Source organism: Sordaria macrospora, chromosome 4 (genome assembly GCF_033870435.1).
Source record: "Sordaria macrospora chromosome 4, complete sequence".
Taxonomy (NCBI): domain Eukaryota; kingdom Fungi; phylum Ascomycota; class Sordariomycetes; order Sordariales; family Sordariaceae; genus Sordaria; species Sordaria macrospora.
This window is the reverse complement of record NC_089374.1, coordinates 935,270-1,198,736: the sequence shown is the minus strand read 5'-3', so window position 1 is coordinate 1,198,736 and position 263,467 is coordinate 935,270. Positions and strand designations below refer to the sequence as shown.

Here is a 263,467-nt window from a genome sequence, read left to right as displayed (position 1 = left end):
TGTCGTTGCCTACGAGCACATTCCTTCTCACCGCAAGCAGGATCTGTTCATCACTCTTATCGAGAACCTTGGACCCGAGGACTTCCTCTTCGCTGTCCTTGCCATGTTCGTGGACAAGTATGGTGCTACTGACAACATGATTGCGTTCACTACCCAAATCATCGGCTCCTTCTCGGTGGAGATTCAGCTACAGACCCTCATCAAGCATTTGGATATCATCAGCGACATCTTCAAGCCCAAACCTGTCCTCTCCGTTGCTTTGCTCGCCAAGGTCGATTCCAACTCTGCGCAGGATGTTGTGAAGCTTGCTCAAAAGCAGCTTACCCTCCTCCCGAAGTTGCTTGCCAACCGTCGTCTGAAACACGAGATTTCCGCATTGGCTGAGAAGGACGATATGGAGTCAGTCAAGATCCGCGAGCTCTATGCCCAGTTCCTCGAGGGCATCCTCACGCTTTCTGGCACCGTCAAGCCCAAGAGCGACAAACTTTACGACCTCTGCGGCGACGCGCTCTCTAACCACCTCAACCTGCTGTCGATTGCTGAATTCATTAAAAGTGTTGAGGCTCTTCTTGATCGTCCTAACGTTGTCTTGCGCCAGAAGGTCCTCCGCGCTTTGGAACTTCGTGTGGACAATGAGAGCACCAACAACCTCAAGTCGAGGGAGGCTTTGCTTGCTTTCTTGCCCCAGCTGACGGCTGTCATTCGCGAGTCGGACGACATGAGCTACAAGCACACGGCCGTCAACTGCGTTGACAAGATCGCCGAGAAGTATGGCAAGAAGGATCTCGATGCCGTCGCTGCTGCCGCCGCTACCATCGCTGGCGACAGCTGCCTTGGCCAGCCGTCTCGGGAGCTCCGCATTATGGCTCTTCTCTGCCTTGCTTCTCTCGTGGATGTTCTCCAGGACGCTATTGTCCCTGTTCTGCCCATTGCCATCCCCAAGGCTCTTGGCTGCCTCGAGCAGAGCATCAAGGCCGAGAAGCCCGATGGTGCGCTGCATAACGCTGCCTATGCCTTCAAGGCTGCTCTTGCCCAGCACATCCCTTACATGATCTCGGGTGCCTACCTCGACAGACTTCTTGCCTGCTCCAACGCTTCTGCTGCCGCTGGTCTGGACGAGGAGTGCCGCGCCAACCGCGCCGACTGCCTCCAGTTTGTTGCCAAGCTTATCGAGGGCAAGGTCCTCTTCACTGCCCTGGAAAAGAACTGGGCCAACGCTGCCGCCTCTGGATACTCTGTAAGTCTTCCTCTTGTCACTATCTCTGCTACGTCTTCTAACCATCACCAGGCTCTCGAGGAGTACCTCCATGTCCTCGGCACCGCTTTGGACAAGCACCCCAAGTCCTCCATCGCCAAGAACACCACCCTCTTCACCGGCATCTTCCTCAACGCCTTCGATCTCCGCCGCAGCGGCGTCCTCTCTTCCACTCAGGAGCTGGAGAAGATCGAGCTCCTCATCAACGAGACTTCTCTCAAGATGATCTACAAGCTCAACGATGCCGCCTTCCGCCCCATGTTCTCCCATCTTATGGATTGGTCCACCACGGGTCTGCCCAAGTCCGACCTGGCCGGCAAGGCCCAGCGCCAGGTCAGCACCTACGGCTTCCTGCAGCACTTCTTCGAGAACCTCAAGTCCATCGTGACCTCGTACGCCGCGTACATCATCGACTCGGCCGTCAAGGTCCTCTCCGCCCCCTTTACCAGCGACGACGTTTTCAAGACCCTCCGCTCGCGCGTCCTCCGCACCCTCACCAAGTGCTTCGAGCACGACCAGGACGGCTTCTGGCAGGCGCCTGCCCACTTCAGCGCCGTCGCCCCTGTTCTCGTCGAGCAGTTCGGCCACGCCGCCAACGCCAACAACTGCACCGAGGATCTGGTGCTCGCCGTTGTCGAGCTGGCTGCCGCTGCCGACAGTAAGGAGCACCACAAGGAGATCAACTCGGCGCTGCTCAAGCATCTCCGCTCCGAGCAAGCGGCCGTCCGCTTGGCGGTCATCAAGTGCCAGCAGGCGCTCACGACCAGACTGGGCGAGGAGTGGCTCCAGAGCTTGCCGGAGATGTTGCCGTTCATTAGCGAGTTGCAGGATGACGATGATGAGGTTGTGGAGAGGGAGAACAGGAGGTGGATCGTGGGGATTGAGGAGACCCTTGGTGAGAGCTTGGATAATATGTTGCAGTAAGGGGTTGCTGGAGATTGTTGGACGAGTACGTAATGTGATTAATGGTCACGGGACGACGTTTATGTGTGGGACATGATGGATGTTCTTGGTCATGTAGGAGGATATCCTTTGTGTGGATGGATGTATAGCATCTCGCATTTGTAACTGGCGTTAGGTACAAAAAGTCATAGATGGGTTTTTGTTGTTGTGCATAGATATGCAATGATCATTGAAAGTCTTGTTGGTTGTGGTTATTTGTGTCTTGAGAATTCGTCTCTTGCTCTCTCGCTCGTGGAGCATGCACGTAGGATACTCTCCTACAAAGCCAAATTGTGTCGCAAAGAGGAAGAAAGATTCGCTCTGTTTAGCCTTGTATCCTTCGGGTATCTTCTCCCCTCTCTTCTCTCTACTACTTGGCACTTTTCCCCTCCCCAATCCCTTCCTCCCTTCCTCCCTTCCTACCCTCTTCCACAAGCAAGCAGCCCGTCAAGCCTAACGAACATACTTGCTCATAAACCGCCTATGGAAATCGCTCCTCAACAAGTCATTCACAAACTCCTTCTTCTTATTCCGATCATCCACGCCCCTCGCCTGGTTCTTGAACACCACATCGTCGTCCCACCGCCTCTTGACCGTAAAGTCTGGCTTGTTCAGCAAGGGATTGCCGAGCGCTATGTCCTTCTCGCGCTGCTCTTCTTCGAGCTTCTGGCGCTCCGCTTCCTCCCGCTCGCGCTTCTCTTGACGCTCGCGGCGCACGCGCTCGAGTTCGCGCTGGAGTTCGGCTTCCTCGTCGTCGCTGTCGCTGTCGGAGTCTGAATCGGAATCATCATCGTCGTCGTCATTGTCGTCGTCGTCGTCGGCCTCCGCTTTGTTTTTCTTCGAGGCAGCACCTGCTTCTGAACCCGCCGCGTCTGAATCATTGTCGTCGTCGTCCGATGAATCGTCCGCATCAATCTCCCTCGTCAATTCTAATATCCTTCGTCGTTTCGCTTCCTCCTCTCTATCCCCCTCCTTGTTGTCGCCGTCACCACCACCACCACCCGTTAAAGCCAGCGGGCGCTTGGTACCCGCCGTGGCATTCTCGTCGTCACCGGAGGTAAGAGCAAATCCGCCCCTCAGCTTGGCCTTGTGCGCCTCCTCGGCGGCCAGGAGCTCGGCGCGCAGGTCTTGCGTGTCACGGTCTTCGGATGCCCCAGCGACGCCGCCTTGGCCGGGCTTGCGGAACTTGAGCTGCGTGTAGGCGGGGAGAAGACGTTGATGGTAGGCGGGACCGCGGAGAGCTTCTTTGCCTTTGGCCTATTGGGGGGATTGTTAGATTGTTAGTTTAGTCGGCGGACTGGATGAGAAAGACGGGAGAAGAGGATGGAGGCGGGATGCGTACCGGGTCAAAGGTAGGTCTGTGGGCTGTGGTCATTTTGACGGCTTGGGTTTGATTCGGTTATTTAGTTGTTCTGTTGGAGGGCGATGGCGATGCAATGGGTGGGAGATGAAGCGCGCGCGATGGAGGGCGACAGGTCGTGGTGTTGATGTTGGAAAACGCTGCAGAGAGGTTGTTGATATGGAGGTTTCGATGCGAAAGGCGAAGCAACAATTGAATGGGGAAACTGGCAGGGTGCTCAGTGGTACAAATGACGCCCTGGGGTCAGGTCCAGTCTCGCAGGCGCGCTTCTTGACCGCCCGCCCAGGCCCAGACCGCATGCCGCAGCGGCAGAACCCGCCAAATTTTGGCGGACTTTAGTGGCAGAATTGGGAACCATAGCGACTGCAGCCGCAATCGCAGCACCCAAGCAGGAACAACCAGTGATCTTGAATCTTGTGATCTGCAACATCTCCATTTCTTTGCAAAAAGTAAACAACAAAACTCAGATCTCAAAATGCCCAGAGAAGCAGAACCATCAGCCAATGAGAAGGCCTTCCTCCTGAAGGCGCTTCAAGATGAACAGATACGTCTCGATGGCCGCGAATTCGACCAATACCGCCCGCTAGAGCTCACCTTTGGAGACGAATATGGCGTCGCGAATGTATCACTTGGCAAGACAAAGTACGTTTGGATCACAACACCACACACACATGGTCACCTAGAGACACGTAAATAATAACCAATATCTTCCAAATCCAGGATCCTCGCCAAAGCCTCCGCCGAAGTAACAGTCCCCTTTGCCGACCGGCCCCTCGACGGCATCTTCACCATCGCCACCGAACTCTCCCCCATGGCTGCGCCTCACTTCGAAGTGAACCGGCCCACCGAAACCGAAGTCCTCTTGTCTCGCCTGCTCGAAAAGACGGTCCGCCGCTCCGGCGCGCTCGACACCGAGTCGCTCTGTCTGGTGGCCGGCCAAAAGTGCTGGTCCGTCCGCGTTGACGTGCACGTCCTGTCTCACGACGGCAACCTGACGGACGCGGCCTGCTTCGCCGTCGTCGCCGCCCTGCGCCACTTCCGCAAGCCCGACACCAGCATGGAGAACGGCGTGTTGACAGTTTACACGCCCGCAGAGCGGGAGCCGGTTCCTCTGGGGTGGCTACACTCGCCCTTTTGCGTGACGTGGAGCTTCTTTGGCGACGAGGGCGAGACGGCGCTGTTGGATGCGGACTGGATGGAGGAGCAGGTTAGGGTCGCCAGCCTTACGATTAGTCTGAACAGGCACGGCGAGATCTGCCAGATCGCCAAGCTGGGAGGTGTTCCCGTGGAGGCGGTTGCGCTGCTGCAGTGTACCAGCGTGGCGTTGACGAAGGTGAAGGACTTCTCGACGTTCTTGGATGGCAAGTTGGCGGAGGACGCGAAGAGGAGGGACAAGGGTGGGTTTATGGCTGAGTTGAGGGCGGAGAATGATCGTGTTGTTGGGTGACGCGGCCGGGGGAAGTAGAGGAAGAAAGTGAGATACCCAGGTACGGCCATAGAGCCGAGCAGAACAAAAAATATGGTTGGTTAGGGCGGAAACTCCAGAGGCGTGGGAGTTCTAGAACTCGCCTTCAATGCTTTGTCGATCAAGAGAACCGCAAGCGTTTTCCAAGAGGCAAGCCGCTCCATAAAATGGGTTCTATTAATGGGCGAGAGCCCTCGAGGGTCTTAGCCTCCCTCATATTTGAAGGGAATGATCCCGACGACGGCATCCGAAAACGCTATCTAACATTATACAGGGCGTCTTGCCCTCCTCAGCCTTTTCCCGATCTTCGGCTGCCAATAAAGCTACCGGATAGATGAGAACACACAGGCGCCAGGTCACCGCACGGTCTCAGCCTCTATCTCTTCTAGACGCAATGAGCGTAAAGGTTTAGCCAAGATCGCGCCTGACCTCTAAAGATGCTTCTATGCCATTTGCCTCCATGATCATCTCCCGTCCAACGTCGCTGTGATTCGATCCGGTGGTAACGTGATCTCGCGCTCCAGTAAGGGGGGTGATTTTTGAACCGGGCGGTGGGCTTGCGCAGCGCTCTTGATCTACCCCCCTAATTTCTTCTGGAGGCGGTGGTGATCTTCAATGCCAGGCCAGTTGCAAGCTCTGCCGGCCTGAAAGGGAGGAAGCGGCTCCCGAGTAGGATCCCCCACTCATACGCCGGCAACATTCGTCAATACATGTCGCAAGCTTGGCGTCATAATATAAATCCTCTTCGCCAACAACAACCACTCACCGCATAACCGGCGGCCTCGACTCCTTGTTCCATTTCACCCTCGATCTGACCCATTCCACTGCCTCCCTCACGCCCGTCCCCGTTAGCGCCGAGACGGGCAACACCCTCGAGTCCCTGATACTCGCACTCTTTTCGCCCTCAAACACTTTCTTGACCAACCCTTCCTTGATCCGCACGACCTCCACGCAGTCTTCTCGGTCCTGCTTGTTCGCCAATATCAACAGCGGCACGCCCTCCGTCTCCGAGTGCTGCAACACGTCCTCAAGCACCGCCCGACACTCGTCCAACCTTCCATTGTTCTGATCGCGCTCGATTTGACCGTCGCCGATGTCGGTGCTGTCGATGATGAAGATGATGGCGTGGCAGGACGAGTAGTACGAGTGCCACAGGGCACGAAGAGAGAGCTGGCCGCCGACGTCCCATAGCTTCAGGTACATGTCGGGCAAGGTGATGGTGGAAACATTTTGGCCGACCGTTGGGACTGTTTTCAACTTGGGCTCGGGCTGGTCGGGGTGGAAGAGCGCTTTCACTTGTTCGTGGAAGGTGGTCTTTCCTGCGTTGTCGAGGCCTAGGAGGATGACGGAGTATTCTGCATGGTGCGGGAAGAAGGTTGGGTGTTAGTATTAGTCTTCGTTGCGACTATGGGACTATGAAATGGAAAAGGGGTTAGGTGCTAACCTTCTTTACTGGTCGCTAATCGGTAGAGACCCTTTGCTAGGTGGTACATGTTGAGGACTGTCTTGAGGAGGTGGCTAGCGGGGGTTTGAAAGAGTGATAAATCGCAAAGTTGTACGAGCTATTGTAGAGACTCTCGACTTTATTGTATGTACACGGAAGACTTCCATTTCTGTAGGTCGCAACGGGATCGGAGGACGGGAGGACCGTGTCTTCCCCAGACTCCCATTGTCAAACGTGCCGGGGGGTCGATCACACAGTGGTCGAGGCTCCACATGTCTAACGGCATGACAGGGGTTTGCCGTCCCAAGTTCAGCGGCTTCAGTGGGTTTGTGGTGTGAAACGTGGACTGCTAGGGACGGATCAGCCCGATAAGATAAGAGCCCGCGGGGAGCTCTCTGTGTCGTCATAGGCCAGTTTCACAGCATCACCTAAGGCCGCTCCTTCCAGCTTTCTCTCTGGCCAGCGCAACCCATCCATCAGTTTTCTGCTTCCCTCTTTCCTATTTTCTTCTTCATAGGTGGCACAGTAACTTCTCTAGCAATCTGCGAACACATTTACAGCCATCATCATGGCTCCTGTCGCTCTAGAATCAGAGCCAAGGTACGTTGCGACTAGTATGCGCCATCAGGCAGCTCTCACTTATGCACGCCCAAGTGACATCGAGGCATAGAACTTGGTGAAGACTTGGAAGAGAGGCAGATTTGACTATAAGTGATCAAGATGCGACAATCAGCTAACTTGGACATTTCTACAGGTATTTACCCTTGGTTCTGGCGGGATCGCATATCGCAGCCTCTCTCTATCTTACTTACATCATCGGCCTGGCCCTCTACCGATCGTATGCCCAACTGGGCCCAGCCCAAGACACGCGTGGCCGGATATCGCAACGACAAAAGCTGGTGACGGCTTTCGGCAGTCTTTCACTTCTCAGTCTAGGCTCAGCCATCAACTCGGGCTTGGATTATCTGACCCTCTCATACAAAGTATGGGCATCCGAACGTGGCATCCCTCTTTTGCAAACACTATCTGGCGGCTTCAGCCTCGAGAACTTCACACTCGACCATGTCCGCGCCTGGCTGAATGACACACCGCTCTACCTCGATGCTCTGGAAATTGTTGCAGAAAAGGCTAGGAGGCTGTGGTGGGGACAACAGCTTGATCTTGCTACAGTCTCCTGGACCATGTTGCTGGCAGCCGAAGGACGCCGGAGAAAGATCCCGTTCCTCTGGGCGTACGCACTGCTCGCGCATTTGGTCAACCTCTCCTTTGCGCAGAACCTGTTCTACGTCGCTATGCTTCTGACGCCTGCACCCATTGATAATACCCACAAGTCGAGGTAGGTTCCGCTGTCACCCCTCGTTAGCAGTGCTATAGTCTGTGTCACTAACAGCCGTGTAGTCTCTCGAAGCTCCTCGCTCGCGCGTTCCCACCGAAGCCAACCAACTGGTCCCCGAGGCCCGCCTTCTTCCACGTCCTCCTCGTTCTCAACTACCTAGTTATGCTCTGGGTGCCTCGGACCGCAGGAGGCGCCAACTTCCCCTCAGCCGTTGCGATTTCCAAGGCCTTGTCCCTCTCACCCCTGATTCTGCCAGCCATCATTCCGAAGTCATGGGGAAAGATCCATACCGAGCCACACGACAGCTACCGTTCCCTCACCAAGCTCTTCAACCTCATGTCCGTTGCCAGTCTGCTTTTGCACGGCAAGACCTCCATCGCCGGTCTTTGGTACAACCTCCCTGGCTCATACAAGCACCGGCACAGCGTCCGAATCCCCTTCGACATCGAAAAGCGATCCGCCTGGGAGCGCAGCACGACCGCCATGGAAAAGATTTTGGGTTCGATGACAGATCACCCAGCTGTCGCAGCCGCCGGCAAGGACGTTCTCCTGTGCGCTTTCAGTCTCGGTATCTGGGCCGCGGTCCGCGCCTTGGACGTGGACCACATGCTCAGGTCTGTAGCACCCTTTTACGGGAAGAAGTCCGAAAAGAAGGCGCTTCCTCCTTCCTACCCAAACGTCGCGGAGATGGGCATCACAGAACCCTCCGAGACGATTCCTGAAAACGAACTATCGCGCCCAAGTTCGTCCTCAGGCTTGACCATGAAGCTTAGGGACCGTGGCAAGCATGTTAGTTCGAAGCTCGCCGAGGCTCTTACTGCCAATGGTAGTGCAGAAACCAGCCCGAATCAGGCACCGAGAAGACGCCCAGGAAGGCCACGCAAGATCAAGCAGGAACCGACGCCGGAGCCGGAGCTGGGAACCATTGACGAGGTGGCTGGTGCACCCGATGCAGTTGGTGGTTCTACTTATGAGCCTACACCGGCGGTTAAGGCGCAAGTTGTCGAAAGGGATGTGTTGCCGGATGATGAGTTTGATTGGGAGTCGGCGGCTCTTGCGTGGGGGTTGACGGCGCTGGGAGGTCTGGGAGCTGGGTCTTCAGCTGTTTATGGGGCCGAGTGCGTTTCTCGTTGATGAGAACTTGAGGACAGGGCATGGTTGGAGTGGCTGTGAATCGCGTACTTCGGAAGAACATCAACCTCTGCCTTTATACCCCAGGTCACCCCTGAGACACAACTCAGGGTTAGAGGTGACATCTATGCAGACGTGTTTCTCAGGGTTATACGTGGCAATACTGACGGATGCAGCGCAGGCCACCGCCACACCAGCTGCGCCCAGCCACAAATACCCGTTGGACAGTTTTGCACTGTGCAATTGGTCTCTGCTACAGTGAGTCGCATCCAGTAAACTTTCTGCCACAGGGTCAACCTTTCTTTCCTACGGGGACTCAACGATGCCAAGGCTACCTGTGGCTGAAGGTCAGGCTAACACTGTGATTAACAATTCCCATCCACTCGTGAACGGCCCACTTTCAAGGGCACGGCTGTAGACAACAGTGGATAACCTTGTTGGCCCATCCTTGACGTGGATCTCCACTTAATTTTCTCGACCTCCAAACCCTGCAAGTCGACTTCTCTCTATCAAAGTGAATCTTCAATCTGAAGTCTTCATCACTTCACCCGCGACTGCGACTGCGACCTCGAACTTGCTGCTTGGTTTTCACTGCTGCAAACTCGATCGCATACTATCAATCACTCGACATTGCACTTTCTGTCGCTGTGACTTCGGCCAGTCGCGCGCCTCGGTTGACTGTCCGGTTGCACTTTTTATTGCAAACTTTGGACTCGGTCACCGGCTGAAACCCATTCTTGTATGTGTAAGAGTTACCATCTCAATCATGGGCTCTGTCTCTGTGGACTCTGAGCAGGACGACCTCTTCTCCAACCTGGAGGACGAGTTCCTTGCCGCCGAGGACAACGAGAGGGAGAACGAGAACGACAACACTGTCGACAATGACCTCGATTCGCTCTTTGGGGACGCTGCTGATGATGATTTGCATTCGCTCTTTTCCGAATCAGAAGACGAAGACGACCAACAAAAACAACACCCAGCACCACCACCATCACAGCTGCAGCATCATGTCTCAAATCACACACAAGAGCCGGCGCCGGTCGAGTTGACGCTGCCCCAACCATCAGCATCAACAACCACCGGCACTCAACCGAGCCAACAACCCCAAGATCACCACCACCACAACCAGCAGCAGCAGCAGCAGCAGCCTCTACCGTCACAAGACCTACCAACGTTAAGTCTTGCCGACCTTACCCATGACGAGCTTGAACTCCTTGAGGCCTTAACCCCGCCTTTCACGGACGGCCATGATGAGTTGGTCGGTCAGCAGGAAGGACAATGTATGCCCAGTGCCCCTGATCCGCCTGCAAGTCCCTTTTCGCTTCAGGATGGACACACTTCAGGTGGCCCAGCGGTTAGTACTCAGACTCCTTCAGATTCGCCCCCCGAGCCCGCCCTATCAATGGAGTCGTTGGATTGGTTGGAGGGGATCACGTTTGACGAGGCAGACATAGAGGCTGCTATTGCACAGATGGAACGGCCAGAGAACTTACTGGATGGGATGATTGACCAAGTCTCAGACCCCTGGCAGGGCGAAGGCTCTCAGCAGCAGCCTCAACAACAGTCCATCTCGCAAAATCCCTTCGAGATCCCTGCACAGGCCAGTGTTCCAAACTCGAGTCCTCCCCAGGATAACAGCCTCTCGCAAACACAGGAGCCCTCTGTCGGCCATCCCGTGGGTGATGCCTTACCGCAGGCCAATGACCCAAACCTCCTCACCCCTCCAGCCAGTTCCCCGGAAAACACACCACCAGCTCCTGCGGACAATCAGTATATACGAGTGAGCGACATCCCCGGTTTTCGGTACAGTCACTGCTACACCAACCGAGGAACAACTATCACGCGGCGTGTCGATCTCCACCCGAACCAACTCCCGATTCTTCTGGACTACATAACCCTTGGTAAGTCTTCATCTCGATCATCCATCCACACTTTGGTTGGTCTCGTACTAATTCTCTCACAGATAGGAACTCGAGATTGTCGGTACTGTATCGACGCCTTGAACTCAATGATTGGCAGGGCAAAGACCTCAACAAGGACATGAAGGACTTTGTACTGAATACCCCTTTTCAACACCTTGTACACCACAAAACTCAGGGTGATGTGAGGGGTATGAAGAATATGCTGGGAGGTGCCGCATATTATATGCTTACGACCGGTTGGGGAGAGAAGTGGTTCGGTTCGACAGAGTGCTATGTCTCGCCTGGAAATAAGCGCCAAACGATATGGCCACATGACTCGACCATGTAAGTTGTCAAAGATTCCAAAATCATGACGTGTAAGGACACTGCTGACTTAAGTTCATAGCATTATGGTCCATTTTATGGGGCTCCTCTACCGCATCGTCTATCAGCAACAAGTCTTCTTCCGAAAAAAGGAGAAGGACGCAACCAAAAACAGCCCGAACGCTCTGCTATCGCCTGAACCCTCTGAGGCATCTGCATCTTCACCTGCGCCAGTTACCGAACTGGAAGCGTTTTCGCCGGGAGCGAGCACTGCCTCTCCTATGCCAGAAACGGGCTCCGACGGACCAGAGACATGTTCCAACGGTTCAGCCACGACCGCAACGGCGACCTCTACCAGGGCATCTAGCATCAGCTCGCAAAATGTGATGCAAAGTATCGAGATTGGGACGCCGGTTGCTCTAGAGATATCCAGCAACACGACCACGGCAGCAGCGATCGAGACTCCTCTCAGTACTGTTGACCAGAACGCTCGACCAACGGAAACGGAGATCACGGCCGAATCTAAACTTGCCGTAACTCCTGTATCCGCCCCCGTCTTAGAGCCACGCGCGGCTTCTGCCGGCGTCGTTTCACCAGTTTTAGCAAGCAACACCATCCCAACTCCTGTCGCTAGCATTACCGTGGCTCCTGTCGAGACGAGGATGCCATTTATCACGACCAACACCACTCAAACCGGCACTTCAGTTCCCTTAGCTGCCGCTCCTACCACCACCGCAGCGCCTATTCAGACGACTGTTCCAACTGCCATAACCACCACCCAAATCGAGACTCCTGTTTTCACACCAGCATCCGTCAATACAAACGTACCGAGTACCACGACGGGTACCGGTCCAACCGCGACTCCTATACCCGCTTCTGTGCCTGTCAACACCAGTATGGAAATTTTCACAACCAGTGCTTTTGCACCAACGGTCACCCCAACCGCTACCTCAACCGCCACCCAAACGGACGCAGACATCATCACCGGCACCCGAAAGCGCCCTCACGACGAGTTCGCCAAGGACTGCGAGCAAGAAGTAGCCCGACAATCAACAGCAGGCCCAGCCCCAGTCCCAGCTCTGGCCCCAATCCCACCCTCAATCCCATTAGTCGCGGTTCCGATCCCGGCCCCTGGAGCAGCCTTTGTTCTCGACGTCCCCGATGACGCCGACCTTACCTACCACGTGCACATGAAGAACCGTTCCACCAACGAGGACGTCAGTCCGCCCGTGACGTACCATCATCCCCACGCGCCTATTGTGCGCAGTGGGTTTTACTCGTACATCATGAACACCATCGGGACCATTTGCGGCAGAACTAGCGTTTCTCCGTACATCCATGTCCTGTCGGCCGGCTGTCCAAGGAACGTGAGGAGCGATGCTGATTGGGATTCGGTGGTTATGGATGTGTATAACCAGAAGCTGGCGGGGAAGGAGGGGCCTGTGCTGGTTATGTGTTATGTTTGAGCACAATAAGATGGAGATAAGGATGGGCTGGATGGAATAGGCATGTGAACAGGTTGGGTGTCAGCTGAGAACGGCCGAGAAGATTCCAATGATCAGAGTTGAAGCAAGTGTTGTAGAAGGCAACGACAACGAGCAGACTGGCATTCTCCGGGTCTACTGTAATCCGAGAAGACCACGGTCTGGTCCGGGCAGGAAGGGTATCAGAGTGTCATCTCACAAAAAGGGAGAGGGTCTCGCAAGTTCGGCGTTAGGGAGAAGTGTGTTTATCAGGGGAGGTCTGATCCCACCTCTAGAGGGCTGTGGTTTTACAGAATGTTTTCTTTGTTTTTTGTTGTTCGACGCCGTTTCCTACTTCTATTGAGGGACCCGAACAGGCGTTTAAAGGTTATAGGGCTACTACAAGGGTTCGGTTGTATTTCTTACTATACCCTTAGGTTAGATCAGTGTTTCTTGGAGGAACAAATTCACGTCTGGGTTGAGAGCGTTTTCGTTTCCAGAATATTGGTTGTGTTCGCAGCGAAATCGGCAAATAGGAGACAGAGAAAGGACCAGGAGACTCACGTCGCAGTTGATGAGTATGATACGTTATCTACCTAGTTCGAGCTAGGTATTCAGTTAACCTATCCTCCCTCGCCTACCCAAATGCGGTATCTGACTTGGCCATTAGTGTCTTAGCCCAATCGCCTATCAACAGATTCTCATCGGAAAACTATAAGGTCAGGAATGTGCTCTAAGGCCGGTCATGTCAAGTGGCAAACCAGAGAGATTCGATGATAGTTGTGGTCGACTCGATGATTGAGACACTACTGTACGACTGCTCTGGATGAACGCAGAACCGTTCCATGCCCATCACATCCTGCTTCATTCATTCAGTTTTACAGGAGCAAAGATTTTTCTTCTTGCCAACCAGAAGGATTACCTGCATACAAACGGCTCCCCGCAGGTGGCTGGTTGATTCCTCTCTATATATGGAAGCCGAGTGAGGTGAGTATACCCCGTGCTATCTGTCGGCTATTGTCAGTGGCGTCTGCGTGTCATACACTCAACTACTTCGTTTGCGGCCGCTGAACCTTAAAAGTGATATTCTATAGAGACAGGATAACACATCATCATATAGGTCCGTATGTAGCCATCGCTTCGGTTTGATGCCTGCCGTGCAATTTCTTTGAAACGCTGACGGACGCGGTGGAAGAGTAAGCAACTGAATCTATGAATAGGTCGTTTGAATTTTGCCGTCCCGGTCTCTCTTCCTGAACTCTCTCAGTCAGCGAGTTGCTTCGTGGAGGTCAGCCAGTGAGCAATAAGTAGTTCACTCACTCCCGTAAACCATCATCATCTTGGAAGACAAAATATTGGCTGCTTGCCAAACAAGAGGTAGCGGACGGCTATTCACCAAGAAACATCGTTTTGTGACGCAAATTGCAAATGATTTGGATGTCTGGAAACAAGTTGTAATAACACGAAGAGATACGACGACAAAGTCCTCTTACAGTTGAGCATCGTCCATCTTACGTTCCATCATATCTCATCTATATTCATCTGCTTCCTCACCACATTTATCTGTTAGTTGTGTCGCTCCTTCCCAACCGTTATGCCACTACAGTATTCCTTATATACCACCTAGCTCCTTCAACGCTCCCCCAAAGTCCCAACAAGCAGCCAGGGTGGTTCGGAAGCACAATCGCAACATGTTAAATTTTGTCGTTGGCACTCTGTTTTTTCTTCTCAGTTACAATCTTTCGTTATTTGCATCTTCAGCAACAGTTCGAGCCATCGCCACTGTTCACCAACCCCCAAACGCCCCGTGGAACTAACTCCTCCGGGTACTCAACCCGTTCCTCCCGGCGAAGTCGTGCGTCATCCAATTACACATCCCTTTCGTATCAGTTCCCCCCATGCAGTGATATTTTTTTTATATTTTTTTTACTTTTCGGTGCCATATCTCCCACCTCTATTCCCGATCTACTGTAGTGTACACTGTGACGAAAGCATGTATCTCTTTCATGTGATCATTTGCTATCGCTATCCTCACGACCTCACACACACAACCCCCTTACCACCATCCAACTCAACATCAACCACCTACCTTTGTAAGCAAGCAAGCAATCCTTACCAGGACGGAGGGGACACTCACCGAAAGCGAGAACGGTAACGACGGACGACTCCTTCTGGGAAAGAATAGATAACGGGAGTTAAGGCGAAGGTGACCTGACTGAGTCTCTTCACCGCTTACACCTCCAAGCCCCTTCATTCATTCATTCATTCCGCATCAGCGCCTTTCGTTCGTTCCTTTGTCCCTTTATTCCTTCAAAGACATATCAAATCCTTGATTGTATTCAGCCAGCCAGCCAGCCAGCACTGAACAACAAATCGGTGTACCTAGAAAGGTAGACAACGGAGAAATCCCTGATTCCTCCATTTTCTTCACATTCAACGAGTGGAGTGACTGTAGGTAGTAAGCATGAGAAAAGAAAAATCGACTTTTATCACAAAACGAAACACAACATGATACGCATGCATGCAAAATGCAAAAAAAAAATGCAAAATGCCCGAACCACGGTCAACGGCCAGCGGAGCGGATGGACGGACGGACGGAGTGTATGGAGTTGCAGCAGGCGGAACAAAACGGAGCGTTACGGGAGGAAAGGAGTCCAGGGAACAGATACGACACATCACCATCCCGGTTGGCTGGTTGGGCCGTTCTCGGCAGCAGCAGCAGTAGCAACAGAAGCAGCTAGACGGGGAGAGATGGATGGGGCATGAGACCATTTACATAACCCAGCCATACATAACCCATACATTACATAGCCCTAACGTCTTTGTATCTGCCAGACCTAACCTATCTAGCAGATATCGTCTCCGTCAGTCAGTCCTCGGCCATTGATTTCATTTTTTAATTTATATATATATATATTTTTGATGGGCACTTGAGACTTGCAAGCAAATGTGACGATGATCAGGCTCACTCCGAAGCTGTTGTTGTTACCTTGCTCATCACAGCTTAGAAGGGGGGGGCCTGTGAGCCTGGGTAATACCATAGATTTCCCGGCGGCGGGACTACTTCTCCAAGACAGGTAGGTACATAATCATCAGCTGACGATATCTCCTTAAAGAAAAAAGACGAGAAGAGCCATATGTAATGTGCCGCAGGTGAACATGTCTCTCGGTTTACCTACACTACTCTTCCATGTCGCCTCATCGGCGTATCCTGTCCGAATTCAGTGATTCAGTGCCTCAGGGTTCCCGTCTCCTCCCACAAAGGTCCTTCCTTCCTTTCCCTTGTTGCTCTCTCTGACAGTCTCGAGATCCCTGTTCCTCAAGAAGGAGTGTGAAGGACACCTGACCCAGCACACATACATATGTCACCCACCGGATCTCCGACACCGTACGTCTACTAGGTAGGCGCAGCAAACGAGCCGTTCCGCACGGCGGAGGTTCGGGGTTTTTGTTGACCCTTGACTTTTGAGAGGCAGAAGAGGGCTTGAGACGCTCGGATTCCCATCAGTTAGTTGTCCAATGATGGCCGGCCCGTTGAAGACAAGTGTCCCACTAGACACTAGTAGATGACCACTAGGAATTTATCTCTCTTTCTTCCTCCTGCGCCTACTGCACTTCTCCCACATGCCCTCCGTAGTTTGGTTCACAAGTGTTTCAGGATAGGGGGAGGCTGGTGTGGTAGTTGCTAACCCAGGACCTTTTTTTTTGTCTTTCAAAAACTTTTAGGTGCTTACCATAGGTACTACCTATTATGCCATAGTACGCAGTCTCGAACCTCCCACGGTGGACACACTAAAAAGTAAAGCGACGAACAAAAAAGTGAGACACTTGAAACATCCGAGAGAGCGAGGCAGATCTGAGAGATCTATGCAAAGCTCTGGATATCGCCGTCCCTCGGCTTTTACTAATTTAGTGCCGTTTCTGTGTAGTGTAAACTACACCACCAGACTAACCTAGAACCAGGCATGTACATAGTTGATCAGCTAGAAATTTGTACACATACATACCATGATGTGCTCGGTCGGTCTCCTCTCCTGAACCTTGGACTGAGACATGCAGACGGATAGAACCAGATACACTGTGTATGCAAATCATGCAGATATCATTTGCCTATAGGAACAACAACTTTCTACTGCTCCAGTTTGAACTCGGTGTGGTCCAATCCGGTAGTGCCGACATCGACCCTGAACAGGCCACCGCCGTACTTCCTGCTAGGAGTCCCCTCCTCGCTCTCCTCGTCCGCGGCGCTGGTGATGAACAGCTCAGTACCCACAAACTCGACGCAGGTGATGTTGTTGGTCGGCAGGATGACTCGGCCGAGGATCTTCCCGACCGGGGAGATCTTGATGACGGCGGCTCCGTCATACAGGGCGTGCCAGATGTTGCCATCCTTATCGACCCTGAACCCGTCCAGGTGACCCTTCTCCTCGTGCTTGTAATGGACGCGCTTGTTGGAGAGGCTACCGTCCTCGGGGTTGTAGTCCCACGCAAAGATGGTGTTCTCAGGCGTGTGGGTGAAGTACATGGTCTTGCCATCCGGGGACCAGCCAAGGCTGTTGGGGATGATCAGACCCGACTCGACCTCCTCCTTGGACTTTCCAAAGTCAAATCGGTAGAGGGATCCTGGATACAAACAAATGCCATGTCAGAATCCACATTACTTTGGGAAAAAGAGAAAAAAAAAATCATGTCATGACGGCCCAATTCTCGTGTCCTGCTGTTGCTGTCACTGTTGCTCTGCTGTTGTGTTGTGCATAGGAGGTCCAAGAGACCCGCACCCTCCACAGTGGGCTCCATTGACAGCACAAGCGCGTCACATCGAGCGTCCGGGATGTTCCACATAACACCCCCTGACAGAGACAGGGTCGATTGCCGAATTGGGCCTCCGGGCTGCCACGTGGGGAGGAGATACTGGCTGACCGGAGCAGAAGAGGGACTTTTGACTATTTTTTTTTTTTTTTTTTTTTCTCTCACTCACCTTCGGTTTGCGGCTCACCAACATGAAAGTCATTCATGGTGCCGAGCCAGAAACGACCATGCGGATCAACGGCACCGTCGTTGGACCTCATTCTGTCGGGGTCGCCGCCAATGCGGGTCAAGTAGTCATAGTGACCCGTCTTTCGGTCGAGGAGGGCAATGCCATACTTGAGGGCCGCTAGAATCTTTTCCTGCGGATCCTGACCCTGAATGTTGGCCGTGACACCAATCGGGGAATCTAGCTGGAGGGTCTTGAGCGAATCTGGCCCTTCAGTGACCGAGACGGTGTGGAGTCGCTTCTGCTTGATGTCGAGAAAGCGCAGCGTCTGGGTGCCCTTTTCGAAGTAGGGACCCTCTCCGAGCTGGCAGTGCAGATCCAGATACGGCTCGGTGACGTGCCACTGCTGCACTTGGTTCTGGTCGGCCATGGTCTCGTCGTTTGACCAAGTGTCGAGAGAGGTCTTGGCGGTGGTTGGGAACCTGAGACGGTAGTGCGATGGGTGGTGCAGGCAACTCCTAGGATGGAAAGGATGGTGATGCCTGTTGGGTGAACAGAAGAGGCAAGTCCAGAGGAGGCGGAAGTTCCGTATCGAGACCCAGTCGAGACCCAGTTGAGCGGATGCGGTGACGAAGCAGGCGGGACTAGTGAAGCAAGTGCTTGACTAGAGTCTGCTTGCTGGAGCTGTCGAGGTGACTGGCGTTGACGATGACTGGTTGCCGGGCACGAGCAAGTTGCAGCCGGAGGGCTATGGCACGGCAGCTACACCGTACCAAGTGGGCGTTGGCTTGGGCGTCTGTCACTCACTCACTGGTCAGCGCGCGTGTCTACCGGAAGTATCGCCGGATGGTTTCTGAGGGCCGGGGATGTGTCGATGGCTCGGGATGTCAGCATGGTCAGGATGGCCGATGGCCGACATGGCTCGATGGAGGTCGTCGGCCGCAAAGAAGCGGTGTGTGTGGGTTTTGTACAATACAACTCAACCTACATGCGTACTTGCGTTACAGAGTCTGCGGATGCAGGCTGATCAAACTCTTTGTTCATGCACGTCGTCGTGCTTGCAGACAGGCGAGGCGATGTTCTCTGTTCTCTATCCAGTTCCAGCTCCAGCCGGACATGGAGGAGTTTCCATCTTTTTGTCTTTTATACACCCGACCGTAGCAGAGGCCAAGGTGTCGCCAAATAAGTGTTGACGTTATCGGCGTCCATCGAGTGGGTCGCCGCAGTGCGGAGCAACAATGCCCGTGTCATAGACTGCCATCCGAGGGAGCCCCTCCGCACCGGATCCCTTATCAGGCTTCCCGGCTTCCGGAAAGCGGGCCTGGCATCCGTATACACGCGAGCGAGCCGGCCGCCAAATTGTGTGCGCTGCTGTACTGTATGCTGCGGCTCTCGAGGGCCGCGTGTGTCTCGGACCAAAGGCAGGAAGGTTGCAACGAAACCACGCGCGCACTGCACTGCGCTGTCACGTCGGTTGGGTCGGCTGTTATGATGCCGCCGTGGGTTGCACTGCTGTGAAGGAGTGCTGGATGGAGTGCTGGGAGTGCAGCGTGATCGATGTGAGGTGAAAAGTTAAAAGATTCGGTTGGTTGGCCTGGTTGGTCCTGCCCGCTGGTCGTGGAAAGGTACCCGTAGCCTAGTCCGTGCGCCGTTGCTTACTTGTACGACGCTAGGTACATAGTGCAGTGATCCAATGTGAGGTACCTTGATGGCACCAGACATTCCTGCCACTTGCAAAGGAGGTGTCTTGGCTTGCGGCACAGCTACCCGCCCGAAAGACAGCGACTTCCAAAATGTTTGCTGGCAGCTTGGATATCATGTGTAGCGATTGCAGCGCTTGAAGTCCATCGATCCAATCAATCCACCCTTTGAGACCGGGAAGCTGGAGTTTTCCCCTACAGATAGTAAGTAAAGACACCTCAGTTGAAAGTAAGGAACAAAAGATATGGCTTACCAGTTGGCGGTCATCTGGAATTACTGAAGCTTGCGATACGACATGTCCAGAAACATACCTCTAGGGGCTTCCCAAAAGAGCCAGCGTTGCATGTCAGCTCCGCCGCCGTTGAGCAATCGGATGTCGGCCATGAAACATCATGATGGTGAATGACCCTGGTGCCTCAATTGCAACCGCCAATCCCCGACATTCAGGACGTGAAAGCCTCATCCAAATCGAGGAAGCCGACCATGCTCAACGTTGGCACTCTGTGGGAAAGAATTCAATGGGCTTCCAAACTTGGAGGCAACTGATGTTTTTGCTGCAAGAGAACTATCGTCGAATCGGAGGTGTTGTTCAATTCCAGTCGTCCTTTCTGCTGTTTCAGCGTTACGGCTAATACAGACACCGGTCAAGTTGTGACAATGTTACGGTAAAATATGTAATGCAATATCTGGGCCAAAAGTCTCGAGTCAGTATACGCACATGTCTTGATGTCGCTCCCGCGCCCTGCACATTCTCTGAGGACTGCTAAAAGTCTCTGAGCTGGTCCCGGTGAATAACTTACAGCAAATAGCTAGAAATAGGGCAGCGTCCGGCTACCATTCCTGACCCTAGAAGATGGAAGGAGGCATTTCTGATCATCCATGGTGGTGTTGAGTTGAATCACTCATCTTTCTAGTTAGGCTGTTAGGCCTGCCCTGTTGTCTGTACGTAAGAGGCATCTAAGCAAGGGTACTCTTTTCGCCCGTGCATTTGATACAGTTGATGTTGGAACTCCCGTCATTGCTAGACGCAGGAAGGACAGGCCCATCGACCGTTTGGGAGCCTAGGGCCCCAAGACAGGAACACATGATCGACCGCTGCTGCATGCACTATATGCCCTGGTCAGCTTCTAGGGCTCTTTATAGGCCAGGCGAGCAAGGCAGATGCGGGTAAGGCCCCATGGTCCCAGTCTTCTTGAGGCCTTCCCTTGTCCTTGGTCCCCTAGCGCAAAGCCATCTAGTTGGAACAGCCGTATACGTAGAGGTAACTTTTGCGCTCGCTCGTATGGGCGAAAGGAGAAGATGAGTTGCAACTGAGGTGTTGGCATCCAACAAGCAAACATGGTCTCACACGGGTGTTCTGTATGGGATTGGGGTGGTATCGAGGACAAACCATCCGTGGTCAGTACTTGACGTACTCGCTTGCTTTCGGAACTGTTCTCGTCGACTTTCGGCGCTTGACCGTAGCTTCAACTTTGAGGGGGGCAAATATGAAGCGTCATAGGTAGGAGAACATGGAAATTCTTTTAACTTGCTCCCTTCCAAGGCCCCACGGAGCCTCTGCCGGCTAGGTGCATCCGGGTGGAAATTGTAGCGTCAATAGCGGTAGATCGAGCTGGAAAGGCGGTCAAAAATCCATTGTCGAATCGGAAAACGCGCCAGCCCTAGGCTCCTGTGCTTCTGGGGAAGATATGGGGTACAGAGCAGCAACGGTAGACCCATCGTTATCCGTCGTTTCCATCCATTGTTGATGTCATGAATCGTAAATTGAAAAGCTGTTAAGAACGTAAGTAAGTTTTATGTTTCGAGACAGTCGCAAGTGACGGCACTTACACTTTCGGCCATTGGGCAAAGATTTAAAAAAAAAAAAAATTTATTTAAAAAATATTTAAAAAAAAAAAAAAAAAAAAAAAAAAAAGCGTGAACGTTGGGTTGGATGGTTGTTTTTCTGAACTTGATATCAAGTGGTTGGATTCATGTCGTCACTGTATGATTCTGCATGTGGTACCCTGTCAGACTGTCAGGGCCCGTGCACTAATCAAAGCCCCGACACACGCAGGCGGTTAGAACGCGGGGATCTGTATGCCATAGCTGCAGCGCGTTCCCGCTTCAACTTCAGCTCTTCCCTTGACAACCAACCTCGAGGGGAACGATGGCGACAATCAAAGTCTTTGGGAGTGGCCTTGTATCGAACAACCGCTGCCAGTTGCCCCCTCTGGAACCCTCAAGATTGGCCATGCCACGTTGTTTGAGATCAATGTCCTTCAACGTCCCGTATCTCAGAGAATTGACACGCTAGGTACCGAATGCAATTTCGGGTTCCCACGACGTCAGAGCCACCGGCGTCACAATTGTGATGGGCTGGGCCTGCTGCCTACACACAGCATGGAGTGATCTCAATGCGGAACCCGGGAGAACGGATCCAAAATTGACAATCTCGTCTTCTGACCAGTAATCACAGGAATATGCGATGTTGGACCAAATATCAATACGCCGACCTGGATGGGATTCTGGAGGAATCACCTCATCCGGTCACACTGAGCAAATGCGCGACCCAGCTCTCAGCAACCATCCGACCTTGGAACGGGCAGAGGCATCAAGATGGACGAACCAGTCTGTGCGCTTCGAATGACCGAGCACCGAGCAGACTGGGCACCATCAGATGCTGTCCTTCACCTCCCCCGTCCCTGGCGCCAACGACACGATACAAAAGGGAATGTTTACCCACCCAGGCTGAGCCAGGGGACCACACCACACCACCCGAGGCATCGCGTGAACCAGGTCGCATGTTGGGCCGCAGAGGTTAGGAAACCAGCAGAAGCCTCACTTTGAATGCGCAAGGAGCAAGGCCAACGCCAATTTGAGCACGAGATGTGTTCAATTTGCTACCAATACGCCATTGATCCTGACCGAGGGTTGCAGTCGACGTATTCCCCAATCAACCACGGGCCATGGCCGATCAAGATACAGATGCCGTTATGTACCTGCTTCTTGATATGGATTTGGCGGTACAATCTCGGGTCGACAATGCCCCAAACAGTCAGCCATGGTACGGTAGCAGCCCAACCAGAGGGAGTATGAAATCTGCAAGACAACCCAATATCTGGATCACCTGCTGCTGTTGCATGTGGGAGGCGTGTCAAGGCAAGTTCAGGCGTTAATCGGTGCGAGCTCAGTGGTGAGTTGTTTGTTCCAAAGTTGCTCGACTGAAGTTATGGCTGAGCCCTGGATGCACCCGATTAGGAAAACATCATATGCTTTTGCGAAAGAGAGGAAAGAAGTGGTGTTGCCGAAGTATTCTATGGAAAGTTCCAAACGCCCAGCCAAGGTCCATGTAACGAAGAGTGGAAACAGAACTGAAAACAGTCGCGCCAGATACTAGGTACCTTGTCATCCAGAGAAACGGACGCACTGTGCAATTTGCAGCAGAAATGAATATACAGTCCAGCACAGCGAGGGGGATTTCTTACAAAAATACAACCGTAAGTTACATCAGCCCTTCGCACTTGCAATCCGACAACAACCACTCCCATCGCTACCTCTACATTCTTGGAGATTGATATCGGCTTTGGCAGGTGCGACAGGAGGAAAGGCTTCTTCTACATTTCGGCCTCATATACCGGCGAGCATTCGTGGAAATAGGGCAAGTGGAAGGGAGGCCAGGGCAAAGCGGCCCCGGGCAGCCCTTACTCTCCGCAATTTTGGACTTTGTGGGCTTGCACACTTTCCACAATTTGCACCTATCCATTAGTTTCCACTTATCACCATCCATCTCGAGATCTCCCATTGGATTCGACACACACAATCAAGGCCAGCTTGGCGATGGCGTCTTCAAAATTCAAAACGGAGGTCAAGCATCACTTTTATTTGGCCTGCTTGGCTGGGAGATCCGATACTGGATAGCCGGTGATCTTACAATGGATCGCACATTTGGCTTCAGCTTTCCCACTCGCCGACTTCCTCCCCCTTCCCTCCCTCACAGTGCAGCATCACTGTACTGAGGTGTCAGACAGGCCCGAGCGAGATGCCAAGAACGGCCGCTCTGTAAGAACCATCACGGAAAATGGAGTGTTGCAACAATTGAGCAAAACTGACCACTCAAGGCACTCCACAGAACCCGATCTGGTAGCCACATCACCATGACAGCCTCTGAAGCAACACTGCTACCATTCGCTGCTACGCTGCCTCCTCCCCGGTCCCATACGTACATACATACATACCGGACAGGCAGAGTGGCACGCCTACCCGACCCTACAACTCCAAAACCTCAGGCGGTGCGCCCACGATCTCATGCCTTATTTGACCACTCTGGCGAACGACATTCCCGCGTTTATTTTGGGTTCGGTGGCTTGCCGGGATCAACTTAATCAACGCACGAGCCCGTAATTTATTCGGGATGGCATCAGCCGCTGCAACTGAGCATGACTGGCATCAGGATACGCAGCACGCACCCGTCTGTCGCCATGCGACATCACCTCACATCAGTCTCCTGGGAGGAAATGCCTCCCCAGGCTCTGTCGTCTTTTTATCACCTCCCGTCAGCCGGCTTGCTCAACCCCATTAGCTCCGCCCTGTCGTGTAATCCCTTCACCATCTCTGCTTGGTGCGGATTCCCTACAAAACAAGCTCCCGGCCGACCCCAGATTGGCCCATGCAGCCGCCGCCGCGACTTTGCAAAGTCTACCGGAGCCACTCAACGACAACATTCTGCGCGCAAAACCTGACTACGCCGTACAACGTGTAGCCAGTGGGTCATGCGAACCTCTTTTTCTCCATGGCCTTTTCACTTCGCCCGCCCGACTTTGAGAAACCATGGCCACAATCGGCAGGTCTTTTGATAAGCTTTGGATCTCGGGAACATCCCGTGGCGAGCCAGAGTCAGGATGAAAGATCCAAGAGGCCAAGGAGGCCAAGCGAGACTGTAAGCACCAGTCCTCTGTCTGGAATAGGATCGTCATATCGCATCGTCCGCCTCATTCACGCACATGAAGCAGGGTGTACGGAGCGAGCACCTGCTTTCCCCCGGGAAGCTGGCTGGGTTCTCACCAGTGGTAAATCTCTTTGTGGATCGCTATGGTTTATTACGCGCATCATCGCTACCGCTCTCTCCACCCGTGATAACCTTCGGGATGGCGACATACCTACACAGTATGCGCCCTGAACTGGTTTTCTTGACTGCGTGCAGCGAGATTGCTGGATTGTCCTCACGGAAAATATTCGGTTCGCGCGAGGTACCGCAGCTCTAAGGACCCTCGGGCTGTGGTATTTTTGATACGCCCCAATACCAATGCGATGTTACCAGTTCTCTGCTCGTCTCACATATAACGTCTACCACACCTAAGATGAGTGATACCGAGAGTCTCAGCCTTCGGTCATCTTGAAAACGGCACGGTGCGCGTTTATAACCAATCCGGAAATTTCTTCAAAAGCCATGCCAATGCTCGCCTCAACTGCTCTGCGGAAAGTCTGAATCGACCTACACTATTGTCAGCGACGAAGGTGAGTTGCCATTTTAGACTACATAGCCGCCTAGGCACAGTCAACATCACGGGCTTTCAGGACTTGCATTTGCCGCTTGATGCGAGCGATCCACCACCAACCCAGTTGCTTGGGCCGTATGCTCGGGTCATGCCAAGATGATCTATTGTCGTGCTGTGTGGATGTCTATGGCCTTTTGGGCCTCATGGACCTCACCACATGTACGTTATTATCGTGGTGGAATCGCGAAACAGTGACCGGTTAGCCCTCATTGATCCATCCACCTCCAGGCCAACATACCCATGTTACCCACAGGGTGGACTCTCACAGAAACGGCCAGCGAAAAAGGAAATCCGAGCAAGATAATTTGAGCGAAAAAGGCAGCACACCAACCGACAGTGTTAGGTAACATTGAGCCTGTCTGTTTCCCCAGGAGGATCGTTGCCAACAGCCCTGTCAAGAACTTTGGTACCTACCAAGCGACCATCACTTCAACATGACATGGTTCCTCTAACCCCTGCTTTTCGTCCGTTGCCGCACCCCGGCAGCTACTTACCACTCACTGCCTGCTGACTACCGTGTACCTATTTCGCCATTATCCCCGTCTTGACTTTTCCACCCCAGTACACTACGTACCGGTACCAGCACGACCACCCAGCAGAGAAAAAGCAACTTGAATAGAACGGGTTAAGCAGCAGGAGCATGGGTGAACAATAACAGGCCCCGGAATATGCTGGTTACTGTGGCCGGCGGAACTGAGATACCCTTGGAGCTCACACGTCAACTCAAGGGTTGTGGCTTGTGTCGTGGGACGAGTTATCCTCCCCTATCCAGTATCCACGGCCTCTGCTTTCCAGGTAAAGCAACAGTGGTCCAATCAGATTATATAGTCTGGATCCTGCCGGCGGGGACCTTGAAGCGCGATTTTGCCTCAACTCGATACCGATTCCTGCTCACCACCGTCACAGCAACCTGACTTTTTGTGAAGCCAACGAGAATTCCACCACAGACAGACGGACTATCCCGAGAAGCTAACGAGACATAAGGTCCTGAAAGGAGGCTTCATCTTGACCTACGCCAACCCAAGCGGCGAACCTCTAGCGCTACGTGGTCTCCAGGACCATTCAGTTGGCAGAGTCTCCTCCTGACGGCTATGAGTGGCCCAGAAACCTGGATCTCATCCCACCTTGTCACCGCAACTACTCTTGCATCGATTACCCACTGGGACTTCTTGTCTACGCCTGTCATTTTTTCTCTACTCCGCTAGAGGCCATTGGGCTATCCGCCAGACGAGCCTCCTGTCGAAGTAGTCCCCGCTAGCCTCCACCCGCTGCTAGGCTCTTTGGCTCTTGTCTTTACGCCAGCTTTGTCTCTAAAGCTTGACAACTTGGCTGACACGTTGGTTGTACGGGCCTCGACCACGTACCCGACATCTTGCAGCTCATCCTGTGTGTGCGTTTGCCGCTACTGCAGTCCGGAACCGACACCGTCCTCGCTATTCGAACGTGGAGCTGCCAATACTTCCGACTCGGGTGCGCAGCATAAAGACTCACCCACCCGTCGCACCAGCCGCTAGCAACACTCTCTTCTTCAACAAGGTGATTTAATAAACCATTCTATACAGTGCCACCGTTAAATCCGTCACGCTGGCTATCTCAATTCTTTCCCGTCCCCAAGAGCCTCCCCGGAGGTGGCTCGGCGCGGACTCTTCAGACAACACCTCTTCCATTGCCTACAGCTTTGGGTCTCCGAGCACCACTTTTGGACACAACGGCTTACCAAGTGTCAGCTCCGGGTTTACACTCGCTTCGCAGGGTTTCAACGGCGACAACGGTCGCCAGTATCATGGTGCTGAAGACCACAGAAGCGAAGGGGAACAGGCAATGTCACAGAGGGGTCCTGCACCTCATCCTCCCGCGCTCTCATCGTCGCGTGACGTTCACTCCCCGTCGCCGCCCTACCGAGCCTTTGGTCAAGATGGATCGAGCCATCAACTTCATCGTAACCCAAGCAACACCTCAATGACCAATATCGACGGAAACCACGCTCAAACAGGATCGAAAACTTCCGGTGTGCACAACATTCTGAACCCGTCCGAACCTCAAGAGCGTCTTCCTACACCTGCCCCATCTCTCCCAATGCCCTCTGTCCAGAGGGGCAGCCCACAGGCAACCATGAGAATGGGCCAGTATCCAGTTGATGGGTCCCCATCTCGCTTTTATGGTTATCAGACGCAAAGCATGCCTGGTTCCCGAACTACCACTCCGGTTCCCGCCACATCCTCCATGGTACCTCCTCCGACTTCCGAAAACGAATCTCCTATTACCAACCACCCCTTCGCAATGGCAATGTCGAGGAGGCTGTTAACCCCAAGGTCCCCAAGACCATCAAGCTTGAGTCGTGGAACAACAAGGCCCATGGAAGGCCAACAGCTCCCAAGCATGCCATCCCATATTCAAAGAACCCCAACGCCGTCTCACAACACCTCACCACTCAGTGGTCCACCGACTTTCTCAGGTCCTCGCCCCTTTGCTGGCTCGATTCACGGACAGGGAGCTTCTCTACCTCCCCCGCCTTCGCAGCCGAATACTGGGATGGTTCCTCCGTTATCACAGCCGCTTCTGGGTCAAAGACTTCCCCCGCCTGTAACAGCAGGGCCGCTACAATCTGGTCCTCTTACTCGGGAGCCCACGGTAAGACCTGTCTCTCACCCATCCTTCCCCAGTCCTCCAACCACGACTACTGGACCCGTATCAGGCGGGTTGACCGCCGCTTATCTGCTTCAGGACCGAAGCAGGCTTGCAGTCGATGGACGGCAACATATGATTACCATCACACCATCTGTTGGTGAAGAAATCTTGGTCCCAGTAGATATCCACCAGGGCTCGAGACAGGCGGATGCGAAGCGACAGCGAAACGCGGGAGCGTCGGCGCGGTTTAGGCAGCGGAAGAGGGAGATTGAGCGAAACAGGGAGAGGGACTTACAGAGACTGGAAGTTGAGAGCCGAGAGTGGAACAAGAAGATGCAGGATTTGACTACTGAGCGCGACTACTTCCGCAGCGAAGCAGAACGTCTGAGGAAGATTGTGGCTGGCATCCCTGAATTCAGCAAGCTGGCAGACCCAGCGCAACCGACTCCTGTATCATCACCCCCGAGCGTACCCTCGTTCTCGGTCGAGAACAGCCCCCGTACGGGTCCGCTACCCCCACCGCAGCCGCAATCTCAACCTTCGCAGTCACACCAGCTTTCAAACCCTTATACCCATTCACGCACCCGGTCGCATCCCGACAACACCCATTCGTCTCCATACGACGAGTCCTTGACACTCGAGAGGCCTAGAAGGCGGAGGAGGACCGACACTGAGCCGTCGCCCACTACTGGAGCTTACCCACATAACACGGGCGCTCCCATGGCCATGCCCCAATCAGCCTTCGGAATGGCTCACTCACCTCATCTTCCTCCTCCAAGATTACCCCCTCTTCGGGGACTTGATCAGCCTCAATCGACCACAACCCCACCTCCGGCGTCCAACGGACCGCATTCCGTCCCCTTGACTTCGCAGAGTCCATCAGGCAGTGGCTATCAGCCTTATCCTCCTACTCCCGCTCCTAGGCCAGAGATAGGGTGGGCTATCAACCAAAGAGGCCCCCTCGAAGGTGCTCATAGACATCCGATGCAAGGGTCTCATGGTCATCCTGAGAGTCTACGAAGGCCAGTTGAGCAATGGAGGCATGAGACGCATTCCAACCGACCTGCCGCTTAACGAGTGATCTCGCTCGGGCCCAATCACACAAAATCACGCTCTTTATACATGCATCTTTCTTTTGTTTCTTCCCCCGATCTAGACTTATTTGAAAGCAAGCCTGGGCAACCGGCAATGACTGTTTTCATCGAGAAGAGCGAGTTTTTTTCCCCTAGACTTTGTGTCTTGTTACGTTCGTTTTGTATCAAAATTTCATTTGTTATGAATATTCACTTCGCTCAATGTTTCATATTCACTGTTACTACTTTTACTGTTTCCTCCTGAGCCGAGCTTGTGTTCGAGCGTCCTACGGCTGGTCCTTACCGCTACCTACCCTTCGCTTACGCACCTAATCCTTCTACTACCACGGCTTATCAACCTCCTAATCGGCTTTCCGATATCTCAACTCCGCTGCCTCATTAGTCTGTTAATACCCCTGTCTATAACGGGGTCGAGGGGGTGTGATCACGGGGAAATGTCCCGTGTTTTCTCATTTTGGTGTGCAGCCAGGGTCATCATCATTGGGTTGGTGTTTTACGAGGATTTGGCTTTTCATCATATCTGGGTGCGGCGCTTTGCATTTTTGGCCGTTCGTTATATTGCATCTGGACTTGTTTTATTTACGGGGGACCATCGGGATCATAATTTCTGCTTCGTATAATATGGGATTGGCAAATCATGGGTACATCCCGTCGGCGGGATGTCAGGGGCTCGAAACTGTCTGGGAGACAGACGACCCCTTTAATTGGCTAAGGCGGAGTTTGTTATCAAAAGCTACGCCGAGGATGAAGTGTGCGGTTTAGGAATAGTCATAAATGGAGCTTAATAGTTGGGCAGAAGAACAGACTACTGTATGTATGTCTTTGACTTACCGCGCTTTTTGAGATATGAAATTGTGAGACCTGCGGAACTTGAATGCAAGGTTCGTCTGAAGTTCGAAGAGTGATCAGATCTCACACTCGCCGTCACATTCAGCCCCGTCACACCAATGCTTCTGACCTCGGGGTGAGCTTGGAAATTCAAATGAGGATTTTTTATTTTTTTCAACTTTTCGAGCGGATATTTCGGGTCACGGAAACTCGAACGAAACATTACACATAACGTGAGAGATACAAATTCTTGATAAAACTGAGGTCGCAATCACTCATTTTAGCAACCTGGTCCTGTGCAAGTGCTCCATCTAATCACACTCCACCCCCACCCCCATAGAGAGCGTGCCATACTGCCATTCTTTCATCAACATGTGGTACCCCTGAAGTACACAGTTTCCAATTATCAATATCTCAAGAACATGGACACTACACTACCTCTCGTGAAGTGACATCATTACCTACAGGTACTTTAAGATTTGAAGACGAAACCCCCCCCCCCCCCCCCCCCCCCCCTCCCAGTTTGTGAAAAGCGGAGTCTTCAGAAGGGAAATGGACGGGGTCTAAATGACTACCGAGATGAATTACCACGTTTTTTGCCAGGCTGTGGAATTTCCGAGAGTGTGTGACTTGGTCTCCCCCTCCCCGTTCATGATGATTACATTTATCAAAATGCCATTCTATACTGTGCTGTATGGGTTCTCGCACAAAGTAACTCGAGCCTTTTGTGTAGACCTGGACTGTTACCATAGTGAGCAGGCAGTGGCAGTGGCAGTGGGGTGGAGTAGGTCGATGATGATGATGATTCGGGTCCGAAACGTTCGATCAGCGCGAAGATGTGAGATTCGTGTTTCTCGTGTGTTTTGCGTTTCGTTCGTTCTGGAAACCTGTGGTATGTACGGTAGCATTGAGGGAGCGAGAGGTGATCACTTTTTGCACTTTTGCACTTTCAATGTTTTCTCTTTTTTTCTTTTTTCTTTTCGGGGGGGGGGGGGGGGGGGGGGGGGGGGGGGGGGGGGGTTTCTTTTTTTTAAAAAAAAAAAAATCAAAGAAAATCTCGTCTCTTCTAAACCTTCGATGCGACGGTGGATTTAACTGAGGACGACTGAATTTGGCCGAGTTGGTAACATTGATATGGGCTCGATTAGGACTCTGTTGGACTGCGTTGGGCAATGAAGTGGGACTGAAAGAAGAAGTTGGGAAATGAAGTGAGACAGTGCGAATACCGTAAAAAAAGTGAAGAGAAAAAGAAAGAAAAGAGTAGAGAGAAGAAGAAGAGAGAAGAAGAAGAGAGAGAAGAAGAGAGAAGAAGAAGAGAGAGAAGAAGACACACTTCGGAACTGAAACTGCAGTGATGGCGTTGATGGCTTGGAAGAACCATGGAAATGAGACAAGAATGGGAATGGGAGAAGCACCCGACATTTTGTTCGCGAGTCAGTTTTTAGTCATTCATCAAAGAAAGGAGGAAAAATCAATACTGTAGATCTTTCGAGATCGAACGAAGGTATGCATGCGCTTCGAAGATCACTTCACTGGCTGGTGTTCTGATGAATGGAAATGTTACCTATAGTTTCTTGGGTTGTTTTCTGGTCACTACTTACTTTTCATACATTCTTTTGAACGACTTCTCGAAACGTCTTCAGAGTCTTTCCTGCAAAATCAGATTCTAGATTTTTTGGTCTAGGCTACATGTTCAACCAAAGGCTGTATGATTCGTAATTACCACCCAAAAAAAAAAAAAAAAAGAGAAGAAGGCTCCCACACTGTTGCTAAGTAAAGCAACAAAATAACAACGCTCACTGAGGCAGTGAAGATGACCGTCCATCCAACAGTGTCGTGGTGTGTGGCGCAAGGTTTTGACTGACTGATTTCCATGCTTTTTGTATGTGAGATCCTCGTCTTCACTGTTGGTGATGGAAGCTGAGGATATGCGCATACGGGTACTGTGCATGTACAAAGGCAAAGCTGCAATGAAGTGAAGCAAGCTAGCATAGCAAGCGGAAAGGGACGGAATGACTGGCGGTGGTGATGATCAAGCTGACTGCAGTACCTAGTCCAGCGGGCTCCAGCCGCGAGGCCTTGACGTGACTACTTAATCCTTACGTGCATGATGATCTACCGCTAAGTAATTAGGCAGCCAGGGGAAGGGAGAAAGAAGGCTAACAGCTCGCACGGGTTGAATAACCAACGATATTACATACCTAGGAAGAAGAAAGGTTGGGCAGTGAGGCGGACTCCCGGGAGGTGGAGTGGTGGGAATAAAGACGAGTGTTGTCGCAGAGCGTTCCCAGCGTTATACCTGTGACAAGTGGTACCTAGTTGTTAACCAGAAATCTGTGCAACGGCCTTTTTCATCTGTACTTTCTGGTAGTGATGTTTCTACCACCACTATCAGTATCCTGAGTGGTAATAATCCGAGGCTTTTCCGAGGAGTAACCGGAAGATCACGGGCTTCCACTCTCTCGCCCATCCCCTCGGATTCCAAAGGTTTGCGAATACGTACCCTTTCTAGCCTTCATCTCCACACCACCACCATCAATCACCATCACCATCATCACGGGAATTCTTGCATCCATGGCATGGGCATGGCGGGCGCTCCGCGCGCCGCCCCAAGCGCTTGTCCCGCAACACGCAATGAGGTGTGGTTGGGATAAGCGCTTGCGAGACTTACATGCATTTGTCCCCTATGGCACTTCATGCACACTGCAGCTCATTCGTCTCGGGAACTTTCCGCGACCGACCAAGGTATCGGATGTACCCAAGTCACAACCAAACATCTAGTAGCTGTGCCACCTTGGAAAAGGACCCTCGTCCTGGTCCCGGTCCCGGTCTCCGTCATCTTCCTGAATTGGAGACGCGGAAGCTAAGGAAGCGCGCCCTCACATTGTCCTTGCACACCACGAAAGCCTCACTTCAAACACTTTGCCTCAGGGACGCATTGAAACGAGCTGCATGTGTTTCTGGAAGGGGTTACCTACGGAGGTGAAGCCAACATGAGAAGATGAGGATGAGCATGAAGATCCGGGATTTTGCCGGCGGTACTTTTGTTTTGTTTTTCCTAATGAGACCCCTATCCTGGGTAGCCGCCTGAATAGTGACAGTAGATATATCAAACCTGCAGTTGCAGTGTGCATTTCGTAGGTGACAAGTTGACGTCTTGTTGTTACCTATCATTCAACATTTAATTAGTGCAAGGCTCAGCGATGTAACGGTCCCGATATGCAAAAGGCATGAACAGTGCGTGCGTGCACTCAGCGATGTGCGTCGGTCTTTTCTCACTAAAAGAATGCAACCAATTGCTTTTCTTTTACTTTTCTTTTGCGAACTTGGCAAAAACTCACTTGTCAGTTGTCGTTGCTACTTGATGCTTCTCTGCTACTGATAAGTACCACTCATACGATATGTCTCACTTCGGGAGAAAAGTGCGATCGAGAACAGTCTCACAGTCGGCCGACGACAAGCACCCTGGATGGTGAAGATGGACCCGACATCCGAGACCGAGATGGAGATTGGAGATGATGCTAGGGAGCTCGGAGGAGGAAACGACGATACGATTGGGCATCAATGGCCTTCAAAGCCCAATCAATGTCTTGACGGATTGTTCTCGGCCTCGAAGAATTTCCCTTCGGAGTGGGATGGATGTCTCGGACTGTCGACGCTGACCGCGGTTGTAGAGGTACCTCGACATCAACACAGTTTCAGGACGGTGTACTCTCTTTAGCGTGAAATGGAAAGAGATCCTCGTCAGTACAGTATTGGCGTGGTCGAATTGTTACTGTCGGGCATCTGATGCGACTCCAGTGGGAATTGCGAAGGAATGCGAAATTGGCTAAAGAACTTCGCCAGCGGAAGCAGCCGAGTTGTTGCGGAGAAAGAATCTCATGACATGAACCCAGCGAGCGAGGGGGGAGGTCAGGGTGGTTAGGTACCTACCTATTGCTGTTCCATGGCCATGGAAGCGGCGATGATGGTGGTGTGGGTTTTTGGGGGACGACTTGGGAAAGCACATGGGATGGAGGGTGGGGGCTGTCGCGCTAAAGGTTGGCAGGTTGGACCCTAACCCCCAATGACTTCCCACGTGCGAGCAGAAACGCTAAAAAACAGTGTTGAAAGTTACGGTACCGTCGTATTGTAACGTGATACGCGCTGCGCCGAAAACGCAAAGTTACAGGCTTTGGGCGTTGTGCACTGTTTTCGACACTGTTGCCGTTAGTCCCTAGTAAGTAGCAGCTCGCTTCTGTATTTACATGCTGTCCTGGATTGCATCACAGGCAGTGGCACCGACCAACAAAAACAACCAAGCATCTGATCACAGGCATTCACCAGCGTCGACCTCACCACCTCACCATCCTCACCAGGCTCACCGCACACCACAGTCAACCAACTTACGGAACAAGTCACGGATCTACGGCACCGGGGGCATCGAAATCCAGTAACCCGAGCTTGACGCGAACCTCTTCACACACTATCTCGTCGTCGCAAGTGCGCGCTTGAGGTCTTGAGCAAGGACCCCCGTCTAGGAACTCTGGGTCGTTACAGACCACAGGGCACAGGCAGACGAAATCCCCATCCTTCAAGGGGGTTCTGGAATCCACTGGAAATCTCTCCCTTGTGCCAACAACAACGAACGATAGAAAAGCAAAAAAAAAACAAAAAAAACAGACCAATGTCCTTTGACGGATTCAACTCACCGCCACGATCCCCCAAACGGCGAAGAATCTTGGCTTCATACAACCCTGTTCCTTTTGCTGCGCCTGTTGCACCCGCAACAAAAAGCGATGCTTCTGAGGCCTTAGGCGGTAGCAATGCAAGGGCTGTTGGTGGGGGTGGGGATGGTGGTAGTAGGAGCAAGCACCGCCACCGCTCACGGGAACCGGAGCTGGACAGGGGCCGGTCACGGTCAACTTCACTAGTGGCTGAAGCCTCAAAGGGCAGCAGCAGGACGGATAGGGGTGTCAGTCATGACCGCGGTATTTCCAGGACTGGGGTTGGGGAGGATGTCGTTGGTGGGGATCAGGATGGGGAAGGTGAGCGTGAACGTGAACGCAAAAGGGATAGGGATAGGGATAGGTATGATGATGGGGACCAGGACCAGGATCGGGATTCCGAAGGAAGGAGGAAGAGGGAGAAGAAGCCCAAGGTGACCAAGTTCCGGTTCAAAGACAAGGATAGGGAGTCACGGAGGAGGAGGAGACGATCACGGTCACGGTCGCAGTCACTGACGGGATCACGGTCACGCTCGCCTAGACCAGACCGACACCGTAGTCGCCGGCATCGCTCCGAGGAGGATAACGGTGACGATCGGGAAAGAGAGCGGAGGAGATCAAGAGATAGGAGCAAAAACCGCAACCAGAAACGGGACCGGGACCGGGATACAGAGCCTAAAGACGGCGAACCCCGTCGCAAACACCGACATCGTCACCACCACCGGCGGCACCGTCGCCATCGCTCACCCACACCCACTCCCGCTCCACAACAACAACAACAGCCCGATCCCGAAGAGGAAGACCCCTTCGCCGAACCCCCACTGGACCCCGAAGCCGCCTTCCGCGAGTCCCTCTTCGACGCCATGGCCGACGACGAAGGCGCCGCCTACTGGGAAGGCGTCTACGGGCAACCGATCCACGTGTACTCATCCGCGCGGGAGCGGGTCAACCCTGAGGGCGAGCTCGAGCGGATGACGGACGAGGAGTACGCCGCGTATGTCCGACAGCGGATGTGGGAGAAGACGCACCAGGGCTTGCTGGAGGAGCGAGAGCGGAGACAGAAGCGGAAGGAGGAAGAACGGAGGAGAGAAGAGGAGGAGCGGAGGATCGCCAAGGAGATGGAGCGGAGCTTGAAGAGGGGCGAGGAGAGGAGGAAGAGGAGGGTGTGGAAGGATAGGTGGGAGGAGTATCTCAAGGCGTGGCAGGAATTGGCTGTTGCTGCTGCTGCTACAGAAGGTGGGAAGAAATTCGACGCGAACAAGATTCCTTGGCCTGTGAATAGGGAGGTGGCTGTGGGTGGGAAGATTGAGGAGATGGATCCGGAGACGGTCAGGGCGTTCTTTGTGCATGGGATAGGGCTGGAGGAGTTGGGGGAGAAGGAGTTTGCGGCAAGGCTGAAGGACGAGAGAGTACGCTGGCATCCGGATAAGATGCAGCAGCGATTGGGAGGAGATGCCGATGCTATGATCATGAGGGATGTGACGGCGATCTTCCAGATTGTCGACAAGCTGTGGAATGATACACGGAAGAGCTCATGATGATTCACTTATGATAGGACACAGTTACAAGGCATGGCGTTAGGAGTTTTTTTTGGGTCTAGTACTGCGATAGCTTCATTGCTTGTTGTCATTTCGAATGCAGGACCATTCCGCCTAAGCTGTCTGAAAGGGCAAAGTGTTGCTATACGTATCCATGGGTATCAATCTGTTGACCCTCTTCATGATGTGACATCCATGCAAAATCATAATCGAATAACCGAAACACACACAACGCTCGCCTCACTTCCACCCATACTTCCCCGCAGCGTCCTTCCGGTTATTTCTTGCCTGAGCCCAACTATCCTCCAACGCAGACACATTGCTCTGCGCCATATTGACCATCTGTCTGAGACTGTGCTTGCCCGGCGCAATGGCTCGGACTGGATTGTACACCTGCTCGCCCGAGGCTCTCAGCGCGTTGTTGTGCTCGTACTCCTGCTCCATGTTGAAGTTTACAACCTTGGCGCCTTCTGGAATCTCAAAGGCATCCTTATTCTTGCCTCCACGTTGCCGCCCAAAGAGCTCTCTGCGCGCTGTTTTGTTCAGAGAGAGATCGTCGGCTATGGAGCTGAGGGACTGCTGGTGGGAAGCATTGCTAGGTGCCGAGCTATAGCTAGGGGCGGTGTAAGAATCGTAGTCGCCTGTCACGTCGTTGTCATGGTGTTCGTAGCTGGCGGAAGGATCTGGGGCGGTAAATAGGGGCTCGTAGGCGCCAGTGACTGCTGTTGCTGCTGCTGTTGTAGAGGTGGTTTCCTCCTCCTCCATGGAGAAGAGCGAGACTTGTTTCCTTTTCGGAGCTGCCGGTTGTGCTGGTGTTGTAGGGTCTTGTGCCGATGGGCCTGGTGTCGTTGTTGACGCCTTGTCCCCAACACTCTGGACAGCTGGTGCTTTGGGTGCCACAGTCTTCTTTTTCTGGGGCTTCCTTGCCACAGAAAGTGGCTTAAACATGAGCGGCTTTCCAACCAGCTTCACGTCCTCCTCTGCCTTCTGTCCTTCTGGTAGTGATGGCCCTTTCTTTGGTGCGGGTAGGTTGAGTCCGGAGGAAAAACCGGACCCTGACGTCGATTCTGAAGCTCCATATCCATCGTCCCCATCATCGTTGCTGGTCCTGGAGAAAGCAGGTTCTGCGCCAGTCTTGAAATTCACAACTGGCTTAGGCCTGTTGCTGGTGTTGTCCGTCGACGCTGATATAGAGGCAGTGCTTGCTGCGGGTGCCGTTTTCTTGGGTGCTGGTAGAAAAGAACCGAAACTGCTAAAGCGACTGGCTCCTGGTCCAGCTGTCTTTGCCCGTTTTGCTGGCGGTTCGTCTTCGGCCGGGTTTGGCTCGGGGCCTGTGCCTGCGCTGCCTAGGTTGACGATGATTTTGCCAGAACCAGAGCCGGAGCGATCGATGAGCTTTTGGAACGGTTTCTTGGTGGTGGTCGAGGAAGCCGCGGCGGGTGCGGGTGTGGGCGCTACCGGCTGCTGAACGGGTTCGGAGTCCGAGTCCGAGTCGGAACCATAGTCTACCAGGCCCATATTGATCGATTTCGGTGTGGTTTCGGTTGTTGGTAATCGGGTGGTTGATGGTGTAAAGAGACAGAAATGCGACGCGACGTCAACTTTCACGGCGTTCAGACGTTCACAGGGCCGTGTCTTGGCAGCAACGTCCAGGGGTCGTCATTGATGCAGCGCAATTGGAGAAAGAGTCTCCAGCTGGGCCTGGCCCGTTTCCCCAGCATTTGATACCCCACCTCGCCCACCAGCAATGAGCCCGACAGCTGATAAGATAAGGGGAGCTTTGTGCCCGCGTGTGAAACGGCCGGCGGGCGCTGATCTCCCCCCGACGGGAATGCAGTGGCTCCAGGGACTCCCTAGAAACATCGACCTCGCTAGAACACCCTGCGACACATCACCATTCGACAACCGAACACCGCATACAACTTTGTCACACGACACAAGGCTAGACAGGGCAGACGGAAAGCGATCAGGACGACAGTTGTACGAATCCCCTACCTCGAAACAAGCGCGGCGACAACGAACTCCCCTGTGTCCCGTCATCATCCCTTACACAACAACCTCGTCCTCTACACTACTTACGAGCTGGACTCGCCCGCCGCTACCTTATCGCGAAGCCGAAGCCGAACCCCGTCGCCAATCCGTCTTCACACACCCACTTCGTGTATAACAACTGAACATCAAGGGCTTGAAAGATACTATCTCGCCATCACAATCGCATCTGGATGGTGGTCGGATTCCGGTTGCGACCCCATTCCGGCGCCTCTTGATATAGCCTGCTTGCCGGTGACTGCGATTGGACCTTCGATTACCCCCATCTCTTCTTATTATATGTCCCGACATCAGCCATGTCCGTGATCCAGGTGGAAGAGTATGTGTGCTGCTGGGTTCTCCCATGACCGGTGTGGAAAGGCTTCGCCCGTGTTGGTCCAATCGTGCTGATCCGCTTTCTGCAGTCTGGTTTCCTACCAGCTCCGTACCGGCTATCTGAATGAGGTTGCCGACGGCGTAGGAGAACGGCTATTCACATTGAATGAAGGCTTCCTCAACTCGGCGCCCTTCAAGTCCACCGGCTGGCGTCCGAATCCCGCCCTCATCAAGCGAACCCACTCTCCTCCTATACCTACCGCCATCGCTTCCGAATACTTTCAGGCTCCACGAGTAGCTGCGCTACCGCTTGAAGATGAAGGGGAGGAAGAGAACTTATTTCCGGGCGGGGGCATTCCGCTGGGTCCTAGTGTAGCCGCAAAGCGCCGCAGGAGGAGGGAGCAAATGGAGGAGGAAGACGACAGCAGCGACCTCAGCGACGAGAGCGACGATGAACAAGACCACCGAGCTGCTCAGCAGATCAAGTTTGCAAAGATGCCCTTGCGCAATCGATCTGGCTCTTCACCTATCCAGTCGTCCAGCCTGCGCCAGACAATAACCATGTCACCACCAAAACCAGCAGTCAGAAGAGGCTCTCAGTCCGCATTGGAGACGGTTAAGGAGAGAGCAAGGAGCGATACTGTAACAAGTAGCGAGGTCTCATCAGACCACGAGTTTGACGCATCTGGCTTCCACCGGGCGAGAGAGGCTGCTCAAGCTGCGGCCGCCCGAGCAGCTAAGCTATCGGCCAAGCTGAACACAGATCCTTCCATGGGCATCAAGCGAGAAGCAAGCGATCTACTCGAGGACGAAGAGGACGACGATGACTCGGACGCTTCGGACATATCCGAAGCCTTTGTCGAAAGTATCGACTCAGCATCCATCCTGGACGCCATCAAGAACCCCATGAATGCATCGCCTCAGCATCAAGTGGTCGGCACACCTCCACGAGAGTATACGAGGAGGTCAACCATGATACGCAAGTCGGCCATGCCACCTCCGTCATCTCTACTGATTGGGAAGCTTCCACCTCCACGACCCTTGAGCACGATCCGACCGATCAGTGTGATTCAACCCAAGAGTTTGCTCTCCGCGGCACTGAAGGCCAAGAAGACAAAACCGGCACTTCCGTTCGATCGTTTCGCCTCTCTGTCAGGACAGGGTGACCCGAACCCGATTATGCTTAGGATCTACGCCCCCTTCTCCAAGAGTCCTTCGAAGCCTTTCGAGGTGCTTATTCGCCGGACCGTCCATGAGGGTGAAGGCATGGTGGACAGGCCCGTAACTGTTGCCGATCTCATCGGTCTGAGTTTATGGCGCTACAATGAAGAGAAGCTTGAGCCATCACTCCCAAGCGACAGGCTCAACGTCAACTGGTGGACGCTCCGCATGGTGGAAGAAGACGGCGAAGTGGATGATGACTTCCCGCCCCTAGAGCGGAAGAAGCAGCTCACCTCCTTTACTACGGCTAACAACAAAGCCGGACGGTCACGCTCCAACTCCAAAGTCTACGACATCTTCGCCCTCTCCAAGGCATCCGAAGATGAATTCGAGGAAAACCAAAGACTCACCCCACAATTCGAGCAAGAACAAGCCGGCGCCGCCATCGAGGAGGAAGAGGACAAGGATCTAACACCGCGCGGCACTCCCCGACCAGACAACCCCCACCTCCTGCCCGCCGCTGAACCCCGAGGCAACCCGCTCCTCAACACCACCTACCGGCCCGGCGTGACCATGTACGCCGACATGCCGCAACCGGTCCAGCCGACGCAGAGCACCTCGCGGGGCGAGAAGCGTCTCCTGCGCATCCACATCCACTCCTCCGACGTACCAGCTGGACAAATGATCACTCTCGACGTGACCACGGAGACCTGGCTGGCCGACGTGCTCGACACGGCGTGCCGCAAGCGGCAGCTTGACAAGGCCAACCACGTGCTCAAGCTGCCACAATCGGGAACCCTTGTCCCCCTCGACCGCACCGTCGCCTCGCTCAACAACGTAACCGAGTTGGACCTGCACAGGCGCCGCTTCGCCACCGACGGTCCCCTAACCATGACCGGCTCCCCCAGCTCTTCGTCCCCCCGCCCGCCCCTTTTCGCAGATAACTCGTCCACGTGGACGACCAAAACCAAAAAGGGCCGCGGGATCATGGGCGTGCACCCGCTGGCCAAGGAGATCCTCAAGCAGGACGAGCTGGGCATCGGCGCGACGGCGGTCAAGAAGTACACGGTCTGGAGAAAACAGCCGATGCGGCTGCTTTCGGAAAAGATCTTTGTCATCGACGGCGAGTACATCCACATCATGCCTTCGGCGGGCGGCAAGAACCCCGGAGAGATTGTGGATGGGAAGGCGACGACGGTGCATTTCAGCAATGTAGTTGGGTGCAAGGTTTCGAGAAAGCATCCTAATAACTTTAAGGTATGTTTGTTATTGTTTTCTTTTTACTCTTTATGTTTTGCTTGCTGTTACTTTTTCGCTGTTGTGTCTGGTTGATGAGAAAAGTTTCGTGGGTAGTATATCGCTAACGTTTTTTTGTGTCAACAGCTCGTGGTGTACAAAGCTACGGAAAGCAAGCGGTATGACTTCCAGACTAGCAGTGCGGAGTATGCGGCGGAGATCGTCAACGAGCTCAAGAAGGGGATTTCGCCTTACCGGGAGGTGTAGCCGGTCTCACTCACTCCCACAAGCCTTGCTGAGAGGAGGCCTCTTGCTCTTGGGATTTTGCGGCTCAACTGTGCTGTGGTACCGTTATGGAGCGGGTTAGCTTGCCGGCCCGAGGGTCTGGGAGTGTAACTTCATTACGTATGTACTGGTCAGGCTAAAGGTTATTGCTTGCTTGGCTCTTCTATCGGAACACCTTTGACTAAGCCTTTCCGGTCTGCTGAGATCTACACTACCGGTTGTACATATGGAATGCTTTCTTTCTGCATGCAAAGCCACGAGTGGGAGCGAGCAGCCACGAGTTTTGGTTTAGATTTTTTTTATCTCCATCAATCAGAGCGAAGGCAAAAAGCATCAGACAGCTGATGATCGTCAACACCTCGCATTTTCGTGCTTTCTGGTGCAGTGGTGTTATCCAATTGCCATTCCGTGATCGACCGTTTATCTTTTCCTTCGAGCACCCACACGCTGAGGAGCCTGATGAACACATGGATTGAAAGACTCTCAACCAGACAGAATGAACAGCGACTGAGCCACTGTGACTGACGAACCACATGTGCCACTTGCGCTTTGCCAAAAATAACGGTGACGCGGGTTTCAGTCTTTCTTTGACTTTTGTTTGGACAAGAGGAATGGATCGGGGGGCTCGGCAGAGCACAGCCTCATAATCAGCCACATGTGTGCACCTTCTTCGGCCTGTGGCACAGGGTTCAATGTGTAAATCACCCGAGTGCTCTCCATTCTTTTCACGAGGTGCAACGTGATACACTTACAACTTTTGGTGACACTTCGTGCAAACCTGGTTAACCGACAGGCTTTAGATAAGCTTGTTGTGTACGCCCAACCACTTGGAAATATGTGATGCTTTATTTGAGAGTGGCGCCTGTAAGGGGATGGATCCTTGAAACTTTGCTTGTGAGACCGTTACGGGAGGGGAAAAAAGAGCCATTCCAAGTGGAACAAAGAACCCCGAAATTCGGTATGAGAAACCATGGGAGTGTCTGGAGACTTCAGAGGGTCCGGAGGATCTTGGGGTGTCTCCAGGTTCTGCTTTTAGAGAAAGCATTCGGGAATTTGACAGACTGCTCACCGTATCACCGAGTTCAAACTGTTTGTATTGGGGGTTCAAGCTGAGACCATGCCATATGGTGCTGTTGATCCGACTGTGAGACTGATGAGTGTCTGTCGAGCGGCCATGCTTCGTGGCTTGCATGTGACTGGCAGCTGTCGACTGGCAGCTGGCCGGTCTGAGGCAACGAACGAAAGAGGGAAAAAAGCAAACAGCGAAAGAAATGTCAGAATGGAGCAAAACGATGACTTCGGATTCAATGCCGAAGCTCGCTCGGATTGACTGAAGCACTCGCTTTGCCTCGTCCTTCTTCGGCTGAGTCGTCTCTTTTCTTGGACTGCATCAGCCAAGCAAACAGCGGGGGCACAATGATGAATGATGTCATCGAATGGATAGAATCCGCGAGAATTGCCCACCGATGCTGGTCCACTAGCGACACTAGCCGGGTTTGCGCCTAGCGCACGTCGCGGGCGCGGAAGCCGTTTTTGATGAACTCCTCCGAGACGGACTGGGACCACGGGCCGGGAATGGTCTGGATGGGAATACCGTAAAAAGGAAGAAAGACGTTGAAGATCAAAAGTTGGAAGACTCCCTGATTTCTGAGTCGTTGACGTCCACCCTCACAAAGGAACAACAGAAGCGAGCCCTGACCACCCATCTGTAGTCTCTTTCTTGCGACCGTTCTTCCTGGGCAAGTGTCATGAATGATGTGCGAGCCGATGTGAAATCTCGTTGAGGTCCGAGTGATGAAGGACGAAACCCGTTCCCAGGGCCGTTCATCGTTCAAAGTTCACCCGACACATCAGATGGGCCTGGGCACTGACTGGGCCCAGGGACCGGCAAAGTCCAAGGGTCTACCAGTGGATTCATGTTCACCTGCAAGGGGTTGAAACACAATCCTCCCGACTTGCAATTGCTTTTTTGGTGGTTCCGTGCATTTCTGTTCTGAAAACTCCATCTCAGCGTTGAAAGGATGAGCGGCGGAGTCCTCGAGTTTGATAAAAGATCCTATGGGAGTTTTGAAGAACAGGAGCCGTCCGCCGAATGATGGGAGAGGCTGGTGTGAGAGTTCGACGCCGCAAAAAAAAAAAGGTCGGCGGCCATGTTGTGCAACCCAACGTTTACGTGACCGAAACTACTGTCCCCAGGCAAGCAATAAAGGGGAACAGATTGAACACGAGCGGACAAATATTGAGATTCGCCAATGGTGAACAGCGCGAAAGAATGAAGACATGAACCCAAAAGAGTCGACAAGAGTGCCTTCACTGCAGCCACACCCCAGACCGTCATGCCGTGGAACCCGTGTGCCGCATTTCCCGGTCTTTGAGTGGATGGCTGGAGCCGCGTTTCCCCATACTTGATCGGGATGGAGGGCAGGCGCGGCTCAACAGGGGTATGCGGTCAGTGTGGATGACCGTGGGTGGTAACGATGGAGTATGGTTGGCTGGTTCGTTGCACCACTCCACAATTCTCGGTGTTTCTGGCGCAATCATGACGACGTCCAGGAAGGTTCAATGCCTAGCAAGGCCAAGCTCCGAGCGGTGGTTCAGGGAATGCCATCGAGATGGCTGACCTTGCGGCCCAGGTCTGGCCCATTCCTTGCAGTGCCATCAATGACTTCTTGTCTGTTTTGGGGTCCAGCATTGACTGCAATCTGCAGGGCAGTGTAGGGAGTAGGGACCCGTCAAACGTGGTTCCTCGTCAAAAGAGTCAAAGCAGCAGATGGTCTTGGGATGAATTGGGCGGTTGAGAATCATTTGATGCGGGATCCCCATCAAGTCACAGCCAGCCCCGGTAACGTCGACCCAGCAACGACGACGACGGGCGAGGACGAGAGGTCACAAACCGGCGGCCATAATTGGACCGCCACGCACCATGCAGGTTTGGATTTCGCCTTGTACAACACAGCTGATTCGCTCGTCATCCTTTCGAAGCGGGCCGTGGCAGGACACATCCTGGAGAGAAAGGGAAGGTGCGAAGGAGAGGATGGATTCAGTCAATCCAGGGCTGGGAAGGCATCGACGATGGTGATGGATAAAGAAGGACTGCGGCCACTATCTGAATAACACAATATCAAGGCGATCCAATGTTAGACAAACTCGTACCTCGTCCCCATGAGATCGTCAAGAAGGAATACCTCAAGTGTAGGTAATCCGGATCCCCAGCCACACCAGGTCTTGTCACCGTGTTTCGCCTCGTGGTTGCGTGCAAGTGCACACAGTACGTACCTGCAGTGACGATAACGGGTGTGGATTCCCTCTCACTTGTTGCTTGGAACAAAAAAAAAAAGAGAGAGCTGAGTGACGGGAGGTGGTGGTGGTGACGGGCCGGCTCCCAGGATTCAGGTCCTGTTGTCAGGTCAGGTTTGTTTGCCTTGCCCTGCCCCTGCCTGCTTCCACACCTGCCCACTGCCCTGCTGAGAGCCTGCCTTGCACTCACCCTTGCCCCTCATCCTTGTCTTGGCCTGCTCCTTTCCGATATAAGTATTTGTCCCTTCTTCTCTTTCTGCTTCTCTCTTACGTTCCACAATCCAACGACTCAAAGATACCCATTTCACCTTTTTTCGCATCGAAATACCCAAGAGCAACGCTCGCTTAATACCATACAACAACAACAACAACAACAACAACAACAATAATCACCAACAAAACCAACCAACCATCAAAATGAAGTTCTCCGCTGTCCTCGCTGTCTTCGCCCCTGTGGCTCTTGTACGTTCCTCTCGATCCAGATGGATGGATGCCATTCACAGCTGCTAACCACCTCAAAAACAGGCCCAGACCTCTCTCGGCCAGTCGGCTTCCTCGGCTCTTGGCTCCGCCTCTAGCAGCGTCTCCTCTGTTCTCGCTTCCCAGAGCTCTAACGCTGCCTCCGTCAGCTCCTCCGTCAGCTCCCAGGTCAACAGCATCTCCACCAGCGCCGACTCTGCTGTCGCTTCCGTCACTAGCAAGGCTGGCGACTCCCTCTCTTCTCTCGAGTCTCAGCTCTCCACCGCCACTGGCTCCGACCGTGATTCCATCACCTCTGCCATTGCCTCCATCACCAGCGGTGCCAACTCTGCCATCAGCTCCATCACCAGCAAGGCCGGTTCTGCTGCTAGCTCTGCTACCAGCAACCCTGCCGCTCCCATGAAGACCGGTGCCGTTGCCATGGGTGCCCTCTTCGGTGGTGCTGCCGTCATTGCCAACCTCTAAATTTTCTTCTAAATCAGGAGAGAGTGAGGGGATGACTTAGAGTCAGCCACTGAACTCGGGAGATCTACGAATGATGGATGATCCTCTTCTCGACATTCACGAGTTCTGAGGTTGCTTGTACAACAAGAACACACCACATATTTGACAAGCGCCCTCCGCAAGGGATTCTGCTACACATGCTTTTTGTTTCAAAAGATTCCCTACCCAGAAAGGGTGTTTCGACGCTTTGCTATGGTTTGACGCTGAAATGAAGATAATGGGATTATGGATGGGATTTTCCATTTGTTGGCTTGGAGAAAGTAAAGGAGTTAATATGACCGGGCTTAATACAATGTTCCTACCAACATCGCTGTTCTCCATAACGTATTGTGACTCTTACTGTTCCTCATGAGCTAACATCCAGACCAGCAAGCTAGAAACACGGGTGATGGTGAGTGATCATGAGACCATGATCCAATTGCCCAATCCGCTCGTATCCAGAAGTCTGATGAAGAGCTGGCAGGGTCGCTTACCAATGGAACCATCAGCGTCATAGACACTTGGCAGAACTAAACCCAAACAGGGCTCTTGCTGCATGACAGTACCAAGATATTCATGCAAGAGAGCAGATCCACTGGAACACTAACAGACCTAAAGTATCTTGCTTGCTATCTGTGGCGAAGATGTACTTCACGCAGCTACTGCGTCTGTGCATGCGCTTACCAAGTTTCTTACCTCCGCCCAGCAGGACCAAGCAATCATCGCCGATGTAGGATGCCATTTGCAGCTTTCGCAATTGCACACTGACTGCATCTGTCACGTTCAGGCGCGGCGTTGGCACTGAGCCACGCCGAAAACGCCGACGATGACCTTCTCTCTCTGTCTCATTGCTTGTGACATTCGTATGATTCTCCGTGAGCCTTGTCCTCCTCGTGCTTTGCAATCTGCTCGTGGATTTTCGTGCAGCGCATCAGGATGGCCGGTGGCAGTTGTTGTTTCTAGCACTTTGGTGGTTAGATAAACACGAACGTTTTGGCGTACCGGCATGCCAAAGCCCAGACCACCAGATCTGCCAATGTGCGGTCCTTGCATTGCTGCCAATGGGAGGGACAAGATGCCCTTACAACTTTGCCTAACCTAACTGTTCCTCAAAAGGGAGAAAAAAAACCCTTGCCATTCTCGAGGTCGTTAGGATCGGTTCTATCTTTTTTTTATCCTCTTTTCATCAACAGTTTGCGGCGAAACAAGCGAGTGTCCTCAGACTCCTTTCAAGAACGGACGTCTAGAAACGCGAGCTCGGCCCATTTTCCATGCACACATACATATATGCACAGTCCTTGAACGTCCTGCAGGTTCCGAAAGGTACCGACGGGCATATGGGCTTTCTCGGGCGTCAGATGCTTGCGCAGTGTGCGCCTACCTACGTTCCTGGATGCCGAAATGTTGGCTGTGTAGCAGGTACATACATGTACCTACAGTGCTGCAACGGATTGAGAAGGACTCGGCTTGTCGCTTGAGGGTTGATATCACAGCGGACATGTGAGTGGAATTGATGTGGGTGAGTGAGCGGGTGGGTACTTGAGCAGAATTAGGAGAAGTGGGAATTCTTTGTGAGGATCTTCCTGGAAGACGGTAAAAAAAACATCACAAGCCAGTCCGAGACTGTACAGAATAGTTGAATAAAATAAAAGTTTTTGTATTGCCAAACCCTCACCTGCCTTCCTCTGCGTCTGGACTCTAGAGTAAGAAAGAAAAAGAAGAAATTTCAAACAAGAACAATGGACCTCCAAAAGATGATATTGGAAGGCAACTGTGAGTCAAGCCAGGACTTGTAATCTCCGACGGACTGCGAGGTAATACCCCGAGTCATGATGCAACTTGAGGAATCACAAGAACCACTTTTAGCATGAATTGTCACATGAGATGATGAGGATGCAGATGCCGGCATCGTTTTCTCACATGCCGGCCGTTCTGTCTGTTGGCATCGTCAACATGTGAGAACCGCGTGGTTGACCGAGACAAGCCGCTGTTGATGTTAAGAGAGCGTCTATCATCACCGCGGGAACTTCCTGCTTTTTGTCGTATAATAATGGGGAGAAAAAAGACGGAGAAGAAATGAAAAAGAATGAAAAGGGGGAACAATGATAAAGGTTGGTGGGCAATGGGTCGGTGTAAAGGGAAGGAGCGTAGGCTGACTTGTCAACTGGTAAATGGTCTTTCGTCGGTTCGATCTAGAAATGGTGGTTGTGGCTACAAGCCCGGGTGATCTTGAGGCGTTCAGATATAGAACCACTTATAATCTCTTCCATAATCGTGCCAACTTTCCTTCACCGACCATTTGCAACTCACGATTTAGATGATGACAGCAATCCAATATTTAGAAACAAAAAATTGTCAAGTATCCAAAACATGGTATCAAAGAACGATAGTAAGAATGCCAAAAAAAGTGTAAATAGTCATCATACCATCCCCAGTGAAAAGGCATTTCCCCCTTTCATACCGCCACGCCACACACAACCAAAACCACTGCAAAGCAAATCATCAAAACTTCAAAACTTCAAAACTCCAAACTGAACTCACAAAGCCTCAACCCCCGCCCGTCTCGCCAGCCCACCCACACCACCCGCTCCGCCCACGCCCATCAAAAACCCCCACTCCCCCCTGGTAATCGGGCTAATATCATCATACCCATTTGGCGTCAGGGGGCCCAATCTGTTACCAAACCGATTGTACCTGCCCCCACCGGGTGAGACCTCCAATCTTTCATTGTCAGAGTCTTCGGACTCGTTTTCGACGTCCGAGTTTTGCGAGCCGAGATTGTTGGAGCTGGAGCTGGAGCTGGAGCTGGAGTTCCCATTGTGCAGGATCCCATCCAAGGTGTTGCCTGATGAGTGCGGCGGCTGCAGCCAGATGTTGATTCTTGTTGCTGTCAGGGCGGTGCGCGGGGAGTCGAGCGGGCGGGCGGTGTGTTGTTCTTCCTCTTCTGATGATGATGATGAGGACGATGATAATGGAGAATCTGAGGAGGGAGATTGGGTGGTGGTGGTGGTGGTGGTGGTGGTGGTGGGATTAGAGTTGGAGTTGATGATGACTGTTGATGGGGAATCAAAGTCTGAAGAGGGGGACTGAGCACCTTGGACGGTGGAAGGAGATGAAGTTTGGGATTGTGGCGATTTGGAGGCAAGAGGGGAACATGAGTTATAGATGAACCCGCCGCGCTTAGGCTTGTTGGAGGGAATCACGAGCTCGAGTTCCATCTTGGCGAGTGTGCGTTGGACGCGGATGGGGGTGGTCAGTTCGAGGTCGGACTGGCGTGCTGGGCTGCGGGGAGCGAGGTGGTGTCGGGGTGATCTCTTCCTGTTGGAGGATTTTGGTGGTTTGGGGTCGAATGTGGTTTGGAGCTTGAGACCCGCGAGCACATTTGATCTGGGTGATCGGCCGGGAGGTGCTGGGGATAGGCGGGGGGTTGTGCGGTGGAGTTCTTGCATTTCGTGGATAACGACGCGCTCGACTTCGCGGGTCGGGGTTCTGTCGTCGTTGTCACCATCGATGTTGATGTCGACGGTTGGGATGGGAGCAACCAATCGCGATGGTTGAACCTGGCGATATTGTTGAGCTCTGTTAACGTTGACCATCCGCACCTCCCTTCCCACACCAATTTGCCCCACGCCAATCTGGACATTGCGGTACCAAGCCTCGATGTCGTCCATCTCCAGCTTGCTCTCCAGATCAATTTCGTCCATCATGTCGGCCATCTCGTCGAGATCAATGTCCTCCTCCGCCACGACAACCGCCTTCTCGTCACCACCGTAGTAGTAAGGACCAACCCACCCATTCGACACCGGCGCCACCGGCAACGGCTTCTCCTTCATTACACGAACTGGTTCGGGCATCTCAAAATCACCCATCAACTCAAAAATGCCCTGCTCTACGCCCTCGACCTTATCAACCGTATCATCCACCCACCCCTTCTCCCTTACATCCCGCCCACCCCTATGATCCCTTCTGCCATACGCTCTCCCATACATCCTCCCGACCTCCTCCAAGCTCCGATTGCTAACGGGATCCATAAACCTTGCATACGCGCTAACAAGGCAACTCTTCTTGAGCTTCTGGCATCCGTTCCCCAGCACAAGTCTCCTTAACTCATCCACGGCATCTTCCAGCCTGCGGTGCGCAATCGATCTTGACACCGACGGCTTATGGTTCACCGTCCGGGTGTAGCACTGCAGCGCCGAGCGGAAGGTGTACAAGTGGTCAAGCGAGAGGAGACGAAGGCCGGCTGCCCCCGAGGAAGAGGAGGAAGGGCCGAAAAGGACTTCGTTTTGGGCCAGAGAGCGGTGCAAAAGCTCGGGGGGGAGGCCGAGTGTCGAGGCGGGGATGGGTGGTGGGAGGGAGGAAGGGGAGATGTTGAATTTCTTGGCAGCTTTTTCGAGAGTCGAAGAGAGGAGTTTGTCCTCTTTTTCCTTGAGCGGGATGGCGTGGATGAGGCGGATACCGAAATCTGATGATGTCGGTGATGAGGGTATCTGAAGCAGGGCAGGGCCGAAGCCGCGGGTGGCGTGGAGGCCGGCGCTGGGAAGACATGTAGTGTTAATGTTGTCGGCGGCCATGGAGGAGGTGGAATATGGCGTTGCTGGTGTTAAAGGCGCCGACGGTGCTTGGGAAGCACCCGGGCTGAGTGGCCATCGTCCTGCTCCTCCTACTCGGCCGCGGTGGTTGGTGAAGACGGAGTCGACTGTTGATGCTGTCGAAGCAGAAGTGAGGGAGGCTTCGGAGAATGTGGGTGACGTGGCTCCATAGCGGTAGTCGGTGTTGATGTTGATTACCCTCTCCTTGATCGGACCCGTGTCACCACGAACAAATTGCTTGAATGCGTGAGCAAAAGTAGGCTTGGCTGGGGTGCTGGCAACCGAGCTTGAGGTCGAGGAGGAAGGAGTGCTACCGCACGAGAAAGACTGAGCGGATGGAGAGCCGAGTGGAGAGGTCGGAAGCTGGTAATCCTTGCGGATAACCAAGAGAGTGAACTTTGCTCCTTTCCTCTGGAGCCTCTTGGAGGCATACTCGAGAGCCGAGGTGAGATTGCCAGGGAGGTGATCACCACCTTCGGCGAGAGAAGAACCAGCGCCCAGAGGAGGGGAGATGCGGGTCTTGAGCGGGAGCGAAGAAGACATGTTTGATTTATTGTTTTTCGGTTTCAAAATGGTATAATGAGACTTGGCGGAGAATGGCTGAATGAGGACAGACGGTTGCTAACGAGTGGTGTCAAGGTCCGGCCTGTCGGTGGGGTAGTATTGTGTCGTTGTCGTCCTTTGAGATCTGTAACAAGGAGATCTGGTCGGTGATGTCAAGCTCGAAGAAAAATAAAAAGATAAACACAAGAGCAAGGGTGGGCGTAACAAGGAAATAGTGAGTGATGATTGGCTCAACCAGATGTTCCCTCACGTTCAAAAGAAGAGGTTGTTTCCCTATTACTAACCCCGTTGCTTCATGATAATGGAATGGAACTGAAGGGGAAAAAAAGAGAACTGGAGACTTGATGAAACAAAAGAGAGGATACCCATCAAGTTTTAACCTCTGAACAAATTCCCAGTCTAGCCCAAGATGAAACCAGCCCAAAGGACCCAATGGACTGGGTTAAGGGGGTAAAATTCTGAAACGAGCAAAGAAAAGAAAGTGGGATAAAAAAAGAGCTTGGGGACTGGCTGCTTGAGTGGGCGGCTACGCAGAGCGGTGTCTTCTGCGGTTGTGGTGATGAGATGTGAGCCAGAAGCAGAAGAATCTCTGAAACTTATGCAGGCAGGGGGAGAGGTGAATAATAATTACCCTCCTTCGGGCGTCAACGAGCAATCTCTTGTTTCACCTTTCTCACATCCTGAAGAAAGTGACCAAAGTCAATAATTTGCCCAGGACATGTCCAAAAGCGTTCCCTGGGAAAGCCTGGCACGCCTGGGTCTTGTTCGTGGGTGGCCCATCCTTCCACTGCTAGGGTGACATTTCCACTCGCAGAAGCGCAACCGAGCAGAAAAGACGACCGGCCAGTGGGCTTTGCGGGCGTCGTGGGTGTTGATGGCGTGTGGTTGTGGTCCCCGAGCGGGAACCTATGGCGTGTAAGTGACGAATGCGCCCAAGTGCATCACTCGGCTTGTAAACATTCAGCACCGTAAGCGTGAGCTATACTTGTGAGGCTCCTGTTCTCGCCGTTGCTGTGCTCCTTTTGGCCTTCTATTTTCTCTCGCTGTCTTTGCCATTGCATCCAGACCTCATACGATTGATGTTTGATGAGCTTCTATCTTCATCACATGTCCAAATATCTTACTCCGCTGGGGATGTGTGGATTTCGATCAAAAACCGACCTGACTTGACTCAATGTGATGAAGTGAAAAATGGAAGAATAAGAACACTTCCCTCAACAATCCCCAATCCCAATCCTAATCCCAATCCCACCGTACCTGCAAACTCTCATCACTGTGACAACTGCAACCTCAGCTCCCCCTGTCCGTCCACTCAACCGCGCAACCGCCAAAGATCCCACAAAATCCCACCATGTCATGGGTGCTCGGTTGGTTCGACCACTAGCATTCAATAGTCTGGTCAGGGGGGTCGGCGGCTAAACCCTTGGCGATGGCACTACTATGTTTTTTCGCTTACACTACTTTCCCCTCCTCCACAACCACAACCACCTCTACCCATCCCATCTTCCACACCTTCCAGCCCCGAGTCCATTGGGCAAAATAACTGGTGGTCAAGCTTTCACTCCATGCGTGCTTGGGTGACGATCGTGGCACCAGTAGTGTAGTGTAGCTTGAAGTTATTGAGAAGCATGGATTGATGGATGTTCTCGACGCTTTTTACAGTTTACACTACCCCGCCAGTGTTCGCGTCAATTGGAAGGAGTGATCGTCGAGAGATCATCATCCAACGACCGAGTCGAGTCGCCGAGGTATCGTGCGTGCGTGCGTGCGCTTGGGAGCTTCGATTGCAAAGACGAAGAAGTCGGAAGGTCTTAAAGGTAGGGCTGACACCTACAAGGGTTCGTGAGTGTTTTGTCAGCAAGTTATTGGCTGGAATATTATCGTCCATGGCGGGTGCTTTTGAACGACATCGTCGGGAGCCTCGTGGTCAAAACAAACCTTCAACATACAAAAGCATCCATAGGTAACACAAACCACGCACTCGAACAGAGCACAACAGTGTCAAAAGACAACACACAAAGTACAAACCCTTACCCAACCCAGCTCGGTTAGACGAAGGACAGAGTCTTGCACAACACAGCATCTCAGGCTGGACCAAGACATGCATATTGCAGCCATGTACATACGGTATAATATCGCCAGACGAGGCAGACTTGCAGACATGCATGTCCACAACATGAGAATTTCCCCCTCAGCAGCCACCAGCTTGGCCGCATGCAGTTAACCATATCCAGATCCATCCACTTGCCCGCTTGCCCGCCTGTCTGCCCGGCCAGCCGGCCTCCGTCTCATCGACCAGGCCTGCCGCTGCCACAATGCATTCACAGCCGCGATTCATCACGGGATTTCATGTCGTGGAACTCGGAAAGAGTAGCAAAATGACTTGACTATGAAAGTCTAAGTGTATGTGTAGAGCTATAATGACCTCTGAAGAGTCTGAAATACTCTAAAAAGGCTGAAATCACAACTTGCCCCTAACCGTTTATGCCCAAGACGCCAACGCTTTCCATACCAAACCATATTCCCATCCATTGAGTGCCCGTGCCATTCCATTCCATGCTGAGATGAAGAAAATTAAGGGAGATGTAAAACATGCTGATTCTCCCACCCTTTTCGCTTCTTGTCCTTTCCATTGTTTGTCTATACCTTCGACACGCTGAACGCCCATGTCCTTGTCCTCTTGAAAATTCCATAGCTCTTTTCTGCATGAAAGCTCCTTGTTAATCTATCCCTTCATGTCTGGCAAGCCAAACACTTCAACGATGCCGCTGTTGTCGGCCACGACGCCTACGGCGCTACTGCAGGTCGCCTTCGTTAACCTCCTCCGTTGACATCTTGACATCTCCCAGTTCATCAAACTGTTCAGAGTTAACTGACGAATTCTCCCACTCTGTATTGATCAAGATAATAATGTTAGGCGAGAGTGTCGCTCGATGCGATGCTGGAGGAGTCGTCAAGCAACATACCGGACCCATCTTCTTCCACCTCGTCTACCTTCAGCGCGTGCAATCGTTGGCCGATAACTGTGCCATTGTGTCAGTCATATGCCGCTATCCGTCTTTGGGGAAAATGCAACTTACCATGAACAAGCCTTCTGAACCCCTTGGCCTCGTTATCCTCTTCAGGACCACCCGGAGGAGGCAAGTACTTGATGCACTGATCAATTACCCGTTCCAGGCTCTGAACAAGTCGCGCTGACACTTCGATGCCCGTCTCCACGAAATTGTCCCTTAGGTATTGCAGGCACCGGATTCCTAATCGCTTCGCGCTCGTCTTCATGCACTCCGCTTTCCTTTTATCCTGCTCGGTATCGCCAAATGAGGGTGATGGTCCGTACTGGAAAAGCTTCTCGTTCAGGAAGCGCTCAGTCTCCAAACTTGTTCTCGCATCATAGTGGCCCAATAAGCCGGGAGCCCAATCGGGAAGGATGCTGATCATTTGAAGAGTAACGGTCTCATCATCCTGGCTCTCTCGATGGGAATCGAACAGAGCCCGGTGGAACTCCAAAAACGCTCCGCCATCTGCACTCTCCACGACGCGGCATTGGTCGCAAACATGCTCTATGAGCTTGTCTACCAGTAACCTGGTAGGCGCATGACGGCAAAAGATCAGTGACGCATGTAGGAAAGGATAGATGAGCTGGCTTGAGTTCTGGCTGCTGATATTGGCGACAAGAGCGTTGAAAATGCCCTCTTCGAGCCATCGGTTTTGCTTCACCAGGTTGATGATTATCCGGTGGGTGCCCTCAACGTTCTGGTAGATGCTGATGAGCTTTTCGGCAAAGATGTTGGCTTGAGTCTTATCCCACATCATTTCCAGAAGGTTGGCTTCCATTTGGGTATACAGGAAAGGTTGTTCGAGCCATGGATCATTCTGAAGGCGCTGGTCAGGCCGGCCCACAGTAACCCTGATCTGGTTATCGTCTTCGACTTGCATAGAGGCGAGCAGAACATCCAGCAAACCAATGAGTGATCCGAAGTTGGGCAACCGGTTTTTGGCTCGGCGCGAGAGCTGTATGGCAAGCTTTTGGTACTGTTGACCAATGCGCAAATTTGCATCAGCCATGATGAGCTTCAGAAGAATCTCGAGGAATGGCCTCTTCAAGTAATGCGCCATCTCGTGGCGTCCCAGCTTGACGAACGCCCCCATCAAACCAAATACTTCAGGCCACGACCTCGTGGTCGAGCAGATGTTCGCAAAAAGGGTCTCAAAAAGAAGCATGACATATTCCACGGCTGAATCCTGGAAATCAACGTCATTCGCATCGAGAGACGGCAAACCGTACCGCGATGGTAACTGTTCCTTGATGACCTTGAGCGCCTCAATCAAAATTCCGAGCGTCTTCTGGCGAACGTCGGCATCAGGATTTCTCTGCAGAAGCATCCGTAATGGCTCATACGGCCCAGAAGAGCACCGAAAGATCTCTAGGCTCGAGTGAGGACAATCCCCAGAGAGTTGCACGATCTCCTCTGCCAGCAACCGGAAGTCTTGCAGATCTTTCAGTTTCGAAGCGACCTGGTCCAGATGGCCGAGCCCCATCGTAATGGCTTCGCACTCAATCGCATGATCTGGAGTGCATTGATGACCGTTAGATTGCCTCATCAGCTCCAGGGCGCGACACACATGCCGTGTGTGGTATGGGTCGAACAAGCAGTGTTTTCTCAGCAATGTCATGTTGTCCTCCCCAATCCAGGGTTTTAGGTAGGGCAACATGTCGACCCGGAGCGGGCTGGCTTGCCCAAGTTCGACAAGCTTTTGTTGCTTCCTTGCAAGAGATGACGACCGTTCATAAAACAGCATGTAGGCACTATAAGACTTTTCAAAGTGCATGCCGTTGTGGTCGGAGCTTGATCTGTAATCGATGCCGCCGAAGCAGGCGTTTTCCAGCTGACTAGGATCAAAGTTTGTCACCGAGTCATCATTGTACTCAACCCACACCGGCTGTTCGCTTCTCGACGGCCGTTCACGAATGTAGGAATAGTAGTGGCCTGACTCTGCCGTCCCAGAGTGCACTAGGACCCCGACAAGCTCAAAGACATCCTCTTGCTGGTCCTCGTCTGGATTCTTCAAGTGCTCCATGGTATAGGGGTGCATATCAATCTTGTCGGGAAAAGAGAAAAAGTCGTTGATCTTGCTCCTCTGAAGCGTACGCAGATTGAAATCGAAACGTTTCAGATGGAAGATGAGATTGTCGGGGATATCCTTCAGGCAAGCCCTCTTGACAGCATCAACGTGACAGTTGCATTCCGAACACTTGTACTTGTTCTCGCCTTCCATAATCTCTCCATCCACATATGCTTGCAAGCTCTCTTGCAAAGTGGTCTTCCCTTTGATGTCACACTGTATGGCAGAGAAAGGTTCCAGCCGTTCGGAGACATGGCTGCATTCCTTGGAGGCGACCTGTTGGACTAGCTGTCCTCCGTAGAATGAGCGGAACCGGCGTCTCTCCGCAGTGTTGGGAAACTGCCCTTCCCATCGATCGAAAAGAAGGTTGTAGAACTCGTCGACATCCATCTGGTTAGTGACGTCGATCACCGTATCCTCGTACGTTCTGATGCTCCCAATGCAGTCATCCGGGTTGGCAAAGCGACGTATGCTGTTTTGCATGAACGCAAAGAGTCTCTGCATCTCAAGGAGTAGCTTCTGAGACCCCGCAACCACGTTCCGTACTGGGCTTTGCAAAATGTACTCACGGAAGTCCGTGTTCATGTAGAGCTGAGTCAACAAAGAGTTGAAGTAGCACGTGTTGGATAGGTTTTTCAGTCCCACATAGCCGGCTGAAGATCTGAGAACTTTCTCCCGCTCATACGGCAGAGGAACTTCGTACAAGTAGGGGTGGTATTCTGGGTCGGGGCGTGGTGGGGTCAAGGCCTTCAAGTCCCCGATGAGCCATGAAACCTGTGTTGGGTCTTCGGCGACGAGGACCAGAACGATGCCCCAAAGTTTATCCCTCGTGGTATCGGTAATTATGGGCCTCGAATTCTCCGCCTCTTTTGTGCCCAAAGGCGGATAGAGATGCTGCCAGTAGATTTTGCGAGCGACGCCGGCCAGTGTGTCTCCAAGATCCTGATGCCCGCTGACCATCGCCCAGATCAGATCGATCAGGCCGCTAACGGCAACATCCACCTTAGAGGGTTGTGTAGGGTCCTCAAAGGTCTGATACTCAAGGAGCAATCCGATACACTCCTGGGAAAGTTTCTGAACGTCAACTAGATGTGAGTCGCAACTTTCCAGAGTCTTCAACATGCTCTGGCAAAGTTCGAAAAACTCTGTGGGGTTACCGGGGCCACTCATGGCCGACCGCACAAAGCCCGAGATGATAGGCCATAGGTATGCGCGGAAGGGGTTGTCACCAGCAGACAACGTCTCTGAGCCCTGAGCAACCCTTCCTGGATCGGTGGGGACACCAAGATCAAACTTCCCTAGCAACATCTCCTTTGTACTCTGCCTAACGCTTGCGCGTTGGTCATGTAGTAACAGATCCGCGAGCAATGTGGGGACGTCATGATGTTCGAAGCACGCTTTCATGAGTTCTGGACTCATCGAGCAGGCTTCCAAGATGCTGTGGAGGCAGACCTGTATGCGACGAACAGTGTGTTCGACTGCGCTGTTGTGACAGGAGACTAGAATGCTGACCAACCGATCCAGCAATGTTGCGTCGATGAGGTCGATAGCCGAGTTTGGTAGGAGCGGATCTGCAAGTGTTAGTGTACGTGTCACAATGTGTATCAAAGCGTTGAGACGCTTACCTTGGAGTATGAGAACCAAGCATTCTACCAAGTTGAAGATCCAGTCAAGCTGCATTTGATGACTAGGCCAGTTTCGGGTCAAACTCTGGTCCGATATCGCATCAACCACAATGCGCAAGCCTCTAAGCAGAGATTTGCTGTGTGGGTTGATTGTATCTTCGTTCCCGTTGACACCCTCAGCGTGGTGATTGACAACGCCTTCTTTTGGAGGCTCGATATATTCTCGTAGGGCATAGACGGAATACTTGGCCTTGAAAGGCTGATCCGTCGGGAAGATATCCCGGTGGGTTGTTGAAGGCTTATCAATGAGCTTCAGGATGTTTTCATCGGCCGGAAGTTGGCTTAGGAGATCATATATCTGCATCGTGTTAGTAAAAGAGCCGTCGGAGCAATTGACACGGGGATAGCTTGCCTCTTCCGAAATCTTCTCCATTGTCAAGCACTCATACAACTCCTCAAAATGACGCAGAATGACAACCTCAACAGGTGAAGCTCCGGAAGGTATGTTCTCGCTAGGTAATGCAGCATTGTCGTCTGCTTCGCGTTTGACGAGGATCAAGCCGTCATGAATACGCAGTTCCTCCAGCGACTTGCACATCAACTCCTCTCGAGGTAGGAGTATATTTCCTCGGTAATACATCCGGTAGTTACCAAACCCCGTGACCTCACGCAAGCTTCCAAACAATGACCGGGCCGTGTTGAGCTTGCCGATACTGAGCGGAAGTACGTCGGTTTGGGATTCGCCATCAAACGACTGGTATTTGAGTTCAGCTGGGTCTCCCTCGACCTGCTTCGGTGGATACAGGCTAAGAGCGCGAAGATCAGGTGCGGAAAACTTGGGATTATTCTTATACTCCCGATGAAAAGCTGTGAGAACGGCAAGCGGGCGGACGCAAAGGCGTTCCTGGTCGCATACCTGCTGCTCTAGGGTCATCGTGTCATTCATCTTACACTTCCCGTTGGAGACATCGATGCAAAGACGTCTCAATTCCTTAGCCGCCGAGATCAGCTGGTCAAGGCAACGTTCGGCCAAGGCCAAGTGTAGTTGGCGAGCGATGGGGAGGGGAACCGGGCCGTGAGACTTGTTTCCCATATATACCTCCCCTACAAGGAGGTCAATGGCTGGCTTTTCAATACTACCCTCCGGTACCGATAGGATAATGCGCCAAAGTTGCTCTATCCCAAAATGGCCGATGCTCTCTGTATCTTCGACGAGGATACGCGGAGCATGGATGATCGGCAAGATGCCGGTGCGGATGAAGTCAATTGTGCCCAAGGTAAAGAACTCCGGAGCAAGCGATGGGAGAAAGTCGGTGAAGGAAGTGGACGCAACTTTTGCTTTGGAATTCTCCTGCAGCAATTTCCATCCCGCGGTCCGGTCTTCTTCGCATGCCGCCTCTGGACCAACAAGCAGGTTCCAAAGTTTCATGCTGATATCGGAGGGAATCTCGGGAGACCCATCGCCGAGAACCCAGGACAGAAGCTCTCTTCGAGGTGTATTAGCATAGCCGCTAATAACCGGAGGAAACCCGGCAGCCCGCGCGGTAGGAATCGAGCCTTCAAACTCCTCAACGAGAATTCTGACCAGGTCATGCTGCCTAGCCAGCAACTTGAGTTCCCTGCCCGCGGACGAGCGCGTCATCCTGGACAAAATCCATAGGCTTCCCAGTGCATATTGGGTTCTCAAAGAAATATCTCCCAAGCACTGCGTGTAGGTTTGCATGCGAATCTCCTCAGTTGGACCCTCCCTCAACAGCTCCGAGAACTTCTGTATTGCGTAGTGGTGGATTTCAGGGTAAGCAATCTGAGACTGTGACCCAAAGACGGAAGAATCCCGTACGAGGCGAACACATAATGAATAGGGGGTCGAAATGTTGCCTATTCTCTCCAGCTTGTCAGTCAGCTGCTGAATGACCTGAGTGCAGAAGTCCCTCACGGTTGAGGTGACCGAGTCCAGAGGCATCGCTTCCACCCTTGTACAGAAGTATAAGAGATCGCTTGGATTGAAAAGCTGTACGATCTTGCTGATCATGTTTATGAGCGCACTGGATATCCGCGGATCCTGGGTTGACTGGATAGTCTGGAACATGAGGTCGGTGTGTTCGGTGGAATATGTCCGGGTCACAGCCAGGAAGCCAATGATGTTGCTGGACTCTAGCGTAATCTCTGGATGGCATTTGGGTCCCAAGATGTAGGATACCAGGCCAGATTCCATGAGATAGTGGGCAATGTGCTGCAGGAAGGCAGGACTGGTGTCGTCTGAGTGGTTATTGTATCTCTTGTAGAAGCCAATCAAATCGGAGCACATTCCCACCGCGGATCGTATCCGAAGCTGCATTTGGCCGGACATGATGAGAGTGCAAAACATTCGAAACTTCCACAGATACGCAACAGCTTCAGGGATAAAGCGGGCGCTGAATGGTCTCGAGCCTTGTCCTTGATGTTGTATCACGGGCATGGAAGTGGTGCCATCTGCCGCGAGACAATGATGGTAGATACCTGTCAGTGAGAGGAGGTGGCGCAGTGTGGGTTCCCAAAGAAGATGCTTTTGGTCATCGCCGTTGATGATGGCCTCCAGCTTGGGCGAAAGAGCTTTGTAGACGACATATCCCGAGGAAATAACGCTCTTGGCAGGATCTTGGTTCAGGTAGGTTGGGTTTTCTGACCTGAGGGGAATGACTTTTCGTGTGATAGCCCAGAAGAGAAAGCTCACACATGCCAGGTCGTTGATGAGTCTGGGGTTCTTGGGCAACAACTCGGACACGAGTTGTGTAAAACGTCCAACGTGGAAGGGTGTGAGGGCAGGGCTGCCGCCATAATTGAGGAACGCGTCCACGATATGTGAGGCTTCCAAGACGTAACTCCACCCTTCGTCGTCCGGCTGTTGATAGAACCCATCGTGGTTGATGAGTGCAGAAAGAACGTGCATGTAACCGAGTGAAACAAGTTGCACCTGCCTCCGTTCTTCCACAGTTGCGCATTCCTCAAGGCGGTGAACATCGAGTTCGACGAAGAACGCAGTGAGCTTCGCAAACTGCTGATAAAGGCCATACGGCTCGCGTTTGATAGTCTTGACGCTCGGGTATAAGTGCCGCCGGTCGCACCATGCTGAAGCTAATGTAGGAAGCGAATGCCACAGGGGAGTGAATCGCGTGTACCAGCCAGTGACTGCAGAAATAGGGACATTTCTCATGTGATTCAGAAAGTCTCCAATCCACAGAGCAACGTTTCGGCCAACCTGCTCATCTGCGTGATTATTAACATCCATGAACTAGTTTACGAGAGCGGATCATTCAAGAATAATTACCTAGAAGGGGGGCCAGTTTTTCAATCGTATCCCGATAGGTCTCGTGCTCTTCGTGGAAAGGGAAGTCGGGCATATTATCCGTGACTGGCTCTTCCACGACAAGGGTCTCCTCCAAAGTGAAGACGTTGTCAGTCTCATTCCCCATCGCAACCTCAATCACAGGGCTACTGGCATCTGAGACCGGAGAGGGAAGAGCATCCTGAATGGCATCATCCCGGGTCATGTCAACCTCGGGCGCCTCCACGCTTGTTTGTACGTTATCGACTGACGACAATGGTTCTCCGGAATTCGGTAGAGAGGCTGAGGTGGGCGACGAAGGTATCGTATCGAGAGCGCGAGAAGGTGTCCGCACGTTTATGGTGACTCGATTTGACCGCGAGCAGGAAGGCTCAGGGTGTGTAGCCTTTGGCTCTGGGGTGGCAGGACGGGGAGCATTTGGAACGGTAGGCCGCTCTGTGCCACTGCTGCTATCCATCGTGTCGGGATCTGTCTTGGTTTCAGGTACCGGGTTGGTAGACGAGATGCCGGGAGAATCGTACGAGAGCCCTGTAGAGGAGGGCGAATCGATGGATCGGCTTCGAGATGGGTCGCTGCGAGAAGTACGCCTGCGCTTGGGTGAGGGCAGATCGGTATCCATGTAAGGATTCGAACCCTTTGTCGAGCTATGCTCAGATGAGATAGCACGTTCTAGGGACTCATCGGCTGCCGGATCTTGGTCTTGAGCCATCTGTATTACGCAGAGGAGAGCTGCGGGTGATGGTGGCCGGCTCGGATTTTTGGGCTCCGGTCGAGGAAGCTCGGCGGTGGCTTCTAAGTACCCTAGTCTTTAGCATGTATGGATGAAAGAGTCTCGTTGCTTGGAAATGTGAATGCAACGGGCCAGAGAAGCACGTATAGCTACCGAAGCGAGCAACACGAGGCTGAGGAATGTGGCAGCTTCAGAGAAAACGGCCTGGGGATAGGGCACGCCGGCTGAGAGGCCAATGAAGATGGATGGCGAATGGAGGTGCGAATCGATAAGTATCAGAGTGTTGTGGGGTAAGGCGTAAGGCTGTCTGTCAATGATGTTCAAAACACCAAGGTGCTTCCACTCCAAGCAACCCTCGAGGCGGGGGCTTGTAATGAGATGGGTTGAAGTGGCTATGCAAAGCGAAGTATGTTACTACTTGTGTGTTGCCAGCCCACGGACGGGGTGGTGGGCAGCAAAGTGTAGAGAGAGAGATGGGGACGGCCAGATTGTTGGACGCGACGGGACTCTTTGTTCAAGTCCGGGTTGTACGTGGTGCTTTCTGTGATGGTGCTTGTTGTGGTGCAAGGAAAGCAGAGGGGAAATGCCTGGATTGGAAGCACGCTCCCGTGCTCTGGTTCGCTACTCGCGGTTCGTTCCGTCAATACGACTAAACAAATGGCGGGTCAGTGTCATTCGAGACGGGTGGATAGATGAATCGATGTCAGATCCAACTTGTGAGGTCCGGTCGAGGGAGGTGATAGTTGTGGTAAGTGGGGGGGAATGGAAGGCAGGTGGAAGCCAAAGCTCGAGTGGGAGAAAAAGGTACTGGCGGGGGAGGGCAAGGGGTGTGGGTAAACAGGATCGGGAGGGGTTCAATGATGGAATGACGGGAGCTACCTTGCAGGTGGGGGAGGCGGCTCCGGGGCTGCTACCTACTGTACAGTGGAGGAGTGAATGACAGGTACAGCCCGAGCCGGTGGGACGGCTTGTTCCACCCAGAACCTGAAGTGCCCAACTTTGTACTTTGGGCTAGTGTAGAGTGTACGGATGGCAGGGGAAGGCAGGCAGGAGTGGCAGGGTAGGCAGGACTAAGATAGCCCAGTTGATGGTCAGACAAGGAGTGGTCAGGTTCATGTGAATGTGCACTAGCAAACACCTAATCACCAGTCTCGTCAAAGCGACCTCAAAGGCGACCTACAGGCTAGCTGCTGTGCTTTTGCACTTATTGCCCGTCCCCGATAGCCATATCAGGGGTTGCTTACACCTCTGATGTATGTTGTCGGCCTTGGCAGTGTATTGTCCGCAGCCTCGTGGTATCGAAACGACTGCAAGTGTGATGATGGGGGAATGACTGTTGTTGGCCAGCCCAGCCTCAACGCTTAGGGGGAAGTGGGAGGAGGGATCCAAAGCAATGATCGAACGAAGGAGGATACGTACCTACCGGAAGGCAGTGATGTGATGATGCCCACAAGGAGTCCTGTGGTCGAGTTGACAAGTTGACACTTGCCCTCATCGAGGTTGGTGGTGCCGACTTTGAAGCGTGTCGTACACACCTGGGACAGACAGGCGCGAGGTGGATCAACAGGTGAATGGAAGAGTGACGTCAGCCAGAACAGCCACGATAGGGAAGTAAGAATCGGTCGCGTCTAAGCTCGTCTGATAGGTAGCGTAAGGTAGGTAATAGTAGTAGAAGAAATGAGGTGTCAAGGTAGTAGCGAGGTACGAAACACGGGGCAAGGATCAAGAGCTGTTCCAAATGCCAAGCGCAGCGCGGACGTTTGTGGACGGGGGAAAGATCGTTAGGTACCAAATTCCAGATTTCCGACGAGGGAAGAAGCGAGCTGTCAGAGTGGGAAGAGGAATGGATGGGAATTTCCACTTAAAAAGAGTGTGCCAAATGGACGGCTACCTACTGACCTAATGCCAGGTGGTTCTTGCGGGGATGCGTTAACACAGGTGCCGGGGTACAGTGTACACCCGCCGTAACTACGCCCAGGCGGGGTATTTTACGAGGAATGGCGGGGTATTACGCGGTATTTACAGGGCATCTTGTGAGTGACACCGGACTCTCAGATATTCCATGTTCTTGGGCCTGTCTCTACATCGGCCCTACGAGATGAATGGATACCAACCGTAAAAGACCGTAACATGCTGGGTGACGTTGAGATATGTACCTAGGTAGGTAACAACCCAGGAAGTGGAAATACCTAACCCTCACTTGCTGACCGTTGCCAGATTGCTTTGCTTCAAGTGGAAATGGTCATCAGTTCTTCCGGGCGGGTCAATGTGAAACCGCAGCAATCTGTGCCGCCAGGCAGGTCTCGATGGAAATTGATCCATAGGCCTTGACTTCGAACGCGATTTCAAATTTGCTACCTACCTAGCTCAGGCTCGCTACATACTTCTTGCTTCTCGAGGAATTTGTCCAACATCGAGCAGAGTCGTCACGAGTGGCGACATGATTGGGGGGGAAATCTGGCAATAGCTCTACTGTGTAGTCTAATCAGCTTGTACCCAAGCTCCCAAGATCTTGGAGTTACAACATTCGGCTTTCTGGTTGATGGAGGCATCCCTAATTTGGAACCGAGTGACGTGCAGCAGGATGCCGCCTAAGGTAATAGGTATGTGCCCTGTTCCTGGTCCATGAACCGCCGGGACATGCTCCAACGGTGCCCGAGAAAAGCTGGTGGTGGAGACGGATCGATGGATCGTGGATCTGATATCGCGGACCACATGTAGTGCCTGTATGTACAGATTCCACGCCCCTGTCTCAGCTAGAGTGTCTTGAGTAAACTTCCGCACCGAAGCCGAGCGGCTCTGTCAAACTTGCACCCGTGCTGTCGGTTTTAGACAGGCGGGCACCGCACATTTAATCCAAATATTGGTGGCGTGGTGCAGAAGGTGTACACCTACCTGACCACCCGATCCAGGTGTGTCCACTTTGGATGATCACGGTGCGGAACTTTAAAAAGCTGATGGGCCCTGCGGGGCGACGGGACAGGGCCGACTAAAACTTTCCACCCAGCCCCACGGGTACATGCAAATACCGGTACCGGTCTGGCGGCGGTAATCTCACGCGGGCGCAAATTACGCGCGCTTACCATTACGTTTCTTCCTCACGATTCGGTATATACGAAAAATACGCAAAAGATTTCACTGACCACTATCGCAGCATCGCTGAGTGTCGCACCGACGAATCTCAAGTAAACATATTCGTAGCACCCACTACTAGGCACGATATCTACTTTGCCAACACGCATTAGTGATTCAAACCGACTCCTTTTCGAAAGCTCCCAAATTTACATCTCCCTTGCCTCCTTATTAAATCCCAAGTTTGCAATCGACGCAGCCAGGTAGTTTGCCATCCCTGAGAAGCGACAATGGACCGAAAAAAGATTGTCCACCGTTTGGACACTCCCTTTTCCGCTGTTGAATGGTAGGTTACTCTCCCATTCGCAGATTCTCTGTAATTCCCAGGTGACAATCGTTTGCTCACACATTTCCCCAGGCCCCAAATCAGCCAGGAGAACCAAGATGCTATCCTTGAACTCCTTTGTCAGTAAGTCAACCAAACCATCGGCTAAATGCTCCTCTGTCGTCCCAAAGTACTCTGCAGCTGTAATCCTTGTCTATGTCTAACATTGAACTATAGCCTACTGTCTCCTCTAGGCCAATACCGAAGAACCTTCGTAACCCCATCCAAGGGGAAGCGGAAGCGGAAGCTGGCTGAACAACAAGGAGATGCCAAAACTCCCCAAGTGCCTCCTGCTCCAGAACTAGCCGCCTATGTTGATGTCGGCTTGTCAACCATTTCTCGAAATCTGCAAGATCTTCCAGCTGTCGCTGTCAGTGAGAAAACAGATGAAGCCAAAGGTGACGAGCACGATGACAAAGTGTCTAGTGGTGGCAAGAAGGCTCCTTACAGCATCGTTTTTGTGGCCCGCTCAGGCCAGTCCTCAGCGTTCAACTGCCATTTCCCTCAAATGGTCGCCGTGGCCTCCAAGTTTCAGCCAAAGGAAGAAAAGATGAGACTGGTTGGACTTTCCAAGTCCTGCGAGGAAAGGCTAGCAACGGCTTTGGGTATTCCGAGAGTTTCCAGCATTGCTGTGAGAGCGGACGCGCCGCAGGCAAAGGGCCTTGTGGACTTTGTAAGGGAACATGTGACTCCCATTGAGGTAGCATGGCTTCAGGAGGCCGGTTCGGGAAAGTTCCGAGAGACGAATATCGAGGCGGTGCCGACCAAGATCGGAAGCAAGAAGACGAAGAGCTCTTAGTGGCGGGAGGCAGCACAAACAGAATCTTGTGGAAATACGACCGGCATGGTTTCTGGGAGACACTTTCCTGAGAAACTTGCTGGTTAGACTCGCTCTTGCGATACTCTGCCTGGGCTTTCCGGTACAAACGCTTATACCGCTCAAACAGCTCGGGATGGGATGGCCAGGCAGCTTCGATACGCTTGACTCACCAGAGATGGATTTATTTGCTCATTTAAGGCTCGGATGGGTTGAGGGTCGGGTGACTTACCTGATGGAAGAGGCGCGTCATGCTTCCTAGAGCCGACAGACACTCTACCCATGAAAGACCATATATGCCCACCCGACCGTTAAATCCAAGGCTTGCCTTTACTTTCTACCTGGTACCTTTGAAACCTTTGGCATAAGTATATGTATCTACGGCCTATACGATATGTGCTTGACCGATCTTTCTCCACACATCTCTTCCGCCAATGACGAGTGTGGGACTTGAGGAAATGGAAGGAATGCCTCTGGTAATGGAAAGCGCAATCTCTCACTCACACGCGCCTTCCCGCCTCAAATGCCCCAAATCAAAGCGCGTATCCTAACACGGCACACCAAGACCTGAGGTCCCGCTGAAAATGCACACTCCCTTCTGGCCTGATATTCTTCCGGGTGCTTTGACTTTCTTCCACTCGTCAACATCCATCTTCCTCTACCTTCGAGACTGCCCTTTGAAGGTCGTCGCCGCCAGCAAAAAGCTAAACTTACTCTTCTTTATTGCGCGTAGCGTGCCACAATACTGCGGACAATCTTCCCCTCTTCCCGCTCACCTTGACAACATTCATGCTCGATCATTCATTCAACCACAACCGTCTTCCTGTGCCCTTCCTCACCACGCACCACCTCGATAGCCAGTGGCAACCATGATTCTAGACCCGGAGCTCGCAAAGCAACTGGAGGAGGCCCGCGCTTTCCAAGCAGAAGCTACGAGAGGTGGCAGTCGTCAGAGAGGGCGCCCCTCAGCCCGTGGCAGAGGCGGAGCTGGTCGAGGCCGTGGAGGTCTTCCAAGCACACCTCCTCGCTCCCCTTCTGTGCGTGGCGGTCGAGGTGGAGGCGGTCACAGAGGCTCTCTCCTCCAGCACGCTACCTCTCGCGCTGCTGCCCAGCCCGTGCACGTCACACAGGAGCAGAGCGGACTTCCTTTCACGCCTTCGCTTACGCCTCAGAACAGCAACCCTCGTCCATTTGCCATTCCTATTGTGGCACCCCCTTCCGCCAACAGCGGGCTCACTCCATCTGTGTCCCCATACGGTATCGAGACCTCCATGTTTGCTCCGCAAGGTATGTTTGCCAATCAGCTCTTCTACCTATGATGTGTGTTTCTAACCATCCATCATAGCTGCCCCCGAAGACACTGCCCCAACGTCTGGACCAAAGACGTCTCATGCTCCAGCAACGAGGGCCTCCTCGTCTCTTGAGCAATCTCGTCACACGGTTGGAGCCATGCCACCCCAGTGGCAACCAACTTTGCACAGGGGAAGAGGAGGACGCGGAAGAGGAGGAGGTCACAGGATGAGCAGACTTGCGACTCAAGAAGAGGATGATGAAGTGTGGGCCTTCTTCAATGACGATCAACCTGTCTCCGTTGGGGATGTCAGGTATTATCAGGAAGAATACGTGGAAAAGAAGACAAGTGAGCTACGAAAGCCGAGCTCATCCAACTCCCAAAACAACGCCCCAAAGCAGGACACAACGGTTCCGACTGCGGCCACCAGTCGCCCTCAGAGCGAGCCCAGCACTGCGGACAAAAAGACCAAGAAAGAGATCGAAGCGAAGAAAGAGCCTGCTAAAGTAGTGATGGCATCTTCTACCGCCTCCACGGCCATAGCGCTTGCTTCTTTGGCCCCTACTTTTGCAAAGGCCCTCTCCCACCCTGCGAGCGGCAAATCTGGCCCCAAAAACGGGGTCCATCTTCCTCATGGCAATGCCAATACTACAGCCGACCACAAGGCCACCCTGGAGAAAGAGGCCAAAATCCAAACCGAGCCGACGGCCGAAAAGGCGAAGGCCAAAGACGAGGCAAAGATGACCCCTCACGACAAGGCTTCTTCCTCCGTCGGTGTTCACGGCTGCAAGATCGACGTCAACAGGAAGACACAGGCAGCGCAGAAGGAAGATGTCAAGCCCAAGGAGGAACCAAAGTTCAAGATCAAGGGTGGTGATGAAGTCGACGTCAAGGTCTCGGACGAATCTGCACCTTCTAACTCCAAGACCACTGATGCTCAGACGCTCAAGCATGCTGCGCCCCTTTGTGAACGTGCTCCCCCTCTAAACGCACCCACAGGTCCAAAGAACGCCGGAAAGCCCGGTGTCAACTATCGCGGCGGCGGAAGGGGTGAGAGGGAGCAGCAGCTCCTTCGCGAACGCGAGGAGACAGAGAAGCAGCAGCGACTTCTTCATGAACATCAGGAGACAGAGAAGCAGCGACAACTCCTTCGCGAACGTGAGGAGAGAGAGCAGCAGCAGCAGCAGCTCCTTCGCGAGATTGAGGAGGAAGAGGCGGCTCTCGCAGAAAAGGCAAAGCAGATTGCCATCAAGAGGGCAAAGTTGATGAAGGATAAGGATGCAAAGCAATCCGCTCTCTCTGCTCTCACTGAGAACGCCCCCGTCACGGTCAACGAGGGCAATCTCCACAATCAGATCTCAGCTTCGCAGAATGCTGGAGGTGAGTAAACCCATTTCTCTTCAGGGAGTGATGCCTTTTCATAGTAACGCTGACAACCGTGAACAGATACCTTTCCTACCACTGCATCCAACTCCATGGATGACTTGATAGACCTCGATTTCATGCCAGCCACCATGAAATACGTTCCCCATTCTCCTCATATTTCTCTCTTGGCTTTCAGCAATGGCCATTCCTCCTTTGGTAATGGCCTCCAGGAGGCCGAGGAAGAAGAGGAGCTTTAGGATTTGCTTAGATCCTATATCCTCAGGTGAGATGCGGTGTGCTTGTTTTGAGTAATGTGCATATTTGCGACATGGAGCCCGCTCTCCTCAACAACATATCCGTTTCTGTTTACGACATCAACTTCGAGAACTGTAACCATTTCCAGGCCAGCTACCATGCCACCGAGAAGAACCACATCACACAAATGAGGCTTTACCGACATATACAAACTCTTCGACACTTTATTTCTTCGTCAAGTTGCATCATATTGTTCGGTACCTGGCGGCACACCAAGATCCATGAAGCTTTCCTGCCGGTTCACTGATCGCTTTCACGAGCGATGGGAGGGAAAACAGCATGTGAACAACAAGTAGGCGAAGCTCCCACCTCTGGGCTCACGTGCAGTCACCTATAGCTGTAGGAAAGCTTAAGAGGATTGGAGGAATATGTGCGCGAGGTGTACCCGCTAAAGGAGCAAGTCAACGGCCTCAAATTAACGAGGAGGGCGAGGGAGGCAGTGGCAATAGTATCGATAATAATCATCATAATCGCAGACAGAAGGCGGAGCATTACCACCAGAACGGACATCAAGACGGAACACATTGTTTGATGTGGCCATATATTTCCGCTCTACCGTTTGCTGCAAGCGCAGTCATAGGTACCACGGTTTGTTCGTCTGAGAGATAGGGCCATATCATATGGCCACCAGCGGAGGAAGGAATCATTGAACACAGACGCTGAGCGAACAAGAAAAAAAAGCGAGGTGATGTCAAGAAACCATTCAGAACCTTTTGGGTGGCGAGGTTTTGGTAGAGGGAGAAGGATTTATGCCATCGCTCTTGCCTGTGCGGTTACGTAGAAGTTGCCAGTCCCGGCTATGCTACCGTTTGTTGGTAGCAGGTCTTGGGGGATCTTTAACGCTACTATGGTTTAGGGATTTAAATTCGTGTTTGATAACTGTAGCGAGGTTAGTTAAACCCCCCAAAAAATAAAAGCGGCAAAAAAATATGAATGCATGATCCCCTATCATTGATGGATGGGAGCCCGCGCTTAACATGCAAAATTCTCAAAGCAAGCGGGATGCTGATACCGGTTGCCTTCTGGATGTCACAACCGGTAATGTTCGAAAAGATGAACGAGAATTTTTCCCTTCCAATAAGTTCTATACACTAAGCTGTGGTTATTTGGGGAAGCAGATAACTGCCAAACATATCCCCAGATCAAAGAATCCCACATCTAGCAAGTCTCTTTCAAGATAATCAGTCCTCATCAACAACCTCCCAACCCCCGATGTTCACCACCCCATCACTCAATATCTCCACATGCACTCCTCCTCCTTCTACTTCCTCACTTATTCGCCCTTGATTCTGACCACCACCACCACCACCACCAATCTGCTCAACAACCAACCACAACCCCCCATAACTCCGAATAACATTCGGATCCAGATCCACCTCCCTCGTCCTTAGTCCAAGACTAGCATCCGCGAATTCCCCCTTTGTGGTATACCCTCCTTCGGTCCCGACCACTTCATGTCCATGTCCATGACCCCCTCCGATCCCGCCAATCCCTCCAAGTCTGTCAGTAAGACTAAGCGAACTCAAACTAGCCGCCAGCTCACCACCGCCCCCCGAAGCCGTGCTAGCCAACACCCTCTTCCTCCCCTCCACCGTGCCCAACTCCAGCGCTACCCTCACCATCGCCGTCGTCGTCGTCGTGGACTGTGTCTTCTTGGTCGAGCGTGCCAAGACGCTGGCACGAGTTAACCTGCTGACGTCAACGCGGGCGCGCACCTTTGTCTCGCCCTTTTCGTGGAACTTGAAGGTGGCGGGCGATGGAGCGGGCGTGCGGAGTCGGCCTGCTGCGTCGGATAATATGGGAGAGAGCGAGAAGGGGCAGGAGGCGCTGACGCGGAGCGAGTACCGGCCTGTTTGGCCTGGTTCGTAGGTGGAGAGGACTATGGTGTAGGTGCCTGGGTCTATTAGGGAGGTGTGGTTGCCGTGGTTGCCGTGGTTGTTGGACTTCGTGGAGGAGGTAGAGGTCGTGGTGGTGTTGTTCGGGTTGGAAGAAGGTAAAGTGGAAGCAAAAGTGCAACCGCGTTGGTACTCGGCGCTTGAGCAGATGAGGTCGCGGCCGACGACGGCCGTGACGCGTTGGCCGCCGTTGGAGTAGAGGACGGCGATGTGAACTGGCAAATTATCGGCCCGCTCGGTGCTGAGGACCAGAGATAGGGGAGAAGGGCGGGTAAGCGTGAGTGCGTATTGCGGGTTTGTGACGTAGGACGGGTAGACTGTCGAGCCGCCGGCTGTGCGGCGGGTCCAGGCGCCTGTGATCGTTTCGTTGTAGGGAAGCGGGTCGGAGGCGGGAGAGATTGTAAGGGGGGAGTTGGAAAAGAAGGATAAGCTGAAGGAGTAGGAAGGCAATGGAAGATCGGATTGGGCGATGACGATGGTTTGGGCGACGCCTGGGGTGGGAGAGTAGCGGAGGAGCGTGTTGGGGCTGTCGACGTAGGGACCTTGGTGCAGGGCGTGATGGGAGCCTTCGGAAAGTGGGATGCGGGTTCCCGGGGGTTGTGAGGCGAAGAGGGAGAGGGACATGTAGCCGAGGGATTTCAGGGGCTGGTTTATGCTGTGGAAGTCGTGTTCTTGCTTGCGTTCGCGGAGGATGTCAAGTTCCGAGTCTTGCCAGTGGCGGTTGAGGAGGACCCAGACTGGTCTGCCGGTGGGGGAGAGGACGCTGTATTGGGGGTTTTGTGTGAAAACGAGCTCTTCGGCTTTGGGAGGGATGGTCCAGGTGAAATGGTGGTCTTGCCGGAAGCGGAAGAGGGAGGGACTCCAGTTGACGTAGAGCGAGTCGAAGTGTTGGAGGACGTCCTCAAAGGTCATCCAGAAAGTGTTGGACATGCTCTCTTCTGGGGATTCGCTTCTGTCGGTGCTCAAGGTGGCTGTTGATCCTACGCCTGTCCAGACCAGGCTGTCGCGCCATGGGTTCTTCACGAGAAAGAGTCGGTTGTTACCGTCGTTTCGCAGGTCAAGTACGGCGTAGTCGTGCTCCCTGACTAGACCGAGGGTTTGCTCTTCCTCACGAGAGAGTTTTCCTGTGCCGAGTGTCACTAGCGCATTGCCCTGATCGTACGCTGTCTTGATGCGGTTCCATGTCTCGTTCAGTTCGATGTCGTCGCTGTCGATCTTGTTAGCCATTCTCTTCTGGAGACAAGTGTTGCAAGGAGTGACCCTCACTTTTGAAGGAATATTTGTTCAGGTATCCAACCGGTAAGAGCATGCAAGTCTGTTCCGGAGTTGCTGCCGGGAAAATCATAACCGCCTCGAATCTTCAGGTAGGCTTTCTCGATTAATGCCGGCCAAATCAGATGTGGATTGCGCCGGTCCACCACGTAAAGCGTGCGCTCAGAGGAAGAGGTCGGAAGACGGTCGTCTATGAGTACCTTGCGCCAACAGCCATTGAAGTACATGCGGAAGATGTACTTGCCGTTTTGTGAGACGGTTGGCCGTTTGGCGTCCTCGTCATAAGGGTACATGAGAGAGGGAAGTAACTGATATGTGTTAGTGGGACTATACTTTTGGTGGTACGAAGGCCATCTTATGTCTTACCGAGCCTGTTCTTGGGCCGAATTGCCGGATAGCAGCACACAAGCTTGCTACGACCGAACAGTCGGTTGCCAAATCCTGACCGAGATCAATGCTTTCCGTGGCAGTCATCAGGTCATCTGATCCCCGTTCTGGTACGTCCACAAATATCTCATGCGGCCTCTTCCAACCGGCAAATATCTCTTGCTGTTCAGGGGAGAGAGTAAAGGGCGAATGGTCCCTATGGAACAGTTAAACAATGACACTTTACATCTCATAACTTGGGATCACATACGTATAGGATCCATCAGCTGCCTTTGACGCGGCAAACTCATCTGGATCGGGTATCTTCTCCCATGGTGGAAAGATGTTGCCATGCAACTTGGACGACTTCAGAATAAGGGTTTTCTCGGCAATGGTCAAGGTCCGTGTCGATTCGGGCACGGGTGGGCGGGCAGAAGTAGCGGCAGATTTGGCATTGGCTTTGAGTCGTTCGCCGAGGGCTATAAGGTCGCTACATTTTCGCTGAAGGCGGTTGCGATCTTTAGGGTTGGCGGCTTTTTCAGCTGCGCGCATGTAGATCTCAGCTGCCGCAATGGCATGCTTGAGAGCTTCTTGGCCATGAGACTCGGCGAGACGACGCTCGTGTTCCTGGCAAAAAAAAAAAAAAAAAGTTAGATGTATAGCTCTATACAGACATGGTATATGGGGGTGTCAGGCATATTACCGAAGCTCTAGCCTCCATCGTGACACTTGGGCAATGACGATGGTGTAGCAGATATATGCATACTTTCCTCTCCTAGGACCGTATTGTTTGGGTAGATGTTTGTGATATATGGGTGTTTAAGTATAGATAAAGGCGAGGTTAAGGACGAATGCCGACTGGGCTTCAAAACAAAGTACTTGTGGAAGGATGGATGACACGGATATGGATAGACTAGTTAGACTAGTTCTTCTCCTCTTGTCAAGATGACGGCAGCCTCTAGCGTCGAACCAAGGACAGAATAGAAGAGAAGACGAATAAAGAGGCTTGGTTGCCCGATATCGTACTATAATTCGCGAGAAGAAACGGGACCCCAGAGGGCGACCTCGCGTATCGAGCTTTCACTTGCTGGAACCGGGGACGCCACCTTGATGTGGTTCTTGGCTGCAGCAAGTGTCCATCCGTCTTCCGCTTCGACTCCAGCACACCGGATGTTTAACTTTTGGCCGTGGGAGCCGGAGGTGTAAGCGGCCCGTTCTTCTGTTTACTCGCCAAAAGGAGCCACCAACGGATCGTCCAGCGTCCAGTCCTTTGCGGAACTCGAGCCAGGGCGGTGCAGTTGTTCCGCGATAGTGCCAACTGTGGCAGTGAGTGTCAGTGGGGATTCGGCGAATTCCCTTCTCAAGTCGGAGTGAATGCCGTTGTGCTGCAGGACGGCGTGGCAGGTGAGACAGGGGAAGCCCTACCGGCCTATCTGGGAAACGAGAACCCTTCCTTTTCTATCAGTGGAACCTTGGCACGTCCAGGTTGGCGATGCTACTGGTGACTTGTGAGTTGGAGTTGGAGATGGGGTCGGAATGACGGAGTTGGGGGTTGGGGGGATGGTGAGCTGACTGGTGAGGGGAGTTGTGGGATTGGGCCCTTAATGAGAAAAACAGATATGGTGGACGAGTCAGTTTGAAACCACCAGGGCCGTTTTGAACAACTTGGAACTTGTGTGAAGGGGAATGGAAAAAGTCAAATATCTCCAGTTACTACAACGGAACCTTTGCAACACCAAAAGCGGTCAATATCAGATCTTGTGATGGTTGTGTCAATTCCCCTTTTCCCCGTGTTTCTTTGTTTCTTACCTAACAATTTCTGTAGCGCGGCCCAAGGCTGAGGTACTTAAGTCTACAGTGCCGTATCGTCGCTGTCAAGGGTATGTTCGGCAACTGACTGGTCCTGGGCCAGTATAAAATTTTAGATACTTTTACCCCCAGTTGACTGTAGTAGAGTGGAGGCATCGCTTTGGCCGTACTACTTCCCTACTCCACATTTCAGACTTGTACGAATCCAGTATAGTATGAGTTGCCAGCTTTATCACCTTTATAACAATCTTAATTATATAAATCCTAGTTTTTAGCTACTTGTAATACTAGTGGTGTTATTATCAATGTTAATTATTATTATCTTTTTATATTATTAACCTCTATTGCTATATTTATCAACCTAATTAGTATTTTTATTAAAGAGGTTATTAATTTCTTATTAATGATAGCTAGTACGCTAAGTAATATACTAATTAATAACTTCCTTGGACTATAGAAAGTAATATTACTAAACGACTTCTTCTAAAATAATAAAACTATTGTTATTAACCTTACCCTCTTTGAAAATTAAATCGTTCATAATTAACTTGTTAATAATTAAGCTATTAATAATTAAATTATTAATGGTTAAAGTGAATTTTTTATTATTAAAGTTATTAATAGTAGTATTTTTAGTATAATATATTTTATTTTAAATGATATACTATTGTTGTCTCAACTTCTTACAATTTTAAATATTGAAAGACAATAGTAGTAACTAAAATCCTCTAATTGAAATAAAAAAGTTCGTAGCTTTACTTCTTAACTGTTAACGTGTAGCTAGTACTATGCCTTGTAACTGTCTTGTATTACCTTGTAGTATAAAAGGCTGATTGAACTATTTCTTTTACAAAATCAGTCAACTCAGCTCACAGAACGTGCTAGAATACAGAAGTTTTGTCATTGTATTCTGGAATTCTCTAACTTGTTCAGCATTTCTTCTAGACTAATTTGTCATCATAGAATGCACCAGAAGCTCATAAATTCAGTTCATTTCTTTCATAGTATAGTACTTTTAAAAGCACTTCTATTAACTTATAGAAGCTTCTACACTCTGGAAGCTTCTAGATACTTAACGTTCGTGTATATAAAGACCTCTTCTCTCCTTTAGTTAGTCACTTCTTAAGCAAGCAAGCAAGCAAGCACAATCTAAGCAATGCAATACAGTCTACTTTTATAGTGCAGAGTTTACTGTACTCTTCTGTCTTGAGAGTAGAGTTCTCTCTAAGACCTCTTTTACAACATCCTTCTATTGTCTTTGCAACTACTATCACAAGTTGGCATTAGCTATATAGTGTGTATTTCAAGTTCTGCCTTGCAAGCAGAACATTGTCCTATCTTTTGTAGGTTTGGCTGTTTGGGCATATACATTCTAGCCTGTCATAACTACGTTGCTTTCTTCAGTACTGCTGTCGTACTTCCTACCGCTTTCGCTCCGCTCTATAATGATATGGATCCTATAACCCTCACACATTGTGAGATTAGATAAGGAAAGCGGTAGAGACTGGCAGAATCTAAGCTCATTCCATATAAGAATGCACTTTAGAGCTCAGCTCTTAATATCTTCCTCTTTTCTTCTTTAGCTCTAGTTATTTATTCATTTGTACCCAACTATGCGATACGGAACTACGTGAGCTGGTGCATTGCAGCACGCTCCGCTATAAGTGCATAGTTCACTGTAGCATCTTTATACTGGTACTATTATTATAAGCCAGTTAGGATATTGCAACAAACAACAAGTATTAAAGTAATCCTTTTATAACTAAATATTATATATAATACTATCATGACTATAGTAGTAAAAGAAATTTGGGGACGACAATAACAAGCAATATATCAAAATACTTTTCAATTAATTACTGTATAAATTAGTTTGTAAGCGTTCAGGTTACTGCTATTATACTTTATGTCATGGGGCTAGTGTCCGCGGCTGAAATGCCTAGCAATCTTGCCAGGCGAGTGCTCTACCCTCGCGGCAGGCAACATTGGCCTGTGCGCGCGCACGTCTTCCTTTTTTAGGACAGCCGGCCAGACTGCCCAGAGGGTGTCCTTTTCTCTCCTTCTCTCTTCGTAGAACCTTATCGATTCTTTTGGCCAGCATCAGTGTCAACTATGCTGTATCCCTTACACTTTAATAAGTAAAAGAAAATATTAAAGTTAATGTCTTTTTCTTAGTTAGTATTTTTCAAACTATTTAGTATTGACTTTTTATTTATATTATTTACTTTCTACTAATTCAACTTTTACTAGTATAATTACTAAGAAATAATGAAAACTTACTATACTAAAACTATTTTAAAAAGCATCATCTATGCTAAAAAAATAAATTATAAAGTGTATTACTAATATCGGTAGAGACGACAGTGATTGAAGCTATTTAAAGCTTAACTTACTACCCATTTCGGCCTAGAGGGCGAAATAATCTAGCTTAGCATGATTATTTTCAGCTCTCTACCGTTCCTGGCCTACGACCAGTCGGTTGCCGAACATACTCCAAACGCTGTCAACAGCGCCAACGGTACCCCGCATCGGCCGATAAGGTACTGACACCAAAGAACGGGACAGCGGGATACCGATGCAAGAGCCCCGCCAGATGACGGGATGATGGGATCTGCTGTTCCTGCGCCCTGGAGCCTCGCATGCCATGAGGCCATGGTGGGGCATCGCGGCCTTTAGCGCCTTTAGCGGGCTCGGCATGCGCTGGGGCCAACGAGGTTCTCTTCAGCCTGATTGCCGGGTGGTCCCGGTTGGCGGCACCGGCCACTGTCAGGCATTTGGGACACTCATGGAGGAGGGCTTCGGGTTTCCCGACCGCCGAGGTGATGGGACCACCGCCAAGGGAAGATGGAGATGCAGTTACTGTCCCGAAGGATTTGCAGTCTGCACACACAAGTATCATCATGGCTTGGATGCCGAATCGGTGAGAACGGTGAACAACTGTCACTTACCTTGGCTACTCAGCCACCCGGGGACGCCGTTGTCTGTCAAACGCAATAGGTTGACGATCGCCAGGGAGGCTACTGTAGTGTCGTAGCACTATCTAGTACGCAGTTCAAGCACAGCCTTATGCCAATGCTTTGGGGTTCTTGGAATATCAGAATCAAGCCTCTGGATGCAGAGTGATCGTCACTCGGATGTCTTGGAGCAGACCATCAACCCCGAACCATCCAATACGCGTCTTTCCCTACATGTCAGCACCTTCGGACTCGCCGAGCCCGATCCTCGGATGAAATGCCGGAGAGCGGGAAAGGCCGCTTCAAAATTGTGCCATGGCATCTGGAAGATGGTCTGGTAGACTTATATCCGGTCTTCATCTCCCACTCTCCAAGCCGTAGTCTTATCATCCAACTTCAACCTGGACTGGTTCGGGAAAGAAGAACTTGACGGCCTTTGGGGAAAAGTCCTTTGGGCTATTGTTGACTCAACACCTCAAACAGGCTTTGAGAGCATAATGCCTACCATAATGCCCGGTTTGAGTTATTGTTCCCAAACTCCTCTTCAACTCCTATGTTGTTTCAGCGCGCCGGCGTAACAAGTCCGCTTGTGGGGATCCCCTCAGATGGTTCCGGGGTGTCCCAGATTTCCTTGTCGTCAGGCGTCAAGCGACAATGTTCTGCTCTTCAAAAGACTATTGACAATCTGATGGTAGAACCGACCAGTTTCCGTGGCCATCCGCAGTGTCTGGCGACAACGATCCCTCCTTCAGCTGTTCGTCGAGGGTAGAAAATCCCGAAGGCTGGTTGTTGCTGGCTGACTAAATCATCGAGATACGAGCGAGGTCCACAGATGGAGACGGTCGCCATGATGCCTCGGCGCTACATCATCGTATCAAGCTCAGTTGTGATGACTGCTCGGGTTGGCAAGCCCGAGGAAAAGAAAAACGGGGTTGGTTGTCGCTGGCGTCGCGTATAAATATCCCTTAACCTCCTACATCGTGGGATTCGTTGTCGAATCAAATAGAAGTGGTGTCTTTCTTAGGTCAGGTTGCCGTCCTTATCAGATCTGAAAAAGAGAGACCGGAGAAAATGACTCGAAAAGCTGGGGAACCGGGGAATCTTTATCAACGCAATCGTGGGGGCGGAAACGCAACCCCAAAGTCGCAAAACCCAATCTGATTGGGGCGTTGAGGTCCTCTGTGGCCCTGCAAGATGCCGCCTGCAAAGGGACAAAACAACAGACTGGACACTGCCGTGTCGCAGTGATGGACTGCTCCAAATTAATTGGAGAACTGCCGAGGTTATCGGTGGTTATCCGGTTATCGTCCATCACGGGTTGCCTTGGCTTCTTTTTTCTGGGGAGGGGGAAAAGACCTTTGGAAAGTCCCTGGTGGTTGCTTACTTCCCATCCACTTTCCCAGGACTGGACTGGAATCCCTTGCGAGGTTCCTTGCCCCGTCGAGACCGCCAGAAAAGAGTCCCACCGCCGGCCTCGGGACATGTCATTTGGACCGTTTGAAATAATCGTTGTAAAACCACCCGGCCGCACCTCCCCTTCTAGCGCCCGTCCGTCCGTACTTGTCGTCACCGATTTCCTTCCCCGTGTCCAAGTCTGTGTTGGTGCCATTGGAGCGCATATCCTTTCCCGTCTTGCCTTTCACTTTTGATAATTGTAAAACCCCCATTTTCTGTTTTCCTCCGCCTTTTTGCGCTGTCGCACACATATCTACGCAAGTTACACACTGGTCCTGCCGCCCTACACACCATTCACGTTAATCGGAGATCTTGACCCTGCGATTGCGCCAACCAACCGAGGACCGACCTTTTCCGCCTGAAACACTCTCACTCGAGCGCATACCTTGAAATTCCTAGACGCTAGGTATCAAAGTAATAGTCAACAATGGCAGGACAGTCGAAGCCCGTCCAATTGGGCCCCTGGGGAAAGGCCACGGCTGGCGCTGCTGGTGCTTGTTTCGCCAACGTGCTTGTATACCCGCTTGATCTGTGTGTACACCCATCATTCTTTGCGCTCTTTCGACCAGCAGACACTGACTTTGTGAGAACTACAGCATCAAGACAAAACTCCAAGTCCAAGTCAAGAAGACCGTCGACGTCGAAAAGCAAGAGGCTGCGGCCGGCAATGAACCTCACTACAAGGGAACATGGGACGCCATCACCAAGATCAAGGATGCCGAGGGTATGGCCGGTCTTTACGCCGGCATGAGCGGTGCGCTACTGGGTGTCACCTCGAGCAACTTCGCCTACTTCTACTGGTATTCGATTGTCCGCACGCTTTATCTCAAGTACCAACAATCGGATGCCCACCCCTCGACCGCCGCTGAGCTGTCCCTTGGCGCCGTTGCCGGTGCGCTCGGCCAGCTTTTCACCATCCCGATCGCGGTCGTCACCACCCGCCAGCAAACGCAGAACAAGGAGGACAGGAAGGGCATGATCGAGACCGCCCGGGAGGTTGTCGAGGGCGAGGATGGCATCACCGGACTTTGGAGAGGCATGAAGGCCAGCTTGGTGCTGGTTGTCAACCCGGCCATCACATACGGCGCGTACGAGAGGCTGAAGGATATTATTTTCCCTGGAAAGAGCAACCTCAAGCCCTGGGAGGCTTTCCGTAAGTTTGATTTGTCGAGGGTTCTGTGAGATGCTTCGCTAACAAGTCCCCTTTAGTTCTCGGCGCGTTGTCCAAGTCGATTGCTACCATTGTCACCCAGCCCCTCATTGTCGCCAAGGTCGGTCTGCAATCCAAGCCTCCTGCGGCTCGTAACGGCAAGCCTTTCAAGAGCTTCGTTGAGGTTATGGAGTTCATTGTCAAGAACGAGGGCGCTTTGAGCTTGTTCAAGGGTATCGGGCCCCAGCTTCTCAAGGGCTTCCTTGTACAAGGCATCTTGATGATGACCAAGGAGCGGTACGTTGCGCAAACTCTTCACGATATTGGTCTGAACGAAATACTGATATGTTGCATTATAGTGTCGAGCTCATGTTCATCCTCTTCATGCGCTTCCTTTCGAAGCTCCGGTCGCAACGGCTCGGCAAGGCCGCTGCTTTGGCTGCCGCGGCAAAGGTTGCGTCCCCCGTCATTGCCAAGTAGACGCTGACTTCCGTTTTGTGAATAACAAAAGCCCGTTTTATGACTTTAACGTTCTGCTTGTACTGTATTTCTGCTGCATTTGATGGCGGTCATGTTTGGGGGATCATACTCACATTTCGGTGATCTGCTGGTACTTGGGTTCATCTTTCAGCCGGATCTGGTTTATATAGAGTGGATAGATGTCCCTTGGATAAAAGACCTTTATGAGTTCAGTTTTGTTTATTGTCGACGGTGCTGGTGATTTCGTTGTCCAGCGGCGCAGAGCTGAAGCTGAGAGCCGAGTTGTTGCGCCAAGAGAATCATTGGACGGGCGGCTCCACCAAACACAACTGGAAGTTGCAGTGACAAACCAACCCAGCCGATGTGGCGCACCCATGCTGCAGCCACGCACCAGCCACTCCCACCAAATTAGGGCAGTGGAAATTTCTCCCACATTTGGCGCAGGAAATAAACTCGCTTGTCTGACCTTGCAACCCCAGCAGCCTACCGAACATCGTCTGTTTGTTTGACGCCGGAAATCAGTCGCAATGGCCAGTATGTTGCCCTATTGCTGCCAGAATATCGTCATGTCGAAATAATGGAATACTGATCGTTTTCAACAGAGTCCAAGAACTCGTCTCAGCACAACCAGTCGCGGAAGGCTCACCGCAACGGGTACGACCGCCCCAGCATCACCACTTGAAGATCCGAGGAGATGGAGATGATGGATACCCCGAAATGAGCCCAGAGTGCTGACGAATTTATCTTCGCGACAACAGTATCAAGAAGCCCAAGACTTGCAGATACCCTTCCCTCAAGGGCACTGACCCCAAGTTCCGCCGCAACCATCGTCATGCTCTCCACGGTACCGCCAAGGCTCTGGTACGCCTCGATCCCCCCGATTTGCGACAATCAACCACAAGAGAGCTTGTTTCGCTAACACATTCTACAGAAGGAGTTCAAGGAGGGCAAGCGCGAGACTGCTTAGATTTCCTCTACCCAACATCTGTTGCGGGGCGTCAATGAAATACCATTCTGAATGACGAAATATTCATTCGGGACAGACAAACGAGATGACCATACTACGGTGTACATGGTGAAACTGTGATGTTCAAGGGTTTGGGATTTACTTTCTAGGTATTCAGTCACAGCAGGATTGCTCTTTTCCCCCTCTCCCTCGAAAGGGAGCGTACACGACAATACAGTTCCGACTCGACTTTGGTGAACGACCGATGCGCGCGCGATACCCGACTCCTTCCAGCCAGCACCACCCGATACTACACGATGTCCCGAGCAACCAAGGACCGACCGCATACCTTGCCCTGGTCTTCTTGACAGAATCCCCCCTCTCCTGGATCCCATTCCCGAGGTACCTTTGGACCCTGGACCTTTCCCCTTCTTTGCTTTGGACCATTACCCCGGGGGAACCGAACGGCATTAGTGTGTACAACATTGGGCTCATATACCTACGCCTCTTTGTTGAAGGATTTTATCGTGCCAAGAAGAACACTGCCATACTATTACCAAACACTTTGGTTCTCTTTTACTCTAGGGACCTTCGTGCATGAAAGTATGGCGACATCCCCTCGTTTTTGCGATCCCTTTCTGCAGCCCTTTGGTCTTTCCGGTTTCTCTGCCTCCAGGGAATCCCGGATCCAGTGGTTTGCCCTTTGCCTGACGATGTTATTCTCGTGCCTTTTCCGGATCCGGTTCGGTAAATGCTTTGCGCGCCTGTCTCAACCAGGCAGTGTCTTATTCTAGAAAGAAAATACAACGCGGTTTCAATACTTTTTAACTGTGCCCCAGCTTGCTGACCGGATCGGAGTGATCATGCCATTGTCCGCGCAGATGGGAACATGGAATTGGTGACAGATGGTTGAAAACGATCTGTTTCCCCGTTAGGTACAGTCCAAATGTCAATAAACCACAAACTCGCACGTCGTATAGCCTACTGGCCTTTCCCAGCACAGAATCAAAGACAGAATGTTGGGGATCTGACGTTATGGCAGACGATTAGGTCTGATATCGTCACGTCTAAGCAGGCATCACTCTGGTCTGGAACAATCCACCACCTCGCGCGAACACCATTCGGCTTTTTGTTCACGACATCGACAAACTACCTTGTTGAGCCGCTTGGCTCTGTCTCAGCAGGCGCTTGGGAAATCACATCAATTCATTCCATTTTTGGGGCTCCTTTTAGGCTTTCTGGAACTTTACAGGGACTGTCACGATGGCGGTCCATGATGTGATGAGGGTTGGGGTAGGCTTCACGGACACTGTCCTGATAAGCACCCTTCCACTTTTGCCAACTGGCTGAGAAGTATGCAAATAAAATGATCAAAGCCCTTTCAGCTACTCAATTGTCTTTTTATTTCTTTCTTGAAGAATGGACAGTCAACGTGGTAAGCCTCCAGAAAGACTTGTGGTGAAGCTGAAGATGGCGCTAACAACCCTAACCCATTATCATCAGGTTACACCGAAGTAAACAAAGAAAAGGGGCGAGCCCCACACACATTTGCATTTCTCTGCTTTGGATCCAGTTTCTGTACCTCAATCCGTCCTCTTCTTCAAGCCATGCTGCAATCTGAAATTGACCATTTTTGCTGCCATCGAGGACCAAGCCTTTTTCCGTCTCCGTTACCAACCGCACTTCCGATTCAAAATGCTCGCTTCAAGGGCGGCGCGCGTGCACGACCTTGAATCACCCAACATCCAACAGCCATACGCCTATCCGTTGCCACTGCCATGTACCGCCTTCAGTCTTTGTTCTCAGCCTAACATGGGCGTGAGTTGTTCATCTGGGTATTCGTCGCCATCCTTCTCTCCATCCTTCCGACGATTCCAGATCTTCGGCGGCCCACTCAGCGTATAAACCCTCGATGCCAACCAATACCAGTCAATAAGGTGACCATCCTCTTTTAGACCTTCAATCGTTCCATAATGACGGTATTATCGGGGGCGTCCCTTCAAATGCCCATGAACCCGCCCAGGCTAGTCAGCGCTGCTTCATCTTGAGCCTGCTCCTCGCTACGGGCGATATCATGGTGCGCCTCTTCCTCGAAATCCTCCCGATAAGTGAAAGTGCAGAGTCCAGCGTTTGGTAATCCCTCGGGTGCCTTGCGACCAGATGCACGCGGCTGCGAAAGTTCACGCACCATTAGAGACTCATTGTCGCCACACCGTCCTGGATCGCCTCCATTTCCCTCCTCTCCTTTGCCATTATTTTCTGAGAATCCCCCTGAAGAGACTCCGCAGTCTCAAGTCCAGTCCAATAATCATGCTTGTCAGTACTATCAGAATTACCCTGATGATCGAGGTCCATACGATTGCCACTCTCAACATTGGCAAGCTCCCGATCTCGATTAACGTCCATACCCATCTCCATCTTCTCATCCGAATCGGAGTCTGAAACCTCGGAGGTCAACAAAGCTTCCAACGCCATCAACGCTCTCTTCGCCCGCTTCAACAGCCCCCTCACCTTCTTTGCTGCCTGCTGGCTCGGCAAAAACGGAAGAGTAAGCACGGGCGCTATGGCTGTCAAAGGCTTGTAGACCAAGGCGTGGGCATCGTCCCTGATGACCTGAAGGGCTTTGCGCTGTTGGATTTGGGCTTCAATACCTCGAACGGGGGAGATGAGAGACATTGGGGATGGAGGAGGTGCGAGAATGCCTCTGTTGCTCTCTGAGACGAGCTTGTTATCAACGACGTCGAACCTGGGACTGGAAAGCTCTGGGTCGCAAAGCGACTGCACAAAGACATAGTATCTCTCTGTGAGCCGGTTGAGTGAAGCGTTGTAGGGCCTAGTGGGGATTCTCTTGGCTTTGGGCTTGGGCTTGCGGCGGAGGTAGTCGGCGTTGAAGATCGAGGACGTGTGGTACAATGTCTTGGATTTGTGGGCTTGAGGAGCTGGAAGAGCGAATCGAACGCTCTTTGGTTTGAGTGGCGTCCACGAGGCTGTACTGGGAGAGGTGGAGGTGAGGGGATGTTGTTGCTGTTTGTCGGGAGTCGCGGGTGGTGTTGGCGGGAGATGAGTGAGGTCGAGGGGAGGTGGTCGCGGGCAAGACATGATTTTGATGGGCTATACTAGGTCAAGGTATCTTTGGAGGTTGTCAGATTTGTGTCAGCGATTGTCTCGCAGTGGTTTGCCTACCTACCTGTTGTTGCTGCGTCGAAAGGTGAGTAGGTGAACAATAGTTCAGCTCACTATCAAATATCCAGGACACTCGATCACGATATTGTGGGTTCTTATCCAGGCGTTTCTCTGATTGCTTATCAAGATCCCACCGGGTGATGAGTTGATTCTCAAAGCTCAACTTCCTTTTGTGGGAAAGCGTTGACATCCAGTGTTGCTTGTTGACGTTTTGGACGCGGCTGTATTTGAAGGTTAGTTTATGCGAATGAATCAGCAATACCTCGAGTGCATTTTGTGCTTGGCTTTAACGATTTAAAAGGCATCTTCTGCGTTTTGGTGAGTGGACCATCAATCCTGAGTCAAGACGTTGGATCAAACGCTGACAATTTTTGAGACGACAAGTTCGAGATGCAGACCTTACCCTCCTGGATTTGGACGACTGAGCTACCTCGGATGACTAGACAAACCATGTTGTTCGTCTCAAGATGTAGGATCTGGTTGAAGTGAATGGAACACACTACGGCCAGAAGGGAGGGAAGTAGGCCAGTATGGGTGGAGGGGAAGCAGCTCAGCGTGACAATTTTGCGACCACTTTGCGACCACCGATATTCCAACCAAAACCCGAGATTCGAAACTCGTTCAAGTTTGCAAAATAAAGGAAGAAAGCCAATGGATATTGTTGCGATATTTTCAATCAGCGTTAAGCGCGACAAAAATTGCAAAAAGCTAAGTCGCCCTGTTAAGCTTGCGGAACGAACCTCAATCCTCCAGTCAGCGATCTACGAAAATGTACCTCGGATACCGCGCACCCGACGATTTTTCATCAACGGGACCGCTGCACCATATAGACACAGTCCTTGGGCTCTCGTTGTGATGGAAGAATCGGATAAGGGACCTTATAAGGTGCCCTACAGGTCTACAGGTGGTAAATGTCCCACATCGGTTGAGGTACAGGCGACCTTTGGTTTGAGTAAGTGTTGTTTTTATTTTCAGTATCTCTCGCTGGTCAGTCTTCTCTAATGTTCCGAATCCCATCTCTATTCTAGATCTCGCTTCTACCTCGTCAGTAAATTCCAAGTCGCATCGCACCCTAGCTATAGCCTGCAATCCCTCCGATCCAAAAACATCTACCAACCCTTATTTTCATCTGCAGACGCCATCTACTACTGCCTCCGACCCCACGCGGGATTCCAGCTCCAACCCGCACCCGGATCGCAAGGGTGCGCCAAAGAAAGACACGCCCTCGGGTCAACTCCTCCAGATTCCTCGCTCCAAATGCTTTCCTCGGGCTCCTTCATGTCAGCATCCTCCTCCATTCTCTCCTTGTCGACTTCTTCCCCGTTAGCATGGTCGACCTTGGCGGTCTCCGTTTCGTCCGCGTCATCCAGTTTCATCCCATCATCCTCCGGCTCCCTCTTCACAGGCCTATCCTCCACCCTAGCCTCTGCTCTCAGAATCTCCTCCCAGTCAACTGGCTCGTCAAGCATTTCCTCCTCCATTTCTTTCAACATGTCCGCGATTTGCTCGTCGGTGAATTCGGGCCACTCGATGCCCTCGAACTGGGCACCCACGTTCAGGTTCAAGTCTATGTCCAGGCCAGAACCCATGGCCACATCCCGAGCAGGGACCTCCCTCTGCTTGCTTGCCTGCTCGCTTCCGCTCTCCCTCTCCCCCTCACGACCCCTTCCCCTCCTCTTACCCTCACTTCCAGTGGGCAAGCTCACATGCACCTTCTCCAAAGGTTGCAACGGCTGCCTCAACCTCCCACTCCAAACCCGATGATTAATCTCCACCTGCAACTCGTGCAAATCCCTGAAACAGCAATCCACCTGCATCTTCAGAATCTTCAGCCTCTCCGCGTCAAACAAATCTTCGAACCGCTCGAAGACGCAACCGCGCATGACTTCGAGCTCGTGAGCGTGCAACTCCAGTTGGATCTTGATGTCTTGGATCCTTTCCGCGTCTTCAGTGGCGGCGGTAGCGGCGGCAACCGCGTCTTCGTAGACGTTGACGGGGCCTGCGGAGCGTAAATGCGGGAAGGAGGGAACGGTTGGAATGATCGGGACGGGAACGTCGTTCACTCGCTCTTGTAGATCTCGGCAGATCTTGGAGATGGAGACGAGGTCGCGGGGGAGGTTGTGCCGGAGGCGGCGGCGACGGAGGTGGGAGAGGGTGAGGACGCTGGGATGTAGTTGGGGACGTTGGATAGGAACGGGAAAGAAGTCCGGGGCGGGTTCCGAAGGGGGTTCTTCGCGCTTGATATGGACACGCTTAACACGGACACGGGGCTCCGGGCTGAGAAGTCGCGGGGTGTTGGCGAGGGAGGTGAGGGGGAAGAGTGTAGGTGATGTGGGCTCGTTCATCTTGTTGTATGTGGTTGTTTTGGTGGTAAGTCCTAACACCTGTGGGTTTTGTCTTTTTCGTCGAACTCCCTGAGCTTGTCTTGGTGATGCCCGACAATCTACTCGCTTTTCGCTGTGTTCTAGTAGGAATCTTTTCAGTCGATGACGACGATGAAGTACCAGGAGCTGGAGTAAGTGAGCTCGAGGGCAGTAGTATATATCCCTATAGGGGATCTGAGATATCATTTTGACGCTCATCACGAGTACTCTCGGTAACCTATCGTGACGAGAGGCCATGGTGGTGAAGCTCTGGAGGCCGGTCGCAGTGAATTGAACAACAGTACGGTAACTGTACATAATGGCATTGTACAAGGGAACAGTGATGCACGGTGGTGCAGGTTTCTTATATACATATGAGACAACGGACAAAGGGAAGCGTTTGTCCAGAACAGCCGAGCTGTTGATGTGCTTATCATTCTTTACAAAGGATGAGAGCTCATGCAATTGGACATATCAACTCCCCGACGCTTGCTGGATTCCCCATGACGAGAAGACGTCGAACCGGATGAATGGGTGGCAACTCCGTGGCATGCGTCGGTAGCTACCGTAGCTGGTATGAAGACACTTCTTTCCCATCTTGGCCGTTTGCTTTTCCACGAAAGGATATTGATAACTCGGATGAAGCTCATCAGATGAATGGCATTGCCAGTCCTTCAACTATCTGAGACAGCGGGGAGCCGTTCATTGGAGGTCCACGGGGTTCTGTGAACAACGCATCACGGGTGACAGCCCCATTGTTTAGTGCTGTTCGGATCAAAGGGCGGCATACTGCGGGAACTGACGAGAGCTTCATACAATCAATGAATGGCCTCGTTGTCAACGAAACGTACCTAAAAATGTCAAGAAATTGTGCCGTTCCTGTACGACGGGGATCCAATGTATAAATCTCACGATGTCTAACTTTCTCTTCGTTGAGTTGTCTGATAGCGAACATCCCCCTTTTCTTTTGTGGTAGCGGTCTTTCTCTCTTTCTCAATTTTCTCATTTGTTTGTCGTTTTCCAGATTATGACTCTGGCAGTTAACCCACTATCACTTGGCAATCACCTACTCCTAATCAACCGCAGGTCGGTCGGAAAACAAAACACACAAAAAATATGAAGCACAATACTCCCCTTCAAACACCGGTCGCTGTGCACCACAAATCTAGCACTCTCTCAAGTCCCCAAGACAGCACCACCACCACCTCCTCCTCCTCCTCTTCCTCTAATCCCAACCCCGACCCAGTAATACCCGAACAAGACCTCGCCCCCATCAAAGCCCGCGTAAAGGAGTACATCCACCGACACACCCGCCAAACTCATCATGTCTACCACTTCTCCTTCTCCTGCTGCTCTTCTTCTTCTTCTTCTCAGTTAGACGAAGGTCCTGAAAAAGGCGAGCTCCACCAAACAGTACAAATGCTCAGAAACGCTCAAAAAATCAACTCCGACCTTTGGTACGTACACCGTTCACTGACCGACGAAAAGGGGGTTACCAAAAGCCAGCTACATACCCAGCTTTTGCCTAAGCTCGAGCAGTGTCTGAAGGAGCTGGATGATGCGTTATGGACTTTTGATGGGTTGAAGAGACAGATTGAGGTGACTAGAAGGAGTAGTGTGAGGTGTAGTGAAAGGGAAAGCGGAAGGGAAGAAGTAGACCGGGAGGTAAGCAAGAGCAATGCGAAGCAGCAGATGCAGCGACAAGCATGGAATAAGGCTAAATCTTCGGCTTCGCAGTTGATTAGGGGTATTTTTGCCGTTTAGCTTTCACTTTGCGGAGGCCGGTCGCGGAGGTGAGATTGGAAGGAAAGTAGGGGGAGGGTACAACCTGACTGGAGTTGAGTGATTCATTTTGAATAATTTTTGACCGAGTCTTTCCATCTTGAACCGAAAAGCAGCAGCGGTTGTTGGTGTATGTGTGCTAAATTCGTCGTGCCAGGAACTCTTGACCCCGGGAAGTGATGCGTGACATGTGCTGATGGCTCTTTCCGCAAAGACTCGGGGGATTGAATCAAAGTAGCGAAGGGGTCGTGTTTTTACACCGAACACGTTACGACCAGTAAATTACACGCCCAGCCCTGATCTTTGTGACTTTCAATCTAACATCTAACCCTTTACTACATGAAACAATCCTCGATGGACTCTATCTAACGTATTCATCATTTTATGTAAACCCTATCGCAGTTTCGCAACGTCCTTTTTCTCGCCAAGGCGAGCCGCACTGGACTGTCCATGTTCGGTCTATTTTCACGAGCACTTCGGAGATGTTGTCAACTCCTGTCTGTTCCCTGACTCCCTCCACTGCATAGCATCTTAGGTCCAAGGAAAATTCGGCGTGATCTGTACATTTCCAGGCTGAGTCACTGCACCTGCAGCATTGCAGACTGTTCGAATGGTCTTCTAAGCCCCAAACCTTAAGGCACTAACCCATCCACCATGTGGATTCTGTCAATCAGGCATTGGAGAAGAAAAAGGAAAAAAAAACGAGGAAAAGAAAAGGAAAAGAAGAGGGCTGTGCCCGGAGTCTTTGAAGTACCGCTACGCTCCTTCCCTACCCATTTCATACCCTACGCCGTAAAAGGGTTACTTCCCCTCCAGTCATTTGAGATGCCACAGGAAAACAAAGACACAGGCTGCTCCTTCTGCAATCCATCAGCGAATGACAGAGTTCAAGGCACTGATACGGCGGGAATGAAAGTGAGAAACCAAACTCGTGTTGAACTGGACACTCCTGTTCAGCCTGTTGAATTCGTTCTACCACCACAGTCGGACATGTGTTCGCCAATATCATCATCCAACAGCCAAGACCATACCTCGGCCGCCCCAGCGTCAACCTACCCCGAGGTACCGCGGCCACAACAGATAGTGAGAGACTCTGTGATATTCCGAAACTGCGAGCGAGGGAGGGAATCCAGTTGACACCAGTCACTTATGTCTAGACCACAGGTGGGGAGATCATCCTCCCTGACCACGGCCCGCGGAAGAAACCGACAACAAGCAAGATACTCCTCCCACCACCAACATCGGCTCATGCAGCACTCTCATCACGTATTCTAGCTCAAACAGTGCCAGTATACAGGGGCACTGAACACCACCCATGGAAGGCGCCCGCGATGAGGACGGCAAAGGCACAAGGGAGGAGGAGTCCAGTTAACAATGCGATCGATACGAAATGGGTGCCGAGCGGCCGTCGGCAAAGGACCAAATCCGAGTTTATCGAAAACATAGCTCGAAACGGTACATTTGCCGAAGAGCTCAAAGACATGAATGAACGCCTCGAAGAGCTGAGGAGATTTACCCTTACAATGTCACCCGTCGTCCCCCTGTTCAAGGCCTTGGAAGCCAGGACAGACAAGTTCAGGGAAAGTCTCAGGGAAAGTCTCAGGGAAAGTGTCACGGAAAGTGTCAAGGAAAGTGTCAAGGAAAGTGTCAAGGAAAGTGTCAAGGAAGTTCCCAAGGAAAGTATCAAGGAACTTGTCAAGGATGGAGAGCTCTCCGAGGATGAAGAAGAGCTCTCTGAGGAGAACATGAGCCTCGTGACCAAGTGGGCGCTGGAAAAAGAACTGGCAGCGTGGAGGCACGCGCATGACAAGTTACTGGAGCGTATACACGCTGCAATCAAACACGTCGTGAAGAAGTTCTTTGTTCGTCGCGGACCGGTCCTGGGCGAGAGGGCAGGATATGAACGGAAGAAGCACATATCCGTGCAGGAGAGCGCCTGGGTGTTGAATGATTTGAAGGCTACGTTTCCGGAGGCTGTGGAGGAGTTTGGGAAGCAAGCACGAGCTGGGCCAGCGGATGGAGGCGGGTGTGCAGCTCCGCCGAATTCGAGGGCTGACATGTTGTCGTTGTTGGACTTTGTTGGTGGTGGTCGTTCTTCCCAATCATCATCATCACCACCACGACCACCACCACTACCAAAATGGCCCCCTCCAACAAAGACACTGATTTCTTATACGATGCCATCAAGTTCTACGCCGTCGACTCCTTCAGAGCCAAGCAGAAGTACAGAGAAGAAGAGGAACCAAGCGGAGAGTGAGGAGCCGCAAGAGTTGGCTGTGCGCGTCAAGAGGACGAAAGTTGATGAGATGCAATCACAACCCGTAGCGCGCGAGGGTGATGAGGAGCGGAAAGCTGTTGGTGTGGTGCCCACGGAGCCAAAAGTTCGTGAAGGTTATTGGCACTGAACTTGTTGAAGGGGAGGAAGTCTTGAGATGTCTTTGGACTTGCCTTTGGATTTGCTTCTGGACTTGTTTCTGGACTCGTCTCGGGGCTTATATTCGGGGGTGTCCTTGCTTCTTTATCTTGAAGGCGGCCCTTCTGGGGAGAACACTTGTCTTCCTGTATCGGATCCATTTACGAGTGCGATTTTGGGAGTTGTTAGAAACTTCGGTGGTCGGTTTTGTTGTTGTTTCGTTTCCCCGGAGTGTCTCTTGGATTAGCAGATGGTGGGCAGAGTTGCAATGTTTTAGAGCGATACTACCTTGACAAATAAAAGCACTGACTTGTTTCTCGTCAATACGACACTTCTGGTTTGTGAGTGAAAAGAGAGTGATGATGATTATATCAGGGGAATGTCGCATTCGATGATGGGTAGCATTGAACCCTAACCCTTTTGAGATACCACGAAAGTTTGCCTGTTTAAGCGAAAAGGGGTTCCACACTTGGCCTGGAAAAGGGAGGGAATGTAAGTGTCTAACAAAATTGCCTGTAACTCACGGCCATTCAAGATAGGGAAAATGGGTAGAGAGCGTAGAGGTGCCACGCTGTGAGCCCATCAATCATTCTCCAGTAAAATCCTGGATAGCCACTGGCGTTTGACGATAGGCGGTTTCCGTTTTCTAAACAAGCTGTTGCTGCAGGTGAAGGGCATGCCCCCTTTGAATCTCGGGTGAATTGTTAGAGGTTTCCATTTTCAGTCGGCAGTCTCAAGCCAGTGTCACGATGCTGAATGTTCTAGCCCCACCTCGTCCCGCTTTCCGCCCCTTCCGTTGGAGGTCTTGGCCCTCTGTGCTGGGTTGCAGTGAGAACATCGAAACACTGCCCTGGAAGGCGAGCGCCTGGGCGGTCCCCATTGGACGAGGGGGATGTTAGCGCTAGCGCCCATAATGTAAGACGGTGGCACCAATGGCAAAGCCAATCACTAACAGTAGCAGCTCCTCCCCAGGCAAATGACATCCGGGAGGCACCTCACTGTAGTGTCCATGCGACTGTGCGTCGAGGTCTTCGGTGACCTGGACTTCCACTCCGATTCCACTTCCTCCTTCCTCACCTGAACCACCTCACTTTCAACGGACAACAACTTGGATGTTCCGAGTCCCGTTCTCCTCTTCCTTATCCCTCCTCTCCGTTACCTATCTTACCAACCACCCAACTGACGACAACCTACCTGCTCAGTCACGGCCACAGCGTTAGGTTCTAGGTACCGACTGGAGACTCTTGCGATTGACGACTGACACGCCGGCGCGTGAGAGAGACCATCTTTATAACCATCATCACCATCACTACGGGACTGCTGCTGGCACAGGCGGAAAGGTCGACAAAGGACAGAGGGCAGGACCTGTGGATTCCCGTTCAGGTATATCATTTGGGGATTCCTTCAACTTGTTGTCTTGAATATCAATACGTCCATCGTTTTAATGGGTGAGTTTCGGCCTTTTCTCTCTCTTGCTGCTATTTCTGTTTTCATGTTTCCTATTTTCAAGCACTTTGTTCCCGGTCCCCGGCCCTGACCCCGACCCCGACCCCGACCCCGACCCCAAACCCATACACTCTGCCTCGATCCGGCGCCGTTCCGTGTCTTGTGTGTCTTGGGCAAACTCCCGAGTCCTTTGACGAGTAACGGAACGAACAATGGCCAGCATCTTCCCTAGCATGGCTGGACTTTGGCAGTGGCCGGCTTCTGGCATGAAGTACCCTGTGATATCAGTCACTCAGTCTCCACCTCCACCAACGAACGGGGCCGCGGACTGGAGTCGGGTATGAGAATCACAGAATGGGGCCACAATGTCGCAAAAAGTCTACGAGAAACGGAGTGTTACGCTGAGCGGATCCGGGCCAGTTTAGCCGCTTTTGGTGATTCTGCAACAGAGTCTCCAGCATGCTGCTTGTCCGCGCCGACGTCTGTGTCTCGGTCTGGCGTCTCCGTCTCGTTCGGCACAATGAATGGTGCAGTGGCCGCGTCACTGTACACTGGGGATGGAGAATCACTAGAAGCTTCATCACACACTTCTTCCACTTCTGCTCCTCTATTTCCCAGGCCTCCCCCATTCAGCTGCCCCGGTCTGCCCGCCCCAACCAACAATTCGTTTTCCTTGAACAACTCCAACTCCTCCCGTTCTTCCTTCCTTCCTTCTTTCTTTCTTTCTTTCTTTCTTTCTTTCTCCTCCCCCGCTGCCCTCGCTCCCCTCCCCACTCAACAGCTCCAACCCTTCAATGGCCACAAGGCCCTAACCACCCGTCTCCTACTTTATTCTTCCCTTTCCAACATTTGATCATCTTTGTTTGGCCTGTTTCGGCCTTTGCGCGCGCAACTCAACATATTCCCCCCCGCATTGCGCAGCACCCCTCGGTTGTCGGTTGTTGGCCTGACCCTCGCTGACTCGATCGCTCACTTCCAATGTTTGACACAGAAAACCGAAATCGCTAAACGTCATCCTTCTTTGCGCAAATCTTCGACACTCCTTTGAGGCCAGCCAGTTACTGCAGGAGCTTTCGCAAGTCTCGCGCCCATTCTACACACGCCCTATTTTCACACACCCACACACTTCGATCGCGTCGACTTCGAAAGTCTCGCTTGACTCTGCCTAATCCCAAGCAATAATTCTCCAATCACTTCACATACGCAACTGGAGGAGGACATCAGGGTACGTGCCAAATACCTACTTCACCCCGGCCAGCAGGGACCATATTAGGTGGCCTATACACACATGTCATTGACGGGACCAACAACCTTTTCCTCGGTTTGTTGGTAGAAAGCTCATCGGATGACCGACTGCCATTACAGAAGCTAACTTTCACAATAGCCGTCTGCCCTGTTTCAGCTTTTGCCTCGAGACCCTAGCGCTTCGGTTACATTCTCCAGGCACCTTTCTCGACTAGCTTTTCCCCAACTCGCGACCTCGTCCCGTCCCGACCCTCGGTCACGATCATGCTCAACATGTCCAACATTATGAGCAACCGCAACAGCACCCCCGAGGCTAGCAATGTCTCTTCGCTGAGGCCCCCCTCTTCTCGCGCCATTGGCTCCAACCACGGCCTTCGCGCCTCTGCCGATGTGGCCGCGCTTACCGGCGCTCAGGCCGCCGCAAGCCGCATTCGCCCGTCGTCCGACTTTTACGGCCAGCCGCAGTCCGGCCAGGTGCAGGGCGGTGCCGAGCTGGACCCCCAAGACAAGCTGGCGCAGCAGTGGATTGCCGACATTGACCAATATGAGACCACTCTCGAGGAGATGGCTGCCGCTACGCTTGATCAGGACTTCAAGGATGAACTCAGCGCTATTGAACAGTGGTTCCGCGTCCTGAGCGAAGCTGAGCGCACAGCTGCCCTTTATGCTCTGCTTCAGCAGACTACCCAGGTCCAGATCCGTTTCTTCATCCAGGTCCTCCAGCAGATGGGCAAGAACCACCCCATGTCGGGAGTTCTGTCCCCTGCTAACTTTGACAAGGGTTTGTGCAACTGCCCCATTGCTTAATTGTTGAACATCGTGCTGACAGCATCCCTTGAATACCTATAGATCCCATGTCGAGCCGCTTGAGCGATGCTATGGGCAAGCTGGAAGTCGGATCGGCCCGTAACTCGCTTGCCCGCCCCAGTGGCGGCGCCAACAAGAGACACTCGGGGCTGGATCAGAGCACGATCAACACCATGTTCCCGGATGCTGTTGCGGCCATTGCTACGGAGAAGGCCAAATTCACTCAGCAAACAGGCAACCCTCCGCCTTCGAACCGTAACAGCCTGGTTGACAACCGCAACTCCCTCGCTGCCCCCACGGTTTCCGGCCCCAAGGATGACACCAATGGACAAAACCCGGCCTCCCCGTGGGGTCCCAGCGACGCTTCTCGGCCCAAGTCATCCACCGGCCAGACTCCGATGGGCCAGTTTGTGCAACCCCCGCCGTCGGCCGGTGGTTTGCGTTCCCCTCGTCCTCCGCAGCTGAGCAGTAACTCCAACATTCAGAGCACGACCCTTACTGCGGCTGAGCCGCAGCTGACTGAGCTCCCGCTGCTATCCCCTTACACCTCTAGTGGTAACTGGGCCTCGATGGTCAACACACCCATGGTTCCAACTTTCGGCCAAACGCAAGGAAACAATGCCGACATGGTAGCCAACGCGACAGCCATGAAGCTGGCCGCACTCTCGACGGTAAACAACCGCTTTGCTTTGGACGACGCGCGCCGCTATCGCCGTGCTCGTTCCAACGATGGAGCACCTGGCCAGAATCACGGTCAGATGCCCCTCTCGCCGGGGCCTCAGGGAATTCCGAGCACCAATGTGGTCATGATCAACGAGCACGGGCAAGTCTTGAGCCACGACCATGTTTTGGCGCTTCAGCAGCAACAACAACATGGTCTGCAACAGGGTCTTGGCGGCTTTGGTGGCCATCGTTCACGCCCCACCTCACCCGGTATTGCGGTGCCCAACTACGGCCCCGCATTGCAGTTTACCTCGCCGCAGAACAATGGCTTCCTTAGCGCGTATGACAGTGGTGCACCCGGCTTGATCAACAATGGACTGGTTCCAATGATGGGTCAATTTAACCTGGGCGGCCACCACGCAGAGGGCTATCTTTCGGACCATTCCGAGATCAACCGTGGCCGCTCTCCGCGTGGTCGCAGAGGCAGCTCGAAGCCGCCTGAGGATCCTACCGACCCTACTCTCCTGCAGGATATCCCTAGCTGGCTGCGGAGCCTGCGTCTGCACAAGTACACAGACAACTTGAAGGACATGAAGTGGACGGATTTGATCGAGCTAGACGACAAGCAGCTGGAGGAGCGTGGTGTCAATGCTTTGGGCGCTAGACGCAAGATGCTCAAGGTCTTTGAACAAGTCAAGGGTGAGTCTTGCAATCCCCTATGGACCTAAGTGGATCGAAGGCTAACAACCTAATGCAGAGGCTAAAAACGAAGGCAAGATCTAGCTTGGCAGCTGTTGCGACAGAGAACCAGGATAGGCGCCCACGAACCTGAGTTAGGCGCCCATTGGACTCGCCAACAACAAGGCATTTTGATCAAGGCCTGTCGACAATGACATAGGGCAGAAGTGTTGGAGTTTGCCGCGATCTTGATCGGAGATATAGGATGATGTAGCCGGTATGGGCTACTACACTGACAACCCGTTTCTTTCTTTCTTTCTTTCTTTCTTCCGTTCGTTCTGATTTAATGTCCACAATGCAATAGTTTTGCTACATATATATGTGGGGACAAGAGGCACATCTTTTTGGAGTAGAGTTGAGTTGGTGGGCAGCAATGATTCCCACCCATTTCACATGTCTAGGCAACCGTGAAAACACATTGGAGGAGACAGAGGAACAAGCAGGATGAAAATAAATACAACTAGCGTTTGTATAACAAAGATTAGCGATGAAGTTGATGCGACATGGTGTTTGCGGTAGTGGGAAGCCCAGATTCCAAGCCCGAAGTAGGTGGAGAGAAAGAGTTGGACTTGACTGGAGAAGCGATAGATGTTCGTACTTGTTCATGGCATAGTGAAGCTAGCGGAGATAATCCAGTTGTTATAACACTCGTGCATGCTTCGTCTGAAGTGAAAAAATAACTCTTGGATCCCAAGATGACTTCCGTGTCTTCATAGCTGTGATGGTGACCGGGATGAAATGGAGCGAGACAGTGAATGGTGGAGGTCCCAGAAGGACCATATTTAAAATGGATCCTCCGACTGCCCCGGTTCTGATTGGCCAATATGTCAATTCTCGACTTATCAATCCATCTTCGACAAGTCCGTTGCCTTCACATGTACATCAACCTCATCATCCTCACCAATCTCCAATACCAATCCCGGCCAGGTACGTTGTCTTGTCGCAAGAATCTTTCCTGGACCAGGACGACAGCCATTGACGTTATCCGTAGAATTTCAAAGGGACCTTCCGGGAAAAGCTTGCACACCCGCGTTCTGCAGCACAGGCCTTGTCGACCTCTTAAAAAAACGGAACTTCAAAAACCCGCCAAAATTTTATAACCTTCACTCAACCAACTCGCCCGTTCGTAAAACATCGATACTTCTGTCAACGGTATCCGCGATCAATGGTCTAGTCACCGATGGAACTCATCAAGTCGGTCAATCTCGGGAACTGAGGAGTCGACCTGGTGTAACAGCCTGGTAATTGGCGAGCTTGACGTTCTGGGTGAACCAGAAGTGAGGTGTGAGGCGATTCGCACTTTCGAGCCTACGGACCGAGACAGTCACTCGCCACGAGAAGACACAGCCGAACGGTGCATTGCTCACTCGCCGGACGAGCGCCCATCCTTTCACATTTTTTTTACAGGGAAATCAGCTACTAGAACATCTCAGGAAACCTCCAACAGATCACGTCAGGCAAGGTGCCTATAGCTCAAGATGGACGACAGGATGGATATTGACGAGCACTCGCTAGCTCACGATGATGGCGAAAGACAAACCGGCGTCTATAGCGCCGCCTACTTCTACAACCAGTACGATGACGACATACCACTCGACCCTGAGCTGATGGCCGGAGATGATGGTCGAATGGACGGCTTCGACGATTACGATCTTGACGACCAAGAGATGCAGGACGGCGTTGTCGAGCCCGAAGAGGAATTCTTAGATTCCGACACCGAAGAGATCCGAGCGGAAATCCACAAGTTCGAAACCGTCCGCGACGCATGGCTCGCAGAACACCGAGCCGACCTTCCCTCAGTTGCTTATTCAACCCTCCCTGGCGTCTCGAAGTCGCTGTCCAAACAGATCAACAACAGCCTGAACGATGGCGCCACCACAACAACAACCACCGGCACCGCTCCCTCAGCACCGGTAGCTAAAACCTCCCGACCCCGTCGAAAACTCGGCCCCCGCAAGCCGCCGCCCCCTCCTCCGGAAATCCAGTTCCGCATCGGAATAGCCCGCAAAGCCTTCGACCGCCGCGAGTACCAAGAAGCGATCAATATGGCCAAAGAAATCATCCGGCAGCGCCCCGCCACGCCTCAGGCCTGGAACCTCCTCTCCCTCATCCACGAAGAGCTCGGCAACCGCGAAGCGGCAACCATGTGCCTGATCTCCGGCGCCTGGCTGATCCCCAAGGACGCGCGCCACTGGATGAACGTGGCGCTCTACTGTCTGTACGGCGTCGACATGATGGATGACGCCGACCCGGCTCGCAAGCTGGCGCTGGAGAGAGCGGTTATGTGCTACTCGCAGGCGTTGCAAGCGGACAAGCAGAACGTGGAAGCGAGAACGGGCAAGGCAGATGCGCTGATGCAGTTGGGTCAGAGCCATCTGGCACTGGCGCAGTATTTGCGAGCGCTGAAGGTGCAGCCGTTGAATATTCGGACGGTGAGAAACTTGGCCGAGGCGGCGCTGGATGGCAGGGATCCGAGGAAGAATGCTGAGGCGGCCAAGGCGGCGTATAGGCATATCATTGAGTATCTGTGGAGCCAGGGCGACGAGGTGTATGAGGCCATGGAGGGCGGATTCGAGTGGAGTGATTTGAGAATCTATCTCGAGTTCTTTACCATCTTGGAGCAGTGGGAGCAGGGCGTGGCGGAGCTGAGGAGGGTGGCGAGGTGGAAGCTGGGCCGCAGGGCCGAGGAGTTTTGGGACCGCTGGCCAGGCGAGGATAGGGAGTGGGATGAGGGTGAGGAGAGGAGGGAGTTGTGCGAGGATTATGAGCCTGGAATGTTCTCGCCCATCCAGTACGGACGGGCGCTGCCGGTGGATTTGAGAGCGAGGCTGTACGTGTTCAGGATGAAGATGGGGGATCTTTACGAAGCGGAGAGGCATCTGACCTCGTTGGACCCGACGGCGGAGACGGCGGTTGACGACTTTTACGACTTCCCCGATTGTTTGAAGGATATTGGTAATGCCCTGCTCGATAACGAATTTCCGGCGAAAGCGTTGGAGTACTTTGAATTGTACGAAAAGATCGCCGATCAGGCTGGCGATATCAGCATGGATGCCGATATTCTCGTCAGTTTCGGTCGATGCCACATGGCTTTGGGCAATAAATCGGCTGCCGAGGAGCGTTTCATCGCCGCCATCGAAGATGACGATGATAACATTGAGGCACGCGTGTGCCTCGCCAACATGTACGAGCACGTGGCGGATCCGGAAGGTCGCGAAGAAGCTTTCCTTTTGGTCAGAGATGCTATGAACCTCGAGGCCAACCAGTACGCCCTTGACCAGGAAGGGAATCTGGTCCCCAAGAGAAAGCGTCGCAGACAAACCGGTCCCCGCAAGCCGCGCAAGCCGAGAGATCCCAACAAGCCCAGAGACCCCAACAACCCGAAAAAGTATGTCCCGCGCCGTCTCATCAACGCGGAGAAGCGCAAACAGGTGGATCTTGAACGCACGAAGGTGGCGACCAAGAACTACGAAGTTGTGCAGGAGCTGCAAGATCGCGCGTTCCACAGCGACGACCCTGAAGCCATTCAGAACTGGACACGCGCGGCCCGGGACCTCATCGAAGATTTCCGTTCTTACAAGGAATTCTACCCCTGGGACAAGTACGTCAAGTATCTGGGCCTTGGTGGTACCGGTGGTGGTGGTGCTGCCGTACCGTCTAGAAATCTGAAGCTGGCCGCCATGGCCGAACGTCTCCGCCAGGGACTCAACCCTGAGAACGGCGACGGCACTGAGAACATGCCGGCCGCGTCCAAGGCCCGCGTCCTTACCAAGTTCCCGTATTCTGCTCATCGCGGCATCCCCTTCTCCGCCTGGCTCGACATCTTCCTTTCCCTCGCCTTCGCCCTGGTTAGACAAAACCAACACCGCGAGGCCTACGTCGTCTGCCACGCCGCCCGCGACTCGATCGTCTGGACCGACACGGAGTCAACATACCTCATTCACGTCGCCTGGGCCTCGTGCGCCGTATACGCCGGCGACGAAGAAACTTGTGTGGCCATCGCCCGCTACTTCATGCGCGACTACCTGCCCGGCACCGATTCGTATCGCATGTTCGCCGCCATGTGCCGCACCTGCCAGACGCCCGTGAGCTGGTACACCTCGGGCCCTGCGCAAAAGTTCATTCTAAGGCAGATCAAGACGATGGATGCGCTCGTTATGCGGCAGAACGGCGACGAATTCCCGCCGCCGCCGGCATCACAACAATCACCCTCCAAGTCGCAACAGCAACAACAACGATCGCCCATAAAACCCCAGTCCCGCGACCTTCTCCCACCTTCCGCTTCCCAGCAATCCAACAACGACAACGACACCACCACCACCGTTAATAGCAAACCTCAATACCCACCCCCGGGAGATATAACCCTCGACGTCGCCCTCCTGACAATCTACGGCCACATCCTCTTCACCACCACTTCCTACTCCTACGCTCTATCCTACTTTGCTCGCGCGGCCTCCCTGGACCCGGATAACCCGCTAATCAACCTCTCCATCGGCCTCGCCTACGTGCACTACGCGCTGAAGCGACAAGCCACCAACCGCCAGTACCTCTTGACGCAAGGCTTCGCCTTTTTGTTCAGATACTACCGCAATCGCACCGAGGAAGATCCGACGGCCACGGTGGGCCAGAAGATGGAGGCCCATTTCAATATGGGCAGGGCGTATAGTTTGATTGGCCTGGGCAATTTGGCGGGAGGGTTTTATAGGAGGGTGTTGGAGGAGGCGGAGAGGGTTAAACTTGCGAAACAAGGGGAAGAAGGAAGGGGAGATGGGGGAGACGGGGAGGGATATGGAGAGGGATATGGAAGGGACAAGAGGAGTAAGTGGGAGGAGACGCTGGTGGTGGAGGCGGCGTATAATGTACGGTGCATGTGTTACTTGTTGGGGGATGTGAAGGGGGCGAAGGCGGTGGCGGAGCGGTGGTTGGTTTTGGAGTGACGGGAGTGAGGAAGAGGGGATGCTGGATGGGTGGAAAAGGGTAGTATTCCTTTGTCTAGGTAACTAGCATAGGACATATGGCATGGTATGGTACGAGGTATGGTCTGGTTAGCATGGTAAAAGGTAAAACGGTAGCATAGGTGTTGGTAGGCAAAAACAGGGCGTCAAAAGGCTTGAAAAGAGAGAGATAGAGAGAGAGAGAGAGGTATGGTTCAAAGCATCAAGTCATTATCTGCATACATACATACAAACCAATGACATAATACATTGTTTTACTGCCAAATCTATCTCCCTGACAATGCTCTTTTTGTTGTTGTTGAACAGTATCTCCTTGAATTGTCGACAATTGGACGGGAGTATTAATGTCACTATTCCCCTAAGCGTCACTGTCCGGACGGGTGCTTACCTCTTCTGCTTCATTTCTGCTTCATTTCTGCTTTTTGTGATGGGTCTTTTACACACACATGGCTATGTGATCCTCAGCCCAGCAAACTCTTGAGAAAGCCTACTAGGTAGGGATGCAGCTATGTGCTAAAAGAGTATGCAGTGTTTAAGACTAAGGGAGGGAGGGATTGGGTCGATGGAACGATACCTACGATAGGTGTTCCGATACGATTTCCAAGCTTTCTTTCTTTTCTTTCTTTTCTTTCTTTTCTTTCTATTTTTTCTTTTTTTCTTCTTTTTTTTCTGGTTTTTCTTTTTTTTCCAGGCAACATGTAAACAAACCCTTAAGAACACCAAACCACATTCCTTCCCTTCTTTTTGGGCTCCTGTTCTCAAATTCAAGACCAGTCTATGCCTACCATACTACAACTCTACACACATGCGATCATAGGATAGGCACTTTGAGCACACACAAAAAAAAAAATTGTTTGGAAAAACCGGCGGGGCAGCAGGAGGGAGGCTTGGGAGGGAGGTCAGTTAGTCTGTGGCTCCGCTCACTTGACTTGATGCAAGGCGACGCAAGGCGATGCAAGGCAACGCAAGGTGATGTCATGCTATGTAAGGTTAGGTTAGGTTAGTTAATAAAGGGGATGCATGCATGACTGAAGTAGTTGCCTGGGGGCGTCTGCGTGCTGCGTCTGCGTTGACTTGCGCAGCATGTTGCATCGCCTGTTGCTTCCTTGCATTTTGCATTTTGCATCATTGATGCTAGCTAGCAGGCTAGCTCCAGAATGTTTGATGTGGTATGTCGGCGGCTGTGTTAAGGGTAGCCGTAGTTCCGGCTGCATCAGCGCAGCGATGTTCGCATATGTAGTGTGTAAGGTACGTAGGGACGAGGTCTGGTGAGTGATGCTCAAGGATCGGTCGGCGAGCCGGCTTATGTCGTTTGTAAGAAGCCAGACCAGACCTTTTTATCATAAGGTTTCAGGAGATAACACCAAGCAAAGCAAAGCACGAGCAAAGCTGGATGTGTGATGTGTGATGTGTGATGTGTAAAGTGTGGTATGATTCACCAAAACTATCTATGTATTCCACCCATCGCCAATTTTGTATGTGTCTCACTGGGTAGTCTCCTTTTCCCCTCTATAACCACCCACTACGCGTCCGTCTATATGTTCATTTGTTCCGCTGGCTATCGATCCTTCCAATCGTGCTGCGGCCCAAAGTTTGGTATCATGTACAAGAAAAAAAGAGATATTAAAATCCAAAATAAAATGCTGCTCGTAAAACGCGTTTCGCCATGCATGCATGCATGCATGTGATGATCAATCATACCATCCAAATCCATCCATCCAAAACCAAAACCCACGTGGTATATCCAAAATATGCAAATAATATGCAAGAAAAGCGAGTGTAAGAAGACAAGAGAAGAAGTGAAGTTGTGGTTGAAAAAGGTAGATGAGATGAGATGAGATGAGATGGGATGGGATGGGATGATTAAGAGGAAGTGAGACCGAAATGACCAAAGAAATCAGGCACTCTTCACTCAAACCCTCCTCTCACCCTTCTCCTCCTCCATCTCCGTCGTGGTTCCGAATCCGTTCACCGTCCTCTCATCGTCGCTCATGATGGAGATTGCAGGGATGTTGGCATGGGCCTCCTTCGTCTCCATCATCTCCTCGTTCTCCTCCGTGACACCGGCAGGAACAGCAACCTGCGGCTGCTGCTGTACAGTCTTGCCCTCTTGCTGCTCCTGTCTCGCCTTGGCAGCCGCCATCATCTTTGCGAGCGCCTGCGCCGCCTCCGCAGCGTACTTGCACCTCGCCCTGACCAAGTGGCCATACTTCCAGAAGATGAAGGGGAAAGGCACGCAAGCGAGCGCGAGGAAGGCAGGGATGGTCGAGGCCCAGTGAATGCCGAGGTCGGCATACATGTAAGTGGTGAAGAGCGGGAAAGCGGCGCCGAAGAGCGAGCGGAGGACCGAGTTGGCGGCCAGCACGGAGGCGGCGAAGATGGTGTACGAATCGATCAGGTAGCCCATGAGACTGAGGAAGACCATGACCAGGCCGCCGGCGAAGAAACCGGATGCGATGATGGGCACGGCCCAGTGGATCTCAGGACCGTTGGTCCATGCGAACCAGAAGAGGCCGACGGGGAGGAGAATGGATCCGACGATGGCGAGGGGCAAACGGGCCTCGGGAGGCGCCATGCCGCCGTGCTTGTCAGCAACGCGGCCGTAGCGCTTGTTGTCGAACATGGCGTAGCCAACCGAGAGCATCATGCCGACGGCGACACCGACGAAGGCGAGGCCGCCGATGCCAGGGCTCCAGCCACGGATCTGCTGGAAGACAATAGGGAAAGCGGCGAACATGAGGTAGAGAGTGCCGTAGACGATGGCCATGTACAGCGAGGTGAGAAGGACGATGGGCTCGGTGAAGAGCAAGATCCAGGGGCGGAGGAGCGAGATCTTGATCTGTTGTGCGAAACTTTGGTGGCGAGTCTGCAGGTCGAGGCGGGAGACGTAGAGCTTGCCGGTCTCCCTGCTGAGGTTCTTGGCACGGCGACGGAGGATGACGGGAGCGTAGGTCTCGGGAACAGTGAGGGAGCAGGCGATCCAGAGGACACCAGTAAAGATGGCCATAACACCTTCAACCCAGCGCCAGCCCTCAGCTTGTCCCAAAAAGCCACCGACAATGGGGCCGATGGAGGGACCTAGGAAAGGAGCCATGGCGAAGACACCAGAGGCAATACCACGCTCTGTTGATAGTCAGTATGGGAAGTGATATGGGATGAAAGAGAAATGACATACCCTTGGCAGTAAACATATCAGCGATAACACCACCCGAGTTGGTCAAGGGGGAGGCACCAAAAGTACCGCCAAAGAATCGGAGGATGATGAGGGTCTCGATGTTCTGGGCACCAGCAGCGCCAGCGTTGAATGCTGTCAAAGCCATGTAGGTGAGGAAGAAGAGAATCTGACGACCGTAGAACTCGCTGAGAGGCGCCCATAGTACCGGACCGACGGCGAATCCAAGGACGAAAAGCGAAACACCCAAGATGGCGACCTCTGTGCTGACCCCAAACCCAATGATGATCTCCCTGATGCCTCCGGAAAACGCGGTACTGACGAAGGCTACGGCCAAGGTGGCAACGGCCTGTAGGATAGTGATGGTCCACTTCTTCCAGTTGGGATATTGCATGGCGTTGTGTCCGTCGACGGGTAGGTAGTCGACGATGTAGGGCTTCTCTTGTGTGCCCTCGCCCTCATAGTGGTGGTTGCGGATGGCATCGGTGATTCCGCCAGGGTTGAGTAGGAGGTACCAATGCGAGACTCTGCTGACTTGGGTGTTTTGACATTCGATATCCATTGCCGTCGCGGTCGAAGACCCGGACGACTGCGGTGTGCCGGCAGCCATGATGACTGATGGTTAGGCCGGTATTAGGGAGTATAGTATGTTCGGATAGGTAGACGCTAATACAACAACGATAAAGAGGGTGTAATGTGTACTTGAAGTGATCGACTGCCAAAAAAGGCAAAGTGAGCTGGATGGGTTAGAGCCTCAGGAAACGGGCCATGCATGTGTTGATCAACGCTTGGACTAATATATTCTCCTCTCTCTCCCCTTCTTGGGCAAGACGAGCCGGGGACACACAGCCTTATATTTATTCGAGACAGCAACGAGCAGGCATAAAACCGACCCCGGTACTAGATGGTCCCGAGGTGCATCAACTCCACCTTGTGGCTCCTCGTGGGCCTGGTTCGTGAATTTCATCCGAACAGGGTACGGAGAGTTGGTGTGTAAGGCCCCATCATGCCGGGACCAGATCCACGAAACGATCACCGGTAAACAGCCATAGCCCTGTATTTGTCAGTACATAACCAGGGGGCGATGCCCGTATGGATGGATCCATAGTCGGGCACAAAACCCGCCGGTACCTCGGATCTGGCGATATGTATCTGATTAGCAACTGAGCGGTGACAACCTCGTAGTAACTTTGCGACTGCCGAACAAGACGGACACCGTGACGAGAAAGGGATGGTACGAATTGGTGACAGCGGTGGAGGCAAAGTGATTTGTCCAGAGCTGAAACTTAGGAAGTGAAGACGACGGGGCAGCCAAGCCAAAGGTTCGAGAGATCCGCGCCGAGAGGCTCTTTCGCCGTTCAGTTTCGTTCACTTGGTGGAGTGGCACGTCATCCCCTGCGAGGGGCCAGGTGGTGCGGTGCGGTCACTGCGGTGGGGGCAGTACGGCCACGGGTGAATAGCCAAGCTCCGTGATCCGTGGGGGGAGAAGTCTAGCGTAAAACGTGGTTTGATAAGCTGGAAGGAAGCGAATATCAAAGTCGTATTTGGGTTTGAGGAGGAGACACAACGGGGACGAACGACGGGCGGAAAAGCCGCGTACGAGTCCGTCGCGAACTCTCCCTCCCATGAGACCCCAGACATCACTCACGGCCGGTCCTGCTGTGCGACTGGGAAGAGCTTGATTGGGTTGCCATGTCGACAGTTTGAGAAAGTGGCCTGACAAGGCTGCTGGGTGTCGCACCAATGACGAGAACAAGACGAAAGGGAATAGGCCGGAAGAGGCAGTGCTCATTGCGGTGTTGGGTATTGTGCATCTGGACGGCATTTGCTGACGTTGTCGTGACAGACCCGATCAACACCAACAACACAGCAATTTGAATCCATCATCGCCGGCGAGGGGGGGGATGAAACCCTATGCGCGTCGTCGAGGTGTTCGTCTCATGTTTTTGCTGTTGGTGATGGATTATAGCCGGACTTCCCACTTCTCGTTCTCGGCCGAAAGGCAGGCCGTCAATATCGAGGTTGACCGGTTATTGACGATGTGAGTGGAAGGAAGTTGCAACAAGACCTGACGTTGCCGTATCCGCCAGCCATCCGAAATGGTGGGCTTGTCAGCGTCGCATCATGCAACTGCCCTACAGCACCCGGCTATAGCGCCTTACAGCGGCAAGAGCGCCCTACGGTACGGCGGTTCCTTTCAGGCCGGGCGGGAGGCAGGGGCCGGGGCACGTCCGAATCCGATGTGCTTATGTTATCTAGCGTGCACATTGGATAAAATCCGATCCGGGACATGGCAAGCACCGACATGCCGACATCAGCCCCACCACGATCGGAGTTTTCGCGCGCGCGGCGGGGCTTTTTGTCTTTTGTCCAAAAGCCTTGGCCAGAGCCTCAACAGTCACTCGTCCAAAAAACCTCGAAAGATTTGGAAATTGCAAAGGTTCCATATTCCCACTTTGACCTCTCCGAAAAACCCACCAAAAACCCACGAGACTGGTCCACCGCCAAATTTATGCTTACCGCAATATGGATTCAGAGCGGGCGGCTTGACGGCTTCCTGGAATTTCCATCCTTGAAATCTTCACAAACCGAGGCTCAGCGGCTGGTCCATGACTCGCTGTTAACCGGGACGGGATTCGAGAAAATCCAAATATTGACCGGCCAATTCTCCGGGATCAGTGACAAGCTCCGCTTGGCACGGTGCGGTGCGGTGTGGTGAAATCACCATGGGCGATGGGCAATGGAAATGGCAATCCGGACTACCTCCGGATCTTCGATAGGTATGTATTTCGATACCGTGGCCTCGGGTTGCCGACTGATCTTATGGAAGGATCTGGTCAGCAACGGATCATTCATCTGGCGATTTGTGCCCGGATATAAAGAGGAATCCGATGAGCAGGTTATGGCAACGCATCCCGGACTTGAGATTATCATCAGCCCACTGGGCATTATTAGTAAAGTGCTTACCCGTGAGATCCGACACTTGTCAAATCGTGTCAACTAACGACACTCCAACAAACACCACTGTCATACTGGCATTGGTATATATATATGGTCGTAACTTCGGCGTTACGGCCTAACTCACATCGCAACTGGATCGACAAAGCAAGATATGACCGGACATGGGGCCGTAGAGGTGGTGAAACACTCAAAACGGTTGTTTATGAGCTTTGGAGGCTTTGTTCCAAGTTTCGTAGAAACATTGGCTGATATCTTGCGTACGAAAGCTAATCATCAAAGCCACCCCATTCACCATCCTCCTCACTATCACTCTCACTATCACTCTCACTCTCACTCTCACTTTCATCACTCACCTCCTCCTCCTCTTTCACTTGCCCCTCTCCCCCCTTAACAACCGTCCACCTCCTCCCCTCCTTCAAAACTGGCAACCCCTCCTCATCCCTCACAATCTGCCCTTCCTCATCCCTCTGATATGGCTCTTCGTCATCGCCACCCTCAACCTGATATTCAACCGAACTCTCATCTTCTACCCCCTCCAACTCCTTCAAATCCACCGCCTTCTTCCCCGTACTCTTCAACGTAGGAATCCCATTCTCATCTCTGACAATCCTCCCTTGCTCATCCCTCACGAATGGTCCTTCCGGGTCTTCTTCCTCTGCCCCTTCACCTTCTTCTTCATGCTTCCCAGTCCCAGTCCCAGTCCCAGCACCACCACTCAAGTAAACAGCATCATCCACGCTCCCATCCCTCACAAACCCCGCCACAAAGAAGCCCATGACTCCCCTTCCATCATCCCGATAATAAGCTCTGATAACCGCATCCCTCACCTCCTCCTTTTCTTTCTCGTCCATTTTTTCAGTTACCCCCTCCACCGCCATCGCTTCGCCGGCTTCGCCTCTAACATCCCACCGCTTCATCCCGTCCACTTGTTCTTCCCGCTTTAGTATCTTCCACCCTCTCCTTCTCGCAACGTCCGACGCCAGAGCGCGCAAGACGACGTGCTCGTTTTCGCCGGCGTGGATGGAGCAGGTGCTGTAAGTAATGCGCTTGGCGGCAGGGAAAGACATGGCGTGTTGCAGCAGGACCAACTGGAAGGAGGCGAGCGATGCGATGCGCGCTTCGAGGTCGGCTTGGGAGGAGACGGGGATGGCGACGCCGTCGTCGTCTATTAGGACTTTTTTGATTGGGGGTTCCTCCTCCTTGGTTTCCGTAGTTGGGGGTTGCTTGCGCTTGTTGTTCGCTTTCCCCTTGGGACCTGTCTTGGATGCGGGAGTAGGGCCGGAGGAGGATGAGGAGGATGAGGAGGAAGGACCGGATGGTAGATGGAGGGTGGGCGCGTCGTCACGACCGACGATTCCCGAACCGGAGCAAGATGGGTCAAGAAGTAAAGCGCCCACGTTCCGGTACTTGGTGTCCAAAGGGTTAACTTTCAGAAAGTCCTTACCGGCGTTGACGACGGTGAAGGTGTCGGAGCCGGCGGTTTTGACCATTTTCTGGAGGGTTTTGGCGCGGTGGGGGTCTTTTTCGAAGGCGTAGATTGTTGTAGGCGTTGTCGTTGTCGTTTCAGCCTTGTCGTTCTTCTTCTTTCCCTTTCCTTTCTTGGAAGTTTTTGAGGAACCATCAAAAACAACCGCCTTCCCATCCTCCACCCTGCTTGCCACAATCGCCGCCAAATGCGTCGTCTTGTTCCCCGGCGCCGCGCACGTGTCCATGACGTCTCCGTCCCTCTCCGGCCTGGGATCAAGCAAGTAAGCAGGAAAGCAACTCGCCTTATCCTGCAAGATGATCTTGCCGGACTTGTAGGCCTCGGTCTTGGTGAAGTCTGCTACCCCCGGGCAGGCGGCGATGAGGTTGGGAATGTGGCCGTCGATGTGAATCACCTTCTTCCCCCGCTTTCCTCCTTGTTGAGAAGAAGAAGAAGAAGAACCAAAAGCATCAGCGGCCTTGATAACATCCGCCACTGTTTCCACAACCTCCCACCCCTTGAACGTCGTAGCCAGCTGCTCTTCCACCGTCGATTTCAGCGTGTTCACCCGGATCCATCTAGGATGCACCGGACATCCGCCCCTGGCCTCAATCTCCACCTGCGTCCGCAGCGCGTCCAGGCTGGTGCACTTGCGTCTGATCCGGGCCCTCACAAACTCCGAATTCAGACGGGCTTTGTGCCTCTCGATGGAAACCCTCAGACCGTGGGTGGCGGGCAGGGCGATTCCCGACTTGGAAAGCAACAGGTCGTGCACAAGCAGGAGCGAGAGAACGGGCGTGAGTTTTCGCTCGTGCTTGAGCAGGTCCGCGGCCTCGACGACTTCCTTGAGGATGGCGCTCCATTTGCTGGTTTCGAGAGCTAAAGCGTAGACTTGGGCAGGAGGCGACTTGAGGGACTTGTCTTTGAAGATGCGCGACTTGAGACTGCCGCCGTGGGAGGCGGTGGGACCACCGGCGCCGCCCGTGAGGATGGCGGCTGTCTCGTGGTAGAGGGACATGCTGTGTGTGGGTTGTTGTGGTTGTGGCCTCGCAGTCGGTGGTGTTTTGTGTTGTTTGATTACGTGGTATAAGTCGAGAGACTGTTAGTATGAAAAGGATGTTTCGAAATATGAGACGGTCTCTTATTGATTGACCCTGTCTCAAGATGCCGTTTTGGTGAGGTTTGAAGATGTCGTCAAGTTCATCTGAAGTTTCCTTCGAGCAGTGTATTTACTAACGAATAAACTTTTTTTATGCAGGCGTTCACAGTTTTGTCTCTTGTGCACTGGTTGTGCAGTTGTCTCCACCCTTCTAAGCGCAAAGCTTTCCTTCCGTGCTTCCCTCCCGTCGAGCTTCCCCAACGGTTCCCTTTTTCAGCACAGACCCCCTGCTGTCTCCCCTGTAATTTGACCCCTGAAGGTTGAACCAACAGGCCGGTACACTACAACAAACACCACGGCACCACGACCCTCGTCTGGATCATCACGAACCCTGAAAAATGTTTGTTTGACAAGCACAACAGTTTCTATTCTTATGATTCATCTAGCCCAAAGAAAAGGCTTGTATGCTTAAGGTCCGTCTTATTGTGAGATATATACCGTGTGAGAGATCTACAAGATATGTTGCCTTCGCTAACGTACAACGTAACACATATCCTCATGACCAACGCAAACAATGTTTCTTGTCCCAATTAAACATACTTCACACAAGCATACTACAAGCATGCAAAAGCATAGGTAGCACGGAATGTCACTGTAGTTCAAAGTCTGTGTTGTGTATATGTCTGTGATCTCCCAAATGGGTCCTCTTCTCAAGAAGAGAAAGAGGCCGCTAATCAATTGACCTCCTCAAAAAGAGGCAGGCCTGAAACTCAAAGCTAAAATATGTGGATGTTGGGTGTATCAAGAATCCCCCTAACCAAGCGAGGGTAAAGAAGTGAAAGAGAAAGCAACATGTACAAAAACTGAAAACCAAAAAAAAGGTATCTTTTGAGAAGTGAAGTGTGAAGTGTGAAGTGAAGAATGGTGCGCCCTGTCTGCCTTTCTACACCAGCCATCCCATGGGGCGTTGTTTCCTCCTCTTTTTGAGAATGTTGGTCATTTCATATCGTCATCAAAAAAAAAAAAAATCGGTTTGCAGACCTGCCTGAGAGCCTTTCCTTGTATCTCATACCGAATGCGCCCCCTCTCCCTTTCTTTTTCCCTTTCTAGATAGTCCCTAATCCCATGAGGTTCTGCAATGAAACCTCCGCCCAAAGTGTAAATGTGAAGAAATGAAATTGAAATCCTTTTTTGGTATATGTCCAGAGAAGACGTTTATCTGCGGAACCTTCCAGCAGGGGTGCGACGGTGGTGCATGTAGTGGTTGTGAACATGGCGGCGGCGGCGGCTCTCCTCGTGAACATCACGGGCCAAGACCTTGCCGCTCTTGGTGTAGACGGACAAAGCCCAGTCACCACCGCACTTGTCGGCGTCGTCGCCATCGCAGGTCATACTGCACTTGGAGTCATCCAACTCCTCAACCTTGGAAAGCTCGTTGCCGCAGTAGCATTCGCCGCCATACTCAGTGCCAGCGACGCTGAAGCCCTTGGAGCTGCAGTGAGCAACACAAGCGGTGTTGTTGACCCGGCCGAGGTTGGCGCGGATCACTCCGCTGAGAACACGGTCCGAGGCGTCCTTGTAGCAGCCGGCATACTTGAAATCGCCAACGGCCTTGCCGTCAGTGGCAGCATCAGTAGGCTTAGCAGCACTGACAGCAGAGATGTAGACGGTCGTGGTGGACTGGACAGTGGTCGTCTGGATGACAGTGGTGGTCTGGGCCTGGCTTGTGACGGGCTGCTTGACGACATTGGTGGGGCTGGGCGCAGAAGACTCGATATCGACGGCCAGGTTGTTGCCGCTGCTGCCGCTGCCGCTTCCGCCGGTACCATAGTTCCAGCCCTTGATGGGGTTGTTGCCGGGAAGCTTGTCCAGCTTGCCGTCAATCTTCTCATCGATAGGGCACTCGATCTTGCACGACTTGCTCTCATCGTTGACACCGCCAATCAGACCAGGGCAGGTGTGTATGCCAGCATGGCCAGCGTTGCAGTTGTCAATGATTTGCTGAAGGGCCTCTTCGTCCCAGCCGGAAACGAAGTCACCGTGGACAGAGAAACCAGTAGCATCACCGTTGGCAAAGACGAAGGGGCTCTCCTTGCCAACAAGGTCCTTGTAACGATCGACCAAACCGTGAGTGTTCCAGTAGGTCTCGAAGAAGATGTGAGGAGTGTGAATCCATCCCTCGGGGCAGTCGTGCTTGTCATCACCCGCAGCAGTAGGGAAGGCCATGTTGTTCTTGTAGTCATCAAGACCGGCCTTGGGGTTGTAGCACGACGGGAAGTGGACATCGGTTCTCATGGGCGAGGCATATGCATCGCAGTCCTCGAAGGGGAATCCCCAGCCTTCGCCATCTTGGTTGGTCTTCATGCCAGCCATGGAACCATCAGAGCCCTTGGGCCAGCTTGGTGGGTTGAAGTTGGGGCGGGGGCAGGTGATGGTAGCGGCAGTGATAGGTCCCTTGGAAGGGTCCTGGTTGGTGTCCTTGCCGTAGCCAGCGCCCGGTGGGGGAGACCTCAACATGGCATCACCGCTAACCATCTTCAAACCCAGAGGGAAGGCCTTGATCGGATCATTGGTCGCCTCGAAGCTGCTTCTTGTCAGTGTCCAAGCGACCTTTACAAGAAAAGATTAAGGAATACCTACAAGTAGTACACGTTCATGTAGTAGAAAGGAACCTGCTCGAGCTTGCCATCCTTGGGGTCCTTGAAGTAGAGAGTTGGGAACCAGTAGTTGCTCATGTCGGCCTTGGGCAGGGCCGTGGTGCATTCAGACTTTCTAAGGTGCTCTCCGGTAACGTTAAGACCGAAGTTGCTGGCACCCATGATTGTGTGAACGTGAGCGGAAGCGGTACCGGGGGAGATGATCGGGTCGGCACGGCAAGTGGTAAGGGGACCATTTCCGTAGTGACGCAAGACGGCAAAGGTGCGTTTATCCTTGGCGGCAACCGAGGCGACGAGAGCCGCAAGGACAGCAGTGGTGAAGATCATGTTGAAATCGTTTGTCGTTCTCGTAAAGTGGTATGTGTCGAAGAAGTGGTAAAGGTAAAGTCTCGTCTATCTGTCTCTAGGACCGACCGTCTTGACTAAAAGTCTGATATTGGAGCTGAAATCGTGGGCGCTAAAACCGGAGCACCGAGAGTAACCGATATAATTGCCGGGTGATGTTCTCGATGTCGTGCTTGAACAATGCCAGTTGTTGTATCCAGCTCAGCGGATAAAGCACACACAAAGGGCCAAGATGAAGAGGCTTGTTGTTGAAGAAAGGATAGGACGCGCTAAGCAGGCTCGGCAGCTTGAGGTCAAAGGAAGGTGAGGGAGAACGGGCAAGGAAGGGAATGACAAAGCCCACGATAGTCGAGGATGAGTGACGGGAAGACCAGATGAGAGGGTGAGGAGGAGGAAGGGCATCGTGGGCTTATTATAAGACGGCCCATTGACTGTGCCTGAATAGGACATGGGGTGTGGACGTGTGGTATCTCTCTCACTGGTAACCTCTCTGACCACTCAACGCTCACCAACGCAATCCACCCACCCATCGGAACAGGATGCGGGCTGGGCGCAACGAGATGGAAGTGGTGGAAGTGAAGGGGAGGAGAGGCAAACAGCTGGGATTTGCCGGCGCAGGGCTGGGCGGACAGTGGTGGGTGTGTTTACCACACAGTACTGTGCCAGTAACTTTTTGACTTTCAGACTTTTTTCATGTCAACACCCAGATTGGTTATCCATGACTTGTATCTCGGCCTCCGATGAGAGGTTTGGCTTTTTTTTCTTTCTCATCACCTTGTCACGGCGTCGGCTCTCATCACCTGTTTGACAACCCCGCAGGCAGCTTGACTCACCCGAGATTTTCAGGCACTGATGAAGGCCTCGACGGAAGTCATGATGCACGCCTAGAGGTACCTTGGCCATGTGCTGGTGTTGATCACTCGCGTGGCCGACAACAGGAACAATTGTTCCATTCCACACCTTCGTTCGCTTGTTCTGGACCCGCCCGTGAACCTCCGAAGCCCACCTGAACAGCCCCTGGAAGCCCCCACCTGTCGCGCCGTGATGGGCCTAGCGGGGTCTGGTCCAGCGATTGGAATGGATCGCAATCGGCCATGACCCCTCCCATTAACGCAATGGAATGACTGCCGAGGACATGGAACCGCCATCGTGAGGCGTATCGCGGTTAGTTCAATGGTCAAGCGCAGCTGGGCAGGTGTCAAATATCGGCTTGACACAAGACCAAGGTTTGGTGCCTTTCTTTGTGACTGAGAAACAGGTGGAATGAGAGGAAGCATGACGGCGACGCGATGGGCCGCGCGGTTCAGTTGGGCAGTAAAACAAGAAACAAGAGGCGGGCTGAGTGAGAAGGAGGGGTCGACGAGGACGGACGATATTTTCTCTCCCATGTCACTCACGGCCACCACTGACACAATCGGCAGTCAAGCCTGGAAGATGAGTTGGGACCTGAATTTGGGACTCAAACCGACAAGGTGCAAATGTACGCAATTCGGGCGGAGAGGCTTGGGACAGACAGAAGGGGGGACAAGCCAAGGTCGTACCTGCATCTTGCAGCCGCCACTAGCCAGTGATTGGGCGGTTGGTGGACATTTCCCCTGGATTGCGACGACTTGGTTGCAACCTGCGGGTATTCGGACACCATCCATCAGGAAATGGGTGTGCTGGCACGATTGGGAGAGGAGAAGAATGGGGGGGAGAGAGGTCGTGGGAGGTTGTCCTCGGCTGGAGTGGACGGACATTCAGGCGGCCTGTGAAGTCATTGGGAGGATTGATGAAGGTGTGGTGGTTTGTTGGCTGAATACGGTATCAGAGCAGTTTCTAGCGAGAGAGCATTTTGCTTAGAAGATCCTGAATCATGTTCGCCACCCCGCTCCGTACCAAGTCCCGCCAAGTTCACTGTCCATCTTTGCTTTCTCGGCCTCTTTTGCCCAGGGAGGAAAAAGCTCCTCGTCAAAGTTTTCACTGTGCAGCTAGCTGCATGGAAAAAAAAAAAAAAAAAAAAAAAAAAGTCTGGTGTTCTAGCGTGCGTGTCCAGTCGGTGGCTCACTGCGTTGTTCAGACCGTCTGTGCCTTACCAATATCCAGATATGAACGGTTTGCGTGAGTGCAACAGCGGACGGCACAGTCATCGGCCCCGTCAACGTGAAGAGGTTCCAGAAGGAAGAGAAGGGGAAGACGGGCCGTTGGCGTGAAAAGTTTGCTGATCGAGGCCCGGAATATCTCGTGGCTGATGGCTGACGTGAGGATGTATTTTTTCACCTCTTGCAGCTATCTTGGGCGACCTGGTTGGACGGGTTCCTGGATTTGTGGGTAAAACCGAGGGGTAAATCGATTAAAGGACTCTGATATCGTCATGGAGCAGAACACCCGAAGCCTTGTTTTGCCCGCCAACAACCTGGACACGGCGTGTTGAGGTTGCTTCCGCGGAACCGACTGCAGATCTTAGCACTAGGTAGCTTCCGAGGTTGTATTGTTTCTCCAAATACCGAGAACATTTTCATTCATTTTTCATGGTGACATGTAATCCGACTTTGTGACTGTTCGTCGCTTTCCCAAACAGTTCATCTCGACTTTGATAGAGCAATTGTGCCCCAGGGGTCACGCAGGGCTGGACAACTCTGGCAAGAGGGTTCCTGAGCGGAATTGGCCGGATCGCCCACCAATCCCGTCCAGTCGGAGCCGCGAAAAAGAGGGGTGCAAAGTTTGAAACGCGCCAAGGCAGCTGAATGACACGGACCACCACTGGGCGCCAGACTATTCTGAGGCTCGTGGTGGGGCTATGGGGGGTTTGTGCCTGGAAATGCTGAGCACTTTTTGAGAAACAGTCTGCTCGTCTTTTCCTTTCATCGCATCGTCAACGATGACCTCCTTCCTGGCGTTTACAGTGATACACTGCATCGGGAAAGTAGAACGGCAAGATGCATCATGCGTGTGGGATAAAAACTCCCGATTCTCAGAGTCAATGGATCATGTCCTTTTGTCGTTTGGCGATGTTGACCTGGCTGCTGCAAGAAAACGGCCCCGGGCACACCCTCCGCTGTTGTCGGCGTCCGTTGACGGAAACGAACTTGCATCTATTTGTTTCAACCAACGCCAAACCTGCAATGGGGCCCAAAGCTCCCCGCCGGCACGAAAACACCATGGCCTGCTGTTACGGTGACATCGCGGACCTCAATCAGTTCACCTTGTTGTTGAACCCGGTCGATAATACTTTATTCCCAGCTCTCTCCCCCAAGCGCTTCTGGAGACGATGCGCGCGCTTGTTCACCCCTCGCCGTCTCAAACTTCATCCACAGCATACCCGCTAGCCACGCGCTACACTACGCTAAAAACTGACCTTGACAGCGGCACTGGTAATCACTGATGGAGGACAGTTTTCTTGGCGCCGGCTTGACTGGACGACAGCCAACACGTAGAGTCAAAACCACTTTTAGACATCACAACTCCTGTTTTTGTCAATCTACTGTCATCACCTGATGGCTTCCAACGGGAAACCGGACGCCTCCATGTGTGGAGACACCCATCCGTCTGCTTGCTTACCTTTCTTGGACACCAGATCGACACGGTCCTCCACCACACGGTCTCCACCACACGGTCTCCACCACACAGTCACCACCACACTCCGAGTCCGACGACATACGCTATCATACATAAGCACACAAATGCCCAGACACAGGCTGGCTGGCTGGTTTCAGACCTCGCAAACTCTTCATCGGACAGCAGTGCAACTGCTTCTTTTCTCCTCGATTGGGCATCCTACCCGAGTTTCCCCTCCCTCATCGGAGCCGCGGTCTTCCTCCGCCCGTTCCGACCATCCATCAACTCCTTCTCCATCCGCTGCCGAGTCTGGAACGGACAGTGGCGGTGCTGACTGTTGGATATCCGGAAGGTATAGGAGTGCTTAAGCTACAAGTTCAAGTCCGATGCGCGGCCGCCGGCAGGAAAAGTTAATCCTGTTTCGTCAGCTATCGGAAATCTCTCGTACATTCTCTCCAACTGGCCCCAGCAGGATTCAACATCGTTCATTTGCCTTTTTGAGTTGTGATCCTCAGCATTATCTGTCTTTACCAAGGAAGGAGAAGCCATCACCACCCTATCAGCTCCTGGTGACGTGGTCTGGGCGAGCAGACCTCGCTGCAATGTTGCAATATCCAATTCCAAATGCCTTTTCCGGCGCTGGCTCCCGTCCGGTGAGGGGTGAGGCATCAGGAAGTGCAAAATCCAACACGACCGGCAGCTTCAATATTGATGATCAACATGCCATTGACGCAGTGACAAAGGCCTGAACCCGAATCACGAGTTGTTGGGAAGGCCTGCCTGCCTCTGGCCTTATCTGTCAATGGTTGACAGTCTGCGGTTGTGATCACCAGTTGTATCTCGCAGGAAAGCTCGTGACGTGGCTCTGAATCTCCTCGAGGTTATTCGCCATCGCTGGGCCATCCCGCTTCTCTGCCGTCTTACTTGCCGCTGTCCCGTTCCCTCAATTCAGGCACACCTCCGCCCAACAAGGCTTAATCAGGGGCAATTTCACTTGAGGTTGAATCTAGGAAGATCCCGCGCCATTGAACACAAAAGGTAGTTGCAGAAGTATCTCTCCCTCTTCCTTATTGGGCAAGCCTCCTTCCTGCTGTTGGGATTCAAGTGAACCAGAAAACATCACTGGGGCTGAAGTTGAAAGAAGGACAAAATTTCCCCAGCAGGTCAAACATACGGACTTCAGCTCCAGAAAATTAGATCAAGTGATTGATGTCAACAGTCAAATGACAGCCAGTTGGCGCCATGGCAGATGAACGCCATGTCTATGACCTCGGCATGACTTGCTAATCAACGACTCACTACTACACAAGGATAATGCCCCGACTCTCCTGTTCTTCCAAGCCTTCGGTAATATTCCTCCTTGCTTCCCTCCCGTTACTTGTAAATCACACCCCTTCCCATCAATCCCTCCGGTACCAGCAATGTCAAGCCTATCACGTAACCTCTCCGGGACAGGTCTTGTGCAACCTAACTCCTTGACTTTCGGGCATTGTCACCAAAGGCGGCGGCTCAGTCCGAGACCCTGTCTTTTGCAAGTGCCCTGCCATATCGAATGGCTGTGAAACCTTGACATATGGACAAAAAGAACGGGGGATTGTTTGGTGTAGCACCACTCCCCTGGTGGTTCACAGAAGTCTTCGGTTCTGAACGAGCCAGAGCGGCTGGCTAATGGCGCTTGAAAGGCTTGAATATGCAATGTGGCTATCCGTCTGATTTTCTGGTACTTGACGTTCCCATTCCTTGATAGGAGATCTATGAAGATGATATTTGTCTTAGATTCGTCACCTTGTGCCTGGCGAGAACTCCTCTGTCTAAGGAAGAGTATTGCATGAGAGCGGTAGGCGCCGTGAAACTACTCTATCTTCAGGTACTTCAGACATACGGACTAACAGGCTTCAACCTGGCACAGTCCAACAGATCGTCAATTTTTTTCTCGACTCTATCATAATGCGGCATAAAATTCGATATGACCACGCATCTCTTAGTCATGAAGGCAATTTTATTGCGACGTTTCATACCAAGACAATCGAAACACTGGTGGAGTTGATCATTCCATTCCTTTTCCAAGAAGCAAGCAAAGATGCAAAATGACGTTGAAAACCCGTAGTGGCAGACAGACAGAAGGCAATCGAAGACAAAATGAAGCAACCTTGAGGTAACAAAAGGGAAATGGAAACAAAAAACACACAAACACACACCTCGCAAAGTCCCAAGAATAGTCAAGACCCTGATCGGAAGTAAAATTAAGCTTCCGCCACCGCCTGTTCTACCAGATTTTTTCTCCAAGGTCCCCGAAACTGCTAGGTCGTGTTTCAAATCTCTACTCACGTATGTCGCGTAGATCCGCAAACATTTATTGAGGGCTCCAATCCAATCAACCCATGCCCTGGCTAGACCGATCGATATCTTTAACATTGCCAAACACCGCCGCCATCGCCTCAAGAACAATGCGAGGCAAGCATGAACAGTATGATTAATTGCACTCGCATATAGCACAGTATCCCAAGTTACCTTCCGATCCTGTCCATTACGTACGCAGTGCGAAGATCACTGCTCAGGTAGGATCCGGGTCACCGCTTTTATTGTTCCCTACCTTACCTTCCTGACGTCGGGTTTGGCTCGACTTTGGCTTGGCCATTGAATTGGAGGTGTACATACAGTAAATCGCGGTATAAGATGAAGTCCACACTATCATCCTTCACATTGTGCAATTAACCCTTTTCAGGTACAAGGGAGGAGCCACCTAAGCTGTTAACCTACGGACGTAGACGGGAGGTAGGCTTGGTATGGACTGGATGTCAATGGGAAGGTAGGTAAATAAACGGTTCCCTACCTACTTGCAGAAAAGCTTCCTACGCCGTGCCGCGTTCGTACATGAATGGAATGGATGCCTAGTTCGCGGGCTGCTGCTGGGTTCCGTCTTATCTAAGCTAAGGTACTGAGAAGGGGCTTGATGGTCTGGTTTTTTTTTTTGGTTTTGGATTGGAAATGTCATCGCGTGGCTTTGGGATGGATCTCATCGCTTAAAGATCAAACCGCTGACTGCACTTCCTCTACAGGCAGGCGATCGTCAAAGAATGCGGGGAAGGGAAGAAGAAAAGGGCAGATACATGGCTAAAGTCAACAACGAGCTCAACGGGTGGAATAACCTAGCACTAAATGGCATAGCTAAGGATGTCAACAGTACCATTTCGCAGTCCGACATTGGTTAGACAGACGCAGTGACATTTCGAGGAGAAAGTGGATGGGATCCTGACACCTTCACTATGGGGGGTATTGTCATCGATATATGTGACGCTTCTGGTTGCCATATGATCCTGTGAATGGGTAAATGAATGACGGACGAGGGAAGTGGAATGTCTCCAATTCCCTTCCTTTTCTGTCAATGAGTGCTTATCACCCGGCCATGTTCATGGGAAGGGGGAATCGTGTGATGCTTCGAGGCGCTGTAGTTGGCCTTTGGTAACTAAAATGAATATCTCCTGTGCACGCTTTACTGATATCTCCTGGGAGGCATCGTCATTTGCATCGAGTAAACTGCCTAACCTGCTTGTGTTGTCCCGGTGTACATCCACTCACGCTGCTCTGCATTTGGTTATTGTGACCTTCGTGGCGTGAGCTTCAAGGACTTGAGGGTCTCTTTTGTTAGCTCGGGCGTCGCGCACATTCCCACATTTTCTAAAGACGGTTCCAAAAAGTGGTAGAGGGTTGGCAGCTCCTTGCCGCTTTGACATGTCGACCGTTCTTTCCTCGAGTAGCCGAAAAATAAACCGGAAGGAAGGAGACATACAGCACCAGGCTATTCACCGGTCGTCACCGATCCGACTACTGGCCTGGCCTGGCGGTCACTGTCTTATTTAAGGGACGGGAGAGCGGACGGGAACCCGAGCTTTTGGCCAGTGCCTACACTAGGGTCTTACGTATATCATGGAGGTCTGGAAGGCGCGTGTGGTTGAACGTGGTGAGATCACTCGTCTCTGTCTCAACAACCCCTATTCTAAAGCTTCGCACCACCTTTCCTCCTCGCCGCCGCACTATCATACCTCACCCCCTCATCATCCTGTTCCTCCACCGTCAAATCCGGCAACTTGCGCGGCATGATCCTCCTCGGTCTGCTTCCCTCAACGCAACTATACTTTTCAAAATCCGTCACCCCACAACTGTCCCTGAGGAAATCCTCATCAAGCAGCAACTCCCCATTCACCTTTTCTGCAGGCGCGTTCAAAATCCCCAGTATCGCATCCGAAAAAATCGTCGCCTTTCTCAGATCCCTCCTCAGTTCGTGCTTCGGAGTCTCCTTCATCTGCTTCGCCGTAGCAGCGCTCTCGATCGCCACGGCCGGCCAGATCCCGGTAATCGCCATCCCGCCTTTGCGGGTGACGACGCCATCGCCCTCCCCCGTCGCCGTCTTGGTCGCCACCACCCCCTCCCGCACAAAATCCATCGCCAACCCTTTCACCAGCACCGACATGCCCACTTTACCCATGGCGTAGGCAGTTTTGCCGCGGAAAAAGCGCGAGTAGATGGGCGGGCAGACGACCACAATGCGCCCGCCGTAGGTGGATTCGTGCAGATAGGGAAGGGAGAATTGCACGGCGGCGTAGAGACCGTCTGCGTTGACGCGCTGCATTATCTGGTACCGTTTCAGGGGCGTGCCGGACACGGAGGACCACCAGATTGCGCCGGAGTTGTAGACCAGCACGTCGAGGTGGCCGTAGGCTTTGATGGTCGCGGCGATGAGGTCTTTGAGGGAGGTGCCGGTGGGGTCGGAGGTGTCGCAGGGGATGGCGAGGGCGGTGCACCCATGATGCAGAGTGTTGATCTCGTGGGCGACGGTGGTGATGGTTGAGAGGGATGAGTTGGGGTCTGGAGGGAAGGGCGAGAGGGATTTGAGGGCGGAAGGGGGAGTGGTGGATTTGGCGGAGACGACGACTGAAGGTGGTGTTGGTGAGGCTGTGAGAACGGGCGGGCGGTGGGTGATGGAGCAGGGAGGGAGGGAGCAGTGAAAGCTTACCGGCGTATCCCTTCTTGGCTAGGTCGATGGCTACTTGACGACCTATTCCGCGAGACGCACCGATGACGAGGGCCACTGGCTTGTCTATGGGTGATGTCGCTACTGGTTTGTCGATGGAGGGCGGCATGGCGTTGTGAATGTTCAAGTGATATGTTACTTGATGTAGTTCTTCTGGTAGCATAAGAGCAAAATACAGCGAAGAAGATGAGAAGAGGAGAACTGATAGATTGCGGAATGAAGGATTTTGGATTGACTATATTAATCGTATGTTCCCTATACCCGGGAGTTGCTTCGCAAATCTCACAACAATGAGGTCATTGTCGGTATTGAGATCAAGAACGTGTGATTAGTGATCAGCGATGAACCAAGGATGCCGTGGGACATTGGAGGTTGGAGATCTCCAATGCCGCGGTCCGGGGCGGGGAGCAGCCCCACATTCTACGGAACCACTCCCGGTGGGGGTTGTCACACAGCCGGTTAAGGTAGCCGGGGATTGACGGGGTGGAGGAGGGCACGGCAGGTCCCGTTGGAGACAGACAGGCTTTATTGATCATGCATTTCCTTCTCATGGCAAGCATCAATGGGTTTAACTCGTATGATAACGTGCCGAGAGACGGCAGGATTCCCATACCTCGAAGCGATGACGAGGCAAGGAATGCTGATATCCATCAACACGAAGCAAACTTGACCCGTTTCCCAAGTTTTGTGGTTTGTAAATTAAAGATGTTGTAAAGAGAGGGCAGAGAAAAGGGTTGGCAACGGCTGGTTGATGCCCTCGGGCTCCGCAGATGCTCCAATGTGTTGACATTTGTACCGTGAATAGAAACTAGAACGGTGCGCACTGCATGAGCCGTAGGCGGTGAAGACCTTTCTAAACTCACAAAGGTTATAACAGGAGTGATAAGCTACCACGTGTAGGTGCTGTGGTTCGTAGCTTTACCTCCAGAGTCCAGGATTCCTCCGGGAGTCACAAATGGGCCGATATGCATACAACATGACTTCCTACCTAGGCTTAGGTCTTCAACAGAACCCCGGTCGGCGGAGTTGTTGTTCTGGGTTAAAAAAGGGTTGTCGGCCCAGCGTCTCTGTCGTCAGGTAGTTTCCCAAGAAGCTCAAACGACTCTCGCGAGACCCCTCAACACCACCCGCTTCCTTGTCTGAAAATCGCTTTCCAGTCATGAGCAGCACCCCGACAAAGAGGAAGGCAGTGTCGCCTACTGGATCTTCCTCCCCATCAAAGCCGCCACCTACCGACCTCCCGTCTTCCGCCCCTGGATCATCAGCGGCTGCGGGCGCATCGTCGCCATCTGGACCTAGACCGACCCAGGAGGCAGGCGACGCCCTCACTGGTGGCCATTGGCTTCAACAAGAACCACCAGCGGCACGTGAAGACGACGACGACGGAAATTCGGCTTGCGGCAGCGATGCTGAAAGTTCGACTGCCTCCATCACCTCGAGCATTCTCAACTACCGTACCATCAACGGCAGAACCTACCATAGCGACAGTGTAACGGATGGAGAATATTGGGGTCCCAACGACAAAAAGCACCTCGACGCTTTGGAGATCTACCATGAGGCCATCGAGTTGATGCTCGATCACAAACTGCATATGGCACCCATCAAAGACAACATTGAGCGGGCGATCGATATCGGTACGGGCTTGGGCATTTGGGCTATCGACTTTGCCGACAAGTATCCCACGTGCGAAGTTACCGGCACTGATATTACGCCCGTGCAACCTAGCTGGATTCCCCCCAACGTCCGATTCGAGATTGATGATGCGACGAAGGAGTGGACCTATAAGCCCAACCATTTCGATTTCATCCACGTGAGGTTCATGATTGGCGCTATTGCGGACTGGCCTGCCTTTTATCAGGAGGCGTACAGAGTCTGCAAACCAGGCGGTTGGATCGAACATATCGACCATTCCCCCGTTGTGTCATCCGACGACGGAAGTGTCAAACCTGGGTCTGCCTTGGATACGTATGGCAAGGTGATCGCCCAGGCGGGACAGAAAATGGGAAGATCAACGACTCTTGCGCAGGAGACCACGATGGAGGAAGGAATGAAGGCGGCTGGATTTGTGAACGTCCAGGTGAAAGAGTTCAAGGTAGGTTGATTACCCTTCTATCATCCAGGTCGTTGACAGAAAGAACCGAACGATTCTTTAACCAACTACTGCACCCACCCTTCCAGCCAACAGTACGACTGACTCGCTTTCTAGATGCCGGTAACGGCGTGGTCAAAAGACCAGAGGGAGAAGGAGATCGGCATGTATGTCCAGACTGCTGCAGGAGCAGATATCGTAGGAGTCGTCCAGTACTTGTACGGAAATATCATGGGCTGGACGCAAGACGAGATCGAGGCGTTTGCGACTCATTTGGCCAGGGAGCTGAGGGACTTCAGTCTCCATCCGTACTACCATTGGAAGTATGTGTGGGCGCAGAAGCCGGAGGACGCCGAGTAGATTGGGTATTCGACCTGGAAGAGACAAAGAAGTCGAACATACGGTGGTCCACAGCTGTATTTATCTCAGGGATGAAGGATGGATCAATGCGGCTTTGCTTTTCGGAGGACCAGCAAGGTCTGGCAGAGGCAAAGCATTGCCGATTGGGGTTGCGCCCGTAGAGACCGAGTATGAGGTGCCGAAAGAGCGATGGAGAAGTGGGGATGAAAGATGTAAGAAGGCGATGAACAAGACGATGAAGTCATCCGCTAGAAATAACTGAAATCCGGTATCTCAAGATGAAGATATCGCACCGCATCACATCTGCTCTCCATCATGTGTGGTGTTGTGAGTGAAAGTTTCAAAGCTTGGCTTCGGTGAAGAAGAGGGGACCTGCGTTGAAGTTGAACTGTTCCCACTGCCGCGGCCACTTTCTCAACTTCTGATTGGCCAATTGCGCTTGCGCCTAGAACAACACGTTCCCAGCCACCAAAACAACGACCCTTCAGCTGGTCCGGGAGCATGGTCCCCGAAAACCCCTGAACATACACACACATCCGCGCGCATAATCAGTCACGGTAGGATGAACCCTGTACCGCCGTAGACTGAACTAGAGGTTTTGCTTTTTGTTTTGTTAGTTCTTAAAAAGACTTCACATCGTCGGTTTTCTCGTTCTGCTGGCTCTTTGTTGCTTTGAGATACCCTTTCGAATTTTCGTTGAGCGCATTGTGAGACCTGTCCGCCCAGGAATCACGGAACGGTCGGTCGTTTGTACGGAAAACCGCCTCGAGTACTGCAGAGTCCAGACGTTTGTCCATTGTCCACGTTTAGTCTCCAAGTCATCAAAGCCGAGTTCGGGTCTGAGCTAGACCGCCTTCAAGAAAATGGCGATTCCTATGGAAAGGTTAGGCGACAGAGGTATGCAACATTGTTCTTTGTAAATGGGGGAGAACAAGAGCTTACCAGCCCGTCCACAGCCTTCAACCACAGGACGAGTGTAGAGATTGAGAGTGAATATGATCGCTTGCGCGCCGAGGCCCGGGCGGAGGGTGATCAGATGAAGAGGTACTATGACGAGGTATGTTTTTGTCCAGGTTCATCTCATCTCATCTCACCCCATCTCATCTCATCTCATCTCATCTCATCTCATCTCCTGCTTCATCCAATCTCACAATCAAACCCTCCCCCTCCCTTCTCTCCAACTTCACTAACCCTTCCCCATCCAGGCTCACGCCGCCTACGAAAACGGCGACGGCGCCGAAGCCAAAAACCTCTCCAACCTCGGCAAGAAGCACAAAGCCGCCCGGGACGCTCTGAACCAGCAAGCAGCCGAGTTCATTTTCCGGGAGAACAACCATCCGGACCGCGTCGCAGCCGACACTATCGACCTGCACGGTTTGTACGTCGAAGAAGCCGAAGACATTCTCGAGGCGCGCATCCGCGACGCCCAAGCCCGCGGGCAAACGCACCTGCACGTCATCGTCGGCAAGGGCAACCACTCGACGGGCGGCGTGCGCAAGATCGCGCCCCGCGTGGAGCAGGTGTGTCGCGAGATGGGACTCGACTTTGCGGCGGAGGAGAACGACGGGAGGATCTATGTTGATTTGACCGGTGGGACAGTGGATGGCGTTCCCGGCCTGCCGCAGCAGCCGCCGGGGTATCAGCCTGGTGGAGGCTATCAGTCAGAAGGGAGGCCGGATCAGTACCAGGGCGGAGGGTATCCGGGGCAGCAGCAGCAGCACCAGGGGCAACAACAGAACCAGCAGGAGGACGACATCTGGGGCGATCTGTTGGGGGCTTGCTTCAAGAAGTGTTGTGTTGTTATGTGAGGAGGTTATGGTGTGGTTGGCGGCTTCGCGGGTTGTGGGGTTACGAACTTTAGGGTTAATGTCGGGTAATGACGGTCTGCTATGTTGGATAATGCCGGGGTAATGATGCTGACGGGAAAACGAGCAAGCGAGTTCAAAAAGCGATTTTGCGTGGTTGAATGATTGATGGCTCGATTTCTGTTTTGAGGAGAGGGGGGGGGGGGGGGGGGGGGGGGGGTTCATGAGATACCATTGTTGCGAACGACTGTTCTGGCGAGGGACATGAGGGTTGTAGCGAAGAAGATAGAGAACTGAAAGTTGGGAATGGAATATTTCATAGTACAACCCGTCCCTCGCTGTTTTATCGACCATGGTAGTGAGTTGACAAAGTCGTAGATTAGAAACTTGATGTTGTTTAATAGACGCATGGAGAAGAAAACACTTTCGGCCTACCAAGAAGAAGGGGATGTGATGTAAGAACTAACCGATATGGAAGGCAGGAAGAGCTGCCACAGCCGGAGAGACTTCGACTCACCATAGAAGCAATGCGATACGTGGTATTCCCCACAAGAATCCCATTCTTCCATGGAAACATCAATATAAGCGACATCTCAACACCCCCAATACATTCACGCCAGGACACTACGACCAAGATACATACGACCCTAGTCACTGGACAGATACTCGTGATTCTGTCCGCTCCCGCCTGGATAAGCGGTGGCCTCCAGGCGAGTAGTCGGCTCGGTGACAACCGGTGAATAACCCGGTGTTTTATGTTTCTGTCACTTTGTTGCTCTCTCGGTACCTTCCTCTTCATTATCGTCAAGCCGAGGTTGCCGTTCTTCTGTTCATTTGTATACAGACCACCGGATACAACTTGACATCAAAACACACCATACCAGGGGCAACTTGAGCAACAGGAAGCTCGCAGGCTTCTTCAACCTAATAGTCTGTAATCTATGCAACCTTGTAATGAGGTCACGCAGTCAAGAATCCACTTCCGTTGACTTTGCGCACATTTGTTTTCTCACTCTGTACCTCAGATTCCCATTTCTGGGTTTCACCACTTATCCTGCTCTTCTGCTTTTCTTTTGCCTCAGTACGTATTTGGCTGCCCTCAGTCCAAGTTCCCGTCACCGTTCAGGATCAGAACAGAACGTAGAACAAACGTGCCATTAGTATAATCGCCGGGCAGTTAACCAAGTGCCGACCAAAACACGGCATAACAACGCTCGACAGACAAGGACGCCGCCGCATACCCAAAAGAGTGGTACTACCAAAGACTCAATATCTGCGAATTAAACAACACGGTCAAAGAAATAAAAAGGGTAAGCTATGATGAACAAGGCCATAAGAACAAACAGTAAGCAAGAAAAGGCAAAGGCGAAAAACCAGCCTGGAGACAGGGTCAAGTCGCTTCCTGCCTTGAGTGGGAGAGAAGGTTGGTGTTGGGATTGGGTATCGCTGGTAGATTTGCATCCGTGTCACTATCATGACATACAAGTCTGAAAGGAAAAAAGATCAAAGGTATCTGTCCCGACTAAACTTTGTCTTTTTCCCCCGTTCCATCCAGTACTGCAGCCTGATGATAAATCCTCTAGGAAGCCCCCAAGCAAAAAAGAGGTAAAAAAAAAAAAAAAAGTCGGTAGTGGTGTGATGTGGATGCTTTTCGTACTCCTTGATCCGTTGAGAGAAACCAAAATTCGCTGGGTTATGTCGAAAGGTAAAATGTTGGATGTAATGATACTTTAGCGAGCAAATCGGATGGCAAATAGTATATCCAGGCATCTGTGTAGTTGTGGTGCGGATGGTTATGACCTATGATGGGTCTAGGATTGGTGGTCGAGTGAGGTTTTCGCGTTGTGAGATGGCCGAATAATCATGATGAAGCCGACGGAGCCATATGCATATCCATAAAGTCCTCCAAGTCCGGAACGGGTGAGAAGTTCTCCAAAAGTAGATCAGGAGCGTCTTCTTCCTATGCACCCGCATCTTCACCCAAGCCTTGCTGGCCAGGTCCTCCGGCACTACCCGACTGATCTTGGGAGCTGATAAGCTCCTCATACTCGACCACTTGCAAGGCCAGTTTCTTGGCAGTGCATTCTATGGCAATAAGCTGCCGCGTAGCCTTGTCCGCGCCCCGCACCTCGGTCAGGGCCCGATTCAACAGGTGCTGAAGCATTGGATTGCTCATCGCGGGAGCTGCTGGAGCGATAGCGCTCACGGGAGCTGGGGCAGCAAGGGCAGCATGACTACCGAGGGGATGAGGAGTACCAAAACGGAAAGCATTGGGGTCGGCTGGTATGTTGATAACACCATTTGCCCCGTTTGGCAGAATCGCAGCATTATGCTGCTGCTGCTGCTGAGCATTTTGGGGATTGCGCGTTTCTGAGACCGTGATGTTAGCATTGTCGCTCACCGTCGCACTTACAAGATAACCGGGGAAAGCTTACCGTGGAAACTGCACCTGGCACCACTGGCATTGAACCAGCAATTGGCACAACTGCCGCACATCTGGCCATCCACCACTACGCAGCTGGTCCATGGGCCGTGGCCCTTGTGGCAATTCTTACAAGGGACGCGAGCCGGCTCACCAGCAATGTGAGCGAACAAAGCTTCAACATTGCTTCTACGTGCCAGGTTGAGCACCTGCTCAGGGCGCCTCTGTTGGGCAAGACGATGACCTGGCTCACGAGCCAGCCTCTTGGCAAGGGCACTCTCGACATTGAGCGAACCATAGCCGGATTCATGAGCCATATCCTCCGTGCTCTTGGACAGCTGAGGGTCCATCGAGTGCTGATGGGGGGACGGCTGCATCTGCTGGGGTTGGCCCATGGGTGCAACAGGGGGTTGGTGCTGATGTTGGTGAGGATGGGCCTGGGGTTGGCCAAGACCCTGAAGCATATCAGCTTGTTGCTGTTGATGCTGTTGCTGCTGCTGATGTTGCTGCTGTTGCTGATGGTGCTGATGTTGCTGCTGCTGATGTTGGTGTTGTTGATGTTGAGAGTGGTCCTGAGGAGAGGGTTGAGGCACACCACCAGGGCCGCCTGGGTTACCTAGCATGTTGGCACCACTAAGATCAACATGGCCGCCGAGTCCCGAGTTTGCAGTGGCATTGGCATCTTGGTCCTCCATCTCGGCGTCAACATCCGGCTCGCCAGTGCCATCATCCAGGGAACCGGGCTGACCAAGCCCAGTCTCCATGACGGCGGCAGCAGCTGCGGCAGCATACTCCTCAGTGCCCATCCTGGCCGTAGGGTCGTCGAAGGCAGACGGGTCTTGCTTGAGGGAATCCTGGTCAATATCAGGCTCCTGTTGGTGCTGCTCCTGCTGATGCTGAAGATGATCCTGGGTTTGGTCTTGCTGATGCTGTTGCAGGTGATGGCTGTGGAGGTCGTGCTCCTGAGCCTGCTGATGCTGGAGTTGAAGCTGGGCCTGAAGTTGAGGATGGATATGGCCAACGTTGTTGGGGTCCTGGTCGGGACTCAGGTTGGTAGCCACGTTTTGCTGTTGTTGTTGTTGTTGTTGTTGTTGATGCTGTTGCTGATGTTGTTGTTGCTGCTGCTGCTGTTGGTGTTGTTGCAGCTGTTGCTGTTGTTGTTGGAACTGCTGCTGGAGCTGAGCTTGCTGAGCTTCGTGAACAGCCAGTTGCTGGACAAGTTGGCTGTTCCGGACCAGCGAGTGAGGACTGGCGACAGCGCGTTGACGTGCCGGGGTGGTCGGCTTGGACACTTTGGTTGGGCCGGGGCCCGGCGTGAGTCGCGAGGCTGGGACTTGGCCTTGGCCGGGTTGAGGGCCGACCTGGAGTCCAACGGAGCCGACCTGAACCTGGCCGACCTGACCGGGAACCTGACCGACAGCACCGACAGCACCGCGCTGGACACCGGATCCGGGGCCAGCGACAGGGCGAATTGGCGATGGTTTCATACTCCGCTTGGGGTCCGGGTTGCTGGTACCAGTTGGCAGCAATGACAGGCGGTTACCAGGTGTCGCGAGCTGCTCGTCGCTGTATGGGCTGCTAAGGGCGCTTGGTAGGGTGAGTTGGTGTTGTGCAGCTGTCGTCAGCTGGTGTTCCAAAGTCGGGCGACAAGTTTGGGGAGAAGAGGAGAGAAGTGTGTGTCCAGGGAACAGCTGGATCGGCGGGACACCGCTCGACAGACGCGACGTTTTAGCTGGCGGGCAGTCACCGGCAGGCAACCAGCAGCCAGAAGGTGGCGGCAACTGCATGCCAGTGTCGAACGCTCCAGCTTGTTGTCCTACGCACAGACACGCAAGTGCCAGAATGGCGCACAGACACGCAAGTGTCAGAATGGCGCACGAGCCACAAACCTGCCCCGACAGGCGACAGTGGAAATGCTGGTCCACTCACTCAATGATTGTTATCCGAGCTTGTGCTCTCCCACCTCGATCCTTGCTGACGGCCAATTGGTTGGAATTGCCACCACGTCCCTCAAAGAAAGCAGCGTTAAGAGATGTCGGTAGATTCCCAAAGTACTGAAGAAACGGAGCTCAAGATAGAAATCAAGTAAAAAGGGAATGTTGGATACAGTTTGGGAATATACCGGGGCTCGATGTTGAAAAAAACGGATGTTAGGAAGGAGTTGGAGTTCGAGTTCCAGACAGTCGAAGCCAGCTGGCACTACGAACAATGAATGTCCGCTGATGGAAAGGGGAGGGTTAGGGTTCAACCTGGTTGATCGCGGCATCTCGCAGCGGCAGGGGCAGGTTCTCGACAGCAGCTGCACCCCGGAGCCAAGAGCCTGGAAACGAAGCCCACGCCTTCCTTTAATGTCCAATAGACACATGATAAGAGCAAGCTCTACCGGAGCACTTGTAGACTGGAGCCCGGGACATCATTTGGGCCACGTATGACGAAGCCGTCTTTGATCTGTCCTGAGATCTATCGCTTACAGAGACTATGGGAAAGTCACTTCCAAGTCCAGTTCATCTCTGAACCATTCAGGAGACAAGAGGAACTGTCAAGAATACCTCATCTCTCGTCCAGTAACCCACGGTTATTACACTATATTAAGTTCATAGATATCATGTACATCTTCATCGTCCAAATAACACCACTGACCGTCCCGTTACTTCTTCTTCGGATGCGTAAAAGGATGTCCCTTTTCCTTCGCCCACTTCACAACCGTCGAGTTCATGCCCCTCAACACGAAAAAGTAGATGATGGGAATGAACCACCCCATCACCGTGTCCAACACCCAGCTATTCCTCGGCGACCCGCCCATGATTCCGCACTGCATCAGCCTGCCCAGGAAGGACACATCAACAAAGTACTTGCCGGCCTCCAGTCCAGCAATCGCCCTCCTGGCTACCGTATCTGGGCTCTCCGCTGGCTCATCCTTCTCCAGCTCCACCGTGATATCCGGCTTCGTCTGATTCTCCCTCTCGTAGCCAGGCGACACGATCGTACCCGGGTACACAATATGCACCTTGACGGGATTATCCGGGTAGTAATTGACCTCCATGGCCAACGTATCCGCCAGCCCTCTCAACGCCCACTTGGTGGGTGTATACGGGCCATACCCCAAAATCGCAAAGAGTGCCAACATCGACGCCGTAAACACCAAGTGCTTCGGCTCCCCTTTGGGCCCCGTGCTGTTCTCGGGCGCCAGCCACTCCCTCAGTATCGCCCGCGACATCTCGGCCGACCCAAAGTAGTTGACGTCCATATTGCGGCGCGCGGCCACCATGCTGTCGTCGTCGGTCCAGAGCAAAGGGGTCGACATGCCGGCTACGCACCAGACGATGTCCGGGGAGGAGCCCCCGTTCCAGGCGATGGCTTCGGCAATCACCGTCGCCGCGTAGTCGTGCTCGGAAACGTCGGCCGAGATGTAGGTGAAGCGCTGCGTGGACGGGTTCTTGGCGGCGGCGCGGACGTCGGCCAGGGCTTCCTCGAGGCGCCCGACGTTGCGCGAGACGAGGATCACGTTGGCGCCCTTTTGCGAGAGTTGGATGGCCGCTGAGCGGCCCATGCCTTCGGAGGCTCCGGTTAGGAGGACGGTCTAGAGTGGTGAGTGTAGAGTTAGTGTTTGCGGGAGGTCGGGGTCAGGTTGGGTTGTTGGGCTTCGGGGCGCATACCCGGCCCTCGACTGGCATGTGGTTCTTGGTGCTGAAGAGACCCATGGTTGCGAATATGCCGATGGCTGCGACGATGGCTGCGACCGGGAGGGACCAGGAGGTGCTGAGGGCTTGTAATTGTTCCATTAAGGCGTCTGTGAGAAAAGAATGAGCCATCCTCGGATTCTATGGAAATAAGACGGGACCGGACTCGAGGAGGACGTCGTGGACTCAGCGCATGTACCTCTACGGCGTAAATTTAGTGGATGCTGTCAGCGGTCAACACTGGAGCTTACACCCCTGTCTGTAAGTGACTTGTTGATGCGTGATGATATGGTCGTGTGTTTTCGAGCTCTATCAAGTCAACAACAAAGATTGAAGGAAGAAGCTAGAGTCTACTATTTGAAGTCTTCACCATGAATGAGTAATATACTGGTATAGCTCATTGAGGTCATGTCAACGTAACTCTGGCAAGTCCATCTTGGAGCTTCCCGTCGACCCTGAGGAAGCTTTGGCCAATTTTCAGATGTAGCTGTGGAGCATCTCCAACTGTGGGGTCCCGGTGGGCTGCATAGAAGTGGAGCTAGGCGGTCGAGGTTCCGCTGGGAATGGATCGCAAACTGACAAGGGCAAAAAAATTCTGCCGCTTCAACATTTGTTGCCCGCCTTAGCAAACGAACCCACCACAGCACATTGAACGAGCATCTCCTGGTGCCTTTTGACAGCGCTTTCAATATCTCACACTCGCGTGAGACACCACCGAATCCACCTAAACAGATAAACGCGACCAAACCGCAAAAATGGCCAAGAAGAGAAAGGCCCCGAGACCGACCGGCCCCGCCGAGCCTCGCGAGGTTGACGCCAAGGACGCCCGTCTTACCGTCAAGACCTACAAAGATGTCGCCAACTCCGAAGACGAGTACTGGGAGGGACAGGATCGCATCGACTTTGACGACAGCGACGATGGCAGGCAATCCAAACGCCAGCGCAAGGACAAGGAGGAGGAGTTCCTAGAGGCTTCCGACGAGGAGGTTTTCGAAGAGGAGGAATCCGACGAGGAGAGCGACCATGAAGATACCGTGCCCGCGAAGAGCAAGAAGGTTAAGACGACGGTTCTTTCCGACGAAGAGATGGGCGGTGAAGAGGAGGAGGAAGGCGACGAAGGATGGTGGGGTTCCTCCAGGAAGGACTACTACAATGCCGACCAGATCGAGACCGAGGCCGATGCCTTGGAGGAAGAGGCTGAGGCAAAGAGGCTCCAGGCCAAGAAGCTGGCCAAGATGTCCGAGGCCGATTTCGCGTTCGACGAGAGCGAGTGGCTCGGAACCAAAGAAGAGGCCGAGGGGGAGGAGGACGTTATCACCGAAAAGCTCAACGAGGTGGAGGTAACAGAGGACATGGGGCCGGAGGAGAGGTACAAGCTTTTGCAAAGCCGATATCCCGAATTCGACTACCTGGCGGAGGAGTTTAGGGAGCTACAACCGATTCTCATAACTCTCCAAAAGGAGGCCGAGGGCAAGCCTGCCAAGTCTCTGGAGATGGTCAAGTTCTGGACTCTTGGGTGCTACATCGCTTCGCTCGCCAGTTATTTCGCCATCCTCACTTCGCCAGCAAGAGACAGCCAAGGTGTCTCCAAGACGATCAGCCCTACGGAACTCAGAGACCACGAGGTTATGGGCACATTAATGAGCTGTCGCGAGGCCTGGCTTAAGGTCAAGGAGCTCAAGCCGCTCAAGGGCGTCTCCTCTACCAGCGGCATGCTTTCGCCACCCGAAGACGAGGGCGAGTTCGACGACTTGTCCGACGACGATATGGAGGACTTCAAGAAGATGCTCAAGAAGAGCAAGCGCGAATCCAAGTCTGAGCTCAAGGCCAAGGCGAAGAAGGAGGCTGAGAAGGCCAAGAAGGCCAGGGCTGTCGAGCAGTCTCTTGCCGATCTTTCCAACCTGCTCGAGACCACCAAGACGGCGGCCCAGGCCAGCAAGAAGTCTGCCAAGGTCGACAAGCGCGACGATGATGAGCGCTCCGACTTTGGTGATGAGGAGATCCTCGAGGCTCATGTAGCCAAGGAGAAGGCTGCTCGCAAGAAGAGTCTTAAGTTCTACACCTCTCAGATCGTGTCCAAGTCTGCCAAGCGTGCGGATGCGGGTCGCAACGCCGGTGGTGATGACGATATTCCTTACCGTGAGAGACTTGTAAGTTTGCCCTTTTTCAGCCATTGCCTGTCAGCATTCACTAACTTGTTCACAGAGAGACAGGCAAGCACGCCTCAACGCCGAGGCCGAGAAGCGCGGCAAGAAGGGCAGCAAGCACGGCGCCGCTTTGGGCGAAGGCGACAGCGACGACGAAGACAAGCAGGTTGCCAAGCAGGTGCGCGGCGAGGAGGACGAGTACTACGACATGGTTGCGCACAACGCGGCCAAGAAGAAGGAGGACAAGGCGGCCAAGTACGAGGCTCTGGCGGCGGCCAAGGGCGCGCGAGTCGTGGAGGAAACAACGATCGGCGCCGACGGCAAGCGCCAAATCAACTACCAGATTCAGAAGAACAAGGGCCTCACGCCGCATCGCAAGAAGGAGAACCGCAACCCGCGTGTCAAGAAGAGGATGAAGTATGCGGAGAAGCAGAAGAAGCTCAAGAGCGTCAAGGCCGTGTACAAGGGCGGCGAGGGCAAGGGCGGATACCAGGGAGAACTGTCGGGTATCAAGAGCAACCTGGTCAAGAGTGTCAAGCTTTAGAAGTCTTGATTGGGGGTTGGTTTTGGTCTTGGTGGTCGTTGGACTCGTTTGCAGTGCCCTGGGTATCATTATCATGCATGTATAGATTTCTGGGTTCTGTCGATAATCATGGCCTTCTACGGGAATGGGAACAGGGGGCTTACACACGGCAATAACATCATGTTTCTTGAACACACTCTCGGTACCTCTGTGGAGCTACCAAATCTGTGATATGTGTATATCGGAGGTCGCCGGTACTGGCATCCCGTTATTCTCATGTGCCGTTTGTGGATGTTGTCATACTCGAGTTTCATCCAGCGGTTGACGTACCCCACAATCTCCACCGTCCGGGGTGCTTGAGCCGCCTGAGACGTGCATTGGTCTAGGGCGATTTTGCCGCCGCCGAGGATTTGGGGGAACCGGGTTGTCGATGAGGCAAAGGAGTCATGCCACCCTTCAGACTTTTTTTCTCATCATGTATGACTCCAATTGACTTAGCAACCAAACCAGATTGACACTTTTCTTTTGCTCGGGTCCTTTTGTTTACTTTCATTTTCCATCTTCATCATCATCTTGAGCTTCACACTTCAGCTTGTACCTCCTCTATTTCTTTGGACGACAGACAGCTCATGAATTTCCTCCGGTCTCTTCAATTGAAGTGACGTACCTCCCTCCGTCTACCGGACACACACACACACACACACACGCAAAACAGGGACATAACAAAGAGCGAGGTGAACTGGGGTTTTCCAGTTCCAACGATCTCTAAGGACAAACAACTCAATCCAGAAGGAGGGAGAGCAAGGAGCGTCAAGAATTGCTTTAATCCCATCATCACACTCCAATCACGCCTAAAATCACAAGCGTATCCATAACCTACCCAAAGAGAAGGACGCACAAAAAGTGAGACAACATCGCATACGTACGGTCTCACAGACAATTCATCAGCCACCATGGCGCCCCCGGCCGAACTCCTCAACCTCGACGTTGAGGCGATATCGGGGATCCTCGGGTATGTCTTACGTTTTCCCCCCCCCCTCCTCTTCTCCCCAGATCACATCACACTAACCTCCGTCAAACAGCTCCATATCAATAGCATGCTGGGTCGTTGTCTTCTCCCCGCAGATCATCGAAAACTTCCGGCGTTCCTCGGCCGACGGCTTATCCATCCAATTCATCATCATCTGGCTAACCGGCGATGTCTTCAACATCCTGGGTGCCGTCCTTCAGGGTGTCCTGCCGACCATGCTGATTCTGGCTATTTACTACACCATTGCCGACGTGGTGCTTTTGGCGCAGTGTTTCTATTATCGGGGGTTTACTTGGCGGGACGAGGTTGTTGTTCCCGTTACGAGCGATGACGAGGCAGTGGCAGTGGAAAGTGATGATGGTGATCGACAGAGGAAGAAGAATAAGGGGAAGGGGAGGGCTGCTGCTGCTGCTGCTGCTGCTGCTGGTAACGGAAGAAGGGAAGAAGAAGAAGTTGGACCGGATGAACGCACCGCTTTGTTGCTGGGTGGAGGAAACGCAGGAGTGGCTTCCTCTGCTGCCAGCGCTACCACCAGCGCCACGTTGACTCCTCACCATCACCATAACAACAACAACAACAACAACAACAACAACAACAACAACAACAACAACAACAACAACAACAACAACAACAACAACAACAACAACAACAACAACAACAACAACAACAACAACAACAACAACAACAACAACAACAACAACAACAACAACAACAACAACAACAACAACAACAACAACAACAACAACAACAACAACAACAACAACAACAACGGTCACAGCCACCACCTTGGAGCAGCCGGAGGCGATCTCGGCCCCTACGACGGCACCCGCGAACGTCGCGGCTCTAACTGGTCTCATCTCTCGCCTGTCGTCCCCTTAATTGACCCCGCCGACCTCGAAGCCGACATCCTGCACCAGCCGCGCCGTGGCAACGGCAACAACCGATCGCGACCTACTAATGCCGGTCCCACGAAGCTGCAATCCTTATTGTTCAACCTGTTCGCCATCCTAATGGTTTGCGCCGCCGGCGTCATGGGCTGGTTTTTGTCTAGGGAGTATTACCCCCAACAACAACAACAGCCATCGACTGAACTTCCTTCTCCCGGTTCCGGCTCTGGACCAAAGGATGGCAGTGGCAGTGCCAGCGGCGGCCGAGTCGAATTCTCCCTCTGGGGCCAAATCTACGGCTACCTCTCCGCCGTTCTGTATCTTGGCTCCCGCCTGCCACAATTGCTGCTTAACTTCCGACGCAAGTCCACCGAGGGCGTGTCGATGTTATTTTTCCTGTTCGCCTGCCTCGGTAACTTGACTTATGTGCTGTCGATCCTGGCCTACGACGGCTCGGCGGAGTGCGCGGCTGGTCCGGGCGATTGTGATAACGGGGAGGAGGGCAGGATTTACTGGCGCTATGTGCTGGTGAATATGAGCTGGTTGGCGGGAAGCGCGGGAACGTTGTTTCTGGACGGGGCGATTTTCGTGCAGTTCTTTTTGTATAATAAGGACGAGTTTTATGAGGATGAGGATGAGGAGTGGGATAGTGGGAGTGAGAGTGGGAGTGACGGGAGTGGGAGTAGTTCTGTGATTAGTGAGAGGAGTGGAAGGGTTAGTGATGAGGAGGATGGGGGAATGGGGGGCGGTGCAGAGCAGGGCCAGGAAAGTGATGGGAGGGGATGGGATAGTGATGATGAGAGGAGTAAGTTGGATGAGGATGAGATGAGGGGTCGGAAGAGGAGGGCTGAGAGGGATGCAAGAGTGAGGGGAGGTGTGGCTGCTGGTGCCGGTGCGGGTGGAACTGAGAGTGGGAGGATATGAAGTGATGGATTCTCTCATCGATTTGGGTTGGAAAAAAACTTGGTTGATGGATATGACGAAAGGCGGAACGGAAAATGATGGGGCTTATATGGGCGTTTTAAGATGACATTTTTGGCTTTTTCAGCTTTGGATCAGGCTCTTCTTTCTTGCAAAACAAAAAAAGATATACAAAAACACCCTTCTCATCCCCCTCATTTCAACCACAAACCATGGCATACAGCAACCACACACACTTAAAGCTTATGTCTCTTCTTCCCGCTCGCAATCTTCTCAAACTCGCCCTGCGGCACTCCACTAACAAACCGATCCAATCCAGCCATAACCTCCGCCACATTCTGCCCATCATACACGTCTCTCTCGGGCCTTCTAATCAAGCTCTTGATCCCCAAAAGACTATCACCCACAAGATGATCTCCCAACCGCTCCTCAATCTCCTTCAACACCAGCCCCTTAAACTTGTCCGTCTCGCCCTTCCCCACTTCCTCAAAGCACTTGGTCACAAACCCCGTCTGCACCAGTTCTTCTTTGGTAATCCTCTTGCTCATGATCAACGCTTCATTAGCCTTGGCCAGACCGAGTCTTTGGACAAGGCCGCGCGAGGCGCCTCCCTCGGCTACCAGACCTAGGGAAGAGAAGGGGGTGAGCAAGAAGGTGGAGGGCACGCAGTAGATAAAGTCGGCGAAGGAGACCAGGGCGGCGGACAGGCCGATTACGGGCCCGTTGAGTCCCACGATCAGGATCTTGGGGTGCGTGTAGAAGGCTTGGGTGATGTTGAGGTTGTTGGCGACGAAGTTGCGGAGCCAGTGGTTGTGGATGGCGTCTTGGGTGGAGAGACCTTCGGGCTGGGGGATGCCGTCGTTGGATTTGGAGACTGAGACGTCGGCGCCGCTGAAAGAGTGTTAGCAATGGAATTGGAATAGAGATGTTCGATAGATGTATTCGATGTTTTACGATACATGGATGGCGATGTGGTGTGGTGCTTGTCTAGGTGATGGGAGTGACTCCTCGACTTACGCGGAAAAGTAACGGCCAGTGCCAATGATCAAGGTAATGTAGACCTCATCATGGGTAGCGACCTCACGTAGCCGTTGAGCCAGATGGTAGTATTGCATCTGGCTGAGGGCGTTGAGTTTCTTTTCATTGTTGATGGTGATGATGGCCAGTCGGCCCTTGTACTCGACGTTGATGACTGATGATGATTCCGCCATGGTCTCGTATGGGTGAACTGAATTCAACAATTGAGACAGAAGTTAAGTTTCAAAAAAGAGTGAGATGACGAAGGGGGAGTGAGAGATGTTGATATGTAAGATGGAATTCTTTCCTTTCTTCGCTTCCCCGGATGTGAGAATAAGACGAACCCCTGCTTTTGCGCGGGGCCGGCGGGCTTGGAACTGTCAAGGTATTCCCCACAATGCGGGGGTGGAGACCGTCGTGCCTCGGGCCCTCGGCTCCCCACTGTTGTTGCCCTATAGGGTTAGCCATAACATTGATCTCTTTTTGCCCTCTCTTCACCCTTTTCACTCTTTGCTCTTCTCAATTTCAACTTTCAAGGTTCTCACAACGTAACCAGCAGCGACTGCGGCATGTGGGCAGAGAGAAGATGCGAGCAACCCAGCTGTCCAACAGCCCAATGTGGGAAAATATGCTCCATAGTTGAGGAAGTGGGATGATGCTCAGAAAGAGGAGTCGAAGTCGAAATATCCAAGACATTGCAAAGCCCGAGTTTCATACCTCGGATGACACTCTTGCCAGACGGAAACAAAGTCCAGCTGGATGCTACGGTACCAATCGCAACAATCAGGGTCCTGGGCGGGCTTGTCTCCGCGGTAGGAACCTCCATGGCTGAGTTTTCTCCTCCTGGACCTCCTTCATCGGCGCCTTATCCCCATTGAAACAACCAACAGGAGCTCGATTGTCGAACTGGGGAAACAAGGAACCAAATTCTCAGGGGAGCGGACTTCTTCCAGGTATCCAATGTGTTGGGAATCTTTCCCTCAAATGATTTAGCTACCAAGTTGACTGCAGCGCAGAGTCGCGTTGGATTGTCAACGAAGGGCGCACGCTTGTCATCTCTGAGTGGGGCCCAAGTTCTTATACGCCATTTCTCTGTTGACACTGGAGATTATGACCCTGTGTTGAGATGAAGATAAAGGCGCATGTATTCCTCAGGATGTCAATATTTCCACTCATCTTCATTACTCCGGGTTGAGGCCGTTCATTAGGAAGAGAAAGGTTCGAATCATCTTTCGAAGACGACATATTCCACCAAAGGCCAGGGGGTAACCAAACCAGATACATCAAAATGAATTCCCAATCAACTTTCGATATACCACTAGACTCACTACCTCCATCCTATCCAACCACGAAAAGCAGGACAGACCCGGACCCAATACGTCGAGCCGAGACCGGCACTCCCGAGCCTCGGGAAGTCACCCAAGAACCAAGAGGACATGAGTTCTCCCAGCTCCCACCAGTCGATGGCGGCAAGGACGCCTGGCTCTTCCTGGCCGCATGTTTCGTTGTCGAAGGATTAGTTTGGGGTGTGTTCGCGCCCAACCCATCATCTATCTCTGCACATAGCCAGACAAATACTAACGTAGCTTTCCAGGCTTCCCCTACTCCTTCGGCGTCTTCCAAGACTACTACAGCACGCACCCGCCCTTCTCTTCTTCCTCCAACCTCGCCGTAATCGGCACCTGCTCCATGGGCATCATGTACCTGGACATCCCACTAATCATGGCCTTCTTCCGGCGCTATCCGCGGTTCGCGCGATGGTCTCCCATCCTGGGTTTGTTGGTTATGTGTTTCGCGCTGGCCATGTCATCCTTTTCCAAGACTGTCACACATCTGATCATCACCCAGGGCATCTTTTACGGTGTGGGCGGGTCGATCGCTTACTCACCTTGTATTGTTTACCTGGACGAGTGGTTCGTCAGGAAAAAGGGATTGGCTTACGGGATCATGTGGTCGGGCACGGGGCTGGCGGGCGTGGTGTTGCCGCCGTTGCTGGAACATTTCTTGTCCGAGTATGGACATCAGACTACCCTCCGAATCTGGGCCGTGGCGGTTTTCGTCTTGACGGCGCCGTTGGCGTGGTTTTTGAAACCTAGAATTAGGGTTTCTGTTGGGGGGAGGGCTGCGGCTGCGAGTGAAGCAACTTCCGTTTCCACCTTTACGCCTGGCAGGACAACCCTGACCAACAACGCCGATACAATGACTCACGTTGTCCCAACACCAACACCAACACCAACACCAACGCCCTACAACCCCTCCCCCTCCCTCTCCTTCGTCCTCACCCGCCCCTTCCTCCTCTACCAGCTCTTCAACATAATCGAAGCCCTCGGCTTCTTTCTCCCGGGCATCTACCTGCCCTCCTACGCGCGTTCCGTCCTGCAAGCCCAGACCCAGGGTGGGGGGTTCCTCACCTCGTTAACTCTGTTGCTGCTCAACGTCGCCTCCGTCTTCGGCTGCATAGCCATGGGCTGGTTCATCGACCGACTGGACGTCACCACCTGCATCATGCTATCCACAGCCGGCACCGTGCTGGGGACTTTTTTGCTGTGGGGGTTCGGCACCAACTTGGCCGTGTTGTACGTGTTTTGCGTGGTGTACGGGTTCTTTGCCGGCAGCTTCACGAGTGCGTGGCCGGGGATCATGAGGGAGGTTGTCAAGTTGGGTGGGAGTGGTGGGAGTGATGATGGTATGGGTAGTAATGAACACGGGAGCAAGCCTGTTGATCCGACCATGGTATTTGCGTTTCTGGCGCTGGGGAGGGGAGTGGGAAATGTGGTTAGTGGGCCGTTGAGTGAGGTGTTGGTTAGGGGGTTGCCGTGGCAGGGAAAGGCGTTGGCTGGGTATGGGAGCGGGTATGGAGGGTTGATTGTGTTTACGGGGGTGACGGCGTTGGTGGGAGGGGGAAGCTTTTTGTGGAAGAGGTTGGGTTGGTTGTGAAAAGGAGATGGATGGGTTGCGATGCGAATGGGTGCAAGTTGAGATTTGTCTGGACGGATCGTAGTCTCCTTGGTCTTCATTCTTTGCCGTTGCAGGTGGCAGGTAAAAGTTGACATGATTAGAGCTCAAATGGGCGGTGTACCATACCCGTATCGACGAATGTGGCTGGACATGACGCAAGGCACTCGCCATCTATACCGATCTGTCGATGATGGCATCAAGGCCGACTGGCTGGTACCAAACCCCTGCAGAGGTCCTTAGAGTTGGACAGAATTTGAGGCTGAGTCTCTTGAACTGACAGTGTGATGGATGATGAGCACATCGTATTTCATCCTTGTTGAGCCATGGCATTAACACGTTTGTATGCAGATGTTGCCCTGACCACGGACAAGATGTGATGCTGCTAGGATGTTCAGGTCACCATAGGTAGGATCATTGTGTTCTGTGACTCCTCCGTCTCTCATCAGAAAGGCAGGAAACGTTGCGCATACCTCGTTCCTCGGTCTCTGCTCGTAGCACCAAACATCAACATCTGATGAGAGAGTTTTGCTTGTGCTATGTTCAGGTTCAAGGAACATGGTGCGGTATACAGGTAGTGCAATGCTGCTCGCTGATTCCATCGAAGTTGACGCAACACCACGGATGAAGTCCGAGAACTACAACCACAGGGTCGACAATTGCATGCCATGTCTTGAGTACTTAAGGAGACAAGACCATGACGTCCAAGGACCGCATGGACGGATCTTGACACCAGACCGCTCAGCCTCAACTCAGTCGCTTATACTACGGGCGAGTTCACTCGCGATCGACACGGATACGAGTTGTGTTACAAAAGCAACAGTCAGGCAAGAAGCTATGCTAGGATGCTAGGGGAGAGTAGAAATGTTTGTCCTTTTTAGTCCCGCTACAGCACGCGAGTGATCATAGGACAGAACACTCAGCTGCAGCGGGGTGGATTAGACCGGCTGTCTAGGCCTTGGGGTTTTTCTTCCACGCGAACGATAAAATCAATGTTAACCTAGAGCGCAAGGAGAGATAGCGCAAAGGCAGGCAAGTTGTGGGTTTTGTATGTAGTGTATGTGTGCTTGTGCTTGTCATCTTGTGATCTGATGCTGTCAAGGGGGTGATGATGGATTAGGTAGGTCAGTCAGAAAAAAGACAGTGTCGCCGCCGTCAAACCGTTGTTTGGCTGCCCGGAGCAACTGCATCGGGGAGCAGGACACGAATAACAGCCCTGAGTAACACCCGGGAATGTTGAACATGACAGCCAAACCTAGTTGAGGCCGGTCGACAGGGATCTCTTGCGACGTTGCGCAGAGTTTGGACGGATTGAGAAAAAAAGTTGTCGTTGCTAGTTGTGAAAATGGGGAGTTGTGCTTGTGCTGTGAAAGGAGGAAAGGGTCCAGAAAATTTCAAATTCTTGACGCTTTTTGTCTTGACTTCTCATGTGGCCCGTGCCCTTTCCAACCCCACCATGAATTGCGCCCGCTGTTTGTTTGGGCGGAGGGGCGGCAATGGCGGTCCGGGACAGATGGCGCCGTGGTCTGTGCGCTGCCTGCCCGCCCGCGAGTGCAAGCTACAAAACTGAATTGTCGCAAACCGCAGTTTTCGACTTTTCTCTTCTTTTCTTCATTAAACACTTATAAACGCACCTTAAATCAACCGAGATTGACCTACTCCTCCACTCTCTGTCGGTCAATAAGAGTGCAAGAGTAACTTGAGTCTCCTTCCCGCTATCAACACGGCATCAGCGCGTTCATTTCCCAATGGCTCTGAGACCGGTCGGCGGGGGGTTCTCTACATCTCTACCTACTCCAACAAAATGCAGCATGTAGACGGCATCAACTTCAACTACTACGTACAATGACAGCCGCCGTGCTTGGGTGACCTGGGTGAACGGGGTGACATGGAACGAAGCGTTCTCTGCCAAATCCAAAAGCCATTCGCTTCGACTCCGTTATACCAACATGTCAAATACGGATGGCCACAGAGTCCACAATAACTGTAAGGCATCTCACCCTAGATCCTCACCGTGTGTATTCCCTTGTGTTGTAGGTGATAGATTCCGTACCACGTAACAGAGCAAGACGGGTCTAGGATGCCTCGTGGATCAGTACCGTGCTCGTATTTGGCTACAGCTCGACGAACCGCTGCCGTACTCCATCTTTGCCGTCTACGCCGTCCGTCCGAGCTGTCAAGCTGCTCCAGGCCTAAATCGAGATACACTCCGTGGAAGGACTTGCCGGCATTGTCCCACCTGAGAAGCTCCGTTGTGTGTCTGGGAGATGTCCCTGAGTCGTGTCTTCCTAAACCTCGCGGAAAGCTACAGTCGGTGGGGGTCAACCAGACACTTCGGATGGCTGATGAAAGCGAGGGCCTCTATGTCACGGTCGGAATAAACAAACAGATGGGTCACTCATGGGTTATGGTAAACGGGAAGTATGCAGGTTTGTGTCAACCGTGGTTGGCGATAGCCTCACCTCCCTGCTCCGGACCCCTCTCGCAACTGAGACATCCAGCAACCAAAACCGCAAATCTCGAGTTGCAGATATGCAAAGGGTCGAATCTGGTGGTCTTGGACATCTGAAATCACATTTCAGAGGCCAGAAGACAAGACCAGGGTGCGCATATCCGTCGCTCAAATCTTGCTTCGCCATGCCATGTCAGGCATTAGAGCACTACAGCATCTTAGGTTGACGCACAAGTCGCTGCTACATCCCTTGTCCGACTCGATAACCGCCCGACTCAGCAATCAGAAATGCAACCGTAATCATGCTCGGTTGCTCTGTGGCCTGTACCATGGTCAAGTATAGACTCCAAGCCCCTGGACTCGCTGAACACGAGAGCTACTACCAAATTCAAGCGCCTCCCACCGGGGATCAAGGAAGTTTCACCCGAGGGTAGAGAGATTCCCTTCTCTTTTCAACCATCTAGTCCGACGTTGGCCGGTTTGGGCTCGGCTCCAGCAGCCACCTCCCGAGACCAGATATGCCGGCTGCTCCGTTGAATGCGGCTCTGCCCGCTTCGCACCTCCGCTTCACTGCCAGTTGTGAACCACTACCGGAACTGGCGGTCAGAGACACCGTCCTTCCCAGTAAGCAGTGTACCGTATCCTCTCACCTTCAGGGCATCACGAAACACCGCCAGATTTCCCCTTCATGACCTCCATGGTAACCATCACCAAGACAGCCTGCCATATGCCGCCGGGATCGACGTTGTTTCAGTGTCAATATACCGAGGAATAGGAAGATTTCCCCGGTCTGACTCCTTCCTCCTCCTCCTCAGCTTACCCCCTTACTCTGAGAAATAACGTACGGAAGGCCGCAGCAAACTATTAACTTGTGACGCGGTAGACCAGAGTCGTACGGATCGTCCTCTTCAACCGTGTGTTGATAGTCTGTATTGCCTTCGGGCTGATGGCAACCTGCGGAGAGGTAGAAGTGCGAGCTTGACTTGGGCTGTGAGCCTTGGCATCGATGTTGACTACCAAGGTTATGGTGGCTTTGATGAAGAGAGCGGCTGATCATGATCAGGGTTGCCGGCTGAGCCAAGAAGGGGAGCCCTCAGGTAAGCGTTGTGTGTATCGTGAGATGATGTCCTAACATGGCAGTCAATATGTTGGGCCAAAGCGTCGTCCGTTTGGACGGATGGGATATATAAGCCCCTTCGTCGGCAGATATGGTAAGGACTTTTGGGCGCTGGACACTGAGATTCTCAACAGAAGCATTATCCATTCTCTTCATTTGCCGCAAGATCGATACTTACATACCCATCCCAAGATATATCTTATTTCCCGCCTCGACCGGCTATTGACACATCAACATGATCAGAACCACCAATAACTGTGGCTCCAGCCTTTTCACTACCGAAGAAATGGTCAACAACTACATGTCCTTCACTGGATTGGCCCAATATTGTTGGAAAACTCCGACCATGATCGACGGCCCCGATGATCCGGACCCAAAGTCTGCCAACAAAAAGCAGGCCAGAGGCACCATTCAGTATGGACCAGATGAAGAGGACCCTCGCCAAGCCGAAGAGCCTCAAAGACGCTTCATGAGCATCTTTCTTGACGGCGATAGTGGATATGAAGGATCAAGAAAGTCTTCTCCCAGGAAATAGTCCAGTGAGTTTGCACCTTCCCATCTACCGTAGCCACTGATCATAATGCCAGGATGAATACTGACATCTAACACCGATAAGATACATCTGGTTATCAGACACATGTCAACATGCTTTTTGACAAGCCACGGGGACCCTGTCCCAAAGTCCCGACCAGAGGAGTCACTTTGAGACATTCTCGTCTCAGTGACACCAGGCTGCTGCTTCAGTTATATAAGGGGATCACGACTTGACGTGATGATGGAAGGTCACCTGCTGCTTTTCTTAGGTACCTTACTCTTGGCTCTGTTTCTTCCTGCATCTAGGTACTATGGATTGTCCCGTCTCGGCTCTTTCGCACGGAAGTTCTTTTTGGCTTACACATACTATACCCCTACACCGCTAAAAAGATCGCAACACCGTTTCTGTTTTGCATGTTCTTTATTTTGTTTTTTACTATTGCACCTCAATCAACATCTTTGCTCAATTTCTCGGAGAAGGACATAATCGTGGGGGGGTGGGGGGGGGGGGGGTGGGAATAACTGCTAGGTAAAAAGTACCTGTTTGGAAGAACAAGGAAAGGTGGGAAAGACAAAACGGGGGGCGGCTCTTTTGATTTTCAGCCAGTTTTGCTCTTTCTTTGGCTTCAGTTTATTTCCCTTACCTTGATAGCTTCTAGAAGAATTCTTCCCCTAATACCAGTACCAGTACCGTACGTCCCGTTCCTTTCAAAACTCATCCATGTTTCTACTTCCTTTGGTACCGTACATTGTCCATGTCCATGCACACACGTTGTATGTCTTAAATCCACATACCCGCCTCATCACGTTTTCCGCTTCCTCGCATACGCGCGCCGCCAGATATATCGCGCCCATGCGCCCCCCTCTCTCTCCCGGGTATGTTGTCTCAGTTTCTTCTTCCCAGCATTTGTGTCTCAGCTTGCGACACATACTTTTGCCTATCAAAAGGCAACCAGCATACCCGACCGGCTGTTCCTGTCTCGGAATTTTCCCCAGCAGTGGTCGCTGAGGTGAGGGAGGGCAAAGGACTAGTTCTAGACTGGACACGGTGAGAGTGACTGACTGACGCACTTTAACATGTAGAGGTATCCTTGTCTGCCAAACCTCAAAAGCCTGCCCCAGGCGGATGACATCTACCTAGTTGTCAGCTGCGGTGCAGCAGGTCTATCAGTCAGTCAGTCATTTGATCAGTCAACCGGCTAGTCTGACTGCGAAGACAATGAAGAAATGCAAGTTGAGGTTGAAACAGACATTGATACCTACCTAATATAGGTACCTTACACAAAGACAGAAATCCTGAGGTCTGAACTGGACCAACATTGATAAAAACGCATCCACGAAGAAGCTGAAGGGGTTGGTTAGGTTAGGTTCAAACACTTGAAATTTGAAGCTCAGGAAGTACCGTAAGTACCTACCCACAAGAAAGAAAGATCTTTTTCCCTCTTCAGAAAGTACCGAACCTGAACCGCCTACCTCTAGTGTACGTACTTTAGCAGGTAAGGTACCTACATTACCAAGCTACCGAGCTACCTGAGCCGCCTCGTAGGCTCGTAGCTAGCCCTATGAAAAATACTCCTACACCACCTACTTTCATCAGGCCTCAGGTTGAGACAACATGTTTCGAAAACATCCTTGGCTGCTGCAAGGTTTTGAGTACTTCCATCCAGTCCAAGCCTCGTGGCAAGGGGGGGGGGGGAAACGAGCCACGAGGCAGGCAGGCAAGCAGGCAAACAAAAAGTCAAAACAGCGCAACGCTACCTTACCTCACTAATCGTTAAGGCAAGTGAAATATTTCCACACCCCCCAACCACGAGGCGAGGCTTGGCGAGGCTTATTTCCGTGGCTTTTCCAGGTTCCACGGAGGGAGAGAGGGAGGGAGATATCAAAAAGACTGGACGACCTAAGAGGGGGAAAGTACTGTACTGAAGCTTCATAGTTAGTGAGGCTAACGTACCTAGAGAAAGAGAGTTGAGGTACCTACCTTACCTACCTACCTTGCCTTACCTGCCTGGGTACCTAGGTACTTACCTCTACTGTTTTCACGGTTTATGGATACTGATGACTGGAAATTTTGATTGGTGAAGATCATACATACCTACCTCTAGCGGGTTTACCTTTATGTCTAGGTCCAGTCTGGGAGGAGGAGCAACACAAATACCAACCTGAACTATCGCGATATAAACAACCTTTCAGGGGAAGTTTATAGCAGAGTCGAGTCGACCAATCCAAAGGAGATGAGATGAGATGAGACGAGATGAGTTGCAAGCTGCTGACTCCGTCCGGATCGGCACCCTATTATTGAAAGCATCGAATATTAATTGCCTGGCGAGCTGCTATTGATTGAAAAACGCGTTTGATTACAAAATTACCTTACCTAGCTAGGAACATCGGCAACTGTGGAAGAAGGACTCCCGTCGTCAATACAACCAACCTGCACTTCTTTTTTGCTGACCTGGGTGGGTGATGGGGGACCTGGTTTTTATCCGTACCGTACCGGAATCTCAATATGATGTCCATGGGTTAATATCCCGGAGAAGAATCTGGGGAGGGAATTTAATGAACACTGCAGTGGTGTTCTCCTTCACCATAAGCTGTTTGCGATTTTGTCAAGGCATGTTGACACGAGCAATTTTGCTTCATCTCTTCTATGTTCAAGAGTTGAAATGAACTCCCGAAGGATGGGCTTTATTTGATGACGACAGTTCGTGTGTGTTCTGGTTTCTTAAACTTGTCCACTCTTTGACTAGGTACCTAGAGGTATCGTCAATGCAACTTCATTTTTGGTCTTGGTCTTCGTGTAATGGTATCATCGAGAAGAACAGAACCATAAAACCACCCTCAGAACGTTTTCATTCGTCTAAAATCTGGTTGGGTTTGGCAGTTTAATGGACAACAAGCTCATTTAACCACTTTGGAAACTCGGGGGTTTTATATAGCCGCCACACCTTTGGATGAAACGGGTATTCTTTGTTGTCGACCTGACTGTTGGGTTGGGCAGGGCAGGGGGGGCCTAGACTGGTCGGAATGAAATTGAATAAAAGAAAAGTTGTTCAGACCTCTTTTGGGAAATGGGAATGGCAATGGCAAACATGACAAGTGTAGTAGCTTGCTTTCCTTTGACCAAGATTTTCAAGAGAGTCTTGGTTTCTAATCGGTTTACTTTGTCATTGAGGCACAACTTGCGTTAATCCCAAGGTAATCATGAAAGCATGAAGTTCTCTGGACCCCCCCTGTTTGGAGCCGTATCGATAGCGTTGGCGCATGGGAATGGGCACCTCAATGTCAATGAAAGTCATGATTATGCTCATATCCACAAAGCGTGCGGGATAGAGGGGATAGAAGAGGATTACACCCTTCGCTTACCCGCTGCCAATGTTCTCCTGAATGGAGACATCGACGTGTTGAATCACTACGCCGGGAACAACACCAGATCGCGCCCTCAAGACGATCTCAACCCACCTTCAGGGCACAACTGGAGTCATACCACACCTTGCTTCAACAGCATCATCTCCAACGATGTCTTCTGTGTCTTCACAGACACCTCCTTCGCCAACGAGCAAGGTATCTCTTGCATCACCAACGCTCAACGAGGCGCTTACCTGTCTTCACTTCCGCCCTTCACCTCGCCCTCTACGACCACCAACAAACCCAACCCTGCGAAATACACCATCAGCTCTATCCCCGGCAAAGGCCTCGGCCTCATCGCCACCACCCGCATCCCTCGCGGTTCTGTCATTCTCTCTTCCCATCCAACCCTCATGATCGACTACCGCGTTTTTGACGAGCTTTTGCGCACCGATTACATGTCCCTTCAAGCAGCCGCCATTTCGTCTCTTCCATCGGCCCACCGCTCGGCATTTTTCCATCTCTACACGCAATCCAAAAATGACACTGCTGGTGGTCGTCTCTCGAGAATAGCCCAGACTGACAGCATCATAACCACCAACGCTTTTGACATCTCTGCCTCTCCGCGCTCCCCTTTCAATCCAGCACCACCCGAACCAAAACAGGCCGACGACGACGACGACGACGACACCTGGTACACCGTCTTTGCATCCCCCATCTCCCGCCTCAACCACGATTGTCGGCCCAACGCCGATTACCGCTTCGACTGGGAGAAGGGGCTGGTCCAAGTAATAACTGCCGTGCGAGACATCTTCCCAGGAGAAGAAATCACCATCTCCTACATCAACCCGCTCCAATCCCGCCATGCTCGACAGAAACATCTGAGAACGGTGTGGGGGTTTGACTGCTCTTGTGAGCTTTGCTCGCGGTCGTTAACAAAGGTGAGAAGGACAGGGGAGTCGGATCGGAGGGTTAAGCTGATCAAAAAGGTTCGGAGACTGCTTAGGGAAGAAGGGAAAGATGGTGAAAGCAGCAAGGTTCAAGGTAATGGAGAATGGGAAAGGACGAAGATGGCGGAGTTGTTGGTTAGTCTGTATAAAATGGAAGGGTTATGGGGGATGGTACATGAGACGTATGCGGTGGCGGCGAGGGAGTATAATAAAGCGGGAGAGGCTTGGATGGCGATGAAGTGGGCGGGATTGGCGGTTGAGTTTGGGACGATGGTGTTGGGAGAATTGGATGAGGAGGTTAGGGAGATGAAGGAGTTGGCGAGGGATCCGTGGATAGTAGAAAGGAAGCATGAAGGTTATAGGGAGAAGGTTGAAGGGGAGGAAAGGACAGAAGTGGAAGGTGATGAGAAACCGGAGGGTTTTGGGGTAGAGGATGAGAGTGATGAGGACGAGGATGAGGAAGGCTGGTAAGAACTGCTTTCTCTGTTCTGCCGCGTATCGTTACCACATTGTGTTGACTGTGTTGGACTGCTCTGTTGTGAAGCCTTTAAGTCTTTCTTTGTCTCGGGCGCTTAGGGTTCAACTACTTTGCCCCGGGCCCTGATATTCAGGTACCAGAACACAGCAGGCAAGGCAGCTCAGGCGGTACTAACAGGACGTCATCGGTGGATCGTTTCAGGTCTTTGATGAGGTATCCATAGCCATCCGACGATCCGGCTCTGGAAGAGAGGGAAAATTAAAAATAAAATCTGCGCTGAATGCCGCTGAATCGCTTCTGTTGAGGCCATCTTCAAGTCTTGTCTGAGTGCTCCAGACCGTTGAGAAAAAGCAACAGCTCCCATCAACTTCACGTTCCAGACCAACCTATCCCGAGCGTTAGGGTAGTTAGCGACATAGTCTGCATAGCAGAGAACCGGCACCTAGAGCTACTAGTCGCTACTTCCAGCTTGGCGACAGGGTGGAGTGCGGGGTATCGTTGAGCTTGTTCGCTTGGTGGTGCTGCACCTTGATGTCAATCCTCCAGTCCCAAACAAGGAACCACTAGTGTAGACTTTCAGCTTCTCCCTCCCCCACACACAAGACTGGCAGCACAGCCTCACAACCACCACCGGCGATTGCAACGCAACAACTTGGATTCAGGAGCTCCCCATCATTCAGATACTATACAACCCAACATTCCTTCACGCGCCGTGTCCATCACTCGTTTGCTACACGACACCACCGACTGTACGAATACCGCTTCCACACTATCACCACGACGACCTCCCACAAACCACGATAATATACCCCTTAGGCAGCAACAATGGATTCCGAAAAGGCCATCGCGGCCATCAAAGAGGCCAAGCCCCCTGCCACTGACCGCTTCACATATCTCACCATTGTCGAGACGAACCTCTCCCCGGCCGTCCTGCCCACCCTCAACGAGGTCCTCCAGGATGCAGAGCTCACCCAGGAAATCGGCTGGGACCTGGTCTATAACATAGTCAACCTTCCCGGCTCCGAAGAGTGCTTGGAGACGATTGCGCGACTGGGCAACCCCCGTGAAGTTATTCTCAAGGTCCTCGAGACCCTCGAACTTCTCAGCCAGGATGACGGCTACCAGAGCGACGACGAAAGCGAGGCGGGCGAGACAAACGGCGAAAAGTCGGTGCCGTTTAAGCAAAAGTTCATCACTCTCGTCAACATGCTATCCATCCTGCACAAGCGCATCAAGACAAAATACCCGAGCCGATTCCTCGCCACATCCCTACAGACCATCTACAACACGTACAGGCCCAACCATGAGATGACTGCGGCCGTCATCAACCTCGTCCATAGCTTGGCCGGCAACAAGAGGCCGCCTCTCCCCAGTCGCAAGTCGAGTGTCAATGTCGCAAATCCAGATCAGTATGGGGATGCTACCAAGAATGCCCCCGATCCCGAGGCAGACAAGGAAACCGAGGATCCCACAGAGTCAGCGATACAGGAAAGGTTGCTCTTGAGCTTTGCGACATGTATCCTCGAGTCTTTTGTCAACAAGAACGACGTGGCATGGGCACCAAGGCTGTTGGAGTTTTACAACCCAGAGAAGATCGTCCCTGGGCGCAAGACTCTCATGGCGAGGTTCCGTGATGAGAAGGAGTTGTCGGAGAAAGATGGCGCCGTTGGACAGTTGGTGGTATGTTTGACTCTAGGTCCCCGTGGATGAAATATCATCGAGTGTGCTAATCAATGGATTCCGCAGGCATTGATCGCCGATCTTGGTTTGTCCTCTTGCGGCAAGAACTTCCTTAGCCAGGTCAGCGAGGGCCCGCTCCATACCGATCCCCTATCCAAAACAGAAGACATAACCAAGCCGGAAGACATTGGCTTGTCGACGGGCGGATGTGTTATTCTTTTGGCATACTGGGTGTTCTCAACAACCGTGTTCGACTCGGACCACCCGGTTCCCGATATGAACATCTTCCCCAACCACCTCGCCATGCTCGAGAAGTTCCTTCAAGACGATGCCGAGGATCAGATCACAAAGGCCCCAGGCACGGTGCAAGCACTGGTTACCATCGGCCTTTGGCTTCACGACAAGGGTCTTATGTCAGCGATTCCCAAGGCATCGCTCGTCAACCAAACGACGAACCCCGACGAACCTACCTCAGACTACATGCGCTACATTCTTTTCGTGACGCTCATTGCCGTCTTCCACCCACAAATACACGTGCGCAATGCCGCGAGCTGTCTGGCCGGACTGGTATTGCACGCCGACCCAGCCGACGACGACCGTCTCAAGATTCTGTACGATCTTCTCGAGAACTGCGACTACGCATCCCTCAAGGCGTGCGCAGTCACATGGCTCCGCGAGGAACTGATTGCCGCCGGTCCCAATGCGCAAGCAGCACCTCAGAATCTTGCGGCTCCGAACAACCAAGCTCCTCTCCCATCACCGACCCTGCAGCCGGGCTTCGCGACACCTGGCACGAGATCAAGGGCTGGAACAAACATGAACGTCTTTGCTGGTCCCCAGGCGCTTGAGACGGTTCAATACGTAGTATTCCCCAACATGGACTCCCTCAAAGAGCAGGATGTCCAGGAGCTGGTGAACTACTTGGGCACCAATGCCCCCTTCATCCTCCAGGCTGCAAATCTTGGCTTGTTCTTGTGGAGCTCGGCAGACAAGTGGAGGAGGGTGTTGCCTCTGAACTTGGATGCGACGGTCAAGGAGCGCTGGTGTGCGCCGCTTAAGGAGGCGGTCGCGAAGGTGAAGAAGGCCGTGGACAGCGGCGAGATTGAGAGCCAAGAGTTGGGATCGTTGCAGTTTGACTTGGATGTGTTGGCTGAGCGGCTGAGTCGGTTGGAGGCGGCAGAGGGTTTTGCTGTTGCGAAATAACAAATGTCTAGTGTTGATTTGATGAAGTACGCCCTACCGTAAAAGCATGGCTTGAGCAAGAGGAGGAATGGATTTATATGGACGCTTTCAACGGGTATGGATGGGAGGACACGATGTATCAAGGGCGGAGTTTGTGGTTCTACGAAAGTCAAGCGAATTAATTGTCTGCTTATACCGTTAATGAGCATGTGCTCGTGTAGCTGGCTGTTACGCACCGAATGGTCGGAAAGGACCAAATGCAAAGGAGTTATCGTATAACCTGCTACCCATCTTTGCCTCGGTGAACCTTTACGCTGTGCAACCTTGGTGGTGATGTGACAAGTGCCCGAATCCAGGGGCCGCGAATGGGGTGACGGCATTGACAATGGCAAATGTGCACAGACCACCTCTCTGCCGGCCAGCCGGTGAACCAGATTAGGTTTAGCGCAATGGCCCCGGCAGCTGACTCCGCACAAGACACAAAAATCCACCATCCACTGCAACAAAATCCTTTCCTGATCCCTTCGTTCAAGTCGACAGACGCAACATAGCATACCTATAGAAGAAATTCTACAGGAAGACGGCCAAGATGTCCAAGATTTCCGTCGGTACGTTTTTGCAATTGATGGCAGTTGCCTTCTCGCTATTTCGCGATTTCGAGATGACGATAGCTCAAAATGCTCCTAAAAAATGGCCAAATCGCTGATTATCCTGACTCTTGACAGCCGCTGTGCGTCAGCACGTTACTGACCTTCTTGAGTACTCTAACGAGACCAAGAAGCGCAACTTCCTCGAGACCGTCGAGCTCCAGATCGGCCTCAAGAACTATGATCCCCAGCGTGACAAGCGTTTCTCCGGCACCATCCGCCTGCCCAGCATCCCCCGCCCCAACATGAGCATCTGCATTCTCGGTGACCAGCACGATATCGATCGTGCCAAGCACGGCGGTGTCGACGCCATGTCCGTCGATGATCTCAAGAAGCTCAACAAGAACAAGAAGCTCATCAAGAAGCTTGCTCGCAAGTACGATGCCTTCGTCGCCTCCGAGGCCCTCATCAAGCAGATTCCCCGTCTCCTTGGTCCCGGTCTTTCCAAGGGTATGTTCTTTTTTGTCTCCTCTCAGTCAGAGACGCAGAATGCTAACGACCTGAAACTACAGCTGGCAAGTTCCCCACCCCTGTCTCCCACTCCGACGACCTTACCGGCAAGCTCAACGAGGTCAAGTCCACCATCAAGTTCCAGCTCAAGAAGGTTCTCTGCATGGGTGTCGCCGTCGGCAACGTTGGCATGACCCAGGAGCAGCTCGTTGGTAACATCATGTTGGCCATCAACTACCTCGTCTCCCTCCTCAAGAAGGGCTGGCAGAACGTCGGTAGCCTTACCATCAAGGCTACCATGTCTCCCCCCAAGCGCCTCTACTAAATGTGGTCATATCGTCTGCTACTAAAGGCAGCGATCACTTTGTTTCTCTTGTAATGTTGGGGTACAGTTAAAAACTAGTCAGCCTTTGATTAGGTCATTACTGGGTTTTTCTGTAATTGGGCAAGCGGCGAGAGATATTTATGGGGTGGTCGCTGTTGGACGGTTACTACATAAGGAGCAGTTCCGTAGTTCTGAAGGGTTAAAATCTAAAGGAATTGCGGTCCATATTTGGTTGTCTTTGCTTGTGCTATATGAATTACTCGTGTGATATGTATGGTTCTGGTTTGAAGTGGAATGTTAGCGCCGTAACTGTGACAAGCATCGGACGACTTCAACGAACAGCAAATCCTACGATATCCGTAGAACTGATATGGAAACATCTTTGTCTAACGGAATCGGGTTCCCGATCGCTGTGTGTTGGCGTGAAACGAGTTTTGCCCCGCTGTGTCCCCGCCCCGCCCCCGAGACATTGGAAATCCGGCATCGCATTAGGTCATGGACGGGTGTCAATCGCGACTTCGGTCGTTGATGACGAATCGAATTATTTAATTGTCTTTGCCTCTTTGATCGATGCCGTACCCTACTAGCAAGATCCCTTTCCGCTTGAACAAATATCCGCTCCAACAACTTTGTCGCAGATTCATCACCACCACCTGTTCATCTGGTCTTGGTCTTCTTCTTCTGCAGTGCCCCAAACCTGCCACACCGCATACCTCTCTCTACATACCTACCGCTACATACCGTCAACTCGTATCGGACATCCCACTCCCACTCTCAACCTTATCACCACCCAACGTCAACAACTGCAATCTCACAAAACATCATCATCACTCAACAACAACAAACAACCGCCTCAACACCCACCACCACCATGCCTCCTCCACCAGCCCTCCCCATCCTCCCTTACCTCTCCTCCTCCTCCGAATCCCCCACCGGCACCGGCCCATCCTCCGCCCTCACCCGCAAATTCGGCCCCGAAACAGCAAACTACTTCTCCGGCTCGCCGCTGAACCGGCTCTCATGGCTGCGCTCCGACCACCTTTTCTTGCGGGCCGCCTTCTCGCACCCCTCAGCCAAGTTTCTTTTGATGAACAGCCTCGGGCCCATGGTCAGCAGCAAGGAGGACCAGGCTCATCTGGGATTTGCGGGACCCGAAGATCTCAGGGAATTATTGGGTGCGGCACCAGAGGTGTTTAAGAGTGAGGAGGAGGTTGTTAGGGGGTTTGATTCTGAGGAGATTTTTGGTGGGAGACAAAAAGGGGGTGAAAGGGTGGTGGTCTTCTTGGGGGTTGAGTTGGAGGATAGTCCTAAGGGGGAGGGAAAGGAGGGAAAGGATGGTGATGATAAAGAGGGGGAGCAGGGGGATGTGTTTGAGTGGAAGGGGTTTAGGGGCACGCCGTATTTTGCTGTTGATGTCACGCCTCGTGAGGCGGATGGGGAACAGGGGAAAGCTAAAGCGGAGGAGCTGATTAAGAGGATGGAGGAAGAAAAGGGACATGTGTTTTTGAGCGCTAGTCCTAGGGGGATGGGGTTGGAGGCTGGTCATGGTGAGTTTACCTTTTTTACGGATCCTACCTGATGTTGTTGGAAGAAGGGATGGAGACTGACGGGAAAAATACAGCTGCCATGTACGGCCAAGCCCGCGCCCTAATCGACTGGAACGCCCGCAACCTCTTCTGCGCTCAGTGCGGCCAGCGCACCATCTCGGTCCACGCCGGCACCAAGCGCGTGTGTCCCCCGACGGATAAGGGCAAGGACCGGCCGCCCTGCGCCACCCGCGGCACCGTCTCGAACCTGTCTTTCCCGCGAACCGACCCGACCGTGATCATGGCCATCGTCAGCGCCGACGGCACCAAGGTGCTTCTGGGTCGCCAACGGCGCTGGCCTCAGTACTGGTACAGCACCCTCGCCGGGTTCCAAGAACCGGGCGAGTCGATCGAGGAGGCGGTCCGCCGCGAGGTCTGGGAGGAGAGCGGCGTCACGGTCGGACGCGTGGTGCTGCACAGCTCGCAGCCGTGGCCGTTCCCGGCGAGCTTGATGATTGGGGCTATTGGTCAGGCGGTACCCGGTGATGGAGAGAAGATCTTCTTGGGTCATGACGCCGAGTTGGAGGATGCGAAGTGGTTCCCGCTGGAGGAGGTCAAGGAGGCGCTGGACAAGGGGGCGAGTAACATGGGAGAGTCTGCGCCGGAGGGATACGTCGAGGGCGCGTTGAGGTTGCCGCCGCAGACTGCGATTGCGAATCGGTTGATTAATGCGGTGGTCGAGGGGTGGTGGACTATGCCCAAGATTTGAGTTGGTGTTGTGTCGCGTGTCGGCGAGCGAGTTCTCTTATATATAGAAGGGTTTTGCATACATACGTAGACTTGCCAGTGCTCGTTGACCAGTGCTCGTTGACCAGGTGATTGTGCATTATGAACAATGGCATATTTTTGGTAAGAAGCAGTCGAAAACCGCAACATTAAATTGCAACGGTATGAGAACGAGACGTTATGTGACGACCTGTTAGCTCGAATCGATGTCAGGTTCACATCTTTCCGAAATCGACATGCCTTCTTGAACAGAGGACCAACATCAACATCTGGACAAACAGTCGCTCATGACCGTAGACCAGAAGTTCCAAGCACACAATTCGGACAACAGCGCGTCACCCACACCACACATTCACCACGGGCAAAATCTCGACTTCTTCCCCACGTCGCCCCCCTCAAGGAGCGAACACAGCGAAAAAGATTGACAAAATGTCGAAACCACCCCACGATCACGGACCTAGAATGTTCGACGTCCGCGACTAGTGTAAAGGGAAGAGATGGAGAAGCATTGTTTTAGGAGGCCGGGAACGGAGGAAGACCCATCGGGAGTATGGTACAAGAGTAACCCTCAGCAAGCCGCTATGCGGAGCCGCCATTATTAATGTAGTTAGTAAACAAGGCCACTCCCCAACACATGGCGGTGTAGAGAGAGCGTCCTTGCCACTGAAGAAAAAAAAAGGAAAGGAAAGATTGAAAGGAGGGGAACTGAGGGTATTTTTATATGGGGTGGGAAGTGTTTGGCGCTAGTGGGGTTTCGGCCGGTAGGGCTTGGGGGTTTGGGGTGGATACAGGTGGTGGGCAGCTGGCGGGGTGAAATTCTTGGTGGGGTGGGTGCTGGATTTCAGTTGGGAGCGGGAAGGTGCGATAAGATAGCTATGGGTGGGACGTGCGGTAGGAGAGGAGGGAGGCTCGAGGGAGGCCATCGCGGTTCACCACAGTGACAACATCATTGACAGTGTTCTGGATTACACATTTCATCAACTTACTTGTCGTGTTGATTTGAGCTTGTTCTCCATTCACATACAACCAAGTGGCTGAACACGCTATCCGGCATATATACACCCACTTTCTCATCACCATCACAATCCTTCTTCTCTCACAAGTAATAATCCACCCCTAACCCAATCCCCTTACACTGCTGTACCTCCCTCCACCCATTCTCCAACCTACTAGGCCAATCCAACACCTTCAACTTGACCCCTCCTCTCCTGCTACTGGCCACCCACTTATTCCTGTTCACCTCCCTCCTCGTACTCTCAAACCCCCTCGCCCTCAAGAACCCCTCATCAGGATTCGGATCTCCCGTCCGGATGAAGCTCGCAAAGCTATCCAGCACGAACTGCTCAAACGGCAAATCCTTCTCATCGCGCACGGGTAGCCCCTGGCGCGCCAAGTTGCCAAAGACATAGTACAGCTCGCCCGAGTGGCAGCGCAGGTACGGCTTGCTCGGGTCACCGAAGGGGTGCGACGCCGTCTTGGGAGGCTCGCACACGTCCAGGTTCGGCCAGCCGCCCGTCTGATAGGTGCGGTCGAACTCGTAGTAGAAGACGCGCGAGAAGCGGTTGTTGGCTAGCCCGGCTTGCACGGTGGCTTGGTCGATGCAGCGGAAGATGCCGTCGGTCGCAAGGCGAGAGGAGGAGTTGAAGAGGGCGAGGGTGGCGTTGGGGGTGGGCGGGAGCGGGAAGAGGGATGGTGAGGCTAGGGAAGGAGAGAAGCCCTGCGAGAGCAGATAGGCCGTTTGGTTGGTAGTGGACGGGTAGCTGATGAAGGGTGCGCCGTCGTCGTGGGTGATGCCCATCATGAGGTCAATGCCGCTGGGGCCGGCGCGGCGGGAGAGGTCGAGCTCCGGCGAGACGAGGTAGGTGCCGTCGACGACGAGGTAGCGGGCTGCGGCGCCTGTGGTCAGCTTCTCTGCAGGGAGCTTGCGGAGGCAGGCCACGTCGGTGCAGTTGTTGGCGGTGAGGACGGCGTTGCCGACTACAGCCGTCTCCTCGGCGATGGTGTAGTACCGGCTGTAGGTGGTGCCGTAGTTGATACCGCCGAGGTTGCTCAAGGGAATGGCGCGAGCGAACAAGCCCTTGGCCTTTGGGCTGGCTAGCAGCGCGCGAACGGAGCCAGCGCCGGCAGATTGCCCGAAGATGGTCACTTGATCGGGGTCACCGCCGAACTTGGCAATGTTCTCGCGCACCCACTGCAAAGCAGTGACTTGGTCAGCGAGGCCATAGTTGCCGTTGGTCTTTCCGTCCGCAAGCGCAAGGAAGCCGAGGCTGGAGAGGCGATAGTTGATAGCAACAACCACCACGTCTCCTCGCGACGCCATGTGACCGCCGTCAAAGGTGGAATCGGAAGAAGTACCACCGGTAAAGGCACCACCATGAATCCAAACGGCCACCGGCCTCAGATCCTTCTTCTTCTTCTTCTTCTTGTCACCGCCCTTACCCTTCCCTTTGTTTCCACCATCAGCAGCAGCCGGGAGGTAAGGAGTCCAAACATTCAGAAACAGACAATCCTCACTCTGTCCCGCTCCTCCACCGTTCTGCACGCATTGGCTGCCGTACTCCAGCCCGGTCACCTCCTTCTGCTTCCCCTTTCCATCATCTCCACGGTACAGGGTAGAGTAAGTGAACCTCCCTGGCTTGGGAGCGTACCGCAATCCCAGAAACCGGAAAGAAAGCCGATCTCGGAACCCAGTGATCTTCTCATTTCCGTTCACCCCTTCCACACCAACTTGCCACTTCGCACTCTTGTCTTGCGCTTGGTTGTTTGAAAATGGCGCAGTCTGCGTGCACAGGACCGCATACTCGGGCGCTTTCCCCTTTCCACTCCTCACATCGGAGACCGAAATCCGGCCGGAAGGGGAAACATCAACCACCCTCGGCACAGACGGGTTCTTGGACGAAGGGGCGATCCAAAAGGTTGTCCCGGTAGAAGAGGACTTGCCGGAGCGGTAGAGCAGGTAATCGAGGTTGGGCTTGATGCTTGACGTGGAAACGACCTCGGGCGAATAGAGTGATTCGCCTAGGGAAGAGCAAGATTGGGAAGCTTGAGAGAAGGGAACCGAGTTAGAGAGAAGGAGGATGGAGGCGTTGGCGGAGGGGCTGGTTGCGCCTGCAATCTGTTAGTGTCCAGTTTGAGCCCGAAAGAAAAAAAATGTGAGTATACCTTGGAGATCATTGTTGACAATGATGGTGAGATCGGAGTCGAGGGCGTTGGGAGAAGGTGAGCTGTTGCTAGCTGCTGCGGTGAGAGAGACCGAGGAGAGGAGGGTTGAGAGGATGATGGCTCCTCGCAGGGAAGAAGTGATCACCATCTTGCCTTGCTCGCTCTCTGTGACTACTATCACACCAAATAGACGCGTACAGAGCACAAAGTGAGAAAAAGAAAACAAGGTGAGCGGAAAAGAGTAAATCTCGTGGTTATGCTAACGGGAACAAGCTTTCTTAAATACAACCGTCCCAGATACTACCCGGATATCACCGCTTTGCTGGATACGATCTTCTACATCATCGCTACCACAACGTTCATTCCAGGCCTGGACTACTACCTAGCTACAAGCTAGTGTGGTGAAAACCTGGGGGAATAACCTGGGGTTAACGCAGCCGGTCACCCGGTGAAGCTATCGTGGGCCGTTCTCCCGGGACATGGAGGCCATTGACCAGGCGAGCCAGGTATGTAAAGTCGGTCAGTCGAGAATTCTAGAACTTCGTTCTCCTCACTTACACTTACATACAACCACAATGACGGAAGCGACGAAGTAACATTGGGGTCAAAGCTCGCGTGTGTTTTTAGCCTAAATGATTCTCCCTGTCCCTATTCTTCTTCTCCTCCTCTTCCGCCGCACTTTCCTCCGCACTCCGCAGCACGATTTGGGGAAGGTAAGGCGAGGAGAGAGAGAGAAGAAGGGGGGAGTTGGGGAATTGTACCCGCTTTTCCCAACCGAGGCCATTGAGATACGGTACGCGATGGGGACTCCTGGGAAAGGAAACAGCGGCGCCGTCCCGACCTGCCGGAGAGCTTCTACTTTGTGTTGTGCGCGGAAGGAAAGGACCTTCTGGCGGCTCGAGACCCCAAGATGGAATTGAAGCTGCGTCGGTTCTGGGGCTGAATGTTCAGTTGAGTGGTATCTTCCCCAGATTCATAAGGATACCACCAAAGCAAGCGATTTATGATTTGCCTGTCGAAATTCGGTGTTGCGAGCATCAAGCTGCCATCCCATCGGCAAGTTGTCTTCAACTCAGACCTCATCGGAGATAAAACATCAATCACTGTTTGATACTACCATCAATCAGCCGAAACTTCAAGAAGGTTATCGGTTTATCGGTGGCGCTCCTTGACTGAAAGGGGTAGTTATAGCGACATACATGCATCGCTAGATCCGATAGAGAGGGGTGAAGCCACTGGGAAAAGAAAACCAGTTCGAAACTCCTGAAAGTTATTGTCAACTTCAGTGAGGGAGGGGAGTTGGCGATATTTTGGCTGAGGCTATTGACATGTGCTAGATACCTAGGCAAGAGGTCAAGTTCTTCATATCAACGATTCTGTCCAACATCAGCTAGAAACTGCCGAAAGGAAATGACTTGTGTGCCGCAATGCAACGAACAAAACGCTTCCCCGAGGCCCAAGCAGAAGGAGACACGAATGGAAGAAGGCTTCTTCCGTCCTTCTCGGCGCTCATACCTTCCAGGTTGTGATTGTATGCCACCGAGCAACATCTCATCCCGACTTGCGGTGCACAACATGGTTTGATGGTACACACCGGGTCTACTCAGCCGCACTTCGACGGAGGACGAACACTACTCAGATGATTATTCAGAACCCACCGTTTTTGTTCCAAGTCATTATTCCTATCATTTTCGACGGAGCACGACGGGATCGAGGGAACAACTTCGAATGTCATATCAAGTTCAAGGTTTCCATCCCATTGATACGCTCGTTGGATTGGATCGGTCGCACCTGGACGGAGAAGGAAGCGTTGGCGCGGCAAAGCACTCGAACGTGTCATTGGTAACCGTAACCGTTGCAGCGCTTGTTACGGCTTTAATGGTCCGCTAACACCCTACAAGTTCTACTGGTTAGGTAGTATTTGAGGCACAAGGAAAGTGCGAAGCTTGTTTTGCTGGTGCCTGTTGTGTAAGATCCGATCCATATACCTAGTGGGCCATTCCACTTGAAGTCATTTTTGGCTGTCCAAGCGAGTCCGCTCGACGTCTTTGAGGCGAAATCCAACAACGAGGAGACTCATGATCAAGACAAAAGAGTTGTCAAGTCGAGGAGTCCATCTCTCGATTATCAACAAGTGGACCATATGTCAACACCATGGCCCATTTTCGAAAAGATCATCAACCAAAGACCCTGAACCACAATCACTGTAACCAAAGGCATGAACTGGGCCTCATTGAGCCCTGCAAAGAGGAATCGAATAGCGGGATTGGCCGAAAAAGCTTGTTATGATAGGTCCCCTGGTCAGTCACTCACCACCACCACAACATTTTGTCCACAAGTCTCAAAGTGGCTGTTGAGACGTTCGGGCCTGTGAACATGTAACTGTTACTGACCACACCACGATCCTTCGTCCGAAAATGTCACCATTAAACAGATTCAGCCGCTCTCTCAAGTGGAAATGGGTGTAGTAGCCCAAGCGCCCACTCAGCCACAACGATATGGTGCTACATCCCGTCACAGCCTTTCTAAGTCTACAATCTATTCTACATGGCTATGTAGTAGATCCTCGGACTTTCCGCCTGGCCTTCGCATTCGATTACCTGGAGGATCTCTTTCTTCCCATCCATCCATCCATCCATCTTTTCTGTCCCCGAACAAACCTCAAACACGCTGGTTTTGTGCTTGAAGGATGAAGCAAAGCCGATAGCACCCAATTCAGTTCCTGGCTTGGCGACAAACCAACAGCAACGACATTGCCTACCTACCTCTAGCGTTTTTTTTTGTTTTTTTTTAAGTAGTTGGCGATCACTCTGAGTCGAGTCTGTGTCACGAACAAATAACAATAGGTAACAATAACATCGACATCCCTCCCAAGGAAAATAAAATGGACGACAAATCCGCCCGGGCGGCCGCCAACGCCCCCGAGGTAGCAGCCTGGGAACATACTCCCTACCAAGGAATCGAACGAGCTCCCTCTCCGCAACGACCACCACAACATATACTACACCCAGAAGGGCAACCAGGCCTGGAACCCGCTCCCCATTCCACCCTCGAACTCAGTCCACACCAAATCTCAGACCACGACAAACTTTCTTCATATGGCCCAACATCCACCACCTTGTCTAGCGGGACCTCACCGTACTCTCCTACGTACGTCCTCCCTCAACCATATGGATATTCGCAACAACATGGGAACATTGGGTCGGTGCATGTGCCTGGAGGGACTAGCACGCTTGCGGATTCGAGCGCAGCAGCTGAGGAGATAAATGACAAGGAGGCTGGTAATGGTAATGGTAATGGTAATGGCGATGGGGATGATGGGAAAAACGGCAAAAGTAAGCGGTACTGTTTTGGTTTGGGGACCAAGAGACAGGTGGCTTGGTCGTTGTTGGCGATTGGGATTTTTCTGATTGTGGTTGGTGTCGCGGTGGGTGTAGGTGTGGGTGTCAGTTCTGGGAATAAGAAGGATGGGAATAGGAATAGGTGAGTTTCCCGTTCTTTCTTTCTTTCTTTCTTTCTCATTCAAGTCGATGTGCGGTGAGTGGGTTAAGGAAGGAAGGAAGTTTAAGAAAGAATGATGGATGACCGAACGGGGGGGAACCTGACGGAGGGTTGACTTACTCCATACTCTCGGTCTCGGGTCTTGGCTTCCGGGTCCGGATCCGGGTTTGGTCCGACATTGTGGAGTCTCAAATACATATCCTCATCCCCGATCCTTCCTTCCCCGACGACCCCCTTCGAGTTCACTGTCGCCAGGGCAGTCTTGCTAACAATCAACACAGTCCCTCAACACCAACCCCAACATCCTCCTCAACCGCCCACCCCTCCTGGACACACACAGCCAACCTCCCCCCGCCCACCGCCTACGCCACCATCACTCCCTCAACATCCATCATCTGCCCCTCCAACAACCTAACCCTTTACACGCCCTCGAACGGGACGACCCTCACCTCCTCCAGCCGCGGAAAGGGTTATCTGTTGATCTGCGGCCGAGACTACAGCTCGCTGGCGGGAGCCGAGGAGATCACGAACCGGCAGGCCGACTCGATCGAGACGTGTATCGACCGGTGCGCTGAGGTGGACAACTGTATCGGGGCCGGGTGGGGGAATTACGAGGGGAAGCAGATTTGTTGGCTGAAGAGTCGGTTGGGAAACCCCGGTTGGACGCCCGACTGGTATATGGCGGTTAGGGAGGATGCGGTGCTGCATGATGGGAGTGAGGGGGGTTGGGTGGGGATACGGAGAGTGGGTGAAACTGAGGGTTCAGGCGCGGTTTTTGATCTTGTATACAAGGCTGGGGTGTATTTCTGGATGATAGTACAAGAGTGTCTACGTGGGCTGGGAACATGGGTTTTTGTTGTTAGGATGGGGGCATACTGATTTGGTAAAGAAAGACGAGAGCGTTGGAAGAAGATCTTGCAGACCCCTCCATGACACGGGTCGATGATGTAGAATGAATTACTGGTGGAACTGTGCCTGGAAATCCAGGATGAGAAGGAATGAGCAACTCAGATATGGATACGCCTTTTCCCAAGCGAGTCTCAGGTACTCAGGGGACGTGGCGGGAAAGTCCATCATTGGGAGAAACACAGGTGAGAAACGAAAAGTCTTTCCATTTCATTCTTGATGTGTACAACTCCCACTTGGGCTTATCAACGTCTCTACCATGGAACTGGAGAAGATCATGCGAGATCCAACATAGGTATGTTATCTTCGTTCATTATACAGTACGTAAAGACTATGCGTGCAGTAAGTAAACCGCCATCGGCTGATTATGCTGCGAAGGTTCGTAGCAGCTCAAACATGAAAACAAAGCAAAAAAGGCTGTCGCTAAAAACATAATTTATCGAAACCCCAACATCCATCCATTGCTCACTCACCCACCAGCCCCCAAGTTCCAAGATCATCTATCTCACTTCTTCAACTTCAACACCACCCAAGCAGCCAGCCTCCACCCGACAATGATACAGAACATAATCCCAATATCCCTCCCCTGCTTGCCCGGCTTATACCCATACTGATCCAACACGCCCTGTCCCCTAATCAGGCACTGATCCGCCAAGTCGGTCTGGAACATGCACTGACAATCGCTCCCATTAACACTCGTCATTCCGGCCGGCAGTTTTCCACAGGTATACACGCGATCCTTGAACTCGTTGATCATCATGTTCTCAAACACGTACTTCTGGTAATCCCAGTAGTGGAACACGTATTTGTAGAAAACGTTGAGGATGGTAGGCTGCACCATGAACCCGTCGACGCTCATCCACAGGCCGTTGGCGAAGGCCACCAGGGCAAGGGAGATGACGAAGGAGGGGAAGAGCGAGGACATGAACACTACCAGGCCTTCGGCGGCCAGCAAGTCGCAGAAGAGCCAGAAGACCCAGGTGAAGAAGGCCTGGGCGGTGGGCTGGAAGTTGACGAGCCAGTAGGAGATGACGGAGAAGAGCAGGGAGAAGAGGAAGAGGTAGGGGATGCCGATCAGGAAATTGGAGATGATCAGCGCGGTAGGGCCGTAGAGCCCGTTGCGACGTTCTTTGATGTATTGGAAGTAGTCCTCAAGCCAGGCAGGGCAGTAGGCGACGGCCATGAAGGACATGAAGGCGCAGCCGCTGTTGTGTTGGTGATGGAGTTTGTTAGCATGTTACTTTAAAAGAGGAATTGGGAGAGAATAGAAATTGTTGACTTACAAGAACAGAGCGTTGATAAAAGGGATGATGGACTCCTGCGCAGCATCTAGTCTCACCCAGACAGTACCGACCATGATGGCGAGACCAAAGTACATGGCTGCTCTGATGCCATATGCAACCACATCGCGATAACTCTTGATGAAGCTCCGATGCAGTAGCGTTATCGTACTACTGACCAAGCCCGGCTTTGTCCCTTGTCCAGCGGTGTCGACTTGCTCACCACCTCTGGCTTCCGCCTTCGCTACCGCAGCAGTCAACTGCTTCGCCTTTTCCGACTCTTGCCAAGCAGTCTGCATCTCGTCCAAAGCCCTGACTGCCTCCTCGCGCTCGGAAGCAAAGTCGATGTTGACCAAGTCCAACAAAAACTCGGCCGGGTTGACATGGAGCGGCACCTCGTGCCCTAGGGACTCGTAGTGCTCGGTGACGCCCGCGACAGGACCGAAGTAGTGCGTCTTGGCAGCAGAGAGAAGCATGAGTTTGTCGAAGAGGTTGAAAGTTGCTGTGGAGGGTTGGTGGATCGAGGCAATGACGATCAACTGTTTTATGCCTTCAGTTAGCCGCGACTTCCTTTCAGGTACCAAATGTCAACCACAGAAAGGGGAAGAAAGACTCACGTTATTCCTCCTCGCAACCCCCTTCAAATACTTGATCACCTCCCACCCAGCCTTACTATCCAACCCGCTGGTCGGCTCATCCAAGAACAAGATCCTCGGGCAGGTAATCAACTGACTGGCGACACCCACCCTCCTCTTCTGGCCACCACTGATGCCTTTACGAATCGGCGTTCCGATCAGCGCGTCCTTCTGCTCCCGCAGTCCAAAGGCGTCGAGCAACCCTTCAATCCTGGCAATCCGCTCCTTCTTGGGGAGAACCTTGGACGAGATGGAGAGCCGTGAGCTGAAGTCGAATGTCTCTCTTACGGTGAGGGACCCTATCAGGTGATCTTCTTGCTCGACGAAGCGGGTGATCTCGCGGAAGGTGGAGGTAGGCGTGGGTTGGCCGTTGATGAGCACGGAGCCGGTGGTGGTGGTGCCGCCGCGGCCGGAGGAGGCGGGGAGAGGCCTGGACGCCAAATAGTTGAGAAGGGTTGTCTTGCCGCACCCGGAAGGGCCCATCAAGGCTACGATTTCGCCTGATGAAGGGGAGGGAGAGGTGTTAGTTGAAGAGGTACCTTCATGAGAGAGTTGAAGGGAGACAACTGAAAGACGTACCAGCCTCTACGATGCCATCCACATTATCGACAATATTCTTCGGTTCCTTCGTCTCTCTGTCCTTAACTGTCACCGTCACGCCCTTCCAGCTGATATTTTTGACTGTCGTGTTGACGAGATGGGATTCGGCAACAGCATGTTGTTCGATGTCGATGCCATGTTCGACGACGGGATTCTTCCGCTCGACCTCGGTGCTGTTCCCGGAGGATGGGTTGGAGAAACCCATTTTTCGCTGTTGATCTTGATGTTGTTCGTCAACGTGTACCGAGTAAATAAAAGTGAGGTAGTAGGTAGTAACAACGAAGTGTTGATACAGTCAGTCTCAAGTCTCTTTAACCACGATATCCCGACTGAAACAGACGAAGCAACAAAACACAGGGTAACCAAAACATATTCCATCTCTTTGAGGGTTCCATCCCGAGCCTTATATGTAATCGTACATACACCTCAACGGTCACACTAACCCTCCCATCTCATCCCTAAGAGGTAAGGCTCAAAAAGAAAGAAAAAGTCAAGCCATACCAAGCACCCCAATGCAGCTTACAGTAGTAGTACACTACCTCTGCCACAAACTTCGCCGACCAGTGCAACTCTAAACAAAGACATCCATCCATCCATCCATTCATACCCATCTTACACGGTCCCCGGTACACGGAGTAAGTGTGATACTGTACCGGCCGCCTGCCAATAACCCCGGGAAAAAAAAAACATTGGAATTTGGATGGGAGGGAGGGAGGGAGGGAGGGAGGGCGCCTGAAAGGGCCGAGATGTAACTCATAAGCGCGCCATGACCAATAAGAAAGGGTATTTTGCGGCGGCGCAGAAGGATCGATGGGGATGGGAATGGAGATGGAAATGACTTACACGAACGTACATCAGCACACACACTGTCGTCAGCGCATCGAAGTTCTTTCCGGGTATGTCCCCCTGTTCCTAGATTTCATTACTCCGTCCGGTGGGTGGTTTGACAAGTGAGACAAAGTCCGGCGAACGCTACGCCTTGTTTCTCTTCTGAGTATCTTGTGAGAAAGAAGAAAGGCAAGTGAGACATACCTTAGTGATGTGAGGTACCCGACCAGCCGACGAAGCTGTTGAAGAAAATCTGTCGTTCTTTCTTTCCTGCTTTCCGTACCTACATACCACACCGTGTAGGGTATCCATATCCTTTGAGTCTGGTGGTAAGTAGGTATAGACAATATGTCTCGGGTATGGCTGCTGAAGGTTTCAGCAGTCCATTCATGAGGTGTTCTTTGGTGGCTGGCATCCCGTCTCGCCAGTCTTTCTTGTTTCCCCGAAAAGGCACCTCGAAATCGTTCCATCGTCTGGGGGTATTCGTGAAGCCTCATTCATCACTGTTGGTGATGTTTGCTTGAGGGGCGCCACCAAATTCTCTCTCGAGAATGGAAGATGGGAGGCAGGGAAAAGAGAGAAGTTTGCTGTTGTAGTGTATCGAAACAAGATGGCTTGCCTGTTAGACATGTGCCTTTTCTTCTTTGGTCGATCTTCACTGATCTTGGCAGTGAGTGATCTTGGTATAAAAATACCCTGCATGGCATGCATTTAGCGGGCTAGCTAGCTAGCTCCCCGGTCCGTCCCCGCGGATGAGGGCCAACGTTAGGTAGGTGCCAATATTGCATTTGTATGGGGTTTGCATTTTTCATCGTGAAGTACATAGGTAGTGTTGGATGCGTGGGAGCAAGGCCGTTCGTTCATTTCCTTGCGTTAAATGCAGGCGACCTAAACATCGTCGACGATGATGATCGGGCATCCAGCTTTTTCGTCAGTTCACCCACCGTTCGGGAGGTGGTTAAAGTTGAAGTTGAGGTGGAATGGGGACCGACTAACTAACAACGGGCCAGCCATTCATAACAGATCTTACCACTCTTCCGCTCGTACAGTGTGTACTGTTGTTCCCCGAGCGGTTCGAACAAGGGTTGGGTACTGAGTTCACCTATCCCTTGAAGAAAGAAAGAAAGAAATCTCCTCAGGGGAGCGGGCGGGATACCTGTGCAGACTGTACATATAGAGGGTGATTGATGGCCGACGGCATTCGGGGGCATTGTTCTTGGCTTGGCTTAAACTTGGCTTTGCCGATTCTCTTTGCTTTTTTCCCTTTCCTTGAAGCCCTTTTTCTGTTGTTGTGTCTTTTCAACATGCAAGCGCCATCGTATGATGATCCATCCAGCCCGCATCTATACGGGTCTGACGGGTGGCAGGCCTTGTTGAACAAACTTCGAGGGCAAGGACAATAAAGACTCCAGGTTCAATTGTGCTGAATGGTTGATTGGCATGTGCATACCGTGCATGCCCAGATACTGCAGTTTACGAAAGTTTGACCTTGTTATTGACTTTGCGAGTCGGACCAAATCCAACATACCTAGACACACCACCAGGCCCGGGGCCCGGAGTATCTGAGATAGGTAGGTACTGTGGCATTGTCTTTGCTTCGGGCTTGGTATTTGGTAGGTATCAGATATGGGCTGATCAGTTACCAGTTGTGTGGTTGATGATGTTCGAAAGGGAGAGGAGGAATGCTGAAGGATCCATTCGATACGATACGATACGTAGGTCCCCGAGCCTGGGGATCTGTAATAATGGTTCAGGCGGGTTGCCGTGTTTGTTTGATCACGATCTCCTTTCTAGCCCCCCGAAAAGAAGATTAGGGTGTTGTTGTCGTTGTCCGATCGATCAAGCACTCTTCCTCCCTTCACCCTTTTCTCTTGTCTTGTGTGTCAGCTCGTTTTGTCCTGTGATGAAGAAGGCGATGCTCACGATCGTGTCGTAGACCGAAGTGGGTCAACCATCCCGCATCGTGGACGGGAGGTTAGGTTGCATTCCTTCCGATCTGAAGCCCCTGAGCCATAGCGCTGACTGACCAACACAACACAACACCATGAGCCTCCAATTACTTTAGCGCCGATCACCACCTAGTGATAGCGGTGATAGCCAGTAACCGAGCGCTAAATAGGCAGAACAGGCCCGAGGAGCCCTGTTTCCCGAGTATGTGGTGGTCAACATCCGCAAGGCTTCATGCACCTATCATTACCGTATGAGGTCGTGGACCCCCCATCCATACCTACACAGCGAATAAACTCTGAAAAAAGAGATAAAGTCCAATATGATCTCCATCCGGTAATATCAGCCCTACAAAACCAAACAGGTGGAGCATCTAGGTATCTTGTTCGTCGAGTTTGCGACTCGTTCTTTGGGAGCCGGAGAGCGACCGAATGGATGGATTCCATTCAACTTGGACCATCGTGACATCGTCACCGTCAAACTGTTGCATTCAGTTGTGCTTTGACCTTTTGTCTTGTGTTCACATTGATAGGTACGTAGGTAACTTGACGCGCCCAATGGTACGGTAGTAGGTAAGACCTATTTAGCACCTCTTGAAGTCCCCGAATGCTACGATATTTGCTTTCGCTTGTCGCCAACTGTTCCCTTGGGGGTTGGAAAAGACTGTGTTACGCTGGCGGCTGAACATCTGCTTACACCGCGAGACCGCCTAGCCGAGCATTGCTGTGCCGCTGATATTCACTGAACTGTCATTGACGGCGACTCAATTAGCGAGATAGATAGTGTTGCGCTCGGGGTTCATCGCTACGCTGAGATGTCCTTAAGAGGCGCAGGTTGTTCGGCGTGGTAAAACAGGCGGGTTACATCAATCGATGGATGTCGCCGATTAGTTATTATTCGACCTAACGGAGAAAAGGCTCGGGGTCTTGGTTGTTGTGTTACGGCGGGCGGGGTTAAAACGATGAAATAGAAGGATTGGGTTGATGAGGCTCTCGCCGGAAAAGAATTGGCTGGGTCAGGGTGTGGTGTGCGATGAGATAAATGGTCGGATGCGATCCGCCGGGTCGCCGGCCGGCTGTCTCGGCTCTCGGTAGGCTAGTGACGGTCTAAGCCCGGCAGGGCAACCATTACTCAAATAGTTCCCCGTAAAAACTCGCCAAACACTCGGGAATCATGAATGACGAACGTCGCCGACATACAAAGATCGATATCACCCAAGACAAGTGTATGTACCACGTTATCTCTTTGGCAAGACATCCCCTTTTCAACCCTTTAACTCCGAGGTGATGGGTGGATATCACAAGCCCTCCTATCACAGTAGATTGCAGAAGCCAGATCCCGTACGGCGAAGCCGGCTGCTGACAACCATGTGTTCCATGTGTTCCATGTGAGCGTCGTCGACTGGTCGGGTCTGCTGCGCCGTATATGGCTCCATCAAGGTACGAAAGGTGTCACTCATCCGGATGGAGCTGGTCCCCGTTCCGCTCTGTCTGGCATTCGGTCGCCTTATAACCGAACGTATATAACCCAGCGATTCGGTGCGGTGACGTTGACGTCGCCGATAGCTATCCCCGGGCGTGCTCAAGGTTCGGCGAGCAGATCCGGGGTTTCAGATGTCTTGGTATAGACTTTGGACGTTATACTCGCTAGGGCTTTCGGCCTTCTAGGTGCCCCCGGTACACGGAGGGGAGACGGGGATATCTAGCGAGTCGACGCTAGGTAGCCGAGACAATGAAGAAGGATCCTGAGGCTTTAGCGAGTGGCAAGCAGTGATGCTGATGCTGTAGACCCCCGACGTGCCTTCGGAGCTATTCGTCAAACGTATAAGAGCCCGTCATGGCCGTGGCCGACCCAATTTGATCGCCGTATAGCTCGGCGAGCAGACCGACGTGTTCACCTTTCAGGTAGGTGTGATGGAGCGTACCATGGAGACACTCGGCGACCTTGTTCGTGATGTTACCTGACGACGCTCTAGACCGTCGACAACTCAACAACGCAGCTGGACAGGGGGCCACAGGTGAGCCCGAACTGCAACTAAGGGGAGGTGTCTTAGCGGAACCATCGCTGACTTCCCAAGTCGTAGCCGTATGATTGGGCTTCCAGCAGGCCGGCCTTGAGCCCGTAGCATCGCTGTTCGGCGACGTCGTATGTGCATCGTCCGTTGACACCGGAGCACGCGGGGATCTACATGCCCGCAATGACTAGCCGACATCCAATGACAGAGTCCGGAGTCAGACCCTTTCAGCTCAGCGAGGAGCCCGAGGGGCAAAACTATCAGCAAACGGTTGGATAAAATTTGAAACACCCAAAGGGAAAAACCACTTACCTGGCCGTTCGGGGACTTGGTAGGATCCTTACCTTGAAGAGTGAACGCCGGAAACCCCGTTTGAAAGACCGATAACCAATAATGATATTTAAGTAGGATATTTTTATGTAACCCAAAACTATAACCAAGCAACCAAGCGAGCCCAAGCGTACTGTAACTACCTTTACTTGCTCGCGAGGCACTGCACTCTTTAAGGCATGCGTCCAACGCACGCCCCTGTTGTCCTTGTCGTCGTCTTGAAAATCCAAAAACCCGAGCGCTGACTATATAAGTACAAGACCCCCTTCCTTTCTCTACCTTCTTTACAAGCACCGACATCATTCATACCTCATCTTGGATCCCCTTTCAACTCCTTTATCCTAAACAAAGACAAGACGCACTATCTCATTGGCGCCATCAGATCACTGAGCCTGAGTGACACCGACTTGAGCAATTAGCCCTTGGTTGAACTCGTTCATGATGCTGTCGTCCGCCTGAATGGATGTCATCATCTGTTCCTGGGTATAGCCGACCCAGAAAGCCGGGGTGATCTGCTGTGCTTTCTTCTGGCGGTAGATCTCCTGCGCTACACCCTTGACCTGGCCCCACGCCGTGTTAGCGGCCTTCCAGACTTTGCTGAGCTTGTTGAGGGCGCCGATGTTCAGCCGGATTTGCTGGCGGAGGTCGGCCTCATCCTCGATCATGTAGAGGGCCCACTTGGATAGGTGGACGATGGAAGAGAGAGTCACGACGCAAGTGAAGAAGTGCGTATGGCTGGTCACGGGAACAGCTTGCGTGACCATCTTGCTGATTTCGTAGGCTGCCGTGACGGTGTGCTTGGTATGGGCGTTGTACTGATCGCCTGAGCGGACGGGCCTATGAGGCGCACAAGAGTTGACAGCTTGGACTGGCGAAGAGTCGAGCTGGGAAAGGGGTTGGTGGAGCATGATGGTGCACCTGTTGGTTATCAAGGTAATCAGTACATATTTTCCTGCACACCCCTTCCTCGCGATCCGTGGAATGACAACTTACGCATGGGTGATAAAGTGTGCCTGGAACATCATCTCATCGAGCTGGCAATTCTTATCGAGATCGTCCCTCTTGTTGTCCGGAAGATGCATTCTCCAGTTGGACAGATGTGCCTCCATCTTATCCACCTCTGCCGCATCTGGGAACATGACGTTCGGCATCCGCATCAACCTGCCCAGATTTCTAGCTGCCGCAACACGATACGCAAATGAGGAGAACTCTCGGTCTTCGTCCTGGAACTCCTTGTCGTCAAAGTCCTCGAGGCTCATCGGTGAAGGGATGCACTAGAAATAATTTCAGGTCAGTCAACTTTGAAACATCGGCATCTCATGACTGGGAAAACACATACTCCTTTGTGGTACTCCTCCTCCTCGCAGGGGAGGCCAACGTCGGTCATGATGTCAAACAACAGGAAATTGGTCACTCTGTGAACACCAGCAATCATGCCATCACAGACATAGAGATCCCACCAAGTTCGCCGCCAACTTTCCTCTATGATCGGATCGCCTCGGCCATGCATCACAGCAAATTCCCGCTTGTTGAGATCAATCTCGATGGCATATCTTTCACATATAGCAAGGAGTTCCCGAGCCTTTGCTTGCTCGCAGCTGCCGTCCAAGCCAATGATTATAAGCAGGAGCGCCTGGATCAAAAACCCGTCCTTGCCTATACCCTGGGCATAGCATAGCTGTATGGCTTCATCCAAAAACCTTGCTTTGGCAGGGCCTGCATCAACGTAGAGTGAGCCAATATATCTCATGGCGGCCATCACTACCGCAAGGTTTGGCTCCGAGTTGCTTTTGAGCAACTCAAGAAACTTCCCCTTGGGCAAGACGAACGGATGGCCGGCGTGGAAATAGTGATAAAAGGCTTCGAAACAACGCTCTGGCAAAGTTGCTGCCGGAGGCTGAATGGGCGGAGCGGCCTGTGTCGCCAATGCCATGGCGGTGCTGTCCATCATATAGTTGTTCCTGTAGACTGGGATGCTCGCAACGGAGGGGGTTGGCGGGAAGGAGAGCTGCGACTGGTCCGGCAGAACGATGGAAGGATTGAAGGCATGAATGGAGGGTGTAGCCATGGTAACAGGCGCATGTCCCAACATCATGGGGCAGCTGTCAGGAGTAGTCCCCGCGTAAGGGGGCGATGAGGACGCATGCCGCTTGTTAGGATTGGCGCCCGGAGTAGGGTTATTGGGGTTTCTGCGAGGGCCCTTGTACCCACGGCGCGAAGCAACATAGGCACACTCGGCGACAATGCCAGTCGTGGTACAACGGGAACACGGGTGTCTTCCATCGCATCTGAGATGCTTGGTACGCTACAAACGGTCGAGTTTTTGTTAGCACACATGCCACCACTTTTTCGGTAAACAAGGTTGTGACCTGGAAGGGCAAACTCACACAAGGGAGACAGGCCGCTGGGACGGAAGGAGAAGATGCTGATGGCTGCGATGTCGTCGTAGCCACCGACCCGTTCCGGACGGTGCCCGAGGAGGTCGCCGTCCCCGGGCTGTCGCTGGACACCGCGGGCGAGCTGCTACTGGAGGCGCCGTTGCAGTGTGGAGCTTTTGGCGCGAAGGGCTCCATCGTCGGCAATCAGTCTGGCTAAATTCAGAGTAAAATCGGCGACGTTGGGTCGTGCTTGCTGGTACGTCTCGTACTAGTCAAAGGGCGAGTCGACGCGGCGGGCGTGGGGGCCGATGGTGGCGAGCTGAGAGATCGAACGATGGACGTTGTTTTAGTTTGGGTCGGGTGGTGATATTTGCAGCAGAATCGAGGGTTAGACCCAAGCTCAGGTCAACGATGTACCGGCTGCTAGCGTGGCTGTATAGACGCTGGTTCGGGGGTGTCTTGGCCTGATGGGACCTTCCGGCGCCCGCTAGGACTGCAATATAACTTGGTGACAGCCCCAGGGCCCGCGAAATTGGATGATGGATATGGCGTAACGCGATCTCCTCGAGCAGGTCCCGAGGACAGGAACCGGGCAAATATGTGTTGGAGTTAAACCAGGTCTTTTTCCTAATGGACGCGCCTGGAGGAAGTCGGTTTGTTAGCATCTGGCTGGGTCTACGAGAATCCCTCGCCGGCTGCGACAACGTGAGTGCGTATGGAACTTAATGGGTATATCCCGAGGCCAGTGGTCGCGTCTTGACCTCAGTTGGCGTGCTCTGCCCTGTCCCTGCGCGGCGGAACCTCTAAACTCTGTCTGTTCGGGTATCTCCGTTTTGTGGGGTAACTGCCTCAACACCCAGGTAAATCCCGCCACAGAAGGTCCGCCGGCCGAGCAGATACCGGCCTAGGTACCACGGGACTAACTATCCGAGTACAGTACGCAGGCATGGCATTCTGTTGGTACAATTGGAGGTGGTTCGGTTCTTACCTTGCTGGCTGTGTGCAAGACTGGAATCTGTCTCGAAGGACAGATGTCGTGTTTTTTTTTCCTTTATATTAATACGGTCCGTAGACTGTAGTACCTTAGCACAAGCTTGGAGTTGAGGCTGAGGGGTTGCGTTGTTTCTCTGGGAGGACCCTGGGATTTGCGGGCAGGGGGCTTGAAGATGGAAAGGAGACAAAGAATCCAGAGGCCCGGCCTCATGCCCTGTTTATGTTTCCTTGGACAGTTGACCGTTGGAAGCCAGTTCAGAGATAAGTTCAGAGAGGAAAAAGAAAGCAATCGGCATGTGCATGCATGCTTCAACCCCCTTTCAAACCATAGTCGAGTCAATGCCAAGTCCGATATTCTTCAACTTCGAATCACGGCCTCGCCAGGAGCCAGGCCGTGGCCGGTGAAATCGACGGCTTGTTGGCCAAAGACAACTAGTGGGAACTAGTCCGGAGTCTGATTGAGCGAGTTTCCTTATGGCGCCTGTTAACGGTCTGCAACGTTGAGAAAGAGGCGTGCATCGGGTCCTGGGCACCAATGTGCAGAGCGGAACGGTCAACGGTGCATACGCCTCGCTGACCATCTTCTTGTTGTTCTCTTTCTTTCTTTTTCGGACAACGGCGTGCCCGCGCCGAGGACGAGAGGCCACGGCGAGGCTCAGAGGGTTGACGAAGATGGGGGTTCAAGCCTACCTACCAACTAAAACTCAACAACTGGGCAGACGCGATTGGCTGAGCAGACCCGTCCTTGCAGGTCAAACAATGGCCGCTACAACGCTGGCGGATGAACAAAATGCAGATTCCCAGGGGGCTCGGTCTTGGCCTGTGATGATTCGGGGGCCTCGAGGGGGTTGTTTCGGGGAGGGTGGAGGGAATAGGTAGTCCGGCAACTGGCACGGCTTGCACGCCAGACAAAGACTTTTGGGAGCTCATCGTCGCCGCTGTCCAGTGGTCTGCAAAGATTAGCGAGAGAAGAAGGTCAAGTGACATGGAGTTGGGAAGGATTCACAACGGTTTCCAGAATCAGGCCGGCCTCTGGTGGCCAATGACCTGCATCGTTACATGTGGTTGCAGTTCAAGGGGCCCCCCTGGGGCTGCCCACGACCCACGTTGCAAAACGGCCGGAGGATGTGTCTGCCAGCCTTTTGAGTTTGGACCGCCATGCCTTTGGGTACCGGTGTGTGCGGCGCCGCAGTGGGCTACACGTGTAGGAGAGTCGGAAGATGACCCGCCCGCTGCGCCGGTGGTTCCGTGCTCCCACATTCCGTGAAGCAGAGAGCGCGTAGTCGGCTTGTGGACAGCTTGTGGACCCACGGACCCGGCCGTCGGACCGTGACTCTGAGGTCTGACCCAACGGTGGCGGGAGGGGCCGAGCCTAGTGTGAGTGGCTCCGAGGTTTTGGGTGGTTGAGCCTGCTGAGGAGGAGGGAATGTCCCAACTGCCACCACCATTGGCGATTCATGAGCGATCATATGGTCGGTATTTTCGTCAGGAAGCATGGCCATGTCATCGAGGGGGCCGTGACAGCGTCGAGGTACAGTGCCGTGTAACTTTGTGCGATTGTGTCCATGTTTCTCCATGAAAGCCTTGGCTAGAAACTTTGGGTAGCGCGCCGGAGAAAGTCGATGTAGACGGGTGTTTCTTGACAGTCAGTGCAAGTATCCTGACATTCGGTTAGCTCAAGATTGGAAGAATAAGCGGAGAATTGACGGCACAAAGTAAGTATACGTACCTCGGTTGGTGGTCTTGGGAAAACGGGACTTATTGGTCTTGACGGATGGGAATTCCGACCCCAATCTCGCAGTCCAAGTCTAGAGATGGTAGCGGGATGGGTACTGTAGGTACTGTACTGTAGTGGCTCGTTGGTGGGGTTCAAGGGTCGCGGGGCACAATGTCAACTGGAGACCGTGATGTGGGTGTGCTACAGGACAACCTAGGTAGACGACCATGAAGTGCCAATGTCATCATCATCATCATCAAACGTTTCACCGAGATACATAGGTACGCTCATGGGAAAGGGTAAGAAACGTGGTGGATGAAACAAGCTACCGACCGTTGTGATAATTTCAAACGGTTTTTGGTTCCTGATCGACGCGAGAAGGGGAATACAAGGTTCGTAGCTAGAACTGAATTGCCTAAAACCAAGAACCGGTGGGGTACTGTACCCATTGTATGGTCTCCGTTTGTCATTTCGGTAATTTGGTCCCGACGGTAGGGGACTTTTGTGCTAGTAGTGAGTCGACGATGTCTTGGAATATTTGTTGTTCAGTTGACGGGAATGATGGAGAGGAAAAGAATTTTAGGCACTTCCAAGAAGGAGAGTGTATTGAAGGAAAGAGCAGTCACCGTACACTATCTCGCATCGCTAGTATGCACGGCATCCAATGTTAGGGCATGTTGGCATAGAATGCACCTGCCATTTCAAGTCTTTCAGCAGAATCTTCCATCAGGAGCATCCAACACAGAAGGCACGGAAATTGTTTGTCTGTTACCGGCTCAAGTGGAAAGTTGCCCGAGGGATGGATGCTCTTTCCCAGCTTTTGACTTTCGAAATTGTCAAAAGAACTACTGCGCACGGACCTCTTTGCATCCTTTCTCGGTTTCTCTTGAGCTCGGGCAATTGACTCTCTATTTCTCTTCAACTTTCTTCTTGCAGGAAATGGTTGGGCTCACAGACTGCGAATGTTTCAACCATCAAGCCCCTAATTCCCGCGGCGACAAAACATACAACATGATGTTTTACTTTTTATTTTCTTGCCGGGTATCAGCAAGGTTGACTGGGTCCTTGACATCGAGTCTATGCGAATAACTCAAAGATACAGGCTCAGAATTCGACGCTTTCTCATCGCCATCGCCATCGCCATGTCATAAGGTATGACTGAAAATGCGGCTTGGCCAGGCAGTCCGGATCGGTTTTCGTTAATCTCTTCAGTTCTGGGAGTGGGACGTCATTGCACTCATGTCTTCGCGCTTCGCCGTACAGCATCACGGATCTCGAAACAGTGGGTTGACACCATCCATGGATGTTTGTGATTGGAGGCCAGTTGGCGATGGCTTGGCTATAGTGGGGAAGGTCATTCGCTAGTGCAACATCATGTCTTGATTGTGCTGCGGCCGCTCTGGGGGCTGAGGGGTTGGCAAATCTTGAACCGCTTCAGTTCCTTTCAGGTCGGCCATCTTGGTGGTTATCACCGACAGTCTCTGGCCCTTCAACGAGGTCGAGGTACGAAAAAGCGACCATCAACACATATCTTAGGGCGCATTTCTCACAAAGACTATCAGCATCTCGCCCGTTGAGATCCTCCCCCGTTGGGCTCCGACAAAACTTCGGCCCATTCATTCAAGAGACAAAAAAAAACACCCAAGTCTTCGCTTTGACAAGATGGACCCGGTCTCGGCCGCAGGGCTAGCCATCAGTGTCGCCTCGATAGGACTGCAGGTGTATACGGGATGTGTCCAAGGCATCCAGCTCCTCATTACCGCCCTGAACATGCCAGAGGACTGCAAGTATCTCAACCTGCGACTACGGATGGAACAACAGAGACTCTTTGCATGGAGTGAAACATCGGGCTTGGTGGATCTGGACGGAAAGAACCAGAAAAGGATCCTCGAGTCCAACACTTTCATCCTCCATCGCCAAACTGTCCTTGACCTGCTGGTCCAGGTCGAGTGTTTGTTCAAGGAGTTCAAAGAACACCAAAAGAAGAACAAGTGTCTCCAGGTTACTTCTGACCGCGACAATGTTCTCTTGAACCCCGAACGCGATGCCGCCGAGGCAAACTTTCCCTTGTCTGAGCGAAGGAGGAACTTCATCAAGAAAGCCATGGCAAGCCTCCGTGACACTTCGAAAGAGGTGACAACAAGGCTAAAGTGGGTAAGCTTCGACAAAGCCGCCTTTGAGCTGCTACTATCGCGCTTTTCTGCTCTGAATGACAACATGACCAACATACTCGACGCTCGCATGCAAGTTGAGATCCATCATACCGTCCAGGACACCAACAGAGGGGTCCTCCAGCTACATCACAAGATCGCTGATCTCTCAAGGCTCGTTATGGCACTAAACATCAAACTTGAAGCCAATGCTCCTACCACACCCATCTCGCAAATGTCGGCAGAGCAACGGCGAGCCAATGCTCAGGGGCTGCAGCTGCTTTCTCAGCTAGCCAAATTCAAAGCATTCAATGAGTCTATTGAGCCTGAAAAGAAGACCACCCCAACTCCCTTGGATGAAGCGACAGCCAAGTTCCTTGAACTGGGCAAGCCAAACAAACAAAAAGACCTTTTTCTCGACCGCTCCATGATACGGCTCGATCCCGATAACGAAGACTCGGATTTGCCAAGATGTGAAGCCACTCTTCAAGTCCCAGGCGGTCCCCGGAAGAAGGTCTGGATAGAGTGGAAGGATTATGATCGTCAAAGGCCAGATGATCTTTCACCTCCCAAGGAGGTCATTTTCGAACGGGTCAAGAAGCTGGCGGCGCTCCTTAACCACACGCCCAAGCCAGAGGAGTTCCGAACCCCCCACTGCCTCGGCTTCTTTGACAAAGCGGCTGGCATCAACGGTGCGGAAGATGACGACGATATTTGCAATATGCGACTGGGTCTGGTGTTTGAGAGGCCACAAGAAGACGACCTGCATACGTCTTTGCCACCAGTTTCCCTTCATGATCTGCTCCAGACGAGCCGTAAACCTCGCGTTACGGATCGAATCCGGCTTGCCCATGCCATCAGCAACTGTCTTTTCTACCTTCATGCGGTCAATTGGCTGCACAAGGGATTTCGAAGCCACAACATCATTTTCTTCCGTACCAGCAGCGGTCATGTCGACTATTCCAAACCATTCCTCTCTGGGTTTGACTTTTCGAGGCCCGCTCGTGCTGACGAGGAGACGGATATCCCAGATGATGCCGAACACAACCTATATCGACACCCTCTTGCCCAATCGACAGATCCAGAAGACCGCGAACGGTTCAAAAGAAGCTTCGACATCTACAGCTTGGGGGTTGTTCTTGTCGAAATAGCTCATTGGGCAACCATCGACCGTGTCCTCGGCATCAATATCAACGAGGCCAGAGTAAGGCCTTCCATTGCACTAAAGGTGCGTGATAATCTGCTTGCTGAAGATAGCATTGCCGAGCTGGGGGCCACCATGGGAGAGATATATGAGCATGCTGCCCGTAAGTGCATTGCTGGTGGCCAGGAACTGGGTCTGTCAGAAGGCGATGAAGAGACCAACGATGCAGTTGCAGCCCGACTCTCGATGGTGCTCCACGAGGATGTCGTCAAGCAACTAGGCGATATCCATGTGTAAAAAGAACAAAAGAAAATGGGCGGGAAGGTACACGCCACGCGAGTAAAAATAAATCAATGTTTACGCACGAACACTTTGGACAAAACACCAAAGCAAAGGACCTCGAAAAATGGGCGACAACTTATATAGTGGCCATCGGGACTTTTATACTCGCAGAAGGAGATCTCGATACCAAGCCACAAATGCCGATTGTCCAATAGGTACGGTGGCCCAAGTGTGTATTAGGCCCGTTATAAAACTGGTTCGAGCTTTCAGCTGCAGTCAGATGCAGGGCAAATTATTTACACTCCACGCACAGCCGTGCGCACACTCCTCCCCGCTAAACAATTCATATTCTTCTATACTATTATACTTTATTACTGAATAACCAAAGGCGATTCTTCCTCGTTATCGCCTCCTGGCCTACGAGCCCCGCTGGCTTTGAGAGCGCTGAGAACAATAGGAGCAATGGGAGCAACGGGAGTAATGGGAACTATGGGGAGACACTGGGAGAAGCGGGGTTATTTAAATAGTGAGACGGACGTTAACGCGCCCAGGCGCTTATCTATCACTTGCAGCTAACAACAGCCTTTTTACATTGAAATTTTGGATAACGGGCCTAAGACACACTTGGGCCACCGTAAATAGGCGACCCAGAAATACTTCGGCATTTGGGTTCCTAGCGTCCCCAGAAGTATGCTGGCGGCGTCAAGACTTGGAGGACTTTCAGCTGTTGGACGATGATGTTTCAATGCGCACTCCACAAACCCGAGAATTTGCAAGAATCAGACCTAGAAACATGGGGCGAAAGGAAACACGACCCGTACGCGCATACAGAAAGAGGTCTTTCACGTGGAATTTTACACTGCAGGGGGCTCAGACGGGAAAGCGAGAAATGCACCTTCGTCCTTCTTCCGCCAAGACATCGCCGGAGTTGGACTGTAACGTGAACCCATGCCGTTGGGTCGGGGTAGATTAACCGTTGGTTGCTTTCTCCCGCCACATCCTTTCATGCATAACAGGAAACCCCATGTAGGATTCGAGGATTCAACATCCACAAGTCCCGAGCTCTATCACCCATCCTTTACGGGTCCCAGACGGCGCACAGCATACATCGACAGACCATCAAGTTCAAGCGCTTCGGGTTTAACAGACATCAATACGCAACAAATCAGCAATAACCAAGCCAAGGGATGGCATCCCGGAAAAGGGTGACTGTTTAGGACAGTCGTTATGAGTGGGTCATGTAACATGCTCATGTACAACACGCGTGACGTTTGCTCTAACGAGATTTGGACGGGGATCCAGATGGTGGCCAAGACGGACTGGAGAAATGGTGCTATCATACTGCTACGCGTACCAGTACACCGGACAATGGGATAGATGAAGTCAAAAAGTCCCAAATGAAGGGTCATGGAACCCCGCTCTGGGTTAGGTGGTCCCCCCATCGAGGTAAGCACCAGTTGTCGGTCTTCTCTCATGGGGGGGACAAGGGTCATCTCCTGGTAACCGGCCAAGCTGATGCAACCCCGTCCCGTTCGTGTACCGCAAGCGAGCGCAGGAAGGAAAGACACGGCTTCTTCAGGTCCGTTATCCTGGGAATGGGTTGGTTGGGGTCCCCGTATGTTTTCCAACCGACTGGTTTTTTGTTTTTTTTTCAATCTCTTCTCGAGTTGAGGATGACCTTCTCTGCTTGTTCTACACATCCCGAGCCTACATCGTGCCTACATCATACATAAACGTCGTGTAGCAGTTGACAGATATCGCTACACGTACCGACACTCGATCATGGCTTTACTTGGTGCCATCCAAGCGAGTGACTCTGTCATCGAACTGATATTATTTTTGGTATGTTGTTTTGCCCTTATGCACTCTTTCGTATGTCGATCTTCGGGTCCTAGATCCATAAGCTCTTGTGCCCAAGAGCAACGGTCCAGATTTGGAACCATGACATCGGTGTATCATTGTCACACAGACGAGTGGCAGCTAGCTCTTTTCGTTGTGGAGGACTTGGGGGCATCATCTTGTCATCTCTCTAACCGAACTCTAGACTATTTCGACCTCCCTGGCCTTCGTGATACAACGGATATTTTTCCATCCGCTTTCCAAATTCCCGGGACCATGGGTCAACGCGATATCTCCCCTGCCCGAGGTGCTGGCGATTGTGGCAGGAAGACAACATGCCTATCATAGGAGGTTACACGAGAAATACGGTTCGTCCAATGTCTCATCTACCGCTGAAAATTCTTCCCGTCCAGCGATGACCGTTTCCGCCCCTCAATGCTCCTTCAACCCAAAGATGACTATCACTCCTGGAAGTTCTATCATTGATCATGACTACATATAGGCCCTGTGGTTCGTGTCTCTCCCATCGAGCTCATCTTCTGCGGCGCCGATGCCTGGGATGATATTTACGGTAACAAAGTGAGTGACTTCGAACCCACAAACAGCGAAACTACCGACATACTCACGTTATCCCAGCCCGGAAAGCCAGATTTCGAGAAATCCCCTCTTCAAGCCGGCGGTCTCCCCCAACACATTCCCGCCCGTGCCCTTACTCTCGCTCCATGGAACGACCACGTTCGCCAGCGCAAGGCGTGGGCCTATGGCTTTAGTAACACTGCCCTCCTCGGTCAAGAACCCTTGATCCAAACGCATATCGACAAGCTGATCGCCTCCTTGCATCGCCTAGCCGGCAAACCAGACGAGGTCAAGGCCGTCGACATGGCTGCATGGCTCACCTACACCACCTTCGACATCATCGGTGAGCTCTGCTTTGCGGAGCCTTTTGGCTGTCTCAACAGCGGCGAGGCGGGCGAGTGGTCAACCAGCATCGTCAACATCGCCAACGCGGGCATGTACGACCAAGCCATGCGCCGACTTACGGGAGTCGGGACGTGGCTGACAGCGTTCTTGGCCAAGAACTTGACGCCGAAAAAGTACACCGCGTGGAGACAGGCGCATTTCCTGAAGGCGAAAGAAAAGACGATGCGCAGGCTGGCGGATGAGGATCGTGAGCACAAGGATTTCATTTACTACGTGTTGAGAAACAACGAAGCAAAAGCGCTGTTGAGCGAGCTGGAGATTGTCATGAACACGGCTTTGTTTACGTGAGTTTTCCTTGCCCCTGAAAACTACCTACCATGACTTGGCAGACTGGTGGGGCGCTAACTTAAGGTATGAAACAAAATAGTGCGGCAGGAAGCGATACCACGGCTACCATGCTAGCTGCTTGGACGAATTTGATGCTGAGGAACCGAGACAAGTACAAGAAACTCGTCGACGAAGTGCGCGGTACTTTCAAATCTGCGAGTGACATCAGCTGGGCGACTGTCAAGGACCTACCGTATCTGAACGCCGTCAACCAAGAGGTCTTGAGAATCTGTGCGCCTGTGCCGACCAACCTCTGTCGTGTCGTACCTCCCGGTGGTGCGGTTATTGATGGCCATCCCGTTCCAGGCGGAGTAAGTCCTTCTTCCCCCTCTCCTCCCTTTCTTCCCCAATTTCTTCCCCATATATCGCCCCGGCCTAGAACTAACAACATGTCCCCCCAAAAGACAACAGTCTCCCTCTCCCCCTGGGCCGCCACTCACCTCCCACTCAACTTCTCTCGCCCACTCGACTTTCTTCCCGAGCGCTGGCTTTCCTATTCTTCCTCCCCTTCTTCTGCGTCCTCCAACTCCGTCAACGCCAAATCCGAATCCGAATTCTCCACAGACAAACCCCACGCCTCCCAACCCTTCAGCCACGGTCCCCGCGGCTGCATCGGCAAAAACCTAAGCAACATCGAGCAGCGACTGATCATGGCTCATCTGGTCTGGCACTTTGACTTAGAAGTTCCTGATGGGGAAACCGAACAAGAGGAGAACGAGAAGTGGGATCCAAGCGGTGATATGAAGGGGTTGAAGGCTTGGTTGGTTTGGCAGAAGCCTAGCTTGTGGGTGAAGTTGAGGGTTGTTGTTGATCGTCGCGAGACAGACAGGAATAGGAATTGTTGGAACGTGAGGGATCGGTTTGTGGCTGAGGCTGAGGGGGGTGGTTAATGGGGAGTATTAGGGTTAAAGGGGGGTTGGGGGTTTGGGTAAGTTGAGATGGGAGAAAGAGAGGGGATGGGTTGCAAAAAATGTTTTGGATTTTTTACGAGTTGTTTTTGGATGGTCAAGACATTCATCGATTTTCTCTTCTTCTGGTTTTCTTCCTTTTTTTTCCCTTTGCCTCTTACACTTATTCTCTTCTTCTTCTCATTCTTTATTCGGTTTCTCCTTATGGCTTTTTAACCTCATCGATCGGCCTGTTATCCAGCATTGTCTCTTCTTCCTCTAGGCCTCTCAAACGACGTCCTATATATATATATATCGACATGACTGCTACGACCAAAGCCGCGCGCCCATGATTCCGCTTTTCCTCTCTTACTTTCTTTTTGCCTTTGCCTCTCTTATCTTTCTACAGCATATTGCTTTTAGGTACCACCCCTTCTCACTACCTAAAAAGCATACTCTGTTTCGGTATGATAGTTAGACCCGAGTCATCAAGCAACCAACACTCCCCGCTCACCACCCCCTGATCACAATGTAGACTCCCAGCAGAGCAAAATTTATCTTTATAAGTACTAATATTTGCAATAAGTTGCAACAACAACTCAAACGGGCCGCTGGTCTAGTGGTATGATTCTCGCTTAGGGTTCAATCCTGAGCATTCTTGCGAGAGGTCCCGGGTTCAATCCCCGGGTGGCCCCATTCTTTTTTCACCCTTTATTTTATTTTATTTTATTAAATTCATGACTCATGCATGCATGTATGCACTTCGCGAAGGAGGCAGAACCACTTGACGGAGCATCACCAGTTCAAGTCACCATGTGCAAGTCGATTTGCTTGGTTTTTTGTTTGCTTGTTAAATCCCATCATCGATTATTCCCAGGCTTGCTATCAATATGCAGTCAGTATGCATCGGGCATCCCTACCTAGCTTCATGGGGTATCTATCTGAATGTCTGTATCTGGGCGTCATGCCATGTCTTCCTAATCACTTCCTTCTTGTTCAGTTGCTTTGGTTTCTTCCACCATGTCTACAACCTACCTACTGGTAGTAATCTTCCGCGCAGATAAAATATGCTTCTCTTCCCTTTCTTGCTACCTACACTAGGTATGCTCATCGCTCCTGCTCAATTCTCAATCAATCGCCAATACTCCAAATGGAAAAAAAAATGAAGCATATAAAAGAAGAAGGAAATTACGACCATGCGCCCAAACTCCAAATCTCGATCTCAACTACGACCTCGACCTCGACCTCGACCTAGATCCGATTCGATTTGACACCCTCATGAACTCATGAACTCCAAAACTTTCCTCACTTGCTCGCTCGCTCAATCGAAAAAAAGCAATGCAAATGCAAAATCCTTCCATGTCAATCAATTCCAGCGATCCGTCATTCATTCATTCCCTTCTTGGTTATGATACCGCCCATGGAAACGAACTCCGACGCTCAACGCTCAACAGTCTTAGGCGAAGCCCGCAAAGAAGGCCGAGAGACCAGGGAACAGGATGACTTGAAGGAAGACGCGCAACGAGGGAGCTTCGTTGATTGTCTCGGTGGGTTCAGATTCCTCATTGTCGCTGTGCTCGAGGCGATCATTGTCTATGGTGAAGAGATTGCCGCTGGTGTTATCGCCGTTGTCGTCATCGTCATCGTTGTCATTGTTGACGTGGGCGTTGCTGAGTTCCGAGTCGCTCTCGGAGTCGGTTTCTCCTCCGTTGTTGGTGGTGCTGTCCACGTTCGGAGCAACGATGATGTCCTTCTTGTCTTCGTTGCCTAACGATAGATCGATACTGTTAGTTCGGGGTGTTAATGAGAGTGAGCAAGAACGAGAATCCGCAAGGAGAGTATAAACAAGTTGACGAAAATAGCTTGCCGTACCCATTGCACTGCACTGCACTCCCTGCTCATTACGTTCCCTTCCCTTCCATTCTCTTTTTCTTTTATTCCCTTCTGCTACCATTCCTTCTCTTCCCTTATCTTGTCATGTTTTTCCTTCTGTACCCATCCTATCCCTTCATTCCACCACCTAAACCTCCCCATTTCACTTCACTTCACTCCAAATCACCTCACACAACCATAAACCTACGCACCTCCACTGCCACCACCGCCCGTATATCCGGTAGACCCCATGATCATGCGCTCGTCGATAAACGACAGCAAAAACTTGGAAAGAAGGCGACCGGTGAACAGGCGGAATACGGTAGTCTTGTTCTTGTTGGCGGGATCGGTGAAGGGGTCGACGTTCTCTTTGGGAGGACCGAGGGGGGCGAAGGTTAGGAAGTCGAGTTCGTGGCCTTGTTTCCGTAGGAAAAGAAGGAGTTGTTAGTTTGATGTTTTTTTTTTTTTTTTTTTTTTTTTTTTTTTTTTTTTTTTTTGGGGGGGGGGGGGGGGGTTTGTTGGTGTTGGTGGGTGGGTGGGGGTTGGAAGGAAAGGAGAGGAGAAAAAAAAAAAGAAGAAAAAAAAGGGAAGACGTGAAGGGGATGGGTGAGCTAGAAGGATAAGGGTGAATGGATGGATTAAGGGGGAACCTGAGAGGGAGTGAAAGGGGACGAAGAAGGTTGGTAGGAAGTGGGAGTTGGGATCATGGTCTTGTCAAGATTGAAGTTATCCTCGACCGGACACCATCATCAAAGGGAGGAGTGGAAGGGAATTACGTCACAGCTGAACCAGGAGTGAAGAGGAAAAAGGGAAAAGGAAAAACTTACGAGTATCATCGACATCAAAGAACCGGTCCCTGAACGTCTTCACCATATAGATGGCCGCCTCGCCATCCGGGAACTCCCTCAAGCTCTCCAGCGCCTCATCGTCCACAAACGGGTTGAACGCCTTCCCGTCCTTCGCCGTCGACGGATGTGTTTGATAAATCTGGTGAAACTGGTACATAAACTGCTTGAACGGCAAGTTATCGATGGCCTCGAGGACGTCCCAGGCCTGTCTGCGAGTAAAGTCCAACTTGAGCTCATCCATGCCCTCCTCAATTCCTCCAATGTCCTCGACACCGCCCTCTTTCCTGCCCATAACATTCTCCGCTTCTTGTTGCTGATGCCGATACAGCTCCTGCCATTGTTGTCGCTGCTGGTGCTTATACAACCACTCCTTCTTCTTCACTTCATTCTCCATAGCCACCCACGCATCCGCATGCGCCTCCTTATACTCCAAGAACACGCTCAGCACCGCGAACGCCGCAAAGCAGCCCGCCCACTCCTTGCGGGATCTTGGCTTGAGCGCCTTGCTGAAATCCTCAAACAGCCTCCGCACCTCGCGCTCAATCATGTCGTGTGTGACCGCCTTCAGCTGCCTGTTCAGCACCCTGGCCGTCAGCATCTCCCGATTCAAGCCCTCGGGCACCTGGTATCCGGCGACCTCAATAGCGTGCACGGAGTCCGGGTGCAGGTGCATGTGGTAGCTCATGGCGTAGTTCATGGTCACGATCTGCAGCGCGCGCTTGACCATGCCGTTGCGCGACTCGTTGGCGTAGCGCCTGAGAATGGGAAGCACCCGCTCGGGGATCCTCGTAAAGTCTTCGGCCGACTGCGTCACGAGATACGCCCAGTCCGGTTCGTTGTAAAGCCCCTCGTGGAACTGGCGCAGGTGGCGACGGAGCTCTTCGCGCTGGTCGAGCCAGCCGTAGGGGAGAGCGATGGGCGTCGCCGGATTCTCTTCGAGGATGAGCCCGCGGTCCTTGCCGGCCGGGTGTTCGCGTGTGGTGTACCATCGCGTAGCGTCGCTGGCGGTCGGGGTGGGCGTGAAGAACTTGGCGAACACGGTGAGCATAGCATCCTTGTTGTAGCCGCGGCCGAGAGTCAGCGTCAACTTGATTGGTTTCTCGGCTTCTTCCTCGTCCTCCCGGAAGCGAACCAAAAAGGAGGCGACGTTTCCCCGAACGTACTCCTCCGCTCCCCTTTTGCCTTCCCGCTTCAGGTGCGCTTTCAGCCAGCCTGGAAAAATCACGTCGGTGAAGTCGCTGAACTGCCAGCAGATGACCTCGGGAACGGTCAGCTTGAGCTTCTCGCACCGACGACAGGGCCTAGTCTCCTCGCACGACACCTTACGAGCGTGGCAGCAGAAGCAGGCGCCCATGCGGCGGACGTTCAAGGCCGAGACGGCGGTGGAAATGGCGAGAGGACCCTTCCGGCCTCTGAAAGTCGTGCGGTTGTTTCCTTCGGCGTCCTTACCGCCGAACAAGGCCGCGCTGTTGCCCTTAGCAGCGTTCTGGCTGATGGACTGAGGTGTAAGGACGACGAATTTATTTTCACCCGTGATTTTTACGGCTATGCTGTTGGACGTGGTGATGACGGACACGGAGGACGGGCTGGGCGAAGCCTTTTTCTTTTGTACGCGAGCATTCCCACGGGTCTTATGGATGGCGATGGGCTTAGAGATCGCGTGTGAAGATGAAGAGGGGCCCGGGACGGGTGCGGACGGAACCGGATATGGCTGCTGGACCGGGATGTGTAGGTGAGAGACATTCTCGGGGACCGACTGATGGCTCAAGGTGTGGCTGTTGATGCTCTCGGGCGGACTTGAGTTGGGTGCGCCTGGGCCGGTCTCGATGTTGAAGCCGTCCATTGTGAAGAGGGAGGGAATCTCTTCCATGGACCCGGCCTCAAGGCCGCCAGCAAGGATGGGGTCCCAGGGTGGCACATTAGCGCCGGACAAGACGATTTCGATGTTGAAGTCGTCCTGGAAGTCCTGTGGCTGTTGGTTCTGGTGAGTGGCAGGCTGTTGAGATGGATCAGCAGTAGGCATGCCTTGCTCGTACTGCTGATCAGGATACAAGAGAGCTTCGATATCCTCGTTGGCGAAGGTATACCCTTCGAAGTGTGAGAGGTCCGAGAATTGGAAACCCCCTTCAGGCGAGCCAGAATAAACATCTGGAGTCAGGGCAGCTGGCAGGGGGCTTAAGCCTCCATCAAATGGTCCAGGGGCACCAACATTGGTCCAAGAGCTTAAACTACCCGGGACAGGGCTGGCCTGAAGGCCGCCCAAAGTGCCGGTGTCGGGGCTGACGTCGACGAAAGCCCAGGCGTGTTGGTCAAAGTCCGAGTCACCACCGGTAGACTCGGGGGCATACCCATGTTGGGGACCATGTGTATGGGCGTGGTCATGCTGATGATCATACCCGTAGTTGTGATCGCACTCAGCTTGGTCATGCTCAGGGTTGCCATGTTGCCTTTGAAAGGGTGAGTAGCCCATAAGGGGTGAGGTAGACATGTTTTCCGAGGGAGTGGATTCGGCTGGCGGTGTTATGGTTTCGCGGCCTTTGCCCTTGTCAGTGGCCCTCGTGGTGTCGAGGGCTTCCTTCTTTGATTTCTCCACTTTGGCGGTTGGAAAGGTAATCTTGGGGATTTCCTTGAACGGGGAACGTCCTTGTTCCGGGGGGTCGGGGTCTTGAACGCCTTGAGATGCGTTGGCTAGGACCTCGGTTGGTGAAACGCGAGGAGACTGTTGTCTATGGCTTTGTGGAGGCTGGGTCGTACGTTGGTGTGATGTTGTGTCGCGGTGATGCTTTGAAGCAGTTGACTCTTTTGAGGCTTGTTGAACGGTCTATTCGAAAGTGGTGTAGAAAGGTGAAACCGACTCGATATCCTGTGCGATGTAATCCTCGTTCTTATACCCAGCGAGAGCTCTGGAATCCCGCAGCACGAAGATCAATGGCTCATGGGATGCTCTTTTTGACAAAAGTGTCGTTCTCTCGTTTGCCGTATTGCTTCTGTTCGAGACCAAAGATAGGTGTCGCAACAGGACGTGTGGAAGGGTAGAGTCGAGTCACGACAGTTACCAAGACCGAGGCATTCCCATCCGCGAGAGTCAGGAGAGCTGTGAAAAGAGGGTGATGGGAACAATGATAAGACGAGAAACGGCAAGAGGTATTAGAAAATGGGAGAGTTGTTCAGATATCGGAAACACAGGAAAAAGATCAATGTTCTTTTTCCAAGTCCTTTTGATCCTGAAGAGACAGACCCTGACGTTGTCAAGGACAGGTCAGTCAAGGCCAAGACAAGACGTTTGCTTGCCTGATCTACCCCTCCATGACAGATTGGACCCGATGGGATACAATGTTGTACACGGTAGACAGGCCGGGAGTGGCTTCAAAGTTGTGAAATGTCAGGTATCAAGAGTGTCAAGGACCCCGTCTTCTTGCTCAGCCTCACCAGCGAACAACATCTTTGTAACATACCAGAAGGACGATATACTAACCTCTTCAGAATACCGAACAGATGCGCAGCTTGCATGGCTCATTCCTTGAGATCATCCATCATGATCATGTTCCCATTGGACGGAATCGAGGGGTGGTTCACTCAGCCCGCCTTGCTACCAGGGGGTGCGCAACCCGTGAGTGTTCCGCAGGAGGCATAGGGTGGGCGGAGGTGTCATTCAGAGAGGGGGACATTGGGGACAAATTGGGGGAAATGTCTGGATGCGAGAGAAATGTCAAAAGCAATGGAAGAAGGATGGAAGCCACCCCTCTTGGCGGCGCTAGATCCGATTCAGATACCGATTCCAAAAGCCACTATTTGAACAGCACCTCCTCACTGGCCAGTGTTCTTTTCCTAGGCTCCCTACCACTTTACTGTACTTGCCATTTCCATCTCCATGTACTGATCTTACCGTACTACACACCGAGGCTGTCTACCAGATATGTCATTTCGTTCTCCCTTCCTGGATCCTTGCTTGCATCACAGGTCGATGGATGGCACGACGGACAGATTGCGTGGCGGGGAGGTACTGTCCGTACTGCCCGTAGATGCCTTGTTCACTAAAGATGGAATCCAGGGCGAACGTCACTCGAATTAACTCGATTCGACTGGAGCAAAAAAAATCCGTTCGACTTCATCTGAGCCCAGCTCTTTCCGAGGCATCGAGTCCCGGCAGACCGACTAACCTTTTTGATCAGGTAGAGCTTCTGGAATTTTTTATGGTCCAAGTCTGTCTGTCTGTCCTACATCGGAAAACAACAAAAAGACAACCCGCCAAGGCCAGCATTGCCTCAACCCACTACAACTATGTCACTACCACTTACACACAACCAAACCTCCCCTGGCCGATGATGATAACCGCGGTGATAACAACCAACACCTTTAACCACCACCAAACGGAAGACCAGTATTAATTTGGTCGAAAGTCAAGAGTCCGTTCGACACCTCGGTCACCCACTCCCCCCACGGTGTCACCAACCCTTTTCCTACCCAGCGTTACGCATCAATCATGGGAAAAAGAAGCTTGCAAGGACAAGGACAAGGACCAGGTGAGCATGCTGTGTTTCCGCACGATACACACCACACACCACATACTACACACCACATATCATACACCACAGCACACCAAAGGGTTCTTATATCCGCTCGCTTGCCCGGTCGCCTCGGCCTCGGGCCCTCGGGCACTCGGCTTAACGAAAGATGCGATATGTTTGTAAGGTACCGTATGTAAGATCTATCATGGAGCCATGATATCAGCGTCATCGTCAACCCCGGAGTTGTCGACGAACACAAGTTACAAAGCAATGGAACTCAGTCAATCAGGCAGTAACCCGACACAACACGAAGGTTGTGGCGAGTTTTTCTAAAAAAGAAAAACCGGTGAAGATACCTACGTAAGGTATGTACCTAGTCAGAAGCTAAATCTCGCGGGCTGTGCTGCTCGACGACGTATAATCGATCTCTCGTGTCTGGTCTTCAACAAAAGGGTAAAAATAAGTAAGTAAATAAGTAAGTAAATAAGTAAGTAAATAAGTAAGTAAATAAGTAAGTAAATAAGTAAGTAAATAAGTAAGTAAATAAGTAAGTCAGTAAGTAAGTAAGTAAGTAAGTAAGTACGTAAGCAAGCAAGTAAGTAAGTAAGTAAACGCTCGGTACCATAGACACCCAACCATGGGCATGAGGGCGAGCGACTCGTTGCGACCACCAAAGCTCCTTTCTGCGGTATGTGGCAAACATTAACTCCACACACAAAGATCATCAAACTTGAAAGATCTCGGTAAAACAAAGCCGAGACAAACCTGCCATCATAGAATATAAATGGGTTGCTGCCCTGCCCTGCCTTCCGAGAGGCAAAGTCCAAACGAGGGGAAAAAAAAGCGGCAGCAAGAATGACATGACAGGTAAGGCAACACAACACAAATCTGGAACCACGACATGAAGCAGCGGTCGTGGTTGGTGGTGGTGGCGGTAACAGGAAACCGGTAGTCAGGTTCGGTAAAGTAACGTAGACTATGGTAGGAGGTAGTGAGATATAAACCCGTGCTACACAATGAGAGAGATCGGGCCGGTTGGTGTTGTTCGGTAGGTAGAGTAGAGATATCGTAAAGCAAGTAAAGGTACCTAAGCAAGCTCTGCTCGTAGTTACAGGTATGTTTAGTGAGGCGAATGAGGCGAGTGAGTGTTGGTGTTGGTGCGAAAGGGATGAACACAACACAAACAAACAACCGAGTGTCATAAAGTTAGTAAGTAGGGTATCGAAATTTCCGGTGAGTCTTTGTAGAAAGCCAATAACTAGGTAACAATATCAGAAGACCACCCTCCCTCTCCCTCCCATGACATACGAGTAAAATATTCACCCATCCACCGCAACACCTCAGTTGATTGTAAAGCGTGAATGATGAAGTATCAATGACGAGAAGGAGAAAGAGCAAGGGAACGATCACGCCATCATAAAGCACCATCGTCCTCTTAACCAGAGCGCCGTCTCTTTCCGTCGATCCGAGGTAACCTAGTGCCATGCAGGTAGGTAGATCCATATCCATATCCGAGCTGAGAGATGAGTTGAGGTATATCGACAGTCCGTGTAGGTAGCCTTCTTGCTTTCCCTTTTCCTTTCCTTGGCCGTCCTTCCTTCTATCCAAACAGTAGTATGCCTTTCCCAGTTCCAAACCCAATCCTTTTACCCAATACGTGTTCTTCTTTTTCTTTTCCTCTCTTCTTTTTTTCTGCTTTCCCTTTTCCTTCCCATGACAGACCAGAGGTCGTTGGTACTGTCTCCCCTTTTCCCGTTCCCGTCCTATATATCAATCCGCCAACAAAGCCCTTTTCTTGACTTTATCTGTTAAACGTAGCGTAGATAAACCCTCCTGTTGTTTTGTCGACATGGTGGCCGTCCGGGGTTTCCTCGTCCAGAAAAAAAAATTTGAAAAAAAATAAAAATAAAAATGAAAAAGCCAAAACAGGTATAACAAAAACAGAGTGTCTCCGACCGAGTGGATGCTACATGACCATGACCAAAACCTTCTATAGAGCCTTGCGGCTTCCTTTCCCATATATCTTCCTGACCAATGATGCAATAAACCGAAATCCAAATCCAGAGGGGAGTCCTGTAAGGGGGATATAACCAAGCCATACCAAACGCGCGCAAAAATGACAAAATTCAAAAGCCCGCCACGAAGTCCATGGAAATATTCATCTGGGCTAGAAGCGCCTTCCGACCCAATATGGAAGAATCTAAGGCACTTCTAGTCCAGACGAGTATGCGTAGACAGGAGCCTACCACTCGCAAGAGTGAGGTGAGGAAGAGATAACGAGCCAAAATCTCCCCACATCCACGCCACAGATTCCAGTCGTCGCTCGCACTCAGCGACCCTCAGCGGGTCCCAGCAACGCTCACTTTCAGCCGCACTCAACGAAACCTAGCAGCAGCAGCCGCCGCCCGCTCCTGAATCTGCTGTTCCGTGCTCACATAAAGCTTATCCAAAAAGTCCATAGCGGGCGCATCCTTCAAAATCTTCGCGACCTGGATCCCCGCCGAGATCAGCTGCAAAATATTCCGATCATCCTTCAGCGGCCGGCTCTGATGCTTAGCCGCATGTCTCATCTCCAGACTATTCTCCAGGATGGTAACAAACTGCTTGATCTGACCGTTATACAGCACGCGCGCAGGAATTCTTCTTTTGGTCGCAAGTCTCTTCAAAAGGTAAACCCACTCGGTCCACTCGCGGTCCTGAGGGCGCTCGACGGGCCGCATGTCTTGCGTCAGCGGGATGGGGAACTGGTACTTGGCTACGAAGTCGTAGGCGCATTGCGAGAGACGGTCGTTGACTTGTGTCAGGACCGAGTCTTGTTCTTGGACCAGGAGGTTGGTGGGCAGGTGCGGGAGCTCGCGCTCTTGCATGGCGATGTATTCGGGCGGTGGGCGCTGGAGGAATTGGTGGGGGCCGTCGAACTCGTCGCGGTTGGAGGGGCGGCGCTGGGAGCGGCCGCCTCGGTTATTGCCATTGCCGCCGTTATGGTTGTTGTGGTTATGGTTATGGCTGTGGTGGTTATGATGGTTCTTGTTGCCTCCCGGCTTGCTGGATGGTGCTGTTGAGAGCGACGGGTTGTCGAGCGAGTAGTCGGAGAGGCTAGGCGAGCCCATGATGTCGTCGACCGAGTCCGTTGACGATGAGGCGAACCGCGACGACGACCCTGCGTGGTGATGATCCCCCCATCCTCCATGTACCTGTGTGTGGTTGAGGTTGGTCGCGGTGGTCCGGTACTGGTCGTTAAGGTGCCCGTGGACGGCGCCGTGGCTTGGCGCGCTAGTATAGGCCGGTCCGACGGGGGCTGGTCGGGGGTTGTAAAGCTGGGGAGTGGGCGCGACGGCGGCGGCAGCAGCGCCGTGGTCGACGAGGAAGGGACCGGCTCGTCCAAGGTTGTATTGGTTCTTGAGGAAGCTGTTGCCTAGGGCCGCCACCGACACGGCGTTCGTTGGCAGGTTATACGTCGAGGCATTTCCGGTTGTCGAGAAGGCCACGCTTTGAAGGTTCGGTGTTACTTTCAACGTTCCTCTGAAGATCGGGGGATATTCTCGTTGGAGGCAAGTAGGTAGGTAGGTAGGTAGGTAGGCAGGTTTGTGTTTTCTTACCTATGCGGCCGATAGGGACCCCTGCCCGTGACATCGAACGAGGAGGTGTTGTTGTTGTTGTTGTTGTTGTTGTTGGTGTGCTGCTGCTGCTGCTGGTATGATGTTGTATCGTTGTATAGCGGGCTTTTGGTGTGTCGGTTAGTTAGCTCTAGATGCGCCCCGATCGATTGCCCCCAAATAGAGGGATCATAATGTTGGGGGGGTTTAGGTTGTATTTTCCCACCTGCGCGTAGAGAGCCAAGGGTCACTTGGCATACCGGCCGACGTGCGGTAGGCAAAGTCCGGCTGCGCCATCTTGGTCTTTTTTTTTCTTCCTATAGCCGATCTGTCGGAATGGGATTTCCAGAGATGCAATTCTTGTTGAAAGAGCTTCCCGTACAAAATGGTGGTATTTTATCAAGATCTCTTTTTCTTTTCCGCAAAACCTGGGCGAGCGCAAAAACCGCAAACACGGAAAACCCAGGAAAAAAAATATGGCCCGCAAGTCTGGTTCAGATTGGCAGAGGGAGAAAAAAAAAATAGTATCCAGCAAAAGGGCACAAAAACCGAAAAACCTGCGGCCAGGATTTCCTGGGATACCGGCCACCAAAATCTTTCAACTCCAGAAGGATCCACGAAACGGAGCTGTTTGGCGATAACCTCACTGGGATATCCGATCTTTTCGGCGGGTTCGCGACTGATTCAGGGGTCCAGTCCGGTAGGGCTCTCGCCGGCGACTCGACTAGACACGCGGTCGGGCGGGTATGACAGCGCTCGGCGGCGGGCGCACGAGTGGATTCCTATATTTTTTCTTGATCACGAACCGAACCCGAGATCAACAACAGCGGCGGCGGCGTGTCCTGTACTCGATACCCAGCAACGCAGCATGGCACTCTTCCTTTCGGACGAAGATGAGAAAGATAAAAAGGAAGGAGACTCCAGAAGATTCCCGAGGGCTAGACCCACGATGGAGACATATATGCCTCGAAGTTGGGGCGTATGGCAAGGTTGACGCTGCCATCACAGTGAGCAGCATAGATACGGCGCGACACGGTATCCTGGCCGGCGGGGGACATGGAGGTTAAAACACACGGTATGTTTGTGTGTGTGTGTGTGTGTGTGTGTGTGGCCTGTGCCGGTTCGCCCCGTTCGGCAGTGTGAGGAATTAAGGATGAGAGCACGACACGTACCACGTGCAATCACACGCGCCCGCCCGCCCCGTTTCCCGGCCAGGAAGAGACACAAGCAAAGCGAGCGATGTCAACTTTGGACCGCCAGCAGCATGCGCCGCATGGGGGATGCTCCGATTGTTTCTTCTGCCTCACGCAAATGCCGTCCAAATCAATCGGGCGTGAACGAGAACGGAAGATGATGTTCGGGTTGGCGAGACGTAGCCATGATCGCGGGTCGCCAAACAAGTCAACAAAGTCAAACCGCAGGACGATTGCATGCTCGTGGATTCCTTTGCTTGGTCGTTGTTCTTTGGTTGCCAGGAGACCCTGGACATCTGCTTGTGCGCCGCAATCCTCGGCGTTCTAGGGCCAGAGAGTGGCCTGGCTTGCAGGGCAGAAGCAGCTGTACGGTGGATTGAAGTGCTCCTGCTGCTGCTGGTGGTAGTGAATGCATCGTGGTGGTGAATCCCAATGGTGTTGACCATTCCATCGACACGTCAGTCAGCCGCCGGGAAGTGGGTGGTCTGGTCTGGCCTGGTTGCCCGGATGAGTGCCGTCGTCGTGCCAAAACACCCAAACATCGTGAAGACGAGGCTCACCAAAACAGCTTGACGCTGTAGGTTCATTCCACGGAATAACCTGTGACCGACCAAAAAGTAGGGCACCAGCGTTGGGCAATGGCAGACGAGACAAGTTGCCAAAGACGGCGTGTTCTTGGGAATGCAAGATGTGTTGTCGCCCAAAAGACCATCACCTTCGATGATTGGTGCAAGGAGCTCCCCTGCTCTCGACCGAACAAGTCGGACCTGGTTGTGATTCGGAGAACGTGGAAGCTCTGGAAGGGTTGGGCACAAATGGAACACAGTTCGCTGGCAAGCCCAATTTATGTCTTGATGCCACATGCCATACCGCCCGTTTACCGACTTTTTCCTTCCCCCCATCCTGTGCGAATCCTGCCCCCCCAATCCCGCATTCCGTAGCATGCGTGGCCATGGCTCCGTTCTGTCTGTGGCCCTGCACCTCCTCTGCGGCGCTCTGCCGGTGCGGGCATGCAGTTGCGGATTCTTTAATGTTGTGTGTCCTGCTCCCCTTTCTCCTGCAACCCTTCTCCCTCTTTGGGTCTCTCCCGTACGACTGCCCGTTCCTCTTCCTTTAAAAAGGGTCAGAACCAAAGCTGTGATCCGCATCAGGACCTCAAAGTCCCGAGATCTGGTGTACGGATATCGGCCTTGGGAAAGACCGCATAACGGCGCCGCCATATTGCCCCCAAGAAAAACCAAACGGATGCCCAAAATGTGAGGCCGGAATGGGATCTCATTCATGAGATGAGACGAGATGTTGCGTCGGCGGAGACCCTTTCTCTCATCGCATGTCTCTCCCGTTGCAACCGTCTCGCTTACCGGCCGTCGGTTGTATGGAAACCTTTTTGGAGCTTTGGAAGAAGGGACGGTCCCACCTCGCCGCCAGTCCCGGATACACCCCGTTAGGTTGGATGCCCGTTTCTTTTGCGACCGTCCCCGTCGCGGATTTGGATGCCGGCCTTGTTTCTTGCCCTTCTCGTTTTCCCTCCTTATCTCGATCCGGATGAGCCGCCCGTTTTCCCGAAGCCACCAGCCCGGAGTGGGGATTACCCAACAACAACACAACACACCTTACCCAGACAACCGGCCCCGGACTCAGCCCCGGACAGGCCCCTCCATTTGGTTACCTCCGTGTCATCTCCGGAGGCAGTTATTACATCATTACGTTTTCGTCAGGTGAGTGACCATCGAGAAGATGCATCGGCCCACAAGCATTCATGAAGGACTGTAAAAAGAAGAACACGGTGTAGCTGCGTTGGACCACCAGCAACCTACGTCTCCCGACAAGACAAAGCAGCCCATGGAGGACCTTGATGGTTCATATTTCCCTGGAAGGATGGTGTTGGTGTTGGTGTTGATGCTGTTCCAAGTTGGAACTTTCATCAGATGGGCCTTACCTCTGGCCGATGGCCGAGGCAACCCTGGGGTGAAAGTCTGCCCCGGTCCAAATCTGCGGTAGTACACCGATCTGGAGCTTTGCGCCATCCCCTGGAACCTCATCTGATACCGATACCTTTCTGAGACTCACTTACATACATCTGGAGGCAGAGTAGACCCTGATGACACTATCGTCCGACCGATACCCACTCGACAGCGTGCCACCGCAGGTCTCGTTTACCCTACCCACCATATCGGCTGGCTTGGCATCTCTGAATCTGTATGGGATCAAGTTCTAGATGATGCCTGGCGGGGTGCTTTGTGTGTCCAGGAGCTGTTTGAAGAGGGGTCCTGGGTGTTACAACATATCACGTTGTTGTGGTGTGTGAGATATGGACCAATCCCGAGATCGACATGTTGTGGCACTCGGTCAAGCCACCATCGAGAGCGATGACCGGATGCAAGCCCCTCATTTAGTGGTAGGGACCAAGGAATCGCTGGAAGTTCTTCACAGGGTGTGGCATTGCTTGGAATCTGAGCTGGATGAGATCCGACAGCGGACAGGTCTCGCTAGAGGCTTGCGCTGAGGGTTTCTCACCTGCTTAGCCCCATGGCCATCAAAATACAGCGGCGGTATGCGAGGGTGGCTCATCACTGATTTGGCATGGCGGTGATGGTTTGTTTGGGGCTTGCATGCGACTTCCGAATGGCAAACGCGACCGTGAATGATCAAGCCACTGGAAAAGCAGGATCCCATGAACTCAGCCTCTTTTGGTTGTGAAGCCGGCGACTGTTTGTGTCTCAGCCCTTTGCGATTTCTTGAGGAGGCATCCCATCAAGGTCTTGGAATGATGTTAATGGGGTGCAATTGGAATGAAGGAAGCTCGGCGAACAACCTTGCGACGGTCGCGAAGTAACTTGGCAGTGCACTAACAACCCAGCAGTTGTAGCGACCTTGTTGACCGAACCCTCGATTTCGCCACCTCCGTCATCTTTTGTCGTCCGGCACCCTGCTCGCAATTTCAACGTTCTCCCATCAATTGCATCTACAAAATTCGATACACTTGGCCGCATTCTCATGTTTCAACAAATCCCCTTCGACTGCGTCCGAGTTCTTTGATGTCGGTGTTCAGCCGGAGACATTCATCGGTATGCCCGCCTTTTTAACCATCTCTGATTGTGGTCCGGTTACACACGATATGTTACGCTTTCCAAAACGATCTATGCTACGAAACCGCGATTGGACTTTGGGATCGGAGGTGGATGGGTTGGTTCCTGGCGACGAGGAGACCGCAATTGGACTGGGCAAGGGACGTTGCAAGGGCTTGGCTGGCATGTGAGGAAAAGGGGGAATCGATCACGAACTTTTGCTACGATGGCTGCATCATATTAGGGACATCAACAAGCCACCGACTTGACGCGTTCACTTCGACAATGTCGCCTTGCGGACATGGCTACACACGGCGCGAAGGATAGCTTGGAGGAATGTGCCGGTCTTATCGACGACGGTCCAGTCGAAATGGATCCTTATCACGAAGAGAGCCACGATATGGTGATGCCGAAGCTGTTCCACGAGCATCTGGACGATTCGAGGTTCTGGCCAGAACGACGACCGATCTTTCCGTTCACGGCTCACCACCATCGGCGAAGATGGAGGCATCTCAGCATAGTGTCGTACTCGAGCAGTGGTTCCATACATGGACGGCGCACTTGGACGACATGAAGAGGCAAAAATGAACGGCGACAATGCGACGACAATAATGATCGCCATATCCACAACCTGACGAGCGCAGTCAATGGAACATGAGAAGAAGATATGGGGAAGGCCATTGTGCGATTGGCTCGCTGGAACAGGAGGTGGTGAGAGCGGCGGTTTGGTTCGAGAAGGCGGAAGCTGGCTGGGAGATTCTTCTGGGGAGACGGCGAGATTTGACCGGACGACGACGACGATGACTGGACCTCCTTTGGACCCTCTTTGGACCCTCCTGCAAGACGACCCACGATATCGGACGCATTGGTGCCTTTTGCGCATGGCAATCATGATGTTGGCGGCATATCAACTTTATGAGCCGTTGAGTGCATAAAGAACGACGACGATGAGCAAATCGGCGCTCTCTTGGTCAATGGCACCATAGGATCCGGGACCATTATTGCCTCCTTTTGTCGCATCGCCATTGAGGTCAGGTAAGTGAAGGCCAACCAGCTTATCTCGTGAGGCAGATATTGGCAGACATTGGTAAATATTGAGTGCAGATTGCATTCAAGATATGCCACTCAGATGTTGCGGTTTGAGGCTCGGCAAATTCCATGCCGAGGGTGCCAGTTGATGGACGTCGTGGAGAATGTGGGAGGGTAGCATCGTGTCGATGCGGCTTTGAAAAATTTGTTCGAAAAAATGAGGCGGTTACATTACACGCTGGCAATGCAGGAAGCGGCTCAATGCATGTCAGAACGATAAGTCGTCGAGTTGGGAGAGGAGACCCTGATATCGGACGAAATCACCGCATTCTATCCCGTCTCTGCGCCCATTCTTGCGAAGCCGCACACAGGCTGATAACCTATCGATAGGCATCACGGAATCCATGATGCGTCTTTGACAGTAGCAGGCAGATTTGCCAGACTCTGACACATTTGGCGATTACCCGCTTCATCCGCCATGAAGTCGTCGCAAGCAGTCCCGTCCATCCAGACGACCACACATCGACACAACCATCCTCAACAGACAGACAGCCTCTTTGCAGCAACAGACACGGCAGGCCGATAGTCAGCAGTAACCATCAGACCATCTTGTGCCGCAGTCATTTCCGTTTGTCAGTTCGGCCCCTCAAGACTGGATCATGACGGAAAGCCATCTCTCTCTTCAGTGGTGCATGACCGTCCACTCAGATCGCAAAGACGGCTTGGGGAAGCAGTGCCGGGACAGCATTGGCTGGAGGAGAGCCTCTCATTCGATCTCTTGGACATGCGGGTTGGCGATTGGGCGAGCACGCACTTGGTGAGACCAGTTGCGAAGAGGCTGTTAGTCGTCTCCTCAGTTCCAAGCCTCTTGATGAGTTGTCAACGATGCAGTCTTCCATTTTCTGCAGGCATCCTGAGCAGACCACCATCCAAGGCGGGGGTCCATTTAGGTTTGAGCGTTGTCAGTGCAGCGCGGCTACCATTGCAGCGGCGCATGCGTTGGATGCCGAAATCTTTGAAACATTTCTCGCATTTTTGGCTCCATATCATTCCGATTTTGATCAGATTTCCAGATTTTGCGCAGATTGCAGCAGATTGATGAACCAGGAAAGACGGAGAGACGGCTTTCGAAGTTTCGAGTCTGTCATATTTTTTTTAATTTTTTTTTTGGTTCTCTTCTCATTACCCGGCTGACGGTTGAAGATCGCAATTGTCCGGGATATGCTGATATTGGCAGGCCCGGTGTGTGTTTTGATCGGTTGCGCCGGCTTCTCTGGATATTTCTTGTTCGTATTCTCGTTGCATCATCATCTCCCGCCAAATCACTCACCCCATCCGTCCTCATCAGCCTCAATTTCCTTTGTCTCATCACCCAGTTATCTTATCACAGCCAAGCACAGCCAAGGGCGTGTGTGATATCGGTGTTGATGACGGCGGTGGTGGTGTTGTGGGAGGGCTATGCACCAGGGCTACCTACCATTTCACAATTCGCGCAAGACACACCCTGACACCCCGGAGTCAGACCCCTCCTTCCAGTGAAAACAAGTGGGCTGGGGGGGTGCCTCTTGGGACCGGGGGATATCTGCATTGATGTGTTGGCAAGCCATGTGCTGCAGCCAATTCCATCCAACGCCAGTCGCGGGCAGCCAATGCGGTCTCAGAGCCGGCCCCGGTTGCAGGCTAACCATCGTCACCGGGCATGATAGGCCGGGGAGCCATCCTTGGCCCCGCTGTTAGACCCTCCATGTTTCTCTTCCATCGCTTGTCGCATCGCCGGAAAACAGGATAACAGGCCAGTCAGACGCCGGACCATGACCATCACGCCGGGCCTCGTCAGCCGCGGCCTATTGCACGTGCAGCAGTATGTGATGCCAGCTCAGCTTTTTGGCACTTTTGCGAGAATGAGAAATGTGACAAGTCTGCCGGGTGCAGAAGTGCAATTATTGCGGAGGTGGTGCGAGGTGCGAGAGGTTGGGAAAAGAGGGGGAAGTGGGAAAGTGAGAAAGTAAAAAGAGGCTGTGGGAAAGTGGTGAGAATTTGGTTTGGAGTTGAGATTGGCGCAGCGCAGCGGTTCTCGGTGTTAGTGTCTTGGTGTGTTTTGGATGCATTTCACAAGCAAATGGCAAAAAAAAGCAACAGCAGGCAGAGGCAGAGCGGGAAAAGTGGGGTATGCAATGTTCTGCACCTCACTGGTGTGGTCTTGGTGCAATTCCATGGATGGTCCCCTGTAATGCCTCTCATGTCGAATGAGTTGGACGACCACTCTTCTCGCGACCAGGGGGGGAGAGGGGGTGTGTGAGGGTGTGAAGGGACCGGGGTTGAGAGGACCAAAGATTACGACGAGGAGGGAAGGAAGGCTGCACGGAATGATTCGGTTTCTCACTGGCAGTCGCAAGGAAAAGAGAGAGAGAAAAAAGAGCAACGAGGGGAAGGAGCGACAGTCTGCTCGACATTAAAACCGGTCTTTTTCCCCCTCGTCTGCCCAACAGCTGCTCTTTCCTCGACCAAATTTCCTCACCGCACTTTCTTCGAAGCCCAACCCGTCTTGGATTTGTGCCCAACGACCCTCTTCAGCCAACCACCAAGCGCCGCTTCTCTACGCCCTCACTGGACTCAGCCCTGGACCACACGCACACACACACAACTACACACAACCACAGGAACCACTCACACCAAATCCGGATCCAGTCCTTCTCGACGCTTCTTCGGCTCCTTCCTCAGCTTCTTATACAAGCTCTTGCCCCCCTCATCTCGTCATCTTGCGTCCTTTCTCTTCTTGTACACCAGATCAGAGAAAGCTGGAGATCAACAGATCTACGACCCACACAGGATTACTTGAAGGACTTTCCCGCTCTGCCCCAGGTGTTTCACGACAGCCCCAGGTTGAGTCTCACGACACACATAATCGAGCCCAAAGGACTTTTTCTCTCTTCACTCTCCATTCAAGCCGCAAGGACTTTCAGCCCACAGGACTCTTCTCTACTACTCTCTGCTCTCTGCTCCGAGTGTTATTTGCTCAGAGTGCTATCAGAGAGCGTTACCACCACAGGACACTACCGGACACACAGCCCGAGGAATGACTGCCATTGTTGTGCCCCGGAATTCTGATAACACAATGTCTGGCTACAACACCCACGTTGAGCTAGATGAGGTTCACACCCCCTCGAGGTATTTTGCGCTGCTTTCTTATCTTTCTACCTGGGAGGCCCATTGTGCTTTTTGCGTTTCTTCTGCGTCTTCATGTTGAGTGTCAAGTCTTGTATGTTTTCTTTTGTTCTGGCGTTCGGCGTGTTTACTATCTCGACAACAACAACAACAACAACAACAACTTTGCCATAGCAACGCCTCAGTCAGGCTGCGCTTGAGGCATTTTCGGCCATAAGGAGACTTGAGACAAATACCCGTTTTGAGGACTACTGAATTGCCTATGGAAGCCGTTTTCATGGATATGACCCAAAGGATCACAGGACACACATCAGACGAGACACTGCCGGATCTCACTTTCAAACGCCATGGATTGAAGCGCCAAAGGACTCGACTCTTCATTGAGTCTGAAGAACTGCTGCTTTCATGCATGCGTGTTCTCCTGTTATATCATTTGCATGTCTCTTCGGAGCATCTCATGGTGAGTATCGGACAAACGGACGATTCAATCATCTCACTTTTTTGCCGGACAAGGACAATCACCATTTTTCGTCATGGACTCTCATTTCACCTTGCCGGAGAAACAGCCGTGGATTTTCGCTCGGAATTTTGCTTTTTCTGTTCAGAGGATCGAGGAGACGCCGAAAACACCGGTCACAATCCAGGATACGCCAAAGGACATCACTGTACGCCAGATGGGATTTTTCCGTTTTTCTGCTTTTCCATTCAGCGTCCTCGTCTCTGTTCCTTGTCCCTTGCAGTTATTCGCAATGGGATTTGAGGTGCTAAAGAGATGTCGCAACAATCGCCGTCGGTCATTCGCCCAGCATCAAAAAGTCGGACGCCATTTTCTCTCTTTCTCACTCGCCTGGATATAACAAGGACTTTTGTGGATCTTTCGTCAGCATGCCAGGATTTTTCATTCTCGACAAACAAAGACCTCTGGATTCTTCGACAACACCCAAAAACATCCTCAGTTCCTGATGTTATTGTATCAGGCAGAGGCGTGTGACGGTGCAGTCTTGGATTTTCACTCTCTCTGGACATTTCGACCCATGGGTTTTGACGCCGGATTTGTTTCTTTTGTTTTTGCCATTATGGACCTGGTCACCGATATGGACTTTCTGGATTCACATGGATATTTTCTTTTTCGTCTTGTTTTTCTGTTCGAATTACTCCATGGATCTGGATGGCAAATCCGCCAGAAATACTCTGCTTTGGCAGCCCAGTTGGTCCGTATTCATGCTCTCACCCCCTTGACCCGCAACGCGAGAACTAACATTAAACGATGTGCAGGAACAAAGTTGTGACATCTGGACTCTGGCTTTTCTTTGGTCTTTCTTTTTTCGCGACTTCAACAACCGGATCTGTTTTGATAGCATACTAACCTTCCCCAGCGATTACAGCTTTGCCCAAACCAACATGCTTCCCTCCACTACTGGGATGTTTTTCTGTCAGACAGGACCCGCGGACCTGAACGGTTCGTCTTGGGATGCGACAACGGAAGGCCCGCAGAACTTTTCCGAATTCACTGTTGCCGGAGACTACTATACCACTGGAGATGCCGAGGACTGCTTCATTCCTTTCAGCCAGAACACACCAAGGCCGGATCAAACGGAGACCATGGAGGACTATCAAGCCAAGTGGAGCGCTGCTGCTGCCGCGGTTGACAAGGTTCCAAAGGCGGAACCTATGCGCCGCATGACTTCCCAGAGCTCTACCAGCAGCCACAAGCAAAGGATCACCAAGTCGACACCCCCAACCAAGAGGGTAGGAAGGTCGAGAGTTCCGTCGGTTCATCTCACCTCCACTTCCTCGGCTTTGTCCAAGCTTGATGTCTCTGGCAATGGCTCCAGTTATCAGGATGCCTCATTGACAAACGGCCACATGATGGATGTGCCCCAGTTCTCTACTCCGGACTTTGAATCATTCAACGGGCACCCGGCATTCTATACCAGCATGATGGGCATGCCGGATGGTCTTCCCTACTCCACCGAGATGGGACCTTCTGCTATGAACCAGCATGTGAACCCCCAGATCTTCACTGCCGGTATGATTGGCAGCTCTCCTCAGTCTTGGGGCTCTCCTAGCCCTATTGGCTCTTCGCGCATGTCTTCTCCCGGATTCTTCGAGGGGGATGTTTTCTCTGGTGTTCCTTCTGTCTCTTCCCCTGAGGAGAGCACAAGCTCTATCTCGCCCGTTCTTCCCAGCCAATCGCCCAGGTATGTTGCTACCGAAGTTTTGCCTTCTTCCGGAACACTCTCTTACGATTATGGGAACATCAGGATGAGCCGCACCGGTTCGCAATTCATGACCACTGAGGATGTCCATGGAAACGTGATTCCTGCTATGGAAGATGCCTTTTCTCTTCCTGCTTTCAGCGCTCGCCGTATGAGCGGCGATGGTGAGTCTGCCAGGGATCACTATCTCTACAAGAACGCTCTTCCGCAAGCCGACGGTCTTTTCCACTGCCCATGGGAGGGTGAGACCAACTGCAACCACAAGCCCGAGAAGCTCAAGTGCAACTATGAGTAAGATACTTTTGTTTTCCGCTTCACTACGAGCCACTTTACTAACCATCATCCGTCATTACAGCAAGTTCGTTGATTCTCACCTCAAGCCCTACCGCTGCAAGGTTGAAGGGTGCCAGAACGCTCGTTTCTCTTCTACCGCTTGCCTTCTTCGTCATGAGCGTGAGGCCCACGCCATGCACGGACATGGAGAGAAGCCCTATCTCTGCACTTATGAGGGATGTGAACGCTCGCTTCCTGGACATGGCTTCCCCCGCCAATGGAACTTGAGGGACCACATGAGGCGCGTACACAACGACAATGGCTCTACTGCCCATGCCGCTTCTTCTCCTCCCCCGTCTGGAGCCAGTGCTTCTTCCCGGGGCCGCAAGAGAAAGAGTGAGTGTGATAAGCAGGAAGCTCAGGAGAAGACCAGCTCTCGCAAGTCAGCCAACAAGATTAGCAAGGCTGAGGCTCAGGCCGACGTTTACCGTGCTCAGTGGAGCGAGCACCAGAAGGCTCTCCAGAGCATTTTCCAGGAATACCTTCAGCCCGAGGACCCCCAGAGCCTCCAGTACATCAAGGATGCGCAGGAGCACTTGGCCGCCATGGGCAAGCTTCACCAAGCCCTTTCCAGCGGTGTTCAGCCCCGCAGCTGGAAGATGTAAATATTCTGGTAAGTTCACCATCTTCTTCTCCAACCTCACGGGCTATTTACTGACTGCGCGATTAGACATTGGTTCTGAATGAAAACTACCGACCAACTTCCTGGAGATAGCCTCCTGGACTTTGAGTCCACAATCTCTTCAAGTGCTAGGTCACTTGAACCAGTCAACGTCAAAACAAAGGACGGTACTGGACCACTCCTCGCCACAAAGCTGTGACGGGCTAGCCACCTCGCCGCGCCGAGTCGAGGCCGACCCATGAGCCATTGTTGTGCCGGGAGTGAGGATGATCTGGACCAAGGTCTGATGGGCTCCATGGACCTACTCGAGACTCTAGCGCATTGACGCCGGACCAGTGGTCATGGAACAGACTGTCAGGGGCGCCGATGCGTCACCTTCAGAACTATTTCGCAAACGAAGTTGAGGAAGTTGAAACCAGGGGACGAGGGGATGATAGAAGTTGTTTGTTGACAGTGGCCGAATGTACAAAGGAAAGGAAAAAATGGGAACTGGACGGGAAAAGCAAATGGTTAGGACTTCTGGAAAGAAAAGTTTTGGAGTTAGAAAAGTTTGGGGGGCTGGATATGAGATCAACAGTATCATATACTGAAGATGGAATGGGCGGATATACCGGTTTTGTTTTCTCTGGCTGTTTTTGTACTGGGGCGCTTTTTTTTTTCTTGTTCTTGGGATCGGGGTTCTTGACGACTTATGACTTCTTGTTGGACAAATTTTCTTTTTTGTCTCTTTTTTGATACCTAGGCAGGCATTTTTGGGATTTAGATAAAAGGTTCTATGAGCTCTCAGCTTGGGTTTCTTTTCACGAATTGGTATTTCTTTCTTCCGATATCTCAGTTGTTGGCGGCGTTGGACGTCTCACTTTTCTAAGCGGGTTCACACAAAAAAAGGAAGCGAGCAGATTTCTTGTACTTCCTGCTGCTGGTTTATGATGTTACGATGTCATGTCATGTCATATTACGATTGGGATGATACTGTATGAAACGGAGTAAAAAGATTTGACTTTGCTCTCCTCTCAAGCATAGAACAAGGCTGCGGCGGCTCATTGCATATCCTATCGTCTTTGGTAGTTCAAATGGTTCATATCTACCTTTTGACATAACCTCCATGAAGCTGCCTGCATGCCCAAAACCATACTATTCATTCCACTTTTCTTGAAAATCTGTTACTTATCCATCCAGACCTTCGGACCCTGGGGTGCGTTCCCATTGTTCCTTCCTCATTACTTCTCTTGTTTCGGTCATGCATGAGAGAAGAGAAGTACAGCAGTCGTTGCGGGGTTTGGGAATCGCAAATCTGGAAGCTACAAACGAAGGGCCAGCCAGCTATTTTGATTTTGATTTTGATTGTGCCGTGGAGTTCTGCATCATTTCCACAGCTGAGAGAGAAAGCACTCCAAAATTGCACCTCCCTTGCCTTCATGGCTCCTTGTACCTTCTTCTGATGCCTGTCTCTTACAACCTCTTGGTTCCTTCCTCCTTTCACCCTTCTCACGCTCGAGTCCACCGTGACATTCCCGTCGCCCCTTTCTCCCTCCCTTCTCTCTTTCCTCCTTTCTCCCCGTCCTCCATCATCTATTTCCTCACCTATCTTACCTTACTTACTCATCTGTCCAACCCATCCTCACCAGGCTGCACCTCCCCTTCCTCCACCGCCGCCTTATGCGCCCTAGCCACCATCCCATAAGCAGGCAAGTACCGATCCAGCCAAGGAATCAACTCCTTCGCGCCAGGTGTATTTCTCCAATCGCGCATCAAATCACACACAATCGCAAACAGTGACACGACATTCACCCCGGACCTAATCATCGCATCGTTGGAAATCTCCCTGATTTCTTTCGTCGTGGTGCCGGAAGCTTCCAGGTTCGCCCACACGCTGTATCCCTCGGCCCGCAAAGAGCGCGCTAAGAAAGCCGTGCACACGTCCGTCACGATGCCCGCCAGGATGATCTGCGTGCGGTTGGTGGCTTGGATGGCGGACCGGAAGGCGGGGTTGTCCCAGGCGTTTACCTCGCCTTGGCGCTTGATGAGCGGCGCGGACGGGTACATGGTGAGGATCTCGTTAGGGAGGGGGCCGTTGGGACCTATGAGGAGGGAGGGAGGGGATTGTTAGAACTTTGTTAGGAGGGGATGTAAGAAAAGGGGGGGGGGGGGGGGGGGTGGAGGAAAAAGTGGTGGAATGCAGCAGTGAGGACTTTACCGGTCTCGGCGGAGGTGGACATGATGACGGGGATGTCAAAGACGGTGGCGAGGGAGGCGTGGGCTAGCATGCTTTGCTTGTAGAGGGTTGCGTCTGTTCGTGGTGTGATGGGGTGTTAGTGGTTATTGGAGAGGAGAGGGAGAGGAAAAAGAGGGCTTGGGGGTGATAAGGGAAGGGAAGGGAAACACTTACCCCAGTCGCGAGCAAGTTGGTAGAGACCCTCTTGGAGGTCGAGGATGACAAGGACGGAGTTGTTCTTCTCGAGTCGCTCCCATGGGTAGCCTGGACATGTCAGTATGTGCCCACATCACTTGGAGGATAGGTATCTTGGAAACTCACTGTCAGCCATGACACTGCTGGCCAGGAGAGAGGCAGCGGAGAGGAGAGTTGCGACTTGGAACTTCATATTGATCGATATCGTCCCAGTGTTCGTATTAAATGTCGAGATGGGAAGAGATGGAAGTGATGATGGTGTTGCTGCTCTTCTTGGCCTCATCCTTCGAGACCATGCTTCCCTTCTTATACATCCTCAATAGTCCATCACCAGCGAGAACATTGGTAACACAGTCTTCCCCCATGAGCCTTTCAATTCACCGACTCTCATTCTCCGTGCCCAAGTGGCTGTTATCGGGAATCACAACAGATGCTACTCAAGTTTGTCAAGCAATCCCACATCTTTACTCAGCACCTTACATAACCCCCCAATAAAACTATCGACATTGGTGGACTTTTACTCTCGTATTCAACACCACTCATTCCCTGCTCAAAGCTCATGGGAATGATCGTTAAGCGATGTCTAAACATTGGGTAAGAGATGCCCAAGCAACCTCAGGTTGCCGGTAGGAAGCGTTGGGAAGAAGGGGGTCGCCATGACTACCCGATTGGGTAAGGAGCTATGTAAGTCGGAAGCTTTGTCGAGAATCCTTTGGTTGCCCTTTGGTACCCTTTGGCGAAAAGGATGGGACCCTGGGTTACTCAGCGTCTTGGGGCCCTTTGGGGGTGATTGGCTTGGCACGGATTCCAAAGGATTCAGCCCGGGTACTTGTAAGGACTGATTCAGTCTGGACTCAAAGGTACGTACTATTCTATAGAGATGGACTTGGCGAAGCTCAGGTATGTACTGTAGCTCTCATTTTTGACCAAGTCGGGTCGTGACCCGGATATTTAAGGTGTGTTGAAGATCCATCTCAGATGTGTGATTGAGTTTGTAGATCATGTCTCCAGTCAACAGATGCAGATGTGGTTGACGTTGTCGGGGTTGGGATGTGTCTGTCCAGATGCTGGTGGATCCTCCGGGTGTTAGTGTTAGTGGCTTTCGGGATGAACCGACAGGGTTGGCTGATGGTGTACAGCTCTTCAGGCCAGAACAGGATGTCGGACTGTCTCTTGTGCCTTAATCACAAATGAATCTTCATATTCCTCCAAGATCAGTTTGGCGATTCAAAACAACCACATTGGGACATCTCTTCAAAAGCGAACATACTGGAGCGAGGGAATAAGGTTGCCGCTGTTAACATGTGCTACAAGTAGTACTAACAAGCAGCAGCCCCTGAAAGTCGAGGTGCCAAGCCTGAAGTCATTGAGCAAGCAGCTCAGGATGATGTCATTGCCCAGAAGTCTGGCCAGCCGCTTGCCGTGTCGCTGTTTCTCTTTCTCCTGTCATTGACACTGCACAGAAAACAGGAATTCGATCTCCAGGCGCTTGAGCAGACTCGGCAGTGACACGACCGATCAAGAAACCAATCGAACGGCATTTGAATTTGCAGTCATCAGGGCAACACATCCTTCTAGAAAATCGACTAGCACGACCATCTCCATCACAGCTACCTAAACCTACCTACTCGAGCGATCCTCAGCCAAACACCAAGACTTCACCCAGCACACACTTGGCAATTCATGCCGGAGAAAACATGTTCTGTCACCGGTAACCCGTTACCCAGTCCAACAACGTAACAGGTGGTGCACTTGACGTAAAGCCTCTTACATGCGTCACAGTCGCTGGTGGTACCATTAACGGGTCATATAATAGCAACCCCCCCTAAAGAGCAAGACGCGTCCCATACTAGAATACTTCCAAGCATCGCGACCACCATAACGAGCATCTTCCTTGAAGAGAGACAACTCTCGGGCCCAAGCCCTCTCACATCACAACACGATGGCGACCGCTTTCGAAACGCAACCACTGGCTGCGACAACCTCAGATACCTCAGACCCGATCCCCGTCAAGCTCGAAACAACCACAAGTCCGTCTGGCGCCCATGTTACCGTCATTCGCGACGCCAAGGGCAACCTCATATACCCTTCCCACGTTCCCCCGGAAACCCAGTCGCCGAGCATCTCGCCAGTAGCGCCACCCAAGTCGCATCAACAAGAGCGTCATCATCAGCATCATCATCATCATCATCATCGTCATCATCATCATCATCCTCATCAAGAGACTCCGATAGACCAAGTCCCCGAATCACCACGATTGCGCAAAACCAATACCGAACCCCTCAAGCGACCCGCGACCAAAAAGTGGCAGACCGAGGCAGCGACACGAGCCAATAGACAAGACTCCTTCCTCGTACCGCCTATACAACGGTCTGGTACAAATACTTCGCAGTTCAACCGCGCAATGTGGGATCCTAGGGCACCTCTACACGCCTTTGACAACGACTCGGATTCCAGTAGCGAGTCGTCGGAGGAGGAAGAGGGACATCGCCATGGCCATGGGCACAAGAAGCACCTCTTCCGAAGGAAAGGCGATACCAAGCAAAAGGAACACCATGAAAACCACTTTGGGAAGTTCAATGTCGGGAATGAACACTACAGGACAAAGGGCAGGTTCAACAAGCGTGATGGCCGCCTTAGCATCTCGGTCAACGACATGAGCAGTACGGGATACCTGGCAAAAGCCCTGGGAATGGCAGTAAAGAAGGTGATACCGGCAAGGGGCGAGATCTCTAACAAGAATGCCGAGCAAGTCAGGAAGCCGTCCGTCGTGTCGCGACTCTCCACGGCCTCTACCACTGCCGGCCCAGACAAGATTTCCTGCCCAAAGCTGAACATCGTCATCATGGTCATCGGTTCTCGCGGCGATGCCCAACCTTTCCTCAAGATCGGCAAGGTTCTGAAAGAGCAATACGGCCATCGCGTACGCATTGCTACACATCCTGCCTTTCGCGACTTTGTCGAAAAGGACTCTGGCCTCGAGTTCTTTTCCGTCGGAGGTGACCCAGCAGAGCTCATGAGCTTCATGGTCAAGAACCCCGGTATGATCCCGACTTTGGAATCAGTAAAAGCTGGCGACATCGGGAAACGTCGCGCCGCCATGGCTGGCATGTTTGAGGGCTTCTGGCGAGCCTGCATCAACGCCACCGATGATGAGCGGGATGTTCGCAACCTCAAGATGATGGGTCGCATGGACCCCTTTGTAGCCGATGCTATCATTGCCAACCCGCCCAGCTTCGCCCATATCCACTGCGCCGAGGCGCTGGGTATTCCCGTCCATTTGATGTTTACTTTTCCCTATACCCCCACCCAAGCGTTCCCCCATCCACTTGCCAGCATCAAGAAGTCCAATGTCGACCCCGGCTATACGAACTGGATCTCCTACCCTTTAGTAGAGATGATGGTCTGGCAAGGTCTCGGCGACTTGGTCAATGACTTCCGCGTCAAGACACTCGGTCTCGATCCCGTTTCCACCCTCTGGGCTCCCGGCGCCACCTACCGTCTACACGTTCCATTCAGCTACCTCTGGAGTCCCGGCCTCGTTGCCAAACCCGAGGACTGGGGTGACGAGATTGACGTATCCGGCTTTGTCTTCCTCGAACTGGCTTCCACCTTCAAGCCTCCCGATGACCTAGTCAAGTTCCTCGAAGCCGGCGAGGCTCCAATCTACATCGGTTTCGGATCCATCGTCGTCGACGACGCAGATAGGTTCACGCAGATGATCTTCGACGCCGTCAAACAAGCCGGTGTGCGCGCCCTCGTCTCCAAAGGCTGGGGTGGTTTAGGCGGCGACAGTCTCGACGTTCCCGAGAATATTCACATGCTCGACAACACACCCCACGACTGGCTCTTCCCCCGAGTTCGCGCTTGTGTAATCCACGGTGGTGCAGGCACCACTGCTATTGCGCTCAAGTGCGGCAAGCCGACTATGATCGTCCCCTTCTTCGGTGACCAGCACTTCTGGGGGTCCATGGTGAGTAACTCCAAGGCTGGCCCGGAACCGGTGCCGTACAAGAGCCTTACGGCAGAAAAGCTGGCCGAGGGAATCCAGTACTGCCTTACCGAGGAGGCTGTGAAAGCCGTGGAGGAAATTGCGCAACGTATCAGCGAGGAAGGTGATGGAGCTGAGAACGCTTGCAAGGCTTTCCACAGGGGCTTGATGCTCCAGGGCGATAGGTCGATGCGATGCTCTATTTTGAGAGATAAGACGGCGGTGTGGCATGTCAAGGGAAGTCCGACTGGGTTGAAGCTGAGTGCTATGGCTGCGGACCTGGCTGTCGAGAAGAGACTCACCTCGTGGAAGAACTTGAGGCTGCTTCGACATGTCGAATGGAATGACTTTGAGGGACCTGGTGAGCCGGTGACAGGCGTAGCGGGCACGGTTGTGTCGACGGTGGGCGATGTATTCTCGGGTATTGGTGGAGTGCCGATTAGGCTGGGCAAGAAGGCCAAGCAGAGAAAGGTCAAGAAGCAGGAGAGGAGAGAAAGACGGGAGAAAAAGTTGAAGGCACGAGAGGAGGCTAGGTCGGAAGAGAAGGGGAAGGGGAAGGAGAATGGCAACTCGGCAGTCAATGGTGAGAAGACGGAAAAGCCGTCCGAGCAACAGGATGGAGCCCTCCAGAAAGTCGAAACCAAGGACCACGCCGCCGCCGCCGCCAACGATAACAAGAAGTCTGATGCTGAATCAAGCGACACAAAACCAGACGACGCCACCGCCGTCGAAAAGTCCAACTCCAACGAGACCACCCCCGAATCAGGCCGTTCCATCCCCAACATCACCACAACCACCACCAACGCCATCTACAACACCCGTCCCCGCCTCGAAACTCCATCCCCGTTATCATCCTCCCCCTCCCCGTCCCCAGGGGCATCTCCCGTTCTGGCACCCATCCGCCCCGCCCCCGACCACCGCACCGACACAAACCTAACCAACCAAACCACCACCACCAACGGTGGCGAGTCCACCACCGACCCAGCCGAAGTAGCCGAGGAAGTCGTGCACGAGATCGGTCAGGGAGCGATCAAGTCTATCTCTGCCATCGCCCGCGCCCCCGTCGATCTATCCATCGCTCTCGCCCAGGGCTTTCACAACGCGCCCCGGCTTTACGGCGACGACACCGTCCGCCGCCCCACGCGTGTGACGGGGATCAAGTCCGGGTTAAAAGCCGCAGGCCACGAGTTCGTGTTTGGCATCTACGATGGCTGGACAGGGCTAGTGAGGTTGCCGTATCGCGGGTTTAAAGAAGGGGCTGGAATGGGTGGTGGTAAACCCTCTTCTTCTACCGCTTCCGGGTCCGGAAACACCGATCAAGCAGGCGGGGTAGAAGTCGCAACAACAACAACGACGGGTGGACCAGCTCCAACAGGCCGCATGATCGGTCTCGTCAAGGGCGTAGGTATGGGGCTTACGGGCTTCGTGCTGAAGGATATCTCGGCTATCATTGGGCCCATTGGGTACACGCTCAAGGGCGTGGTCAAGCAGGCTCAGCGAGGAAGGGGACCGGGGAAGTATATCCGCAGAGCAAGGATCGTGCAGGGCGCGAGGGAACTCGAGGCCGTTAGCCCTGAAGAGAGAAAAAGAAGAATGGAGGAGGTGGTGGAGGGGTGGAAGGTACTGAGGGAGTTGTGGGAAGCGTTGCAGGATGTTGAGAGTGGGGATAAGGGGAGGAGGAAAAAGATGAAGAAGAAGGCAGAGAAGAAACAGGCGAAGAAGCAGCAGCAGGCTATGACGAACGGGAAGGGAGCAGTCAATGGAGGAGCGGTGGTAGATGGGGGGGTTATTAATGGCGTTAATAATGACGTTAATGGTGTAAAGGAGAACGAAAAGAAGGATACAAGGGGTGGTTCCGTGGAAAGAAAAAGGGAACGAAAGAGGTGGTTGAAGGTAAGGGGATTAGGAAGGAGGAGGAGGGTGGCGGTGCAGGGGGAGGCGTTTGAGAGCGTGGAGATGGCGAGGAAGGCTTTGGAGGAGTTGAGGGCTTCTTCTTCGTGATCTCTCTGTCACTGTGTGGCAGACCTCTCTCTGGTAATATTTGTAGTTTGGATGGGTGTTATTGTTTTGTTTTTGTTGGCATTAGATGGGGAGATAGATACACCAGGCAGGAGTCGGAGTTAGGCGCAAGCGGCACAAGCGGGCTATATTATACCCACGCACACGAGTAGTAATAATATAGGTAGCAATATTAATAATGGTATTGTAATTGCAAACACTTATACTTTGAGAGTATTCAGATCCATTGAGCTGCTTTGAAAGGCTTTAAAGGCTTCCAAGGGTTTCCTTCTTTCCAAGTCAAGTCGAAAGATGGACGAGGGTTAGGGTTCACATCCAAATAACCCCCTGAACCTGCGTTACCCCACTGAAACGTAACCGCTGTGGACTCGAACGGCCGCGACCTGACAGCTCGACCACCTTGACAACCTTCCGTCTGGGGATAGCTTCAGACTTCCCAAAACCACCACAAGCGAACAACCAACATCCAACAAACAGCAGACTTGGGGAACCGCACCACAAGCTGCCCGCCACGACACGACTTACATACCTAATGCCTAATTCCTTGTTTCTAATGGCGCTTGTAATAATCTAGTTCTCCTTCGCTTTCAATCGCAAGCTCGAACCACCTGTTCATCCCCCCCCAATTCGGAAGCTCGAATAGATTTGACCTACCGCCCGCGCATTCATTCACCAACTATCACGACTTCGACAATCAACTTCCACACCTACTATCCCGACATAACACCGCGACGTTAAACCCACCAAAATGGCAAACCACCCAATCCCCGACCTCTCCACCCTCCTCTCCTCTTCCCAAATCTTCTCCTCCGCCTACCCCCTCCCGCACATCCGCGCCATCCACAAGGCCCTCCATGCCGAGATCGACGACAAGCAGTCGCGCCTGCGCACCCAGGTTGGCGGCTCCTACCGCGAGCTGCTGGGCACCGCCGACACCATCGTGCAGATGCGGGGGGACATGGAGTCGGTGCAGCTCACGTTGGGGCGCATGGGTTCCAAGTGCGGCAGGCAGGTGGTGAAGGAGAAGATGGATGGACTTAAAAGCTGGGAGGAGGCTGATGGGGTTGCTACCATGAGGAGAAGAGAGGCGGCGAGGGTGAAGATATTGGAGGGGTGCGTGTTGGGGGTGCAGAAGTTGTTGAGACGGGAGGAGAAGAAAGTTAGGGGGGATAATCATAAGAGGAGAGGCGGGAAGGTGGCAGAGGAGAAAGAAGTGATGGCCATGTCCAAGGGGGACAAACTGCTGCTTGCGACCAAGGTTTGCGTGCTGGGGAAATTGTTGGTCAAGACTCTTGAGCGGGAGGGGGGGATTCACCATGACGAGGCATTGAGGACGGCGGTCATGTCGGCTAATCGATCGTTGGTCGTCCTCCGCGATAGACTCCTCCGATGCATCGACAGCGTTTTGGTCAGCGTCAACGAGAAACTCACGCCGCGCAGTGATCTCCTCAAGGCGTTGAGCGCGTATGGTCTGCACACCGGCTCCGGGGCGCGGGATACCCTTCGGTATTTTCTCCGAGTCAGGGGGAACGCACTGGCCATGTCCATCGGAAACTGGGAGGGACAACAGCAGCCATCATTGCCAGCATCAGCGGCGGTTCGAACACCCAAGGACATCCTCAGACGACTTAACCTGTACGCCAAAACGCTGCAAGACGTGCAAGCCCTGACGCCCAGCAAGCTCGCGGACGCGCTCGCAGGACTAAAGAAGAAGGCGCTTTTGGCGGATGACGCCCTCCGCGCCATTGAGGGGTTGAGGCTGGACATCTACTCGCGCTGGTGCGGCGACGAAATCCGGTACTACACGCCCTTCATCCAGCACGACGATTTACAGCCTCAAGACGTCAACGGCCTGTTGTTCGAATGGGCCCCCGTGCACCGCGACATTTTTATCGATGACCTCGGCAAGACGGTAAAATCCATGGGCGAGCTCAAGGCCATTGTCGATTTGCGGACTTCGGTCCTCCGCCTTTGGATCGCCGAGAGCTCGCGCGTTCGGTACGATTACAGCCCGGATGATGACGGCGAGAAAGACGATGGCGACATACGGGAAAGCACCTCCATGTTCAACCAACTCCGCTCCACAATCAACGACCATTTATTGTCGGTAATCGACACCAAAGTCCACAAGCTCCGCCTTGTCGGCTCCGAGGCCTCCGCCGCACTGGCCGCCTGGCGCGAGGGAACCACAGACACGCACCTCTCCCTCTGGGACCCGTCCACCTTTTCGGGCATCGACCTCACCGTCCCCTCCGGTTCTAGCACCGGTGGTAATGGCGGTGGAGGTGCCGCCGCCCAATTCGCCACCGAAGTGATCTCCCGCCTCTACGGCCGCAACGACGCCGTCTCCAAAGCCGTGGCCTCGTATAAGTCGTGGTTCCACGTAATCGACGACGTCGGGTCCGTAGTCGAGCAGCTCCGCCGCCAACGCTGGGAAAACGACGGCCTCGATGATGATGACGACGAGCAGGACATGATGATGGTGGAAGACGAAGAGACGATCGAGCAGCGCCAGCAGCTTCTCTCTCGAGAAGATCCCGAACGATTGACTAGCCACCTAAGCGATTCCTTGGTCAAGGCGTTCGCTGCGCTGGACGAGCATCTGACGGATCTCTGGGACAAGAAAAAGCAGCAAAAGGAGGTGGCAGGGCCGAATAATAACGGGCAGGTTGCCATGTATTTGCTGAGGCTGCTGCGCGACATTCGCAGCCGCTTGCCGGAGCAGCAGCAGCATGGCCATGACGAGGGCAAGGGAATTAGAAAGTTTGGGCTGCGGACTATTCCCTCTCTGCACTCGTTGCTTGCCAAGACCGTGCTGGTTAGTCCCGTCGATGAGTTCGTCACTGTCGCGCTAGCCCGAAAGAGCGTGGTCGGCCGAGGGCTGTGGGAAGGAAGTCCCGAGTTGCCTACTTCGCCGTCACCAGGCATGTTCCGGTTCCTGCGAAACTTGTCGGCGGCGATGGCGGATGCGGGAGCGGACTTGTGGAGTCCGGCGGCGGTGAGGGAGCTGAAGAAGGAGGTGAGAGGGGAAGTGTGTAGGGTTTGGTTGGAGGCTGCTAGGGGAGTGTTGAGTGAGGTGGAAGAGGCGGCGAAGGAGAGCAGTGAAGTGAAAGTGGAGGTGGAGGGGGAGAAGAAGGAGGCTGAGGGCGAGGGTGAGAAGAAGGATGACAAGGGCGGGGAACTTGGGGAAGAAGAAGGTGGCGAGAGCGATAAGGGCGCGGAAGGGGAGGAAGAGAAAGAAACAAAGCAAGACACCGAGGAAGCCAAGCCAGAAGAAGATGACAAATCTTCAGAACAGCAAGCCAAAGCAGAAGCTAAAGCCCTCATAAGACAAGAAGACGACGAAAAAGCCAGCCAACAGCGCCGCGACCTCTTCGTCCAATGGCTCTTGGACATCATCTACCTCGGCATCTTCCTCGACGGCAGAAACGGCGATTTCAACGAGATCGCCAACACCGTCTTTCAGCACTCTGGTCTGGCCCCGGGGGATAAGGGGAGGCTGGTCAAGGCGGCGCAGGAGTACTATAAGAGGACGCAGTTGTTGTTTGGGTTGTTGACATAAGTCTTCGTCTTTCGCCAAGCAGGGGAGAGATGCAGTACAGGCACCAAGGTACTATGCACAAAAGCTTGATAACTTTTGGAGTGTGCGCTGGATATTTATTCTATTACGTACCAGCCTTATTAGACCCTTCAGAATCATTGTACCCTTTCCGAATCCTAAGCCGACATGCACTCACTACCTTGCTACCTCTATACAGAATAAGGGGGTATCATAACAATATGTCTAAACAGATAACCATCAGAATCCCAACACCAAACCCCCTTCACATTTTTGCAACAAAAACGCCGTTCGAACACTAACTCCATAACATCCCATGTCCCAAGGCCTAGCAAGACCCATCCATCATTTCCCAGTAGACCGCCGCCATTCCTAGGGACTACTCACCAGTAAAGTGTCTTCATCCATCGCATCCCCATCCCCATCCTCCATCATAAAACCGGTGGTAGCCTCCACGGCATCCACAAACGCCCTCAACGACGCCGCGCTCCTCTCAAGCGTCTGCCTCCCCATCTTCTCCGCAGCCGTCATCATCATCATCATCGCCGCCGCCCCTCCTCCCTTGCCGTTTCCCCCCTTCTTAATCTTCCTCTCCCGCTCCTCAATCCCCCTCTCGACCTCGGACCTCAGCTCACAACAATAATCCACTGATCCAGATTGAAACAGACACCACGCCATGCTCTCCAGCACCAAGCCAAACTTGGCATTATCCTCCACGCCGACCGTCTTGGCGGGAAAAGGCAGGAAGCACTCTCTAAGCATCGTCTGGCTGATGGCGTGCTCGGCGTCCGCTTCCGGGTCGACGTCCTCGGGGTTCGGGGCGCTGCGCGGCGTGAACGATTGCGCTAGGTACCGGAAGAGGGAGACGTAGATGAAGCGTGGTAAGACGGTTTCATTATGATCTGGTGAGAGAAAGAGCTCGAAACAGGGGAGGGGCAGGGATTTGAGCCGCGAGGTGAAGAGGTCGTAGAGATCTTGCGTCTTGCAGCCGAGAATGTCGGACGAAAGGTAGAAGGCGCAGCCGGAGACGAGACGGAAGAGACGCAGGCGGAGAAGGATCGAGTCGGCTAGGCCGTCGGTTATGCGGAAGGGGTTGGGCGAGGTGGTGGGGGAGACGTCGAAAGCCTTTCCGGGTCGTCGGGAGAAAGGGGTGGATTTTGTTGTTCGGGCTTTGTTGGCTCGTCGGCCGGTTCCTGTTCGGGCGGCGGCGGCGGAGGAAAGGCGAGGAGTGGTAAACGTGTCTGCTTTCTCGTCGTCGTCATCGTCGGTGACTGGGTCGTCGAAATCATCGAGGTAATCACCGAATTGGTCCTTTTCTAGGTCGACGGCGGCGGCCATTTCAGAGTGTTTCCGCTTGTTGCTTTTGTCTTTGTGGAGAACTGTCTCCTTGTTGAACACCTCCTTGTAATACGTATTGTCCGCGGCGTTTTCGTCGTCCGCAAACGCAAACAGTGCTCTGATAACCTCGTGTAGCACCCTTTTTCTATCCCGTCGTAGGTCATCCACGTATTGAACAAACAGACTCTGTTGCAGCAAAGGGTACTGGCACTTAGCCTCGGACTCGCAGCCACTGTTGTTGTTGTTGTTGTTGCTGATTTCCGCCCGGAAGTTGGCCTCGTCCTGCGCAAGCCGCTCATCCCAGTCCTTCTCCAGGCACTCAATCATGAAATCCAGCCACTCCTTCCAGTGCACCCAACGGTGCGGATGTGTGGTGCTGCACCGGAACGCCCAGCCCAAGACGGACCAGAAATCGGACGATCTCCTCCATATGCTGTGGTCGTTTCCAGACCACTTGCTCTCTATATTATCCGCCTCGTCAAAAATGCCGATACTGCCACCGCCATCGCTTTCGCCGGGGCTGTTGAAATCTCGTGAGCTTCTCCGGGCCCATCGACCACTGTTGTGCCCTTGTCTGAAAGAAAATGCCGATCGGAAGTCGGAGTTTATGGGCCCGACCTTGTTGAGGAGGGTACGGAGGTATTCTCGGGATTCGGCAGCGATGTCGAGGTTGGCTTGCTCGGGAGCGCGGGATGTATATGCCGGATGGATTGTCAGGGTGCCGAGAAGGGCGAGCTGGGCAGGAGGAGGTACTCGGACAGGTTTGTTTGTTTGTTGCCTTTCACCGGCATCGCTGAGAAGACTTCCGAGCAGCTCTATTGCGGGTAGGTACATCTGCTCCTCGAGATGGATCTGACATGACTGCTTGAGTACGTGGGGAATTTCTCGGGATTTGTAGTACTTTGGTTTTTGATCGTCTTCGTGGTCGGGACTTGTGATGTTGGTGGTATCGGCGGCAGTGTTCGGGGAGTTGGCGGCTGTGTGGAAAGAGGCCGGCGTCGATGTGCCATCGAGGCCTGTAAGCGCCGATGAGGCCGCCATGGCGTAAAGATGGATCGGGCCTCCCTTTCTTGTAATAATGACAGGTGGCAAAGGTTAGGGAGAAAAGATAAAAGTTGTAAAACAAAGTAGGAAATGAAAAGACGCGCTTGATTTGGTCTGTGGTGCAAACGGACGCGACGACAGCGGGGCTTCCAGATTCACTAAAATGCGCAGTCACGGGATGAAGTATAGAGGTTGGCCGGTACCTTGGGCCTGTAACCCGATTGAGTTAGCGGCAAAGCTTAACCTTGCTAGTGGGTCTTTATTGTCAAAGCTCTATTCACCTTGTCTTTACCTTGTCTTCACCCTTGGGCCTCATGATATTCCGATAAAGAACATATAATTACTTCAGATTCTTCTCACAAGTCTTAGTAGACTGATGTTTGTGACACAGCGATATCGGACCATTTTGGAGTAGTCCCTACACATCACCCTACTTTACCATCTAACGTCCAAGTTGAGTACAACAGTCTAAACTATCTTCTGGAGCTTGCACTCTTTTTCCTTGTTGTTTTGCAGTAGAACTACACTATCATAACTCTGTCCTGAGTTTGACCGTTGTCAAGAGGTCTCTGTGCTCCCTCAGAGGTATCTGTGTTCCCTCTTTTGTCATGCGCCAAAACTCATAGACTCACAGAAGGGCTGGCCAGATGACTGGCACATCCAAAACTCCCCTCCGTCTTTTGTCACGATGCATGGATGCCCACGGCAAATAAAGCGTCCTGCATCAGCGCTTCTTGTTGCCCAAGTTCCCAGTAGGATCCCACGCCTTGGGCTGCCACTCCCCACTGGGGTTAGTAGCCTGAGCCTGCTTCCATGGATCAATACCCTTCTTCTTCTTCAGCTGCTTTTGCTCCTTCATCATTTGATCCCATGTGCTTTCCCTCGCTCCAGCTGTCTGGTCTGCTGGCGTCGCATGTGCCGCGGTGGAGCTCGTCCCGGAATCCGTAGCAGTCTTCGCGGCCGCTTGAGTAGCAGTCTCCGTAGCAGTCGCCCTAATATTCTCCTGCTCTTCCTTCGCAGCCTGTTTCGGCTCCTCACTCCCAAAGACAGCCTGATTGCTGACACCACTCGTCTCGACATCGCTCACAACCCCTCCACCTGTCCCTTCCGTATAGGGACTGCTTTTCTTCATACCCTCGCCCACCAGAGGCGGAACCGGCTGCCCATATTCCTCGCCTGGCTTTCCAATGGTCCTGGTTGCTGATGGTTGTTCACCTGGCGATGAATCCGGAATGTACTTTGCCTTGGCTTCCCATCTCTCATCCGCCATCTTGGCCAGTACTTTGATCCTCTCCTGCCGCGCCACTTCGGCCTCCTGTTCCTCTATCGTCGGCGGCTCATCCCGCGTATATCGAAGCCATTGGTGCCAGGAAGGGGGAACGGCAACGTCACTGAAGTGGGTGCTGCGACCGCCTGGGTACTGGACTATTCGGCGCCAGCGGATGGTGGAGCGGGTGGGGCGGAACTGATAGTAGGCATTGCCGGCTAGGTCGAGGCCTGTCTCGGGGGTTAGTCATTGTAGAAGTGAAGATGAAGAAAGGGGTTGGGTGAGAGAGAGATGGTGATGAGAAAAGGAGATATCAGAGTTGGGAAAGGTAAATGATATGTAAATGAAGGACTTCTTGGCCTGAGGATCCCCCAAGGATCAAAGCGCGTATGTGATCGGATCTACGGCGTTTTACGGTGTGACCGGGAGAGCAAGGGTCACGAGGGGGGGGGAACGGGATGATCAGTCATTTGTTTGTTCTCTCAGTTTTGTCCTTACCGACGAGCAGCTTGTTACGCCATGGGAACTTGATGGCTTTCCACTTGTACCATGCCCGCTTCAGGGGGGAGAGGGATTTGAGGTTGAGCGACATGAGATTGCCGGCCCGTCGATCTGTAGATGCGGCGCCCTATCGAGTGATGTACACGGGATGAGATAAGGGTGAGACCGTGAGAGTGAGGAGTGAGAGACTGAGTCGGTCACCGTTGGAGGGAACTCGCGGACCGTTGAGCCGTTGATATCAGATCATGGGTGGTGGAAATTGGGGTGAATCTCGAATTCCACTTGTGTGAGTGACGTCGGCTCCGAGAAGTGACCAGTGTGCCGCGCCAGTACTGTGTAGGTGACGAGTCCAGTGACGGCGACGGCGCTACGGAAGGACCCGTCCGTCACCCGCGCTGCACAACGGCCGGGATTAAACCCAGCCACAAGACATGCCCTGGGAAAGCGCATGGCATCAAGCCACGTGTAAACCTCTGCAGCAGCGCGTCACATTTGTGGCTGGTGCATGGTTTATGTCGGGTGTGATTGCTCTGCACTAACATTCCCTGTTGCTGAAGCGGGGTTGCTAACAATCGCAGCGCCCGGCAGAGTGGGCTAGTGGAGGTATCGCAATTAGTGACCCCGCTGGCGTCCCCTGTAGCACCCTGTCAAGCCTGTGCCAAACCTGTGGACAATAGTGGAATGCTAATTTACAGGTTATGAATCGTCCGAGTCGTGGTGATTGACGATTGTTGCTCTGGACTATTGCAACGCCCTGGACCTCACTGCCTGCCTTCCACTTCTTCCTTGCCAGAGGGAACCTGCCAGCCAACACAAATCTCCCTCAAAAGAGAGGATCCCAATCAATCTCTGGTCAGATTAGACGCAATTTCGAGAACCCAGCCGGCGCCGTCGTAAACACATAATACGAGCTTTCGCCAATTTCTCTGCCCCTCTTTACATCCTTTTTTCCCCCCTCCACGACGACTTGATTCTCCCGCGGTGATCCATCAGATACCAACTCAGCCTCCTTTCTTCGAAGCATTTCGAATAATTCTAAATCAAGTATCAGCAGCAGCAGCGAGGGATAAGCCGGGAATTGCGCCAGAGTCCAGCCAAATTCCACAAGATTGCCCCTTCTGGAAGCTCATCTGGAACATCCCTGTTGGTGATCCAAGATCCGGTTAGAGACACTGCTCTCTCACTCTCACACACCCAGATATCCCCTGGCCAACCTTTTTGGAATCCCGTCCCTGATCCCAGCTGAGCCTACCTCTGGGCCTGACATGACCCTGGAACTTGGTCCCCATTCCGGCCGCCAAAGTGACCCGACAACTCCAAGGTCCCATCTCTCAACTGGATTCCAGTCCTTATCCCAAACACTTCACAACTCCCCTTGGGACACCGGTGAATAGTCTTGACCCTTTCCCCGACGTCTTCTGGTGCAACTGGAACACGCGCCTCAAGCAGAGATACACCATGGCTTCCGTCACTTCCCTGGACAAGGACCTGCGCAAGCTGCGCGCCGAAAAGTACACGCCCCAGGCCGCCGGCGAGGCAAAGTCCTGGATCGAGTCCGTCCTCGGCGAGAAGCTGCCCCAGCCCGATCTGCTCGATGCCCTCAAAGATGGCGTTGCTCTGTGCAAGTAAGTCCAGAGTCCATTATCCTGCCTGTCCTTCTCTTGTCGTAAAAGACTAACCCATGCCTTACCCCCAGGCTCATCAACAAGGTGCTGCCACCACCCGGCGTCAAGTTCAAGCAGTCGGCCATGCCCTTCGTCCAGATGGAAAACATCTCCATCTTCCTGCGATCGTGCAAAGCCCCGCCGCTGAACCTGCTCGAGCACGACGTCTTCTTGACTGTCGATCTTTACGAGCGCAAAGACCCCGCACAGGTGCTTCAATGTATCAGTGCCTTTAGCCGAGCCGCCAATGCCGCCAACCCCTCAGCAGTCCCGACAGTAATCGGTCCCAAGAACAACGCTCACAACAACAAGTCCGTTGTAAGTCCCCAGGCCACCGGCGGCGCCCCTCTGAAGAGCCCAGGTCTTCCCGCGCGCAACACCTCGACCGCCAGCAATGCCACCGTGTCATCCTTCAGCTCATCCTTCGGATCATCTCTCCAACCGACGGCGTCGCCTTTGGTTGCGCAGAAGACGGGAGGTTCGGTAGCGAGCAGCCGATGGGGCGCCAAGTCCCCAACCCTCAGTGCCACTACCCCCTCTGTATCGGGGAGCGTCAGCAGCTGGAGCAACAAGAACCACGAGGGCACCACGTCCCCGGCCTGGAACATTGCCCAGTATGGATACATGGGCGGTGCGAGTCAAGGCACCATGGGCGTTTCGTTCGGCGGTCGTCGACAGATTACCACTGCTGCACCGCACGTGCCCAGCGTACAGGAAAAAGAGCGGAAGCGGAAGGAAGCCGAGGCAGAGGCGGAACGCAAGCGCAAGGAGGAGGAACAACGGAAGAAGGCCGAGAAGGAGGCCGCCGAGGAGCACGCTCGTCAGGAAGAGGAACGCAGGTGGGAGGTGGAGACCCGTAAGGCCCGTGAGGAAGAGCGCAAGAAGCTCGAGGAGGAAAAGCGACGTTGGCAGGAGGAGGAACGTCAGTGGAAGCTCGATCAGGAGAAGCGACGCAAGGACGAAGAGGAGGCCGAGCGACGACTGCAAGCCGAGCTGAAGCAGGAGGAGGAGAAGAAGCGCGCCGCCGAGAAGCAGATCCAGCAGCAGGCACAGGCACAGGCACAGGCACAGGCACAGGCACAGGCACAGGCACAGGCACAAGCACAACATACCCGCGAGAGGAGCGATCCCCGGCTGCGCGGCCAGCTACTCAGCCAGTACCAGGCCGAAGAGTCCCGAGACAAGGAGCGGATAAGAGAGCTCGAGCGGGAACTCGAGAAGGCCCGGAGGCGGGAGGCCGAGTACGAGCGCGAGCGCCAGGAACGCAGCCGTCGACTCGGCGTCAGCAGCGGCGACGACTCGGACGAGAAGCAGCGCTCCCGCAGTCGTCCTGCTCGGCCCATCAGCAGGCAAGATTCGTGGAGGCCGCGCGACGAGCGGCGGTTCTCTAGCAGACCTCCGTCGCCTCTAGTGCAGGACATCCTCGACGGATACCTCGATAGCCCCGTTCAGCCGGCAGCCGGAAGCCGGTCCCCCCGACTAGCCCTCTCCCCACGCCCACTACCCGACCCGACCTCGCCGTCCAGACCGCTCCCGATCCCCGCGAACCCCATGCTCTCGCCCCCTCAGAAGCTTACTGCTCAGCGAACCGGCGGTGCCAACGGCGAGAACAAGGGCAACGGCCTATCCCCCGCCCTCCCCATCCGGCCCAACCACACCGGCAACAGCCGCCCCCTTCCCAGCCCGCACGCCGCCGGCACCTCCCCCCTTCAAGTTCGCGGTCAACAACCCGTCACCCCTACCCAACCTCAGCCTCACGGTAGCAAATCCCCCTTCAACAAGCCACGCTCTCCGTACTCGCCCACCCAAAAGACCGGAGGCGGGTTTGCCGCCCTGTCTCTTCTGGAAAGGGAAATGGAGCTCGAGCGCCAGCGCCAGCGCGAATGGGAGGAGGCGCAGCAGGAGACGGCCAATGCTGTCCGCGCCGACGAGGGAGTGAATGGAATCGGCGGAGGCATTGGTGGCCGCTGGGACGTCGGCCAGTGGGCCGGGTTCACCGGTGGTGATTCGCAGAATCGGGGCAATCAGGGGATCGGAGCGGGGAGGAGACCGATTGTAGGGCCGAGGCCCTTGCCTAATTTGCCGCAGTAGACTTGGGTGAAGGCGGAGGACGGAGCTTGGAAGAAAATGAGAATGGAGAGACAGAGGGTGGGTTGAGTTAGAGAGAGGGAGGGGCTGGTGGGATTGCAATGACAGAGAGAGGAGAAGAGAGAGAGAAGAAAGTATACCCATAGTTTTGTCGTTTTGTCGTTTGCCTATTTTATAGTTGGCAGGTTGGCAGTCTGTAGTATTGCAATAATTGCAGTAATTGCAAACAGGAAAGAGGTTTCCTTTGAAAAAGTATAGGGAAACAAAAGGAGAGAAGGCGATTGTTAGAGGAAAAGGGGGATATGCCATCATTATTTAGTATTCTCCTTTCTTACCGTCTATGTATCTGTTTGAGACTGTGGACCGCCGTCATCCGCGCGTCTCGAGGTAATTAGGGTTTTTAGGTTATAGGAAGATTTTACACAAGATCATCACGTTTATTCATTTGATACCTGCAACTCACCGTTAGCTGTTGGTTCATGCCATGCTTCGTTCGACATATATTCTAATCTTATTTACTTGGGTGGCGATTCTTGGATGTTCAGACATTTGACTCTCTGAAGGTCTAACAACAACCAACACCTCGCTTCGACCCAACTCACCTCGATTCAGTTGAATTAGACTGATAAACTGTAGCAACCGACATGTACATAAAAACGACACTCTTGCATCTCGCAGGGAAGACTTTCACGCTACCATCAAAACAGCCAGCCACTTAATCCACTCCGATAAAAGCACACTCACTCATAAACATCCAGCATATCAGATAGCAAGCAGCCCCTTTGAACACCATTCATTTCCTTTCCAATGCAGTAAACGAAACAAATGCATATATAGATACAGATACACATAAAATACAACACGCATACCTATGCAAACGCATCCCAAAAACTTCCAACCTTTGTTATGTAAAATCCAGAAAATAACCGCCGCCATAAATGATGTAGCCAACTCCTGCACCATCCACTGAGCCACTCACTTTCCATTCCATACTGATACAGTCAGTTACTCCATATATACACAGTAACAGTACACTATACGCTCCAATCCATGTTACACACTTCATCCACACTTCATCCAGAACACTCATCTATACATATCCACATTGCTTTCCCCTTCTTCTCTCGCTTTTCACTCAATCGTAAGCATTCTCTTTTCTCCAAGCGGACCAAGCGGACCACAAGTCTACCTTACCCTACCGCTGCTGCGGCCAATAAACATGCGCCGGTTTCCAAACCCTCTTCTTCCCATTAACCACCGGACCATTCGCCCCATTCGCCCCAACCGCTGACGGATCATTCGCCCCAGCACCGGCGTTAGCTGTAGTAGCATCAGCAGTCCTCACAGCCTCGGAAACGGACATGACCTCCTTTTGGTCTTTGGAAAAGACGCCGGAGGGTAACTTCTTCTTGGGGGCGGTGTAAGGGATGATGGGGGTTTTGCGGGGACGGCGGGGGCCGCGCTTTGTTGGTGTTGTTGATTTGGTCTGTTTGATTTTGGTGTCGGTTACGGTTGTGGGCGTGGTTGTGGGAGTGGGAGTAAATGGTGTGGCGGTAGGGATAGGGGTAGCTTCCTCGGGGGTCTTGGGAGCAGCGGTTGGTAGCTCTGTGGACGGTGAGGAGGAGAAGGAAAAGGTGCTGACGGCAGAGGCAGCGGTACTCGTCTGGACTAGAAATGCCACCGGCGAGCACAGGGTCAGACTGGTCGTTTCTAGACCTGACGAGTAGCGGTAGCCTCGGTAGCTTCAACTGCGCGGATGGCAATGGATGCAAGGGCATCCAGCTTTGCGGCGACGGAGGCCTTGGTGCCTGGCGAAGTCTTGGAGACGGCTTCGAGACTGGCGGCGATCTTGGGGTCGTCGAGGGAGGGGAATGGTTCCTCGTCTTTGTCTTTTCTCTTCGAGGCTGATTTGGTTGTCTTGTTGGTTTCCTTCTTGGTGTGCTCCTTGGGGATCGACTTGGTTTCCTTCTTGGTTTCCTTCTTGGTTTGCTCCTTAACCTCCTTTTTGGTTTGCTCCTTGGGGATCGACTTGATTTCCTTCTTGGTTTCCTTCTTGGTTTCCTTCTTGGTTTCCTTCTTGGTTGGCTCCTTGGTTTGTTCCTTGGGAATTGACCTGGGGATTGACTTGGGGACCGCAGCCGTCTTGGTGTCAGCGACGAGCCTGGCAGCATTGGCATTGGCCTCCGCCATGGCTTTGCCCTGGGCTTTGACTTCCCTCGTAGTGTGTTTATCAACGCCAGCGGCGAAGGACTCCATTCTTGATGCATTCGAGAGAGAATCAAGACGGCTTGCGACAGATTGTTTCGAAGCAGAAGCAGCGGCAGCTGTTCGTATCCCCCCCATAACGGAATCTAGACGGTTCGCAGCGGAATATTTTGAAGGAGCCGTGACGGTGCTTTTCGGAGCTTGTACAGGGGCGTGGCACTTGTGAGGGTTGATAGGTACTCGTCCGTTAGGCATCAAAAAGTAGCCACCATACGGTTCACTGTATCTTGTTTCCGCGATAATCCGCTTCAGCTCGTCATCAGAGTTGGTAATCTGCGCCCGGATGAACCGCAGGAAGGCTTGGTGATCGCTGCCCTCCGCCCTCTTGCGAAGTGTCTCCATCACAGGCACACGAGGTTTGTACTGGATGTTGTCCAGCCGAGGCGCATATTGAGACTCTGGCACAATGCTCTCGTCCAATTTTGCTGCTTCTCCCTTGTCCAAAAGCTGAAAGATGTCAATGCTCTCGCCATGCGGGATCGGTACCGGGTTACTAGGCGTAATACAGTCCATGTCGACCTCCTTCCGAAGCACGTGGTCAATATCCACGGCGCTGAAGAAGGCGCAGGATTGAGGCAGATCTTGAATACCGACTTGCTGTGCGAACATGACGCGGGTCCACAGGTTGGCAATCTGCAGCGCCATGGCTACCCGATACTTGTCGTGTTCCTCGGCAAGGTACCGGATTTCGTCGTGTACGGTGATGGTCAACCGACAGGCGAGGTTGAAGCGGCGGGTGAGATAGTCCATGGCGATGATAAGCAAGTGAAGGTAGTCGACTCCACTAGACTGGATAGCCCAGTTGATACGCGAGGTCAGGAAACCACCCTTGCTAACCCAGCGGCTCATGAGGGCCTCTGTGATGCCCGCGCCGAGGACGGGGGTACGAGGACGCTCTTGCTCGGCAAACTCTTCAAGCATGTTAAACACGAAGGACTCGGTGCCGCCTCGCCAGAAGGGTCGCTTGTAGAGAGACTTGCGGTTAGTCTTAGCACCCTTGGTAGCGTCGTAGAGCTTGGTCGCGATGGTAATCGTTTCCGCCTCGGTCAAGCTAGGGTTGAACTGCCGGAGAAGCTGAGAGGCGAATTTGAGACCGGCACCGTAGATACGACCGTAGTTAAACACTTTTGCGTCGTTACGGGTGATGCCCAGAATGGCAGCTGTTCGGCTGTGGAGATCAGTGCCCTGGGATTTGGTACCCTCAAGGGTCATGAAGCCGATGGCATTACCACCATGAAGTTTGAAAGTGGCATCTCCAACCACCGATGCGATCCAAAGTTCTTCCGAGTCAACATCGGCGCCGACAAAAACGTAACCTGGTGGTGCGCGAACCATGGCTTTGAGTTCTGATCCAACACGGTTCTTCTTGGCGTTGGATGCCGTCAACCATGTTCTCTCGACCGCACGACGAGTGATGGTACCCATAGGAATGAGCTGAGGGAGGATAAATCCTCCAACAGGGGTATCGTCGTCTGCGCCCTTGGTAGCAAACCTCTGTGAAGGAGGAAGTTTATCTTCATAAACTACCATCTGATTCTTGATTCTCTCCCGCGCACTGATCCAGTACGAACAGGAAGCATTCATCTCCAAAGCCTCCTTTGCGTACGGGTACTCGGAAGAGAGGATACCCTTTTCGAAGTAGGCAAGATAGCCCTTGGCCATCGGGTTGGCGCATCTGGCAGTCGGGCCATCTTTGTGAGGAAGTTTGAAGTACCTGTGATCAAAATCCACCCTGAGTCGCTCATCGAGGTCCGGGTCATCAAACTCAATAGGTGTCATCTGGCGCTGGATGAAGGTCGCTGCTTCTCCTCGTGGCACCCGGAACGTCCAGCCATATTGATCAGACCAGAATAAGGGGTAGCCTTCCCACGACAGCTTGAGAAGCAAAGGTGCTACCCGTGTACGGACGGTGAGATTGACGAACTCGTGTCGAGCCTTTCTATTTTCGTGTTCTTTGCCAGGTAGGTCGATGACCGAGAGATTCTTTGGGATTTTTGGGATCAGATCCTTGTACCATTGGGGATATCCGGGTAGCTTCTGGTTCAAGGCTGGCCGCGGCGGGTCACTCTTCTTCTGTGGCTTAGCCCACTTGATCTCCTGTCCTGACCAGTCTAACTGGCTCAACCAAGGGTCATTCAGATATTTCTCGGGGTCATTTTTGTAATCCAACGTCTCCTCCATAAGGGTAAGAAGGCGCTCTTGAACGCCGTGTAGCATTTGCATATAGGTGGCCTCAGCTGTCTCGATATAATGATCCCAGGTCTTGTTGACTGGCAGAATAACAGAGGAGAGGTGTCGTAAAGCGGCAAAGCTGACAGGGTGAGGGCAGGTTTTGAGGAAGTTGGGAAAGACGACCTGGTAAACTTGGTGGGTGACTTGAACATCTGCCGCGCAGTACGTCAAGAGGTCGTCCAGCTGGTCCAGAATCACATTCCTATCTGTTTCGGCAAAAACATCTCTGATTTCTTTATCGATCTTGACGTTGAGATGGAACTGGGCCACGTCACGTAGAGAGTTGATGGAGCTTTTGTTGACCCAGAGGTCGGCCTCCTCGGCAGTGAGCGAGCCACCGTGCAAGAGTCCTTGCAACTCGATACTGGCATTTTCCGCTTCGCCCTTCTCCCGCCGCTCTCTGGCCTTCTTGTGCTTCATCCACGTCGGTCGTTGTTGGGAGCACATTCCGTTCACGGCAACATGTAGAGACATGGTGTCGAGAAAGAAGTTCCTCGTCTGCTTCAAGTCGTACTCCTCGAGGATCTTGGCGCGGTCGTAGCCGATGTTGTGTCCCGTAATAATTCTCTCGACGGTTGGATCGCCCATTGGTATCAACTGGCACTTTTCCTCCGTCTCTCCAAGCAGCCACGGCGACAGCCAAGCATACCAGGCGTCCGGAGTACCAGCACATGCCATGACAGCATAGGGATTATCCTTGTACATGACCTCGACATCGAAGCACATCATGTTGCCCTCGGGCAGAACGTTGTACTCTGTCGTGCCATTGCAGTTGTACTTGGTCCAGCCACTCCTCCGGACCCAGGTTGTCGGCTTCGGAGGCAGGTCGACGGCTGCGAACTCCCTGGCGTGGGAGAGGAAGGGTTCGGCGGCGTCGACGCCCAGCTTGTGGAAGTGCTCGTCGAGGGTTTCGCCCACCAAGGATGGCAGTTCAAAAGCAATGGGAGGGGTCTTGTCGGTGGTCTTTCCCAGCAAGTCGTGACGGGCAAGATGGTCCTTGGCCAGCTCGATGAGTTCGGGGGCTGGAGGGTCGGTGTTTCCGCGGGGGAAGAGCTGCTTGTAGAGGTGCTCGCTCAGCTGCTGGACACCGATCTCGTTATGGCGGGCGGTGGAGGGGATGGCGAGGCCGTTGCGCTCGAGCACTTGGGCGACGGTCGAGTCCCATCGTAGGTGTCGCAGTTGTCGAGGGTGTCGGGAAAAGAGATTGGATCGGCGGAGGACTCGGGCAGCGGTCGCAACAGTCGCATTTGGAACCGCCCGGCAGCGGACGGGGGTCAGCATTCTAGAGGATAACCAGCTAGAGGTCGGGTATCAAGTCATGGTAGGCTGTGTGGGTTTCGGACCGGAAAGTGGTGATATGCTACGGGGGCCGGATGAAGAGACTGAAGTGCCGTGGTTGTGGAAGTGGTGGTTGAGGGCGATGATTGCGGGGCGGCGGCCGAAGTCCATCATCGATGTCATGGGCATTCGCAGAAAAAAAAAAAGCTTAGAAAGGTTCCAGTCCGGGTCCATGCCAATCCTCCAGTACAGGCACGCTAGCCAGGGTATGTAGTGTACCCGACTTGTACCCAAGTACCTCTAAGGAACCGTCGACCAGATGGGCGTGCACAATACGGTAGTCGGATTGCGTCTCTTTTTGAAGTCGATATCTCACTTTATTTAACCTGAGCTGTTCCTGTTTGCTTATCTGTTAAATCTTAGTGCAATCTTTTATTTTGGACTTGTTCTTTCTGTGCGCTGTGCAAAAAAACACGAGGAGTCTCGCGCAATTCAAGGGCCACTAAATACCTAGCGGACTCGGACTGCCGCTGAAGAGGGACCCGGAATGTGGAGGACCATGCTTTGTAGGTAGAGGTACCTTATGGAAGCTTTCAACTGGTGCCCAGTAGAACCCTCGCTGACGAAACATGTCGTCTATTTCTCAAGTCTTTTGGTAGATAAGCCTGGATTTCGTATGGCAGTATGATCATCATAGCCTCCACATCGATAACACAGAACAATCGAGTCCAGATCGATGACCAGCTCGGTGGCCAGGTATGAGAAACATCATGACAAATCAACCGCAAACAGAAAGATTCACGATGGTGTTAGTGTCGATCCACTCCTGTACCTGCTTGGCTCTCCCCGATTGGCCTAAAGGAAAATGGCAACGTCATTGGCTACCCGTTAGTACTTCGGCCTGCCACTCTCTAGCCCGGCCCCACACCTCCGTAAGGGTCCGGATGGGGTTCGGGCGCGATACTTTGACAACTCTACGGACAGCCAATGTGAAGGACATGATGTAGTGATACATACCTAGATTGACACTTGGGTTCTCAATGATGAACGAGTGAAAGGTACAAACTACCTACTCACTCAGCTTAAAGGGCAGAATGTTCGACACATAAACCCTTAACCCTACCTTTGGTGGAACAATGATTGAAGCCTTGTGTGCTGTTACCAAAGATCGAAAAAAGAAGACGTGGAGACCTCGGGTGCAGGCATTTACATCTCTGGTGAGACATTGAACTGTCAGTCTATCTTGACATGGAGGCTTCGAGGCCATTGTCAGTCAGCGTTAGAATGAAATTCAAGTTGACGACAAAAACGGGTTATTTGCTAACGACAAGTTCAAAGTTGTTCCTATCTGTTAGCAGCCTACACCACATCTATATGTGAGTTACTAACGTTCGTTAGCGCGTGCCTTTGTGCGCAGGCGTGATCCAATCCGCACATCCCGAGTCTTTGCACTCCATAGCATCTGTCACTTCTTCCCCGTCATAATTGCCCGACCAAAGAGGCTTGAGGAGCGCGCTGTTCATCAACTGATTCCACTCCTCTTTTTTTCCTCCTCTTTTACTTAGAGAGCTTAGGTAGACAAACACTTCCTTTCACTTTAGGTTGCTGGACTTCGATCCCCTCTCCGTCACAGCTTACCAACTCTCTCCAAACAGCCGGCTCCTTTCCTTAGTTCTATACAATTTCAGCTCTGCGACTCCAATACCCATCGTTCCGCTCTTTTCCGTATATAGCATTGCTAGCGGCTGCCCTTGTTCTCTTCCGTCCCAGGTATTTGTCTATAGCCCATTCACTTTCGTTTGGCCGGAACATTGCAAGCAAAGAGGGACGGCCACCGTCCTAAAGTCTACTCGCCACCGCAACAAACGCACGAACGAACGGATTGGAATCCCATCTTCACCAATTTCTTTTTTTGTCCGAGCCTCTACCTTTTGCTCCGGCATTTTGTCGGCAAGCCTCCCGGGGGCCATGGATGACGACTTCCCCTTCAGTGATGCGGCCTACGACGACATTTTTGCAGGTACTTGCTTACTTTACTGCGCTTCCATCTTTCTCCCGCCTCCAACCCACAACCTCAATCCTTTTTCTGAAATACCTACCTCCCCCTTCAGCCATACCATACCTTGCCCCTACCACATTGTCTGAGCTGTGTGTATCTAACAAGTCGCGGCGCTTCGCCCAACGCAAAAAGACCTTGACCCCGACGCTATTCCACCACCGCTGTCCAGTGTAGCGCACCCAAACCCTGGCGGTATTCCTCAGTCACTCCCTTCCTTGGCGCCTCTGCTGCAACAATATCCGGCCCCGAACCAGAACTTCAACTCGGACAACTCTCAAGTTCACAACATCCCTGGGCAAACCACAAACACATTGCCCTCACTCTCAATTCAACTCCAAGGCTGCTCTCCAGCAAACTTGTACACAACCCCGCGAAACTCGTTACCCTGTCCTCACCCGCAAACCCGCTCTCAGCCCGGCCGTTACCTCGACAACTGCCAATCCCAACCCGCCCATTTGCCGCCGGCTTCTAACGCCCTACCACCACCTCGACTGCTGCCACCCTCGCTCTCTTTTCTGCTTCCTGGTTCTTCCTCTACCCCAAACAACAGAGGAACCAGCTTCTTCAACAACACCCACCCCACCTTCAGCACCAACCTCGCCATAGGCTCGCGCGCGCCTGGTCTACCCGTCACCACCCATCGCGGCGATCGAGAACCAAATAGTGACGACTTTCTCAACGAGCTTGCCAGTCGAGACTTTTCCAGCCCTTCACATCCACCCCAGACTCCGAGACATCTTCGCGATCATCTGTCTCCTTCACGCCACAATTTCAACACCATGCCTTCACGGAGGGATGAATCCGCCGCCGAGGGCTCTAGGCGACGAAGCCGAGGCGCCTCTCACCATATCGCCAGCTTGCCCACGCTACCACCTCAGTCATCCGGGGCCCCAAAACGGAAAAGAGAAGACGGGCTAGAAACCAGGACAAACAAGCGAAAAGCGCACGTGTTGGTGTCCAGCGATGACGAGAAGGATCCGTTCGGGGACAACAACTTTATGGATGTGGTTGACTTGGCGGATACGGAAGAGGTGCCCGAGAGCATGCGAGCGAAGCCCAAGCCCAAGAACGAGATCAAGCTGAGCGCCTTCCAGTGTGTCATTTGCATGGATAATGTTACGGGCTTGACGGTTACGCATTGTGGTAAGCTTTTCTCTCTCCTTTGCCTATACTTACCATTTCACCCTTTTGTTTGTTCATAGCTAACAGATATGGTAATTACCCACCAGGTCACCTCTTTTGCTCCGAATGTCTCCATTCCGCCCTAACCATCGATCCAACAAAACGAACATGCCCAGTGTGTCGCCAAAAGATCGATAAAGCCCCGTCAGGCGGCAAGTGGACCTCAAAAGCGAAGGGTTACTACCCGCTTGAGTTGAAGCTGGTTACGAAGAAGAGCTTGGGAAAGAGGGCCGCCCAATGACGGCCCCATTAGTGGATATTGCGAAGAAACCACTCCACCACCTTGTCAGCCGGATCAAAGCGACGACGGACAAAGTGGTTGTCGATATACGAGTATTTGTCCGAGCATATAAGGGTTGGCGGCGACACGCAAGAGCTGTGTTGTGACCTGGCAGGACATGATGCCACAACATCAGAAGAGAACGAAGAAGCACAGCCGTGCTGCCGAGACCATATGGCATCGATATGCCTGAACAAGCCGCTGCAGAGATCAGTTGGCAATATGAGTTCGAGGTGGCACCGGCTCAGGGCAGCTTTGGATGACTTGGATGGCAACTTGATCATCCAAACTGCTCTTCGACCAGGCCACAACTTTCGCAGACCAATTGGCGCCCCAGCTATCCCTCAAACATCAGCCGTCAAGAGGTGCCGGATCTGTAGGACTAGCCCTGCCGTTTTAGTTTATATATATCCTGAGACGTTCCTACTACTTATCTCACTATTCCTGGATACAAGCCCGGACAGAAAAATATAGTCCGATAGAGGAGGGAAACAGATATTGCTTTGGCGTTGTGCCTTTTTTTACCGTGGAGGAATCGCCGTCGGATAGGGGGTCGGCTGCCGGCGATACGGCAGCGAAGCGCTGGAGAAGCGTGGACATCAGCCAGCCAGCAGCAGCAGCAGCAGCAGCAGCAGCAGCAGAAAGATAGCTAAGCGGCTCGGTAGGAGACAGACATTTCCTTTTTCATCTGGTCGTCGGTTATTTGGTCGGTTGGCTTCTTTCGGACGGAGACCTAGTTCTACCATAGCGGGAAAGGGCAAGGGATGCATGCATAGGCAAAGGAATGGACGAACGGATGGATGGATGGATGGATGGATGGATGGATGGATGGATGGATTGATTAAGGGCATAACTTACGGCGTTATAGAAGACGAAAGATGCAGATGAAGAAGGACCAAGATGTCTTCTTTTGTCTGTGTGATAGATACCCCCTCCCCCCCCTTCTTTTTTTTTTTTTCTTTTTTTTGCTTTATTCGAGTGTGTGTCTGTGTTGCGGAGTTTCTTTGTTCGGTACATACTATATTATATTATATGGAGTCTGGTCTGTTAGACGGGAGTATACTGGAGTATTGCTCTCTAGACTAGCGCCTGCCTACTCATACTCATACTCCTAAATTAGCATATGGACGGACGGCAAATTCAATGACAATGGCAATGGCAACGATCTGGTATGATTGCTGTTAACAGAACACATACATACCTCTCTCCATCTCTATGGTGCGTTGCTATGCTGATTGCGTGTGAAGATAAAACATGGATTACCTGGGTGATGAAGTACAACCGACTCTGGTGTTCTGAAAAGGAAGGGGAAAGGGGAAAGCACCAAGCAAGCAACATTTCAAATCCGCATCAGACTCTACCTTAGACCTATGGTACGCTGCACGCTGCTTGACAGACCGAAACAGAACCCGCAAACCAAAAATCAAAGATCGAAAGACCGAATAAAAAATAAAAACTGGGCTTGCAGTGCTGCTGCCAAACATGGAAATGTGTAGAAACCTAAACCTAAAAATGACAACTAACACGATAATACCAGTACACAAAACTCCCTTCCCTTTCCTACCCTTTCCTCGATGCTATGACAATGACAATGACGCCATTTCTTTTTCTCTTTTCCTCCTTCTCCTGTTCTTCTTCTTCCTCTGCCTCTTCCTGTCATCTTTCACTCACGACACTCTATCCAGTATGCCAGTATGCCAGTATGCCAGTATCCCCACCCATCTTCCCATGTCAACTGCTGCTTCCGCTCTGCTCTCTCATTTCAACTTCTCAAGCGAGACCATAACCTTCTTTGCTCGTTGGCTGGTTGTTGGTTGTTGATGATGATGTTGGGGACAACTCTAATCTTAATGAAAGAGTAAATCCCCCTTGGGCTTCTTCTCAGCAGGCATTTGCTCTTCTTCGAACTATTTTTTTTTTGGCGAAACGCGTTAGCAAATATTCCCTCCCTCATTCTCATGCTTAATTCAAGTAACAGGAATCAGAAAAAACTCACCTCCAAAAACCCCGTAGCCTGAATCAACAACATGAACGCCTCGGCGAGCTCATCCACCCGCTCTTCCAGCTCCAGTTCCAGTTGGACTTCACTCCCCTGCTTGTTATCCCCACCATTGGTAACAGTGCTTCCGTAAGCACTCCCATTGACAGCCCTCATCGAAACACCACCATTTCCAGCGTTACCCTGACCAGAACCAGAACCAGCACCACCAACAGCACCAGCACCGATCCCCACACTCCTCTTCAAAACCTGCACCACCAACCCCCTCGCCGCCTGCAAAAACTTGCGTCCCTGCAACGCATTATGGCTTCCGCGTTTCTTGCCGGCCATGACCGCCGCACTGACAATCCTTGCGAGGTAGACCAAAAGGGTGTAATGTCTTTCCATGGCGCGAACGGTGTTGGTCTCGGTTGTCGAGGAGCCGGTAGCAGAAGAAGAGGATTGTTGTTGCTGCTGCTGGCGAACTAAAAGTTCGGGATCGGTAGAAAATACACCGGATACTTCGAGGGCGCGGAAGAGGTTCGCTTGCAGGACGAACTTGGAGCCGAGCTTGGAGCGGCAGAGGGCGAGGAGGAGGGAGAGTTTGGAGAGGAGGTATTGGCTGTCTGTTGCGGATTGATGTTGGGTGGGGAGGGCGAGTTGTTGTTGATGGTGAAGGTGGGCGGAGGAGGGTTGGGGTTGCGGTTGGGATTGTGAAGAGGAAGAAGAGGAGGCGACGGCGGACCAATCCTGCAGAATGGTCTTGAGGGAGTCGACGAGGACGCCGATGAAGTTGAGACGGTTGAGGGTGTTGATGACGAAGGAACCGTCGAGGTTGTTGGTGTGCTGCAGACCGGAGACCGTGGTGGTGTGGTCAAGGTGGACGAGGGCACCTAACAAAATCATGGCGGCGGTTTGGCACGTCGAGTCGGAGCCGTAGGCGTCGTCGCAGATGACGTTGAGGAGACGGTCGCCGTAGGCTTGGATGGCCTTGATGGCGCGGGAGCGGGCGGTGGCCAGGGCGTTGCTGGTCGTGGCGCCGGTGTGGTCCGTGGTCTTGTCGACTACCGAGGTGAGGTAACGGTAGCAAATGGAGTAGTAGATGGCGCGCAGGTCGGCGCTGCCAACCCAGCTGGCGATGGAGGTGAGGCACACCTGGAACAGCTGGAAGAGCTTATCGCTGATGAGGTTGCCGATGTCCTTGTCGGTGACGCCGTCGCCGTTGCTGTCCGAGAGGTCGAGCTTGAAGAGCAGCACCTTGGCCACGCGGGCGAGCTCAAAGGCCTCGGCGGGGCTGAGGGTGCTGAAGGCTTCGAGGCTGGGGAGAATGGCTTGCAGCGCTTGGAGGAGGAAGGCCATCTTGGGCGTGCCCTTGAAGTCGTTGGCCTCGAACATGACCAGCAGGATGTTAGTCCATGCCCGGAGCACCTTAAGCCGGTGGGCGCTGAACTGCTTCTGGCGGTTGTGGTAGACGACATATTCGAGCAAGAGGCTCTGCTCGCGGTCCCAAGCTGCCAGCTCGTCTTGCGCGATCAAGGCCCGGGTATCCTTCTTCTCCGGATTGTCCCGGTTGAGCCTCTCAGCGCGCTTGAGCAAAGCCAGCTGGTGGACTTTGTGGATGTCAAACTGTGAGCCGGTGATCGCGTCCTCCTCGACGCATGGGGTGAGGTCGATGTCCCTGTAAATGTCAAACTCGGGCGAGGGGATATTCACAAAGTCGATGTTGAGGAAGTCAAAGAAATCAAAGATGTTAGCAATGTTGATAGGCTCATCGTCATCGACCCGGATCTGTCCGTTCAGCGCATCAAAGATTTGACGCTTGACGGTGGGTATCCGCTTCTGGGAGACACTGCAAAGCTCCTTGGCGATGTATTCAAAAGCCATGGCACGCGTCGCAAGGAACTCAATGTAGGAATGCGATGCGTCGGTAACCAGGAATTCGGGGGAAACCGCTTCAGCGCCGTCCCACCTGAGATGTGGCTGGACTTGTGGTTCTTGAAGTAAGGAGTGGAAGAGGAAGTTAGTAGCTCGCAACTCTTCCATGACCAACTTCGAAGAAAGGGGAGAACTCCACAGGATCTGGAAGATGCGAAGGACCTTCCGCTTGAGAGTGATCAGATAGCCGCGCATGCCCAACTCCTCTTGGTAGACTGACAGGCCAATGAAAGCGTTCAAAAGGCTATGGAATAGCGATCGCTGCATGTCAAAGGCGCCATTGTGTTCAATGGCAAGCCCGTTGATCTCACAACGGAAGCCGAGGAGCAAATGAGCAATGGTGGGTTTGTCGGGGTTGGCTTTGAGACACTTGTAGAGGAAATCGAGGATGAACATCTTGGTCCGGTAACCAGGCGATTCGGCCTCCTGGACGGGGTCGAGCGTCTGGGCGATGGTGTTGGCCAAGGATGCGGCGATTGATACACCTGCACCACCTCTCTCGAGCTGGACAATAGCCTTGTTGCGATGCGCGTGCCGACCATCGGGGTTCCAGGCTGAGATGATCTTGGAGGATGTCGAGATCTTCTCCAAGAGCTTGAGGGAGGCCCAGGTGAGATCAGGATTTCCAAGGTTGGTGAACCGGCCGAGATCCTCCACGAGAGACAGATGGTTCATGATGCCATCCTCAAAAGCGGAATAAGCACCACTTGCGACAGAGCGGCTTCGCTGTCCAAGCTGCTTCTTAATAAGAGGGCGGACGAGATCAAGATAAGTGTCCTGTAGCTCAATGACCTTGATCATGACCTGGACGGCTCGCAAGACACCCATAACAACAGGGGAATCGTGGGACGACTGTCCAAGGACATCCGCGTCTCTGTTGATGATGTCAACAAGAATGTTCACAACCTTTTCGTTGAACATCCACTCCATAACCCGGGCGAACGGATGCAAGCGCACGTAGGCTTCCAGACTTGAGGTAGGCATTGCGAGATCAACATTAACGTTGCTCTCGTTGCCCAGGACGATGAGGTCTTCGTTGAACGATGCCAGGGAAGCCAGGGCAAACTCGAGGCAGCTGAGCTGTAGGATCCTCAGCTGCATAGGGTCAGTGATATCTCTAGCCTTCTTGGTCAACACGAGACCAAAGACATAGTCCACATAGACATCAACACCGGACAGTCGGTTACTGGTGCCAAGCGCCTCCTTGAAAGGCAGCTTGTCGCAAAGCTCTCCGTCATCAACCGATGGCTGGATAAGAGAAATGAGCAGCTGGATGAAGGCAACGGGCTGCTCAAATCCATCACTGATGTCATCGAGAATAGCATCCATCACGGCCTGGGGACTGGGCTGCAGCATGGCCACGGTTCGTTGCGGGTCGGCCTTGGGGCCCCAACCTCCCACCAACCAAAGGTCGATAAAGTCCCACATGATTTCCGACTCCTGATGCGTCTTGCCATGCATAAGGGCTCGGAATGCGTTGAAGACACAGGCTCGGAGACGGCCGGGAATCTGCGCACTGGCCAGTCTAATTAGGGTTTCGGGCAGCTCAACGCTTGTGTCGAGAAGCAGGAGACCTCTGGCTACTGGGCTCTCATAGCCGAGTTTAGCAATGAGACGCAGGTAGCACTCCAGCATCATGGCAGATTCAGGCTCAGTCTCGGCTTGGTCGCTGCTGGGCTTTGCGTGATGACGGACAAGCTGAGACTGGGCTGGAAGCGGCTTGGTCTGGAGCTTCTCCATGAAGAACTTGAGTTCCTTGAAAATCTGGTTCCAAGTCAGGGACGCTGACCGTTTCAACTTGCCTCCCGAGTGAGTGGTTTCGTCGAGCAAGAAGTTGTGGGCCGCCGTTGCGCATTCTTCATTACCGGAAAGAGCTTGGAGCATCTCGCAGAATGCGCTGACCAGAGGGGTAGAAGCTCTCCTCGACGCCCAATTCAAAAAGCCGGAGAGGTTGCTTTCAGCATCTTCCCAGAAGGTCATGGCTGCATCGGGTCGGCCATCGTAGGCGTAGGCAATGATCATGAGGAACCGTTCCAGATCAAGGTCCTGCTCGTGTGTTTGGCTCAACTGGCGCTGCTCATCCTCCTCGGTCCTCAACTTACGCAGAACGTCTGGGATATTAGAGATGGCAGCATCGATGAGGACCTCGAGGTGGGTCATCAGAGTAGAGTGAAAATGGGGCGCGAAGGGGAGGGCTTCGGATGCCAGAGGCAGAGCCTTGCGCTGCAACCACTGACGCATTCCCCAGCGCGTAGGGTCCTGCCAGTCCTGGTTGTGCGCATGGCAATCGGCGGCCACGGCGAGAAGGAAGTCGAAGGCGCCATCTTTCAGGGCATCCATGAACTGTTTTGTCCTTTCCTCGTCCTCCTTGTCCAGGTTGATGCCCCGGGCCTCGTAGCCGGCGTAATCGTCATGATACCAGCCGCTATACTCGGCAATCCACCATGCACGCACCGCAGCGCCGAGACTCGGTATCGCCCAGACATCCTCGGCCGTCCTTCCACAGATGAACTCGTTCAGCTGTCGCACCGGCTCAACGTCCCCACCACCCACGTTGGAGCCAAAGATGGCGATGTAGGCGCCGAGTACCGCGATGAGATGTACTTGAGGGTGAGGTTAGTCTTTGCAAGTGTCCAGAAATAAGAGATCGAGATTGGCCGCTTACCTAGTAGGTGGTCGTATTTGTCTACTTTCCTCAGAAGCTGGATAAACTCGTTGAAGTCCTTGGACTCGGCCTGTTTCTTCTCGATGGCGGCACACAGTATGAGGGCCAAGGTTTCGTGCTGCTCTATTAGCTTGAGGCGCATGATCTCGGACGGTTCTTGCTGGTCCATCCGCTTGGAGACGTTGGGGTGAAACAGGACATTTTGAGCTGCCACCTTCTCCCCGATATTTTGCATGGTCGACCTGATGCCTTGGAGTCCGGCCACGCACTTGGGCACGATCTTCTGGGCACCAGCCTGGGCCTTGCTACCCTGAGCGGGAATGCCAAAGATCCTCTCGTCGACAACCTGACCAAAGCCTTCCTGCACGGAGGGGTCGATATCCTCGTCGTTTGCTATCTGGATGCAGAGGCGCATACAGTCGAGCAGGTAGCTCCGTTCGTTCTGGAAGCGGATGAGGCCGCACACCCACAAGGGACGGTCGAAGCTGGCCTGGTCGCCCTCGGCATCGGCATCGAGGAGAACGCGGGCGGCCTCGATTTCGTCGAGATCGAGCTCATCGGCAAGCTTAAGGGCGTCATTGATGAAGTTCTGGGTGACGGCATATTCCTGGTCCTCAACCTTGACCTTGCCGCTCTGCAGGTTCGTCCTGTGGGTGGCGTTGCGGGCCGGCTTGTCTAGGAATTTGCTGAAGGAATCGGCGTGCTGCTCGAGCAGCTGTTCGACGGTCTGGAGCTCCTCATAGCGCTGTTGGCTGACGGCCTGAAGCTCGGTGTGGAGGGCGTAGAGGGATTCGAATTTGCGTAGTTCGGCCATGGTCGTCGTCGTCGTCGTCGTCGGGTACCTCTAGGGAGGAGTGTTCGAGGGGAGGGGTGGGTTGGGCGTGTTGTCGGTGTCGGTGTCGGTGTCGGTGTTGGTGATCAAGCGCCTCAGCGCATTTTTCGAAGACTTGCTTGTGTGGAAGGCTGCGACGGCCGTGTGTGTGGTTTTGTTGCGCTTCCGTGATGCGCCCTCTCTCTCAATCCAATGCGCCTCGTGGATCGCGAATCTCGGTGGATGCTGGGTGTCTTGGTGTGGATGTCCCTCTTGTCGTGTTCTAATTAGTCCAAGCACGAGCCGGCGCGTGTTGGAGGATTTTTCGGGTGGTTCGTATGTTGGAGCAAGACTGCGAATTGGCGACAACCGAGTTGGTGACGCGCCTCACTTTTGTTGGAGAGAAGGACGATGCTGGGAAGCGAGAAAGAGTGCAGTGAACCAAGCAAAAGCGGGATGGAACCTGCAATTCTCCACGAAAGGCTGTCGCAGTCCAGGGCACTGATGGAACCTGAACAGTGGCAGCTTGAGGTGTCCCGCGTCGATTGCGACCAATGATGGCGGCAGAATGCGCTGCTGTCAATGGCAGCCAGCGGGTGCTACAGTGGGACGCCCGCGGGAAGGTGGTGCGGGAGTCGTGACGGCCGGGGCTTCTGACGGGCCCGGGGACGCTGGAAAAGTTTGGCGGTGAACGATTCTGCCGCGTTTTTGAGGCGCGCCGAGACGTTCCATTCGCATCGACTGTTTTGTTGTCGAAAGTCAACAGAGAGAGAAGGAGCTGTGACGCAGAGGTGGTCATAGCTTCACTAGTCGTACCTCTAGGTACCGGTAGGCACTAGGCAGTAGCATCAGTTCCTTCCTTTTGATGGTCAACAAGATGCACTCTTGGACTTGATAAGATTAAAAGAATTGAGAAGTTACCAGGCATCGAATTTTCACTCAAACTGCGAATCCTTTCTTTCTTCACCTTTTCTTCATGGGCATCTGCACCAAACCACCAAGCCGGAGGTTAAGACACGCGCACTTCTGCCCATTCAGCAACAACAACAACAACAACAACGGTCCTGTATCCAGTGTTTTATAGCGCCATGACACCCTTGTAGCAGCTGTTGCTTTTTTCCCGCCTCTCTTTCCATCAGCTTTCGACTTTCCCTTTTCCATCTCTTTTTTCTCTTCGCGGTACATATCCAAGTTATCAGAACATAAGAACCCTGCTACTCCATCGACGACCATAGCATCCTCTTTCCGGGTGGGACCAAGCGGCGAGACCGTGCTACTGAGTGTAACAGAGACCGGCCAGATGGTGCGCGGCCTGGTCAGACCTCAACCATGGCGCCAGCAAAAGAGACGGCAGACCCGCCCAACAACTTCAAGGAGCTGATAATCGACAATCTTACCGAAAACACCATCAAAGCTCGAAATGGGGCTCTCAAGAGTGAGTGGCTCATAGAGAAAACTGCAGATTATGTGCTTGACCTCAAGGCTGACAGCCCGTGATTTAGCATTGATATTGCACCTCAAGGGCGACGAAGAGGTGTCCCGGGCCGAGATCCAGAAACTAAGGCTCCTTGAAGATAAGGGATGGCATTCCGTCTATGATGCCCTCTTCAAGTGCGCAATTATTGAGAAGAAAGCCTACTTCAGTTCCATAAAGACGCTGAAACCAGGAGGAACCCTCAATAACTGCATCACAAGACTCGGGTACTGCGCCGAAGCACTCCGTCTAGCTGTTCAACATGGTGCCCCCAAGCTCAAAAGGAAAACAGCAAGCGCCATCGTCGGTCATATCACGGACACTCTGAAGGATTCCGCTGGCAACTTCTTCGAACCCCTACTCAAGGAGGGATATGCTAGGGCCTTGAGCGCCCTTCTGGAAGTCCCAGCTATTGTCGAAAACCTAGCCGCCTTCGACGGCGAATACTGGAATGATTCGGTTGACTTTTGCCTGGATGCCCTTTCCCATCTTCTAGAGGCTGCCGAACGAGACTTGGGCACTTCGTCCCGCGCTTCCCCAGCCCCCGGAACACCTGCTACCTCAAGAGCAGGCTCACTTGGCCTATTTTCGGCAAGTGGTCAAGTGAATGGCTCACTGGTCCTTGACTTCTTGTCGTGTGTCAAGGCACTCACGTCGGCGCCAAACGCGCCAGTTCTCAGCAGAGCAGAAAGGATCTATCAACTTGTGCTTCGGGTGCTCACCCTTCGTCAAATCAAGCTAATCGAGCTGCAAAGAGTGTCATTTTCCATCCTCAACAACATCTTGGTGCGTGTACAAGCCGACGATATAGCCCTGGCCAAGACAATAACCACAACAGTGGTCCCCGTGTTATCCTACTGCTGGCAACCTCGGTCCTTATCCCGGGGTGCCTTGTTGAACTCTTTGAGGGATGAGATGCTCAAAACCTTATACGGAGTACACCTATTTTTGGAGAGTTTGCTTCGGGAGGCAACGGATGATATGCTCTTGAAAGATACCGAAGATTTGCTCGAGTCTGTATGGTCCGAGTACTCTGGGCGGCGGGATGACAAGATGCGCCTTCAGATCGAGGACCTCACCTTCTCAGCGATGCAGCTGCCCCCAGACCACCCATCGACCATGGTATTTGGTCTGCGTCCGTATCATCTAGCAGGGGAACAGAACTGGGCCTTGCTTGAAAACATGGCCCTTTTGGAGGCGGTTTACGCAAAGATTCATCAACGAGATCGTCAGCACCCAGAAGATGAGCCCGACAAACCACGGAAAAGGCGCCGAGTGATAGGAAGCACGAACCGAATACACCAGAAGCTCATGTCACCGGACCCCGCGGTACAACTCACTGCTCTACAGCTTATTCCATTCCTGTCCGCGTTGAAGCACCCATCTCTTGAGGAGGTCAAGGACATGTTGGTGGAGTTGTCAAAGTTTATCTCGGCGAAAGAAGACTCGGTAGCTCCGTGGGCAATGGTTGCATGCTCTAGCCTGGCGGCTCACGAAACGTCTCGTGACCCATCCCTTTCCTCCATATGGAAGCAAGTATGGCAAATCGGTGTCAGGTCCCTAAGCTTACCCCCTACAAGCCGCTCGGCATGCGTCCTTGTGGACTGGATTCTGAAAGCGAAGCTGGTTTCCGACCATGAACTAGCTGGCGATGTCAACCAGATCATCACGGCTGCCGATGTCAGCGGACCAGCGGTACTCGTTGACTCGTCCCTTATGCTAATGTTGACCTTACTGCGGGCCCGCAACGCCATATCCCCCAATGCCAGTCAGTCAACTTTCAGTCACGTCATTCGATGGGCCTTCTTGAAGTGGGATCCATCAGAGCCCGTACATGCAGCACCGCTAGGCCTTATAAATCTCCTGCGGGCTTGCTACGGGATGCCGGCTCTTTGTATTAATGTGTCAATCGCTGTCTTTGGTGGTCCCGTTATGCAGTTTCGAGCAAGCCAAAAGCAGCGTCATGCAATGATACGGTATCTATTGCTCTTGGAAGATGATGGCCCTCCAGAGGACTCGTACAAACCAACGCCAACCACTGACCTTAACTCTGCCCAAGCAACGTCAACCGATCAGCCAACGACAACAGAGGCAGCCCAGGCGGATGATTTGTCAAGTTCCCACTCGACAAGGCGGCTGGTTCTTGAACTGCTCTTCCCCAAGCTTCAGGAACTATCACAGATGGTAAAATCATGGCACAAGCGTGGAAGTAAGAGCGCGTCTCCCGTGTCTCGGGATCGCCTAGCGAGCGTCATTTCGGCTTGTATTGTTGCAGTATTTGTCATGCCCGAGCTTGTCGGTCTCAACTCTTCCATGTCGAGGGATTTGGAGATAACCGTGTTTGATATCGTTGAGGGCATGATTAAGGCGATTCCTGAGTCTCCCGAGACTGAAGTTTTCTTCAATACTGTCCTGGAAGCCTCTGCACCCTACATCCCTACCCTGGGTGAAGCTGATTTAACTCATTTCAAACGTGAGCAGCCATATGCCCTCAGGTTCTTTGCCACGATCTCCGGCAGCTTGGTGGAAAAGCCCCAGCGAGCATCTCCCGCGGATGACGATGCCGATGACGGTCTAGCGTCTATGGATATCGATGAGTTCGATTCCCAGGCAACCCACAAAAGTGTAACGGCGGGGAAAAAGTGTCTACCCAGGCGGGACATTACGCTCATTCACACTCCCGAGGCCTTTTATCTCGACACTGGCCTTCGGCTACACCTCCTTAGAATCATCCGTGCGGACGAGGGTGAGCTTGGCCGGGTGCCCGATCCGATCGTGGATCATCTTTGGCAGCTCTCCGACGAGGACCTTTTGTCATGCCGGCTTTTCATGCAGGAGCTGTTCACATCGGATGTTGTCACGCCTGCTGATCTCGCTATAAGGATTGTTAAGAGGATCGGCAAGACGATGAAGAGCGAGCAATATTTATGCTGCGAAGCAGCCATATGTACCCTAATTGATATCATGGAGGGATTCATCACCATGTGGACTGATGATGAACTTGAGATCTCGAGTAAGGTGAGCGACATGTACGTCTGGTTCGTCAAGCGTGCGTTGCCGAACAATTCGCTTTCAACTACTGCACAGATTTGGTTTTCGAGACTTCTCTTCCGCCTGCTGGAGGTCAACTCCAACTTTGCCTCTGAGATTCTGAAGCTCCCTTCCACCCGATCTACGCTCCTCACGATACTAACAGAAGCGCCCATGGATGTCAAGTTTTTCATTGGCGTCAACTTGCCGAGAATCTTTGGGCTCTATATTCTCAAAACTCACGACGACGTGTTTGTCGACATTTTCAAGTTCCTTCCCGACGGAGGAACAGAAGGCATCGCGTTTCGCCTGTTTGCACTGGTGGAACTCGCATGCAAATGGCCTACATTGCTTCGCTGGTGTACCTACCACGTCTTCGAGATCCCTGCGAGAAACCGAACATGGGTAGGCTATGCGAAAAGTAGCTTTAGGCGGATGTCGAGGTGTCTGAATCTGAGCAGCCCTCAAGAGTTGTTCATGCTTTTTGCCCCCCAGATACTCTATACCTGGCTACTGGACGGCACCGTCGACGAGATTCCATACAGCATATTTGGGTTTTCGAACTTGGCAGAGCTCCTATCCAAAAGTCAGTCAGAAGCTGTCGGTATTATGATGATGCGCGGCCGCGAAACAGAGGCCCGAGAGCTGGCCAAGACTTTGAAGCTTAGTATAGGAGAGTTGGTCACACAGAGCTTCAGCAAGATCATCGCGTACAGCATTGCACACGACTTCAGCTCCCCAGACGTTAGAGTAAGCGGAGAAAGCCGCATGAGAAAGATCATGGGAGCTGAGAATTACAACAGCAACATCATCATCAACCTCGTCGACATCCTGGCAACGTTTTTCGAGACAGTTGACCAAGAGTATCCTATCGAGAACTCGTTCCGCAAAGATGCCAACTCTGCCTATGCAGGGGAAATCATGGAAGAAATTAAAGCGTTTGGTCATCTGGATGCAAGGCTTCCGCCAAACCAGCAGCCTATGTTCAAGGCCAAGTTCCTCCAGCGGCAAATACTGCACCTCGTTAAGAGGACCAACTATGAGCTACATGAAATATGGACACCCGCTCTCGTGGTGTTCATAGCCCGAAAACTGTTGAACACGGTTAACCCAGCATTAGGCCCATTGCATGCCTGTTCGGTGCTGCGGAAAATCCGGGTGCTTATCTGCTTAGCAGGCAACACTGCCCTGTATGGCTACCCTCTGGAGATGCTACTGCATTCTCTGCGAGCTTTCATCGTTGATTCGGAGTGTGCCGACGACGCCCTGGGAATCACCCAGTATCTCCTTACCAGGGGAAGCGACCATTTGGTCAAATTCCCTTCGTTTCTTGCTGGCTATGCTCTTTCATGCTTAGCTGATCTTCGGATATTTCTCGAGTCGAGCCAATCTAGTACCACTCAGGAGAGCCAGTTCAAGGCGACAAAGTCAAAGGCACAGCTTTTTCACTCGTGGTTCTCCAAATATCTGGCCAGCTACAACACCAATGCATGGAAGGATGAGACGCAGAAGGAAGCCTTCCAGGCCATCACTCAATCCGCTGCTAACATCCGCCTCATGGGCAACGCAGAGAAGGACACCCACGAGAGTAAGCTGCTCTTGGAGATTCTCAAAGATTGGGGTCGAGAGCACCAACTTCTTAACGAACCGGCTCGATCGATCGCCCTGTCAATGCTCTGTGGCTCGTTCAATGTTCCGCCACCAACTCGCTTGGACGTGATTGAAAGCGACGAAGAGGCGTTGGCTCATGGCGCTGCTGTCTGGATGAGTTGCAGTTCCAAGAAGCTTAGCAACGAGTACTTGGCCTGGGCCGGACGAGTCGTTGGTCGGTCATTCGCAGCCTCAGGCGACGTACCCCCAGACCTCTTGCGCGAATCACGCCTTCAGGAGTATCGAAAGAAATCTGCGATATCTCTTGATTTCATGGAATCGGAGGAGGCTCTTCTTAGCCTAATAGAAGCTCTCACTGCGAGTAGCGACACCTTTAGGGCTGGATTGGCCGAGGCTGCCCTCCGTGTAGCAGTGTCTGATGCCATCCATGAGAACAAGCAACCACTAATCACCGCCTATCAGAAGAGTCTTTCAGAGTCATTACAAGATGCATCGAATTGGGGAGAGCTTAGACCACCACTATCGGATTGCTTCAGTGTCGAACACCCCAATGAAGCCGAGGTATTCTCTGCGGAATTCTTCGAAAGTCCGAACTGGGCACAGCACCTCACGACATTCTTGGCTCAGTCTGTACCCCAGAGCGTGGCACTCAGGGTACTGCCTCCCATTTTGACAAAGGTCAAAGGCTTTGCGGAGCAGGCGTTCCCCTTCATCGTCCATAACGTGCTGGACAGCGAGCTGGATCAAATCCAAGAGATGAAGCTGAAGCTTTCGGAAGCCTTGAAGGAATGGCTGGCCTCTGCTTCGCCGGCAGCCAGAGACAACCAGAGACTCCTCATCAACACAATTCTGTACCTCAGAACACAGGCAAAGCCAAATGAGACATCTATGGCGGATCGACTGCAGTGGCTCGAGGTCAACTTTTCAACCGCTGCGGCCGCTGCTACACGATGCGGCATGTATAAAGTTGCTCTTCTGTTCGCAGAGTTGGCATCCTCGGAGATTACTCGCCAGTCTCGCCGTTCGTCCGCAATTCAGGGACTTGCGGACACGAGCGAGATTTTGCTGGATATCTTTGAGAATATTGACGATCCAGATGCCTACTACGGCTTGGCCCAAGACGCTTCGCTTTCAACCGTATTGGCTCGTCTCGAGTACGAGAACCACGGCGCCAAGAGCCTAGCATTTCGTGGAGCTCAGTATGATAGCCATCTGAGGCGTCGGGATGTAGCCTCACAGCAAGACGGGGAGGCGCTTATCAAGGCGTTGAGCAGCCTGGGTCTTTCTGGCCTGTCGAACTCTCTACTGCAGACGCAACAGAGCTTGGATGGCTCTTCGAGGTCTCTTGACTCCACGTTCACCATCGCACGACGTCTAGAAGTGTGGAACCTTCCTGCGCCGCCTGCGACTGAGAACTGGGCGGTAACTGTGTACAGAGCTTATCAAAGTATGCATCAAGCTTCTGATATCAACATTGTACGAAGCGCAATTCATGACGGTCTTACGAGAACGCTCAAGCATCTCACGGGGAAGAGCCTCAACACATTGACACTGCGTCATCAGCTTGGTGCTCTCGCTACACTTGCTGAACTCGATGATGTGCTGAACATTGGAGATCTCTCCGAGCTGGACGACGTCGTCAAACACTTCCAAGCGCGGTCCAAGTGGATGATGAGTGGCCAGTACGACGATGTCAGCCGAATCCTATCGTGTCGGGAGACAACAATGAGCATGTGGAGTCAACACCACAACCTCCGGCCATCGAGGCTGACGCCTGCAGATGCTCGTCTAGCGCAGATTCGTGGCATGCTGGTCTCCTCTGACATCTACCGGTTCCATCGTGCCGCCCAGGAAACACTGAACTTGTCCACCGCGCTCACGCATCTTATCAAGCCGAGTGAACAGGTGGGGCTTACCGTCGACGCGGCGATTCGGATGGAGGCTGCCAACTCGCTGTGGGATCAGGGTGAGATGATCTCCTCCATTAGAATGCTGCAGAACATTGACAAGGACTCCTCGCTGAAGAAACAAACTGTTCCTGTCAGCCGTTCGGATCTCTTGTCAAAGATCGGCTACCAGGTATCGGTTGCACGACTGGAGAGTCCTGACAACATTCAAAAGAGGTATCTCGAACCCGCATTGAAGGAGCTGAAGGGCAAGAGTGAAGGCAAGGAAGCTGGCCGGGTGTACCACCAGTTCGCCATGTTCTGTGATGAGCAGCTCCAAAACCCAGACGGCCTCGAGGATCTTGCCCGCCTCCAGAATCTCAAAAAGGGCAAGAATGACGAGGTTATGCAACTCAAGGCCCTGATTGCGAGCACCAGGGATTCACAGGTCAAGAGTAGGTATTCCAGCCACTTATTGAAAGCGGAGCAGTGGCTTGACCTTGATCAACAGGAGCTTTGCCGAGTTGAGCAGACTCGTTCTGAGTTTGTGAAGTTAAGTTTACAGAACTACCTACTCTCCCTCGCAGCATCGGATGAGTACAATAACGATGCGCTGCGTTTCACGGCTCTGTGGTTAGAACGCTCGGAGGACGACATGGTGAATAAGGCTGTGAAGAGGTACATCAACAACGTGCCTACTCGGAAGTTTGCCCCCTTGATCAATCAACTATCATCGCGCCTGCAGGATAACAGAGAGCTCTTCCAGCACACACTGATGGACCTTGTCTACAAGATTTGCCTCGACCACCCTTATCACGGCATGTACCAGATCTGGTCAGGTGCAAGAACACGGATCAACAAGGGTGACGAGGTTGCTTTGTCCCGACAGAAGGCGACGGACAGGATTGCAGAATACATCATCAAGAGCGGCGTACAAGCCGCCAAGATCTGGCCAGCGATTGATGCCACAAGCGTAGCCTACCACAAGCTCGCAATGGAGCGCGATGCTAGCAGGTACAAGCAAGGTCACAAGATGAACATTAAGGACTCAAAGACGGGCGCGGAGTTCCTCGCCGTGTTTGCAAAGTATTCGATTCCGCCGCCGACGATGCAGATGCCTTTGCTGGCGAGTCGCGACTACTCGGAACGCAACGTGCCAATGATCGACAGATTCGAACCCCAGATGTCTATCGCCGGGGGCGTTTCCGCACCCAAGATTATCACGGCCATAGGAAGCGACGGACAGCGATACAAGCAGCTCGTAAAGGGCGGCAACGATGACCTGCGCCAGGACGCCATCATGGAGCAAGTCTTTGCCGCCGTCTCGGAGCTGCTCAAGCACCACCGTACCACTCGTCAAAGGAACCTGGGAATCCGGACCTACAAGGTCCTCCCTCTCACCTCGTCCTCTGGTCTCATCGAGTTTGTCTCCAATACCATCCCGCTGCACGAGTACCTCATGCCCGCCCACGAGACGTACTACCCCAAGGACCTCAAGGGCAACCACTGTCGCAAGGAAATCATGACGGCCCAATCCAAGACCGTCGACACTCGCGTGGCCGTCTACCGCAAAGTCACGGAAAGGTTCCACCCCGTCATGCGCTACTTCTTCATGGAGTTTTTCCCTGACCCAGACGAGTGGTTCGCCAAGCGGACTGCCTATACCCGCACGACAGCCGCCATATCCATGCTGGGCCACGTGCTCGGCCTGGGAGACCGACACGGACACAATATCCTTCTCGACACCAAGACGGGCGAGGTAGTACACATCGATTTGGGCGTAGCCTTTGAGATGGGTCGCGTCTTACCGGTGCCGGAACTGGTGCCCTTTCGTCTGACGAGAGACATCGTTGACGGAATGGGCATCACCAAGACGGAAGGTGTGTTCCGGCGGTGCTGCGAGTTCACACTGGACGCGCTACGGGAGGAAACATACAGCATCATGACTATCTTGGACGTTTTGCGGTATGATCCGCTTTATAGCTGGTCGATGTCGCCCGTCAGGATGGCGAGGTTGCAGAATGCGAGGAGGGGGTCGGCGGATGATGTGGTGGATGAGGCGGAGGAGGATCAGCGCCCTGGTGGTTTGAACAAGAAGTCGAACGTCAATGAACCCAGCGAGGCGGATCGGGCGTTGGAGGTGGTGAGGAAGAAGTTGAGCAAGACGTTGAGTGTGATGGCTACGGTGAACGATTTGATCAATCAGGCGACTGATGAGAGGAATTTGGCGGTGTTGTATGGTGGTAAGTCGTCCCCTTCCTTCATGGTTTCCGGTCAAGACATGAGTGATTGCTAACGGTGAGGTTGTCTAGGTTGGGCTGCTTATGCTTGATCGCAAAACCCGATTATCTGAATGAGGGGTTCCCCTCGGACTAAGCCCAATTACCACTGAGATGGGATGGTGGTGCATTGGATTTGAGGCACCTCTACAGGTAGCTCAGACGGGTGTTAATGGGCGTCATGTCATGGAGATGGAAACTATTGGGATGGATCTCTTGCGAGTCTTTGATGTTAAAGTTAGATTGCTGTTAGTGTTTACTGCATGACCCAGCCGGAAAGCTTAACGCGAACCTGCGCGCCGTTAACAGAAAAGACGCGTCGGCGTACCACTTGCCCGCGATAAATGGGGCGGGTTCGGTCGCAAGTGCCGTACAGTTATCGCCTCCCGCCGCTAACACGGTGTGCCAGAGCTCCTCCCCACCTGGATGTGTAATGTTAACTCCGTCATCTCGATTTGAACTTCTCCTCATACACCAACCATCTCATCTGTTGAGACAAATAGAGCCCATTTTATCCTCTGTTTGTTGACAACATTGATCAAATACAGCAGTTCGCGCGCGTCCCAGCAAACATTGACAGCAGATCACGTATATAAGCCTGCCGCGCAGGCAAGAGAGAAGACGTTTGTTAAGAAACGACTTGTCCATCGATGCCTTCGAATAGCACTGCCAATCCGTCCGAGTTGCCTCGTGACAACGACAACAACAAGACTATCAACACCAGCCATATCCATCACCAACATACGCCATCATCCCCTCCTCACGCTACCCCGACAAAACGCCGTTTCGACGACTTGGACCTCAACGATAGAAGCGTTCAAACAGCCGCATCATCGTCATCCAACACCAACACAGCTGCCTACTCTGCTCCTCCTCCTCCCCAAGAACCCAACAACAAGCGCTCCCGTTCGGAATTATTCGCAGCTTCTTCCGCCACCCACCCGACAACAGCCACCACCAACACCACCACCACCGCAACAACCATGTCCGCCAAGCTCAAGGGAAAACGCCCCGCCTCCGGCCCGCCAGAGGTAATCGACCTCACCCAAGGAAGTAGCAACTCCGCGGGGAACTCGCCTGTTCTTACCGGAGGAACCTCTTCTTCTTCTCATCACAATCACGGTCACGGTCACGGTCACGGTCACGGTGGCGGCCATCCTCACATCAGGGGGCCACCACCAATATCCTCCTCTTCCTCGCACAACAACAACAAAGGCCACCGTACGTCGTCAACAGCGGCGCCGCTCAACCCTAAGGGCAGCCATGGCGGCAACTTGAACAACAGGACACCGGGGGCGGCAGGGGCCGGGTCCGGTGGCGGCACGAATTATCTTCAAACACACATTGGCGCCCGCCGTCTTGTGGTCAAGAACCTCCGTCCTGTCGCTACCCAGACTCAGACCGAAGAAGCGCACTATGCACGCATTCGTGGTGATTTAGATGCGGCGCTCAAGGCGGTGTTTACCGGGCAGGGTGCAGGTGCTGGTGCTGGTGCTGGTGCTGGTGCTGGTGGCGCTCCTGCTTTTGGAGGGCATAGTCCTGGTCCTGGGCCAGGTCTTGGTCAGGGTCGTAGCGGAGTGAGCAGCAATACCACGACGGGCGGTCAACCGATGGAGAAGCTATACCGCGGGGTGGAAGATATCTGCCGGCGGGGTAAGAAAGAGTCAGCAGAGCTATACGAATGGTTAAAGGATCGATGCAAGGCGTGGTTGAACAGCGACGAGGTGCTCAAGTCGCTGTTGGCTGCTTCTCCGTCTATAGCCACAGACAGGGGAGAAGGAGGGGGGGAGGAGGATGTGATTCTGCTCAAGGCGGTGCTGGCCGCTTGGAAGAGGTGGATTGCGCAGCTTCTGGTGATCAGGTGGATCTTCAGCTACCTGGATAGGAGTTATCTCCTTCCTGGTGGCGGCGGGACTACTGCTGCAGATGGGAAGGGCAAGAGTAGTGCTACCGGCAAAAGGGAGGGGGGGCCGACGAGCGTGAATGATATGGGTATCAGTGCGTTCCGGAGCGCCATGTATAGCTCGCGGAGCAGAAACGGCGCGAATATGCAGACGATTGGCGCGCGGGTGGTTAATGCTGTGTGCGTGTTGGTCATGTTTGATCGGCTGGATGATGTCCGGTTCGATTCGCAGCTGTTGAGGGAGTCGGTGGCCATGTTGAGGCTCTGGGGGGTGTACGGCAAGGAGCTGGAGCCCAAGTTCATCAATGAGTCGAGAGATTACGTGAGGAGGTTCGCGGAAGAGCGCAGCGAGTCATGCGGACTCAAGGAGTACATTGATGCTTGCGAGCGGCTCCTCAACAGGGAAAGCGAGCGGTGCGATGTGTACAACTTTGACAGCACGACCAAGCGCCAGCTTAAGGACAACGCGTACCAGACACTCATCTTCAACTATGCGGAGAAGCTTCTCGACAGCGGCAGCGTCGCAAAGTTGCTGGACGCAAACGATCTCGATTCCATGAAGGCCCTATACGAGCTGCTTAAGTTGTCAGGTATCCAGAAGAGGCTGAAGGGACCGTGGGAACAGTACATTAGGAAGACGGGCGCGGCCATTGTCAGCGATACGGCTAGGGGCGACGATATGATCATTCGCTTGCTGCAGCTGCGCCGCGCGCTAGACGTGATGATTCGCGATGCGTTTCACAGGGACGAGGATTTCACACATGGTCTACGCGACGCTTTCGGGTTCTTCATTAACGACAAGTCGGTGTCGTCATCGTGGAACACGGGCACCTCGAAGGTTGGCGAGATGATTGCCAAGCATATCGACATGTTGCTCCGCGGCGGTTTGAAGACGTTGCCCAAAGCACTGTTGTCCGATGTCAAGGATAGACAAGATGCAGAGCGGAGCGGTATTGCTAGCACGGCCGATGAAGATGCCGAGCTGGACAGACAGCTTGATCACAGCCTGGAGCTGTTCCGATTCATCCAGGGCAAAGACATCTTCGAGGCGTTCTACAAGAAGGACCTGGCGCGCAGACTGCTCATGGGCCGTAGCGCTAGCCGCGACGCAGAAAGAAACATGTTGGCCAAGCTGAAGAACGAGTGCGGTTCCAGTTTCACCCATAATCTGGAGATAATGTTCAAGGACCAGGAGTTAGCCAAGGATGAAATTGCCTCCTACAAGACGTGGCTAGCCGGCAGGGGCGAGGACTCGCCCGTGGCCAAGTCGGACCTCGATCTGAGCGTTAACGTCCTCTCGGCCGCCGCGTGGCCCACCTACCCCGACGTCCGCGTCCTGCTGCCGCAGAACGTGCTGGATCACATCACCGCCTTCGACACGTACTACAAATCCAAGCACACCGGCCGCCGGCTAACATGGAAGCACAACCTCGCGCACTGCGTCGTGAAAGCGCGCTTCGACCGCGGCGGACCAAAGGAACTTCTCGTCTCCGCCTTCCAAGCCATCGTCCTCGTCCTCTTCAACGATGCCGAGGAAAGGTCTCCCGACGACGGCGGTATCCTCTCCTACGACCAGCTCGCCTCGGCAACGGGCATGCCCGACGCCGAGCTCCAACGCACCTTGCAGTCGCTAGCCTGCGGCAAGACGCGCGTGCTCAACAAACACCCCAAAGGGCGCGAGGTCAACAAGACGGATACTTTCAGCGTCAACAGGTCCTTCACCGACCCCAAGTTCCGCGTCAAAATCAACCAGATCCAGCTGAAGGAGACCAAGGAGGAAAACAAGGAGACGCATGAGAGGGTTGCCCAGGACAGACAGTTTGAGACGCAGGCGGCCATCGTGCGCATCATGAAGAGCCGCAAGCAGATGGCGCATTCGCAGCTTGTGGCCGAGGTCATCAATCAGACTAAGCAGAGGGGCGCGGTGGATGCGGTGGATATTAAGGCTAATATTGAGAAGTATGTTTTTTTGGGGGGTTTTTTTTTTTTTTTTTTCCCGTCCTCCTTCCTTCTTCGCCTTCATGAAGTTTCGTCTCGTCTGCAAGTGGAAAGAAAAGGTTGATGATGCTAACCTACTGATGAAAAACAAACAGGCTTATTGAAAAGGATTATATTGAAAGAGAGGGTGGAAATTATGTTTATCTTGCGTAGATGGGGGATCGTGCGTGTAGGTTAGGTTAGGTTGGGCTGGGTCGGGATGTTGATATTGGCGAGAGGTGGGAGGGGAAGGCAAGGCAAGACACAGCTCATGGCTTAGGATGAAGGGAAAAGAAAGAGAGCGTCAACGCGTTTGAAACGGAAGCGTTTTTGGGAAAAGGTAAACTTCATTGTTTTTTTTTGTTTTTTTTCGTAAGTTCGTTGTTGCTGTTGTTGGTGTGTGATTAATTTGGGGGCTTTGTTTTTTTTGTTTTTGGTATCGTGGGTTTTGAAGGTTTGTAAGAGACGCAACGCATACATTGATGAATAGGAGTTTTTTCTTTCTTTTTTTGCCAGAAATAAATTGGAATTGGGTTCAGTGATCATCGAGACTACATGTACAGTGTTATGACCACCTACAAACAGGTTTTCAACTCAGCATGTGTGTGATCCATTAGCAGCACCAGTTTGTCAACAAGTTGTTTTAACTATTTCCTTGTTCGCCGAGTATTCAGCGAAGAGAATATAATATGTCCAGAGAAGAAAAGTAAAAGGGTATCTATCAAGTGCCGCCGCCGTCTTTCTCTCCAAAGGGAGTCGTTCGTTAAAGTAGTATATCCAAGAACCAGAACCAAGAATCAGAAATCCAAAATCCAAAACAAGAAGCCGTGACCAAAAACCGGGCCACTCCCATCCCCTCCTTCCAACTCCGTCGCTTGCTTGCTTGCTTGCTTGCTTGCCTGCGTGTCCGCCCACTTCCTTAAGCGCTGCTGTAGCGCGGTTGTAGCCACGACAGTGGAAGCTTTGGGCTTGCTCTCCATCCCATCCCATCCCATCCAGATCCAAGCTATGCCTCCCACCCTCCCTCCTGTCCCGTATATACCGTTAATTATCATTAAACAAGAAAGCCATTAAGTGTTTCTTTTTGGTTCCGCAGGCAGGCAGTATCGATACTGTTCCTGCCCGGCCAGTGGAAACCATCCTCGCCGCTCCTGCTGCTCATTATCGTCATCATATGAGCCATAAAACCGCCGCAACCGCCGTCGTCAAAAACGGCACCATCCCCCCAAGTGCAACAGCCCTACTACCGGCACTCGACGACGACACCATCTCCTCCGGCAACGTCTCATTAACAAACCCGACTCCACAAACCACATTGACCATCTTGGCCGCCTTCACATAGACTCCCGCAACGGGTTGTTTCCTGTCGGCAGCCGCCGCATGATAAACCTGCATGGTCTCTTTCAGACACCCCCCACAGCTGGGCACCGTCGACCCGGGCAAGCTCACGTTCAGCGCCAGGTGATAGACGTACACGCTGCTGGGGTTGGAAAAGTTCATTACTGCGTTGGCGTAGCAGTAGCCTCCTCCTACTGTCTCTTCTTCGCCTGAAGAGGAGGAGGAGGAGGAAGAGTCTTTGAGGCAAGTGGCAGAGTAAACTGGTGCGTAAGCGATCATGGCCACGTAGGCATCTCTGACAACGGTATGGCCTGCTCTGTACTCGGCTTCGCACGCTTCCGGGCTGATCAGGGAGGAGGCGAGACTAGAGAGGTAGGAGGCGCAGAAGGTTACGTTGGGAGAACAGGAGGCGTCGAGGACGCGGGTTAGGGCCACCAGGGAACGTTGTGCTTGGAAGAAGGATTGTGAGCCCTGGATGTACTGTTAGTAAGTGGGTGAAGAAAAGGGGTGAAGGGGAGGGAGGCAAACGTACCTGCATCAGCAACGAGATGGGATAACATTGGTTAAAGGTCTGGTTGTTGAGAAAGGCGTTGAGAAAGGACGGGCAGTTGCTGTTGGGAGCAAAGTTGGCAGATAAACTGCCGTCGAAGAACTTGGGCAGGGAGCTCGACACGGGCACGGTCTCTTCGGCCCGGCCGCCGGTGGTGGTGGTTGCTGTTGTTGTTGTCGAGGGTTTCTCAGTGATGGTGGACACGGCGATGTGGAAGGTGGTTGTCACGGAGCCGGATACTGCCACGGAGGTGATCTCCTTCTCTTCACGCTTGCTCAACCCTCCTGACCCTGACCCTGACCCTGACCCTGACCCTGACACTGACCCCTCAACATGCTTCAACTCCGCCTGATCCGGTGACAGCAAGATCCATTCTCCTTGATTAATGATTGGTGGTTCTGAGGTGTCGATCTCCAACGGGGCGTTAAAGTCGATCGAGGTGCTCAAGTCTTGGGGCGTGATGGCCAGTACTGCCCGTGCCGTTGTCTGGCTAACAAGGCATGAAAGCAGGAGGAACAGCAGAGTGGTAACAGCCCCCCATTGTTGAGATTTCTTCGAGGCGGTTAAAGAGTACATCATCATTATCATGTCACGGCTGTAACAGAGTGTCGTAGCAATTGGTGGTACATCACTCTGTGGAACACACAGGTCTCGAGTTTGTAGTGCGTGTGTAAAACGAAGGATTAGAAAATTCCCGATCGGCCGGGTCAGACAGGCAGATGGGGGTTTTGTCTCGGTATGGTTTGGTTGTTCGGTAGTCGTAGGGTCTGTCGATCTCCCTTCCTTTATGTTGATGATAACCAGGACGGGGTTAAGCGATGGGCGAAGCGCAAGTGGGGTAGGTAGCTTTCCCGTCTTTATATCACCGCAGCAGCCAGTTTGTTGGCGGGACTGGGAGTGATGACTGATGAATGGCGGCCCAACAAGGTGGGATGGTGTGAAGACAGGGAGCTGACAAGTCAATGTTGGAGCATTTGTTCTGTCCAGTCCAAGGACGACGTCTCTTTTTCAAAGAAAGGCAGAGGGTGGGATCAGGAAAATCCAATATGGGTACGTTGGCGGGTAAATATAAGACGAGGGAACAGAACAATGGGACACCAATGAGACGAAAGACCGGGGGGAAGGCTATGAATTTGAGATGCAATGCCGGTGGATGCGGAAGCCAGAAGAGTGCAGAAAAGGTCTGCAGGTGTTCTGGCCAGAATGGAAGCTGGGGGCGAGCGGAGCGGACGGACACTAGATGGTGGTTCGTCCTGATGGTTGGTTCGGCTGCGGAGATGATAAGGTGTCGAGCAGGGCAGAACCATGCACTCCACCATCACCACGTTGAGAGAGACGAACGAAGAGAGAAATGACCTTGAAGAAAAGAGGGCTGAGAAGGGTTGGGAGAGAAAATGGAGAAAAAAAAAAAAGGAATCCGGACAAGCGCCAATGGTTGTTCCCATTTGGGTGATGCCCGTGGCGGCCGTGCTGGCACTAGTGCTGTGCGTAAGCTGCTAGCTAACAACCCGTTTGGGAGAGCTGGGTCAGGGGTAAAAGAGGCAGAGAGGCCACCCCCATGCTTCATTGCTGATGGTGGTGTTTTTGAAGCTTGGTGGCTTGTCTGTTGTGTCTCTCTGTGCCGTCCTTGAGCTTCGACAGCCTTCTCTCTCACTTGTTCCTTCTCTGTCACGATGAATGATGACACCATTGATGGCCTCGATGGTGTTGTTCTCGAGACCTCGACGTCGAGACAACCACAGATACTGTAGTAGGGGCGTGGATGACCGTTCAATACTTGGACGGACACGACGACGACGAGACGACGGTCGACTACAAGGGTCCTCAAAGAGGCCATGACCCAAAATCACCAACGGGAGCTTGGAGGGCTGGGCTTGGTCGCTTGGTTGCACCGGTGTGGACGAGAAAGACAAGCAGGTGGGTAGGCGAGAAGCATGGGTGATCATTTATGGAATGGCGCATTTGAAAAGGTACGTACATACATTATTTACACCGCATGCTGTAAAATGCAGGGGACCTGTGTCTTGGGCATCTTTTTTGGTGTTGCTGCTGCTCCGGTTGCTGGCTGGGCATTGGCTCGGTGCATGAAGCCGACTTTGTGCATTTTACAATTTCTTCCATCCGTCTTCCATGGCCCTCATTGGGTCAACCGAGTGGTCCAATAGAAAGAATTAAGAGGTCGTAAAGGTTGATGACGACTCTTGGATGGTGGTGATTGTGGTGGTCTGTGGCGTCAAAGTGGCCCTCTTACAGCCTCCAAGATGAGCGCAACCGACGGGAGTAACGTACGAAGGCGTGGGAGCAAGTTAGCTGTCTTTTGGCCGTATGTAACTTGTCGTCTTGACAAGCATTGTACACGCATCGATGTCCCGGCCATTACTGGATGAATGCGAACCCAATTTAGGTCAGACGCAGGTACAAATTGGGGTCATCGATTGATGAACTTCCAGATCGGTGGTTGAGGATAAAAGACTACCGCCCCATTGACGACGGCAAAGGCAAAAAGCGTACGATGTTGCACATAAGCGAGATTTCGCTTTTCTTCAGCACCTGCTGCCGAGCGAGTGCGTGCGCGTGTGCAATGCAGCAGTGCAGCTCGGTGTTGTCGATGTCCCGGCGGAGGTGGCAGTGTGAGGTGGTCCCGCGAGTCCCGTAAACAAATCGATAAAAGGCCCCACTATAAACCAGGGTTCAGGGGTTGTGTGTCAACAAGCGACGACTTTCTTCTCTCTTTGTAAGCAATCCCGATCACTGTCACTGTCGTCGAAGTGTTTTTCATTGGCCTCGGACTCTTTGCAATTGCACCGCGGCGGATGCCCACAGCGAACGATACTGACTGGACTTCATGTTCGAAAGGGAAAATTATCTTCAAGCTTCCATCCAGCCTTCTAGCCCCAAGTCTTTCTCTCTGCTGTGTACCTTACCTTCCCCGTCCCTGGCCAGTGGCCACGTTCGGGTGCTCCTGGATACATACCCAGCTACTCGCACAACAGTTTCTTGGTGCGACAGGACATCTGATTCTGACAAGCCACGGCTTCCTTGTCATCCTTTTTCTCGACAATTCCGACTTGCCCGACAGCCTGAGTGACCTAAAGTCAACGTTCGAAAGAAAAGAAAAATAAAGCCGTTCGCAGAATTGGAAGATAGAGAAGAAGAAGAAAAAGGTCTAGACCTTCCCTTCCCCGAGTCTCCGGAGCCCTTGAGGTTCCTTTCCTTTCCCCCATCATTGTAGATTTGTAGATCCGGCTGATTCCGGAGATCAGCACAAATGATCCTCACCCGACTGCAGTCGGTGGTAGTAGGTAGTGAACAGGGTAAATAAGAATAGCTGAGATTGGATGGTTCGAGATCAGCCAGTCAGGTACACGAAAAAAGGAAATGGGATCCTTCAAGTCCTTTGTGTAACATAACATGTTGGTTCCAAGCTTCGCTGGGTGAGTAAAAGCGAAATGGATTGATCTTGAATGTTGTTGACAATTAGCATTGTGGCATTTTTGTCGTGCCGTGTCGTGGTGCTTGCTCTCTCTGTCAATCACATACATGCTGACGCTGACGCTGAGTGAGAATGTGAAATGGCATAGAGGAACGTGCGTACGTACGGACCTCAGATGCATATATATACCATGAGAAGTCGACCATGACGAGCGGAAAGCGTTCTTCACGCTCGCGCCAGATCCTCTCCGCTCTTCTTCTTTTTCTTTCTCCCCTGTGGTCCAAAAATTCTCGTGATAAAGATTTGTATCGGGCATAGTGTTATATACCTGTAGATGTAGATATAGATACCGTGTATCTCAAAGCATGGCTTCGTCTCTCAAGCGTACCTACCACATCGCCACTAGCAATGTGTTTCCTGCGTCCGTCTCCAGTAAGTCTGATATAATGCAATCATGAAATCCCATCCCATGTGTAAAGATTACCACTACCATCAATGCTATATTTATAAAAACGCCTGTGCTGGTCCTCTCTCGCCTCCTACCTCTAAGATACTCTAGGTTAGCCAATTCAAGAACGCCGTTTCGTTATCAGTTGCCATGCCATCTAACAGTAACTGATTGATGCTTTTCTTCCATTTCCATTTCCATTTCCATTTCCGTTTCCGTTTAAAAATTTCGTTTTCCGTCTCCTAACGCCTAGGTCTAGAAGAAGATAAAATAAGAAAGAGAACGCGATAAAAGGTAGTAGAGATAAAAAAAGAATTTAAAAAAAATTGTTAAAGATAAATAAAGAGCTCTGCTTTGTATGAGCTTGAGCTAATGAGATAGATATCTGCCTCCCATATGTGTGTATGCCAACCTCCACTGTAGCCGCTTAGCTATGTAGCTGTCGTTACTTGATAACGATAGATGGATGTATGTGTGTAGGAGGTAAGGATGTATCTGATTTTGACGAACATTTTGTGTTTGTGTGTATGTGATTCCAGCACCAGCACCATCACCATCACCATCACCATCACCACCTCTGTTACCACCGCCCAAATTCTCTCACGACGTAATGCAGTACTGCTTTCTTTTTCTACCAATAGAAAAGAGATTCCTCCAAAGATCAAAAACGGGGCAGGAGTGTGTGTCCCCTTGACCAAAAAAGTCAGCTAGCTATACTGGTACCCCTTACGCCCCCCTTGTCCACCAACCAATCATAGCAAACAAATAACCTGCTGCCTACATGTTTGGTGGACTGGCTGTCGAATTGTTGTTCCTAGCATCGATCCATCCATCCATCCATCCTTCACCACTCCGCCCATAATGGATCTACGCCTGGTGGTATAAGATAAAATACGTTCCTGATGATGAAGAGCTGAAAATCCTAGGAAAAGCGATAACAAGTCCCTGTACCCGCGCCCGTCTGTCCGCCCGGTCTTTTTC

General features: G+C 52.7%; 64 protein-coding genes and 1 non-coding gene across 65 annotated transcripts in view; 37 read left to right on the top strand and 28 right to left on the bottom strand.

Annotated features, from left to right (window-relative positions):
- Positions 1-2,318, top strand: part of SMAC4_06482 (uncharacterized protein) — a gene marked incomplete at its 5' end in the record, with an annotated part of 5,554 nt that extends 3,236 nt beyond the window's left edge. Inside the window, 2 exons of the mRNA XM_066090460.1 lie at positions 1-1,237; positions 1,289-2,318. The exon at positions 1-1,237 is cut by the window's left edge and continues 3,236 nt beyond it. Coding sequence (XP_065946754.1) covers positions 1-1,237; positions 1,289-2,179 — 2,128 coding nt within the window. The 3' untranslated portion in view covers positions 2,180-2,318. The remainder of the gene's footprint in view (positions 1,238-1,288) is intronic.
- A 12-nt stretch (positions 2,319-2,330) lies between these two features.
- On the bottom strand, positions 2,331-3,763 carry SMAC4_06483 (uncharacterized protein). Its single transcript, XM_003344234.2, has 2 exons — positions 3,540-3,763; positions 2,331-3,454 (listed from the first exon to the last, which is right to left on the bottom strand). Exons 1-2 carry the CDS (start codon positions 3,570-3,572, stop codon positions 2,651-2,653), a joined length of 837 nt encoding a protein of 278 aa, XP_003344282.1. The 5' UTR covers positions 3,573-3,763; the 3' UTR covers positions 2,331-2,650.
- Positions 3,764-3,956: 193 nt separating this feature from the next.
- On the top strand, positions 3,957-5,085 carry SMAC4_06484 (uncharacterized protein). The gene is made up of 2 exons (XM_003344235.2): positions 3,957-4,199; positions 4,278-5,085. Exons 1-2 carry the CDS (start codon positions 4,033-4,035, stop codon positions 5,002-5,004), a joined length of 894 nt encoding a protein of 297 aa, XP_003344283.1. The 5' UTR covers positions 3,957-4,032; the 3' UTR covers positions 5,005-5,085.
- A 699-nt stretch (positions 5,086-5,784) lies between these two features.
- On the bottom strand, positions 5,785-6,858 carry SMAC4_06485 (uncharacterized protein; the record flags this gene model as incomplete). The annotated part of the gene is made up of 2 exons (XM_003344236.2): positions 6,467-6,858; positions 5,785-6,377 (listed from the first exon to the last, which is right to left on the bottom strand). Exons 1-2 carry the CDS (start codon positions 6,513-6,515, stop codon positions 5,785-5,787), a joined length of 642 nt encoding a protein of 213 aa, XP_003344284.1. The 5' UTR covers positions 6,516-6,858.
- A 50-nt stretch (positions 6,859-6,908) lies between these two features.
- Positions 6,909-9,085, top strand: SMAC4_06486 (uncharacterized protein). The gene is made up of 3 exons (XM_003344237.2): positions 6,909-7,066; positions 7,221-7,802; positions 7,865-9,085. Exons 1-3 carry the CDS (start codon positions 7,035-7,037, stop codon positions 8,934-8,936), a joined length of 1,686 nt encoding a protein of 561 aa, XP_003344285.1. The 5' UTR covers positions 6,909-7,034; the 3' UTR covers positions 8,937-9,085.
- A 93-nt stretch (positions 9,086-9,178) lies between these two features.
- Positions 9,179-14,464, top strand: SMAC4_06487 (uncharacterized protein). Its single transcript, XM_003344238.2, has 3 exons — positions 9,179-10,834; positions 10,897-11,179; positions 11,241-14,464. The coding sequence occupies exons 1-3, from the start codon at positions 9,700-9,702 to the stop codon at positions 12,622-12,624; spliced, it is 2,802 nt and encodes a 933-aa protein (XP_003344286.1). The 5' UTR covers positions 9,179-9,699; the 3' UTR covers positions 12,625-14,464.
- Positions 14,465-16,334: 1,870 nt separating this feature from the next.
- Positions 16,335-21,155, bottom strand: SMAC4_06488 (uncharacterized protein). Its single transcript, XM_003344239.2, has 5 exons — positions 21,128-21,155; positions 19,551-21,069; positions 18,585-19,491; positions 17,600-18,392; positions 16,335-17,244 (listed from the first exon to the last, which is right to left on the bottom strand). Exons 4-5 carry the CDS (start codon positions 18,024-18,026, stop codon positions 16,751-16,753), a joined length of 921 nt encoding a protein of 306 aa, XP_003344287.1. The 5' UTR covers positions 18,027-18,392; positions 18,585-19,491; positions 19,551-21,069; positions 21,128-21,155; the 3' UTR covers positions 16,335-16,750.
- A 5,500-nt stretch (positions 21,156-26,655) lies between these two features.
- Positions 26,656-28,536, top strand: SMAC4_06489 (uncharacterized protein; the record flags this gene model as incomplete). Its single annotated transcript, XM_024655534.2, has 1 exon — positions 26,656-28,536. One exon carries the CDS (start codon positions 26,656-26,658, stop codon positions 28,534-28,536), a length of 1,881 nt encoding a protein of 626 aa, XP_024511410.2.
- A 5,514-nt stretch (positions 28,537-34,050) lies between these two features.
- Positions 34,051-35,628, top strand: SMAC4_06490 (uncharacterized protein; the record flags this gene model as incomplete). Its single annotated transcript, XM_003344241.1, has 2 exons — positions 34,051-34,678; positions 34,763-35,628. The coding sequence occupies 2 exons, from the start codon at positions 34,051-34,053 to the stop codon at positions 35,626-35,628; spliced, it is 1,494 nt and encodes a 497-aa protein (XP_003344289.1).
- Positions 35,629-35,665: 37 nt separating this feature from the next.
- Positions 35,666-37,146, bottom strand: SMAC4_06491 (uncharacterized protein; the record flags this gene model as incomplete). Its single annotated transcript, XM_003344242.2, has 1 exon — positions 35,666-37,146. The coding sequence occupies one exon, from the start codon at positions 37,144-37,146 to the stop codon at positions 35,869-35,871; it is 1,278 nt and encodes a 425-aa protein (XP_003344290.1). The 3' UTR covers positions 35,666-35,868.
- Positions 37,147-37,414: 268 nt separating this feature from the next.
- Positions 37,415-41,111, top strand: SMAC4_06492 (uncharacterized protein). The gene is made up of 3 exons (XM_003344243.2): positions 37,415-37,996; positions 38,082-40,410; positions 40,537-41,111. Exons 1-3 carry the CDS (start codon positions 37,974-37,976, stop codon positions 40,654-40,656), a joined length of 2,472 nt encoding a protein of 823 aa, XP_003344291.1. The 5' UTR covers positions 37,415-37,973; the 3' UTR covers positions 40,657-41,111.
- Positions 41,112-44,244: 3,133 nt separating this feature from the next.
- On the top strand, positions 44,245-45,257 carry SMAC4_06493 (uncharacterized protein). Its single transcript, XM_003344244.2, has 2 exons — positions 44,245-44,433; positions 44,497-45,257. Exons 1-2 carry the CDS (start codon positions 44,389-44,391, stop codon positions 44,914-44,916), a joined length of 465 nt encoding a protein of 154 aa, XP_003344292.1. The 5' UTR covers positions 44,245-44,388; the 3' UTR covers positions 44,917-45,257.
- Positions 45,258-47,471: 2,214 nt separating this feature from the next.
- On the bottom strand, positions 47,472-50,475 carry SMAC4_06495 (uncharacterized protein; the record flags this gene model as incomplete). The annotated part of the gene is made up of 1 exon (XM_003344245.2): positions 47,472-50,475. Exon 1 carries the CDS (start codon positions 50,067-50,069, stop codon positions 47,472-47,474), a length of 2,598 nt encoding a protein of 865 aa, XP_003344293.2. The 5' UTR covers positions 50,070-50,475.
- A 1,969-nt stretch (positions 50,476-52,444) lies between these two features.
- Positions 52,445-62,010, bottom strand: SMAC4_06496 (uncharacterized protein). The gene is made up of 6 exons (XM_066090461.1): positions 60,147-62,010; positions 57,252-60,085; positions 56,840-57,197; positions 53,171-56,785; positions 53,057-53,113; positions 52,445-52,980 (listed from the first exon to the last, which is right to left on the bottom strand). The coding sequence occupies exons 1-6, from the start codon at positions 60,871-60,873 to the stop codon at positions 52,886-52,888; spliced, it is 7,686 nt and encodes a 2,561-aa protein (XP_065946753.1). The 5' UTR covers positions 60,874-62,010; the 3' UTR covers positions 52,445-52,885.
- Positions 62,011-64,009: 1,999 nt separating this feature from the next.
- Positions 64,010-65,150, top strand: SMAC4_06497 (uncharacterized protein; the record flags this gene model as incomplete). Its single annotated transcript, XM_003344248.2, has 3 exons — positions 64,010-64,312; positions 64,385-64,435; positions 64,529-65,150. Exons 1-3 carry the CDS (start codon positions 64,257-64,259, stop codon positions 65,148-65,150), a joined length of 729 nt encoding a protein of 242 aa, XP_003344296.1. The 5' UTR covers positions 64,010-64,256.
- An 887-nt stretch (positions 65,151-66,037) lies between these two features.
- SMAC4_06498 (uncharacterized protein) lies at positions 66,038-68,795 on the top strand (the record flags this gene model as incomplete). Its single annotated transcript, XM_003344249.2, has 4 exons — positions 66,038-66,455; positions 66,514-66,772; positions 66,890-67,839; positions 67,906-68,795. 4 exons carry the CDS (start codon positions 66,038-66,040, stop codon positions 68,079-68,081), a joined length of 1,803 nt encoding a protein of 600 aa, XP_003344297.1. The 3' UTR covers positions 68,082-68,795.
- Positions 68,796-69,197: 402 nt separating this feature from the next.
- Positions 69,198-73,419, bottom strand: SMAC4_06499 (uncharacterized protein). Its single transcript, XM_066090462.1, has 5 exons — positions 72,376-73,419; positions 71,944-72,299; positions 71,673-71,889; positions 71,301-71,614; positions 69,198-71,241 (listed from the first exon to the last, which is right to left on the bottom strand). Exons 1-5 carry the CDS (start codon positions 72,391-72,393, stop codon positions 69,321-69,323), a joined length of 2,826 nt encoding a protein of 941 aa, XP_065946752.1. The 5' UTR covers positions 72,394-73,419; the 3' UTR covers positions 69,198-69,320.
- Positions 73,420-75,817: 2,398 nt separating this feature from the next.
- On the top strand, positions 75,818-79,744 carry SMAC4_06500 (uncharacterized protein). Its single transcript, XM_003344251.2, has 4 exons — positions 75,818-78,421; positions 78,487-79,043; positions 79,100-79,337; positions 79,400-79,744. Exons 1-4 carry the CDS (start codon positions 78,318-78,320, stop codon positions 79,518-79,520), a joined length of 1,020 nt encoding a protein of 339 aa, XP_003344299.1. The 5' UTR covers positions 75,818-78,317; the 3' UTR covers positions 79,521-79,744.
- Positions 79,745-79,980: 236 nt separating this feature from the next.
- SMAC4_06501 (60S ribosomal protein eL29) lies at positions 79,981-80,702 on the top strand. The gene is made up of 4 exons (XM_003344252.2): positions 79,981-80,054; positions 80,123-80,174; positions 80,279-80,381; positions 80,452-80,702. Exons 1-4 carry the CDS (start codon positions 80,048-80,050, stop codon positions 80,485-80,487), a joined length of 198 nt encoding a protein of 65 aa, XP_003344300.1. The 5' UTR covers positions 79,981-80,047; the 3' UTR covers positions 80,488-80,702.
- Positions 80,703-82,465: 1,763 nt separating this feature from the next.
- Positions 82,466-83,660, bottom strand: SMAC4_06502 (uncharacterized protein; the record flags this gene model as incomplete). The annotated part of the gene is made up of 2 exons (XM_003344253.2): positions 82,803-83,660; positions 82,466-82,737 (listed from the first exon to the last, which is right to left on the bottom strand). The coding sequence occupies exons 1-2, from the start codon at positions 83,563-83,565 to the stop codon at positions 82,466-82,468; spliced, it is 1,035 nt and encodes a 344-aa protein (XP_003344301.1). The 5' UTR covers positions 83,566-83,660.
- An 847-nt stretch (positions 83,661-84,507) lies between these two features.
- On the bottom strand, positions 84,508-86,219 carry SMAC4_06503 (uncharacterized protein; the record flags this gene model as incomplete). The annotated part of the gene is made up of 1 exon (XM_003344254.2): positions 84,508-86,219. One exon carries the CDS (start codon positions 86,217-86,219, stop codon positions 84,795-84,797), a length of 1,425 nt encoding a protein of 474 aa, XP_003344302.2. The 3' UTR covers positions 84,508-84,794.
- Positions 86,220-87,128: 909 nt separating this feature from the next.
- Positions 87,129-87,776, top strand: SMAC4_06504 (uncharacterized protein; the record flags this gene model as incomplete). The annotated part of the gene is made up of 1 exon (XM_003344255.1): positions 87,129-87,776. One exon carries the CDS (start codon positions 87,129-87,131, stop codon positions 87,774-87,776), a length of 648 nt encoding a protein of 215 aa, XP_003344303.1.
- A 1,349-nt stretch (positions 87,777-89,125) lies between these two features.
- Positions 89,126-90,199, top strand: SMAC4_06505 (uncharacterized protein; the record flags this gene model as incomplete). Its single annotated transcript, XM_003344256.1, has 1 exon — positions 89,126-90,199. One exon carries the CDS (start codon positions 89,126-89,128, stop codon positions 90,197-90,199), a length of 1,074 nt encoding a protein of 357 aa, XP_003344304.1.
- Positions 90,200-92,365: 2,166 nt separating this feature from the next.
- Positions 92,366-95,764, top strand: SMAC4_06506 (uncharacterized protein). The gene is made up of 4 exons (XM_003344257.2): positions 92,366-92,878; positions 93,038-93,679; positions 93,748-95,067; positions 95,126-95,764. Exons 2-4 carry the CDS (start codon positions 93,163-93,165, stop codon positions 95,149-95,151), a joined length of 1,863 nt encoding a protein of 620 aa, XP_003344305.1. The 5' UTR covers positions 92,366-92,878; positions 93,038-93,162; the 3' UTR covers positions 95,152-95,764.
- An 820-nt stretch (positions 95,765-96,584) lies between these two features.
- SMAC4_06507 (uncharacterized protein) lies at positions 96,585-100,043 on the top strand (the record flags this gene model as incomplete). The annotated part of the gene is made up of 1 exon (XM_003344258.1): positions 96,585-100,043. One exon carries the CDS (start codon positions 96,585-96,587, stop codon positions 100,041-100,043), a length of 3,459 nt encoding a protein of 1,152 aa, XP_003344306.1.
- Positions 100,044-101,411: 1,368 nt separating this feature from the next.
- Positions 101,412-105,508, bottom strand: SMAC4_06720 (uncharacterized protein). Its single transcript, XM_003347840.2, has 2 exons — positions 103,237-105,508; positions 101,412-103,184 (listed from the first exon to the last, which is right to left on the bottom strand). The coding sequence occupies exons 1-2, from the start codon at positions 103,841-103,843 to the stop codon at positions 101,974-101,976; spliced, it is 1,818 nt and encodes a 605-aa protein (XP_003347888.1). The 5' UTR covers positions 103,844-105,508; the 3' UTR covers positions 101,412-101,973.
- A 952-nt stretch (positions 105,509-106,460) lies between these two features.
- On the bottom strand, positions 106,461-108,677 carry SMAC4_06719 (uncharacterized protein; the record flags this gene model as incomplete). Its single annotated transcript, XM_066090501.1, has 1 exon — positions 106,461-108,677. The coding sequence occupies one exon, from the start codon at positions 108,675-108,677 to the stop codon at positions 106,461-106,463; it is 2,217 nt and encodes a 738-aa protein (XP_065946751.1).
- Positions 108,678-109,383: 706 nt separating this feature from the next.
- On the bottom strand, positions 109,384-112,450 carry SMAC4_06718 (uncharacterized protein). The gene is made up of 2 exons (XM_003347838.2): positions 111,399-112,450; positions 109,384-111,342 (listed from the first exon to the last, which is right to left on the bottom strand). Exons 1-2 carry the CDS (start codon positions 111,740-111,742, stop codon positions 109,974-109,976), a joined length of 1,713 nt encoding a protein of 570 aa, XP_003347886.1. The 5' UTR covers positions 111,743-112,450; the 3' UTR covers positions 109,384-109,973.
- A 6,679-nt stretch (positions 112,451-119,129) lies between these two features.
- Positions 119,130-120,641, bottom strand: SMAC4_06717 (uncharacterized protein). Its single transcript, XM_066090500.1, has 2 exons — positions 120,312-120,641; positions 119,130-120,229 (listed from the first exon to the last, which is right to left on the bottom strand). The coding sequence occupies exons 1-2, from the start codon at positions 120,490-120,492 to the stop codon at positions 119,295-119,297; spliced, it is 1,116 nt and encodes a 371-aa protein (XP_065946750.1). The 5' UTR covers positions 120,493-120,641; the 3' UTR covers positions 119,130-119,294.
- A 745-nt stretch (positions 120,642-121,386) lies between these two features.
- On the top strand, positions 121,387-123,151 carry SMAC4_06716 (uncharacterized protein). Its single transcript, XM_003347836.2, has 2 exons — positions 121,387-122,421; positions 122,536-123,151. The coding sequence occupies exons 1-2, from the start codon at positions 121,489-121,491 to the stop codon at positions 122,776-122,778; spliced, it is 1,176 nt and encodes a 391-aa protein (XP_003347884.2). The 5' UTR covers positions 121,387-121,488; the 3' UTR covers positions 122,779-123,151.
- A 117-nt stretch (positions 123,152-123,268) lies between these two features.
- On the top strand, positions 123,269-124,781 carry SMAC4_06715 (uncharacterized protein). The gene is made up of 3 exons (XM_003347835.2): positions 123,269-123,675; positions 123,735-123,835; positions 123,984-124,781. Exons 1-3 carry the CDS (start codon positions 123,642-123,644, stop codon positions 124,584-124,586), a joined length of 738 nt encoding a protein of 245 aa, XP_003347883.1. The 5' UTR covers positions 123,269-123,641; the 3' UTR covers positions 124,587-124,781.
- Positions 124,782-126,209: 1,428 nt separating this feature from the next.
- SMAC4_06714 (uncharacterized protein) lies at positions 126,210-128,792 on the bottom strand (the record flags this gene model as incomplete). The annotated part of the gene is made up of 2 exons (XM_003347834.2): positions 126,210-126,953; positions 127,019-128,792. 2 exons carry the CDS (start codon positions 128,790-128,792, stop codon positions 126,544-126,546), a joined length of 2,184 nt encoding a protein of 727 aa, XP_003347882.1. The 3' UTR covers positions 126,210-126,543.
- A 724-nt stretch (positions 128,793-129,516) lies between these two features.
- Positions 129,517-131,003, bottom strand: SMAC4_06713 (uncharacterized protein). Its single transcript, XM_003347833.2, has 2 exons — positions 130,662-131,003; positions 129,517-130,585 (listed from the first exon to the last, which is right to left on the bottom strand). Exons 1-2 carry the CDS (start codon positions 130,815-130,817, stop codon positions 129,653-129,655), a joined length of 1,089 nt encoding a protein of 362 aa, XP_003347881.2. The 5' UTR covers positions 130,818-131,003; the 3' UTR covers positions 129,517-129,652.
- A 437-nt stretch (positions 131,004-131,440) lies between these two features.
- Positions 131,441-133,570, top strand: SMAC4_06712 (uncharacterized protein; the record flags this gene model as incomplete). The annotated part of the gene is made up of 2 exons (XM_003347832.2): positions 131,441-132,835; positions 132,891-133,570. The coding sequence occupies 2 exons, from the start codon at positions 131,441-131,443 to the stop codon at positions 133,374-133,376; spliced, it is 1,881 nt and encodes a 626-aa protein (XP_003347880.1). The 3' UTR covers positions 133,377-133,570.
- Positions 133,571-134,308: 738 nt separating this feature from the next.
- SMAC4_06711 (uncharacterized protein) lies at positions 134,309-136,196 on the top strand (the record flags this gene model as incomplete). Its single annotated transcript, XM_003347831.1, has 3 exons — positions 134,309-134,367; positions 134,438-134,671; positions 135,164-136,196. 3 exons carry the CDS (start codon positions 134,309-134,311, stop codon positions 136,194-136,196), a joined length of 1,326 nt encoding a protein of 441 aa, XP_003347879.1.
- Positions 136,197-136,329: 133 nt separating this feature from the next.
- Positions 136,330-137,611, bottom strand: SMAC4_06710 (uncharacterized protein). Its single transcript, XM_003347830.2, has 2 exons — positions 137,211-137,611; positions 136,330-137,084 (listed from the first exon to the last, which is right to left on the bottom strand). Exons 1-2 carry the CDS (start codon positions 137,402-137,404, stop codon positions 136,430-136,432), a joined length of 849 nt encoding a protein of 282 aa, XP_003347878.2. The 5' UTR covers positions 137,405-137,611; the 3' UTR covers positions 136,330-136,429.
- An 887-nt stretch (positions 137,612-138,498) lies between these two features.
- SMAC4_06709 (uncharacterized protein) lies at positions 138,499-140,147 on the top strand (the record flags this gene model as incomplete). The annotated part of the gene is made up of 2 exons (XM_003347829.2): positions 138,499-138,736; positions 138,805-140,147. The coding sequence occupies 2 exons, from the start codon at positions 138,499-138,501 to the stop codon at positions 140,145-140,147; spliced, it is 1,581 nt and encodes a 526-aa protein (XP_003347877.1).
- A 3,822-nt stretch (positions 140,148-143,969) lies between these two features.
- Positions 143,970-144,269, top strand: SMAC4_06708 (uncharacterized protein; the record flags this gene model as incomplete). Its single annotated transcript, XM_003347828.1, has 1 exon — positions 143,970-144,269. The coding sequence occupies one exon, from the start codon at positions 143,970-143,972 to the stop codon at positions 144,267-144,269; it is 300 nt and encodes a 99-aa protein (XP_003347876.1).
- A 3,208-nt stretch (positions 144,270-147,477) lies between these two features.
- Positions 147,478-149,034, top strand: SMAC4_06707 (uncharacterized protein; the record flags this gene model as incomplete). The annotated part of the gene is made up of 1 exon (XM_003347827.1): positions 147,478-149,034. The coding sequence occupies one exon, from the start codon at positions 147,478-147,480 to the stop codon at positions 149,032-149,034; it is 1,557 nt and encodes a 518-aa protein (XP_003347875.1).
- A 542-nt stretch (positions 149,035-149,576) lies between these two features.
- SMAC4_06706 (uncharacterized protein) lies at positions 149,577-152,206 on the top strand. The gene is made up of 2 exons (XM_003347826.2): positions 149,577-150,721; positions 150,788-152,206. The coding sequence occupies exons 1-2, from the start codon at positions 149,867-149,869 to the stop codon at positions 151,922-151,924; spliced, it is 1,992 nt and encodes a 663-aa protein (XP_003347874.1). The 5' UTR covers positions 149,577-149,866; the 3' UTR covers positions 151,925-152,206.
- A 119-nt stretch (positions 152,207-152,325) lies between these two features.
- SMAC4_06705 (60S ribosomal protein uL1) lies at positions 152,326-153,546 on the top strand. The gene is made up of 3 exons (XM_003347825.2): positions 152,326-152,511; positions 152,629-153,000; positions 153,063-153,546. The coding sequence occupies exons 1-3, from the start codon at positions 152,493-152,495 to the stop codon at positions 153,323-153,325; spliced, it is 654 nt and encodes a 217-aa protein (XP_003347873.1). The 5' UTR covers positions 152,326-152,492; the 3' UTR covers positions 153,326-153,546.
- A 218-nt stretch (positions 153,547-153,764) lies between these two features.
- Positions 153,765-155,753, top strand: SMAC4_06704 (uncharacterized protein). Its single transcript, XM_003347824.2, has 2 exons — positions 153,765-154,872; positions 154,947-155,753. The coding sequence occupies exons 1-2, from the start codon at positions 154,197-154,199 to the stop codon at positions 155,618-155,620; spliced, it is 1,350 nt and encodes a 449-aa protein (XP_003347872.1). The 5' UTR covers positions 153,765-154,196; the 3' UTR covers positions 155,621-155,753.
- Positions 155,754-156,733: 980 nt separating this feature from the next.
- Positions 156,734-159,031, bottom strand: SMAC4_06703 (uncharacterized protein; the record flags this gene model as incomplete). The annotated part of the gene is made up of 2 exons (XM_003347823.2): positions 158,800-159,031; positions 156,734-158,745 (listed from the first exon to the last, which is right to left on the bottom strand). The coding sequence occupies exons 1-2, from the start codon at positions 158,945-158,947 to the stop codon at positions 156,734-156,736; spliced, it is 2,160 nt and encodes a 719-aa protein (XP_003347871.1). The 5' UTR covers positions 158,948-159,031.
- Positions 159,032-161,093: 2,062 nt separating this feature from the next.
- On the top strand, positions 161,094-163,397 carry SMAC4_06702 (uncharacterized protein). The gene is made up of 2 exons (XM_003347822.2): positions 161,094-162,282; positions 162,582-163,397. Exons 1-2 carry the CDS (start codon positions 161,684-161,686, stop codon positions 163,177-163,179), a joined length of 1,197 nt encoding a protein of 398 aa, XP_003347870.2. The 5' UTR covers positions 161,094-161,683; the 3' UTR covers positions 163,180-163,397.
- Positions 163,398-163,495: 98 nt separating this feature from the next.
- SMAC4_06701 (uncharacterized protein) lies at positions 163,496-167,214 on the bottom strand. Its single transcript, XM_003347821.2, has 4 exons — positions 165,701-167,214; positions 165,104-165,621; positions 164,490-165,025; positions 163,496-164,411 (listed from the first exon to the last, which is right to left on the bottom strand). The coding sequence occupies exons 1-4, from the start codon at positions 165,924-165,926 to the stop codon at positions 163,712-163,714; spliced, it is 1,980 nt and encodes a 659-aa protein (XP_003347869.1). The 5' UTR covers positions 165,927-167,214; the 3' UTR covers positions 163,496-163,711.
- Positions 167,215-170,888: 3,674 nt separating this feature from the next.
- SMAC4_06700 (uncharacterized protein) lies at positions 170,889-174,838 on the bottom strand. Its single transcript, XM_003347820.2, has 5 exons — positions 174,207-174,838; positions 173,228-173,858; positions 172,180-173,145; positions 171,834-172,114; positions 170,889-171,758 (listed from the first exon to the last, which is right to left on the bottom strand). The coding sequence occupies exons 2-5, from the start codon at positions 173,411-173,413 to the stop codon at positions 171,224-171,226; spliced, it is 1,968 nt and encodes a 655-aa protein (XP_003347868.1). The 5' UTR covers positions 173,414-173,858; positions 174,207-174,838; the 3' UTR covers positions 170,889-171,223.
- Positions 174,839-177,361: 2,523 nt separating this feature from the next.
- Positions 177,362-179,758, top strand: SMAC4_06699 (uncharacterized protein). The gene has a single exon (XM_003347819.2). It carries the CDS (start codon positions 177,591-177,593, stop codon positions 179,517-179,519), a length of 1,929 nt encoding a protein of 642 aa, XP_003347867.1. The 5' UTR covers positions 177,362-177,590; the 3' UTR covers positions 179,520-179,758.
- Positions 179,759-181,056: 1,298 nt separating this feature from the next.
- SMAC4_06698 (uncharacterized protein) lies at positions 181,057-183,987 on the top strand. The gene is made up of 6 exons (XM_066090499.1): positions 181,057-181,346; positions 181,549-181,711; positions 181,846-181,922; positions 181,980-182,608; positions 182,692-182,962; positions 183,056-183,987. The coding sequence occupies exons 1-6, from the start codon at positions 181,287-181,289 to the stop codon at positions 183,539-183,541; spliced, it is 1,686 nt and encodes a 561-aa protein (XP_065946749.1). The 5' UTR covers positions 181,057-181,286; the 3' UTR covers positions 183,542-183,987.
- Positions 183,988-184,143: 156 nt separating this feature from the next.
- Positions 184,144-184,233, top strand: SMAC4_13612. The gene is given in 2 exon segments: positions 184,144-184,179; positions 184,198-184,233. It is a non-coding gene; the product is annotated as a tRNA-Pro (tRNA).
- Positions 184,234-185,977: 1,744 nt separating this feature from the next.
- SMAC4_06697 (uncharacterized protein) lies at positions 185,978-189,436 on the bottom strand. The gene has a single exon (XM_003347817.2). It carries the CDS (start codon positions 188,744-188,746, stop codon positions 186,188-186,190), a length of 2,559 nt encoding a protein of 852 aa, XP_003347865.2. The 5' UTR covers positions 188,747-189,436; the 3' UTR covers positions 185,978-186,187.
- Positions 189,437-191,955: 2,519 nt separating this feature from the next.
- Positions 191,956-194,659, bottom strand: SMAC4_06696 (uncharacterized protein; the record flags this gene model as incomplete). Its single annotated transcript, XM_003347816.2, has 3 exons — positions 191,956-194,255; positions 194,366-194,488; positions 194,589-194,659. 3 exons carry the CDS (start codon positions 194,657-194,659, stop codon positions 193,142-193,144), a joined length of 1,308 nt encoding a protein of 435 aa, XP_003347864.1. The 3' UTR covers positions 191,956-193,141.
- Positions 194,660-198,897: 4,238 nt separating this feature from the next.
- On the bottom strand, positions 198,898-199,304 carry SMAC4_12106 (uncharacterized protein; the record flags this gene model as incomplete). Its single annotated transcript, XM_003347815.1, has 2 exons — positions 198,898-199,134; positions 199,185-199,304. The coding sequence occupies 2 exons, from the start codon at positions 199,302-199,304 to the stop codon at positions 198,898-198,900; spliced, it is 357 nt and encodes a 118-aa protein (XP_003347863.1).
- Positions 199,305-202,951: 3,647 nt separating this feature from the next.
- Positions 202,952-207,097, top strand: SMAC4_06695 (uncharacterized protein). Its single transcript, XM_066090498.1, has 3 exons — positions 202,952-205,327; positions 205,392-205,982; positions 206,040-207,097. Exons 1-2 carry the CDS (start codon positions 204,219-204,221, stop codon positions 205,972-205,974), a joined length of 1,692 nt encoding a protein of 563 aa, XP_065946748.1. The 5' UTR covers positions 202,952-204,218; the 3' UTR covers positions 205,975-205,982; positions 206,040-207,097.
- A 156-nt stretch (positions 207,098-207,253) lies between these two features.
- On the bottom strand, positions 207,254-209,226 carry SMAC4_06694 (uncharacterized protein). Its single transcript, XM_003347813.2, has 4 exons — positions 208,528-209,226; positions 208,381-208,470; positions 208,189-208,281; positions 207,254-208,072 (listed from the first exon to the last, which is right to left on the bottom strand). The coding sequence occupies exons 1-4, from the start codon at positions 208,682-208,684 to the stop codon at positions 207,594-207,596; spliced, it is 819 nt and encodes a 272-aa protein (XP_003347861.2). The 5' UTR covers positions 208,685-209,226; the 3' UTR covers positions 207,254-207,593.
- Positions 209,227-210,142: 916 nt separating this feature from the next.
- Positions 210,143-214,393, top strand: SMAC4_06693 (uncharacterized protein; the record flags this gene model as incomplete). The annotated part of the gene is made up of 1 exon (XM_003347812.2): positions 210,143-214,393. Exon 1 carries the CDS (start codon positions 210,344-210,346, stop codon positions 214,391-214,393), a length of 4,050 nt encoding a protein of 1,349 aa, XP_003347860.1. The 5' UTR covers positions 210,143-210,343.
- Positions 214,394-214,474: 81 nt separating this feature from the next.
- SMAC4_06692 (uncharacterized protein) lies at positions 214,475-218,191 on the top strand. Its single transcript, XM_003347811.2, has one exon. It carries the CDS (start codon positions 215,160-215,162, stop codon positions 217,971-217,973), a length of 2,814 nt encoding a protein of 937 aa, XP_003347859.1. The 5' UTR covers positions 214,475-215,159; the 3' UTR covers positions 217,974-218,191.
- Positions 218,192-218,232: 41 nt separating this feature from the next.
- Positions 218,233-220,488, bottom strand: SMAC4_06691 (uncharacterized protein). Its single transcript, XM_003347810.2, has one exon. The coding sequence runs from the start codon at positions 220,347-220,349 to the stop codon at positions 218,343-218,345; it is 2,007 nt and encodes a 668-aa protein (XP_003347858.1). The 5' UTR covers positions 220,350-220,488; the 3' UTR covers positions 218,233-218,342.
- A 354-nt stretch (positions 220,489-220,842) lies between these two features.
- SMAC4_06690 (uncharacterized protein) lies at positions 220,843-222,474 on the bottom strand. The gene is made up of 2 exons (XM_003347809.2): positions 222,118-222,474; positions 220,843-221,849 (listed from the first exon to the last, which is right to left on the bottom strand). Exons 1-2 carry the CDS (start codon positions 222,209-222,211, stop codon positions 221,077-221,079), a joined length of 867 nt encoding a protein of 288 aa, XP_003347857.1. The 5' UTR covers positions 222,212-222,474; the 3' UTR covers positions 220,843-221,076.
- A 1,104-nt stretch (positions 222,475-223,578) lies between these two features.
- SMAC4_06689 (uncharacterized protein) lies at positions 223,579-225,875 on the top strand (the record flags this gene model as incomplete). Its single annotated transcript, XM_003347808.1, has 2 exons — positions 223,579-223,745; positions 223,817-225,875. 2 exons carry the CDS (start codon positions 223,579-223,581, stop codon positions 225,873-225,875), a joined length of 2,226 nt encoding a protein of 741 aa, XP_003347856.1.
- A 1,192-nt stretch (positions 225,876-227,067) lies between these two features.
- On the bottom strand, positions 227,068-231,786 carry SMAC4_06688 (uncharacterized protein; the record flags this gene model as incomplete). The annotated part of the gene is made up of 2 exons (XM_003347807.2): positions 227,589-231,786; positions 227,068-227,535 (listed from the first exon to the last, which is right to left on the bottom strand). The coding sequence occupies exons 1-2, from the start codon at positions 231,648-231,650 to the stop codon at positions 227,068-227,070; spliced, it is 4,530 nt and encodes a 1,509-aa protein (XP_003347855.1). The 5' UTR covers positions 231,651-231,786.
- Positions 231,787-233,135: 1,349 nt separating this feature from the next.
- On the top strand, positions 233,136-235,737 carry SMAC4_06687 (uncharacterized protein). Its single transcript, XM_066090497.1, has 3 exons — positions 233,136-233,667; positions 233,839-234,849; positions 234,936-235,737. The coding sequence occupies exons 1-3, from the start codon at positions 233,616-233,618 to the stop codon at positions 235,127-235,129; spliced, it is 1,257 nt and encodes a 418-aa protein (XP_065946747.1). The 5' UTR covers positions 233,136-233,615; the 3' UTR covers positions 235,130-235,737.
- Positions 235,738-236,181: 444 nt separating this feature from the next.
- SMAC4_06686 (uncharacterized protein) lies at positions 236,182-243,659 on the bottom strand. The gene is made up of 3 exons (XM_003347805.2): positions 241,747-243,659; positions 237,165-241,684; positions 236,182-237,075 (listed from the first exon to the last, which is right to left on the bottom strand). Exons 1-3 carry the CDS (start codon positions 242,558-242,560, stop codon positions 237,016-237,018), a joined length of 5,394 nt encoding a protein of 1,797 aa, XP_003347853.1. The 5' UTR covers positions 242,561-243,659; the 3' UTR covers positions 236,182-237,015.
- A 224-nt stretch (positions 243,660-243,883) lies between these two features.
- SMAC4_06685 (uncharacterized protein) lies at positions 243,884-253,238 on the top strand. Its single transcript, XM_066090496.1, has 3 exons — positions 243,884-243,992; positions 244,060-252,801; positions 252,871-253,238. The coding sequence occupies exons 1-3, from the start codon at positions 243,887-243,889 to the stop codon at positions 252,888-252,890; spliced, it is 8,868 nt and encodes a 2,955-aa protein (XP_065946746.1). The 5' UTR covers positions 243,884-243,886; the 3' UTR covers positions 252,891-253,238.
- A 249-nt stretch (positions 253,239-253,487) lies between these two features.
- SMAC4_06684 (uncharacterized protein) lies at positions 253,488-256,891 on the top strand (the record flags this gene model as incomplete). The annotated part of the gene is made up of 2 exons (XM_003347803.1): positions 253,488-256,699; positions 256,834-256,891. 2 exons carry the CDS (start codon positions 253,488-253,490, stop codon positions 256,889-256,891), a joined length of 3,270 nt encoding a protein of 1,089 aa, XP_003347851.1.
- Positions 256,892-257,240: 349 nt separating this feature from the next.
- On the bottom strand, positions 257,241-259,787 carry SMAC4_06683 (uncharacterized protein). The gene is made up of 2 exons (XM_003347802.3): positions 258,588-259,787; positions 257,241-258,526 (listed from the first exon to the last, which is right to left on the bottom strand). The coding sequence occupies exons 1-2, from the start codon at positions 259,191-259,193 to the stop codon at positions 257,888-257,890; spliced, it is 1,245 nt and encodes a 414-aa protein (XP_003347850.2). The 5' UTR covers positions 259,194-259,787; the 3' UTR covers positions 257,241-257,887.
- Positions 259,788-263,467: the final 3,680 nt, after the last annotated feature.

What these genes read in the sequence shown, in the direction of transcription:
- SMAC4_06715 (XM_003347835.2), top strand. Translation starts at nt 123,642, where the DNA reads ATGGCGATTCCTATGGAAAGGTTAGGCGACAGAG. An exon ending in GGAAAGGTTAGGCGACAGAG is followed by an intron (nt 123,676 to 123,734) that starts GTATGCAACATT and finishes GCCCGTCCACAG; the next exon opens with CCTTCAACCACAGGACGAGT. An exon ending in TGAAGAGGTACTATGACGAG is followed by an intron (nt 123,836 to 123,983) that starts GTATGTTTTTGT and finishes TTCCCCATCCAG; the next exon opens with GCTCACGCCGCCTACGAAAA.
- SMAC4_06705 (XM_003347825.2), top strand. An exon ending in TGGTCCCGGTCTTTCCAAGG is followed by an intron (nt 153,001 to 153,062) that starts GTATGTTCTTTT and finishes CTGAAACTACAG; the next exon opens with CTGGCAAGTTCCCCACCCCT.
- SMAC4_06691 (XM_003347810.2), bottom strand. Translation starts at nt 220,349, where the DNA reads ATGGCGGCCTCATCGGCGCTTACAGGCCTCGATGGCACATCGACGCCG.
- SMAC4_06699 (XM_003347819.2), top strand. Translation starts at nt 177,591, where the DNA reads ATGGACCCGGTCTCGGCCGCAGGGCTAGCCATCAGTGTCGCCTCGATA.
- SMAC4_06718 (XM_003347838.2), bottom strand. Translation starts at nt 111,742, where the DNA reads ATGATCTTCACCACTGCTGTCCTTGCGGCTCTCGTCGCCTCGGTTGCC. An exon ending in TACATGAACGTGTACTACTT is followed by an intron (nt 111,343 to 111,398) that starts GTAGGTATTCCT and finishes GACAAGAAGCAG; the next exon opens with CTTCGAGGCGACCAATGATC.
- SMAC4_06710 (XM_003347830.2), bottom strand. Translation starts at nt 137,404, where the DNA reads ATGGCGGAATCATCATCAGTCATCAACGTCGAGTACAAGGGCCGACTG. An exon ending in ACTGGCCGTTACTTTTCCGC is followed by an intron (nt 137,085 to 137,210) that starts GTAAGTCGAGGA and finishes ACACTCTTTCAG; the next exon opens with CGGCGCCGACGTCTCAGTCT.
- SMAC4_06506 (XM_003344257.2), top strand. Translation starts at nt 93,163, where the DNA reads ATGCTCAACATGTCCAACATTATGAGCAACCGCAACAGCACCCCCGAG. An exon ending in CCCTGCTAACTTTGACAAGG is followed by an intron (nt 93,680 to 93,747) that starts GTTTGTGCAACT and finishes GAATACCTATAG; the next exon opens with ATCCCATGTCGAGCCGCTTG. An exon ending in GGTCTTTGAACAAGTCAAGG is followed by an intron (nt 95,068 to 95,125) that starts GTGAGTCTTGCA and finishes AACCTAATGCAG; the next exon opens with AGGCTAAAAACGAAGGCAAG.
- SMAC4_06686 (XM_003347805.2), bottom strand. Translation starts at nt 242,560, where the DNA reads ATGGCCGAACTACGCAAATTCGAATCCCTCTACGCCCTCCACACCGAG. An exon ending in CAAATACGACCACCTACTAG is followed by an intron (nt 241,685 to 241,746) that starts GTAAGCGGCCAA and finishes CTCACCCTCAAG; the next exon opens with TACATCTCATCGCGGTACTC. An exon ending in AGGCTACGGGGTTTTTGGAG is followed by an intron (nt 237,076 to 237,164) that starts GTGAGTTTTTTC and finishes AAAAAAAAATAG; the next exon opens with TTCGAAGAAGAGCAAATGCC.
- SMAC4_06501 (XM_003344252.2), top strand. An exon ending in CGGAAGGCTCACCGCAACGG is followed by an intron (nt 80,175 to 80,278) that starts GTACGACCGCCC and finishes TCGCGACAACAG; the next exon opens with TATCAAGAAGCCCAAGACTT. An exon ending in ACGGTACCGCCAAGGCTCTG is followed by an intron (nt 80,382 to 80,451) that starts GTACGCCTCGAT and finishes CACATTCTACAG; the next exon opens with AAGGAGTTCAAGGAGGGCAA.
- SMAC4_06685 (XM_066090496.1), top strand. Translation starts at nt 243,887, where the DNA reads ATGGCGCCAGCAAAAGAGACGGCAGACCCGCCCAACAACTTCAAGGAG. An exon ending in TCGAAATGGGGCTCTCAAGA is followed by an intron (nt 243,993 to 244,059) that starts GTGAGTGGCTCA and finishes CCCGTGATTTAG; the next exon opens with CATTGATATTGCACCTCAAG. An exon ending in TTTGGCGGTGTTGTATGGTG is followed by an intron (nt 252,802 to 252,870) that starts GTAAGTCGTCCC and finishes GAGGTTGTCTAG; the next exon opens with GTTGGGCTGCTTATGCTTGA.
- SMAC4_06720 (XM_003347840.2), bottom strand. Translation starts at nt 103,843, where the DNA reads ATGGCTGCCGGCACACCGCAGTCGTCCGGGTCTTCGACCGCGACGGCA. An exon ending in TGATATGTTTACTGCCAAGG is followed by an intron (nt 103,185 to 103,236) that starts GTATGTCATTTC and finishes GACTATCAACAG; the next exon opens with AGCGTGGTATTGCCTCTGGT.
- SMAC4_06690 (XM_003347809.2), bottom strand. Translation starts at nt 222,211, where the DNA reads ATGTCGCTCAACCTCAAATCCCTCTCCCCCCTGAAGCGGGCATGGTAC. An exon ending in GCGTAACAAGCTGCTCGTCG is followed by an intron (nt 221,850 to 222,117) that starts GTAAGGACAAAA and finishes CCCCCGAGACAG; the next exon opens with GCCTCGACCTAGCCGGCAAT.
- SMAC4_06486 (XM_003344237.2), top strand. Translation starts at nt 7,035, where the DNA reads ATGGCTCCTGTCGCTCTAGAATCAGAGCCAAG. An exon ending in GCTCTAGAATCAGAGCCAAG is followed by an intron (nt 7,067 to 7,220) that starts GTACGTTGCGAC and finishes ACATTTCTACAG; the next exon opens with GTATTTACCCTTGGTTCTGG. An exon ending in GATAATACCCACAAGTCGAG is followed by an intron (nt 7,803 to 7,864) that starts GTAGGTTCCGCT and finishes ACAGCCGTGTAG; the next exon opens with TCTCTCGAAGCTCCTCGCTC.
- SMAC4_06683 (XM_003347802.3), bottom strand. Translation starts at nt 259,193, where the DNA reads ATGATAATGATGATGTACTCTTTAACCGCCTCGAAGAAATCTCAACAA. An exon ending in CCATCTCGTTGCTGATGCAG is followed by an intron (nt 258,527 to 258,587) that starts GTACGTTTGCCT and finishes CAGTACATCCAG; the next exon opens with GGCTCACAATCCTTCTTCCA.
- SMAC4_06493 (XM_003344244.2), top strand. Translation starts at nt 44,389, where the DNA reads ATGAAGTTCTCCGCTGTCCTCGCTGTCTTCGCCCCTGTGGCTCTT. An exon ending in TCTTCGCCCCTGTGGCTCTT is followed by an intron (nt 44,434 to 44,496) that starts GTACGTTCCTCT and finishes CCTCAAAAACAG; the next exon opens with GCCCAGACCTCTCTCGGCCA.
- SMAC4_06488 (XM_003344239.2), bottom strand. Translation starts at nt 18,026, where the DNA reads ATGGCCGACCAGAACCAAGTGCAGCAGTGGCACGTCACCGAGCCGTAT. An exon ending in TGGTGAGCCGCAAACCGAAG is followed by an intron (nt 17,245 to 17,599) that starts GTGAGTGAGAGA and finishes GTTTGTATCCAG; the next exon opens with GATCCCTCTACCGATTTGAC.
- SMAC4_06500 (XM_003344251.2), top strand. Translation starts at nt 78,318, where the DNA reads ATGGCAGGACAGTCGAAGCCCGTCCAATTGGGCCCCTGGGGAAAGGCC. An exon ending in CAAGCCCTGGGAGGCTTTCC is followed by an intron (nt 79,044 to 79,099) that starts GTAAGTTTGATT and finishes AGTCCCCTTTAG; the next exon opens with TTCTCGGCGCGTTGTCCAAG. An exon ending in TTGATGATGACCAAGGAGCG is followed by an intron (nt 79,338 to 79,399) that starts GTACGTTGCGCA and finishes GTTGCATTATAG; the next exon opens with TGTCGAGCTCATGTTCATCC.
- SMAC4_06492 (XM_003344243.2), top strand. Translation starts at nt 37,974, where the DNA reads ATGTCCGTGATCCAGGTGGAAGA. An exon ending in TCCGTGATCCAGGTGGAAGA is followed by an intron (nt 37,997 to 38,081) that starts GTATGTGTGCTG and finishes CGCTTTCTGCAG; the next exon opens with TCTGGTTTCCTACCAGCTCC. An exon ending in AGCATCCTAATAACTTTAAG is followed by an intron (nt 40,411 to 40,536) that starts GTATGTTTGTTA and finishes TTGTGTCAACAG; the next exon opens with CTCGTGGTGTACAAAGCTAC.
- SMAC4_06702 (XM_003347822.2), top strand. Translation starts at nt 161,684, where the DNA reads ATGGACGACAAATCCGCCCGGGCGGCCGCCAACGCCCCCGAGGTAGCA. An exon ending in AAGGATGGGAATAGGAATAG is followed by an intron (nt 162,283 to 162,581) that starts GTGAGTTTCCCG and finishes CAATCAACACAG; the next exon opens with TCCCTCAACACCAACCCCAA.
- SMAC4_06716 (XM_003347836.2), top strand. Translation starts at nt 121,489, where the DNA reads ATGAGCAGCACCCCGACAAAGAGGAAGGCAGTGTCGCCTACTGGATCT. An exon ending in TCCAGGTGAAAGAGTTCAAG is followed by an intron (nt 122,422 to 122,535) that starts GTAGGTTGATTA and finishes CTCGCTTTCTAG; the next exon opens with ATGCCGGTAACGGCGTGGTC.
- SMAC4_06717 (XM_066090500.1), bottom strand. Translation starts at nt 120,492, where the DNA reads ATGCTACCAGAAGAACTACATCAAGTAACATATCACTTGAACATTCAC. An exon ending in AGCCAAGAAGGGATACGCCG is followed by an intron (nt 120,230 to 120,311) that starts GTAAGCTTTCAC and finishes CACCACCTTCAG; the next exon opens with TCGTCGTCTCCGCCAAATCC.
- SMAC4_06695 (XM_066090498.1), top strand. Translation starts at nt 204,219, where the DNA reads ATGCTTCCCTCCACTACTGGGATGTTTTTCTGTCAGACAGGACCCGCG. An exon ending in AAGCTCAAGTGCAACTATGA is followed by an intron (nt 205,328 to 205,391) that starts GTAAGATACTTT and finishes CCGTCATTACAG; the next exon opens with CAAGTTCGTTGATTCTCACC.
- SMAC4_06701 (XM_003347821.2), bottom strand. Translation starts at nt 165,926, where the DNA reads ATGGGTTTCTCCAACCCATCCTCCGGGAACAGCACCGAGGTCGAGCGG. An exon ending in GGGTTGCGAGGAGGAATAAC is followed by an intron (nt 165,026 to 165,103) that starts GTGAGTCTTTCT and finishes GGCATAAAACAG; the next exon opens with TTGATCGTCATTGCCTCGAT. An exon ending in TTTATCAACGCTCTGTTCTT is followed by an intron (nt 164,412 to 164,489) that starts GTAAGTCAACAA and finishes CCAACACAACAG; the next exon opens with CGGCTGCGCCTTCATGTCCT.
- SMAC4_06487 (XM_003344238.2), top strand. Translation starts at nt 9,700, where the DNA reads ATGGGCTCTGTCTCTGTGGACTCTGAGCAGGACGACCTCTTCTCCAAC. An exon ending in TCTGGACTACATAACCCTTG is followed by an intron (nt 10,835 to 10,896) that starts GTAAGTCTTCAT and finishes ATTCTCTCACAG; the next exon opens with ATAGGAACTCGAGATTGTCG. An exon ending in TGGCCACATGACTCGACCAT is followed by an intron (nt 11,180 to 11,240) that starts GTAAGTTGTCAA and finishes TTAAGTTCATAG; the next exon opens with CATTATGGTCCATTTTATGG.
- SMAC4_06484 (XM_003344235.2), top strand. Translation starts at nt 4,033, where the DNA reads ATGCCCAGAGAAGCAGAACCATCAGCCAATGAGAAGGCCTTCCTCCTG. An exon ending in GTATCACTTGGCAAGACAAA is followed by an intron (nt 4,200 to 4,277) that starts GTACGTTTGGAT and finishes TTCCAAATCCAG; the next exon opens with GATCCTCGCCAAAGCCTCCG.
- SMAC4_06698 (XM_066090499.1), top strand. Translation starts at nt 181,287, where the DNA reads ATGGCTTTACTTGGTGCCATCCAAGCGAGTGACTCTGTCATCGAACTG. An exon ending in ATGAACACGGCTTTGTTTAC is followed by an intron (nt 182,609 to 182,691) that starts GTGAGTTTTCCT and finishes GAAACAAAATAG; the next exon opens with TGCGGCAGGAAGCGATACCA. An exon ending in GCCATCCCGTTCCAGGCGGA is followed by an intron (nt 182,963 to 183,055) that starts GTAAGTCCTTCT and finishes TCCCCCCAAAAG; the next exon opens with ACAACAGTCTCCCTCTCCCC.
- SMAC4_06694 (XM_003347813.2), bottom strand. Translation starts at nt 208,684, where the DNA reads ATGAGGCCAAGAAGAGCAGCAACACCATCATCACTTCCATCTCTTCCC. An exon ending in CAGCAGTGTCATGGCTGACA is followed by an intron (nt 208,471 to 208,527) that starts GTGAGTTTCCAA and finishes TGACATGTCCAG; the next exon opens with GCTACCCATGGGAGCGACTC. An exon ending in CCAACTTGCTCGCGACTGGG is followed by an intron (nt 208,282 to 208,380) that starts GTAAGTGTTTCC and finishes CACCACGAACAG; the next exon opens with ACGCAACCCTCTACAAGCAA.
- SMAC4_06713 (XM_003347833.2), bottom strand. Translation starts at nt 130,817, where the DNA reads ATGGCTCATTCTTTTCTCACAGACGCCTTAATGGAACAATTACAAGCC. An exon ending in ACATGCCAGTCGAGGGCCGG is followed by an intron (nt 130,586 to 130,661) that starts GTATGCGCCCCG and finishes TCACCACTCTAG; the next exon opens with ACCGTCCTCCTAACCGGAGC.
- SMAC4_06496 (XM_066090461.1), bottom strand. Translation starts at nt 60,873, where the DNA reads ATGGCTCAAGACCAAGATCCGGCAGCCGATGAGTCCCTAGAACGTGCT. An exon ending in CTTGGTTCTCATACTCCAAG is followed by an intron (nt 56,786 to 56,839) that starts GTAAGCGTCTCA and finishes TAACACTTGCAG; the next exon opens with ATCCGCTCCTACCAAACTCG. An exon ending in GGTGGAAGAAGATGGGTCCG is followed by an intron (nt 52,981 to 53,056) that starts GTATGTTGCTTG and finishes TGATCAATACAG; the next exon opens with AGTGGGAGAATTCGTCAGTT.
- SMAC4_06483 (XM_003344234.2), bottom strand. Translation starts at nt 3,572, where the DNA reads ATGACCACAGCCCACAGACCTACCTTTGACCCG. An exon ending in ACAGACCTACCTTTGACCCG is followed by an intron (nt 3,455 to 3,539) that starts GTACGCATCCCG and finishes TCCCCCCAATAG; the next exon opens with GCCAAAGGCAAAGAAGCTCT.
- SMAC4_06706 (XM_003347826.2), top strand. Translation starts at nt 149,867, where the DNA reads ATGGATTCCGAAAAGGCCATCGCGGCCATCAAAGAGGCCAAGCCCCCT. An exon ending in GCGCCGTTGGACAGTTGGTG is followed by an intron (nt 150,722 to 150,787) that starts GTATGTTTGACT and finishes TGGATTCCGCAG; the next exon opens with GCATTGATCGCCGATCTTGG.
- SMAC4_06499 (XM_066090462.1), bottom strand. An exon ending in GCAGCTGATGGATCCTATAC is followed by an intron (nt 71,890 to 71,943) that starts GTATGTGATCCC and finishes ACTGTTCCATAG; the next exon opens with GGACCATTCGCCCTTTACTC. An exon ending in TCGGCCCAAGAACAGGCTCG is followed by an intron (nt 71,615 to 71,672) that starts GTAAGACATAAG and finishes AACACATATCAG; the next exon opens with TTACTTCCCTCTCTCATGTA.
- SMAC4_06700 (XM_003347820.2), bottom strand. Translation starts at nt 173,413, where the DNA reads ATGGAGCCCTTCGCGCCAAAAGCTCCACACTGCAACGGCGCCTCCAGT. An exon ending in AGGAGGAGTACCACAAAGGA is followed by an intron (nt 172,115 to 172,179) that starts GTATGTGTTTTC and finishes AATTATTTCTAG; the next exon opens with TGCATCCCTTCACCGATGAG. An exon ending in GCACACTTTATCACCCATGC is followed by an intron (nt 171,759 to 171,833) that starts GTAAGTTGTCAT and finishes GATAACCAACAG; the next exon opens with GTGCACCATCATGCTCCACC.
- SMAC4_06704 (XM_003347824.2), top strand. Translation starts at nt 154,197, where the DNA reads ATGCCTCCTCCACCAGCCCTCCCCATCCTCCCTTACCTCTCCTCCTCC. An exon ending in GGGGTTGGAGGCTGGTCATG is followed by an intron (nt 154,873 to 154,946) that starts GTGAGTTTACCT and finishes GGAAAAATACAG; the next exon opens with CTGCCATGTACGGCCAAGCC.
- SMAC4_06692 (XM_003347811.2), top strand. Translation starts at nt 215,160, where the DNA reads ATGGCAAACCACCCAATCCCCGACCTCTCCACCCTCCTCTCCTCTTCC.
- SMAC4_06697 (XM_003347817.2), bottom strand. Translation starts at nt 188,746, where the DNA reads ATGTCTACCTCACCCCTTATGGGCTACTCACCCTTTCAAAGGCAACAT.
- SMAC4_06687 (XM_066090497.1), top strand. Translation starts at nt 233,616, where the DNA reads ATGGATGACGACTTCCCCTTCAGTGATGCGGCCTACGACGACATTTTT. An exon ending in CTACGACGACATTTTTGCAG is followed by an intron (nt 233,668 to 233,838) that starts GTACTTGCTTAC and finishes CAACGCAAAAAG; the next exon opens with ACCTTGACCCCGACGCTATT. An exon ending in CTTGACGGTTACGCATTGTG is followed by an intron (nt 234,850 to 234,935) that starts GTAAGCTTTTCT and finishes ATTACCCACCAG; the next exon opens with GTCACCTCTTTTGCTCCGAA.